A 288,358-nucleotide genomic window follows, 5' to 3' on the forward strand; every position below is an offset into this window, starting at 1 on the left:
GATGTAGGTCCAGGTGAACACACAATTTTCAAGACCATGCAAGTCTGTCCCCTCCACTCAGTCACATGTTTGATAGCCACACACAAAGTTCTTTGCCAGCTTTGTTTGGGGATGAGATATAGAAAAAGACATGTTGTATTTGATATGTTAATTTCAGGAATGATGGCCTCTTTATCAAAATGTCAGAAAAAAGAAACAAGGACACCCCATTGCAACCTTGCATCCCCACTAAAACCAACGATGACGACACCTGCTGTCTGCTATCTGCCTTCGCGACATGCAGTAGTGCTATAACTTGTCAGGGAATTATTAATTGTCCCTTGTGCTTCTCTAATCTCAGCTGCCCCTTTGGAAAATCACCCATATCATAGCTCTTAGGGCACAATCCCATGGATGTTTGGCTAAAATAAAGGACTACAGCTTCCAGTATGTCTGGCTGGGGCATACGGGGAGCTGTAGGCCCCTTTCCTGTCTAAATAGGCATCTCATCACACCCTTAATGATGCAGTGAGGGACATATACGCAGGGTCTTTGTGTGTGACTTCTGTGAAGAAACGGGATTTGCTGCGGTACCGTATCCTGTGAGGAGAGTAACCTGATAAAGTCACCATTTACAGCTCGAATGCGAAAAATCACATTAATCTTAAAGACTTTCTTCAGCTCGGTGGTGGCTACCTTAGAGCTCTCACCTGTGGCAAATGATTACATTTACTCCTGCTGGGAATGTAACTGGGCAGCCGAATGTTAAAGAGGGCCTGAAGTGCAGCCTGTGCTGCTTGACCTTTAGCCAGCTTCTTGTTACGTCCCGAGCCTTCAAAGGTTCTCCCATCCACTCTCACAGCCATCACAAAACTCTTGATATGCTGCTTCTCCACAGTCTCCGAAAGGCAGACGTACCTCAGTCCTGACCGCAATTCATTGAGCAACACGACTGGGTTCTTTTCGCCCTCAGCGGCAGACGCCATCTTGTGCTTGTTTTGTTTAGGGTGGCCCACGAAGTCCAGTGTGTGGCAAAGTAACCTCCCATGCCGGTAAGCTGTCGAAAGCAGTTCGTTATTCACCGGCTTATAGACGGAGAAGTCCTTACTGTGCGTAGATGGTTCAAACTCCTTGAACAGAGTGTCTGGAAAGTCCGCCTGGTCCGATGTAAAGTCTGTGGAAGGATTGAAACAATTCCCCATGGCAAAGTGAGCTTGACATGCATTGGGGAACTGGACAAAAGACTTGAGGGCTAGTTCTGCGGCCCTCATTTTAGCCTTCTTTTTTGTGGGTCCAGTGCCTTCAAATGTAAGCCCGTTAACTTCCACAGCAACTGCAAAGACTGGAGCATGGACAGGGCCTGTCTGGGACACCATTTTGTATTGTAAACCCGGCTTAAGTTCATGTAGTTGAACCAGAGCATTCTTTGGTGTTACTGACCATGAGACCTTCTTCCATATGAGCTGAAGTTTGCAGAAACGTCCATTGTTGCCCTCCTCCAGAGGCCTCTTCCTTTTGATGCTGGAAGTTCCCACTCTTGATCGCTCATTAGAGGGAATGGGGTGATCTTCTAGGTTGCCAGTGTTACGGTTCTCCTTGACTTCTGCACTGCTTGTACCTGTTTGAAAAACAATGGAAATGTAAAAAAAGCCCAACTTAGTGGTGTCATGGTGAAATCTAAGAATGAGAAGATGAAAAGGATGATTTCTGTTACATTTTTATCTTGCTCATGGCTACCCTTTAACGTTTCCCCCCTCAGAAGGACAAAAATCCATCAGAATGACTTACAACGTGTCTCCATTTTGTGAGTGAAGGGAATACAGAGAGGTTTTTATTCCTCTTTCAGAACACCATGACAATGAATTGTGGGAGATGCAGAACAGATAAAAAGAGTGCATAGTTAAGTTGTGGAACTCGCTACCCCAAGACGAAGTGATGGCCCCCAACTGGGATGGCTTTACATGGAGATTAATCAGATTCATGCAGGAGAAACTTGTCATGATGGTTATATATTGACTGTAGGTTCAAAGAACTGAGGAACATCTGTCTTAATACCACCTGATAAGGGCACATCAGCAAGAGAAGGCTGTTGTATGTATGTATGTATGTATGTATGTTTTTGATTTACATCCTACCTTTGATTGTTTTCTTTTTAAGGAACTCAATGTGGCTTACTTCATTCTCCTCCTCCTGTGCTGAATCCTATCCCCACAACAACAACCCTGTGAGGTAGCTTGGGCTGAGAGTCTGTGACTGGCCCAAATCCACCCACTTGGCTCCATGGCTGAGCAGAGACTAGAACTCAGTCCAGCACTCTTCACTGCTACCCCACATTGGCTCTCAGTCAAGTTGATGTCCAGCCTGTGGGCTTTCCATCAGCACCTGATCAACTATCAAAGAAAGAGGACGCAGGAATGTAAAGGACTTTGGTCGAATCCAGCAGGGTTCATAGAATCATAGATTCTTAGAATGGTAGAGTTGAAAGGGGCCAAGAAGGCCATCAGATCATTCCCCTGCTGTTGCAGGACACCATGTTATATCATCCCACTCGGATGGCTGTCCAGTTTCTTCTGAATGTCTCTAGTGTGGGAGAACCCACCACCTCTCTCGGCAGCTGGTTCCACTGTTGTATTGCTCTGACAGGGTTCCATTCTGCTCTGTTCTACACACACAGTGAGTTGGATCCAGGCCCTTTCACAAGAGGAGGGCCCTGCTAACAGAAGGCCCCTTTGCCCAGGTTTGGAGATCTCTACACACAGCACACTCACTCCATTCAGAAGAGTTTCTTGTTTCTGTATGGCCTTTTCAGGGGGATGGAAGTGGGAAAGTCTATTGCTCTCAGTGCAGTTGATATAGCTGAAATCCATCCTTTGTGCAATTTCAGTTCTATATGGTGAACCAAAGAGTTTCATGCCTGATTTGGACATGAACGTCCGCAGTGGAAATCCAAGATAGTGCCCATGATGCTACACTGGCTGTGAACCGTTATCTGTGACTCTTCTACCCTTTGTAAATACTTTGTATATGTGATAAATGCCGTCTCTTAAAACACACCCGCACACACAACCAAAAACCTTATCACAAGTATCAGACTTTTGCAGATTTATTCCCTTCAACACTAACTTAAAAACAAAAACCAGACAAAGCCTGTATTATTCCCAGGCATGTTTGTCCACAGAAAAGTGGGGGCAGGTCCTGAAATTCACACCTCTCCTCTCTCTTCATTTAATAGGTTTTTATAGACCCAATTATTGTACATAATGATATTGAGGTTGGAAAGCATGTGAAGAAAGAAACCCTTGTTTCACACTGTATTCAGGTTTGAAAAGAATTTGTATTGATTCTGCATCACTGAATAAGAAAACACAGGGGGTTATTTGTATTTATAATTCATATTGCCTTTTCCAATCTCTGTCCCCCATCCCCTTTGCATAATGCCTGTAGTGATGGTTTGTGACCGTAGAAAATTCATCTTTTTATTTCTGTGCTCTTTCTTTGACGCACAGAGCAACCAGTTCTATAATGCAGATGAATCCCTTTGAGATCTGAAAATTTCTCTCTGGGTTTGCCTCCGAGACTGTGTAGCACCTCCTTCTTCAGTCTGGTGCCCTATAGATGCTTTGGATTTCAACTCCCATCACAGCCAGTCTGGCATAGTGTTAGATTGCTGGTTGGGACTCAAGAACAGGGATGAGAAGATCAGGTCAGAATCCATCTCTCTTCTCTTGCACCTGTTGGACTTCTGTCCTGTGCTTGGCCCTGTGCAGAAAGCGACCGAAGTCCACAAACACTTGGGAAGGGTAGCAGAGGCTTTGCAGAAAGTGCTCCAAGTATGAAATGCTTTGCACAAAGTACACAAAGTCTGCAAAGCTCTCCAGTCATGTGCACAGTTGGTGCACAGGCCGTGTGTGTGCAAGCTGGCCTTGTGGACTAACCTGGACTTGTATTTTTTCCAGATGTCCATGCAGGTGCTCAGCATGAGGCGAACTTAGGGCAGAGAGAAAGAGGGCTGCAATCCTGGGGGCTTGAGCTGAGGGCGTTCCCATCCCCAAACCAAGCACTCCTTCAGCCCCAACCGGGCTGAAGAAATGGTTTGGCCCTCATTTTGATTTAACTTCATTTGAACGGGAAGAAAGGAGCAGTCTGGTCTGTTGCTGGATATTCCTGCTGCTATTGTTGCTGGGTCAACAGACCCTATGAAAGAAAGCCCTCTAAAACGTCCTTTCCATGACATCCCCGCTTAGCTATTCTAAATTCAAGGCTGTGGCGTCCTTTGTGGAGTCCATCTGTTTCATATTTGGTCTTTTCTTCTATTGCCTTCAACTTGCCCTAGCATGATTGTCTTCTCCAGGGAGTTTTTTTTTTGCCTTCTCATGATATGCCCAAAGTAGGACAACCGCAGCTTTGCCATTTCGCTCCTAGGAAAAGCTCTGGATGGATTTGATCTAGGATCCACTCGTTTCGCTTTCGGTCAGTCCAGTGTATTCACCAAGCTCTCCTCGCACACCATGTTTCACCTGCATCCATTTGCTTCCTGTCAGCTTTCTTCACTGTCCAGTTTTCACACCTATACATTGTGATTGCAAATACAATGGAGTGAACGGATTTTCCTTGGTGTCCAGTGAGACATCCTTACATTTGAATATTCCTCCTAGATAGCTCTATTCATTTCCCCCCTGTTCTTGCTTACCCATACACTGCTCCCCCCGCCGGTACATCTGGTCATCAGGCATGGCAGTATTAACCTGGAGAGCTTGCATCATGAAGAGCTATTGAGAACTATAATGCATCACTAATAATGACACTGCCTTTGTCTCTGGGTCACACGGGTTCAGGAGAACTAGCCATCCGGCACTCCACGCTACATTTGAAGCAATAATATTGTTCCTCTTGAAGGTTATTCCGCTGCCAGGCAGCATGAACTTTGGATGAGGAAAAAGAAACAAATGAACGGCAATCTCTTCATTATAAGGAATTGTAAATAACACAGTTCAGGTAGGGGCTCCTGTGAATACCAAGAGGGTATCTACCGTACCAATGGTGATGATCAAAGATGAGGGCTCTTTCAAGAAGATACACCCCTCTTAATAAAATGGTCAAGTGCCTTCTGGTACCATAATGACCAGCAAACTTATTATGGCATAAGCCTTTACAGACAAGAGCCTGCTTTATTCAGTGTTTGAAGCGTTATCCCCAGTCATAAAAATACTATATATATTATATAGAGAGGCTGTGTCTGGCTCTTTTTGTGTCTCGGAAATACAGTCTATGAGGTGAGAGGGAATTAAAATGCAAATGGTACAGATGGTGACAATCGTGTTAAGGCTTAAATGCATGTACAATTATTATCCTGGTATTAGTGCATGACTTAACCCCCTTTCAGAACTATTTGCTCCCCACCTGCCTCACACTGAGCACAGAAAGTGGAACGGTTTCTTTCCCATACCTGTTTGACCTATTTGAAAACAATGCATTTCACCAAGCTAACTGGTGGGACTTGGTAACCAGCCCAGCAACTGTATCTTTATTTGTTTTTCGGCGCCAGGCTAAGACCTTTTTATTTAAAACTTATTTTAATTGCTAAATTATTGCATTTATTAGGATTTTAAAATTAGCCGAGAATGCACCGGGCGTTTTTAAATGTTTTTTTTTCTTTTAAACTGTTATATTGTTATTGTTTATGTATGTTTTTGTGTATTTTTTGTGAGTCGCCCCAAGGCTTTGATGCGATGGGGACGGCATAGAAATGTTTTAAATAAATAAATCAGTAGAAATTGTGGGCAGTTGTTTCTCTCTGCCTGAGGAGATGAGGGTAGAAACACATCTTTTTGTTGGGGATCAGTTAAAGAAATGTAAACATCTCCTTTCTTGCCCTCCAGGGCACTAAAGATGTAGCTCGGCTGAGGGTGTTTAATAGAATTGTGTAACCTGGACACAAACAGCTACCCAGAAATCTTCCACAATAAGATGGAACATGACCAAGTCTTGCCTGCATAGACTTGTAATACATCAAGATAAACGCAACTCGCCAGTGATGTGTTATGGATGTCCACCTCAATTTGGCCCCATTCACACGTAGGCAGTAGAATCGATTTTATCCAGCTCTTAATAACCATGACAAATGACTAACGGACTTGCTTAAGTTTACCTGGTGACCCCTAGTGGATGAGAAGGGATCATTAGCATTTGCAATTCATTAGTGTTGCAATCATGGCTGTGGAACCCTTGCTAAGGGAAAGTGGCCGTGTGTTAGAGTACAGCCATGTCCAGATGTAGGACGACTGCCTGGCGACAGTGACGCATGCATTGGTTACTTCCCGGTTGGATTTCTGTGACGTGCTCTACATGGGGCTGCCCTTGAAGACAGTCTGGATACTTCAGATGGTGCAAAATAGAGCAGCCAGGTTGCTGACGAGGACTGGGCATTATTCTCATATAACCCCAGTCCTCTACCAGCTTCACTGGCTTCCCATCAAAGTCCGGGCTCAATTCAAGGTGTTGGTAATCACTTACAAAGCCCTTAATGGCTTGGGACCCGGATACCTGAAGGAATGCCTGCGGCCATATTTGCCCCCCTGCCCCTTGAGATTGGCAGCAGAGGCCCTCCTCTGGGAGCCTTCCGTGAGAGATATCAGGAAGCAAAGTACCCGGAGGAGGGCTTTCTCTGCGGTGGCGCCCCATCTGTGGAATGCGCTCCCCAGAGAGGTCCGCCTGGCGCCGTCGTTATTTGTTTTTCGGCGCCAGGCCAAGACCTTTTTATTCAAACAGTATTTTAATGTTTAATATTTATAGATTTTAATCGTGCAGCCAGTGTGTCTCCAGGTTTTAATTGTAATTGTTATTATGCTGTATTTATTTATATCTGTAAGCTGTCCCAAGGCTGTGTAGCAAGGGGATGACATATAAAAACTTTAAATAAATAAAAAAATAATAAAAGAGACACCTGGACCTGAGACCTCCTGGGAGGAGGAGGAGAGGCAGGATCTGTACCACTGGAGCGGGGCTTGGGCATCCGCTGCTCTTTCAGGTTCTCTGGGCTCCCACATCCTAGCTGCAGTGCAGGAGAGCTCCGTGCTGGCTGGCTGACTGGCTTCTGACTGAGCAAGCTTGCTCCCTGCCGCAGCCAGGACCACAGAAGCACAGCAGATCACGAGACACCCAGGAGATTAAGGTCCACTGGCATGTCCTGTCTAGCCCCATGTGGCTACCCATCTTAGGACAGCATGTTGGTCCCTGGCTGCATCAAAGCCTGGCTGAGGACTAGGAAAGGAAAGGGAAGTGCCAACAGCTCTCCTGAGTGCCAAGCTCCTTTGGGATCTTTAGCATTCCAAGCACCCAGATCCCATTTGTGATTGCTCAGCGACTGGGCCCATACCCACTGCATTTCCAGAAGCAAGGAACAGGTAAGGGTCAGAGGAGCGGCAGGTGGGAAAAGGGTGAGGCACACTCTTTGTACATATTGCTTCTCAGGTATGCATCACCTCCATGCCACCCGCTGGAAAAAAGTGTGGGGCAAGGAAATGGGTTGTGACAGCCTTAGGCAACCAATGCTGGGATGTGTAATAGTGTGCAAGAGTGCAGAGCAGAAAAGAGAATGACTATTAGCAGCCCTTTGGGCAGGCGAAACAAACAATTCACCCCGCTGAACGGATTTCCCCTTCTCCCCTCTCCGGCCCTCTTTCTTTGTGTGCTGTCTCTTTTTTCTTTGCAGCTCTGCAAGCAAGGAGTGGCAATTGATTATATGCATGTTAATCTGGGAACCTTTTTGGATGAAGAGTGGGATAAAAATACTTTAGATAAATAACTACATAGATTTTACCACAGAGGAAGAGGCACTTTCTCTAACCATGACTTGTAAGATGCAATTTCCTTTTTCATAGCTTCCAACTAATGAAGATGATGGTGATGGTGAGGATGCATTTATATGTTGCCTTTCTCTCTCTTCAAGGAACCCAAGGCAGCTTATGAGGTTCTCCTTCTCTTCAATTTATTTGGAGAGCAAGAACCCTGTGAGGTAGGTTAGGCTGAGAGACAGTGACTGGCCCAAAGTCAGCTAATTGCTGAATGGGGTGTAGAACCCAGATCTCCAGAGTTCAGTGCACTTAACCACTCCATCACACTGGCTTTCTAATGGCTGATGCCGAGTTAGATGGAAGGCCATCATTTGGACACAGAATATTCTTCTTTTCCTTCTTCAAAACTTAACAGTATTAAAGTCTGGGCTAAAAATACTTTGTGCTCTGCACTCAGTTCCACTTTCTCTTAATTATTTTATTTTCCTTTCTGCTGCTTTATGACTTTTCTCAGTGTCTTTCCCCAGCATTTACTGTCAGAGTGCATAACCAGGTACCAGTGAGAGTTGCTTTGGACACAAAAAAGAAAATATGGTGAGGAGTAGGTAGGATGGGCATTGGGTACTTGGCTATGTTCATGCCTAGGCTGTTGACCAGCAAACCCCTGAATGCCATGGGACCTGCATACCTGGTAGACCCCTAACCCCTGTTAACACCCAGCTAACTGTTGCAATCTTCAGAGGAGGCCTTGCTGGTGATTATGCGACCAAGAGAAGGCTGCCTAGCCTATCTCGCAAGGGAGCTTTCTCACAGTGGAGTCATCTTCTTGAAATCCTTCCCCTGTTCTGTTTGGGAGGTAGAGTTGATGGAACATTAAACACTTCCTGAAATCTTCTCCACCCAGGATTAGTTTTGGAGATTAATCCTATGGGGATTATACAGTTCCTTGTTCTGTTTTGAATGGTCATTGTAGTTGGAATGGTTTTCAGTAGTGTATTTGAGATATGGTTGGTAATATAAAGTATCCCGAGAGCTTCAACTATGGTGCAGTTTGGGAAAATATATCTTAGTTGAAGCTAAGATAAGATAAGATAAAATAGTTACCGTAGCTGAAATGGCTTTTAAGGTTGCATTTAAACATTATTTTTGATACTGATAAGCAAACCACTTAGAGATTTTATTATATTAAGCAGAACGTAAATACTACTGCTACACAAGTAAAGGATGGATAAACCTTTTGTGGCCAGCTTGGAATCAACTTTGTGCATCTCTGCAATGGGGAGATGCCCTGATTGTTCCTGAAATGGAAGTTCAAACATTACCCATCCATGGGCGATGCATAAGAACCTACAGAGAAGGCGGGTAAAGAAGTGCTGCCCAGTGCTATTGCACACACCAGTGCAGCCTGGCTCTGTGGAGGACCACTCCAAACTTGCACAGCGGCAGCTGGGAATTCTCCATCCTGCTGAGCCAAAAGTGACTCCTACACACCATTTACCAGTCAAATGCAAGGTTGCTCTACATGGCAAATTCCACACACATACGACACATTACATCCTATTGGCTCTACTATTCACCTCAATATGAAGAAGAGAAACGGCTTACTTAAATTGTCTTCGTCTTCCATATTTGTTGCACCGGGACTTAAATACTTGAAGGGTGCGATGAAGGTCGACAAAATGCTTACTTTTTCTGTAACGACAGAGAAAGAGATAGCATATACTTATGAAATGTGAGGGTTTTTTGTTTTAGTTAAGACAGTGGGAATATTTCTATAGAATCAGTGTGACAAAGTCACTAGCAATTGCAATTATCCATAAGTAAGTGCATTAGACTACAGTTGTCCCTTGCCCTGTCCGCCCTTCACCTCTCCAAATCCACACCTCTTCAACTCCTCCTACATGCCCTGCAGTAGCATTTGTGTGCAACACAAGATCACATTTTCAACACAGTGGAAACGCCACTTCTTTCATTAGCATGTACTCTAACAACACTAAATATTTTGCATAAATACTGTGACAGTATAAAAGGAAGTCTAGGCTGGGTTACTTCCTGGTGTCATTTAGCTATTTGGGACTATAATTCCCATAACCCCCTTGCCACACTGGCTGAGATAATGGAAGATGTAACCTAAAACCCATGGCACTGGGTTCCCATCTCCTTTGTAGGGTGCTCAGATTATAGGAGAAGAGGAGGGGTGAGGCTTCCACGAACCTCACAAACTCGACCCCCAACATCCCCCAGCCAATTTTAGCCAATCACACACTCTGCAGCCCTCCAGGGGAAGCAGTAGAGGAAGAAGGCAACACAAAATGCAACAGATCGGGCCTCCCGGGAACCGCCCCTTTCATTCAAGCAGGGCTGTAATTCACAGAATATTATTAATGGAGCTCTGATTTAAGGGAACCGAGAAAGCATGGAGGATGCAGGACTTTCTCACAAAAATCCACGTAAATAGAGGGAAATGTAGTAATCTCTTTTTGTGCAGCAGTTAATGAACACTATTAATAATAGTGTTTTAAAAATTCCTGAATATGTGGCAAGGATTAGACAGAGGGTGACCGGTAGTTTGCCACATCAGCTTTAGTGCTGTTTTACTGAATGAGTGCCATTATCATCTTATTCTGATTGATTACCCTAAGCTACTTTGCTGTTGATGATTTCTCAAATGGGATTGTATCAGAAAGAAGAATGGGAAAGGAGGAGTGCCCTGGGACTGGGAAATCATGCCTGATTCCAGATTACTGAATGAGCATAATCCATGAGGGCTTTTGGAGGATTTTGGTCCAGACACCCTCTGTGGGATCCCCGTCTCCATGCATCAACCTTCTAACTGTCACCACCATGTTTCTTGCTCCTCTTCCTCCTTCTCGCGCTTGCTACCCCTTGCTTGCTTGGGAAGGAGGGAACCAGGGAATGAGGAGCCAGGAAGCATGGAGGCAGCATCATCTCCTCCTCCTCCTTATTCTCATCACCACCTTTGTCTGGATGAAATCAAGCAGATGAACCATAAGGTTTCGACAGTGAAGAGGAGGGGCAAGTCAGGGGCTCCTGTGGGCCTTCAACAGGTACCCAAAGAAGCTTTGCTTAATGCTGGCCTTGAATGCAATGATCAGAGACCTCAGTGGGGCATGGAGTGGGAGAGTCATCTACTCTAGAAATGAACGCGGAATGATGGGAAACTGAAAGCCCTCCTTTTTAGGAAGTTGTCCAAAATGTGCAGTAGTTTATTAGCAGTGGCCAATCTTTTCTATGATGGCAGAAGGAGAAGGGGGCGGCAGAGGATGAGGTGGCTGGATGGGGCCACTGGGGCAGTGAGTGTGGGCTTGGGTGAACTCCAAGGGATGGTGGAGGACAAGAGAGCCTGGAGGAATGTTGTCCATGGGGTTGTGATGGGTTGGGCATGACTTTGTGATTAAACAACAAATTTTCTATCTCCATAACTATTTTTAACTATTTTTAGACCCTTGCTTGTGGAATGCATAGTTCTCTGCACTTGAATGTCTAAGCTGAATGCTTATGGGGCACTTTTGGACAAAACATTGTGTTACATGGGGGCACATCTTTTGCTCACGAGAGAGAATTTCTTCTTCAGGGAATTGCAATGGCACAACATCCCCTCTTCTCTCAACCTTTACCTCACAATTAGAAACATAATTATGTGGAAGAAAGTCCCATGCATGTCAATGATTCAACATGAGAGCATGTCTATTTATGACATTTGTTACCCTTCCTCAGAAGGAACTTGGAGCAGACTTTAGTTTACACAGTGTCTCCGTTAAGACATTGCATCCAACCATGGCTTGTGCTGACCTTATTTAAGAGTCCAAACCACGGTCTGAACTTCCCAAGCAAGACTGCAAAGGTTCTGTAGAAAATGTTAAATCTTCCTCAGTTCAGAAGGTCTCTGTAGGGCTCAGGGCCATACAGTTGTTTCAGTTTTGATAATATGGACTACCCTTTGACTAAAATCAACCAACACACACATGACTAAAAGCCCTATTTCATTTCTCAAAGTATACTGGAAAAAGGGGAGAAGAAAAGGAAAGGAAGGGTCAATGTCTTCAAAGACTTTGGTCAAAACACATTATTTGTTGACTGCTAATACAGCTTCAGCCAAACCACCGAGAAATATATAATACTGTGTAATCCTTGCTCAGCGGTGGAAGTGGCCATAACGTGATAATAACTCAAGCAACGTTATCTCTCTGTGTCCTCCGGCTAGGCGACAGAGGTGGAGGGGGGAACACTCCTGAAACCAAATTAAATAGCTTTAGATCTAATTTAATGGCCTGAACCAGATTTCAGATTGATTTCTGTGGAATCTAATAGAGAGCAACACACACACACACACACTCACTTTGTCTTTCTTATTGAAAATCCAGTTCATGTACTGATATATATTTTCAAAAATATTTTCTTGTTTACTAGAAGTAATAAAAAGCTAACATTTCACAATGCATGCCTTGTTCTCCAAGCAATTGTGAGTGGGTTGTTATGAAGTGCTGAAGGATTCCTAGCAGGAGATGTCTACTAAAATGTCCATTTACCTTCATTTGTGGAAACCATTGCTAAAACACACATTTATATTTAGCAGACTGCTAAGAGCTTTCAGACTGTATACTGTATAAAGCGACAGTAGGCCAGATGGGGAATATTTATATCCTCCTCCTATTGTAGTTAGATGTTTGGATTCGTCACTAGGTGCAGGGCTCAGTTAACTGCAAAATTATCAGTTCCCAGCCTGGCACTAGTCCTTTAAGGTCTTCACAGAGCTGGGCTGACATTGCAGCTGTTATCTATCCCCATTAATCAGGGACAGCCTGGGATGTTCCACTTCCTGAGCTGAAGTAGCAAGTGATGCCCCTTCCCCATCAAGGCATGCAATAGCCAAGGCTGATGACATTCTTCAGGCACTTGAGGCAGACATCTCACAAACACCTCAACAAATTAGTAAATTTCTTTAAAATAAATGAACGAATAACCGTAAACCAATTCACAACATGGTAATTTGGGCATCCCAAATCAGACGTCTGAAGTAGAGACCATCTCACTCTGCTTTATGGTAGAACCAGCCCTCCTTAATACCTTTGTCACTGGGGGCAGCCTTCCTATATTTTCCTTAACATGTTTCTCCAGGTGCATGAGAATTTCCATTTTCTAGAACAAGGCTTTCTATCATTTCTGTTTTGCACTTCTAGAATTTCAGTTTTCTAAGGCACAGTGTTGGGAGTTGTAGGCCTTCCTTCCATTCCCAATTGCAGAGGATTCCAGTGTGATTATCGTAATGTACTACACAGCTATCCAGAGCTGGCCAGGGCAATTTTTCCCTTATGTTGGCAACTAAGCATCTAAAGAAACCAAAGGCGCAAAGGGCAAGTGCATAACAAAGAAAGCAAAACAAACAAGCGCTTCCCGATCCAACAGAACAAGGCAACATCTCCATGCAGCATATTTTAAAAGGGCACAAATACAACACAATGCACAAAACTGTTCTACAAGAATAAACATAACCCTACAGAACATCCAGAAACATGGCAGGCAAAGTGCTGACTGTGATCTCAATTTCTAAATATCTCTCAGTAAGAAAAGGCTGTCATAACAAAAGAAGCACAAAAGCTAACAAAAATATATGTAATAATAAATACTACGCATGTGGACTAACAGCATGATCTGAACTAGCACTCTGCCAGATTTTTTGATCTATTTATTTCCTTCCATTCCTGGGAAACAGTCAAAAAGAAAGTGCACTCAAAATTCTGGGAAAAGGTGAGAAGGTTGGAGAAATGTCTCAGTGTGCAGGAATCCAGTGCCTAATATATTATAAGGAGGCGCCTGAGGGGAGGTGCTAGCAGCGTTGCCCTCCTTATTTTCCCATTTTTATTCTGGTCTGTCCATGCAGACTCTCCTTTCTGGAAAGGGACCCAGAGGACTCAACTAGGAAGTCCTCCTTCGGGGTTTTCTAGTGGTGTTGTCTGCTCAGTACCCCAAAGCTGAGCAAGAGCATGCAGTCCATTCAGGAAGTAGAAAAAATAGAAGAGGTGGCGGAGGAAGAAGAAGAAAACAAACTCTTCATTCAGCTTCCAGACACAGAATGGAACTGGAATGGTAAAAAAAGAAAAAAGCTTGCATGTCTCCCTTCTACCATTTCTGTGCATAAGATAACGGTTGAACTCTGGCACCCTGGGAGATGCCAATGAAATTCTCAGCAACTCTGTGAAAGAGGGAGAAAATGGCAACCTTTCTCCCCATGAAATAAAGATGTTGTGAAAGGGCAGGTGGCATTCGAGTGCCACACTAACCTGGAAGTACAGTCATCTTGTTGCCAATGGAAAAATTAAGGTCTCCTTCTCTCCCTCCTTTCTCTTTCTCTCTCTCAACCCCGCTGCTTTGGACTTCTGTCAGCATTATCATGCCCTATGTGAAATCTTTCTCTGTTGACAAACACATCCTAGGATAAGACTTTTTGTCTTTTGAAACATCCATGACATACTCGCAGCTTGTTTGCAATCTCACAAAAATTGCAACCCTGCACACACTTATCTGGGCATAAGCCCCATTGAACTCAATGGGATTTACTTCTAAGTACCAATAGACAGGAGTACTTGCTCAGCATTTGTTCAGAATTGTCCTTCCAGTTAAGGACCAAATTTTTTTTCCACAGATTGGTTATAAGGATGTGAGCATAGTATTCTGGCATAGGATTTTTTTTTTTCCTTTTAAGTTTTCAGGAAGACCCAGGGTGAATTCTAGGTGATCTGAAATAATTAATGAACTTGCTTGCTCCTGGTTGTTTTCCTTCTGAAAAGCACCTGCTTTTGTTAAATGCTCTGTCCTTTTCATCGGCCTTTTTGCAATTTGAACCCTACCAGGGAAGTCTGTTCGCATTTTAAGTAACAGAATTGGCATTGACTGACTTACTGTTTCTTGGTCCTAAAAGTGACAGACACGGCTAGCTAAACACCAGATTAACAATGTAATATTGATTTTTGGTTTTGCTCTGAGATCTAACTCTCAATGAAAAGCTGACTTCCATCCCTTTAAACAGGGTATGAATAAAAGTAATTACATACTGATCCCAAGCATGCTTACTTGGAAGCAGGCCCAGAATAAAGTTCCAAAATGTTAAATGTCTGGCCTTTGGCAAATATAATATGTTGTCTAGTCTAAAACTAAATGTGAGCAATAGAACTAAAAGCTTAAGACCATGGCGGGCCATTGGTGAACCAGAAGGAAAACCAGGGAACCCCGTCCATTGGTTTATGGTCTGTCAAATCATCCATATGACAGTGTTTATAATATGTGTGGGGCAAGAACTGTGGGTTAGATGGGACTGTTGTCACCACATTTTGGGCATTCAAACAAACCCCTTGCTTGTGGCTGCTCTGAAAATCTAGGAAGGCCTTGGCAGTTATAGGTGACCTATAAATGCACGTACAAACAAATAAAACAAACAAACAAATAAATAAATAAACTCTGAGGCTGGAGGTGTGATCCAAGGTCCACATAGACCTCCCATGGACCTCCTTGAGTGAAGCCAAAACAACGGCCCGCTCGCCACACCTTTCAGTGCCAAACCACAACCATGGTCTAAATGGGCCAAATTCTCCATCAAAACAAGGCGCACGCATTTTTAAAAGCCCAATCTGGCCTTTCAGGGCTGGAGTCATGGTTAGTTGCCAACATTTGGCTACAGTGTGCCCACTGCTTGGACACTTTCAATGCCAAGCATCAGTGGCTTCCAGGTCGCAACACTGGGTAGGGGAGATCGGCTCCCTTGCTTACCTATCCTGATCTGGAGCGAACTCTGAATGAGGATACGGCTTGGAGCATTTCAGCTGGAAAGTGTCCTCTGCAGATGACAGTCCTCAGCCTGAGGAGCTGTCTGAGCAGAGTCTGCTATGGGAAGTGGTCTGCTTTTCAAAGCATTGTCCAGTCCCAGTCCAGTTGAACCCTAAGAGCGAGAGCGGCAAGGGCTTTGAAGTTGAGCTATGGTCTATTCCATACAGTAATCCTTGCTAAATTTGCATTTACACATATACATTGGCAAATCCATGTCAAGAGACCTGCCAATCCATGTCCTTCATTGCCCCTTTCTTGGTAACATGGCGGTGCCTTCCCCGCCTTGAGCTCCAGAATCCCTTAGTGGGTTTCCCTTCCCACCGATTCAAAGGCTCTGTGACTTGAGCTGACTCATGGCTGTTTGTCTTTTATATACCACTTCTGAAAGGTACAGTAAGTGATTAGTGATTAAAGGCTCTCTGTTTAATCCTGTATCTACTATAGACCGGGGAGGTATGACCTTCTTCTCTTGTACTTTTGCAATAATGCATATTTAACCCTAATCCTCTCCTGGCCTCTGCTTTATACTGTGAGTTGATCTTTTGCAGCTTGTTCCATTTTTGGAGTCTTTTAAAAGGGCAGAATGTTAAGTGGTTTTGCTCATGCATCCTTAAAAGGGGCGTCAGTGTGCTAATCTGTTTAAGAGAGGGGAAGGATGCAAACAATGGCTTGACTTTTAGCTTTTCACGCTAGAAACTCTCCCCCTGGGAGCAGGCATGATAAGGCATGGAGGGACCCAGGCCTGATCTCCTGCTTGCCTTCCTGTGGACTCCACCCAAGGAAAACAACTCAACGGCACACATTAAGGGCCAGCTCACTGCCTTGGGGGGACTTGAGGGGCAGCAGGAGGGGATGGATAGAAATGATTCAGCACCACCGGTCAGCTCTGGCCAAGAGAGGTTGCAGGGGAGTTCACTGCACCAGTTGAGGAAGTCCGCCTGCAGCTCAGGTTAGGGCCACAGCAGCTTAGGCCCTGTTCTCTGGTCTCCACGAATGTTGTGGGATCCGTCTCCTTGCCACTTGAGCAACTGGGAGACCTTCACTCCGTGTACATGGGTTTCCTCCCCACTCGTATCTGAGGTTGCCTTGCGTTTCTCACAGCTGCACAGAAGCTGGGGCAAACATTTCTCCCAGTTATATTCTCCATGCAGGAATGTGGAGAAATGGCAGCCTGAGCTAGATGCCTGCACAGGGACTCCTGTGGCCATTTCCTGGATGGCAACAGGCCCTTTCCTTTAATCTTACAGGAGCAAGAACCAAGGTTTGCATCGGGCGTGGGTGTGTATTTCAGGCATGGGTACAAATGCATATCTTTCCCCATTGAAAGGGTTGCTCCATCTGGGAATGCAAGTAAGGCAAGCAGAGTGTGGAGGGGAAACTTGAAGAATCTCAACAAGCATGAATATGGCATGGTAATCCATCCCTCTTAAGCCCTTGGGGCTTTAAAAATTAAACAGCAGCAGCAACAAGCCAGATACTGCCTACAGGTATTTCCATCCCACCTTTCAGCTCTTCCTTGTTCCTCGCCCAGTCAAAAGATCTTACTTCCAACCAGCAACTGATTGAAGTCAGGTCCTTTTGCCTGCCCCAGTGCGGAGCGGGAAAGTTCTCAGTCTGCCGTCAGCAACAGGGCATCTCCTTCTCAGCACCAGGACAGAGGACAGTGCCTCTTCCTGTTCTGCACTAGGCCGAGAAAAGCCCATTTATTCCCCTGCCTGTCCTGAGTAAAGGACCCTAAAATGCTCAAATTTAGCTTGCACACAAGTGAAATGTGAACCTTTGGATGCTCCAGAGTACTCAGGATGTCTGCTTTGCTTTGCTTTGCTTTGGGGGCTGGGTGGGGGCATGATGGGTGCAGGTATTTCATGCATGGATCGGCTAAGGAGATGGTGTTGAGAAGGTTTGGGTGTGGGTGCCCCTTCCTCTCTGTATCTGAATGGTGAGAGTGCTGGGTAAGTGAGAACAGGAGGGAGCTAACTCCCTCCCTGGTGTCCTAGGGACATGATGAAAAAACCGATTCCCTACCATTGATTTTTGGGATTTTCAAAATCTGACAGCCTGCTGTAGTACTCCTCCCTGGCCATCTGCAATGGTGGCGCTGTAGCACAGCAGAGAGCTGGCCAGCCGTTCTCTCCTCCAACAGTGAACCAGAAAGTCTTGCTCCTCGAGTCTCTGTCCCAAGGCCACAATGTCCTACCATGGGCTTACGTGGAAGACTAGGAAGTTTAGGGAGAAAGCCCAGTGGGGCACCTGGGCAATTTCTGACCGTGGATCCAATGTTTCTGTGTATCACACAACTGTGAATCACACAATGAACATCCTTTCCCCTTACCATCCCATCCTTCACAAATATTTCTACATTCCTGATATGTAGAAGAACAACAGATCTGAATGACAGACAGACAGATGGACAGACAGACAGGACTGATGAACACAGTCTTGTCCCCTTAATGCCAAATCACAGCCCATTCCGAGTTAAGCTGCCTCACAAACAAAGTCTTTCAAACGGCTGAAGATCTGTGATGCTTGAAAACTGTGAGAAGAAGGTTAATAGTCAGAGAGGAGTGTGGCTGCGTGTGACATGCAACTCCCATCAGAGATAGTAATGGGGACGGTGCATCTTAGTCTTTTCCCATTGTGCCCTCTGCATCCCCATGAATGTTAGCAAAGCCCAATCATTTTCTACAGTATAACTTCGCTTATTTTCTGAGCTGCCGCCGCCTATGGTGTCCTTTCCCCCCCTCTTCCCTAAAACATGGTCTGTCAGAGTTAGCACTTACAAGTCTTGAGGTACTTTTCTGGTGATTTGGGACGGGTGTAAATAAAAGAACGGGAACTACATGGCTCGCTTGTGGGCAGTTTTACAGTGAATCTTATACTGCACAGCAACAAATCCACATTCTGAAAGATGAGAAAATTGGGCTAATCTGATGCTGCAAGCTGAGGAAGCTGCCTGCAGTGATAGATTGAAGTAGACTTATTGGAACTGGAGGGGCCTTGGGTTTCTGAAATTTATTTCCTGGATTGCGAAGGACAGAAAAAGATGCAAAAGGCAGGCATGTGAAAGGAGAAATTACACTGCCTTGTAAAAGAAATACCTGGTTGCTGAAACTTGAGAACTGAAGGCAGTGGTGTAGCGGAGTCGGGACCCACAGGATCCAAGTGTCAGGACTTAGAAACTCTCTTCTGAGCTTAGTCTGCTACAATAAAAGCACTTTGGGAGAGCTTGGTAACCCACCACACACAGAAAAAATGTGTGAGAGAAAAGGTCTGGTCCCTCCTTGGGAGTGTTCTTACTGTATGCAGAGTGTTATGATTAGCATCTGCATTTCAAAATTTGCCACTTCATCCCTGACCACAGGAATCTTCCTGGTTACAGTTGTTATGTGCCATCAAGTCGTCTCCAACTTACCTCTGAATGAAACCCTTCTGAAATGCCCTATGCATGACAGCCCCGCTCGGCAATTGTGAATTCAAGGTTGTGGCATCCGTTATGGAGTCCATCCATTTCCCATTTGGTCTTCCTTTCCTTCTGGCATCCTCTTTCCCTAGCCAGAGTCTCCTCTCCAGGGAGTTTTTTATGCTCATGATGTGTGCAAGGTACGACAGCCTCAGTTTTGTCATTTTTGCTTCTAGGGAAAGTTCTGGCTTGTTTTGACCTAGGACCCCCTTGTTCATCTTTCTTTCAGTCCAAAGCTCCTTTGGACCCACCTCTGCATGGCACCCCCTCACATACCTGTATGTCACTAACAGGTCCCCTCTGAGGCTGAAAAGACCCAGCTCCCCCAGTCTCTCCTCATGTGGCTTCCCCTGCAAACCAGTCACAATCCTAGTGGCCCTACACTGCACCGATTCCAACCTTGCTATTTCCCTCTTGTAATGAGGGGCCCAGAATTGAACACAATTCTCCAGCTGTGGGTGCACCAGAGTCGTATAGAGTGGCAGTAATACCCCTCTCGATCTAGAAGCCACACTTCTGGCTCTACATCCAAGGGTGGCGTTCGCCCTCTTGGCCGTCGCATCTCACTGCTGACTCATGCAGCCCACCAGCACCCCGAGAGCCCTTTCACAAGTGCTGCTCTCCAGCCACTTGTCCCCTAACCTGTACTGATGACACCCATTCCTATGCCCAGAATAGAGGGTGAGGACGCCAGAGGGATCAAATGTAGCAGGGAAAAAACAAACTGAGAGGGGAGCTGTATGCAGCCAAGGGCTGAAGAGATGAAGAAAAGCCCTCTGAAGCAGGAGCAACGGAAGGGAAAGTTGTGCTCGCATACTGCAGGCACGTGCTGGAGGAGGACAATCTGCAATCCCGTCAGGGTTAACCAGTCCTTTGAGCAGAAGGAGGAGACGACTTGTTCCTGGCTTCTCTGCTGAAATGCGCATAAAACCCAATTAGGGCTATAACTTTGCATTAAATTAAATATGTTATTTTACACAAGCACTTACAAAAGACTCCTAAGTATCCAATAACCGTTTTCTTTATTCCCTTGTTAGCAGCTGACACTTTGGCGATGCTCAGGCGCACGCCGAGTTGATTTAGGGCATTGATTTTCAGCTGGCACACATCCCTCCATCCTCAGACAGAACTGATTAGCTTAGCAGGAAAACAACACTTAACTGGGCATTGTCTCTTGGATTTGCTTGTCCCCCTCTGGAGGATGGCTGCAAAGGCAGCTGCTGGCTCAGAGAGAGCTCTGAAGGAGTGGAACATTTTCTTCCTTACAGAGCATATGTACAAGAGATTGGCCCTCCACAAATGGACAGAAAGGCAAACCCCGCTCCAGGGAGCACCCCGTCATGCCACCCTATGGTGGTTTACCTGAAGCTGTCACCTCTCTTATTGCAAGATGCGGTACCCAAGATGTGGCACCTGTAACGATTGCAAGGAAGGCACCTGGCCCCACACATTGGAGCCAATTGGCCAGATTCCATTTTAAAGAAGGTCTCGGGGCTGCACCCCAGTGGCAGGTGGGGCAGAAGGCCAAAGAGGGCATGAAAAAATGGCCCACAGACTTTTGCATAAAGCTCTTAAGGCCTTAGGAGAGGTGTTTCAGCCTTTTGGAATGGAGGATGTAGTGAGTAGGCCAGGCACTTACCCTTCACTGACTTTCCACTGGCCCATGTTTTTGATTACAAAGAGGACACCTAGGAAGAGGTGCTGGGAGGGCAGGAGGATCAAAGCAGGGGCAGGAGCCTTTGAAGCTCCATCAAAGTCACTGCCCACTGGTACCCAGGCTGGACATGAGAGCAGACATGCCTTGGAAGAGGCAGAACGGGATTCAGGATTGGAGCTGTTGCTGTGCCTGGTCCTTGTCCCTGTGATGTGGCACTGGGAGAGATGAGCTACCTGGTTAGAGGGCTTGCGTAGGTCTTGCCAGCTGGATCCCGCAGCGTGAATGAAAGGGAAGGATTGTGGGGAAGGTTCCAGCTTGGGTTCAGCTCTCTTTACATGAACAGAAGATTATCCTTGAGTTTGCTAGAGTGCTCTTGAAGTTGCATTGTCTTGTTAGTTGCCAAGAAAGATCTGCATTGTAAAAGAGTGTCTGGAGTTTAGGGCCCTAAGGGCAAAGAAGGGAAGGGTCCGGCTCCCAACTGGTGGGAATTCTACACAAAATTACACAAATCACCAAAGGCTGGGTGGTCAGGGGAATGTGGGTGGGTCCAGGGGAAGAGGTGTGGCCCCCTGTGGAACCTGAAGGGCCATAGGAAGTCCAGATTTGGCTGTCAGACCAAGGTTTAAGACTTACAATTCAGTTGGGTCTTCTCTGCAGTGGCTTAGGGTGCAACCCAACACAAGTGTAGGCAGAAGAAACCCTACAACTTCCAGCATGCTCCAGCAAGCTATGCCATAGGCCATTTTTTTCTGTCTAAACCCACATAGGGCAGCACCCTCATTTGCTTTGCTCTGTACATAAATGTAAGTGATTCCAGGCTACAAAATGTCCAATGCACAACAATTCCTGGGCTCAACCTCATCGTGCAATGTCCAAGTTGTTGTTAGTCGCAAAGTTGTGCGTGACCCATCACGACCCTACAGACAACACTCCTTCAAGTTTTCCTGTCCTCCACCACCCCTCAGAGCCCACCCAGGCCCAGACCCACTGCCCCAGTGACCCCATCCACCCACCTCAACCTCTGCCATCCCCTTCTTCTTTTGCCGTCAACTGTTCCCAGCATTAGGCTCTTCTCCAGGGAGTCCTTCCTTCTCATTCGGTGGCCAAAGTATTTGAGTTTCACCTTCAGTATCTGGCCTTCCGAAGAGCAGTCAGGGTTGATCTCCTCAGTTGTCTCCTACAGGGTGGCAACGCAATGCTGATCTGCCATGTACTTTTCATCCTTGTAGGCCTGGAGATGTATGGGTGTTTCTCCACCCTTCAGCCAAAGAGGTCCAAGACCAAGGACCCTCTAGCATAATTACCACTGCAGCCACTTCCAAATGATGTTTACAGCTTTCCACGCTGTTACCAATAACAGGCAGGAGCTAATCCACTTAAAGTACTGATCATTATTGTAATTATAGAGTTAGTGATCCTATTCACTAAGGCACGGCTAAGCTTCCAAGTCCATTGATTAAAATATGCAAGATTCTTATACATGGGGCAAAGCTAGAGATGATGTTTATGCCAAGGAATGCATCTCCTGCCAAATGAAAGAAAAGTGGAAATCCAAGCCAAAACCAGAAAGCTACCTGCGTTTGTGATACTGCACAAAACAAACACAGAAAATAGATTGGACTGGGTATATTTTTAAAACTCATTTGAGATATTTATATGCTGTATTTCTGTTAAATAATAATATTTAGTATGGTGGATTATCAAAATCATCCAATTCAACCAGCAATACAGACAAATAAAATAAAAAGTTTTATTGTTGCTGTAGCTGAAATCAGAATTTCAAATCCTAGCAAATTAGATAAAAACAGATTACCAATTAAAAAGCTCTGGAAAAGAAAGAAGTCTTAAATCCTAACAACTGAGCTCCGGCAGATGTGTTGGGGGATGGTATTCCAGCAAAAGGGTGCCAGCACTGAAAAGTCTCGCTTCTCCAGACAGAAGCACCCAGCAAAAAGCATTCTAAGCAGTTCTTAAAAAGGATAGATTCATAAGGGGAAAAGTGGCCTTGAGAAGACTTGGCCTTTAAAAGACTTGAGAAGTCAAAACTTCCACTCTGAATGGTGTTCAGAAACTCATTGGAAGTCAATGGAGATTTTTTCAAAACCAGTATTTCAATTAACAATCTACTTAGGGTATCTTTTTTAAAAAGTTATAATTCCCACAAATAAACCAAATCATCTAATATAAAAGAACTGTATGTTTGTTCATGAGTTCATAGCATCTGTCTGTTCCATGCTTTCTTTGATCATGATGATATTTTCTAACTGGCTACAAAACTGCACCTTTCCAAAAAGAAGCGGGTTGGGGTGGTGGTTTCTTTAAGGTACCTGAAAAATTGGAACCAGGAAATAAGGATCAACAAGGCCTTTCTTTGCTGCCCCTTGGCCAGTCTGTGCTGGTGTGTTACTGTCTCAGCTAGTCCAAGTGCCATACTTGCAAAATTCTGTTCTCTGTGGTGTAGCCAGAGGTCATTTTCCATTTGGGTCTATTTCCACCCACCCTACTATTAGCAGAAATGTAACCAGTTCCTCCTTACAACAAAAAACTTCTGCATGTAGAGAGCAATATGAGTAACGGGTCTGGTTTATTTTTTGTTGTGTTGTATCAGAGATAACAACTCAGAGCATTCACTTCTTAGGGAATTTTTGGGCAAGTACAGCATTTGCCAGGCATGGAAAAGTGCCAGAGTCCATTGCCTCCATGTCCAGGTCAAGCCTGGAAAAAACCTTTCCCAAAATCCTGGAGAGATGTTGCCAGAGCCGGCCCTCTTGTTAGACAGGGTGAGGCATTTGTGTTATGCCATTTTATCCTGAATTTGACTTTTTTTCTTTTCATTTTGGAGTTGCTTGCCTCCCAAATAAATTTGACTTTGCAGTTTTGACACAGTCTTATCCAAGCCAAACTGAGACAAAATTCTCACCCATCTGCATGAGCCGCATTTAATAGGCACAGCTGTTCCCAGCAAGAACACCAGGCCGTACCTGCCTGTTCTATGCATATTAAACAGGCGGAGTCTCTCAGAAGAAAAAAAGAGCCAGAAGCTTCAGTTCAGCACTAACATATTTGAATTCACAGGAATTTAAACCCAGATTTTAAGAGAAGAAACATTCACGGCTGGACAAATGTGTCAATTTCACTTTCTTCTGCATGTATTATTTTGAAACCTTACGTTATTTTGCTTTGGATAAGGAGAACTTTGGGCATTTGGATAAATCGCAACAGCTGAAACAAAAAGCTCCTCCATCTCTGGGATTCCCAGGGATGTGAGGAGCTGCTTCTCCCATGACTTTTCAAGCAGGTCAGAAAGCTCCCTGCATATGGTAAACCTGCATCCTGGAGAGAGAGTCCTTTTTAATTTTTTGCTAACGTGCTGATTAACTGTGCACTAGCATCTGTTTATTGGGAGAGCATCAAGGAGCAAGCATCTCCGCCAGCAGCCTGAAGCAGTACAGGGTGGAATATGATCATCGCAGTCTACGGAACATGGCTCTTTGGTTGTTCCCAGCCATTCCAGGGGGTCCCGCAGGATGCACCCTGCCCGGGGATATATGGCGGTTTCACTTCATATCGCAAATCATCCAAACATGCCCTGTTTGCAATCCTGAACACAATCCCATTCCCCCCCCCCGAAAATGGTCTTACATTCCCAAACTTGTAATTCTGCTCAAGAACCTTAAAAAAAGAAAAAAAGAAAAAAGAAAGAAAAGAAAAGAAAACATGCACTTCGTAGCACATATTCCATATAGATGTGTGTGCGTTTTCATGCTTTAGTCAAATTGGGGGAAGTGCACTTTTGAAAAATGCACACAGAAATGCACACTTTCCCCATCCAAATGAACCAAAACAACAGATTGCAAATGAAAACTGGAGCAGGTCCAACCGAGCTTTAAAGTGAAGTGCAGAGAATTTCTGTGAGCAAAAACGTCCCTGCTTCCATCCCTAGTCATGCCCTACAGTAGTGTCAAAATGCTAATTCTATTTATTCTACGCAAGTGTGTGTGTGTGTGTGTGTGTGTGTGTGGTTGGAGACGGAATAAAAAGGCACAGATGATAACAAGGGTTAGTCTATCAGCCCACCTCCTTCCTGCGTGCAGAGGAAGGTCATTCGACAGACTCCCCTTTAGGGACTCTGCTGACAGCAGCTTCCCTCCAACAGTTTAATCGGAACGATACCATCTATAACCCTTTGTGTAGATTTGTCCTTCCAATGCTCGCCATTGTCAGTTGTGAAATCTGGCAGGCTGGTTCTGCCGATAAAAGTGTGACACAAGGGACGCCTATTAAAAGGCTCCTTCCTTTTAAGAAGCCTGCGCTGCTTTGGTAAGAAATCACCTGGCCCGGGTCAGGGTTACCCAAGTCTGTGTTTTTCTTAGCCAAAAAAAGGGAAATTATGTCGCTGGGGCCACACAGGAGAGAGGCAGGATTTTAAATACGGTGAAGGTGTGGCTGCTTCCAGCACAGTGTTAAAGCGCTCCACTCCTCAAGCAGCATCTTGGAAGAGGAAGTCCAACCCAGGAAGAATGCCAAAGGGCTCAGCTGAGTGACTCACTAGCTTGGATGCAGCCACCGTTCTGAGGAACTGGGCCGAACTGCTACATGTCTCATGGGTTTCTCGTCATAAATGCCCCGTCCTTCAGCTCCACAAGGCACATAGTCAACAAACATGGCTGCTGGAAAAAAGAGCAAATATTTTTGGCAAAACAAAAGAGAACTTTATTGGTTCAAGGTATGCCTCCCTCTGGGAAGAGAATTCTGGATATACGGCACCTCCCCTGGGAAGGCTGCCTCTGTGGTTGCCATTCACCTTGGTTCTAGAACAGGACCTCTGAAGGTGAGTTGATGCACAGGCAGTTTTGTGTGGGAACAGGTATGCCTGCAGGTACAAAGGCGGAAGAGGACTTCTAGGGTCTAGAGCAGCATTTTGAGCTGTGCTTGGAACTGGACCAGAAACCAGTTCAATTCTTCAATCCTGGCAAGATAACAACTCGTCCCAACTAGATACATGAGGCTGCATTGTAAATGAACAGCAGTTGTTTCTAAACATAGAAACGTAGAAGCTGAGCGAGTCAGAAGGGGCCTCCTGGGCCATCTAGTCTGACCCCTGGCTCCAGCTGGCTCCACTCATGGCATGCCTACCATGTGCAGGTCCAGCCTATCCTTGAACACCCTCATCGATGGGGCCTCAACCACCCTCATCGATGGGGCCTCAACCACCTCCCACGGAAGCCCATCCCATACCCTAGGGGTCCTGACTGTCAGGAAGGACTTCCTGGCACCAAAGTGAACCTTGGATAGCCTCCAAAAGCAGTCCCATGCATTGCAGCAGTCAATCCAAGATATTCACAATGCCCGGAATATGCGTATGATATTTCCGTTCATTTGCATAAGTGTGCTTCCATAGACTTCCTGTGCGACTTCCATTAAAGTGGGAGCCTATTTTCAAGAACATGGGGCCCGATTAATATTTCTGTATAATGTGGGTTTGTAGGCATAGTGACCTTTATTAGCATCTCATTATGTTCCAAAATAGATCTTGTTATCTGACAAAATGAATTATTTTGTCCAGACTTACAGCATGGGTAACCTATTGAAAGCCATATTGTTCCCCCTTCATCACACGCTTCTAAATGTTAAAACTAACAAGCTGTTAGTTAAGCATTGCACTGGAGACTGTCATAATGTCTTACATCTCTGAACACATGCACACTTTAAAAAAATCTCTTAGATTAAAGATGAATCAAAGCATTTCATCTCCAACTTTAGGACCGGAGGTGTTTGTCCCTACAGATGGAGTGAAAGCCAGTGTAAAACCCAAATGGCTTTTAAAAATTTAATAATTCACCAAATCTATGAGTTCAGCACAGCCTGGCTGGAGCAGATAAGTAAAATAAATACTGTAAAGTCAATTTTTAATAATCTCCGGCATGAAATTTAAGCACAAGAGAAAACATTTAACAATCAAGTCAGAGGCTTTTTGTAAATGATCAAATGAGAATTTAAAAGCCCCTTACCTAGTGGTGGAAAAAGCTTCCATTTATCCCTTAGCACACATCACATTTTTCCCAGTGTTTTCTTTGCCAAAGTGCTATTTAACCCCTAACACAGAGCCTTTCCCACCAGCAATTCTTCCCGGATGCCGAACAATGAGAGAATGACAAAGGCATTTGACTTAAGGATGGAGTTTTGCCTACCCTGCATTGTCACTAATTAGTACCTCAGTTATTTGTACAATAAGTGGTCTGATGTATTTAATTATTAAGGCAGGGCATTTGCAATGGGCAAATATAAGAGGTTTACAGACCTCTGGTTCAGGCTGATCTTTACTACTGAAGATCTTTACCCAGCAGAAACTGGCCTATAAGCATGCCATTTTTTTTATAAGAAAAGAAATCCAGAATAATTTGTGAGAACTTCTTGTCCCACAGCTCCATACAGTGGGCAGGTAGGGTTCATATACAAAGTAGGTAAGGTTCATTCATTCCTTCTTTCTCACCCCCAACCCTTAAGGTAGTTTTTGCCAGGGAGAAAAACATGGGCCTGGGGGCCAAATCTGACCCAGCCGGGGCCCCATTTTCAGGAACCGGGCCCTTCCAGCAGTCCTGTCTCACTCCAAAAAGCCAACATGCCTCTCCTAAGGCTAAGTTGCTGCAGTAAGAACTTTAAGTTACATAGACTGGTATTTGCAAGTATTGTAGCTTTGCCACCTTTGACTTCAGCCCCTTCTCTCACTGGAAGATGCTCCCTGAAAGCTTTTCAACACTGATACTCAACTGTCAGGCTGAAAAAGGCCCTGCACTGAGTGTGATAATGAAATTAGTACCTGACCTGCCACTGCACTGGTTCCATCAACAGGATATCAAGGAATGGAAAGTGTTTATGTTCTTTGGTGGGAAGAGGCAGTGCTGATCAGGTTCTTATTCCATTCTGACTACATCGTGTGGCAATACGATCTGCTCATGAGATCTGTGGACAGCCAATGAGGAATGGCTAAGTCCAAGATGGCCCAGGTATGAGCCCTCCTGGAGAAACCAGCCCTGTGGGCAACAGAGCATGGGGTCTGGAGGTAGAACTTAACAAGAACATGGCACACCTATGAGGACTTCTTTTCCCCGCTCTCTGCTTGACAGCATTACACTCCTCAACAACCCTTCTCTTTGGGGCTGTGATCGCACAGGCGGAGTGGATTGCTGTGCAGTCAACACACCACGTGTCCTGTTCGTCCAGGGTGAGTGGCGGCTGGTGGTTTCCCATCTGCACTTTCAAACGGATTGCTCCTCTTTGGAGTAAAGCATGGGTAAGGATGTGATCCATGTTTAGGCAGAGAAAAAGCCCTACAGCTCTCTCCTTTCCTCTGATGGCCTTGCTTGTAGGGCTTCTAAAAATGCCTTTAGTGCATGTGAGAATCACATTTTATTTTCATTCCCTTGGGTAATGCAGGATTGCAGGAAACAAGATCTAAGTACGCACAACGATGCCAGAGTTTAGCTCTTTAGCCATGCTGACCATGCAGACTGCGCAGCTGCAGAAATGAGAAATTAACTTGTAATAAATCTTGGTTCTAATTACGAAACTGTTACTGCTTCAGAGGATCAAAGTCAGAGCTCATTATATGTATAGGAATTACAGGCAGCCTAGATTTGAAGTGCAGACTGACTAATTAAGAGTTCCGGTGGCATCACAAGTACTGAGCCATCTTTTCCCCATTGAACCCAAAGATTTAAAGTGATGTCTTTATTTTAAATCTGAGGCTAGGTTCTACAACTCTTCCCTCACCCCTTTGACCCTTAGAGTAGGTGGAGGGCTCTCAGTTTCAACTGAGACCATTGTGTATAGGGCAGGAGAAGTTTTAAACTCCGGAATGGATTCCCTGCACCTACTCTAGAGTAAAAAGAACAAAAGGAGTAGTTGTCAGACAGATTTAAAGTAATATCTGTTTTGCCCCTTCAAGCTCTGTCCTGATCAAGGATTTATTTATTTAGAATATTTATATGCAGTCCTTTCGCTGAGCCTCAGGATGGCTTACATAAATAAATAAGAATAATAATATAAAACATGATACAAATAAAATTTCAGATCCACCCAGGCTGCATATTAAGACAAATATAGCTAATATTAAAAGTTATTAAAATATTGTTGGAATAAAAATGTCTTAGCCTGGTGCCGAAAAACAAATAACAACAGCGCCAGGCGGACCTCTCTGGGGAGCGCATTCCATAGGCGGGGCACCACCGCAGAGAAGGCCCTCGTCCGGGTAAGGATGGCTTGACAACGGCAAGCAGCAGGTCCTTTTCACTCGTGGCCCCCATTTGGTGGTGGTGATTTGTTCTGACAACGATTCAGCAAACAAACTCTTTTTAGAAGTACCGTAAAAACCTTACTGGGAACTTAGAAGTGGCTAAGGCAGGGTTAGGTTGAGGGAAATTCTCAAAGCTCCCATGAGGCTTTGTACTCCTTACTCTTCCACATTTCTTTATATAAAAGCCTTGGAAAATGTTTTTATTGTTGTTGGTAGTCGCGAAGTCATGTCCGACCCATCGCAACCCCATGGACAACATTCCTCCAGGCCTCCCTGTCCTCCACCATCCCCCGGAGTCCACTTAAGCTCACACCAACTGCTTCAGTGACTCCATCCAGCCACCCCATCCTCTACCGTCCCCTTCTCCCTTTGCCCTCAATTGTTCCCAGCATTAGGCTCTTCTCCAGGGGGTCCTTCCTTCTCATTAGGTGGCCAAAGTACTTGAGTTTCATCTTCAGCATCTGGCCTTCTAAAGAGCAGTCAGGGTTGATCTCCTCTAGGACTGACCGGTTTGATCGCCTTGGAAAATGTTAGGACAGTATTATTTCCTCCACTTCTCTATGTCTTTGCCCTACTGATTCACCTCCCTCTCTGTCTCTGGCGCTCCCCACCTCTTGCCTTCATGGTGTCCCTCCCCAGGCCTTTGCCTTCCCCCACCACATGGGCCAGGTTGGCTCGCCTTTGGCAACTGTTTCATGGCTAGCTCCAGCCTCTGTGGAAGCACTTTTGTGGTGGGCTCCACAGAGGTTTCTCAAATTCCCAAAGGTGCCCCCGGGGCAGAAGACCATGGACCCCTGGCTTAAGAAGCATGGGTGGTCTTCATTGGATTACTTTCCAAGCTGCTTTGGACATTTTTGGCTCTGCTGGGTGAGTGTTGTAATGCTGCAGTTTGATTGTAGGGCTTGGGTTTTAACATTTTCTTTGGTTAGTTTTTGTATGGTAAGCCGCAGATGGGGCAGAAAGGTGGAATATACAGAAAAATATGGAAACAACCATGTTTGATAAAGCCCCATGCTTCTGTAAGTCTGTGTGTCAGCCTATTTAACAAAGAAACATAGGGACATGGAAACAGAGTGAGTCAGAAGGGGCCTCCTGGGCCATCTAGTCTGACCCCGGCTCCAGCCGGCTCCACTCATGACATGCCTACCATGTACAAATTGTCCAATTTCATATCCAAAATTACTTCACTGGCACATGAAGGAGCAGTGTTGTTGTGCTTGAGGAACATACCACCTTCCACTAACCCCAACCCTAACCCCTTCAGTTAGGGCCGACAGGGAAGGTTTAGCTCTACTTACCCCACTGGTGCCTTCGTGTGGCATCAAGAGCGGTTACACCAATCCCCACCTTCCTCTCAACCCTGTTTTCATACCAAGCAACCCACACACTTCAGGCTAAGGAGACGAGCAATGACTTCAGTCCTACCCAGGATCAGGACTGAACAGCACAGAGCACAACTCTGCTCTGAAATAGTTTTCTTGTGATCCAGAACATTCAAAACTCGTGCAGCCTCCCAATAATTTCCCACATACCTATTCTGCAGCCCTCCCTCTGTGTGCATCCACATGCATCTCTCTCCCTCCCTCCCTCTCTCTCAAAAAGGACTTTCAAGAGAAAAAGCTTTCAGCGCATGATAAGGGCAAGACCCACGACTGTTTAAAAACACAGACCAAATGTTTACAGTGCCTTTTACGCTGCAAACAGCACTTGCTTAAAAAGCACAGATGGGACACCGACAGCTTTCCATGGCTTGCTCCATATGATGGAACCCAACACATCTGGTATGCTCTGCAAAGCATCTTGGCACTAATTTGTTTGTCAGTATCCATCGAGAAGGCGATCTGTCATCCTGTCGCTTTTTGGTTGCCCTGGGATGTTTGAAGATGAGGCTAGTCACAAACGGAGGCTGCTGGCCTCTCGGGAGTTAACTGGGGGAAATCACCAGCTGTTCCAAATGCCATCAAATGGGAAGGTACTGGGGCAAGTGTGTCGTGTGTGTGTGTGTGTGTGTGTGTGTGTGAGCCCGTGCATGTACAGGGCTGGAATCTCAGCCAGACCTTCCACATTAGCTAGCAGGCAGCAAAATCATTTGCATAGGAGACAGATGATTTGCGCTCCCTTCACCCCTGCTTCATATATGTGTGCGCCCAGCTGTCAGGTGCTTATTCTTTGAAACTATAGACCATCGATTTGGAAATCAAAGGGTGAGAAAATGCATTTGCATGCATGCATATCTATCTATCCCCCAATGTCCTGTGCTTGTTTGATCACACATGGCACCAACAGCAGCAGAACAAGAAGAGTTTGTCAGGCGGAAATAAGAAGTCCAAAGGAAGCAACATTTTTTAAAATGTGAGATCAATGCATTTTAAGTGTCAGGCTGGGGAACATGGATCTCCCAGCCCCTTTTAACTTGGGCTAATTTCCTTTTTCAAAGACAGGATGGCAAGTTCAGCTTGGCTGTGATGATGCCGAAAGATGCATCTCTGCTACAGTATTAAAGTGGTTTAACAGATGCCCTTGGGAAACCTGAGATCTGCAGTATTTTTTTTTTTTTTTATTCCAGGGTGGGGGAAGGAGCTGTCAAGGATTCCTAACAGACTTCTCAACACAACTTACCATCAAAGTCCCACCCCCACTGGAGATGGTCTACACTTTTTTGTTGTTGCTAATCTAGCTGTCTAGGAAGGGAAAAATCCGCCTCTTTTGCTTTTCTCCAAGCTGGGGAAGGCACGGAATGCTGTGCCTTGCCTGCGGGGAGGGACTTGGCCCTAGATGAGCCCCACAGCCAACCCAGAATCACCTTCTCCCCACAGGCAAAAGGGCATCAAGAAAAAAGGGGATGCTGACCAGTGGGAACTTTGCATATGCTCACTCGTAAGTTCAGTCCTAAGGGAAATCAACCCTGGCTGCTCTTTGGAAGGCCAGGTACTAAAGCTGAAGCTCAAATACAAGGAAGACTCACTGGAGAAGGTCCTGTGGTGGGAACGATTGAAGGCAGAGGAGGAGGGGGCAGCAGAGGTTGAGGTGGCCGGATGGGGTCACTGGAGCGGTGGATGTGGGCTTGGGTGGACTCCAGGGGATGGTGTAGGAGAGGGAAACCTGAAGCAATGTTGTCCATGGGGTCACGAGGAGTCGGGCACGACTTTGCAACTGAACAACAACAACTCATAAGTATGACACATCTCATTGTGGTGTGGAAGCCTGCAAGCAGGTCACTTGCTCAGTCTGCTGTCCAAGGCCTGTGAGCAACTTGAAGGTCAAACTTTTCCTTACAATGCTGCTTTATCTTTGACCAGAGCTGGACTCAATAGTCCTTGTAGTAGAAGATGCCTTCATTACTGAAAACCATAACGGTATATTTGGTAGCCCTTCAAATAGAGAGCCATCCTCTGTGAGAGGTACATGGCCACCAGAGTACAATATGCAAGAGGACTCATTCACTGTGCAAAGAAAGGAGACTCTTCTCAGGCCTGGCCAAGTCCTGCAAGAACTGCGCCCCCACCATTACCTCCAATCCGAGGTAGCAGCAGCACGTGTGGGGATCCTTTCCCAGACGGGGTCCCTCCAGGGCTATTTTCCAGGTGGTGGGACTGTCCTCACAGGAAGCCAGCCTGAAGGCCTAGCCTGAAGAAGGTCCTACATCCCTGCTTTAGTCCCCTACCTGCAGCTGGGGCAAAAAAGAGGGCTGTTGGAACAACCACAGAAACAATGTTTGTGGAAAGCTTTGAACTGTCAAAAATACTGCAAGTAGCATTAGTATTTTGTGAAATGGACAGTCCAACAGAAAATGCATTTCTGCAGCACTTTTGCCCACAAGCAGCTTGTCTAGGTAGGCATGGCTGCAGGAAAGACAACAGGTGGGGGTGATTTCCGGATGCAGAAGTTTCCGGATGCATTTCTGGATGTCTTGCTGAAGTTATACCTTGCTAGAGTAAATACCTGCTTTCTCAAAGGTGAGCATGATGAGCTATTGCTAAATCTGTGCTGGATTATGACTAGAAAGTGCCTTCCCAATTACAGAAGAAGAGGGAATGTGTCATGGCATTTAAAATTTAAACATCATAGCATTTACGGAGTACGCATATTTTCCCACTCTTGCGTTAGGCAGAAAACTCTGCCAGGGTCAGCTAAATAAAATCACACTTAGGAAAGACTTGCTTGTCATCCGTGTTTTCTCTTATTGCAAACCAGTGCAAACGGGATCTGACAGGCTTTTGCAAGTATCCTTTCTTCCTTTAGGATCTTGTATCTGGTGGGACTCAATGTGTTAATCTCACACAAACACACACCCACACACACATAGGCAAAGGAGCCAAGGTTTGCTTCTCTAGTTCCTTTTAGGTCTTCCTCTTAAAAGAGAGTTGAAAAAGTTGCTCCAAGCTGAAAGCAGCACAGGAAGAGAAGGGCCAGCTTGGACCCAAAGATCTTCCAGAGATGCCTGCTTTTCTGTTGTCTTAATTCATCACAACCTGAGGAATAAATGGAAGGCAAACAAGATGTTGAATCAATTGAGGACTTACAGCCTGACCTACGGGAGGATTAGAGCTAGAATGTCATTCTTGAGTGAAGGCTGAAGAAAAAAGAGGGAAAGTTTTGTTCAAAGGCACAAAAGAAGATGCAAGAGTTGACTTCTTGCAGAAAGAACTGGGAACTTTTAAAGAGCACACAGATGGGTTCTGAATGAAACCTTTGGAGGAGTGGTCAACACCGGAGAACATAAGCCACTTATGCTAGGTGGACTTTGGCATACTGGAGAGCCAAGAGCAGGGCAAGCCGGGGTTGCGTTGTCTGTGTGGGAGCTCCTGCTTTTAAGGAAGCCATGATTTGCATAAAACATGAACTTCGGGTGAAATTCAGCTGCAATTTGAAATCACATTTTATATGAATTCTGCAATTGTGGTTGTATTTTGTACAGATTTCTTTGCCTTGTTTGAAAACAAGTTGCGAGTTGTGGCCTGCTTTAAAAATGGAAGCCCACAGCTCCACCTGTGCTGGAACAAGTCAGGCCAGCACTGGGTAGATGGGCTGGAACCTGGGGGCACCAGCCAGACCAGTCGGCCATATTTTGACCCCCAACTAGATTATTTGCACATCTATAGGTGCCCCATTTGGCCTATGAAGGCCTCCTTGGCTTTGGACCCATTACCTGTGAGACTACCCCTCCTTGGATGGTCCTACCCAGTCCCTGTGGTCAGCTTTGGAGGACCCCGTGTGCCCCCTTCAGGAGATATTCAGGAATGGCCTTTTCTGTGGCAGCCCCATGTTTATGGCATTCTATCCCCAAGGAAGCTTGCTGTCATCAGCACCACCATCCCTTTAGCATGAGGCAAAGGCATGTCCCAATGCTCCCGTCCCCCACCTGTGCAATCGGGACATCTGTTCTGTCCCCATTGCTGTGACTCGCTTTGTGGTCGTTTTGGGCTGATGGTGGGTGGATGCATCACATTAGGTTTTTATAGTTTTATTTTTATTTGCATCATTATGTTGAGCAGGGCTTATACAGATCCTGGTTTCTGGCTTTTAGATTAACAATAGATTTCTGTATAACTGCAAGTAAGTTACTTTCCTTTTCAAGGTGGGAACGTGAATAATAACAGAATTTTAATAAGCCACAACAACCATCATCATCATCATCATCATCATCATCATCATCATCATCGGGCTTTCTTCCTTTTGTACCCTAATGGAAAAAGGCAACGTAAGGGCAAGAGGACTCTGCCTCTCACTGGATTCCCACCAAAGCACCAGCCTTGCTCCCTTCCACTCCACGGAGAGTCACGGAGGTACAGGTTCCGCTCTCCACTTAACCATGGAACTCAGTAGTCCACTTTGGACCAGGGCTGCCCTCTTAGCCCAACCAACCTCACAGGATTGTTGTGAAGATAAAAAGGAGGATATGTGAGCCACTTTGGGTTTGCCGCAAGAGGAAAAAAGGCAGGATATACATGCAGTGTAATAACAATAATACGGACTATCCACTGGATGCGCAAGGTCAGGAAGTGAAATGACATCTGCCTAATTTTTTCTGGCTTGCCTGATTTAGCCAGTTTGTAATGTGATAGGAGAATCTGGCTCTTTGCTAAGCGCCGAGTTTCAACACGCAACAAAGCAGGATCCCTGTATAATATAGTAACTGAGTGTAACGCTTAATTCCAGCCTTCAAAGAACCCTTAAATTGGAACAGCTTTAAGTGTAAAAAAATCAGTATTAAAACTGATAATGTACCTTGGTACATCTAAATTTCCCCTGAGGACAGGCTGCCTTAACTGTCATTTAAGGTTTTACATTCTGCCTTTAAATCAGCTATTCCATTTAAATAAAAAGCTCTGATTTCCCGCGGATGAAAATGCAGCTGCTTCGTGTATCCCTTCAGCATTTTGATTTATTATTGACTCTCTACTCCTTCAAGGAGAGGATTCTCTTAGATGACGCTCCTTGTCAGGCTCCATACTTCTTTGGCACTTTGTATTAATCTCTCCTGATCTGTATTCCTGCAATTTGGGAGGAAGAAAAATGGGGAAAAGGTGGCAATTAGGTAGTTGGGGATGAAAATACATTTTCCAGACCGAGTGCATCCTGAATGAACAACACCATTGCGTGTCATTAAGGAAGTTAAGGGGCAAGTTATCTGTGCACAAAGCCTTGATTTCCCTGTAATTGAAAACACCAGAATTTTCAGATGTCTCCTGCGCCTTGCTGGAGCAACTTGACTCTTCCTTGTCCTGTGATTATTCTAGCTGTACTCAGGGATACTGCATATATGCTTTGCTTCTGTGCATGCAAGTGAATGCAAGTGAAAATAAATCATAGAATGCAGTTGGGCTGAAAATACAGCTTTCTTTCAAAAAAATCTGAGCAAGTTTCTAGTCCTTATGCCTGGGAGAAATATGCTTAACAGAGTCTGTGTGATGGCTTCTTTGATCTCAGAACCCAGAGAGAAGATTTCCAGTGGGACAAGGTGTCAGGCTTCAGCACCTCCCTAACCTCTCCCTACCTGTGACAGGCAAACCCAGAATGTAGGATGCAGAACAGAAAACATTTTGCAGAACTCGTCAGCAGTGATTGTTCTGCAGATGCCTGCAAATTGGGAACCACAATTCTGCTCTGCGGTAATTACAGACCTCTCTGCTCATCAAAAAACGCTTTCAGCTTTGGGAACTGTGCAATCGTGATAAAGAGAAAGTGTGCCACTGAGCCTACACAGAATGAATTCTTCTCGCCAGCATTTGTTGAACCCAACAGGTATGCCGTTCACAGTCTTATCACCAGCTCTGCAAACACTTAATTTGTTTGCTGCTTTCAGGCTGAAATGATTTCAATGCATTCTTTCCTCTTCTCATGGTTTGAAAAAAAGGAAACAAGGCGCCCCAGATGGAGTGAGAGCTTTTTTTGTGTGCTGGTATTATGCGGTAATTTTAGAGAGTGGCTGTTGCCTGTAATTCATTGTCATTATACAAATTCTTATTTCAAGAAAATGTGCTGGAGATAATAAATCCTTATGTAAATATATGCCCCTACATCTTCGGATTTTGCAGAGCTTCTCCATCTCCGCTGTGGCTTGTGAATCCAGATTGTCCAATGGAAAGAAGGGGGTTATGGTCCAGTCCAGGGGGGCAATGAGTCTTTTTGGACCCTGGACTTCGTGATCAGGTTGGGTGGGGGGATCTTTAGGAAGCCCTGCATATTACTCCAGTTGTGAAGCACACAGCTAATATTTTACTGTGGGCTTCACAGGGATGCTTCTACATTATGTTTCGACAACAACAAATGCTTTCCCAGCTGATCCTACATGGGCAGTTTTGGATGCTCAACTCACTACAATCATAACAGTGCTGTGAGCACAGGAGGGGCAGCTGCTTCTGCTCCCCTCCTCACCTGCCACCCTCATTCCCAGTGTCAAATGCTACAGGGCCGAAATGGTACCCTCTGCACAAGAGGAAGGCATTGGCAGATCTGAACTGGCAAAGGAAGCAGCCCTAAGGAGGAGAAAGAGCAGCCTCCAATAGTCCCCAGGGGTGCCGTGCTTGGAGGGCACAGAACACAGGGCTGAATGCTGAAGGGGAGGATGGAAAAACTGGCGCGTGTGTCTGGAAAGGAGTGTCCTGGAAAGGACACACGTGTTTGGAACCACAAATCTGAGCACTTCGCACCAGGGCATTTTGTTGAAATCCTGCCTGGGCCTCTGAATTGGAAAGAGACAACTGCAAAGCAACAACACATTCAGAGGTACAAGCGGCAAACCCTGCTGAGCGTGGGTCATCTTGCTTCTTCCCCAGATCAGGCGAGTCCAAAGGCTCCAGCCACAGAGTGGGCATGGCTGGGAATGCTGGGAATGCCTCATCCCCAGGTGAAGCTCGCTGGAGGACCGGCGGCTGTATTTCTGCAGAGCTTCATGCAGAACCCAGCCATCTCCAGCACGAGTGGCTATTTCAGTTTTCTGGAAGAGTTTACATAGTCAGCGTGTTCATTTCTCATGGTACAACAGGGATTGCTTGGAGGCACGAGGCTATTTCATTCATTCATTCATTCATTCATTCATTCATTCATTCATTCATGGAATTTCTAAACCACCCAGTAGCCAAAGCTCTCTGGGCAGTTCACGACCATTTAGTGAGTGTAGGAATTGCTGCATGAGGACAGTCAGGGCCAATTTCCATTCAATGGCTTTGGGTGTGTGTGAAGTAGAAGGGCAGGAAGAGGACTGAGTGGTCTCTTCAGCCCAGACTGTGCGAGTTGGGAAATGGTTGGATGGGAGTGGCTGGAGGTCAGGGGCCACATAGGGCATCATGTCTGGAGGGTGGCAGCTTGGAGACAGCGGCCCCCCAAGCCCCCAAAACACCAACCCAGTCCAAGAATATTGCAAACAGATAAAGAGGTGGGAGCAGAGGAAGGGGTGCAAAAGGGTCGGCACTTAATGGTGGGGGGCACGGTTAGCCATGATCCCAGTCTCTTCCTGCATGTGCTTATCCCTTATCTTCCATATAATTAATTTCTCCTTCTTTGAGAAAAGGGATTTGCCACATCTGGAGAGCACAGATTTAACTGCCAGCATCTTCTGGAGTCTGCATGTGCAACAATGCGTTGCATACAATCTGTACATGCGCAATGCATAACACTGCAATTTCCCAGGTTCCTGAACCATACCTGTCCTTTCTCTGGCCCCAAACCACTCATCCTGTCTTAATAGCAGCCATTTCACTAGATCTCGAGGCCTGAATGATTCCCTATGCCCGTAGTGGAGAGCCTATGCCACGCGTGGCACAGTGGCCACGCAGAGGCCTCTCTGCCGGCACACAAGCCAAGTCGCCCCAGCGTCACCCCAGCAGCCGAGCATCAGACAACAGCACACACAGGGGCCATGCGCGTTCTCAGAAAGGAGAAGTGGTGCCAGGCAATGAGGTCACATGCCGTGACTCATTAGCTGTGACTCGTCCGAGCTTTGGCATGGCTGGTCAGTGTGCTGCCAAGGATATGTATATATTTTCTTGGACTGGTTGAGAATTGTTTTTTCGAAACTAAAACCTCAGTTTTCAGGTTTGATTGCAGTGTTGGCACTTTGCAATAAATAAGGGGGTTGTAGTTTGGGCACTCGGTCTCTAAAGGGTTCACCATCACTGGGTTAGGGTTAGAAAAGTGAGGTGGCCCGGCATGATTTTGATGGCTGGAATGTGTTTAGAATGGGCAGAAATGTTGAGTTGTGCAGAAAGACCTACTCAAGGAAGACTTTTGCAAAATCACCCCCTCTTTTCAATGGAACTTTCGCCCTATATTAGGGTTAGGGGTGTGCACCAGGGTAGGGTTAGGGTTGGAAAAACGAGGTGTCCTGGTATGATTTTGATGGATGGAATGTGTTTAGAATGTGTAGAAATGATGAACTGTGCAGAAAATCTACTCAAGGAAGTAGATTTTTCAAAATTGCCCTCTTTCCAGTGGAACTTTCTCCCTGTATTAGGGTAAGGGAATGCACCAGGGTAGGCTTAGGCCAGTGGTGGTGAACCTATGGCACCTGTGCCACAGCGGGCACACAGTGCCCTCTCTGTCGGGATGTGATTCAAGTCATCCCAGCATCACCCCAGCAGCCCAGCATTGGATCACAGCACACATAGGGGCCATGCACATGCTCAGAAAGGAGTAGTGGCACCAGGTGATGACATCATGAGCCACGTCTCATTAGCTGCGACTTGTCCAAGCTTTCATATGGGCAATTAGTGCACTGCCAAGGGGGGGGAGAGAGAGAGAGAGAGAGAGAGAGAGAGAGAGAGAGAGAGAGAGAGAGAGAGAGAGTTGCTTGGAATGGCTGTGAGGTGTTTCTTCTAAACTAAAACCTCAGTTTTCAGGTTTTATTGCAGTGTTGGCACTTTGCGATAAATAAGTGGGGTTTGAGTTGCAGTTTGGGCACCTTTCTCTAAAAGGTTTGCCATCACTTCCCTAAGCAAAAAATGGTACTCCTGATTTGTGTTTCTCCTCTTGTGAAAGAGATGAGTTGACATCAGTCGCTAAAAAGCTACAGGTGGCTATCAGGGTAATAAAATCCTTGCCCCTGACCAATTTCCACATTACCCCCACCCTTCTACCACCCAGGATAACCTTTCCTTCCATGTTAATTTCTAGTCCAGCTGATCCCTTTCCTTGGAAATGAAGATCCTTCCTCTGCAACACCAAATCCATTAACTTTATTATTCCAAAGTCTGTTTCATGATTGCTCTATTTTAGGTTCTCAAACTACATTCCATCAGATTTTCTTTGCTTTTTTGGTGGTTGTCAGAGATCTAACAAGAGTTCTTCAGTGCTAACTCGGATGCTGCCTTATGGATATCCTGTTGATATGATGAGAGGTGAAAAGGAGCTATGTAACCTGTGATCTCTTGCAGAGCTGTCAACGCTCCCCCCAAAATAGATTGCGATTTTTACCAGACCACCACATGTCTAGACAGCTGATATTTGACACTTTGCATAGCTAACACATGTCAGAGTACTCAAAGTGTAAGCATTTCCTCCTTTCTGGTGTTAAATGCTGCCCAAATAAGACTCTTGATCACTTTCTTGTCTTGTTACAGGCGTGCACAATCACACATCTGCCTGGGATTGTGGAGGCTGCCACACACAACTCTGACAAGCCCTCCTCACACTGACTCACCCCAGCAACAACCCTGGTGTTGCAGCAACAATATCAAGGTGCCGAAGCCGCTGACCAGCCACCCACCCTAATGAGAACACCAAAACAGGGGAAATGCCCTCGGAATATTCTCAAGGGCTGCTACTCATTCCTGCAGCAGGAAGTGGGCAGCAGAATTAAGCAGTGATAAAATGTTTTTCGAATAATGAACCAGGAACCACAGAACAGGAGACATAGGACCTGTTTCCAGTGCATTTCCCCCCTGCATGTTTTCAGTAGCAACAAATACGGGGGGTGGGTGGGGGTGTTGTCTGGGGTTGCCAGACAAGGCTAGGGGCTGGGATGCCTGTGACCCATGGGCTTCCTCTTGCCAGACCCTGGCGTTTCACCCATAGAAGCCACTTTAAAGCCTATCCTATCCTAGCCTAGCCTATCCATTATGTACTTGCACTATTTCTATAACACTAAATAACACTAAATAAGAAAAATCCCTGAGAGGTTTCTATGAAAATATTAAAATCACATTAAAATTCAATTTTAAAAAGATGATGATGATGATCAGTGCAAGAGTGGTAAAATGGAACAGCATGGATAATTTGATTACAGGCCAGGGAAAGCCTGGTGAACCAGTGTGTTTTTGGCAGGTGTTTAAAAGATGCATTTATGCATACATATATGCATTTAATATTTTTGCTACCTGCTTGCTTATGATCTGCATCTCTCTCTCCCCTTTTCTCCCTTTCTCTCTGAGGTATGGTCTGTTTGCCACTGGCACGGCTTATCTTAGCTAAGATCTCAGCATGTTTGCAAGTTGCGGCTCATTAGCTGAAGGCCAATTCATGATTGGCAACATGAGATCTAGAAACTTGCTGTTTTAAACACCCACTCACCACTTGTCATTCTTCACTTTAATTCATCTCAGTGTATGGCCAAAACATTGTAAGAGTAGAGCTAATTTTTAATACATTTTTCAGTGAATCAATAATCAGACCTGGTGAGGAGAAAGGCTAAGATGGCTTTAAGAGATAGTAAGTCAAAGAAATAAAGAAAAAGTGGAGCTTGCTCATGGGTACATGTGAGCCATTAACATTGTCCTCCAGGGCAGTACCTTGGCAATTCTTCCTATGGGGTAATACCCTGAAAACGTTATGTCAGAACGAAAAATCCATAAGGTTCTCTCAAGAAAGAGCCACACACGGGAGTGGATAACTAGCTTTTTGCTCTCAGCTCTTGCCTGAAAAATCCATATGGATTTTCAGTTCTAGCTTAACGTGTTTTTCAATTGTTCACTCATTCTTATGATTTTTGTCTTTTGCTTTCCTAAAAAAGCACCCAGAGCAATGAACAGTGCAATAAAGACAGAACTCGTTTCCAAAATAAAAGAGCATTATTTACATTGCATCACTAAAAGCAAAGCAAAGCAAAGCAAAGAGAAATGAAGCCAAGCCCTGTAAGAGCAACCATGTAGGAAAAGACACTCTGGAATAATAAATGGAAACTACGCTAAAGGCTGAAATATGTTACCAGCCTACATTTATCTTTGGTGGAAGAAGGGTCTTTCTTCTTCTTCTCATTTACTCTTACCATGAAGGCACATTTTTTGCCTGGCCGCTTTTTTTGTGCCAGGAGAACTTTGGTGGGAGTGCTGTGGGGCAGAGATTCAACCTAGCCTCTGAAAAGAGTGAAGGACCGTCTCCATTCTGCTGCTTCAACAAACGGGAACTGAGCAGAGAAGGGCCAGAGCTGAAATTATGCTCCATACCCGGCAGCTCTTCAGTGGCCTGGAATGCTTTGATGGTGGAAAGCAAAGTACGCACTCATTTTATATGATGAGCATGAGGGGCCCATAGTAGAGTAACAAGGGAGCCCAGCCAGCCAGCCAGCCAAGCCGGCCCGTTCCTTGCATGCGGTCTGGCATGGCTCCCTGCCAGCAACATTCTGAAAACCACTTGTCTTCAAAATAAACATTTCCCCACAATCCCCCAGAAATCACATTTTATTTTCACATTTAGATGTCATAAACTGGTATGTCTTTTTTTGTTGCTGTTGTCACATAACCTTGCACTGAGCACAGAATGAAATATGTAGCATTTCCAAATTCAGCAGACATTGGCAAAGGGTGTGCGATCTGCTTTCCAAGAATGACAGATTGCCTTTTTTTTTTTTGCCAGCCAAATAGGGACAATTAGCATGAAGAGCCGGCATTTGGGTACAAATTCAGTGCAGCGGTAACTTGCACGTGTCGGGCTCTGTCCATCATCCATCGTTCATTTCAGTGGAGTTTGCACAGGAAAAATATCCAGGCGCAAAGCCCCCTTGGGACGAAAAGGCACTAGAGCTGGGCTAAGTGGATGCCATTACACAATATATGCCCTGCCTTTTGGATCTTCCCTCTGCTCTCCAGGCACCTAAAGTCAATAAAAGCAATGTAAATGGAGAGCAAAGACACCTTCCATAGCAAAGCAGGCAACTGGCACAGCTCTTGGTAAAACGCATCAGGAAAGCAGGGCAGCCAGTCCGGGGCAGGGGTCAGGGAGGTGGACTGGGGCTCAGGAGACCTGGTTCCTAGACCCCATTCAGCCATGAAAGCCATTGGGTGACTTTGGGCCAGTCACAGACGTTAGCATAGCCTACTTCACAAGGTTGTTGTGAAGGAACAAGGAAAGAAAAGAGGTTCTTGTGTGCTATCTTATGTTTTGGGGGAAAACACAAGCCATACATGTCACAAATAAGAAAGGGTGTGCTTACTGGGCTGCTAAAAACCTCAAGCAAGGAAACTACATGAATTCCTGAAGGCAAATATTGCAGAACATGGGTTCCAAAACAAAAGAGGCCCTGGCCCGCGCTCCTGCCGGCTGCACCTCAGATGGAGGTGGGACACGTAACACAGGCTTCTCTTGAGACTGAAGCCCCGGGAACGCTCCTTCGCTCATCCTCACGCCGGCCTGGCCCTTTAAGAGTTGGTGGGCATACTGATAAGGCTGGCCAGCCATAAGCAGTTGTCCCAACCATGGAAAATGTACATCAGCAGAATAGGAGATCTTCTGGTTTTGCAGCTCTTGTCTGGGGCTTTGAAGAGACTGAAAACTTGGCCAGAAGCACCGTAAACACTTCGACAAGGCCTATTTCCACTCTTGAAGAAGTAGAAATTACATGTGGTGATACCCTGATTATCTGCTTGCAGACTGGAGGCATGAAAAGGAAGCTTCATGGACGGTAAATCATACACAGGACAATATTACTTAAGGGAAATTCCCCGGAGGTGAACTTCAGAACATATGGAGCTGAGAAATATGCTGTTGCTTAGCTCCTTTTACATTCCAAAGCTCCTAGTCAGTGAATCTTAAGGACAGGAAAATTAATCATGTTAATCAAAGAAAAGAGTGATCTTTTATGCTGCTGAGGTAAAATAATAATCTACCAGGCACACACGTGTGTGCATTCATTTTTTGCCTGAGCAATGTATTGTGTGTGTGCACACGCGGGCGTGTGTGCATGTGTACTGTGCTCCCCACTCAAGTTAGTGAAATATTATTTGGAGCAACGCTATGCCACAATGACTTCATAAATAACCATGAGTCGCATGGGAAGGAAACAGCTCGATTTTTAGCAAGGTTGTCACCGAGCAAATGAAATTGGAAAAGAAGAAGGAAAGTCTGAAACCCAAAGCTCATTTAGGTGGAAGCAATTCCTGTGGAAACAAAAGCGTTTGCTGCTGAGGAAATGTGGCTAGGATGGGTGGGAAGAATGAAAGGAGGGGAATATTTTTGACCTGCTTTCAGGTGAAGACAGTTTTTGCAGATGCCAGCATGTGTATTTGGATTAGTAGTATGGCTTTGTATTACTAAGCAAAGCTAGTGTTTAAAGCAGGGTCTTTTTGGTTATGGCACCCTGTTTGTGGAATGAATGCTTCACCTAGTCTGCCAAGCTATTTTTATTTTCTGGAAAGGGGCAAATGGCTTTATTTTCTGGGGGTCTTTTTCAGTGTGCTAAAGATAATGCGAGATGGCAATCGAAACAAATATTCCAGTGGAACTGCACGGATCACCATAAAAAGGTGCCCACGTATGATGTGCTGCAGATGACAGGCAGGGACTGAAATTATCGTGTACCCAGATTGTGTCTACTGAGGTGGAAGTGGACCTGCCCAGGGTGTGTGTGAGAGAGGGAGCCACACAGGTGTGGGCCAGGATGCTTGGCGGCACCGAGCACAGCAGCCTGGCCGTGATGGGGAGTCACTCCAAGCCAAGGCCCCAGAGAACCTGTCAGAATCTGCCTGTCTGTGGATGGATTGATGAAGTCTTGCTTGGACAGAGTGGATAGGAAAGGCTTTTTGTGGGAAGGAGCCCCCTGCCCTGCATATTTCAGGAAAGGCCCCCAGGTGGCCTTGGAATTTCTGCCTGGAGCACAAGCGACTCCTGCTGGAAAATGAGTGAAAATTGCTTCATAAGTTGGCCAGTGCCCATCACCGCTGGAGATGTCCATTCTCTTCTGCTGCTGTGACTGGTGCCCTGAAGAGGGTGGAGGCATCTTAGTCTGGTGCCTCTGCTTTGACCATTGGATGGCACTGCCAGGAGACTGGCCTAGTGAGAGAGCCTGGCCTCCTGGTGGCCAGGAGTTCCTAGCTTCTCTGACACTCTCAGCCCCCTCGTTGTGCTACAGTGTGAATCCAACAGTTGGAAATCACTACATTGGGTTATAAAAGCAGATGCTATCTGTGCAAAGCCATTAAAAGGTGGGGACAAATACATTATAAGAAGCACACCAAGGGCTGCAAGGAACTCGTATTATATGACATGCCATGTGCCATTAATGCCAGTTGTCAAATAGAGCCCATGATCAATTCACGGCTGCCGAGGAGTGCCGACAAATACACGGATCTGCGCTGAATCACTTTGCTTTGCTCAAACAGCTTGACTCATATTGCTGCCCACCAGGGGCCTGATAAGTCTGTTTCTGCCGCCTGCCACAACACTCCACCTTCCTGCCTGGGCTATTTATTTATTTTAAAATATTGCTAATCCACCTTTCAATCAAAGATGCCCAACGTAGCTTACAGTGCAATTAAAGGAATAAACAACAAGAACAAGAGATAAAAGAGGGCAGAACACATTTCAGAGGAATTAACCAGTGAATTAACAGCCACCAACAGACTTATGGCAAAATGCTTGCAGGATAAAATAAGTTTTCCAGGGGTGATGATAATGGAAGGTTATTGAGGGTGGGGGAAAATGAGCTTGCCTAGTGAGAGAGCTCCAAGAGCTGAGCGAGGACATCAAGAAGGCCTTCCCTCACACCCCAGCCAAATGCAGCTTGGTTGTTGTCAGTGTTAGACTGCCAGCCTTCAGACCTTCCAGTGTGAGGAGAAGGTGCAGGCTACCATCTCAGGGGTAAGGCAGCAAGTGCCGTATTCATGACCCTCCTACTCAAGGGACACAGTCCTTCCATCAGCCTTTGGATCAGAGCATGAGCTTCTGGCAGAACTTCTGCTTCAGAAGCTGACCATACTACAGGTCTCCTTTGGTTGGTTTTAGTTGGCTTCAGCTCCCTGCTAAGACAACATATTTCTACTGTTGCATAAGGAGAGGATTCTTGCTGATTAAATCCTTGTCCTTCCTGGCTTGTAAAATCTGCCAGAGCTGGGCTGGTTATCTGGCCCTCCAAGAAGACAAGTGTCTTCTTGAGGGACAGAGAAATTGTTTCTTTCTTGTTTCTCTGAGTTGGGCTTGGGAGGGACACTTGTAAAGTGTTTCTGGTCCTTCCTGGAGGAATTGTCTCAGATGGTGATGCTGGAGGACTCTTCTTCCACTTAACGGCCATGAGCCTGCAAAATTCCATCCTGTTCCCCAAGTTTCTTAATGTGTGCATGAAACCATTGGGGGAAATCCTCAAGAGGTTTGTGCTGAAGTAAGATGGATATATTTCCACCTATCTATCCCAGGGAGGTTGTCAAACTCATGAACTAGGGTCTGGAAGCTGTTTCGGAGTGGGTAAGGGGAAACAAATTGCAACAAGATGGAGGTACCACTGGCTGGGGGAACAATTGTTCTGGGTGGAGAATTACAACTGGTTTTAGATGGGCTTGCATTTCCCCTAAAAGATAGTCCAGGAGACCTTCTGGTGTATGTGCTAAGTGGGGAAGCCCATGTGTCAGAGGGCATTTTCCAAGCTTAGGCTGGTAAGCCAGCTGCAGCCCCATATGAAAAAGAGAAACCTTTCTTGTTTGTTCACCTCTGATGGGTGACCCCTGAGGAAGGGCCTTTCCTTCAGTAGTCCCACACCTCTGGACTCAGTGGCCATTGGGAGTCCACCAGGGTCCAGAGTGCAGGCCCTTAGAACACATCTTACTCTGGCCTTCCCCTCTTTATGCTGCATTGGATTGGCTTTGGCTGCAGCTGTCTATGGTAAACTTTATTTTCAGCTGGCATTTGCTGACAGATCTTTCACAGGATGCTTGCTGCTGACGTAGTTTTTATCGTTGTTTAATATTGCATTGGTACTTTTTCTGTATTTTATGGTTGCAAGCCCTGAAAGGCAGCCAAGAAATATTTTAAATCAACAAAATAAATAAAAGAGGCCCAGCCAGCAGGGCCCACTTGGAGCTACGAAGGTCCTCCTTTCTCCTTGCTTTAATCTCCTTCCCCTGTGAACCTCAAAGAACCACAGACCATGACGGAAAGCTCACAGGAAAAGCCTCTTTCACAAGTTTTCCTAAGTAAGAAGGCTCAAGGGGTAATTTAGATCCTGTGATCTCACCTCATTTTGGCTTTTAAAGGTCAAGACGCAAACTTTGAATTGGGTTATCTATGAAAAATTAGCAGGGGCACCCCACTTCGGCATCCTCATCTTCCCCCCATTGTCAACAATTTCTCCATCGTGCATCTTCGGAAATATTAATTTGGGTTTCGCCACTCTTGTTCTCTGTTAGGTTCTAAAAGTAAAAATTGTCCCTCCATCTCCTTTACACCTCAATTATATTATGCACAAAGCTTAATTGATTTGTAAGGAAGCCATCCATTCCAGGCCACATTCAGGAGTATTGGTTAGATTTAGAAGGGAAAAAGGAAACAGCCCAGAAATGCTAGAGCCATGATGCGTTTTAGCTGAAGAAGAGGTCACAAGGTCAATCTGTCCTGGAGACCAGATGATAAAAACGAGAAAGCAACCCCCAAACATTAAAAAACATCTTCTTGCTGCATTTAAATAACCTATTTAGTTAAACTAACCTTGAAGGGTTAGTGTGTGCGGCGTCTCACTGGCATCTCATTTATCTTGAAGAAGAAACTTAGGTGGATAATGAGGATTTGGAGTTTCCGATTTGGAGTGGAATTGTTGTGTGTGTTAGTCTCCGTTAGTGCGAAGGCATTCATCACTCTGCACTTTGTTGGTCAGCAGCCAGTTCTGCATGCACAAGCGACCTCTCCATTATGCAATGGAAGAAAAGCATATGCCTGCTTTTTGACCTCTCAATATTCCTTTGCCAGTATTTTGTTTAGCAGAACTGAGCTGAACAGAGAAATCCACTACATGGAAGACTCTGGTCAAATGACCTGATGAAACTTGTTTCATTTTCTCTATTCTTATTTAACAGGAATAGCTCCTATAAGGTGGCATCCATCCTTGGATGAAATAGGGATGGATCAGTGCAGGGGGTTCAGAGGATAAACTTTTGGCAGTTCAAAATGGGTGTTTCCAAGGCAGCCCAAAGTTAGCTGAATTCTGGTCCAAATTGAAACAGGGATTCTCCACATTCCTACCACTAACCTGCACCTCCTGCAGGCAGAAGAGGTATGGTTGAGAAGGGGTAACCAGCCACAGGGGGGCTCATTAGATCCAAGAATGGCTTTGCAAGCTTCTATCTGAAGGAACTGTTTTTCCCATATGTGCCTACCTGGACCCTAAGATTGTCATCTGAGGCCCTTTTCAGAGAGATCTTGTAAAACAGCCATTAAAGCTACTTTTTTGTGAAGTACCACTGAAGTCCCTATATAGGTATAGGACACAGCTCTAAAGGAAAAGGGAGTTTCTGAATATGCAAACATGACTGTATATTGTAGAAAAGAAGACAGACATAGAACAAATTTCTTGATAGAAACTAGATATTTTATGCATGGTTTTAAATACATAATGGCAGTGGGCTCTAGAACACACTAACGTATTGAAAATGTTAAGCAGCATCTATTGAAAAACAATTCTTCTCAACCCATTCAGTAAGGAATTTTGGAAAGAGTAAGGACACATGCATGCACACACGTGTGCAAATTTGATGGGGAAGTGGTAGGGGTGCTCTTTCCCTCAACTAAATCAATCCTGTCCTATGATCATTTGCTCTACAGCTTGGATTTCCCCCATCCACCCTTGTGCAGCTACTAGCCACAGATGCAGGGTACCATTTGCATTAATAAAACAACCTGGGGAAAGAAGTTAAGCCTTCTGTAGCTGGATTTCTGCATTCAAATTAACAATCTGCCCCATTACCCAATTGTGATTTTCTTATTGATTTGCATACCTCGCTTTTCTTTTTTCTGAAAAGTCTAATGCTGGGAACAATAGATGGCAAAAGAAGAAGGGGAGGGCAGAGGATGAGGTGGCTGGATGGAGTCACTGAAGCAGTTGGCATGAGCTTGAGTGGACTCCCGGGGATGGTGGAGGACAGGAAGGCCTGGAGGAATGTTGTCCATGGGGTTGTGATGGGTCGGACACGACTTCGCGACTAACAACAACAATGCTGCAATTTGTTGTTTTTTGGTTATTGTCTATTTTTATGCTTTGCAAGTTATCCAGAGAATAGTGATATTGGGAAATCTATATAAATACCATGCAGGGAGGGAGGGAGGGAGGGAGGGAGGGAGGGAAGGAAGGAAGGAAGGAAGGAAGGAAGGGAATAAACAAGCTAGGGTCTTAATCACATCACATTGCTCATAACAATATGTGTAGCTTGATGCTTAGATCCCTGTTACAGCAACTCCACCAGAAAAGACTGAAGTACCACACAATCGCTGTTAAGATCCTTCTATCACAAACCAGTGAATGGCTCCCTCCCTGCTCCAATTGGATTTCCTGAATCCAATTTTGTGTTGCTTTTTCCTTCAACTTCTCTGTAGCAGGAAGATACAAAGCCTCTTCCAGGCTCCTGAAGCCACATCAGCTCACCCCCACCTTCCTCTCTCCAAGAGTGAGTGATGTCATGTCTTCTCATGTGGCGGGGGGGGGGGGGGGGGAGAAGTGCTAAGATTAGTTTTCCCAAGCGCTTATGCCTCACTGAAGGGTTATTTGGAATGGGAGGGGATTAGAGTGAGCATTTAGGCTGCCCAGGACTTAATACGCCCTGGGAAATTGAACCCTTTTCAACCTAGGTTGAGAACTTGTCAGCAATGCCTGGTGAATTCTCCGAAATGCAACCAGGAGTAGGCGCTGCGTTGCTTTGCTTAGTTCTTTGCTTCTGCCAGGACTGGCTGGTGATGGGATGCAGAGTCAGACAACATCTCACTGGAGGAATACCTCAACACTGGCCGCAGCACATACTGGGATCGGGGGAGGCAGCATAGCCTGAAGAACAATTCAGAGGAACTCCAGAAGATACATTTCTTGGATTGAAGGTGTGGTTAAGGGAGCAATGCCCCTGAATGAGCTCTCTCCAGGACTGGAATCTCCACCCTCTTCCCCAGGACTACAGAAACAGAAGCGGAGATGAGCTGAAGCAGAAGCCAAGAGCAGAAGATGGAGTACACACCTGGCAGCAAGAGGTGTATTTCTTTGCTCTGCGCAGGAAGATGAATGGCCTGGACCAGGGCACTCCTGATGCTCCAGGAAGGGGCAGGACAGTGCTGTACCCCTTCCAGGGTGGAAGACAGCTCCGTTGCCACTTGTTGGATTTCTTGGCTGGACAGCTGCCTTGCGTAGTGAGCATGCCTTCCCTCCCATGACCCTCTCTTGCTGTTCTTTTCCTGATGGACAGCTCCTAGCTATAATAGTGCAGCAGTGAATGGAGAGAAACCTCCCAGGATTGGAAGGGTCAGAGCAGCCCCTTTCCCTCCTGAGGCTCTCAGAAGCAGATTAAATTAAATTCCAAGTAAAACACATTGTGCTTGATGTGAATAATGTATACGTGGCAGAGAAATCTGGGATTCCAGAGTACATGACTGCTAGAACATCTTTACTTTATACAGAGTGTGGAACAAGGATTTCCTTGGTACAGAATTTGGATGAGTGTGTGTGGACATGGTGCCAACACTCCTGTTTGCAATTCCTGGCCCATATTTCTTTCTGGCCCTATTTCTGGAACTCAGAAAGGGTTGCAATGTGTACAGCACATTGTAAATGCTTACAGCTTGTTTAGTAAACTGCTTGCATCCTGCCTCCTGCCCCCACAGCAGTTGCATCTCTGTTACTGAACATGTACCACAATCATGGGGCCTCAACCAGTCAGACTCCATTCTGCCACATCACCAGATGCATTCTGCTCATTGCCCAGAGTGTGTTGCTGGTGTCACATGAAACTTACACAGCAAATGTGACCCTCTGATTGCATTAGGGACATATACTGAATCAGACCATTGGCCATTTAGGTTGGTCACATCTACAGTAGATTTCCTCAACCTTGTACCCTCCAGATACTTTGGACTACAATTTCCATCAACCCAGATTGTTGGCCATGTTGCCTTGGGTTAATGGAAGTTGTAGTTCAAGGACACCAGGTTTGCTCACCTACACTGACTGGCAGGGAAAACCTGGTCAACCTGGCAGGCTGATAGCCTCCAAACCTTCTTTATTAACTCTCAAGAGTGTCAGGGAAGGCATTGTCCCCTGACCCACTGGGCTCTGTTCAAAGTCCAGGAGGAGCAATAGAAGTGCCCATGTTGAGGTTCTCTGTCTCTGATGAAAGTCTTCTTATGAAAATCATTTCCACTTGCATTTAATAAATGACAAATCAATAGTAATAGATAGTTAGAGAGACCAGCTGGTCAATAGGCGGCTTACTGTCACGGTTCAAAACCATCTCTAACATCTTCTATTGACATAGTCATAATAAGAACCATCTACAAAGTGTCACTCAGTTGCTTGATATGTTAGGTAATCAACTTTAACCTTCCATGACCCTTGGATATGCCAAGTGACTAATTTTAGTCCACTCAATTGTTTCTGACACCTTGTTGAGCTGCATTTCGGCTTGATTGTGCCTGTGTGGCGGGGACAGGAACGAGGGGGCAAACATGACTCCGGCTCCTCTGATTCACCGGGGCAGGTTTTAACCATCATGAATGGAACAGTCCCAAAACCACTACGGCCAACAAAAAGTACACAGTGTATATCTCTGGCTGACCTTCTGTGGTCTGGTTCACACATCTAGGCACATAATGCAGTCCCTGCACACTTGACCATACACCACTTCTCAGCCCGTTGTGTGAACCACCAATTGGAAAGGCTCAGACCCAAGCTGGCATCAAAACAAAATTTTCCATCTGCAGGGATGATTCATAATGCCGCAGACAAGTCATCCCGAGTACATTTGCAAGGACTATGCATGCCTGAACTGATTCCGGGTCCTTTTCTAGCATGTGTAGGATCGTCATCAGTGCTGCATCTGCTGGGAAGAGGCTATCGGAGGATTTCCTCACATATCCAGTCCCTTCCTCAGCAGAACATGAGTCAGTTCATTTTCTGGTGCACAGTCTCAGTCTGATGATGTGACAGAGAAGGTATTGCATTTGATCCATGAGAGCATGTGGTGAGAGACTAAAGGGATCTCATACCCTGGTGACGCTTAGATTAAACCATTACACAGGTTGATGGTCTGGTGAGAAGTCAAAACAGTTTGTAGCTTAATGCCATGTGGTTCAGACTGGGGACCAAAGCACCCCATGCAGCCACTTTCTAAATAAAAGGAGGTGAATTTTTCTTAGCAAAACAGCTACAATACCTTTAATATAGTAGTTTATATAATACCATTTGACCCACAGCCTGCCCTCTCTTTTTATACATCATCCCAATCTTCTTGGAGCAAGCACAACAAAGGCCCTGTTTTTGGGGAAGTTGGGTTGATTTTCTCTGTATTGAGGTGCTGAGAATCCCTGTACTGGTTTCTCGCAATGTGACTTTCACAGGTACGATTTTTGTGCCAGGGTGATCCAGCTCCTGCTTATGTACACAGTCAGCCGACAGATGCTTGTTAGCAAGATGTCCAAGGGAAAAGAAGGCTACTTGTTAGGGAACAGCTGCTTCCCGGTTCTTTTTGCCAGACGCATATCAAGCAGCACCTGGAAAGAATTTATTCACTTGATGTCACTTTAGAATACAGCAGGGCTTAATGCTTCCTGAATTTGAAATTTTAATTTATCAGGGTTATGCATGATCGTTGCTTAGGAAAGATCAGCTATGATTTACTTTAAATAAAATGATTTATTGTTTTATTTATATTAGTAAATCAAGTAACTATTGTTGCTTTGATATGATAAAAATGAAGACTTGTTTTATTGCTTTGGTATGGTACCTTGGAGACAGAGACTCAATGATGGTCTGATACTTTCCTGTTCCTAGTGGGTCCAGGGGGCAAAAACCTCCCAAACCATCACATCCTCCAGCAGAACCCAGTCTCTCTGCAAAACCTCCTTCCCAGTCATCTCCCAATCTCTGCAAAACCTCCTTCTCCATATCACCTTAAGACTATGAGACTATCATACTGAGTCAGTCTTATTTCCCCCTGCTTTTTGTAACATCTTGTCTGAGGAAGAGTTCTGGAGATCTTGAAAACCTGAACTCTTTTCATGATCTTTCAGTATTATACTGTATGGATTTGGCAACTAGGGGTCACTGCCATGGGTTGCTCCCTTGATGCTTGTAAGCCCCTGAACTTGGAGCATCTATACAGAATGGGAGAAGCAGTGGAGGTGATCCAACTAGGCTGCTTTGGAGGAGGCAGGTAGGAGGCTACAGAGGACACAAAATAACTTAACCCTTGACTTCTGCAGTCTCTTCTCTTCCCAGTCCACTGGAATGCCTCCTTTACCTCTCTGAGGTCGAGTTTCCAATCTTGGAGAGGCAGCTGGTGGATGGGGACAGAGTGAAGACACTAATCTCTGAGTCTGTAGCACTGTGTCCAGCCTTGGATTTAGAAATCCAAAGGAACTTAAGACACCACCACCCCCAAACAATGTCTAGGGGGCACAGGGTCACTTTCTGAGTGTAGAATTCACATTTTAAAGCCATAATTGAATAATATTCTATTTGGACTAAGTAAAATATCATAAAGTGGGAGGCAAGCTTTTGAGTTCTCCAGGACTCTTCTTCAAGCTGGATGTTAAGCAAAATGACAAAGGTGGAGGTGTGACGTTGGAGACCCACATTCCATTGTATGTAACAGTTTTAAGATGAATACAGGTGCTGGGGAAAGCAGGGTTAATTAAATTAGACTGATAGGCACCAAACAGATTTCAAGCTGTACCAAGGGCTGCTGAGAGGAAGAAACAAGCACGGCCAACCCCCATTAGAATCCATCGACCCATCTGTCATCATCAGCCAGTCAAATTACTTGTACTGCCTTCCTCAATATTAACACCAGCATCTCTGCCCAACAGTAGCAACTCTTTGCAGCAACACCAGCAAGAAGACATGCCCTGCAACACTCCACTTGCAAAGCTTAAGCACTGGCACAACAAGCCTGAGGTTACTGTGGATAAACCATTGCTGTGGAGATTTGTGTTGCACGATTCCTGCAGCTTCATCATTTCCAAGTCCTGAACACTCACAATCCAAGCCACACAAGGTCACAGATCGAGAAGGTGCATTGTGAGATGATCAGGCACAGCTTTCCCTGAACCCAGTGCTCTTCAGATGTTCCATACTCCAGTTGCCGCCATTCCCGACCATTGGTCATACTGGCTGGGGATGACAGGAGTTGAGGCCAAACATCTGGAGGGCAGAGGCTGGTTTAGCTGAGAGCTCCAGACAATACAAGTGAGAGATTCATGCCACATGCTGCAGTTACCCTTCCCTTCCAGAGTTACTAAACTTCCAAATCACAAATGAGGCAATCAGCCAGACATGGAGCATGGACAAATACTATCCACTTAGCCTTCAGCAAGAATATTGAGCTGGGGAGCAAAACCGTCCTACTCCACAGCACATCCTTAAGGGCGATAGTCCCAGAACTGACAAAGGGTGACATTGGGTGGGGTATGAAGAGGAGACTCAAGACTATAGCTATGGAAAGGACTAGCTCAGCTCGTACATTGCTGCAGAAGTGTAGGAACCACTTCTACTGAGCCCAGTCCCAAACTTCTTGGTGCACAATTCGAAGCAGTACTGTCTAAGTGGTGATTCTCCAGGCAAGGATGATGGCTGACTGAGAACTTGGCAAGCTGCTTACTGCTTGGTTTTATAAGTCTGGCCAAGGTCATTTGCTGTTTGAAGCAGAGCAGCAGAAGGTGCCCATGTGGCAGAAAATGCCAGAAATGTCACCATAGAAGTAGAAATACATTAACAACAAGCTAAATCGCCAACAATACCATGGACTACCTATTTATGACCCTCGAAAATTGCTGCCTGAGGCCGCTGGTTCAAGTTCCCTCCTGCTAGGGCCGGCCCTGGTCAGTTTCTTGATGCACGTTCCTTCCTCAGAGTTGCCTTCCCTGGAGACTAGATGACATTCACATGAAACCGATACATTGGGACCAGAACAGACCTTACTGTGTATCCACATCTAAAAGCAACATCTTTTTCATATTCAATAGAGCTGCCAGGTTGCTGACAGGGACTGGGCGTTATGTTCACATGACTCCAGTTCTCCGTCAGCTTCACTGGCTCCCCATTGAAGTTCGGGCCCAATTCAAGGTGTTGGTTATCACCTATAAAGCCATTAATGGCTTGGGTCCTGGTTACCTAAAGGAGCGCCAATGTCCATATGTGCCCGCCCGCCCCTTGAGATCAGCGGGAGAGGCCCTTCTCCAGGAACCCTCCTGAAGGATATTAGGAGGGTGAGTACCCGGAGGAGGGCTTTCTCTGCAGTGGCACCCAGTCTATGGAATGCGCTCCCCAGAGAGGTCCGCCTGGCACCATCGTTATTTGTTTTTTGGCGTCAGGCAAAGACCTTTTTATTTAAACGTCATTTTAATTGTTAATATTATTTATTGATTTTATATCTTTTGGCCAGGACGTCTCCAATTATATTGTTTTTATATTGTTATATTGTTATTATGTTATTTATTGTTGTAAGCCGCCCCGAGGCTTTGGTGAATGGGGCGGCATAGAAGCTTTCTAAATAAATAAATTTTCATCTTTTATTTACCTCACGCCCACTGGGGCTCCAGCATGAAGACAGCATGACGCTTTTAAGTCTCCAGTTTGCTATGAGGGTCACTGGGCAACTTTGGGCCAAGCACTGCCTCTCAGCCTAACCTACTTCCCAGGGTTGTTGTTGTAAGGATAAAATGGAGAGGAAGAGAACCTTATGAGCCACCTGAGGTTCTTAGCAAGGTGCACAAGTAATGTAATAATAGTAAGAACAACAATGACGACACCCTAAGCAACCATTCAGCCTGATCATATGATGGGGTGGACACAGGTATGCAAGCTTCACACCTAATATTTCCCTCCCCACCCACTCAGTTCCCGGCCAACTTCTGTTGAACTGGTTGGTCTGATGGGAGCTTTGATTCTGTTCACTGAAAACACAATGACCAGGAGCCTGTTTTTATCTGCTTCTAATATGAGCAAGGAGGTGTCTACTCACCCTCCAGGCAATGCAAGAAGAAGCTCTCACTCATTAAAAGCAACGGCAACATTTCAGGAGGCCTCCGTCACATCTTCCTTGTCACTGCGTCATGTCCAGGGGCTACCTGGGTGGGGACAGTGACAGGGCTTGCACCCACACCCCTGCAGCCTGTTCACCTCTTCTGCACACCTAGGGCTTCTGAAAAGCTGTAGCACACAGATGTGGCTGAAAGTATTGCATGCTTATCCTTGGCATACTGAGTCAAGCAACAGACTCGGCCAGAAGGATTTGGGCTGGTGGCCTTGCTCTTTTCCCATGATGTGTGGAGAACATTGCTGTGATTTCTTGGTGTGGATCCCAGAGGATGCAGAATCTAGCTGGGGCTATTAAGGTCCAACCATGGGTCTTTGAAATGTATCCAGAGGCCCATGGAATCCTACGGTTGTCTCTACATCATTGGTGCCAAGTGTTCATGGCCCTACTTTGTAGTTGTTAGTCACAAAGTCACGCCCGACCCATCATGACCCCATGGACAACATTCCTCCAGGCTCTCCTGTGCTCCACCATCCCTCGGAGTCCACCCAAGCCCACCCCCACCCCAGTGACTCCATCTAGCCACCTCATCCTCTGCTGTCTCCATCTTCTTTTGCCGTCAATCGTTCCCAGCATCAGGGTCTTCTCCAGAGAGTCATTCCTTCTCATTAGGTGGCCAGAGTATTTGAGTTTCCAGCCCTACTTAGAAACCTGCAATCACTACTCTTAGTGAACGATGGTTGCTCAGTGGCCATAACAAATAAGGCTGCCCCCAAGATGCAGAGCAGCAAATCCACCCCCATCTCCTCATCAAGGTGCATAATACATGGCTAAGGTGTTCTGGCATAAAATACGGTAATAATAAACTGACCAGTAATGTGGTGCCTCTTTAAGCCATTCAAAAGGAGCTGCCTCCGTGGCCACCAGACCCTGTGCAATGGCTTTCTGACAGCTGGCAGTGTATTTTTTATTTTTTCAACTTGAGGAAGAGGAAAGCATCAACTTTTGCAGAGCGAGCTTTGGTCATTTGAAATTATGAAAGCTTGTGCAACAGAAATAAAGCATCGTTGTATTTTCAGGGGCAAAGTTCCTTTATAAGGTAAGGGTTGAATTCCCAGAAAACATGAATTCTGCCCATAATTATGAAATTAGTGTGCTCTTCTCAGATCATTAATAGATGGCAAAGACTCAGATACGTAATTACAAGGAAACCAAAGAATTTCGAGCTAATTTATTGCCCTGGCAGTCAATGAGCCAAAAGATCAGTAATAACAAGAGACAGGGGGTCTTTAAAAATTTGGTTATTTGTCCTGTCATCTTGTTACTGATCATTGTGGGGCTCCTTCCTTTCTGGCTAAGGGGACACATGAACTTTCCTAAAATCACACATACTGGGATTGGGTGAATGTTTGGTAATTATTTACTGCAGTGTTAGCAGCTATGCCCCCAATTGGATCAAAACTGCAGTGCTCCAGTATGTATGGGAGGGGGTCAGTTTCCCCCACAGATCCCAGAATTTCATTTTCCACCCAGAATTGCACCATGGGAAGAAGGATAAAAAAGATGTGCTAAAATATTTTTCTCTCTTTTAAAACTCCCATGGGGGTGTGTATGGAATTTGGGGATGGAAATAGGTGGGGAGAAAGTATAAGCCCTGCTTTCCCAAAGCCCCATGGTCCCAATCCCAGTTTGGGCTGTGTGTACTTGCAGGAGAGTGGTGCACGCAATCCTGCATAGCTCCCATTTTTGATTTTGCATGAGGCCAACAAACAGGTAACGCCAGGCCCTTGGTCTGCTGGAAGCTCTGAAGGTCCTCTTTCTTGCTGGGCTCATCCTCTGAGTTGACAGTTACTTCAGAAGCAACGCCTCATTTTTATCGATGCAGCAACACGACTTTTGGGAATCTTGCCTTGAAATATGCTAGAGGGGACTTGCTGGCTACCAGGGCATGCTTTAGCTTTGAATGTTCAAGATGAGGTGGAAAGAAATGCAGAAAAGGTCAGCTTTAATATTTTAAAAGAATCTGTACTGATCTCTTGTGTGGAAAAGAGTGAAGTTCTGCGTGGTAGTCTGTATGGGAAAAGGCCAGGCGGTATAACAAGCCTCTATGACTCACAGGCCTGGGAAGAAAGAAACTCTCTAGCCATGTATTGCGGTCTACCAAGTTTTTGAAAAATGCTCTGCTTATAGAGGCTGCCTCAGCTTATTATTAGGCTTCTGCTAGGATACTAGTACAAATGATTTTCAGAAACTTTCAGGATGATAAGTAGAATGTTTTATATGCTCTGTGACTTTCCTTATGGAAGGAGACAGACTTCTGGTTTGTTTGTTTGCTTTAAAAACTGAATGAAGGACAAAAGGCTTAAGGAGAAGGAGAAGAAGGAGAAGGAGAAACAACTTCCATTTGATTATATACAGATGATAAGCCAGGGGCTAGGATAGCTGGGTCTCTTTTCTATGGAGGAAAGTCCTCTATTTGAACATGTCTTCTATTTGATTTGATGTCTTCTATTTGATGGGCTACCCAGTCTAATTCCAGTTTAAAGATAAAGAACCATCACTGAGGCCCACCTGAACAGCAAATTGAATGGGTGGGACACAAGATGCCTGGTCACAGTCTTCTACAACAAGGTGAGATGTACTGTAAATCTGTATATGCAAATATTACACAAATTAGTGCCCTCTTTTAGCCTCTCTTTGGGTGATAGATGTCCTCTTTTTGAGCAATTCATACGTGGCCACCCTACCCTCACTGTAGATCTTAATTTTTCACTGCAAATTTACCTATAAGGATCCCTTTGGAGCCCTGAAGGAAATGATTCTGACTGAAGTAAACACCCCACAGTAAGTCTTTTCAGGTAAGCAAGAAGAGAAACTCAGAATAAGAGGAGTTCTCTAAATGCATTTTGTTTGCTACAGCTTTATCCCAGCCTCACGTCAAAGGGCTCTGCTTTGAAAGTTGGGATGACAGACAGTGACCAACACAACGTGATGTTCCCACACTCCTGGCCTGCCTCCAGTTCTCTGCAAGTTAGAACTAGGGCTGTGGGGCTCCTGATGGAAAAAGGACACCCCTAATAAAACACCGCCCCAGCCTGGCTTCCTAGAACGTGTGGCATTTCTGCTTGCCTTCTCTGGCTACATGCGCAGCAGAGCAAAAATCCATCTGCCCCTCCTCAAGTTGTGCCTTATTGCTCAATTGCGTGCCTGGTGGCACCAGCGTATACAATGGCTGGCTGGCGATTGTTCTCCTGGGAACCCGTCCCCAAAGGATAGGATCCATTCGAAGTAATATGGACACAAGGGACATAATTATGAAGTCCTGCCCATTATACCTTGGAGATATCCATCCACCTACCTACCTGGGACTAACAGTGACAAAGGCACCTGGAGTTGTTTGCAAGCACGTCTGCATGCCAGCAACTAGCCCATGCTGGACACTCATTATCCCAGAATTTAAACAAACATCTTCTTTTTACTAGACAGTAAAGTCAGTTGGGTTGATCCAGTAATGAAAAATGAGCTTATTAAAAAAAATCTCATAATGCAAGTCTTGGGGTGTTTCAGCTGCAGGCTTCAGAAGCAGACGTACCTTTCTAGCTTAGGTTTATCAGTGCTTTCTGAGATCTGTTTTCCTGAGCTGCCCCTGTCAAAGACCTTCACTGGGATGCCCATTTGAAAGACACACTTCATTAAGTGACACACACATCACTGTCTGGTGCAATTTCCTGTTGCGCCTTAGCAAATGTATCATCTCAGATGGATCTTTTGGTCAAGTAACTCTAACACTCATCGCTTGCATCTCGGTAACTCAGACCTCCCGACTTGAAATCACTGTAGCAACAGCAAGCAGTTGAGTAAATATGTGAGCAGCTCACAGAAGGAAAGGAGGACAGAACAGGGGAGAGCTGCCCTGAGACGAAAAGACAAGGCACAAATTCAGAGTACCCATGCCTGGAAGCAAGCCCCACTGAACACCCTGGGAGGACCGGGTAGTGGGAAGAAAAATGCTGGCAGCTTGTCGAACAATTCAAAGGATGCAAGGTTAAAAAAGATGATGAAGGAGATGAAAACAAAGACAAAGAAGAAGAGGAGGAGGAGAGGCAATGATTTATGTTGTCCACCAAAGATAGGGCAAGAGACCTTTCAGAGAAATGGGGATAGGAGTGAATCAGCTTTCCGAAAGGAACGTAAGCATCTTCATGTGGTGTGACAGCCAGAATGGGGTGGTGGTTAGAGTACTGTATTGGGTCCTAGTCCCCACTCCCTGGGTGAGTTTGGACCAGTCATGGAATCTCAGCCAAACCTTCCTCACAGGAAGGTTGTCATGAGGATAAAAATGGAGTGGAGAAGAATCAATTGCCTTGTGTTCTTCTCAAGGGGAAAAAGGTGGAATAGAAATGCAAGATGATAATAACATGCGCAAAGAATTCCGCAACCTCAGGATGTCCTCTCTCTCTCCTCCCTCCATCAAGAACATAAGAAGGTAAGAAGAGCCAAGCTGGTCAGATCAAGGTCCGTTTAGTCCAGCATTCTGTTCACACACTGGGCTACCTGACTGGACTCCAATGCACTCAGGAAAGCCAGGCTGGCGATGTGTTCACTTTAAGAGGACTGTCCTCTATTTGAAGGAGTCTTCTATTCAGCAGGCTGTTCCAACCATGCCTGGTTTAAAGTCTGACAGCCATAGGAAATAAGAATAGCAGAGGCCTTGAAATTGTTGATCAGTACTTAGTGGTCAGAGAACAGCCTGAGTAGCAGAACTGGCCACAGACTTCCCCAGCATGACTTTGTACAGCATTTCCATTTTATTGACAGTAATTATTTCTAGATCAGTATCTATACATATAAGTTAGCATATGCTAACCTTATACAAATCTGGGTCTTCTTTTTGGTGGTGGACTACATGCATGGAAGACTAAGTGATGGTTTAGCCGTACAGCTGAACCAGGCTGATGTTGACTAGCTGGAAGCTGAAAATGCTGGATTCGATTGTGGACTGCCCTGATCAAATTGGCATTTGAGAACACCTGTGTTTCTAACTAACAGGCTCTGTTTATTTGTTCAGGGTATTTTTAGATCACCTAATTACAAAGGTGCTCCAGGGAGCTTACAGTGTAGGGGGAAAATATTTTAAATCAGTATTATAATAGAGGTAAAATTAAAGGAACCAATAACATCACAGTAAATCAAAATGCATCACTTAAGAACAGAGAAATAAAAATACACAGCACTAAACCGATCTAAAAGTAAGAGTAGAGGTATATAATGGATGTATAAAATTCACTGAACTGAAAGGTATCCCAAGCATAACATAAAAAGCCTGCAGAAACAAACAGTGTGTTATGTTAAATTGTTATGTTGCCTTGATAGCTTTTTAGCGAATAAGATTGGATATAATTGTTAGTGATAAATAATCTTTTTGGTGATGCATGACTTTTGTCAGGGGAGGGGGATATATTTTGTCATGCTGCCAGCTGGAAGAATTAAGTGGTCAAGTTTCTTCCAAGCTACTTGAAAAATGAAGTGAAAGAGATGGAAATCTCATAAATATATTTAAGAAATAGAAACTTTCTCAACTTGATTTTGAAATGAAAATTTGAAATAGCAGCTCTTGGATGCTGGTCAATTGTGCACATGTGTGTGTACTTAATAACAACAAGCATCTACTTCTTCCTTTACTTCTTTTATATTATATAGGATACATTAAATTACCAGGTAAATCCAGTTCTGACACAGCTCTCAGCTTCTCTTCATGAACAGAAAGCAATCTGTCCAGTTAAGACATTTGAGGACCAATAACATACTACCCCGGTTGTAATTTTTAAATGCTCGCTCAGTACAGGGATTGAAGCTTTCATTCTATAATTATAGAGGAATCAAAAGTCTACTGCAATAATGTATTGAGTTATGAGTCTGGCTATTAATAATAGTCACTTCTCCGACGATGCTTTTTTTAATATGTTGGCATGGAGTAGCTGTTGAGAATAACGTATTTACACAGTGACTTCATTTCTGCGGCCAGCGATTGCGCCTCTTTTAATTATGTTTGCAGTATTGCTGTGGCAAAAGGAAAGATCCTGTGAAGTCCGGGTTGTGCTTCAAGGCCACAGTTCTGCACTCATGGGCTCCTTAAATCCAACTGATTACAGCAGGACTTAACTGAGCAAGCTGTGTGCAGGATTCGAACCCACACAGATGCTTTCAGTGCCTCTCCTAGGATGCTGTTCATTATCAGTGCTGTAATGCTCATGATAGTAATACTTACTTAGTTAATACATGCATGAACTACTGGGATGAGCTGTGGCTGGCTTCTCCCCTTCCCAGTGGCTACCAGTTGACCACTCACTCTGCCCAAGGGCAAGGCTGGACATGGGATCCAGAGGTATGTTTGCTGGTGGCAGCATGTTCAGAAACGCACTATGCCTATATTGACAAGAATTTTCTTGGCTATTCCATAAGATTGGAGTGCATGGCTGAGCAGATCTGTGAAGCTAAGAAAAATGTGGACTCCAGAGCTCAGGTGATTATAAGCCAGTGAAGTGCTGGATGTGTAATTCTGCATTAAATTAAGTTTCTTCCTAATGTTAGTAATTGTTATCGTCTATATTTGAGCAGTGCAAAGAGATCAAACCAGTCAGTCTTAAAGGAAATCAACCCCGACAGCCCTTTAGAAGGCCAGATCCTGAAGATGAAACTCAAATACTTTGGCCACCTAATGAGAAGGAACAACTCACTGGAGAAGACCCTGATGCTGGGAACAATAGATGGCAAAAGGAGAAGGGGACGGCAGAGGATGAGGTGGCTAGATGAGATGCAGTCATTGGGGCAGTGGGTGTGAGCTTGGAGGGACTCTGAGGGAAGATGGAGGACAGGAGAGCTTGGAGGAATGTTGTCCATGGGGTCACGATGGGTTGAGCATGTCTTTGCAACTAAACAAAAAATATTTGAGCAGGAGCGTCGAGTGCTGATTCAGTGAACAGGCCAATATAGAGTACAGGAAAAACACTGAGAGCAGGGTCCAGCTCTCCACGTTCCCATGAAACTTCCCGGGTGTCCATGGGCCGGTCCCCAGCATGCAACTGGACCTGCTACACCATGCTGTTGAGGGAAGTGGGTAATTGGTGGAGGTGGAAGGAGCGGGGAATAGAAATGGACTCAATAGATAATCATTTTGGCAGATGCCTATTTATTTAAAGTGACTTTCAGGCTGCCTTTAAGGTTATCACCCTCTTGAGGCGACATGCTAAACAAAGCAGTACAGAGCGATGCAAAACAATTACAACAGAAGATCAATTCATAAGTATCCAATAAAAATGCTATAAAAGCAGGCAACACTGGTACAGCTTGCAGCCCACAGACTGCGGGAAAGCCAGGGAAAGCTGGCGGCTCATCAGCGCCTTCTTGCAGGCCTGCAGAGAAGGGCCATGGTGAAGGCTTTAGGTCTCTTCTCCTCAGGGCTTTGAGTGGACTTTTGCGGGGAAGGCCCATCGCTCAGTGGCAGACCCCCTGCTTTGCATGCAGCAGGTTCAGGGATTGATCCCCAGCATCTCCAGGTAGGGCATGGAAAAGCTCCTGGAAAGCTGCTGCCAGTCTTTGCTGGCAGAACTGGGCTAGATGGACCAAGGGTCTGGCTCAGTACAAGGTAGCTTCCTATGTCCATTTCCCTGATGGATGCTTAGTTCCAGGGATATGGGGCCACCACTGAAAAAGCCCTCGTCCTCATCCTCACCAGCAGAACCATCCTTGACAGCAGGGCGCCTGCCTCTTTCAGTTGTTATCAACCCTGCTTGAGCCCTCCTGAATGGTTCAGGGTGGTAGGGATGGCTTAGACACATGCCATCCTCACAGCCGGCCATTCAAGCACATCAAGCTCAGATATGTTGTCAGGATTGAGTCCACCCCACAAACCGCGTGGTGGCTGAGGAGTGATTGCGGCTGGAGTGCTTCGCTCCTATTCCACCCAGGCACCCTCCGTACATCTCCTCCTGCCTCCTGCTTGCTTTCAGCCTCCTGCTCTTGTTGAAATACAAATGGCAACAACCACAAACAAAGAGAAGCAGCTCAATTTGATGCCGAATTACCCATCATGCCCTCCAGTGGGTGTGCCAGGCTCGGAGGGGGCTGGTGCCAAGCCATTAGCACACTGGGTCCGAACCACTGCATCTGAAACCATTTCCAGCAGCAAAGAATGCCCTGGAGTTCTTCCCCGGCCCGGTTTGTCTCGAGCCCAGTCCTCACGGCAAAGATAGGAGAGGTGGTTGGGCTCGTTCTGCTCCCCTGCTTACCACCACGGGCTCTGCCAAGTTCTCTTGTTTTTGAAAATTGACTCCACTACTGGGCAGTTGCAGAAAGAAGACTTGACGCACGGAGAACGCTCTCTAGGGCAGACTGACAGCACAGCCCTGCCGTCCATCATTTTTAAAGAGAAACACACACACTGTACTACCGGCCACAGTCTGCCGGCAGACATTTCGAAGCTCTGGGGCACAATAGTTGTCCACGGCTCTTTCAGTTAACTCCTACCTTTGTAATGCACAGAGCCTGGACAGAACACAGGGGGATATTTCCTCTGCACTCACAAAACAGAGTAATTGGAAATGTATCCTTGGTAGATAGCACACCCGAACAATAGATAACCTTTCCCCCTCATTCTCCTAAATGATAAATTATTCTTTCTTGGGTGCAATATCTCACCAAGGCCGTGATTTTTCCTAGATATGCACTGAATCTGAAAGAATCTTGAAACTTAAAAGAAGAAGGGAGGGCTCACCTCCAAAGCACAGGCTGCAATTTGTGTTATCTGCAATTTCAGCCTTGTAAGAGGAACCTGTTCGATTCTGTCTGTAAAAACAACGGCCATTTCCCAATGTTGCTATACTCAGACACAGGTCAATTTGACTGCCAATTTTACTTTCCTTCACTTTCTCATTTTTCCAATCTTACATTCATCTCATTACACAAGTTGATTTTTTTAAAATTAAAGTTTACACGAGCAGTCAAAAGCTTGTTAGTACACAGTTCTCATAGTATGTACAATTTTTCTAAGCGTGTTTTGCCTAATTTTTGTCCCGTATGCTTTAAACCAGATTTCTGCACTGAGTGGCAGATTAACCTCCATAGTTTAAATGGTCCCTTCCAACTTTAGGTTTCTATGATTCTAATATTTAGACTTTGTGCTAGTAAATTTCTCAAGAAATAACACATATTTGGATGAGTTTTCCATTATATGTACATTTTGCATGCATTTTCTGATTTGAGAAATCTATTGCAAAATTCAGAGATGTGCAAGTTTTGAATGATAATCCAGTTTTGGTTCACATAGTGCTTTTAAGGTGTGAAATTAGATAAGCTCACATTAAAATGTGGGCTGAATACATTTCTTCTCCATCCTTAGCCAGTGATATGCACACTCTTTTGTGGTGGTAAAGAATTGCTGCAGCAAGAAAAAAATATCCATCCCCGAAACAGGAGACGCATCCCAACTCCAGGTCACCCAAGAGGGAGAGAGAGGACCCAACATGTTTGTAATCAACATAAATTTGGGAATAATTGCTATGCTATTATTATATTTGCATCCTTCTTTTTTCCCTTTGTAAGAAACCTAAGGAAGATTGTCTTCCTTTTCTCTGTTTTATCTTTACAACAGCCTTTAGTAAACAACCTTTAGGTCGTTGTAGATTAGGCTAAGCGATTGGCCCAAAGTCACTAGTGAGTTTCATGGCCAAATGGCACCAGAAATCAGATTCCCTGAGGTTTAGTCCAGTAATGATATTACTGTGGTTCTCACAGTATAACTTAAAAATACCTGTATTCTGGTCTTTTGATTGGTGAATGCTGCTCAGAGAGAGCTCCCCAGATTACTTGGAGCTACATACATGCAACAGTAAAGAGATAAAGAAATACATTTCTGATTGCAGTGGGGAAGGGAGTAATTGCACTAAGGTACACATCACAATTTAAGTATTCACCGGGATTTGCATTTCCTCAATGTTCTGACGGTTTTTGTTAGAAGGGGAGGAGGTTTCAAAATGCATCCTTTGAGAGTAAATACATTTAGAGTGCGATGCTATTCAAAATGCTCTATACCTCCTCTCATGTAGGAGTTGCATTGGGTTGCAATTTAAGTAATGCATATTTTCAAAAGGAAATATATTTAAACACATTCAAATATCAACTCAAAGTACATTTTAAAGTGATTTTTAAAATGAACATGCCAATGTGGAAATGGGATGGAATATGTTTATGAGTGAACATATTCACAAGTGACACAGATGGAAATAAACTGACTGGTTCATCCCTAACTTAGTGTCGTTTCACGGTCAAGGGTGAGTTGTTGGCCAGGATGCCCATCTCAGGAATGAGTTTCTCCTTGAAATCATCCAGTGAACTTGGACAAGGCATTGTTCTGTAAGCCAGCACTCTCCCAGCTGGAATATTGGATAGTAGGTTAGTGGCCCACCTTGCAACATGGTTTATTTTATCTGTCTGTCTGTCCATCCGTCCATCCTTTTATATACCACCCACTACCAAGGTCTTGCGACAGTCTTACAATAAAAAAAAGTGGAGCACAGCATCCAAATTGATTTTCTATACAAAAAACCCCACATTAAAATCAGACCCAAAGCTTTAAAAAATGGGAAAATTAAAACGTTTTAGAATAAGGTTATGTATTTAAAGGTCACAATCTTTAAAATGAAATCCTGGTAAATATTTCTGAAATATTCTCTCTCTCAGGAAAGCATTTCATGTCATCTGATGGGTACACTCCACAGGTTAAGGGAACACCATCAAAACTGACAAATGTCTCCAGCTACCCCATCAAAATCTGAGTCAAAATGGCACTCGTGAGCAACTGATGTTCATCTCCACCATTTACTGATGAACTTGTACAGTTCAGTTGTGGTTGGGTTTCGTTGCAGGTACCCATTTATGTGGAGTCTGGAGTCTGGCTCCTTGTTCTCTCTCTGGGCTTGCTCTTTGGCTTTGTCTTTCTAAGGGAAGAAAAAGCATTCCTGTGTTTTTCTTCTTTCAAACTCTCCTCATATGATTTAACTGACCCCTTTGTTTCTGCAACTAAGCCATCAAGGCAACAATTTACTGATAAACAACGCTGGAATAATTAATCCAGGCTGCTTTTTATGGGAAGACTCCAGAGACCACATTCTCCTCCTCCTTAGAAGTGGGTCAGGGCATGAGATGGGATTTCTGTATCAGCAGGATGGAAAAATAATCCCTACCCCAAACTTATTGCAGGCCTCTTTTCCTTCCTGAATCCACGTAGCTTTTTTTTAACACCTGCACAGCTTGTGTTTAACACATTGTTCCTCAGGTGACGTATTTACAAGAAGCAGGACCCGAAGCACCATTTCCCACTAGTTTCAGTCAAAATACATTAATCTGCCAGAGATTTCCCAGGACAATATTATCTCTCATGTGCAGGCTATATTTCTCACATTACGCTGGGGTGGGGGAGTGGGAAGGGACAAGGAGATGAATCCTTGAAGATGTGTTTGAAAAGTGACATGCAAAAAAGTCACAGGGAGAACAGCTGCTCTTGCCGTAATGGCTCCTTTTTAATCGCTGTAATAGCAAATCGGGGTGCTGGCAATGGGGGGGGGGGGCAGAGGAGGAACACCAAGGATGTTTTTTTAAAGAGAAAATCTCTCTGTGTGGTGGGCTACTGATTGCTTTGAAATGCCACCGTTGTCTCAAACGTCTCCTATCAATGGAGTGCCTTCCCAATGGGGAGACAGAAAATGATGCGCTCCCTTCTGGAGCAGGGAGGCGTTGGGCAATGGAGATGCATGCAGAGTATTAAAAGCCTGACATAGTTTTTCTCCTGTGGACATTCAAGGCTGTGTCTACTGCCATGCAGTATAAAAGGGCCATATTAAATTCTTCTGCAGTTCTCGCCAGCTGCCATTGATAATGGCCTGCCTGCGACCCACAAGGTTAAACTTCTAACTTGTTCTTTCCTGTACTGTCAGCTCATGGTGATAAATGCTTCAACTGGAAAATAATAATAATAAAAGAAAACCATTTACAATCAGGTTTCAGATTTAAAACGAACTAGTTAATGTTCTGAAAATGAGTCTCTCTCTCCCCCCTCCCCCTCCCACCCCTCCTTCTCTCTATATATAAAAGCTAACACTGGGCAGCATAAAGGACCATGTCTCTAAAATTTATTGTGCAGGCAGCTGGGCAGGTATGATCTGGGAGATTAAAGTAATGGACAGCATTGTGGCCTTGTAGTGCCGCGCTCAGGCTTCATTCCCATTAGACGGATGCCCCGTTCCTCTCCTGCTCTTTCCCGCAGTCTGGCATGATTTGCAGTCTTCCGAAAGAAGGCAGTGACGATCCCAAAGACTCTGTGACAGCTGAATATTCCTCATGTTCATATGCTGCCGTGTCCCTTGCAAGTTGCTCCCCCTGTATTCCCTTTAGAGAGGTTTTGGGCAATACATTGGGGTAGCTGGCATGGCTCTGGTCGTCCTTCCTGGTGCCAGTTTCCAGTGCGGCCACCCTCTTTTCGCCACTGTTACGGCTGCCCTGTTACCCAGCTAGACCAGAGCTGAAAAAAGACTCTTTCCAAGAGGGACAGACCAGCCAAGGATCTGCAGTGCTGCCTAGTGACTAAATGACAGAATCATGCAATCGGCTTAGTGCCCACCCCGTACGGTTGCTGATGTCTTCTACTTGCAATTGGTAGCGTGCTTGAACCAGGCAGGTGGACAAGCAACGCCAGACGGATGTGATCCAGCAGGACTCTTGTGGCCTGGAACCTGCCAGACAGGGACAAGCAAGCCCCTCATCTGCTTTAAGGAGGAGAGGTGCCCATTTCTGCGGAGGTTTGCAAACCTTAGAAAGCCCTGCCTAGGGGAATTCCTCCACCCTTAGTGTGCCCACTGATGACCTGCAGGAAAGGAGGACAAAAGAGGACACCCACTGGTATTAAACTAATGATTAAAAGCCCTGTGTGTGGCTAGAGGAGAATTAAGGGTGATTTTGTAATAACTTGGTATCCATTTTTTAATGTATTCTCCATAACTGAATGGTGAAGAGGGATCCTCAATTAATCATCTTGATTCCTGGAGTAGTAGATTCTAATTTGGCATACAAATAGACTAATTAATAATAAATAGAACATCCTAGTTGTATTATTTGCAAGTGTCTGAATAAAGTTGCCTATGAAACCGTCTTTAAATTATTGTTAAAATATTTTGAAAAGAAAAAGATATCAGATTTGTAGATGTTAATTTATGAAGATTAACAAGATAAGACTAAATGGAGAAGGCAATAATACTAGGGAAAGTCAAAGGCAGGAAGAAAGAAGACTAAATATGAGAAGATCGGGACAGCCACAGCCTTGAGTATAGTTTGGCAGGGCTGTGAAGGACACAGCATCCTGGAGGCCATCTGTTTATAGGGTCAGCTTAAGTCAGAGGTGAATGGATGCCATGCAACACCAACAACAATTCATACAGATAGATGCAAATGAAGAAATAATAATTAGAATTTAAGCAGAAGCACGATACTTTTCATTATACCATGGAAGATATGGCCAGGTGACTGGCTCAGCCTGATGTTCAGTTACTGTTGGTGAACAACATCAAGGCCTAGCTCTTCTCTTGGAGGGGTCTTGATCTTTCAAGCAGGCAAGGACTAGGCAGCCCTTCCACTGCAAAATGCCATTAAACTAGAGGGGCCCTTTAAATAGAAGCCTGTCCTTTATAGAAGGGACACATGGCCACCCTCTCACCAAGCCCCATGAATCTACACTATGAGATCTTCCTATCTATCCTTTGAATGGACATTAGAAAGCAAGGATGCTAAGTGGGCACTTACCAGCTGTGCCGTCTTAAGTGACTTTGGAGGAGAGAGTCTTTGACTAAAGCAACTGGGCCAACAGTGATTCAGTTCAGGTAATTGTTTTGGACTCCGATTACCCCAGATGCGTGCAATTCTGCACATGAACCATCTCTCCAACTTATTACGTATTTCATTTTCATCAAAGGGACTGAATGTGAAAGCAATCTGATTGCTAGGGTCATACAGGTTGGGGAACAGTTGTAGACTTCAAAAGGAGCGTGTAATTGGACAAATCCAAACAAGGCAGCAATGCTGTTTGTTAAGAAGAGAACAGGCGCAGCATTAGTGGTACAGCTTGTCCTCAGCTGGGCCTTGCCCCTCGAAAAAGCAGGTTCATGCTGTAGGTGTGTTCCTAGAGATGTGTTTCCTACTGGGGTGTGAGGCCTATGGAGGGGGCTGACAGGAAGAACACAAATGCTAAAATAAATCTCACAATCAGCAAATGAGAACCTCTCATGATGGCCCACAGGATGAGTGCGGAGTGGTGGTCATGGGGAAACGCCCATGTTGGAGCTCCAGGGCCGTGCACCACGCTGCTGTTGCGCCTTCTCTAATCCCAGCAGAAGGGGCTGCCAGGAAGAAGTGGCTCCTGAAACAACCCAGGAAATAGAACAGGCCAGGTCAGTGGAGCTCCCGAAAGTTGCCCCCGCACTGGAAATGGCCACTGCCTCTCATTTCTGCAGCAGGAGTTGCCGCTTCCAGTTGCGTCGCATGCCCTGTTGTTGAGAACTGTTGATTCCCTGCCTCCTGCCCCTCCTTGAGAAGAAAGGACTGTAATAGAAGGGGCTGTGGGTCAGTGGAGGAGCCCCACTGACTCCCTGCTTCGCACATAGGAGGTCCTGAGTTCAGTTCCCAGCATCTCTGGGTGGGACACGAATGCCTGCCTGAACCCGGGGTCTCCTGTCCCGGGGCGTTGATAATACGGTGCTAAAGGGTTCAGGCTCTAAGACACTGTGAAGTGAATTCCTCTGTTCCTCTGGGTCAGAAAAAGGCAAGGGGGCAGGGTCAGCAAGGGGGGAATTCTGCATTTGGGGGCTAAAGTGAGCTCCTGCCAAACCAGGTCCCAGATCCAGAAAATTCAGCATGGACTGGGAGATGGGCCATGTTAAAACCCATGCTTTGAACTCCAACCAAGTAATGCACTTTTTATAGGGCATAATGCAGTAATAGATCCAGGAAGATCCAAGACAAAGGGAGAAGGACAAAAATGGTCCCCTGAACCATTACGTTCTCTGCACTGTGCATCATGTTGAAACAGGAGTGGTTAGGAACACAGGGATAACTTTAAGAGCTGCAGAATGATGCAGAACTGGGATGGAGTGAACAGAGGTTCGGAGAAAGGACCAACTGAGGGAAACCAAATTGACAGAGGAGTCTCTATGGCTGGATAGTGGGGCTATCAAGCAACGGTGATGCGTATGACAGCTTTTTTATATTTATACCCCACTCTTCCTCTGAGGAGCCCATTTTCTCCAGCTGATCCAAGAACTAATCTGTGGACTAAGTTAGGTTGTAAGGGAAGTGAGCTCTCTTAAGTCAAGCAGTCCGTTTAGTGGATGATGATTCTGAGCTCTTGTGGTTCCTGTTCTAACATACTCGATCTCTGCCCATAGTACCACTAAAGGGGGTACCCTGTTATTGGTACATTACCTTGTTATGAAAGTACATCATCTTCCTATCTGTAAGACAGAAATTGGCACAAAGGACTGCTCCCAGTCAGTGAATACACATTTCTGTCTAATTGCCCTTCATTCTATAATTTAAAAAATTCTGTTTGGGTGGCAAAAAAACTCTTTGCTGCTGTTAAGTGACATTGCGCAGGAAAACTGCATTTTTAATCACATTGTCAAATGATCGTCCCTGCTCCGAAAGCCACATTATTTGCTTCTACCACCTGACTGGCTCGGGATAGTCAATGATCTGTGGCTGGTTTGCTCCAGTGTGATGTATTATCGTTCTTAGAATTTGCTGCAGGCAGAAATCTTAATTAGGGTCTTTCCCGAAAAGTGACCTTCAGCAACAGCATCGCTGAACTAGTGTAAAAATAGACAAAAGGCCTAATGCTATTGGAGACCTGTTAAATACAGCATCCCAGCATCCCAGTTGTTATTTGCAGTGATGATCAAATGAGTTGATGTCACAGGCTTCTGCAAGCCTCTGGCAAGATTTCTTAACCACAGCTGGACACTTGCCTGTACATACTCCAGTTACGTAGTTTAATGCTACCGAGACGGGTGAAAACAGAAGGGAGGGACGCGCAGATTGCATTACTCTCACTTCTTCTTGCACATCTTCCTGCTCTTTGGGATGGAAAGAGTGCTTCGTTCTGTATTATTGCATTGATATCCCACCTTCTTTCCTCTTTCAAGGAGCTGAAAAGTTGTTTAATTGGTCCTCCTCCTCTCCACATTATGCTCATAACAACGCTTACCCTGGGCTAAGAAGTCAGCGGCTGGCCCAAAGTGAGATTCATGGCTGAGTGGGAGAAGAATCTAAATCTCCTGCGTCCCAGTCCAAGGCTGTAACCATACACCACACTGCCCAATGCCCTGCCATGGTTGCTCACTGTAGGGACAACCAAGTGTGGGCAAGCTCTCATTCGGGGCAGACCGATTCTTCAGGCAATTATCTGCCCTCTCCTTGCAGGACTCCTAATAATATTTATATTTATTTATATTTATATTGTGATTTATACCCTGCCTTTTTCCTACAAAGGGCTCAAGGCAGCTTACATCATTCTCCTCCTCCATCTTATCCCCACAACAACAACCCTGTGAGGTAGGTTGGGCTGAGAGTCCGTGACTGGCCCAAAGTCACCCAGTTGGCTCCATGGCCGAGCGGGGACTCGAACCCGGATCGCCTGAGTCCCAGTCCCACGCTCTTAACCACTACACCACACTGGCTCTAATATTGCAAGGAACTTCATGTTTCCCCTGGAATTCCATTTGGAAACCATCTAGAAGTGTTTCCCCCACTTCACATTCCATTCTTGTTTCTGCCCATCCTCATGCCAGTTTCCTGGTGGAAAGAGTGATGCAGTGCAGGGGCCAAGACACAGAGCTGTGAAAGAGGGAAACACCATTGTCATGAACCCACCAGGTACACCGGAGACATGCTGCTCTCCTCTCACCCTCTTAACCAGTGATGTTGTGTTGGAAAAACAGATGTTTCTGCAAACATTCTAAAAACGCCATATCAATATCCCGAGTGCCACAGCCGAAGGAGGACTACAGCCAGTTGTCCTGAGTCCCAGTCCCACGCTGTAACCACCATACGACCTTGGTACTGAGCATGACGCTGATATGGGAGGCTGGCCCTATAGTCTCCAGTACCAAACGGCGAAAAAAGACCACCAAAAAGGGCAAAACCACACACAGGATTGCACTAAAATGGTATATCTGATGGATGCATATACATGCAAAGTTAGAAACGATTCTTATAATTTAAATAGAGATGTGATGCATCTCACCAGAGTGAGGAAGAATGTGAAGAATCTCTATCTCTCTAGTCTCCACTCGGTCCCCACTCAATCATGGAGCCAAGCGGATGACTTTGGTCCAGAGTCTCAACCTGATCTATATCACGGGGTTGTTGTTATAACGATAGGTTTGGAGCAGGAGCAGAATGATGCAAGCTACTTCAAGTTTGCTATACGAAAAAAGTGGGATATGAATCTAATACATCAATAGGAGCCCACCGCTCAGCTGTTTATTGTTGATAGGAAACTTTAAGGGCCCTGCTGTTTTCCCATCTTACTTTTAAATGTTTCTTTAACTGTAACCAATCATGGATGCCCACCAACAGAGAACTGTCTTCTGCAGAGTTGCTCACCTGGCCACCCTGCCTGGTCTCCTTCCCTGCTCTTTAGGTTAGACAGACACAGTTTGGGTGGGGGGGGTGTCATTCTTGGGAGTTGCTTCTGTGGATCCTGACCCTTGGAATGCTTCTGGAAGGAAGCTTTAACCCAAGCTGCTCAACACAGAGCAGTGGGTATTTTGTGCTGCCAAAATCAGCATTGCAAATAAACAATGTGGCCCGCTCATCCCAACACTTCAGTCCCGTAAAAAATAAAAAATAAACCTCCCTATATCCTTCCTATCTCATTCTTCTCAGCTGAGCACTCTTTGGTGACGAGTTAAGGGGTGACACACACTCCAGGATAAGGAAATCCGATTTCAAACACCACTGAGTTTGATAAGCCACTTCAATTTTGAAGATGAAAAATACTTTGAAAATAACTTTGTGGATGTTTCCAGCAGACTCTCTGCCAATGTCTTTCCCCCACATCTACTCCCCACATCTGGGCTCTGCTCTACAGCTTTGGTTTTTTATGGAAGAAGTGGAATCAAAACAGCATCTGCAGTTCAGAGAGGGGCTCTTTTCTCTTGGGACTTCTTTCGTTTGCTTTTTCCACTTAAAGAAGTGTAAGATTGTCAAGCGATACTGGGGATGCTGGAGAAATGTGTAATGGGCTGAAATAAGTTTGAAGTTCTAAAAACTCTGAGACACATGGATTTCATGGACTAGCAGATCTTAAAAAAAACTTCTTGAAATTGTATGCAAGTTTAGTTTTTAGAAAAATATTCAAAATAAAAAGCAGCCAAAATGTGCATTTCCCCCAAAAGTGAAAACTTGAAAATACACATTTTCAGAAATTTGTGTATTTTTTTAGGAGGGAGGTGTTTGGACATTTTCAGGAGTGTGACTTTGCATGAATATGTGCATGAAAGCATTTGTGGAACTTCTGGTTCCAATTAGAAACTCCTTTACACAGGTTATATCTGTTTTTCACCCTCTTTGTCCCTAGGAACCTCATATGCATATGCACACAAAAATAATACAGTGGATGAGAGAGATAGTTCAGGTATGGATTTGCACTTAGTGGGAGTCTGAAACCATGATCCATCTGCAACCATTCCTGTAAGTGGCCTCCATCAATTCCTTCTAGCTGAGGAATGTCCACATGGCCAACGCTTGTTGTTCGTGGATTTGAGGTCCTTATCACGCCACGTCCTCACCAATGCAAGTCTGGCAGTGGTTCAGCTGAGCTGTACAGCCATTGACTTTCGGGATAATGTTTGGGAGTCAGCAGTTCAAATCAGCACTGGAGCTGAGGTTACGTATTTAAGAGAAAACACAGATGTAGCACAACAGCCTACTCAGAGTAGATGTTAAATACCGATATACCAGAAATGATTACTAGCACCACCTCCACCTCCACCACCACCACTACTATTTCAAATACAAAAGTTCAGTTCACTTTAGCAGATGGTAGAAATAAGAGGGATCCTGCCTTCATTTGAAAAGGAAGCAAAGGCTTGATGCATTTATTCTGAGAAGGAGGAAAGGGAGAGAACAAATTCTCACAGGAGAAGAATATGTGTAAATTTACTTTTCTTTTACCTGTCCAATTTCTTACCAGCCAGCTTCCCGCACATTAACATCTTGATGCTTTTAGATTGGAGTGGGGGGATGTGTGGCCTTCCAGATGGCGGTAGATACAACTCCCATCAGCTCTAGCTAGCACGCCTAATGGTGAGGGATGATAGGAGTCGTAGCCCAACCACAGATGGTGGTAGATACAACTCCCATCAGCTCTAGCTAGCACACCTAATGGTGAGGGATGATAGGAGTCGTAGCCCAACCACATGTTGGCCATCCCTGTCTTAGAAGATGCCAGTAGCCTTCTAGTATGAGGTGGACTGAATACTCCATTTCTTTGCAGAAAAAGCTAAGATCGTTGGCTAGTGATAAGCATCTTTAAATAATCTGTGCCAATGAATATCAAAATTCACATCCTCCAGTGAGGAGCCTCAAAAATTCAAATGAAAATTTACTCTTCTCCGTAAAGCAAAATCCTTACAAGCAAAATCCACCAAGATTGACTGGCACATGTTATTTCATTGCTCTGCTTGGGAAAGTGACTCTAGCTACACAGAGCTTCTGCTCCTTAAACGCTTTGTAGGGCCATCATGCCCACATAGGACATCCACCACCCCAGTGCTCATGTGGGCCAAGGCAGCTTAGCTTGCACTGGGAAGAACAGACTCCGTAGCAGAGCTCTTATGCAACCCTAAAGCATCAGCCCTTGACCTGTGTTGTTCCAGATGTGGCTGGACTGCATTTCCCAGAATCCTACCTATTGTCTATGCAGGTCAGGGTTGTAGTCCAAGACATCTGGTGGGCCAGGCTAGAGAAGGCTGGCCTAGAGTCTCAATTTACATATGAACAGGAGACTCAACAGGTACAATTACCCAGTTTTGCTTACATGGAAGCATCCCTGCGGTCAATAGGATATGAATCTTCAAGAGTTGTGCAGACAGAGAGCTGGGGAAACAAATCACAGCTATAGTTGTTCATGGTATTTGCATGGTTTTGTAGCTTCCCTGTGAACTTTCACTGTTTTTTAGATCACCTAACTTTTCCCATGACCATTTTTATTTGGTCATCACTGTAAGTCTTCATTTTTTGACTTATTGTACTTTTAAAATACCCAATAACTAACATTCCCTGAGTGGTGTATGATGTAGCACAATATAAGTGGCAGGGATACACAAAGCCAGCGTACCTGCACATATTTATGAAGTTCTGAAAACGGCTGCAACAATATTTCAGCCACATCCATTACTCACTCGGAATAGTGGCGACTCATTATGGGAGTCGTGGCAGCCACTCAGGGGATTCGTATGCCAGGTATCAAACCCACTCCGTGCAAAACAAGTGCCATTCCTCAGCATCACAGCCCACTTCTCCACATTCTCCAGCAGAGGCCAGGCATCCTGACCACAGCACAGTTCAGCACCCTCACAAGCCTGGACACCAGAAATGGTCCCACCTCTGCTGGCTTCCTCATGCAATTGCCACACAGGTCATCTCTGCCAGTCCTTGATTTCCTCATGGCAGGTATACAATCCTTGTCCATGAAACCCATATGGAGACTCCTTGCTCATACCCTGTTTCCCCGAAAATAAGCCCTAACTGGAAAATAAGCCCTAGCATGATCTTTCAGGATCCTTGTAATGTAAGCACTACCCCAAAAATAAGCTCCAGTTAAGATCATCAGCCAGATGGACTCATTTAGTACGGCTGTTGCAACACAATTTGGGGTTTGGAGAGTTATGACGATGTTCTAGAAGAAGATGACAGGACTGTATTTGAATAAATGAAGATTTTTGTATATGAATAAATGTAGAAACATAGAAACAGAGCGAGCCAGAAGGGGCCTCCCGGGCCATCTAGTCTGACCTCCGGCACCAGCTGGCTCTGCTCATGACATGCGCACCATGTGCACGTCCAGCCTATCCTTGAACACCCGCACCGATGGGGCCTCAACGACCTCTCGTGGAAGCCCATGTAGATTGTTGTACATGAAAAAATAAGGCATCCCCTGAAAATAAGCCCCAATGCATCTTTTGGAGCAAAAATTAATATAAGACAGTCTTATTTTCGGGGAAATACGGGTATATAGGCAGTCCCTAAAGGTTTCTAGACACACTTCTGCAAGGGCACAGCTGTGGAAGGACCTTCTTCACTGCAGTGGATAAGGGACCTCATTCCAGCAGGAGCTCTGAGTTCATGCAGGACTCTAGTTCTGAGAAAACAGACCTGCAAAGAACTCCAGACACTCTGAGCCTGCCTGTTTCAGGAACATCGCTTTATTAAAGACGCAGCATAGTGCAGACTGTAGTGAGGGACGTTTACTGGTCCCTGAGGTGCAAACTGCAGGGAGACTTTATTTGGTGGAGTATTAGAAACACACGCCTCCACTTCTGACAGTCAGTAGATGGGTCTTAGAAATGCATTTGAATATGTCTGATTACATAGTGTAATTATAGTATATAGAATTTGCATGGTATTATACTGCATTATATTTTATTATTATACTGCCTTATGGCATATAGTATTTGCTACCTACCGATCAAAATCTCAAAAGATGAAAGAGAGCAGGTCAGTTTTGACTGGATCTTTATTTTTACCCTGAATCCTTCCTCTCCCAGGATGACAACCAAGTATCACCCAAACAAATTTCTGTTCTTCTAGCTCAGCCTTCTTCAGTCTGGTGCATTCAAAATCTGTTTGAATACACCTCCCATCATCCGCAAACAGCATGGCTGAGTTGATTGCTGGTTGACTGTTGCCTCTGCAAGCATGCAATCTAGATGCTAATCTTTGAGAACAGCTTTCGGTTTTGTAAAAATATAACCTGCTTGTTGTTTGCTTAAAAAACAGAATCATTACTGTGTTTTTTCATTTTGCATATTTAAGCATATTCACTTAGTTAATTATGAATTATGTTTTATAGACTACCTTATAGCTTCTGTTCTCCCACAACAGAATAATAATAATAAACATAAAAACAAAATTAAAATACAATATCAAAAACAAATATTTGCAGCACAGAAATATTTTCTCCAGCTGAGAAGCTAGATACAACCAACAGAGAGCAGTGCAAAAATAACATAAATTACAAATCAATCATCAAGTGCTCATAGTTTAAAATCACAATTTAAAAGGCCAGGGTGAATAAAAAGGTAGTGTTATTAGTGCACCTCCATTTGATTACCAATGACAGAGTAATAATACCGTCAGTGGTTGAATTGTAAGTGAAAATAGCCCTTTGTTCTCATTTTTTTTCTTATCTGCAGACTCTTAACAGTTCTCCCGGGGACAGTAACCTATGAAATAGATTAAAAGCCTGTTAAATGCTATTTTCAGCTTGGCAGACCACCAAAGCCCGACGTAGCCTTAAGCTTCGCTTCCTTGTAAATATGGCAAGTTTACTATAGCCGTGTGATAACAATAATGTGCCATATTGAGAATGATTAAGAAACTATACCAGCACAACGCTTTCAGGTCAGTAAACTAAAATGGCACAACTTTTGAAGGTGAAAAGTACAGTGGATAACTAAGAAGCCCATCAGATTTCTAGTGAGATTATCTGCAAGCGCAGCTGGCAACAACATGCCGTGCTCGACTCAGTCAGCCCTGCCTTCCTCCATTGCTCCATCCCATTCCCCCTGCCAGATGATTTCAATTCCTACCCCACCTTCTACAAGAGCCAGCCAGTGTTTTGTGGCCACTGAGAATGCCGGTCCTCTTTGAGCTGACTTTGGCTCCTTCCCTGCTTTAAAGCCTAGCAACACACGGCACTAATTGTGTCCCTCGCACTGATATTGTGGTTTTGCTTTTATTTAACTGCAGGATCATGGGAGAAGTTTCAGAGCACCACCTCTGCTCCACTGGGGTTACAAAGATTCTGTCCCCCTCCACTCCCGACAGTGCTGTTAGGAAACGCTAATCTTGGATACCTGAAGGAGCGCCTTTTCCCCTGTGTGCCTGCCTGCCCCTTGAGATCTGAGGCAGAGGTCCTTCTCCGGGAGCCCTCTTTGAAGGAAATTAGGAGGGTAGCTACTTGGAGAAGGGCCTTTTCAGCGGTGGCGCCCCAACTGGAATATACTCCCCAGGGAGGTTCGCCTGGCGCCCTCACTCTATTCTTTTCAGCATCAGGCAAATAACTTTTATTTTCCCGGTATTTTAACAATTAATTAGTTTTATCTTTGTTTTTATCATTATTCATTGAATGCAGTGTGTTGTGTGTTGTTGTTATGGTTTTTTTTGTTTTGTTTTTTTGTTTTTTGTTCTTTGTAAGCCGTCCAGAGACTTTTAGTAATGGGACGCCATAGGAAAATCTTTAAACAAATAAATAAAATAAATAAATAATCCAGATATTGCTTCCTGAAGAGCTTTCCCTCCATGTGCAGGGAGGTTTTCCCTTGGAAGAACATCCATTTATGGGCATGGTGTGGTAGTTCGGTTTGCTTTGTGTTTAAAGAACCCTCCCTGTTTTAAGAACTCTTTTGGGTTAGGGACACAGGAAGCTTCCCCATATGAAGTCGGCCATTGGTCCATCCAGCCCAAGAGTGTTGGCACTGACTGGCAGCCACTCTCCAGGGTTCCAGGCAGATTCCACGCTGGAGCTGGGCCCTTCTGCATTCAAAGCAGTGGCTCCACTACTGAAGCAACAACTTCTCCTTACATACATCCTCCCACAAATAACAAAGAATAACCAGAGGTGTATCAGCCATGCAAAACTGAGTGACTCTGAAATGCTTTGGAATGATTCCACTTTGAGGTCTGAACTGCCTGGAACAAGTTGCATAGCTATGAAGGGGTGCTGAGACCATCCACCTAATGAGCAACAATGAGCCTGAGATCAATGAGCCTGAGATCATCCACCTAATCACTAGTGGCATGTGATGTGACCACCTGGCCCTTTCCCCTTCTTTCCTTCAGTCCAAGATGTGACAGAGATTGAAGCATAGAAACAGAGCGACTCAGAAGGAGCCTCCTGGGCCATCTAGTCTGACCCCTGGCTCCAGCCGGCCTCACTCATGACATGCCCACCATGTGCATGTCCAGCCTATCCTTGAACACCCTCACCGATGGGGCTTCAACCACCTCCCACGGAAGCCCAACCCATACCCTTGGGGTCCTAACTGTCAGGAAGTGCTTTTTGGCATCCAAATTGAATCCTGGTTCCCTGCGTTTTGCTTTGTCCCAGTCCCACACTCTTAACCACTACATCACACTGGCTGTTAGAATCATCTCTATTAATAGGAAGGAAATGAATGTTATACTAAGCAAAATTTCATTAAAATGGATGCATTAGGGGAAATCCACACACAAATATGCACATGAATTTTGCATGCAGATTGTTTTTTAAAGGCACCTCAACAGAATGGGCCAAGGTTAAATTTGGAGAACTGAACAGCTGGAGCAACCAAAACTGTCAGATTTAACTGTGCCTACCTACAACCATCATGAAGCATAAAGCAGAGCTAATTATATGTCATTAATTTCATCCATAATTTTTTTATTTTCTTCAGTGTTTTTCTCATTCCCAACTTCCATCAAGCAGATGTATTTGGTGCCTTAAATTAGATCTGTTTTTCTCTCACCTGCTTTGAAATCATCCTGACATCTCAGTAGGAATGTATGTAGCAAAATGGCTACTTTACTGGATTTAAGTCATCTTTGGAAAACCACCTTCTCTTGTTCATCTACACGGACACAATTGCTCTGAGGATCTAACACTCCTATGAGGAATCTTAGGAGGAGAGTGGGACAAAATTAGCTAATAGATAAAGCTTACAAGAAATGGTAGATGATGATTTTAAAAATCTGAATTGGTTTCAGTGTCATGGCCAACATGGAAAAAAAATCCTCTCTTTCCATTAAGCCCTACTTTTTTTTCTTTTCTTTCGCTAAGGACTACTTCACTAACTGCATATTTTAGTTACTATCTAATATGAGTGTACCAAAAATCTGACATGAGAATAAGACAAAGCAATGTTTATGAATGAGCGCATCCTACAGATGCATAGTTCGCTGAGCCACATCACTGGTGTTGCAAGGCCCAAAAAATCCTACTATATGGTGGGGATGGTAGACTCGAAACTGGGCTTTTTCGGTGGCTGCATTCAGACATAACAAACTGTGTTTTCCATTCCAGGAATGTGCTTGGGAAAGTCTACAATGTGTCCACTCCCTCCTCCCTCTTCTGGCATGGCTGTAAGAAGGAGACCGGCGGTTTTTATTTCTGAGTTAGATGAACAGTTGTTAAATATTATGGCAGAAATCTTAACTGCAGTTAATCTTAACTATGATTTGTTGAAACAAACTATTTCATGAACCAAGGTTTAAGGTTGGTTTGTTTCAGTAAACCATTGCTAACACTAAATATGTTTTGTACAGATTTGGACATAATACTAAACTGCATAATACCAAGCTACTGAACAATAGAAGCTAAAACCTCTGTTCTTATGACCATGCTGTATAGGGACCTTAAAGGTCTTGTAGGTTTATTTATCATTACTTCCCAATATAATTTACCACTGTATCCAGAAGTAAACATTTTGTGCTCTGTAGCTTTGGAAAATCTTGTCCAGCAATGCTAGTCAAAACCTAAAAGACTGTTGAAGGTGGAAAATATTTCTGGCTAGAAAAGGTCTTTAAGGATGTTTTGTTGCATAGCTGGTTGTTTCCATGGTTTTAGCAGACTGAATTTTTGTTGAGATTTGTTCAGCTATTTCTACAGATTTTAAACAGTTCCCTATTAGGATAACTTTTATTTTTACTGTTCATTAGATGATGTGGATTTACAGGAAACACAGAATATCAATTTAGAATTTTCTAAATCAGAATTTAGACTTAAGTTAAATGCATGAAAAATGTATTCCAAACCTGAATAGTGTAGGAGAAGTACTGTTCTTATGTGGGAAAACACATGCCTGACAAGCATTGATAAAGCCTATTGGCTGATCTCATCATTTTTAAGTTCAGTAATATTTAATACTGAAATTAGCACATGGAAGTTCAAAATTCACATCCACCTTGCTTTAAATATTTGTTATGACTCAGATTCAAGGTTCCTTTCACAGCAACTCATCTGACAATGATTAGGTTCCCCAGAATAAACAGGATGCAGAATCTAAGGGAAAACTCCCCTCCAAGAAACAAAGAAGAAGAAATACTGCCACATCCTGAAGCTATGACTGGCAGCTGAAGAGAAAGGTAGCCCTGCTTCACTGCCTGTTTGCTCCTCTAGGGCCTGCAATGAAGAAACATGAAGGCCTAATCCAAGGTGAATTGATCATGCCGTGGTGCACTGCTCTGTGTCAGAGAGTAACTTGGCCCTTTTAATCCCGTACAAATTTGCTTAAAGGGTGAAGCACCTGCTTTTTTGCCAAAGGAGGAAAGTGTCTTTTGGTGTGAGTGGAGGAGGTCTGATTTGGATCAGCACCATGGTGGGGCAAAGAAGCAAGCACCCTCCCGCTAGAGTATAATCTCGTTTAGCTCTTTCCCCACCAACCAGCTATTTCTAACCAACACCACCCTCCAAGGCCAACCCATGTGAATAAATTGTATTCAATCACCTTCAGGCCTATTGACACTGGCACCTTCCCTGGGAGCTCTCCTTGGTGCTGAAGAACCTAAATCTGACCTCAACGTGGCTATCCAGAACCTGCTTCCTTTTCAGAATTGTTGCTTTCTGGAAAGTAGGCCTGCTTTCCATCCCTGCTGGCTTGTGGACTGGCCAGAAACAAGACAATGTGCAACTATTTTTCTGGGTTGACTTTACTGAGAAATAGATTTTATTTTATTCTCTTCGAAAAGAGGTCAACGTGCCCCAAAGAGCTCAGAGCAGGAGGTGTTGGTGAGGCAAGCCCACAGCTTATATTGAAAACCTACATTATGTGATTTTGGCCTATTCTCTGGGCAGAATAACAAGATACAACAAAGCCTACGACTGGCCATTCTATAAAAGTCTAGAAATTTGTACTATTTCAGTTGATGGCTAGTCAGGGTTAAACTAGTGTGACAGAGGTGGTTTATTATCTTTCTCTTCTTAATAAGCCAGTGATAATTTAAAAATAGACAGGCCATGTTAAATTGTTAATTCATACTGGAGTTATTGAATATCACATGTTTGCTTCCAGCCTGGTCAATGTTAATTTCAATGCCCTCCATTTTACTACCATCATTATCTATTTAAAAATCTCATAACAGAACAATTTTCAGTATTCATCCATGAGCTGTAGGGCTCTTTCCTGGGGTGGTAGTAATGTCATACTATTCCCTCCACCCCTCCACTTTCTTTCTTAGGAAAGAATCCATCCTTCTGCTACTAGGTTTGCAACAGGTTTTCAGCTACTTCATATTTTGGCAATGCTGTCGAATTCATAGCCAACTTCTAGAAGAAGACAATGTAATATGAATAACCTGCTAGCAGTTGACTGGATCATAGTAGAGATTTATTTATATGTTCAACGTATTTCAGAGCTTCTAAGATATAAACAAGAATTAAAGAAACAAGATTTTTTTTAATGCCCAGGTGCCCTTTTATATCTTCCCCCCTAAGGGCAACTTTCCCCATGCAAAAGTCAGGCAGAATAATGGCCATCTAGCAAGTCCTCTTTGACAGAAAGTGACTTTCCTAAGGTCTCTCCAAGGCAAAAGCAAAAGGAAGCTATTTGGGGTGGGGGTAGCATGTGATTGGCCAACTCATTAGATTACTCAAATAAACCCTTTAAATGAATGTAAAAGGTCCCCAGAACACTTGGACAGCATTGTTCTTCTTTCCTGCCTCCTTATCTATCCTTAATTCAAGTACTCAAAGCAAGATCTATATATGACAAACATCCCCTTATATGTGAAAGTTCCTTTTTCCCTCTCATATAGAAAGGATAGCTCATCTTCTACTGTGGTATTAAAATCAAAGATGTTTATTGCTTCAGAGCTATTGTTTTATCCATATGCAAACTCATTTGCTAGTGAAACGATTAAATTCCATAGAATTAATCAACTTTAACCAAGCAGCTGCACTTGTAAATATCCAAAGGCATTGTACAAATAATATTTTATTATTAGAAAATATTCTGTTATAGTCTCTGTGCCCTAGCAGCTTAAAGTCATGAGAGATTTCATACCATTATTTTGAAAATGTTTCTATTTATGTATTCTAGTAAGACAAATTTGCAGTAAGACATGTTGTTCTTATTTGCGACAGACAGAGATGTAAATTTCTAGAGAAGTGATACTTGGTTTCTCTAGAAATCTTTGCAAAACAAAACCGCAACTATTCCAGACTTCATGTCATGGATGGATTATAGTTAAGAGCTGTCAGTAGAAACATCATTAGTATAATGCTTTGAAATAACTCATTCATGTCTTAGAACTCTCCAAGCCTCTGTGTTATAAAAAGGATGGAGACATGAAACTAGAAAAATATTCTTTTAAAGTAGATGGTTTATTCAAAAAAAAAAAAAAAAAAAAAAAAGAGGAGTTTAAAGTTCTGTAGGTACCTCATCTTACAGCGAACAACGTTTTAAAGAAATTCCTTTCAGAATGACAATGGTGCTAATTATTCCACTTGAATGTGTATTTTTATATTATAGTGCATTTGAAAAGGAGTGGTAAAGGTCAAAATGCATTGGGCCATTTTCTAAAGATACCAACATTTCTTTAGCGCACCTTTGCATCCCTCTCTCTTGTTTTTGTTCTGAATTGGTGCCGTTCTCTCATTTCTAGATTTTTTTTTTTTTGCAAGCTTCTATAAGTTCAGAAGCCACAGAAGTTGTAGTTGCCCAGCAACTGCTCAACAAATTCCACTCGTTTCCGTTTGTTCCACTACAGCATTAACTATTTCAAATCCAGTTGGCCTGAAGCTGTCAGGAAAGTTGTGTTGCTCCTGCCTTCAAGTAGCAATGGGAAAACTTGTCCCCTTCCTCCTTCATCACTGTCATTTGCTCAGCAGGATCCAAGGTCACCTGTCCAATCTTGGATGAAAGCTCTCCATTATTCCAAGTTCGTATTTCATTATTTATTTATCTAAAACATTTATACTCCTTCTGTACCAAAGATCTCACAACAGTACAATAGAGCAACACAAATAAATAAAATACAAACATAGAGTAAAATCCTATCATTAAAATGACATTAAACCTTAACATATCAGGTAAATAAAAAGATTTTGGCCGGGTGCCGAAATGAATGCAGCATCAGCACCAGATGTACCTCTCTGAGGTGTGGGTTCCAAAGCTGGGATGCTACTGCAGAAAAGGACCTTCTTTGGGTAGCCACTTCTGACCTCCTTCAAAGAGGGCTCCTGAAGAAGGACCTCAGAGGAGTATCTTAGGGCTTGGGCAGGCATGTACGGAAAGAGATGCTCCTTCAAATATCCAGGCCCTAAACCATTTAGGGCTCACCTTAAATTGGGCCCGGACTTCAACTGGTAGCCAGTGCAGGTGGTACAGGACCAGTGTTACATGATCACGCCTGCCGGTCCCTGTCAAAGGACTGGCTGCTTTGTTTTGAACCAACAGAAGTATTTGGACCATCTTCAAGGGCAGCTCCATGTAGAGTTAAAATACAAACTGCTACAAATGTATGGATCTTGTTCACTAGCCAGACATCTCTAGCTGCCTGGTTCCCCTCCTGCTTTCCTCCTCCTTACATTAAGGATGCACGAGAATTTAATTTTGGTTTACAAATCACTCAGATGGACAATCCCAGCTCTGAAAACAAATGGCAGCACATGTGCTCCAAAACCATTTGCAAATTTCTAAACTTGTGTTTGCCTTCACAGAATCTGCACTTGACAACGGACAAGCTTAAATCTTCCCAAGATGCAAAACTTTCTCAGCTTTTGAAAAATGCACAACTTTACCCATTCTAACAACTGAAAATGGGTTGCAAGTGAGAATAGGAGCAAACTGAACCAGGCTTGGGTTTACTGAAATTCCTTGATTAAACTTGGCAAATTTTCTTCACTTTCACAAGTCCTGGTTTTTCCACATTCTTCCATCTTTCTTTTAATGCTAGGCACACATGCCTGTAAGAATCATGCCTGCCTTAAGAGTTAGCATTTCAACATGGCAGAACTTCATGCAAGACTCCATCTGTGCTGCATCATTCCAGAAAGTGGCTGTTAGACTGAAATGCTATTTTTGAAGACAACCTCACTACTTTCCACATGAAAGGCGGTCTGACATTTTAAGAGTTCTAGAAAAGTGATTTCCTGGCTGAAAGGAGTCAGAAACATGTAAAGCACACATGTGTATACAATTTGGATTTGCATAATGAAATATGTTGAATAGTCACTCGTGCTTTGCATGCATTCAAGGAGCACGAGCATAACATATCCTACTTCTGAGCCACCCAGTGTTAAGATTTGTTGGCATCACTACTTAAAAGTAGCAGCTCTTTTTCCTTAGGCCATCCCCTGGAAATTTCCCAGTGGACTCTGCTTGACCTCATGCCCTTCTCAGTCTGATTAGTCCCAAGCAGAATAACAAAATACATTCCAGAAAGACAATGGCAGTAATGGCTCTGCTTCACAAGCTGAGACAGCCTATAGATTGAGAATAAGCTATAGAGCAGGAAGTCCCCAGTTCAAAACTGCAATACACATCCAGGGTGGCCTAGGAAAGTCACTTCCTCTCAGCTTTAGTTTTCCTATATGCAGTATGGAGATAATAATACTGATGTACCTTAAAGGGTTGATGGTTTATTTTGTTGATTTATTAGATTTATATTCAGCCTTTTATTTCCACTTGCAAGAATCATCAATCCTGAGATGATCCTCTTCTTCTCCACCATATCCTCACAACAAACTTCTTAATTAGGTTAGGCTGAGAGCCAAGGACTGTGCCAAGTTTCCTGGTGATCTTTATGGCTGAATGGGGATTAGAACTTGGATCTCCTGAGTCCTAGTCCAACCTCTAACCACGGTGCCACATTCGCTTGTAGTAAAGATTGCAACTATATTATGCATTTGAAACAGTTTGAACATCGAAAAGCACTAAGCAAATGATAAACATTATTAAGTAGTATCTATGCCCCACAAATAATTATTACTAGTAGATTTGTTTCTGCCCTCCCTCCCTTTCTTTTTTCAACAAATGTTCTCCATTTGGATATACTTTCCCTGTGATCTTTTAATCATAGACCCAAACTATACCTGATAGTTGCCCATGCTGCTAATGGCGGCCACTGATTTGGGAAGTGGTGCTAGAACCAGGAATGTAATACCTCCTGGTACCAGTTTTCTGTTAATTTTTCCCCTTGGAACTGTATTTGCCCATGAGATAAACCTTAAAAGCACCATATAGGTACCTTCAAATTTTCATCTTGAGTATGAACCATAACTCTACTGCTATGGTCAATATTATCATAGATCTTTCTCTTACCCTGAGAAAGGGACAGATTTGGAAAAATGCCTCCATCACCTGATCTGAAAGATTAACTGACATGGGGCCTTGGAAGAGAATGTATGTCTATGAATTGTGTGCATGGTGTATGCAAGAGAGTGGGGTGGCCAATGCCCATTTTAGGTTCTGGACACATCCCTTCCACACACTTGTTTTAAAAGTTTTTACTTTGCACATGCAAATGGTAGGCATATGAGTGGAGCCAGCTGGATCTGGGGGTCAGACTAGATGGCCCAGGAGACCCCTTCTGACTCACTCTGTTTCTATGTTCTATAATAGGAGGACATACAGGTCCCCCCGCTTTTAATGTGCATTGTTCTTATCTCTCACCCTTCTAGGTAATACAAGGCCGGTTCAGTTACTACCTTCCTCCATAGCAAATCACAAGCTTAAGTGATATAAGGTTGGTTTACCAGCTTAGCTCAGTTCAAGGCCAGCCCTATCTTTTCCCCCCAAAAATATAACAAGAGTATCTTCCTTTGCAGGCATCTCACTACTTCTGGCTGCTGAGGACTCTTTTCAGCTTGGCAGCATCTCTTCGATTGCCTGAATCGAGCTTGTTAACAGTTTGGGGGCTTTGAATTCAAGCTTATAACATACTTGCTTTCAAAATCTGTCCAGTAGTTGTACAAAATAGACAGCACATAGCTTCTAATGTGGAATTTCTAATTTCACTGTTTTAGAAAAAAACAAGCCAAACTCTTGGGCTTTCAATGAATACCTAATAATGTCTCTATCCTTCTTCTATATGAAACCATATCCTCAAAATGTGTGGGGAGATTCTGGCCCGGCTGGCTCAAAATGTTATTGACTATTTTGGAGCCATTTCATTCATATCAAAATCAGTTGGTTCAATTTGTCAGTGTCTTTTGACAAGAGAAATAAGAATGTCTTGGAAAATGCCAGAGATGTGCAATCAAAACAAATGCATATTGGTATATTTTTTGTGGGGATAGAGAAATCAGAAATTAAGAGTGCGACTCTGGCATATCAGAAGCCCCACTATCTTCAGTGGGACTTAATCCCATATACATGTGCTAATGAATTAGAGAAATGAATAAGTAAAACAAAGTTGGGGCTGCATTTCATGGAATAATTTCTTTTCAATTTCCTGGGTGAATTTCATGAATCTGGATTTGAATAATTGTTTGTCATGGTATCTAGTTCCTTGTGCTAAAAAGTAAGAATAAAATTCAGATGGGATCCATAGGAAGGAAGTTTCTAACATCTCACATCCACTGAATCAGAAACTCCACATTATCTTTAGGAAGATATGGAGAGTTGCCCAAAATCAAGGGGAGCCCTCAGCATCTCTCTCTATGTCTCCCTGGCATGAGGATGTGGCTGTCCTATCAACACCTGATTCTGACAGTGCTGTAGCTTCTCCTGTCTCTCAGCCACACAAGAGCACACGAGTGCAGGAATTAACACTGGCTCTTTAAGAACTATAGCAAGCATACAGCAAGGGGTGGGGGGAACCACTGAAAAATCAGGCATTGCCAACCTTCTTCAGGGCTCAGCAGATTGTAGACTTTCATGGGGACAGAGCTCGTTTGGGGAGGACCCAATTAGCTCCACCTCTTGTGTGCTCTCCGAGGTCCTGATGTGAGCCAGAACTGACTGGGAGTGAAGAGGTATCCTGTGATAGTCTAGACAGAAAGTATAAGATAGAATTTATAGTCAGTTTTGGACTAGGACTCAGGAGGTCTGCATTTCAGTTCCCACTTGGACAGAAGTGGGATCAATTTACCATGTTAAGCAAACCCTGTGAAGTATGATCAGTGAAAGCCTGCAAGATTTTGAGGAATCATTCTGGTGGTTAGCTGGTCTTCCTGTGCTCAGTTTCTTGTCATTTCTTCTCAAAACTGTGTACTTTTAACAAAATGTTATTAGCTTGATGTGATAATAAATATGTAATGCGGAATTTCTGCAAATGAGCCAATGAGGCTGAAACTAGGACAATTTTAATAGTCTATTTCTTCACTGGGAAGAACAATTTCCTGACTCTAAAACATATCCTGAAATCTATTTCTTCACTCCAGAAAGTTCATTCACTCCAAAAGCTGGGTCTTGTCATTCTTCTTTGACTTTCTGAAGCTCAAAAAGATGAAGGGGCTTCTTTTCCATGTTCCATCACAAGTATACCTGGTGGTTCAGGTTTGTTCTTCTCTAGGACTCCACACTGTACCTTATAACCAACAGCTCTGAGACTGGGCACTGAAGGGCACTGTTTTACTGATAACTTTAATTTCTGGTCATCTTTTTCAGATGGTGGAGGGAGGTGGAATTTTATGCCTGGTTTGTTGACATGGGATCCTAAGGAAAGTTCTTGATTACCGTTATCTAATTTTTGCTGCTGCTCGCCCCCACCTCCAACTGGACACATTCCAGCTAAGGATTCGTGTATTTATGGGTCCAGTAACTGCCTTTCCCTCCTGTTTAAACTAAATGGGAAAACAAACAAGCAGAATTGTAAGAGGTGGGCCCCTTTCCCATTTGGATCCTTTCCGATGTATTATCATTCACATTGGCGCTTCTTTGCAGCAAATGAGATGTACATGAATGGAAGGCAAATAGCAAAGATGCTTGGCATCAGGACCTGGAAATGACATTCAGGGAAGGGCCTGTATTACTTCAGCAACTAATTAAAATGGGGCGGATGGTCAGCCAGACACTTAATGAAGCTTTTCTGAACTGTACAGAACGGTTGCAGGTATATCCCACTGCCACTCAGCTTGCTACAGAAAAAGCAAATGTTTCACACAAGCTAGTGTTTGGAGGAAATAGGCTACCAATTGAAGTTTGGGCTCAATTCAAGATGCTGGTGATGACTCATAAAGCCCTAAACAGCTGGAGTCCTGGATACTTGAAGAAGTATCTTCCCTATGTGTCCCTATGTATCTTCCCTATGTCCCTCCCCTTCAGATCTGAGGTGGAGGTTGTCCTCTGGGAGCCCTCCCTGAAAGAGATTAGGAGGGTGGCTACCTGGAGGAGGGCCTTCTCTGTGGTGGCACCTCAACTGTGGAACACACTCCCCAGGGAGGTTTGTCTGGCACCAACGTTTCTTTCCTTTCAGTGCCAGGTGGAAACCTTTTTATTCTCCCTCTATTTTAATTGCTAATCTGTTTTAATCCGTGGTTTTACATCTAATATTGGATGCTGTGCTACTTTTACTTTTATTTTTTTAATTTAATTTTATTGTAGCTGTTGTGAACCATCCTGAGACATCTGTGATGGGATGGTATACAAGCATTTTAAATAAATAAATAAAATAAATTTGTGTATGGCATGATGTTGGCAATATTACTGCAAAGTTTACCAATTACCCCTCCTCTCTCTTTCTTCTGGATCATGAGAGCTGCGCAGACTAGTGGACAAATTCCTAATGTTTGTTCCATGATGAAAAACTGAGGTCCAAAACAACAGGGAGACATCACGCTAGGGACAGCTACCAGAGATGGGGGCTCCTCTTTCAGGAGATGCGGCTTCCCCCACTTGTCTAGCTCCATGTTGTCTCCAGTTGAATGGTTTTGCCACTACTTGGTGGTGCGCCATTTTGATCTGACTGTACCATCCATACCCTGGAGGAGCGTTTTCTTTCAGGAGTGGATTGCTTCTAATTGCTAGATCATCTTTCAGACATTTACTTCTCCACATACATTATGTGATCAGGTGCCTTTGTGACTAATATCAACCCGTTTGTAGGCCTGAAATGTCACTTTGCAGATAGAATGATCCATCTCTTTGACTTTGCTTGTAAACATGTTTCATCAGGGGGTCACTAATATGCTTTTATTGCCTCACTGTCAGAGATGATGCCATTACTGAGCCTGATAAAGTATTCTACAGAAAGCTGCTTTTAATTCCCCTCCCCCCTTTATGCAATCAGGGGAGACTATAACCAATAAATTCTGTTCAATGCTTTCTCGCTGTTAACTAATTCTGGGTAAATCCACTGGGTACAAACACTTCAAAGAAGATCTTTTCCACAGGATATTGAAAATGATATTCACTTTGGGATGGAGGTTTAAGTACATGGAGCCACTTCTGTTTTCCTTACCATTAGAACTCCATAGCTGCTAAATGTCATTTACTCAAAACACTGTATTCTGAAGGATTTGTGGCATGAAATGACTATTTACCTTTAATAAACCTATTGCATCATGAAGGTTACCTTATATTATATGGGCAGTGACCGGGAGAGGAGGGGTAGAGGGAAGCATTGGGTGCTTTTCAATAGGACCATCGGGCAATACACAAAATAAAATACAAAACCAAACTCGACAACAGTGGTGACTTTCTGAATGTGTAACTAGATGCAACACAGCATACAGTTGCTGCTAAAAAGGGCGACTGTGTGTGGAATTCACCTTGCAACATTTGGGCCAGTGGTCCTCGGCCTTTTCAGACCAATCTTTAACACCAGCCCGTGACAGGGACCCACATTTTCTGTAGCTTCTCCCCCCATTTCTGGCATGCCTCCCATTCAAACACACAAGCTCATACCCTGTTTCTCGATCACCCATCCACTCCTACTTTCTCTTATATACATCATGTCCTCCCTCTCTCCCTCCCTCCCTCTCTCTCTCTGCTCCTCCTTGGTCGGCTTAAAAAGAAAGGGAAGTAAAGAAGATAAGAGAGGTAGAAGAGAGACTGAATGGCTTCATACAACATAACAAGTCACAAGACTTGCTGTGTTGAAGTGACACGGCATAGCTTGCTAACCATGAGCAACCCATGAAGAAAACTCACAGTTTGAGCAGGGAACTGCAGGTTCACATGCTTTGTTATTTCAGCCAAGTTCATACAACATACATCACACTTCAACAACAATCTCCAGGCCAATGTCAACCTACTCTATGCATATTCAAACCTTGAGCTTGGGTTGTGTTTTCTGAAGCCAGACAAAGAGAGAATGAAAGAGGGCTTCCACTGGCACAAAATGGCACCTGCCTCCTAAGCCTGCTCTACTAGGGTGGGGTGTAAGGAGGCTGCACCACTAACTGTGAATTCCCACTCCAGTGCGCACTTTAGCATTACATGCAAACACAGCTACTGAATCCTGATTTTAACCCTTGCATGCGTCCAATGACATTTCTGTCAATGCAACCCTGCTGAGAGCAGGATGGATTTCTTTCTTTAATTTAGCCACCAAAATAGTGGATGTTCGGCTGTACAGTCACTGAGAAGAGAATCAGATCTCTATGGGTAGTGAAGTGCTCCTTTTGGAAGATGAGAAAAGAGCAGGAATATCTTCCATAGAAAAGGGAAAATGACACTGACATACTAAAAAAGAGGGAATCTTTTTCTTCTCCAGGAGAGAATCTGTCCTATTCTTCCAAACAGCCCTTAAAAAACCTGGTGTGAAACTAAAAAAAGCCACTTGATAATATTTTGTTTATTAACTTGTTTTTTTAAGAATTATACTTTGGAAATTTCATATTTCTAAAGATTTCCCCCCATTACTGAAACATGGAATAAAATAGTTTCATTGTGTAAAATTGCAAATTATGAACTAAATTTATCAAGAATCCTTTTAAAGTCTCCATGTTGTGGCTGAATTTTGTTTAAGGCTTCCAAGCTATTTCTTTGGCTAAAATATCTATACAGATATTTTTTCAAAAAGTGCTACTGTATTAGGATGTCATGATCTATTAATGAAAGACTGCCTGCTGTCTGTTTTTTCAGTGACAAAAAAGATACCTGCTTTAATAAATATTCAGTAACCAGATGCTACTTATTTTTTAACAGTAGAAAGGTCAACATTTTCAAAACACCATAAGGAACAATGTAGACCAAAGAAAGGGAATAATAGAATCAGAATAGTAGGACTGGAAGGGGCCATGAAGACCATCAGGTCCAATCCCTTGCTGTTGCAGGACATCGGTTTACTGTATCCCGCTTAGATGACTGTCCAGTATCTTTCTGAATGTCTACCATGGGAGAGCCCACCACCTCTCTAGGCAACTAGTTCCACTATTGTATTGCTCTGACAGTGAGGAAACTTTTCCTGATATCTAGCCTGAACCTGGGTTGTCTCAATTTGACTTGATTATTCTGCATCCTACACTCTGGTATCAGTGAGATCTTGACCTTCCTGTTTGTGACAGCCTTTCAGGTACTTCTAGAGAGATATCATCTTCCCGCTCAGTCTTCTCTTCTCAAGGCTGAACATGCCCCGTTCAGTCTCTCCTCATAGGGCAGTGTTTCCAAACCCTGGTTGATTTTTGTTGCCCTCCTCTGAACCCTTTCTATTTTTTCTGCATCTTTCAGTTGAGCTGAAAGATTGACCAGGAGAACTAACAAAATACCCCAAAATCCAATGTTAAGAACAAATGTGCAGTGGATGTTCGGAGATGTAATTCTTACATTTGTGAGATTTGAATTTGGGCTTATTTGAATTGGGCTTAAACAAAAAGAGGGGTTGCAAGCAGATTTTCCATTTTAAAGATATGAATTTGTATTCCTTTTAAAAAGTTTTGTATATGGATAAGAACAATGGTAAAATGGTGTATTTACATATACTTATAATTTAATGCAAATTATCCTAAGAGCCTAGGATTCTAGTATATCTTCCCTTTGAGGAATTTCTTCCAAGATAGAAGAAAAACAAGGCAAAATATGGAAATCTAGCTAAGTATGGGTTAATATTGTAATGGCCAAAGATAGTCCAATGTTTGCTCTCAAAAGCAGGAGATTCAGATCATGTGCAAGTAAGAAAGTGGGATTCTTGAACTGCAGGTTCACTATGCGAAGCAGAGGCTAAGCAAAAAGTTCAGAAGCAAGATCGCGGTGGTACAATGGTTGAAATGCTGGTCTGGGACCTAGCTCTGCCTCATGTGGGTTTGATGGCAAATAACATGGGGGAATAGAATGGAGCCCTGCAGAACTTCCTGGCAGAATTGCCACAGTGTAGAGCAACAATCCTCCACATCTGGAATCGGTCAGCCAGGTAGAAGTAGAACCACCGCAGCATGGTGCCACCTGCTCCCGACCCAAGGAATCCATGGTTTATGGTCCCGACCCCTGAGAGGTCCAAAAAGCCCCAACAGGGTCACATTCACCCAGTCTCTCTCTGGCGAAGGTGGGATATACCATAGGTATATATGGGTGCAGACGGTCCTTTAGATAGCCGGTCCCCAAGCTGTTTAGGGCTTTATGTGTCCATACAAGCACCTTGAATTGGGCCTGGGCCACAACTGCTTAGAGCTGTTTGGTCACTGCTTGCTCAGGCTCCTTGGCCAGGAATGGAATATTGGCCTTCTTCTTCCTTGTTCAAAAGTAAGCACAGGGGATTCAATGCGAAGTGGGGCACGAGTGGAAGTAGGTGGGCTTTCAGCCTCTCCCCTTCCCAGGGCCATTTGCACGGGGGCCTCTTCCCTTACACCCATTGCTGGAGTCCCCCTCCCAATCCGGATGCAAGATTGTGGGCAAGTTTGTGAGCCGCCCCGAGGCTTCGGCATAGAAGTTCCCTAAATAAATAAAATAAATAAAGATGTAAAGGGTGAAGGAGCCCACACTGGGGTCCTGTTCAGTATCACTTGCTTCTGAGTAAGGAAGAAAGATGAAGAAACGGATGGAGCTGCTTGAGGCAAATTATTGGTCGCAATACACTGTATGTGCAGCTTGCCTTTCCCTCTGGTGAGGACCCCACGGGGGCTTACACAGCCCGATTTTATCCTTGCAGCAGCAGTCCTGCAAGGTAGGCTAGGCTGAGAGTGGGGGACTGGCCCCAAGCCACCCTGTGAGCTTCATGGCTGAGAAGGGCTAGAAACTGGACCACCCCCACACTGGCTCTGGTATTAAAGGTAAGTTTGGCGACCTGCATTTAAAGCTTCTTCTTGGCTCTCTTGCAGCGATGGAGTCCTGTTTCATTGGAGACTCAGAGCTCCAAGGATTAAAAGCTCCCCTCCCTCTTTAGACTTTGGGCTGAGTTCTTGTGTGGCAGAGATTAAGTGGGCAAAGAATGCGGGGTTTTTCCTAAAATGCTTGGGGCATTTCATCTTGCTTGTGATGATTTATCAAAATCTCATTGTTACGATTTCAGCTGGAATATGTTCCTGCCTGACTTCAGCCTTCGAGAAAGTGCTCCATAAGTATTATTTGCTCAGATAAATAAATAACATCAGTTACATTCCGTGAACTGACAAGATGGTGGGAGATGTTTCAGCAAGAAAGAGTTTGAAAATTTTGTAGGGATGCAAATACCATTAGAACACAACATGGTATGGGAGCTGCGAAAAAACGGAACATGCCCTGGACAAACAGGCAACTACTTGAATGGCAAATTGGTTTGGCAGAACATTTGCATGAAAGGTCAGGGTGGCTGGAAGACGCAGTTCAATCCAAAGCACAGTTCAATTTAAATGAGAGCATCTGTCTTAGTTTCCTTTAGCATTTAAATAAGATAAAGTATACATGTGTTGTCAAGCCCTAAGTGAAATTCTTGGGCATGCATTTACTTTTGATAGGACATGCAGATAGTTTTTCTTTCTATACCTACTTGTGCATGTGTGTATAATTACGGGCTGTAAGTTTTGATGTGTCTATTCTGTGAAACTTCAACTCAACAGGGGCAATTTTAATCAATGGATCTTAGAGATAAGAGGGACTCACTGCTCTATTTTTAGGCTACTTTTATTTAGATGCCACTTGCTTGTTAAAATACCATGGTTTCATAAAACAAGGAGATCAGCCAGGAAAACATTTCAGCCACAGCATTGAGAAAGGAAGCAGCCTAAAAATGGAAAACAGATGCAGACCAATAAGAAGCTCATCTACCCTTCGCCCATTAAAAGTCTTACAAAATAAGATGTTCTTAACCCTAACCTGCCTCCCAAAGGCAGCTAACAGTTGCAGTGATGTGCAAATGTATTTAACTTGCAGCTAATCCATATAGTCCCACCAATGTTTACTTGACAATTAGCTTCGGTGGAGCGTTTTCCTCTCAAGTCTGTGTCCGTAGGACTTCAGCTTTAGTTCTCTGCTGACGTGCATGCAAGGAAGACCCATTCAACTTGATGGGACTTGCTTTTAGAAGACAGGTATTGCTTCATACTGATAGGACACAATCCTTTGGGCACTTGAGGATCTCCAGGAGGTGTCAGGGCCCCAGCCCCAGCCTCGGGGACAAGGACAGAGCTGGGGCACTGAAGTCAGAGTGCTGTCCCTCCACTTACTTAGTCAGCTTGGAAAGAACCAGGCCGGTACAGCTGCGAGAGTGCAAGAGTGACCTCAGAGGAAGTATTTTGTGGGTGTTCTGTGGGGTGGGTGGGAAGGGGATAGAAGAGGTTCTGTCAATATGCACAGTGTCTCAGCCTGCTGCTTCTCATACTCAAGGGTGAAAGAGTTTGATGGCCAAATTCAGTCACCGAAGCCTTTTGCAGGCTGGAAGAAATACAGAGGTGACCACTGCAACGCCCTCCCTCCACCTCCCAGTTTGGAGGGTTCCAGGCAGACACTTTGGATTGTGCTGCTCACCAATCAAAAGACTTATGGTTTATCGACCAAAACATCTTCTATGTCTTAAGACAGGTGAGAAGATATATGTAAATATTCTGTGGAAAACGATACGGAATTGTGATAGAAACTTCAAACAGAGGCTGCAGCAGGAAACTGTGGAATCACAATTCATGGGAGATACATCCCATGGCTTGATCTGGGATAAAGGCTTTTTTTGTTTTAAATCGCACTATATGAATTAATCAGCCTACCAATGCCAGTGATGAAGTCGACTGAAGACCACCTTTTTAATTAGGAAGGTGTCACAAGCATCTTTGTTTCTGCTGCAACACATAAACTGAGATGGCCCTCTGAAAATTATGAAGGGTTAAGTAACTCTATAGATACTCCATTCATCTCATTGAACTTTTGGTGGAAAGGACTAAAAAAAATCTCATCCAGTTCTTCAGAACGAGTTGCCTCGCTGGATATTCTCATTATCATGGTTTGCTTAGAAAAAAAGGGGGGGGGGGAATCTTCCAGCATATTTCTGCCTCCTTTCCTCCCCTGCACAAGAGGAAGGGTGAGGTGAAGCCTCATTGAGTATTCCTCAGGAATTTGGCTTTGATTGGATTGGGTTGATTTCCAACTGGCTTATCAGCATGTGCATTATACAGGCTCCCCCCATTAAGTTCATGAAATGGATGGCTAAGGAAGGATGCACCACATGGATTTGAAATTCAAACATTCAGAAGTCGCTCGGAATATATATTAATAGTTTCAGGTCCTATCAAGCGACAGCATCAGAAACATCTGGCGTGCAGTGGTAAAAATGTATCCCTTCCATAGCCTTCCTTCCATTGGTCTGATGGAGTTGCAAGAAATATAGACTCTTCTATGTGCATTCCAATAAAGCACATGACAGAGGGGGATGGGAAAGGCTTTTATTAAATTCAGGAGCATTTATATTAAAATTCCATTGCAGGCAACCTAAATGTCGTGTTGGAGAGTGCCTTTATAAGACATTTGTTCAGGCTTGGAGTTTGCAGTAGCTGAGTATTTGGATAGCCAATATTAATTTGAAACGGCGAGCCATCTCATCTCTTAAAACCCACTGATTCGCTCCCCCTCTCTCGCTTTTCATCTTCCCACCCAGTCTGCTCTCGGCAGGTGGAGAGGCTTGAACCCAGTCACTTGAGCTTCCACTGGAGCGAGATCTCCTATCTGTTGCTTGAAATTCAAAATTTGGGTCTTGGAGCGCATGAGGGGGCCTGCCAATCTTAGCAGAGTCTGAAAGTGTGGGAGATAAGGGGTGTGCGTGCGTGAGAGAGAGAACGACAGAGTCTCTCGTTCTATCTCTCTCTCTCTGTGTCACGACCATTCTGGGAAAGAAATGATCTCGCCCGCAAAGAGCGCAAAGGAACAATGCACCATTTCGACTCTCTCAGCCCAAACACAAGCAAGCCACGCAAGAGCTGTCTGGGATCAGCAGGCAGGAATTATGTCTGCTTTCTGGCCTTTCTGGTTTCTGCCGAAAAACCTCTCATTCTTGTTGCTGCTGTGCAAAGCTGGGCAACTGTAGCCCACCCGATGATCTTGCCACTCCTGTCCTCCCTCAGCATTGTCTACGTGGGCTAGGGACTTGAGGGAACTGTAGTTGAACAACATCTGGGGGGTGGGCACGGTTGACTTTGAGGACCCTGAGGTTTGATTACTACTGCCCTTGTCTTGTGGCAACAGCTGGGACAAGAGGGCAAGGATCAAATATTTCTGTCACCGGAGAGTAAGCAAATCTCCATAAGAATCCATTCAATTGTCATAATTATCCTCGTTACTACCACCGCCACGTTTATGGTTCTGCAGTTAGGTGGCAGGAATTCCATGATACACAGTATGACTCTGAAGCAGATATAAGAAAACATTTTTTCTCAGCCTTTTAGAAATTTGTCTCTGCCAGAGCATGTACGTCATGCCGAAGTTTTGAGTGTCAGTCTCTAGTATCTGCAATTATGAGGAACTCATGCAGCTGGGCAGCTGTCTTTGACCTTGAAGAGCTGCTGCCAGTCAGAGCTTACATCACTGCTCTATATGCACTTTTTTAGGAATAAGCCCTAGAATAAGCCAACCACTGAAGCCAGTGGGGTTACTTTTGAGACATGCATAGGGGTGCACTGTGACAAGACCAATGATCCATCTGAGAAAAAGGCAACTCAGTGTGTTCCTAGGAATTCATACACCAAACATCTTCTACCAGCTGATTGCATGCACAGATGTATACTCCACTCTTCTACAGAGCCTCAGAAATACAGGGATAATTCAGGGTGTTCAGCAGCATATTTTCTCTCTGATGAAATAATGTCACTGGTGTTTTTCTCTGAATTACCATTATATGAGAAAACACATTGCTGAGCCTCTTCTCCCTGTTGTGAAATACTGTGAGAACATGGAACTGGCTCATGACAGATGGAGAGAAAGAAGGTAGAAGAAAGTAAGAAACATGAAGAAAGTCCAGGAAAGACATCTCACCAGGTCTACAGCTTGGAAGGGCAACTTGTGGTCTTCTGGAAATTGTTGGAGTGCAGCTCCCATCATCCTCACTATTGTCTATGCTGGCTATGGATGGCCACAGATTGCCAGCTCTTGTCTAGAGAATGGAATGCTTTGTGATGATGAATAAAGGGACCTGAATGAATGGGCAAAGATTGTTGCAGGCTAAGGGACCATGGAGTTGAGTGAAAACTGCTGAATCTCATAAACTGATTTGTACCTATCAGCTTTGAAGCTTCAAGAACTAGTCATGCCAGTTCCATTGGCAAGGAAATGGATTTTTCAGAGGTAAAGCACTAATAGCTCTTCTTCCAGAAAGAGGCTAATCTTGTGGTGGAGATCTGAATGTGAACTTAAGGAAGTTCACAGAAGAAATGCTTCCCATTCTCTCTCTCTGTAGTGCCCCTCCATTTCTTTGATGGATCAAAGGGAGGCTCCTGAAAATGTTTAAAGGAAGACGAGGAAGCCACTCAAGGGAGAAGGGATGGGGAACTTTTCATAGCCCAATTTTGGGGCATCCCCTTTCTACCAGTACCTCCTGCATCCTTTCCGAAATGTTCAGGAAGACATCCTGACCATACAGTAGCATTTGGCAGGGCATGCATGGATGAACAGGGATATGAGGCATGGGATGTTTCCTTCTTCGAATTTCTTTAGGTGAACAGTTCTTAAGATCCATAGCTGTATCCTTTCCTATGAATCCTGTTTTAATCCCCAGATCCTTCTGTATGTTTCATAAAGACATAGTAAATGAATATGAGTTTTCCAGACCATGTAAGTATTTCTGGTACCTTTAAATGTTGTTTTATCTAGTGAATTATTTCCTATTCTAGCATCACTTAGGTATATAAGCCTGGCAGTTGCAGTGAAGTCAGAAAAGCAGGTGAAGGCTCAGAATTGTCCTAGACTACTCTCCACCCAAACAAGTCACCCTCGGTTTCTTGCCCTTCCTTCTTCTGCCCATCTTTCACAGATTCTAAATTGAACCTTAGGCAAGGACAACGTACAGGTAAGCAACCCCATCTCACCTTCCCAGAACATCCTGAAAAAAGAAAGCACAATGACAGTTCCGTTAATTTCTGTTGGACTCAGCCAAGGCTGAAGACTGGATCCACATCAGACCGTCTGTCCAGGTGTATGCTAGTGGCACATCCCACCCACCCAGCTCAACCAGAGACTGGAGGCATTTAGGATGTAAGCACCGGCTTCCTTGCTCCCTTCATGTTACTTAGTGGAGATAGATAGCTCTGCGTACCCCCACCTGGTCTCCTGCTGACTTCCAAACAATGCAAAGTGGAGGTGTGGGCCACACTCAGGGTCTGAAAGATGCAGCAACCTCTCTGCCTCCAGGCTCTTGTTTGCACTGGCAATGTCCTTGCCACATCTGGGGGCCTTTAGAGGATCCAGGACTCACAATCCATTGTGGACCAGGCCAAGACAACTGGCTGCACCCAAAAAGAACTTGGGCCACCAGAATTCTCTCTTGCCCTCCCCCCCTCTTTTTGCTGCCTTTGTGAGGGGCCACACCACTTTACAACACCCTACACACTGTGATAGGAAAGAAGACTTGTTCAAATGCACAAATAAGTGAGAAAACAGGATGGGTGAGACAGTCTGCTTTTACCTCTACGCACATCTGACTATCTTAAGCCTACAGTACCACGAGGCTTGCTCACCTGAGGATGCTGCACAGAGTGATCCCTTGCAGGTTTGAAGCAACCATCACTGAACACGCACCACAAAGGATGGGCAAATCTGGCGGTTCCCCCCACATTTAATTTGTTAAAATCTCATGCTTTCCATTCCAGGTATGAAGAATCTTTCATTTCCCCCCTAAGTCCTGATAAAAAGCAGCTGGAAATACAACGGCCGTATATCTGCAATGACCACATTCAATACATACAGAAAGGGCTATGTTGCACATGCCTGTCATATAGGTGTTCACACACAACCACAACCACCACCACTACCACCAACCACAACCACAACAGAGTCGAGCACGCAGGGATCAAAAACCAAACTGAATGCTAACAGCTCAACCCCAGAACCTGGGAGGATGAATCTCTTCAATTTCAGGGTAACCCTTATTCAAACATTTTAAATCTCAAGTTCTTTCAGTCCTGGATATGAATTTGCTGATTCTGTTGATTTTTTTAAAACCAAACTGGACCAAACATACCACTCATCCTTCAGCATGATGGTGGACAGAACTTTCACTGCATAAAACCCCTTTCTGGGGGGATCAGTCTGCACTCCCAGCCATGTGCTGAACAAATGTGGGAAGTCACTGAGTGAGACATGATCGACATGGATGCACAGAGAAGTCCTTAGTTTCTTCTGCATAGCACTTTGGATGTGGGTGCCTTTCTGTCTGTTTCTTCCTGTTTACTGACTTTCTTCTCCCCTGAGCCTGTCTTATTTGATTAGTACAACAGATCGGACAGGGCCGCTCAGAATGCACTGCACTGTCATATTCTCTGTGTGCACCAGACAAAGAGTTTTCATTTCATACATCATTTACAACTTGCTCTGGTGATTCCACAAAGTCCTCGTACGTGGAGGCAGGGATGGGGATGGGAGGACAGGAGGCGAAATACTTTGCCTCCCCCCCCCCCGCCCCAACAACTGCCTCTAATACTTCCCTTTAGACTGTAGGACAACAAGGATTCCATCCATCAAGCACTGCAGCCTGGTAAACAATCATCTCCGTAGGGACCGTAGAGGTTGCTTTGCAAACCCAGCACAGTGAAAATGGATGCAGCCTGTGCAACGGAGGTGCTTGATGTATGGCCTTCCCTACAAAGGTGGCTTTCACGGGCATGCTGTCATGGCTGCCCGGACTTGCTCACACATGCAGTTGTGTTCCTTAAGAACCCTCAAGTACTTGGTGATGATCTGCACGTGAGAATCAGCACCACGGATCCAGAATCTCAGGCGGAACATTCATATCCTCTTCACAATCCCTGTTCTTCCACTGGATTATTTCAACTCACAGCAAGAATACACTGTTCATACAGGGAATTTCCTACCAATATTATTTCTGTGGCTTGCGATTTCCTCATGTCCCTTCACCCACCAACACTGTGTGCCAAGGCTTCCAGCCTGATCCAGCTCTCCTGGTGCAGAGTTGTACGCAAAGAATGTGGGTGAGACGGGGCATTTGGATCAGGCACAGTGCATACCTGGATGTGTGAAGGATGTGCTGGTCTGCTGCACTGGAACTGCTAATGCAGTGAGGCAAGAAATGAGCAGCTATCTGGGCACCTGGGCAATGGAGACTGTTCCCTCCATGCCCCTTCCAAGTGGGAACATCATGATAATTACATCAGCCTTCCTGGATACCATCATACAGCCAAGCTGGATTGGTGACACTGCAGCATCAATGAAGAGAGCAGTGACATCGGTATAGTATGCATAGTAAAGAGCACTGTGTGATCCCTGATTGGCTGGGATAAGACAACAAAGAAGGACAGAGCCCTAGAAATGGTATCAAAGCAGCAGCATATGGGGACTACAAACAAGTGTCCAAGGTCAGCAGAAAAAAGTCTTTTTCCAACATGGATGTGTACCCCTCAAAAGCCTGTTATTTCCTTTAAAATGTGCAGTTGTGAGTGTTTAGGGCAGCACTGATAATTGCACACCTAAAACAACCAGCAGATTCTCTTTTAATCTTTCCCTACTTTGATCTGTGTGAAGATATTTGATGAGGGCAAAGCTCTCCTTCCGTTCCTCTTTGGCAAAGTCTTCAAATATGTATTTACTTTTGTAAGATAGGTCTCTATTTTCCATGGAAGACAAACAAACAAAGAAGCAATTGGTGCAGTTGAGTTGCCAACTCAGTGGCTTACTCTAAATAAAGGCATGTCTGACATTTGTAAAGGCAGGGCAATAAAAGAGGTAAGCAGAATCAGATTTCTTTTACTCCCCCATCCTGAGCCACACACTGAGACACACACACACACGCACTTAATCCCACTGCAGGTATAGAGAGAAGATTGCAATCATGGCTATGGAACAACTAATAAAGTTATGGCTATGGAACAACTAATAAATATGTTTTCTTAAGAATTAATGTAAAAGTTGGCTGAGAAGTGCAGTACTGGGGGCTGCAAGTGCCCCCTTTCTTGAACACCAATATCTGAAGCCCCCACACAGTTAAGATTAAAGTGCAAGAATATGGGGTAGATATCTTGAATATCTTAAAGAACAGGAGTTATGCAGTAGATATCTTGAATTGGCAGGGGGTTAATTTGGGAGAGAAAAATTCAGCTCTGTTTGGTAGCTCTCTGGGCCCAGCTAAAATGCTTGTAAGATAAGATAATCTTCCCACACCGACTTCAAGAGTTGAGCCAGCAAGGGAAAAGTTCAATCTATCCCCCACCTCCTTTTTCCTACAGTTCATAGAACTCTGTTCTGGTCTTTTTGCCTGCCCCTTTCTCCAACCAAACTACAGGGTTTCCCAATGCAACACAGAAAACAATTAAGACATCCAGCTGCACACCTTCTGAAATAGCTCCTTTTGCATGGACTAGTCATCTTTTTCCTGGAACGCTGCTGCTTACCATCTGCTCCCTAACTCCTCGCCTTCCCTATCAGGGTTCCCAGAGATGTGGTAAGGAGACCTGCCAAATCTTCATCCTTAAGAGGCGTGCTGTGTCAAAGCAAGGTTTGTTTGTGCCCTCAAGACTAACTGGGAAGGACTGTCAAGAGAAATTGTGAAAGCTGAGCTCACTAAGAGCAACTGGAGGAAGCAGCCGCCCCTGCTCCCACCGACAGCTTGCTCACCTTAAGAGCTTGAGAGGGTTCGTGGGGGCTGACAGATGACATCAGCTCTGTGCAAAAGGTTAGCAAATTGGGTGACAACCCAACAGAAGGCTGCAGAACTTTTTCAACACTTGCTGGGGAAGCGAAATCAGGATGGTGTCATTCTGCCAGCCAGCCAAGGGGCAACTGCAGGATCCTTGGTGCCTAGGCAAACTTTAAGCTGCATTTTCTGGATAGCTGCAGTAGCTACAGAATGGCTCAGTCTCCTTCACTTCTGGACTATGTGACTGAATGTGATCACGAGATTCTGGGTGGCATCTGGGCATGTGTGCCCACAGTTATTGCCCGCTTTAACCCTATGCAGAAGCAAGGACTTCCTGTACGGAGCAGAATTGAAATGGGGCTACTAGTTTGGGCAGTGGTGCCATATTTCTCACTAACAGGGACATCCATCTTTAAAAACAAACAGCATTTTATGTGAATTGCATGGTCTTACTTTTCCCTGTGTACGAATGGATGGCTAAACTCTCTTCCCACAATTTTTTCCCTGAAGTTCCTTCCTCCCAGAGGTGTGGTTAAGAAAAAAAGGTGTTTCCACTGGAGTTGATGGATTCCTCTTTCTCTTTTTCAATCCCCACCCGTTCTGTGGGAGATTTCAGGAAATAAAAGTGATTGTGGGGAAGGTTCAACCATCTATTTTTGGGGTACCAGAATCCCAGTCCAGATTGGGTCAAAGTGCTGTTACATGACCATACACAGTGAGCTCAGCTAGGCAATTACTGTAAGAATATTATATTTACACTGCATTTATAGCCTGCCCCTTTCTCTCTTGCGAGACATGCAGGGTGGCTTACATATTTTTCCTCCTCTGCATGTTATTTTTACAACAACCCTATGAGGTAGATTAGGCTAAGATGCTCCAAAGTCATCCAGGGTGCTTTATTATTTACTACTTAATTTATTTCTTGGATTTATACCCTGCCTTTTTTCTTACAAAGAACTCAAGACAGCTAACATCATTCTCCTCCTCTTGCTCTCAATCTTAGCCCCACAACAACAATCCTGCGAAGTAGGCTAGGTTGTGAGTCAGTGTCAGGTGGGAACTAGAACCCAGGTCTCGGAGTCCCAGTCCAACTCTCTAACCACTACACCATGCTGCCTCTAACAGGTCGTTTGACTCTTGATCCATTTGGTTTAATCCCTTCTGAGGCATTCTTCTCGTGAACAGCACAGCTAGCAATACGCGTGCCATTCTGCCATGAATTACAGCCCAGTTTTTCCTAATGACAGCTATCAATTTAAAATGCTTAACAGAAAAAGATTCCAGAGCTGCTTTCTGCTCTTACTTATCCAGAGCTGCAGTTTCTTTGAAATGGCCATCTAAAGCTTGACAGGTATCTTCAAGGGAAATGTAGAACATTCAAATGTTTCTTTTTTATTGCAAATACATCAAAATACATTTTCCGCAATGGGGCAGTATCTTGCCAAGCCCATGTTCCTATTTTGCTGTCAGGTGTCGGCGAGGAAATTAGAAACTTCTGAACGGTCTCCAGTGTACTATACCTCTTATTTGCTAATGCTGAAACACAAGGAAGATAAAGTGTTTGCGTTATGATAGGCTTGCTGTTGGCTGAGGTTTTGATTGGTGGCAGGGTAAATGCTGCTTGTCTTACATGATACCCCCACGAAGTTATTTGTAGTGATGTCTGATCTGCTTTTTCCCCCAACAAAAATTAATGAAATGACATCTTGGAGGCCTAGAGGGATAATTGCAAAATTGTATCTGCCTTTTCTATAAGGAGAAGATATAGATAAAGGTATCTAATTTGCCTAGTAATTAGCATTGTTCGGCTGTGTTACATGACCATCTCTAGGGTAAGTTTCCAGGAGTCATCCATGTTTAGCATTTTAGAATAAGTTTGTAGGTATGATAGACTGGGCTAAATCTTCAAATTGTTCAAAAACAAAGGCCCAGGATCCAAACTGAAAAGGATCACAAAGGCCACTAAGTCCTATTTTGCACCTTCCTTCCCTCGAAATTCAACTCCAAAATGTCTAATTCAAATAAGCAACCTAATGCTTGAGATTCCCCATGTGAAACACCTGTTCTCTTCCAAAGCAATCCAGTGTGTTAGACCAGCAGATCCTGAACTGATCCCCCCTAAGACTAACATATGGATGAAACTGATTATCTGGACCCATTTCAGTCCGGCTTCAGACCCGGGTATGGTACTGAATCTGCCTTGGTCGCCCTGTATGGTGACCTGTGCAGGGAGAGAGACAGGGGGAGTGCATCCCTGTTGGTTCTCCTGGACCTCTCAGTGGCTTTCGATACCATTGACCATGGTATCCTTCTGGATAAGCTAGTTGGGGTTGGGGGCACTGCTTTGCAGTGGTTCCGCTCCTATCTCAATGACCGATTTCAGAAGGTGGTGCTGGGGGACTATGGCTCTGCGCCATGGCAGCTATGCCATGAAGTTCCGCAGGGGCCCATCTTGTCCCCCTTGCTATTCAACATCTACATGAAACCGCTGGGAGAGGTCATTAGGAGGTGTGGGCTGCGGAATCATCAGTATGCCCATGATACCCAGCTCTACCTCTCATTTTTAACTAATCCAGGTGAGGCAGTGGCTGTGCTGGACCGGTGCCTGGTCGAGGTTATGGGCTGGATGAGGGCCAATAAACTGAAGCTCAATCCAGACAAGACGGAGGTCCTGTTGGTTGGTGGATCGGTCTTTGGGGTGGGGGACATGAACCTTGTCCTGAATGGGGTTGCACTCCCTCTTAGGGACAGGGTTCGCAGCTTGAGAGTGCTCCTCGATCCAGAGCTGTCGTTAGAAGCTCAAGTGACAGTGGTGGCGAGGAGCGCTTTCCTCCAGCTTCAGCTGATCCATCAACTGCGTCCCTACCTGGAGAACGATTGCCTGGCGACAGTGACACATGCATTGGTTACTTCCCGCTTAGATTTCTGTAATGCGCTCTACATGGGGCTGCCCTTGAAGATGGTCTGGATACTTCAATTGGTACAAAACAGAGCTGGCAGGTTGCTGATGGGGGCTGGACATTGTTCTCATATAACCCCAGTTCTCCGTCAGCTTCACTGGCTCCCCATTGAAGTCCGGGTCCAATTCAAGGTGTTGGTTATCACCTATAAAGCCCTTAACAGCTTGGGTCTTGGTTATCTAAAGGAGCGCCTACGTCCATATATGCCCTCCCGCCCCCTGAGATCGGTGGCAGAGGCCCTCCTCCAGGAACCCTTCATGAAAGATATTAGGAGGGTGAGTACCTGGAGGAGGGCCTTCTCTGCGGTGGCAGAGGAAGGGGGTGAAATAAGAGGGAAATAATCAACGCAAGGATGGGGAAAACAACCATGGTCTGTTCAATTGCCTGCCAGACAAATCTTGAGTAGGGCAACAAGCCATGGATTAACGTGAGTCATCATTTTATGTGAACCCAGTTACAACACTGGGCTTGAATTGAGAAGCCTCTGGATCAGAAATTCAAACCCTGGCTCCAATTCTGGGACAACCTCTCCTTTCACACATGCAGGTCCAGCATCATCCAGTAGCTGTTGTTCAACATGGTCAGCCATTTGTATGACACAACTGCCCATCTGGGTTGTGGATATTTCAATCATACTCTTGTTGGGTTTGCAAAGGCATTACTTGGCTAAAATTACTTTGGGCACACAAGAATGGGATGCACAGGGTTGCCCATGCAAACGAGATCTTTGCACTCATCATTCTCTCTTTCAACTTCAGTTTCTGTCCACAAATGTGAAGTACACCTGATATATGGTGCCTGGTTTTCAATGAATGGAAAGCATCAGCTAAATAAGTTGCAATAACTTCAGTTTTTGGATACTCTAAAGTGGGTAATTCTGGAACAAATTGCTCTCCGTCTCTCCCTCTCCACACACACAGTACCATCTCTTGTTAAACACATTTAATCTTCTGTTGCTCAAGTTATTATTTCTCCTTCATTATTCCCTTGAGAATGCTTCTGTTGTTAGTAATGTGAGCATGATTACATTAACTCCATATGTGGAAGTTGGTAAGCCATCCATTCCAGTTACACAGGGCAGGACAACAGATCACAGACAACCATCTTAAACAGGATAGCAAGCAAAGCTACTTTGACGAAAGTGGGAAGGAAAGGAAGCATGCTGATTAATGGCCAACAATATTTCTTTCGCAACATTCAAGTGTTTTGGAAGGCAGTATGGGTGCAGTTCATCAATGACAGAAGCAGCAGGCTGGACTGTCTTGAGAAGGTTTTTCTGCGGTAAATGAACTGGCCACATTCTTCAAGACAACCACGAAAAGCCTCCCAGTGTTGTTTTAAGAGACTGTTTTTCAAAGTACATGGGTCTGTTTTCCCATGATCTGGGCTAAACTTCCTGAATTTACAAGGCTGGGTAAATAAAAGGTACATCCAAACTACCAGCCTAGGACTGCTTTCTAACTGTTATAGTTTTCCAGTTTTCCTAAGCAATCATGGGCAGTGACATTTGGGCAGAAGGAGATGGTCTTTGTTGACCACACAAACTCCTTCCTCGACAAACCACAGCTCCCATAATTCCCCAGTGCTCTGAAAGATTTTCTGAGGTGTCTTGGTCTTTTCCCAAAGGACAGACACACCTGGTAAAAGAAAGCTGGATGATATTTTTCCCCTGTGTGCAGGGCAACAGAAGCCCAGGGCAGCCCTGCTCAGGTGCTTGCAAAATGATTAAACTTGAAGTGTGGGAGAAGGTTTCTGTTGGCCTTGCTCCTTCCATTATCTTGGTCACCACCCACTACTTGCAGAAGTGCTTTTCTGGAGAGGAGAGCCATGTAGACTGTCCACGTGATTGAGAATGTTGGAAAGGAAGCCTTCTCAACCACGTGGAGAGGATGCATGGGGACAGGGGACACTCCTCTTCAGAAAGTTTCCCTCCACAGGTGGAGAGAGAAGAAAGAACAGCGGGACGGGATGGCCACTTTCTGCTTGTGCTTACCTTAACCGCTCCAACTTGCATGAAAAAACCCAGCCTCTAACTAGAGTCATTCCACCAACCTATAAAGCAATTGTGAGGACCTTTCCATAGCACACTGGGGATGATGGGGAATGATGGCAGCCCCTTCTTTCATTGTAAAATTCAGCTCCTCACAGTACCATCGGTCTATTGCTTACCACACCTAATTCAGTTTAACCTGTAATTCAGTTTAACCTGTTGTGTGGATGACCCTCCTCCTGGATGTTTTTTGTGGCATGGATCCACTCCCATTCCTTTCAGTGAAGTTTAGGCAGATAAACTTCCTGGAGGAGAGATGCTTGGAGGAAAGGGACATTGCAGATGCAGTAACACAGTCTGGCTAATTAATCCACTGAATTTGTACTGGTTTACACAACCGTGGCATTTCCTCACTTGTATCTCAATTATTCATAGTAAAATTTCCGTCCCGTCCTGTCCTGTCCTGTCCCATCCCATCCTGTCCCTTCCCTTCTCTTCTCCCTGAGTGTAGATTACTCCTCTGTTCCCTTAGGTACATCTTACAAATAGGGGCTTGCTTTATTTATGGCAAAGCTCTTCCTCTGGTTTTGATATACACCCTTGCCTTCCCTCACAAATACATCAACTCCCAGTCTTTATCAGGCAGAGTATATATCAAAGTCTGCACAGCATTTGCTCCTCCAGGATCGCACTACAGTGAGTGTAATAGGGACTCCTTTCCATTCCAGCCCCGAGTCCACTGAAAATGGCACGTCTAAACTGTTGTAATGCAAACCACAGTGTTGCTTAAGATGCTCAGCAATTGAGATTTATTGTTTCAAGGCACATGGCATGTTTGAGTGAAGAGGGAGGGCATTGTAGGCAGAATAAATATCTTGTTACCAAGCGAAGAGAGTCCTGGCACACACAATAAAGGGAAGAAGTAATGGTGCATGATAAAATATGCTGCATATCATGAGCATTTGCTAATGGGGACTCCCTGTGTGTGGAACAATCTCCCCAGGGAAATGGCTGGAGTTCATTTTCCTCGGGATTTAGAACAAATGCAGAGAATGTTTCCTAGTGGTTGCAGCAGCGGTGGGGAATCCATGGGGCACATGGGCCCCCTGTCCTCTTTGCAGCAGTGTTCACTCACAACTGCTGCCGCCACACCACGCTGCTGCCGAGGGACAGGCCATGCATTGAGGCAAGCGCGGGTGCTGCCACCGTTTCCAGGAGTGTCGCTTTGCCGTGCAATGGAAAAGGCCGCTTTGCTCCTTACTGCCGAGTTGCTGCCCAGCTTGGATGGCCTTTCAGGAGTAGGAACTCTGGCAGGGCTGCCACGTAGCCCCAGTGTCTTCTGGGTGGTGAGGTAGATGGGCTTGTGGACCCTCACATGCCACCTACCCTTGAGACAGAATGTCCGACTAGCATGGGGAAGAGTCAGGTTCAAATCTGCACTCAGTCACTGGGCAACGTTGGGCCAGCTTCCACCTTTCAGCTGACCTACCTCACAGGGTTGTTGTGAGAATAAGGGGCAGGGCAGGAGCTTCTTGAAGGAAGCATGGTGATGAGCAAGCTACACTTCTTCAGGGGATGCTGTGTGCTGTGATAGCTGTTGCTGTTTAGTCACAAAGTTGTGCCTGACCATCATGACCCATGGACAACATTCCTCCAGGCTCTCCTGTCCTCCACTGCCCCTTGGAGCCCACACCCACTGCCCCAGTGACTCCATCCAGCCATCTCAACTTCTGCCATCCCCTTCTCCCTTTGCCGTCAATCGTTCCCAGCATCAGGGTCTTCTCCAGTGGCTACGACAGTCATACGGGTATAAATCCCAAACACACTCTTTGCTATCCCAAAACAAGACAGGTTGGCAAATCTTGCTTCTTCTGTCCATGCCTTGGTCCTCTATATTTATTCCAGGACACCCCCCAAAATTCAGACCTTTAATCTTGTTCTTTTCTTTCAAACATTCAAGAATGTAAACATATTTTCTCCCTCCCTCTAAATGTACAGCAAGCAAGAGACAGAACCCCTTTTCTGGCATTCAGGATGCAGGTAAAACCAATGAGGGGGCTTCTCTTATCATGCTGGTTGCACTCAGCTCATGTAAGGGGACTGTCCGAAGGGGCTCTATCCACCTGTGGAGGCTGCCCAGGTGAGCGGAGAAGCCTGCAGAATCCATGCTCATGGGCAGAATTCCCACAGATCGGGGTTGCCCTCCATGCGCTGCGCTCAACTAACACAACAAGGGAAGGACTGGCTCTGGGGTGCTTCTTCTCAAGCACCGAACACCCAAATGGGGCTCTGCAGAGATGAATCCAGGGTTAAAGCAGGATGCTGCACTCTGAGCCACCCAACACATTCATCAGGGAGGCTGCTGAGGCAGCCCTTAATTTTCCCTTCCTTCACCCCTGCTGCCTGCACACCTTCCAAAGAAATAGCAGCCTACCTCCTACAAACACACCGATTTCTCATTTTGAGTGACTCAAGAAAGCTTGCAGCGTTTCCTGTACTTTTCCCCGGCTTCTCTCACAACTCCCTCTCCTTCTTGTTGACGTTGCCCCCAAACCATTTCCACAGTGGTAGAAGGTTTATATTGTTTAGTAACAGCTTCCAAGAGGTGACAGAAAGAGAAGTATGTGTTCTCTCTCTCTCCTCTCTCTCTCTCATTCTCTCTCTCTCTCCTGGCCCTCTACATACAGTAATACCTTTGGTGGTAGTTTAAAAATACTGAAGAGCCTTCCAGATGAAAACACTGAACTAAAGGTTGTTTGAATCCTGAGGGGTAGTGAGTTGGGAACGGCCGTGCTAATGGCCGGCTCAGCAGTGGGCTGGCCGCCTGACACTGAGACAGAGCTGCATTTTGAGTCAGATAAAGCCACCTCTGTCCTCAATGCCTGCCATTAAGCGCCGTGTCTCACCTCAGGCCTGGCGATTACCGCTCCCTCCCATGGAGTTGAAAAATGGCCTTTGCCACCATCCCTGCGAGGAAAAAGTATGTCAAAGCAGAAGGGCCGAGGAAGGAGAACAAGGGCTCAGTGTTCAAGGGGAAGGCATTGTGCCTGCGCAGGTGGGACCCACACGTTAGCAGAGAAGATGGCAAGAGAGGAGAGAGCCTGCATCTACTTCTTAATTGAGGATTCAGGGTGGAGCTGCACGACCAGGTCTGAACAGCTAAAGCCATGATATATATTCTTCCCCATCTTATGAGTACTTTCTTTAGGTTCAGCAGTTCTTAGAAGAGAGGTCAAAGTAGCTCTGGAAGTATTGATTTCAAAGCATTTTGAGGATAAATGAGGTCACCCACCACCAACGTGGAAGATGCCTCATGGCAAATAATGAGGGAAAAGGGGCTTAAAGACCACTGATGGACCAGCACACTAAATGGGATTTTGTTAAGCCAGGTGTGGGGTGGCCATCTATTCTGTCTCCCAGGGGACAGTCCTCTGTTCAAATGGCTGCCCAGTCCAGGAGATCTAAGAAGGGAAAATCAGGGTTTTGAAGCTGCACATCAACAGTGAACGCCTGGAAGTGGGCTGAGCAGACTCACAGATCATCTCAGGATATGGCATCCCGAGCACTTTGTCTGTGGCTGCCAATTATGCGCTTTAAAATGGTAAGCAGCCCCCTTCCTTGTGGTCCAGCAACTTGCATCTGGAAACTTCTCTGCCTAGCTCTTAAAATACCAGGCAGTCTGGGAGGGCCATCCTAACATTTGCATTTGAATTAGTAATTATTTCTATCTTTGAACACATACAGCTTATGAACATTTTATGCAAATAGGCACCCTTTTAAATCCACTTTTCCAGCAATGCAGTGTCTCAGTTTGGGTGATATATTAGTGCCTATCGTATTTAGCTGTAAGACAAATAAAAGAGAATTTTTAAAAATGACACCATGATCTCTGATGGAATCCTTTGGCATAATTAAAATGTAATCTACTTTATTTATTAAATTTGTATTCTGCTTTTTTCCTTACAAAGAACTCAGAGTAGCTTACATCATTCTCTTCCTCCTGCTCAGTCTTATCCTCATGACAACAACCCTGTGAGGTAGGTTGGGCAGGGAGTCTGTGACCAAAGTCACCCAGTTGGCTCCATGGCTGAGTGGGGACTCGAACCCAGGTCACCAGAGTCCCAGTCCTGTGCTCTTAACCAGTACGCCACACTGGCTCCCACTGGGGTCCTATGGATCTACCCATGCATCTAAGGAGATTAACTGGAGCCTTGAGAAACTCTCTTCCCTCTCTGAGTTGGTCTAGATATGTTTTAGGAATGCCTTGGAGGGGGCTGTGAAACTCTTGATTAGCTGTAAATAATAACTGAAAATAAGCACAGCTTTCCTTCACCCACCTGAGTGGAGAGAGCACAATAGAAAACAGACTTAGGAAGGGAGCCATGAAGCAGCAAATACTGATAATCTATGTTACTTCAAATGTCGTCTTTCTATATTTGTATGATTGCAGACATTCCCCTGCCCCCTGCTTAGAAACAGGTGTCGGATCTGTAGACACTGTAGTATGAAGAAGCATATTAGCTTATGTAATCCGCCTATCTGCCAAGGAATTATTATGTCTTACATTGCAGCATCTGGAACAAAGTAAATATGGTATGAGAAAGAGGCATGGGCAAATATGTACATGTCGGTATCTTTCAGTTTCTCTTTTAGTCAGTCTTAAAGTTGATTTCTCCTGACATCTTAGAATACACCACCCATACGTTGGCATGAACATATATGCATTTTTTGCACATTTCCCTTTCCGTTCCTCATATTCTCCTTTTGCATGCCATTCTGACAGATACATAACGCTGTTTTCCAGTGAGTTTCCTAGGTGAGTGCATTTGCAAACTTATATGCTTTTTTGTGAGCTGCGTTCCCTTCTGTACCCATTTTGTATGGCTGTTTTGATTGGAGAACTTCACTGCAAAATTCACAGGAGGACAGCTGGGTTCTAGTGCAGGGCTGGACCACTCCTCTGGCTGCTGTGGTCAGTCCCCCTCACAACAAAAGGAGCACCACCTTCTCTGTTTCCACACCACCCCCAATTTTGCAATTTCCATGCAATGGGCAGTGACTTTACTGTAAAACAAGAGGGGTGGGGAACTTCCTTGCTTGCTTGCTTGCTTGCTTGCTTGCTTGCTTGCTTATTTATTTATTTATTTATTTAGAGTATTTGTATTCTGTCCCATTGCACAGCCTCGAGATGGCTTACATAAAATAAAATAAAACATAATGCACATAAAATCCAGATCCACCCTGGCTGCAGATTAAAACCTATAAGCTGATGTTAAAAGTTATTAAAATATTGTTGCAATAAAAAGGTCTTAGCCTGGCACCGAAAAACAAATAATGATGGCACCAGGTGGACCTCTCTGTGGAGCACATTCCATAGATGGGGCGCCACTGCAGAGAAGGCCCTCCTCTGGATACTGTGCCTCCTAATATCTTTCACAGAGGGCTCCCGGAGGAGGGCCTCTGCTGCCGATCTCAGGGGGTGGGAGGACAAATAGGGAAGAAGACGTTCCTTTAGGTATCCAGGTCCCAAGCCATTAAGGGCTTTATAGGTAATAACCAGCACCTTGAATTGAGCCTGGACTTCAATGGGAAGCCAGCGAAGCTGGTAGAGGACTGGGGTTATATGAGAGTAACGCCCAGTCCCTGTCAGCAACCTGGCTGCTCTGCTTTGCACCATCTGAAGTATCCAGACTGTCTTCAAGGGCAGCCCTACGTAGAGCGCATTACAGAAATCCAACTGGGAAATAACCAATGCATGTGTCACTGTCGCTAGGCAATCGTCCTCCAGGTAGGGACACAGCTGATGGATTAGCAGAAGCTGAAGGAAAGTGCTCCTTGCCACCGCAGTCACCTGAGCCTCCAGGAACAGCTCTGGGACGAGGAGCACTCCCAAGCTGCGGACCCTGTCCTTCAGAGAGAGTGCAACCCCATTCACGGCAAGGTCCAAGTCACCTACCCAGGAGCTCGAACCGCCCACCAACAGGACCTCCGTCTTGTCTGGATTGAGCTTCAGTTTATTGGCCCTCATCCAGCCCATAACCTCAGCCAGGCACCGGTCCAGCACAGCCACTGCCACATGCTGGTAGCAAGCAATGACGTTGGGCAGCAGATTGCTCCAGCAACCATGTTTCTGCCCTCCAGCCAGTCCACATGCCTTTTTTAAAAAGAAAAATCACATTGTTTCGGGCTACCACTGCAACCGCAAATGCAGGTTCCCAGGACTGCTTCTCTGATCAGATTTGCTGGGGCTGCATTTTTAAACAATTTTTTCCCACTGTTTACATCTCTCCCATATCATCTTTACCTTGACCTTGCATTCCCATGGACTGAATCTGATTGTCTGATCTTTGCTATAACCTGTAAGTTACACCCTTGTTCAAAAGCTGTGGTAATGTGTATCAGGATACGCGGTTTTCATCCGACTCCTAAGGATAAGTGAGGAGTTCATGCTCTGAAATGCAACACAATCTCTCCTATATAAAATGACCTGCTATATCGGTTTGTCAGACCGATAGGCAGATTAGAGTTTGGATACTCATCAAATTCTGCATTTCTTTGAAGGTTGCAATGCCATTTAAAGGTATCAAAATACATATTGAAACACCCATCTAAATATACAGTTTGAGGGGATTTAATCTCCTGCTGCAGATTAATTTGGAAGTGGAGCAGATTCTGTGCACATACAGGTGAAGTGAAATGGGTCGGGAAAAGGGCCATGTGAATGCGGTTGCAAGAGACTGCTTACAAGGAAAGCCCACCAGGTAAGTCTCGTCTTTTCCACATACTTGGGATGGCACAAGCAGGCATGGATCAAGTATCACAAAAATACATATGGCTTGGCAGGCTGCAAGCAGTTTAGCCTTATTTTAGGGCCATTTTATATAATAAAAAGGTAATCAGTTGAGAAAGGTCAATTAACCCAGACATTGCAGAGACAGTAAAACCTTTGTGTGAGGCCATCATTGGTCCCAAAGCGGAGTGATTTCTTCCTCAAGCTGGAGTAAAAAAAGAAAATACACCACCTTAACAAACCTATATTAATACTTCCCGAGAGGCCCAGTAAGCATTAATACATATAATATTAATTGCATTTCCCTTTCTGTCATCTTTTGTCCTTTCTCAAATCAGCCTCGGGAAAAGTTCTTGGATTGCTATATTGTTATTATTGCTGTGATATTCATGAATGTGTGGTTGTGATACTGGGGCTGGAAACATGATAGGAAATGCTGTACATTCTAAATGGCACATAAAGTTTCTCTGGGCCTTGTCGGGCCAGAGGTCCCACTAATCCAGCATTCCTGACTGCTGAGGGGCGAACATCCTCAATTCACCTTAAGAAGCATCTGATGGTTGGAAGGAGTCTTTAGGCTGATGCGAGGGGTTTTGTGACAGTTCAAGGGGTTCTGATACCTCAAGGGGTTTTGTGAGAGTTCAAGAGGAAGGTCTTCAAACCTGCAGAAGGCAGAGCATGGAGGAAGCCTGAGTATTATGGTCTCTGTGAATTCCAGTATGAAACAACCTATGGAGGGAATCTGGTGGCTTTCATGCCTCCTAAGCATTTTGATGCTGAAAAATGTTTCAAAATTCATGAAAGATCACAGAATTGGGAGGAAATTAATCTAACAAAGATATACTTTTTGAGACATATGTTAAAATGTGCACTGAAGTGTGCATTGGGATGTGTCTGTGCAGCATTTTAAGAATCTCCAATTCTGGCGGAAACAGGACAGGATGAAAGTGACAGACCAGTAAATGACCCTCTCCCTACGAGGGGACAGTTCTTGGCCATGCAGTACAGCTTCCCCTGACCTGGCACCTTTCAAATGTTTTGGATGACAATTCCCATCAACCCCAGCCAACAAGGCCAATGGCCAGGGATTATCGGATTTCTAGCCCACAGCATGTGAGGGCTGCCCACTGGGAAAAGCAGGTGTAGTGTGTGAGTTGCAGCTGCAGAGCACGTGTTGGGATTGCAAGTCCCATGATGCCTGGTTCCAAATGGATGACTGCATACTGAGGGGGTGGCTGTGGGGCCGGCGGGAGCAGTCATTTCAGCTGGGGCCTGCTTGTGCGCCCTCATTTGAGCTGGGGCCCAGCTTGGAGGCCTAGTGGCCCCCCCACCCCCCGAGATTGGCTTAGGGGACAAGGGCAAGTTCATCTTCCAAGCTTCCTCCTCTCCAACACTGCACCCCCCATCATGGAAAGCGACGTGCCACACGCTCTGGGGAGGGGGCAAGCAGACTCCTGGGGCAACGCCCACCCCATTTCCTGCATTACCCTCGAGCCAGATGGCATCCAGAATACTGGGCGCTACAGATCAACGTCTCAGAGCACGTCTGACAGCACACCATGGAAAACAAATTGTGCAAGGGCCAGTGGGAAGGATCGGGGGCTGAATCCAGCAGAGCGCTGATGCCCCTGGCATTTTCAAGGCCCCAATCCATTCCCTTCTTTAAGTGGCCCCCACTGTTACCGTCAGGAAGACTGAGTGCTTCTGTGCAGTGCAATTGTGCACGGGCATGTGTGCTCTCGTGGATTCTGCCCAGGGAACGGCTATCCTGCAGAACAGGAGACTGAGGACAGATCTGAGCATTTTTTCAAATACAGGAAGGGCTGCCATAGAGAAGAGGGCAAAAACGTCTTCTCCACAGGCCTAGATCTAATGGGGTTAAGTCTCAGGAGGAGAGGTTTCAGTGGAACGGGATGAGAAATGGAACCAATTATCAGAGTGATAGATGGGCTCTCACTTGCTGGAAGTCTTCAATCCAAGGCTGCACAACTATTTGTTCAGGATGCTGTTGCTAGGAAATTCCAGCACGAAGAAAAATGTTGGACTACAAGGACCCTCTCCAGATCTAGGAATTTGGTGGTTTTCACGAATTCCCAGCATTTGCTTGGATCGCATCCATTTTGCTAGTCAGCCAGTGAGCAGTTCACTGCAAACAACCAAACAAAATCTCTCCTTGGGCTGTGAAGATCATTTGCTTTTGGCAAGGAAGAGGTAAAGGGAAGGTTTATTGGCAGAAAGAAAAGAAAGGAGAGATGAAGCTGGAGCGAACCCTGGCAGCTGCTGTGATGTGGATGCTATGCTCTGTGAGCAGCAACTTTGCAAAGAATGAAACAAGGTGCCCCCTGCAGAGAGAGGAGGAAACACCTGCCCCCCCTTGTCAGCATCTGCTCAGGAGTCTGTTGCATTGTTTGGTTTGCGAAGCTGCCTGCTCTCCTCCCAAGCGTTGGAACAAACACAACAGGAACACCAGCTAGGAGAATCACGTGGCCGCTTCATCGCTTCTCTTGGACTTTGACACATGCAGAGTATTTTTCAAAGCATGCGCTTGCATCACTGGGGTCGGATTCACTGAGCAGAGCACCCAAGTGCATCATCTTTGTCATGGAAACACCCACCTCTATTTCCTGACACACCAAAATGAGGATTTAGAGTTGCGGAAAATCTTTAGTTTGAAGGAGAGATTTGCGTAGGTGCCAAATCAGACTTTTTACTTTCATGTCTGCCTCTCCTCTCTCTCTCTCTCTCTCTCTCAACTTTACTGCATAATGTTGAAGCTAGTTTTTAAAGGCAAAACATGTGACTGGTGGTTAACAATCATGTAACAGTCTGGTTAACAACCTCTTAATTCACTGGAATCTCTAATTTCTTCACACGAAATTACAGGCACAGCAAACAGTCCCTGAATAATGAGGAACTCTTGGCTGACTTCAGTTCTAATTTGGAATAAATATCGATGCACATTCCAGCATGGTAATTTTCCCTGGTATGCAGAAGGATAGCCTTCCTCCCTACCAGCACCCACAAGTCCCCCAGAACTCACCCCACACTGAATTCACGTTGCAACGTAGAGAAATGGCCACAGTGTTCTCCTCCCATTGACTCCTTCTCCCTGCCAAAGGCAGTGCTAGGAGCCAGGTCTGAATCTCTGGCTAGCTTTCTGCTCGCGTGTGCTTCACCTGCTGGTCATCCAACTCCTTGATTCTTTCTGCTTGAATTATTTTTCCTGAAAACAAATGCCTTCCTCCCATCCAACAGCACCTTCTTACAAATCTTGTTTCTTTAGGAGACAAGAGTCCTTTAAAGACACATACATACACAGAGAGGGAAAGACTTTGGAGCTTATTTAATTAGTGTGTGCAAATCTGGCTCCTGCACCTGCCCAGCTTAGCCCCTGGGGGCAAGAAGAGCGTAGACTAGAATGGTTATAGTGGCACAGCACAGGATGTTGTAGAGTTCCTCCTCTAATCCCAAGCTGGGAAGCAGGAGATCTTAATTGTTCCTTCATTCATGGGACCGCAAAGGCACTTTGGGTGGGCTTCTGTGACTTCAATCCATTTTGATTTTCTTGTGCTGCTTCTTTTGGGTGTGTGTCATAAATACAATAAAGAAGCATCATAACTCTAGGTAGAACAAGTTTTGAATTTTCACTTTCTTCTTAACTTTGCCATCTGCTTACAGTGGCTATGGGCTAAGATTTTATAATCACCTCTCTAAACTCTGTTACTTGCAAAGCTTTGGAAGCTGAATGAGAGGAAGGGAAAATATTTTACTCACCAATGATGTTTTATTGGTATGTAAAATATCAAAATGCAAAATAAAACAAATCAGGGTCCTTTCATTAGAGGGCATCAGCCCAACCCTCGAGTGCCAATCCACCCTTCGGAAGCAATTTTGCTGTGTAGCAAAATTAATCCCTTCGAAAAAACCCACCCAATATTCTCTGCTGATATAACAAATGTGAGGGTTTTTGTTGCTTTCTTCGGAGCAGAGTGACTGCAAGAATCCTCTAGAAATGGATACAATACTTATCTGAGAACCAGCTTAATTTGGAAGAAGAAACCAGAAGACGCAACTTGCAACCGCACAACATCAGTGCAGCTAAGTTCTTTGTAAACACAATCTAGCAAGAGGGGATATCGGTCGCTGTTTCCTCAGATTAAATATATCTCATCGTTAGATTTATTCTGGCACTTTATGGCTTCTGCAGATGACTGTCTCAGCATCGCAAAGTAATTCCACCCTGTCATATTTGTCTTTGGAAATTGTAACAAATTATGGTGATTTATAACATCAAACTCAACTCTCCTTCTCTCTCTCCCTCCTCCCCATAGGGGAATGTTGCCGACGGAAAGATTCTAACCCATCTATTTATTCCGTGTGGAGGATGGCGGTGAAACATGCTTCATCTCTCCTGCGTGACACACTCCTTTCCTTTGAGGGGAACCTGTCAACATAACTCAAACTGTCAGGGCACCTTTTGCATTGGGGCCTGAAACAAATCTGAAACCTCCACTACCAGCGTGCTTACTAATGAGGTGTGACTGGCTTCTCTTCACCGAATCTCCTTGCCCCTGACCTGGTGGTCTCTTTTCAGACAATAGAAGTCAAGGCATCGTTTGTCATCCCACTAAGGGCAGGTGATGATCAGAACATGGCGGGGAACGGTAGGAGGAACACATCGGGCAAACGCCTGCCTCCCACTGTTATTTTTAACTCCTTTATTCATTGACTCACTCAAGTCGTATGCAGTGTTTTTGCAGCTACAGGTTCTGCAATCAACCAGTATTTATCTCATTTAAAATTGAAGTCACTATAAAAACAATGGGGATAGGTTGAAGGCCCAGAAGCAGCACAGTCCTTAATTTAGCAATTTAGGGTCCAGAAGAACTGCCCACATGAAATGGCTTCTGCGACAGATTAGGTGGAACTTTTTTAGGAGGGAATCATACACACCGGGGGCCTCCACCAAGAAGTCTAAATTCTTATTTTTGAGGAGGGTCCCCATGAAAGAGTGCCCTTTCTGGATTTGAGCATGGTCGTTCCTATAGGATGCTTGTTTATAGATCAGATTTAACAAACCAAGGGGCATGGCAAAATATTGGCACACAATAGGACACAGGTACACTGAGAAATGCTCCTACAACCCCATAACTCCTAAACTCCCCCGTTTCATTCCCCCTTTCAGCCTGAATGATTTCAGATTATTATTATGGATGCAGATCAGACTTTATCTTGAGACAAATGGACAGTTTCCAGCAGAATGCAGGACTGTCTATCAGTGTGTGAAAAGATTTCAGCCATGAGAACATTTTCCAGGGCATTTAAGACTCACTCATTCCAACAGGCATTTTGTTGTCGCATAGATTATGTATTTGTTCTGATACTTCCAAGGTAGGATTTACTGCAGATCTTTTATCTGGTTGCGTTAACGTGTCTCTTCTTGACTGCCAGTATTATGCAGAGAGATATGCAAAGACTTTCTGGCTGTGTGGCACCTACCAGAGGCTATCGCTTCTGCACAGTTTTCCCTAGAAAGCAACAAATTGCAATGTATATTATTCTGCCAGACAGAGGAGTTCCCTTTATGCTGCCAAATGTGGTTTAGGAATCCTGCCAAGGGATGGTCTTGAGCCTGTGTAGAAGTGTCATTTTAGGAATGCCATTTTAAGGAATGTCATTTTCTATTAGAAATCACACGGGTGCCTGTCCGAGGGCCCTCTGGCTTCGCAAAGAGGCAGGGCTTGTGGTTTTTAACTGATGAAAGGGAACTGGGCTGGCGAACGGAGGATTAGACAGTGGATGGATCCTGGTTCCTGTGGCAGAATCTGACCCACCCATTTTCCCTTTCGGTGTGCAAAGAGAGGCAGATGCTAGCTGGATTGGAGACCTCCTTCAGGCGCTGCTCATGTCCAAGCTGGGAGGAAGGGATGTGTGCTAAGCAGATTTGCTCCCAAAGCATCAGGTGCCTCCTTCAAGCATCCCATGTGCCCCAGCAGTGCCCCAAGCAAGGAATCCCCTTGCTATCTCTGATCGGAGATAGCACAGGGATTCCCCTGAATGCTGCTTGCCCTTTCCCCCTCCCTAAGAGAATCTGTTCTCAGACAACTTCCTTTTCTTGAGTTGCCAGGATATGTGGGTCACTACTCCCCTCTTAAGATGCTTGTCTTTCTCCAGTCTCACCACGCACCTTCCTCCTGTGTTCTCCCAGAAGCTGAACTGATCACAAAAAACCCCATGCCAGGGTGCTCCGTCGTGCTTTTGTCCAGTCCTGCCTGAGCAAATTATCTGTGCTCAACACAGTCTGCAGCTATTTGCCACATTCTGCAAACGAGTTTAATTCACGACACTCCCCTTGCCTCCCCTGCACATACACAACTGGCCCACAAAGGCTTGTTTACTGCCTACAGAGCTATTGTGAGCATAAATGGGTGAGGGATTTTAACAAGTATAAAAGGAAATCTCTCTACTCTCGCCCAGCAGCCTAGATTTTGTTAAAATAGAAAGTGAAGGAACCATAACCCCCAATGTCTAGAAACTGTGGTTGATGTAAATGTGTCAGGTATTAAATGTATCCCTGTATTTCAGCCCAGGAAAGAGACAGCCTCTGTCATTCTGCTATATAGCAGTTATAACCATAATGACACCAGCAGTGGCATTCCAGAGGGCTGTCTCTGATGTCTTGTGGCAGCAGGTTATTTATTAACAGCATCACACAGACACAACAACAAGCAGGAAAGCCACTAAATGTTCCCTCGGAGCCCTGTTTCCTTGGCACGGAATATTCCACGGGGCACTTGCGGACGTAGGGCAGTGGAAAGGCTATGGGCTGAGGGGAAAGCGAGAGTGCAGCAAGAAGGGGCACAGTGCAACGTGCAAAGTTAGCCTGCCACGTGGGGTGTGTCCATCTCCTTCCTTGCAGGGGGGCGGTTGCATTAACCCTCCCATTCAGATATGGTTGGTGGCAACATCCCAGAGGAACTCCGGAAGCTTCCTCATGTTGAATCGGACCATAGAAGCATAGAAACAGGTCGGAAGGGGCCTCCTGGGCTATCTAGTCTGACCCCCCAGCTCCAGCTGGCTCCAGTCTATCCTAAGTAACATAAATAGAGCAGTACAATTAAAATAATAATAAACAAGATAAAATAACATATAAATGCCTAAGTTATGGAACGCGCTCCCCAGAGAGGTCCGCCTGGCGCCGTCATTATTTGTTTTTCGGCGCCAGGCGAAGACCTTTTTATTCAAGCAGCATTTTAACTGTTAATATTATTGGATTTTATCTGGCCAGGGCAGCTTATTTTATTCTGTATTTTTGTATTTTTAATTTAATGTTTATATTTCTGATTTATATTATAATTATTTTAACTTAGTGTTGTAAGCCGCCCCGAGGCTTCGGCGAATGGGGCGGCATAAAAATGTTTTAATAAATAAATAAATAAATAAATAAATAAATAATCAAATAACGGATAAAACTTAATATAATAAAAGCGGTGCAAATTAATGAAGATAATCAAAATGGTGCCATAATGTGCCGGAACAGAAACGTTTTTGTCAGGTGACTAAAGCTCAGCAAAGGAGGCACCTGGCAAACCACTGATGGTGAAGTGTTCCATAATTATGGTAAAGCATCCCATTATGTCCTTCTCTTCTAAGTCTAAAAGCTCCCTAGCAAGCTGAAGGATAGCTTGAACTCAAGCTGGAAACGTCTCCTCAATCGTTCCCTTCCATCCACGCTGCAGGTGCCACCCTCCGGGACCCATGAAAGCCCTCTAACTGGGCTGCTCATCTCCCCTGATGCCTCATCCTGTGTCCAAGAACTGGGCAAGGCGATGGCTCTCCCTCCTCTCCTGTCCCTTCCAAGACATGCCTGCTCTTACGGTCAGCCTGGAAAACTGTGGGCAATGAGCTTCATTAGCCAATGCCCCTCTTCGGTCCTCCTGCCCCCCCATCTCCTCTTCCTTGGTGTCCTCTCCTGCAGAACCCAATAACATGGGTCCTTGGGAAGACGGGGAAGTCCTGGCCTGCATACTTCAAGCATCTCCACCCCTTGATCTTAGATGGACTAGGCAGAGGGTAGCCTAGGCAACTGTAGCCCTTTTGGGACCTCTGCGGAGGGTTCAAAACCTCCATGGCGTTGCCCCTCATTGATCTCTGTTGCAGCGACAATTTTCCTGCCCATCATTTTGAGATCTGATTGAGAAAACACTTCACCCATGCACTCACACATCACCTGATGTGTGCCACCAATTCAACCCACAGGATTCCACAGAGAATTGGAAACGCTGATTTATGCCTTGCTTCTCTGCTGCCACACGGAGTGAGGGAAACACAGGCCATCAGGCCCCCATCCTGCGCTTTCCTCCCTCCTCCTCCTCCCCCACCTGCTGTAGCGAATAATGCAGAGGAGAAGCAGGAAGAGACAAGAGGCGACAATGTCACAGCACAGGAGAGGGAGCTCAGCATGGCGCTGCCCTTTTCCGTGGCAGCGCTGCCTTCCTTGCCACGTCGGCTTCCCATCTGGACGGACGTCCCTGAAAAAGTGAGTCGTAGTCCAGGAACGGTGACGCATCGTGCGTCTCTTTGAATTTCTGTTTTCAGTCCAACAGCGTCTAAGAATAGCGCTGTGTGTATCCTGAATTGGCCTCCTTCGTTTACATGCACACTTTGTGTCTAAAAAACAAATCATGCTGCAACCAATATTTACTGTGAGGAGGGTGTAGGTGGTTGTCTTTATTATCGGAATCCAAATTAGCCCAGGGACAAGAATGCAGATTTCGGCTATTTCCCAACTTTGAGCAGTGATTCATTTGTAAGGATTTGAGGAGCCTGACCCTTTGACTGGCTGTCCTCTAGTCCAGACTGGTTATGCTCACCAGCCCCATCTATACAGGTGCCTTCGGAAATAAGTCTCACCGAGTTTATTCCCCCATATACCTAAACCTGCCATTCTATACACATGTACTTCCAAAGAAGCCCCACTGAATTCAGTGAGGCTTACTCCTGTGCAGGCATCTGTAGAATCTGTCAGAGATACTGAAAGCAATATCAGTTATTTGTCACTCTGACCCATAACAAATGATCAGGCTTATCTTGGGTTTCCTTCCCCTTGGTCCTCCCATTAGTATACCAGGGGATTTGGTGGCTAAAGTCCCCTTGCCTCCTCTTTCTATCACAATCAAGAGTCTTTTACATTTCTGGCTTGCCAGTCCTTCCCTCGGCCCCTTGTCCTGATTGTGAATAGCAGCCTCTGAACTGGCAGCCAATGGCAGCCACCCAAAGAGCCCAAGTGGCCCATTGGAGGTGTTGAGTCTGCTGAGAGGCGGTTGGTGCATGGTAGAGGAACCGCCTGGCGACGGTGACACACGCACTGGTGACTTCCCGCCTAGACTTCTGTAACGCGCTTTACGTGGGGCTTCCCCTGAAGACAGTCCGAACACTTCAATTGGTGGAAAATAGAGCTGCCAGGTTGCTGACGGGGACGGGGCGTTATGCTCACATGACTCCAGTCCTCCGTCAGCTTCACTGGCTTCCCATTGAAGCCCGGGCCCAATTCAAGGTGTTGATTATGACCTATAAGCCCTAAACGGCTTGGGTCCTCGCTACCTGAACGAGCGCTTACGTCCGTATAGGCCCGACCACCCCTTGAGATCTGCGGCAGAGTCCCTTCTCCGGGAACCCTCCATGAAAGAAATTAGGAGAGTAAGTACTCGGAGGAGGGCTTTCTCTGTGGTGGCGCCCAACCTATGGAATTCACTCCCCAAAGAGGTCCGCCTGGCACCGTCGTTACTGGTTTTTCGGCGCCAGGTAAAGACCTTTTTATTTAAACATCATTTTAATTGTTAAAACATATGATCTGGCCAGGGCAACTTCTTCTTCCTTCTCTTTCTCCTCCTATATTTTTATTTACTTATTTTATACTGATAATTTTAATTTTATATTTGTAACTCAATGTATTTTTTGTATTTTTGTATTTAATGGTAATTTATTATGTTCTATTGTATTTCAATGTATTTTATTGTGTTGTAAGCCGCCCCGAGGTTTTGGCAAGGGGCGGCATAGAAATGTTATAATAATAATAATAATAATAATAATAATAATAATAATAATAATAATAATTCTGCAGAGCTTCAACACATCCCTGCTGTAACAGTTTCATCCCGTCATGATAAGCATTAGCTAGACCAGACCCACATCAGAATAAACTACGCTCCATAAGTGCAGGTATACTTGACAATGGACAAGGTGAAAGAGAGGCATCTGTTTATCCATAAGCAGAATAAAGTCATTTTCCCCTACAGTAGGTATGGGAAGAGCATGCTCCTTTAGATGTCATTGGGTGCAAACTCCCATCACCATAGGCCTTTGACTATGCTAGCTGGGGCTGATGGGATTTATAGTTTCAATAATTTGGAGGATCACCTCTGATCTGCACTGTCTGAATAAAACGAATTTTTAGAATGTAGAGTTAGATATCTATGATGCACAGGCTAAGAAAGAACATTCCTTAAATGAAACTATGGGTGACATACATAGGCATCTCCCACTTCTGATGCTCGGCTGGACAGTATGAGGCCTCAAGAAACTAGGTTTATAATGCAATTCACAGAATTATGTAACTCTCTCCCAGGGTTGTAGTAACTACATCAAGAAAGCAATTTGCAGAATTTCTGTTCTTTGATGCTGCTTACGAGTAGTGTGTGGCATTTTGTTTGCAGCTGACAAGTGAACTAAAGCTAATAATTGAACAGAACCATCTTAGCCACAAGCCAACCAGATAATTAGAGGTTTAACTGACAGTTTGCATGTAATCTGTACAGAAGCAAATGTTGCATTTTGTATGTTGTTTAGGAACCAAAAGATTGGTGTTGCCTGCTCATTAACAGGAGTTTGTTCCTTCAGACATAACACACCTGCTACTAAACAGCTACATTGCTATGCAGTTTGTTTCCTGGACCCAATCCAAGTGCTGCTATTGACCTTGAATGCCTTAAACAGTCTGGAATTCTGATTCTGATGGGTGGATTCTGCAGAGCTCTCCTTGCTTTAACTTGGAAATCAGACTGAACTTTTCTATCACTCCTCAGATCTACTTGTGCAGGATTTAGATACTGTAGTTTTCCCTTTCCTGCTTTTCCACTATATAACCTCTAGGTGGTGCTATGCTACAATGGAATATCCTCTAGGTGGCACTGCAGTGTACTTATTTATTTTATTTATTTTTTTATTTTATTTAAAAATTTCCTATGCCATCCATTACTAAAAAAAAGTCTTTGGATGGCTTACAAGGAAGGAAACCAAGAACAAAACCATAACAATGACACACAGCAGACTAAAATAGTAATAAAAACAGGATAAAACCAATTAATTGTTGAAATAGTGGGAGAATAAAAAGGTATCTGCCTGACGCTGAAAAGAATAGAGTGACAGTGCCAGGCGAACCTCCCTGGGGAGCACATTCCAAGGTTGGGGTGCCACCACTGAAAAGGCCGTCCTCTGAGTAACCAACCTCCTAGTTTTACTTAATATACTTAGAGACCTCTGCAGTAGAACTGTTTTTTCATTTGGTCCCTTCCCTATGGAGTATATGGTTAACAACAGCCACTAGCCCTGATGGCTATAGATTACCTCCAGCAGTTTGCTTGTCAATAAAAGTTTGCTAGGGAATACAAGCCAGAAGGTGTGTTGCCCTCTCAGCATGCTTGCAGGATTGCCAGGGGCACTGGTTTGACCACTGCATGAGCAAAATGCCTGATTAGGTAGGTTTGCTTTGCTCCAGCATGGCTCCCATGTTTGTTGATGAACCTTTTATGGAGAGGGAATTCAGCACCATGGATAGATCCTACACCGAGTACAAGCTGAACTAGATAGGTAGTTCCACTGACCCGGAGACACCAGCTTTTCCCGAGAAAACAGCTGGGTGCTGCTGCGTGGCGAAATACGCAACAATTCTCCTTGTTGCGAGCAGAGATCTGCTGTGCCAAATGCATGGTGACTGTTCTTGGTTAGAATTGCTGGGGCTTTGCAACTTGGCCAGCATCACCTCCTGTAATGTAACCCGTCACAGGGTTCCACTTTGCCCTGTCCTAGATTTAACATGAAAGCGCTGAGAACTGAGGACTTTTTCTACCATCCTGCAAGCCACTCATTTCCCCATGGCCATCACATCTGAAAGACTGAGGAACAAGGCAGAAGAGGTCAGGTTTTAAGCAATCCAATTATTTTCCTTGAAATAAAATTAGAGGCAAACCAGAGTTTCAGTGCAACTCCGTATTAGTACCCAATGCATAAATCATGATTAATGGGACTGTAATGAGCACAAAATGAATTAATGATGACTGGCCACTTACTTTAAAATTATTCACATTCTTTATGTTTCATCTTATCCAGTTGACAAGCTCAAGGCATAGACTTCAAACTCCAAGGAGAAAAAATGAGTCTCTGACTTCCTTTACAATAGCTGCAGAAGCTGAAATTCTGTGGCAGACGTTTCACTCAGCCATTAGACTCACACAGGCACAATTCAAAGGGGAATGCAGACACACATGCCCTTCCTCATTTCCGTGGGCCCACTGGCTCCATCTCGACCTTCCTCTGCATCATGCACAAAGGTGGGGAGTGGGAGTCGTTGCAGCTGTGGCAGAATGTGCTGAATCCCGGATATGTATGGTCAGATGTAGAACACACAGACACGATTTGAAATGCACTGAGCCCCAACAAGCAAAGACCCTCCCTACAGGACTCCCTGTCCAATGCAGCAATAACGAGATGGTGCTCGGCAGGACGGGAATGATGGGAATGCCTTGAGCAACCTCTCTTCTCTCATGCATTCTTAGAAAGTTATGGGGGTCTTTAGTGTTTTCTTTAAAAAAACCCACCTTTCTACACTGACTCCTCTGATTAAGAACTTTTCTGCATCCCTAACCAAGAACTTCAACACATTACAGAAGGTTCTGCTGCATGCAACCCAGTGAGGTAGTGTAGGGTGAGAGTCAGAGACTAGACCGAAGTCCTTCAGTGAGCTTCATGAAGCTCATGCTTTTAGAAAGAGAATCTCCTGAGTCTGGAGTCCAAGACCCTAACCAAACACCACACTGTGCAATACACTGTTGTGGTTACATGTTGCAGGTATAACCAAGGGTGGTACACAAGCTTTCTTGCAGGGCAGACCTATCCTTCAGGCCTTTAACTACTCTCCTCTTGCAGAACTTCTAATAATCTTCCTAGGATTCTCATGGTTCCCTGAAATTTCATTGGAAAACCAGCTGGAACTACTTCCTCTGCTTTGTTCCCCAGTCCTGTTTCTGTCCATCCTCTTGCCGGTTTCCATTGGAAAGAACCATGCTGTATAAGGGCCAAGAGACAGAGCTGTGGAAGAGGAACACATTTCACAGATCAGCTTCCCCATTGCCAAGAACCTACTGGGTGGACCTAGGCTTGCTGCTATTCTCTTACCCTCCTGACCTATTTGCAGTGATGTTGTATCAGAATGATAGAGATGTTGTACGCAAAGCAGTCTAGGTTAATCTGTAGGAATAACTACAATATGGGTTATGCATGCATACAGTCTGATGCTCATAGGACCAGATGATGTTGCCACTATCCAAAATAAAGGAATCTGCAGTCCAGTTTCATATGCCTGATTTAATTTTAGGCTCATGTGTGGAGGCCTGGTCACATCAGTGGAAGGACAGTCATGCTTTAAGGACAGGGAAATCAAGAAAGTTTTTCTGTTCCCCATCATGTGCAAGAAAACATTTGGATAAGAAAATCATCCGGTGTTGTTAGTATTATTTGGAGCCAATCAGCTGTAGTTTGTGAGTGTCAGAATTGCACCTAGGATACCAGGCTTCAAAGCCCTGCAAAAACTGTACAGATCGATATGAGAAATTCGTTTTAGTTTCTTTCTGATTGGGATTTATCCAGTTCATAACATCTGAACAGAGCACAGCCTGGGACGGAATCTGCAGATGAAGTTCGTCCATTTCCAATGTATATTTGGACCCATCCTGTCCAAAAAAACATTCAAATGCATGCATTTGAAAAATGGACATGGAAAAAGCATGCTTTTGGAAAACACACGTGTATGCTTTAATCAGTGGGAGAAGAAAGCATACATTCCAAAGAAGTGCACAACTTTTGCATGCATTTTGAGAAATATGCAGAAAAATCTGTGTGGGGGGCGGGGGGGAGTGTGGGGGGCGGGGGGGAACCAAAGCTCACAAGCTGACATGGTCTCAGTTGGAAAGAGCTGTGAAATGGAACTCAAATATGTCTTTAATGTACTCTACACTACCCAGAGAACTTTGGTAATGGGTAGTTGTCTAAAGTCAATAAATAGATAAACAAACAAGATCAAGACTGGACAGCACATTTTAAAATATAAACACTAAAAAGCCACTTTGTTCTGATCAAGTTACCTTTTTGTGTCCAGGGTGCATTTCAAACCTGCAACTGATAGTGAGCTGCCTTATTAACATCCGCAAGAAAGCAAAGCTCCAGGGATGGCATTGGTGTAAAATGCCTAATAAAGTTGCACGGACATTCCATCTGTGCTCATTTTGTTGCCAGGGAATGGGAAGAAAATCTCGGCAACATCGTGCCTGGAGTGACAACCTCTGTAAAATCCTAATGCCCCTTTTCTTGCAGAATTCTTCAGGGTTCGGAGAAATCCATAATATGGAATCCATTATGGAGTAACTAAAAGGGATCCATAAATGTATTATGTATGTAATTTTGCTCCCTGTAAGGATCTGAGTGTAACCATCACTTTAGAAAACCATAGCCTTTGGGCAAGAGAAATGAGAACCACAAATCAAGCAGTAAAGCCGTGAAAGAAAAAAAGAGAAAGAGAGAGGGTGGGGGGGGCGGGGCGGGGGAAGATGAATACATTGCAGGGTATTGGTGGGCAGATGATGTTCAGATATTGGTCTTAAATGGACCCAGCAGGCTCTTAGAAGACAACTAAGTTCCCACATTTTTGTGTGTGACAAAATGTTACCCATTTGTAGCACAAAGTTCCTTCCGTCACTGAATGCTAACCGCTAGCGCTGCCTTTTCAGGTAATAATACTATTCCTGACAAAACCCACAAAAAGTCCGGAGTCTCCTCTTGCCATCCTTGGTTCCCGCCATTAGGCTTCTGGATTGCAGGGATGAAAGTGCCCCTGCTGTGAAAATGCCCCAGAGTTCAGTGTCTCCCAGCACAATGGGGCTGAGTTCAGAAGGGGAGGCAGCTTCACATCCTGCACTCGTGGCCAAATGCCAAAGCTGGAAGGTGGCAGTTGATACACTGGCACAACAAAACCCCACACACTGACTCTGACGGAGCTTGCAAAGGAGTAATAGAGCATCGTGAGGATGATAAACATAGTTAGTTATTTAGTTAGCCTTTCATTTTTGAGCCACACATTCATACTGACAGCTTGAATGCTGTGAAATAAATTTCTGTTGAGGCTAACAGCTGTGGGTTCAACGGAATTGTTTCATGTATTGGACCTTTGACTACACTGCTGCTTTTTATTCAGATTTTGGGATGTGTTATTTGTCTTTTGCCGTGCCTCCTGTGGGAGACAGTTTTTGGTAACAGCCGGCACAACTTCTCAAATTCTTGGATATGAGCAAAAAGCTTGTCTTCCCCAGTCAAAGAAAATTGCTGGCACTGATAGTCCAGGTCAGTGTGTTGATTCATGGCATTTAAAGTAGGGATGGATAAGGTTCCATTTTTTTCTGTTCCTCATTTTTCCAATCTGAAACTTCCATCATGCCAAGCTTTAAGAATATTTTAATGTGAAGTTCTGTTGTTTTAAACAGTGAGGTTTTTAAAAGGCTGTTCTAATTTTTTACACAATTTTGTCAAATGTGCACATTTTGCAGGCAATTTCCTTTGCATTTCATTATTTCCATAAATGTATATATTTTATGTACACTTTCCCCAGTATATGGATATTTTGAACACACATTTGACTGGATGAAGCCAGTGTAAAGTTTGGAGAAGTGAAAATTACAGAGTCAGCATTCTCAGATCATGGATTGGTTCAGAGGTGCAACTTTAGGTAGGTTGATGCTTAAAAGTGAATGGAATGGATTTGTGCCACATCCCTAACAATAAGGCATGTTTTTAAAAGTCATCACTTCCCACTTCCCCAGATCAGGTAGATGTCCAAGAGGTTGATAACACAGAACCACAACAGTAGCAGTGGGCAACAACCAGTGCTCTGGGGGTTAATGTTGCCATCCCAGATTCCTGACATAAATTGCAGGAAAAATGGCTGAAATTCCCACTTCGCCAATGAAATCCAACAGCAAACCACCCCAAACCAAACCACTGCCTTGGACGCCATTGTCTTCCAATTCTTTTACATTTTTGGAGATTAGTTGGGGCTGCAACAGGGGAGGGAGAAGGGTCTGGATGTGGCCCATCAGCTGTGTATTGCTGACCTTTGCAATAGAGGCTTATGGAATAAAGGTAATACCTGGATAATCCAAAATATATGAGGGAAGCATGGGAGATCAGGCCAGATCCCAGAAAAAACAATGCTGCTCTTTAAGGCAGTAACATTATTCCAAAAGCAGAATAACACGTGCTTGGAAGTCCCCCAGAACATGTTCTTTAAGCAGCTGCTAGAACATTTTTCTTCAACAAGAGAATTCTCATTTATTTCCTTTCAGCAGTTCACACATTCACACCTGTGCAGGCTTGTTTGTGTATGTCTGACCTAAGAGCCACTTGCTCTCTCTGTTCCTTAAAGAAACATTTTCTGGCCATCAAAAACTCCAGAAACACGAAGTGACCTTCCAAACCATGTGATGGATTAGCTGCCTGGTAACCTGTACTGGTAGCTCCATAGACCAGACTTCCCTACCTTGGTGCCCTTAAGAACTTTCGCAAGACAACTTGCATCAGCTCCAGCTGGCATAGCCAAAGGTCTTGGATTACAGGAGCTATTGTGCAAAACATACGGTGGATGCCAGGTTGCAGGAGGATGCGAAAGACAGTGAGGGGTTCATGGGTATTGGAGTGCTCCTGACCACTGGATTTTCTCAACAGGCTTGCCGCAGGTCTCTCGCTCAGCCTGGGATTTTGCTGAGACAACACGAGCCCCTACTGCCAGCTGAATGTGGTGCGCCAGGGGTGGATTCTAGTTCTAAAAGAAATTCAGGTTTGGGGCCAGGCTCGGTGTGCCTGGTCCCCAATTAAATCCTGGTGATTATTATTGACAACCATCTCATTAATGTTGGTAAGTCTCATGCCCAGTGTTCCGAAGCCTGAGTCCCCATATCGTAATTACTAATAAAAAGAAATACAAGAAGGAGCACAGGGCAGTGGTAATAGAACTGCCAATCATATGCCTGCACTCTGGGCCCTGAACATTTATTCTAGCGTTGCTCAGAAACACCCCAAGCAGAGCAGCTAATGTTTACCTTCATACCAATTATTCCCAGGAGAAACACAAGGACATTTCTTCCTAGAGGCCTAGAAATGCACCATAAATTCACAAAAGGAGCAGTTTTGTCAGAGAAGGAATGGAGGAAAAGAAAGGAACCAAAACATGAAAAAGGTGATGGGGAGATCCATTGGGCAATCTGTTGTTTTCTAGCCCTGATGCCACACAGATACTAAGTGGGATGTTTAAAAAGTCATTTAAAAGACAAATAGTTAATCAATGTCAGTTTATCAGAGATGGTGGTTTGGATCATAATTAGTACCCGAAAGTCACACAATATTGACTTAGAACTCGTCTTCATGTTCAAATATGCTCAAGTCATCTTAGTGATGTCTTCTTCATCTATCAAGTCAGCACACAGCAACTCTTTCTTATCAGCACATTTGAGGGAGGTGAGACTTAAAAACATTGTTTCAGTGTTGCATCGTCAATTGTGCTACTTTGCTCATGTTCTATGAAGAGATCATTTTCTAAAAGTGTTCAGTCTGGGGAGAGAGAGAAATCAGGATGGAAACATCCCCATGGTGAGCCTTAACTTTGTTCATCGTGTTGGGATAGGTGCCTATATGTGTGTAAGCCCGCACGGCATGATCAGTGTACCAAGGACAAGTTCACATGATGGGCTGGTTGTTCACAAAACAAGCTGGAGTATTCCCAATAGATTACTGGGCTCTATTTTTCTATTTCCTTGTTTTCTCCCTACTTCTCTTTTGGTCCTCAAGACCATATCTCTGGGGATGCCATGACTTAAGCTGCCGTGTCTCTTCTCTCTGCTGTTATTGTAAAACATTTTGGGGAGGGGGCTTGTGGTGGCTCTTTCCCCATTTAATCTTCCTTTTTTCAGAGATCACCTTTTGTGATGTCTGATTGGACAGCCAGTGACGGCCCCACCAGATGGTCCAAGGAGCACATTGGAGGAGCTGCCAGTAGGTGGCCCCATTTTGTCTTAAATCCACATGCCCAAAATATGTTTACGATTTGTTTAAAAAGGCAGGTCATGCAAGTGTGGAGGCATGCCTCTGCTTAGGTTCGAAACATGCAACCTTGCTTGGCCAATGTCTGGAGGTAGGGAGTGGGAATCGTCAGTCAAAGCACATCAGGTTCCATCTCTGGACATTGACCCTGAGAAGTTCCAAGCAGGTGTACCTTTGACTTCATTTTCCACTGACAGCTGCCAAAAGGCAAGCTGATTAAGGAAAAGCAAAGCTGCAAGTGATCTTTCTTATGAAAGAGGCAGGCATGCCCCCGCCCCCGTGAAATATTCGGGGTTCTGATTGTCCCTCTGTAAGTCCCATGAACCCCACTTTTACATCCATTCCCAAGACTCTAGGAGGAAAAGTGGGAAAATACAGCCTGACCCCTTTTGGTGGAAGTTGACTTTGATAACTGTCAGAGTTTTTTTCCCCTTGACAGCAGATAAAGGCTGTTGAAGAGAGTAGTACTCTTATTTCAAGAAAGGTGGTGGTGGGGGGGGGGATGGCCAACTACTTTGGCACTTCAGAGGGACTGGAACTGGAGGTTGCATCGGTGAGACTGCTGAAAATGCGACAGGTTTGGTTTCCTTGCTGCTGTTGCTTTGCACCTCATTCCCTGCTTCCCTTTGCTCCTGATGAAATATGCTGTCCGAGTTCAGACAACATGGCAATCCACCATGGATGAAGCAATCCATAAAAAAGCCCACATGTTCTCGGACAAACTGTGGGCAAAGCAGGCTTGGTCTGGGCAACATGTCAACCAGTCCCAGCTGCTTACCCACAATGGGTTGTCATGTTCTGTGCATGAAGTCAATTCAACGTGCTGCATAAATCAAACGCGTCACTCCTTCCTTGCAAATGTGACCCTCAGTGCATGTATGTTTAGTGTATTGTGCTATTCTAACCCACAACTCTGCAAAGGAAAGAAATGCATTGCATAAAGCACAGGTTTTCGAAAATGTACATTTAACTTCCGGAGAGAGCAGATAAGAAGCCCATTAAATCCCCAAGAACTTTAAAGCCACAAACTAGTCTAAGTCAAGAAGCAAATCTCCCAGCATTCCAGGGGAGCTTTAAAGGTCAGAGAAGGCTGCGCCTTTTGTGTTTTGTTTTCTTTAATGGGAGGTAATATCTTACATTAAACTACAGAAGATATTCAGTCCTTGTCAGGAGCTAGCTAAGTGAGTAACAATTTTGTCAGACACAGTAGACTCATTTCAGGGAAAGAGTTTGGCATCCATTTCGGTGCTGTTTATTACTCCACGGCAGGCAGCTGGAAAGAATAGCTATGTCAGTCATTAATTAAAAAATAAATGTCAGCTTACACAGCGATCTGCTGTAATAAACTGACAAAAACGTTCCTAGGTATTGAATCCAAAGACAAGAAAATATAGCTCGTCCTTTCCATTACCACATGTTGCATGCAATGCAGACGTCGCTGCCCGCTGCCCACTCTCCTGACCAGTTACCATCCAAGAGGGCTACCCAGGTGCCAGACTCGCCTTGGTAGACTATTTTGCAGGCATGACTGCAGAACGTTGATGCAGCAGCTACACATGGGAGAGCAATGGCTTTGGTGGATGCCAGGCCCTGGGCTAGCTTACCTTGTCGTAGGTATGGGCTCAGTCAGGGCCAGCATCCACAGCTAGCACCCTTGGGCAGCCACAAGGGCTCACACGTCCTGGCAGGGACCACTGCTGTGCCACCTCAACCCTTCCACCATTCCATTTTTTTTAAGGAGTTCTGGAGTATTGTGAAATTTAATGTGGTTGGTGACCTCCTGGGCTGAAGTACTGCCCCCGGGAGTAAGAAAGTAGTGTAGGAGTAGGAAATGTTGGCCGCTTTGCCAGAAGCCCTTCAAAGGTCATGCTGGCATGGGATTAATGGTGAGGAAGGTGTTGATGGCCCCAACCTTTGTTCCATAGATTATCATTCATATTAAATTGCTGGAGTAAAGAATCTCAGACCTGCAAGTTCCCAGGGCAGCACTTGGGGGCTGCCAGATGGCCACACCCCCTTGGTCTAACCTCATTCCTTTCTTCCAGCCATCAAGCATTTTGTGGTGTCCCATTTTCTGTGCCTTTCCCCGTCATTCTAACAGGACGCAGTGCCACTCCTAAGACTTGCTTGCTTTGTGCATTCTCACAAGATGGCAGCTCACGCTGTGAATAAGCTACGCAGGGTGTGTTATTTGAGGAACAATCCACAGAATGACTGCGCTCACCATGCTTGTCTCCTGTCCCTGTTGTCATCATAACCCCTTTGCTGCTGCTCTGCATTTCCCCTCCTTTCTCTCCCCTCCCACCCCTGGTGATCGTATTCCATAGTCTCCGAGGTGGCAGCCTTCCAAAGTGCCTAAGGACTGCCCTCCACTTTTTCATGCAAACAATGTGCTCAAATATTTTTCAAATATTAAAGAGGGGTTAGTAGATTGGAGGTGCACGTGCATGCAATCCCAACAACCACAAACGTGAAGTCCTGCCTGGTCAGTATCCTTGTAAATGCCTGCTGTCACAGCAGGCAGTATCTGCAGGCACTGACAAAGCCAGGACTCAAATGTATTACTTTCCTTCCACTTGACAGCTGTCAAATGGAGAACTGAAAAGGGCAAAGCAAAGGCATAAGAAGATCTCAGCTTGCAAAAGTGGGTAGTGACTACATCAGTGCCTTCTAGGTTTTACACTGGGACTTGAACATCCTCCACTTTTTCCAACCTTTCCCAAGCCTCTAGGTGCTTAGAAAAGTGGAAAAGTGCAATCCACCCATTTATGGCAGTGCTTATTTTTGACAGCTGTCAAAAGTAAAGGTTTATTTTAAAATAGGATGTTTGGACAGGGACATATGCAGCCCCAACCGTCCTACACCAGACCTTGTTTTCTGCTGTTGTGAAGAAACAAATGTTTCACTCGTGAAGAACGGACTATTCGCATATAACTTCTATCATCCTTCACCACGGACTGTGTTGGCTAAGGTCAAAACAAATGGAGAGTCAGGATCTGTCCTCCCTCACTCTAGGGTTTTTACAAGTAATTACTAACACACTGAACTGAGCTGGAAACAGAATGGTAGTCAGTGTATTTTTTTCAGGACTGCCATGTAACTTGACTCCACAGGCAAGCACCCACCCACCCCTGGCAACATACTTGCACCTGCATTTGAGGTGGCCCTTCTTGATACATGGCAGTCCTCTCTTTGATGCTCACTTGCTGCCCTCAATAGTGGTGGAAGAAGCTGTCCCTTCACCATTGTGGAAGTAAGATTCAGTGGCCCGTCTCGCTATCCTTTGTATTTGGAATTGAGGTGGGGCTAGGAGAGACTGTATGATTGATCGATTACAATTCTAATCCACCCAATGACGATTCTCTGTGTGGACTGTCATCTTGCCTCACACCTCAGGTTTTTTGCCAGCCTCATTTCTCAGGACTCTATGGGAGACCTCATGGCACTTTGCACAAATCCAATATAAATTGGAAATGGGAATAAGATTAAATAAACAAATAAATATCTTGTAAACCCTGGCACTGTATCTCTAACATAAAGATGACTTGGTACATAAGTTGCTGCTGCTGCTGCTGCTATCCATAAGAAACTGAGCAATAGGCCAGCTCAGTCCTCCTCTAACTACATATTATTTGAGGCCAGGTGCCTATACCACAGAATTACTTATCCGTGGCAAGTAGTGCTCCTTGTTTCCCCTTCCATTCATTTCAGTTTTACCAGCTCATTCCGTAGATCAATTGGACTGGCCAATTCCCAAAGGGTGACTCTTTTTGCTGTTAAGGGGCACTCTGTCACAAATCAGTAATAGCGGTGTTCATTTGGTTCCAGGAGGAAAGGCAACATGAAAAGCTTGGCTGGCAGATTTATTGATTACATTTCACCAGTGACCAGCAAGAGGCAAACTCTCTGAAAAATCCCCAAAGGTGATCATTAGCACTGAGTAACTGTCACTAAACATTAGCACCAGCAACAGACTGGAGCAAAGGAGGGGAAAAAGCACAATCCTTTCAAGGCGAGACTTGAGGGGCAAGCCGGCGGTGCAACAAGAAAGGCAGAGGGAGGGGAAAGTCCACTTGAATTAATGTGGCTCCATGGGACGATGGAAACGTTGTGACACGTGTGTGAGCCAGTCCCTGCTGCAACCGTCCATTCTGCACCGAGCAGCCAGTGCATTCAGCATGAGCACCATGCAGAATGCTGCCCATCAGGAACTCAACAAACGCAGCAGGGGAATGATGTCATGGTGCTGCTGAGCCAATCAGAGTCCACTTGGTGATGGTGTCACTGAGGATGAGCGAAAGCAAACCATTCCCAGAGGGAATAGCCTGTTGCTGCGAAAGCGCCAACATTTTTGTAGGACCGTAAAGGCTAACGATGTGATTTGCACATAAGTGATCACAGACAAGACTCCATTTCATCAGATGAATTAAATATTATTCTAAATTGGTGGGTGTGTATATATATATATATATATATGCACAACTGCGTATAAAGCAGGGATGTTGCACCAAGGGTCAAATTCAATTTTGGAGAAGCTCTTGGGGGCATGTTCCAGTTGTGAGGAGGGCTGAAGGAACAAGGGGGCAGATCCAAAGTCCAAAGGGATGGGGTCCAAAAAAGAGACTCCCCCCGCAAGTACTAGTGACTGGAGGCTGATGGCTCCCAGGTCAGTGGGGCAGTGTAGCTACTCTTGGTTGTAGTCTGATCTTTTGAGGATTTCAAACCTATGATGCTGAATCTAGGGTTTTAGAGGGAAAGATGGGGCTATCCCCATGGATAACTCCTTTAAAGTTCAGGATAAAGTCAGTTTGGATACACCACCCAATGCCATTGATTCCACTGGCATGGTATCTCTAACTACTGGTAACTCAGCTTTGGAAGAGTATTTCAGACATTTAGACTGGGAAAAAATGTGCAGATACTTGGAAACTATCAAACCATCAGTGCTTAGGAGAGAGAGTATACAGCCTTCTGTGGAACCTCTGAGGGCTGAACTGGGAACCCCGGCTGGATTTGGTCCACAAGTCTGAAGCTGAACACCCCTAATATAAAGAGATGATGGAGAAGATTCTTGAGGGAGCTCAAGTGGAAATGAAATGCAAGGATCATCATGGTGACAACTGTGTTACGGTTTATCTAGTTTTGTAGAATCATCACAGTGACCATCCACACTGGTCATAAAGATCTTGGCATCCATGAATCAATTAATTTGCTCAGTGGGATAAACGTATCTTATCTTGATTCCAACAGACATTTTTACAAAGACTGCAGAAGAAAAGGACAAAAATATCCCCAAAGACACTCCTGCTAGGGAATGTCAAAGGCAGAAGAAGATGAAGACCAAATATGAGCTGGACTGATTCCATAAAGGAAACCAGACCTTGAGTTGACAAGAGCTGAGCAGGGCTGTGAAGGTCAGGAGACTCTGGAGGGACACTGAAAGGCAAAGATGACCTGATGGCACACTGCAAAAACAAGAGTTGCTAGAAAATGTTGCAGGGAAACACTGAAAGGCCTTGATGAACGAGGCATGCCATGCTTTTCTTTGATGGCTTTTTAATATGGATCAAAGAGTGGGGACCCAGATAGAAGGAAGAATAGTCAGGGAGAAGGTGATATTTGAACTTTAAATATCAAATTTTAAATATTGAATTTTAAATTTTAATATTTAAATTTTAAATATTTAAAATAAATTTTAAATATCCAGAAAGAAGGAAGAATAGTCAGGGAGAAGGTGATCTTTGAATTTTAAATATTGGCAGGTATACATTATACAGAGGTAGCACCCTTGGATGCTCCTGAGTGGGCCATTGGGAGTTATGCTGCATGTGAGAACAAACCAGATGAGCGGTGATGGAATTTGTCACTTGATTTTTGCATTCCTGAAACTTGTCCTTCCCGAGAAGCAATAGGATTTCCTCCTTCCTCCTTTTGCTGTACTGGCAGAAACATACACAGCACACATGGGAAGCAAGTCCCCAAGCTAATTTTCTGCCTGTTTCTCCTGTTAACATAATAGTACATTTGCCTTTGGTGCACACGGGCCATTGCTCCAGGTTTAAAATAAAATGAGAGAGTTTAATTTCCCCTTCACCCTCAATAGACATTGCTCAGACTGCCAGATGCAGGTTCTTTGTGGAGAGGCTAGGAAGCTTGCTAGGAAAAGATTCTGATAACTTCAGATTTGATGAATAAGTCTGTGGATTTATTCAGCTTTTTACATTCAGGTGGATTCCATGGACTTGCACACCAGTTTTTCACTTTCTTACAGAAGGGGGTAGTTGCCTTAATTCACATTAGCACTAATGAGCATGACTTAATTCCCAGTTGCATTAGTGCAATTCAGTGATAATGCAAATGTGAACAAATGCAAATTAGCACAAGTAGGGTAAAATACTGGCAAAAATATTTCCAATTCTGTCAATGAATGGACAGTAGGGCAAAAGGCATCTGATGACCTGCAAGACACATACAGAAAATGTGTATATCTTAGGGGAGGGGACAGAGAATTGCAGAAATTCAGGCAAAGTCTGACTGGCTACACTTCATAGTTCATTGTCACCTTAACATTGTCATGGTCCCCAGGAGTTCAGCCTTTGGTGGTGGCTGGAAGGGTCACAAGTGCTGGAAGGAACATGGAAATGCTATATATCCTCTTGACCCAGGGCAAAACTCATGGTACAACAAGGAAATGCAATCCAGAAGCAGGGGTGGGTAAATGAATTCATTTCACTTTGTTGTGCATAGAGCTTTTGTAATCCACAAGCTCCTTCTTTGCTGAATATGGACAGAAATGGACTTCCCACCCACCTGCACTAGTCAGATTCAAGATTCTATTCCAAGCATGGAAAGGATTATGTTGCATCTCCCTGTCACGTTGCTGTTAAAGAGGTAGAGCTGTTTAGAAGGAAAAAAATAGTCACAATAGGGATGATCAAATCTGTTTCTTTTGTTTTCTGATGTTTTATGTTTCTAGTCTTAAATTGTTTTGATCCAAATTAGTTTTTAAAAGTTTGCATGAAACATTTGTACATATTTATCCTAATATTTGCATTTTGCATTATGTTTTTGATGAACCCATTACAAAATTCACGAAGTGTGAATGCCAAAGGCCAATGGAGTTCTGGTACTGTTAGTACTTTGCAAGGCTGAAACTGTGCATCAGATGGCAAACTGAATGGAATTGTTTCCATTCTTAAGCACAGTCCTGATTAACATTGTTGGAACCACCGGCTTTCAAAGCCACACTGTGGAAATCACAGCTCTGGGCCTGGATGGACAAAGCTGCCCACTTGGTTTCTCCTACATTTTTGAATTTCAGTCTGCTAATTCCAGATATGGAGAACTTTGCAAATTTTGGTGAATTCTTATGACCAAACAGAAATGAACTCTGCCTCTCTACTCCTTGCAGCTGAATTTGAAAGAAGCTCATTGAGGTCTCAAACATGATGAAGCAAGGAGGGGAGGATGCTTGAGCTGCCAAGATGTTCCAAAGCTGCTCCAATCTTCTCCCCTGCTCTGAGATGCCCCAGCTGCATGTTCAAACACACGCACACCATCTAGTGTAAATGCAGAATGGAGGAAAGGGCAGGTGAAGATCACCTCCCTCACTCCTCCCATCTGCACCAGGTGCCTGCAAGCATCCAAGCTGGGGGCTTACAAGCATTCTAGTAGAAGGTGTGCAGAACCTGGTGCACATTAAAACAATGCACACCTGTGCAACAGTGCATCTACCCTTACATTACCCTTACCCTCCTGAAATTGCCTGGCCATCTGCAGTATGGTGGGACAGACCTGCTCAGTGGGGACAACCCAGTTGGAAAGCACAGCGTGCGCCTTTTTGCCTTTCCATGTCAGGCAGAAGATCTGCATTTCTCCAAGCTTCCAAATTCAGTGTCAACCCTTTCAAATGTTTTGTGCTGCTCTTGTGATCCTGTGGCTTTTTCACTTATTATGTTTTATGTACATTAACATTCTAATGCATGTATTGTTTTTACTGTGCTGCCCTTGGAATATGATAGAGAGGCAGTATAAAAACATGTTCAATAAAAATGTAAATAATTTGTTAAATAACATGAATATAGACCGCCATGTGAACAGTTCCTCATATTCTCTTTGAAACATTTATTTCGACATCCTTTATGTCCTCAAATAATTCTAACATATCTTTTCTCCTCACTCTGCACCTTGGGGTATTGCTATAAAGTAATATGCACATTGTAATGCTGCTTGGAAGACATGGGAATGGGGTATGATATAGTAGAAGGGGAGAAGTCAAAATGGGACAGTCCTTTTGATGGAAATCCTCAGTTGTCCATAATAGATCAGGCTGTAGAACTGCAGACACAGTGTCCCAGTCCAGCCTTCTGGGGTTTCTCAGATGGTGACCCACCTTCCTTTCCCCTTTTCTCCTGGCCACTCAAAGTTTGATGGTTTCCTTGCTTTTGTGGCATCCCCCTCACCCCCAATTCTAGAATCCTCAAACTTCTATTCTAAGGCTTAGTTAGTGACTGATACATTTGGCAACTGAACCTTTGTTTTTGACCACACCCCTTCTGCCTTGGCCCTGCCCACCACCAGAAGCCAGCACCTGAGACCATCTCTGAATCTGAATTTGGTCCTTGGGCTGAAAGAGAGCCAACCCCTTCTGCAAACGGAAGGATTTCTGATCCAAGAGAGACTCCTGCAGTGGAAGGGGTAGGTTGATCTGCCTTCCCTTACTCCTTCTGCAGCTTCTCAAATCTCCTCCATGTTCCTAAGGGACTCACAGCCCTAGAGAGCATGTTTTCAGGAGCCACGGGTGGCAGGAGGAGCAAAAATCCCTCCCTCCTTCCTGCCAGTGTCCCAGGAATGGTGGATGTCCTACATGGGAGTCTCAGAATCCGAGGCAAGGACTCATTCCACCCTGACACAGTCTGGCCAACTGTCCCTTGCCTCCTCCTCTTGGTTGTAACCTACTCACAATTATGTCTCAATGCTCTAACATCATTCTGAGCTCATTGGAAGAAAGAAGAATTACAGCTGTACAAATCAGAAAATTATCACACGTGTGAAGTGGGCAACAAAGGCAGAGCAAGGTTCTACCTTTACAGGCAGCCTTGAAATAACGTTAAAGGAAAAAACTGAAGCAAGGAAGAAGATATCGCAAAACAAAAGAACATATAGAATGGATGACTTTTCTCTGAAACAGCAAAAATACTGAGGATGCATGAGCTGATTTTACCGTATTTGTACTTTCTTTGAGGCAGTTTGAGCTTGAGAAAAGCTTCTAGCCCCAGTTTCATTTTCCAGCTTTTACCTTTACAAAAGAGGCAGCCTTAAAGCAAAGAAATCAGGCTTCTGGTTCTGCATACTTCCCAAAGAACTAAAACTTCTAAAAACGACACTTGATCAAAAAAGTTGGCCTTTTTTTGCTTCTCCTGTATTACTAGATGAAATCGCCTCACCGCATACAGATTTAAGATGCTCTAGGAATCCCCTTCTGGGAGAAATGCCCAGACTCCAATCTAGAATAATATCATTGTGTAACACAAAAATCCGTTGTTTTGTTTAAATTGCCATCTCTTGTAGGAGGACAGAATAAAAATACCTAACACCATCACTTCCAACACTTTCTGGATACCGTCTTCCCCTTATAGTTCCATACAGTTCTGAGATATTGGCAATTATTATTTAAGTCAAAAGGGAAAAAGAAGAATAATTTACACCATCCATCATTGTTTCCTTGCATGAATAAATTACAAGACACCGCAGCAAATCAATTGTGGGGAAAGAAACAGCCCATGCCAAACACCGTGCTTGTGTGTATAATTTCCTTAATGTTTTCCATCCTCATACATCAAAACTACACACTGATTTTGGCAAACCTGATGCAGGAGAAAGCTCATTATCCCAAGGTCTTGCAGGGCACCTCCAACCTAACTGGAGAGCCAGACCATGTAATAGGGGGAAGCAAGTGTGCCTAATCCCCAAGCACAGACTTCACAGCCTACTGGGTCTTTTTGTCCCTTTTCACCTCCCCAACTTTTGCCCGAGAAATCATGAGGCTCGGAGGAGATCTCACCTCGCACAGGCTGGGCTTCCAAACCCCGAATACTCCATTTGCGATTCAGCGAGCAACTCACTGCGAGAACAGACATGTAGAGCTATGCGTGGCCAGCACTCCTAGTGCTGAAGGATGCTCCGAGGTTAGACGAAAGGAAGCTGCCTGGGGAGGTGAGGTGTCCTCTCTTACACAGGACCACCCCCTCTTGGACGGGCTGCCAGAGAACCATGGAAGCCTGCCCTGCCCTGCCCTGCCCTGCCCTGGTTTAAAGATCAAGAGCCACCAAAACTGCTCCTCACCAGCAGTCAGGCTGAGCCAGTGTGCACACGAGCCCTCTGGGCACCATCTCCCACTCTGCAGGGAGAGGCACTGTGCTGTGATCTACCTTATCATCAGTATTTTACATGTGCCTCTCTGCATGTACATCAGCACATGCAAATGCTATGGACCGTGTGGCCCAAGTCGGCTCTTTTCTTGGAGGCAACGCATTGCTCCTCTCCTGGTGATTTGCCAAGTGGCCGGCGTAGCCCTTTTCTTTTCCTATGCGGCTGGATGAAATCTGGCCACAAACTGGTTCCGGATGCTCCAGGATGCTTGCCTTATGGCAGACCAAATGGGTTGTCCAACCTGCTGAGAATGGTCCCAGCAGCCCCAGTTGTGGCTCTTCCCCATCACCTGCTTTTCCCTTTTTAAATTCGATTTCCGGGGTGCGACGCAGACCTTCTGCAAAGCAGACCCACACGCACTGGGCAATGGCCCCTCCCCACAAAGCATCCGCGGTAATCAGGCTGCGCCCTGGTGGTCCCTTGCTCCAAAACCGAGCTGTCCTTGTGCACGTGTGACACAACCTCAAAGCCAGAGGAAGGTCCTGCACCTGGGGATCCATTTTCTGAACAGACTGGAATAGTTCCCTTCCCAAGGGACTTTGAGATGTTAGTGTAGGGCTGCTGCTGCGGCTGCTATCATTATTATTATTATTATTATTATTATTATTATTATTATTATTAGAACATTTCTATGCCGCCCCTTGCTGAAGCCTCGGGGCGGCTTACAACACAATACAATACAATACAATACAATACAATACAATACAATACAATACAATACAAAACTAACAATATAAAATTAAAATTAATAATATAAAATAAATAAAAAATATAAATGATATAAAAGGAGTTAGAAAAGTTAGAAAAGAAAAGAAAATCATCACCATCACCATCACCAATTCTGGTGAGGCTCTTCTACTGTTAAATGCCTACTAGAGAAGGAAAATGGGCACCTGTTCTTACTTTTCTTGGTAGCTAATTGTTAAAGGCCCAGGAAGCCTGCTAAAGAAGACGCCAGTCTGCATGAAGCTCTGAGAAGAATCTCCAGATGCTCCGGATGCCTCCCCACCCATCCCACCCACAGCAGAAAGGGCCTGGTGTCAGCACTGGCTGAAAGGGAGGCCGTCACATCCTTGGGGGCGCCTCAGCATGGGGCCAGCCTTTGCCGGCCCCAGCGAGCTTAGCCTCCCGCTGGTTTCCCATATGAGGTGTGCACTGTGGATAACGCTAGGTCAGGAATGGCCAACGCGTGGCCTGCCTGTGCCCCTGGCCCTCTCTGTGGCCCCGGGGCCTTGCTGTTGCCACCCAAGCTCAGTGGCATGGTGGCAACAGGTAAAAAGCTGCTGACCATCACACCGTTCACCTGGAGTGTCTTTATGGAGACGGGCAGCGTGCAAATATTGAAACCCATGAACTGAGCAGATGATCCCAGTTTAGCTGCCACGAGGGCATAATTCTAACGTTTCTCTTAACCTCATCACTCTCTTTTTTCAAAAGCTGCCTTTCTTTTTCATAGCAAGTGAATAAAGCTGCAGGCAGAGCTTGGAGCCACGTGAGGTTTTTGCCCTGGGACATTTGATAAGGACTTACCGCTTGGGGGCTCGAGCGGGGTGGAGAGGCGGTTGTCTGTTGCCTCCAGCCACGTGGCGAGTTGAGTATTGCAACACTCCTGCAAGCGGTGGGAAATCCTGGGGAGCAAGGTGTGAACCCACCCTGAATTTTCTGCTGTTGGGCAAAAGAAACATGGTTCTTATCAGAGTGTTATATACATCAGTTCAGGAGCAGTATGATTAGGTTTTGATTTACTTTTCTTCGTGTGCCTGTGCTGTATCCCTGCCCATTTCTCATTCCTTTGTTTTATCTCTTGGATGTGTCAACATTCTGTATTTATTGCACTTGCAGGAGTGAAACTCTGACACTGATAGGCAGAGCTGGTCTGGCAGTGCACATGGTGTTCAGTTAAGTAAGGAGATCCAGGAGTCCATCTAGTCCAGCATTTGGTCCATATGGTGGCCCACCAGCCACTCAAGGGATGCCACAAGCAGGGCATGACAAGGCCTGATCATGTGGCCCAGTAACTAGTACACTGTGGATTGGTGGCAAAAGGATTTGCATTGTCTAATTTCTGTGAGGGAAGCGGAACTTGTCAGTGTATCTGGGAAGAAAGCAAGGTTAGGTTTTGGAAGGTAAGGATTGGAAAGCCCAAGAGCAAGAAGGCTGTAAGAAAGTTGCAACATAGGCAGTGGACTGAAAAAGAGGAACCTGAAGGAAAAGGACATGAGGGACATGAGAACATTTGAGGTGGGAAAAGGTGAAGAGACGGGGAACTGAGGCAACAAGGAGCTCAACAGAGGGGAGACACGGAAGAAACTTCAACACACCTAAGACAACAAGTCAGACTGTCGATTGAGCATGGGTTTAGTGTGGGCTGTCAGTGAATTGTGGTTGTTGAATCACGTGATGTTGTGTTGCGTGAACCCAACTGCTCTAATAAACCATGGTTTACTAACCTCAAACAACGTTGCCTCTTGAAAAATATGTGTACACTGCTTTGTGACCCAATCCCCCTGCTTTGTGGATTCTCTTTGGGGGTTGCTTATCATCATCCAAGCATGGTTTGTTGGCATAGCTAAGTTCACATCACACAACAAATCATGATTCGATGGCACTCCGTACTGAATCCATATTCTGGCTTATTGTGCTATGCGGTCAACTATTGTGTGTCATGTAGGAAGGGAGAGGCAGGCCAAGCCACGGGAAATGAGAAAAAAGATGGCAATAGCAAGAAATTGGGAACTTAAAGTAAGAGAGGGAGGGAGGGAGGGAAGCACAAAGGAAGGTAGGAGAGGGGTGCCTAGGGAAAGGAAGCAGGGACAGTGAATCAGTAAATACAGTAAATACAAATACTGATTATGTATTTATTTGAAAGTTTTATAAGCCACTTGTATGGAATACATTCTCAAAGCAGTGTCCAAATTTTAAACCACAAAACAATGATAACAACAATACAAACAGTAACAAAAGAAACATTTAACAATTAAAACCAGATTTTATCATTAAAATTAGGAAATGCCACATACACCTCAACAATCAGTCAAGTGCTGACTCAATTATGGCCAAGGTAAATAAAAATGTTTTTAGGGCACACTTGAAGGCATATAGTTCTGGGGGCTGAGATTGAATTCCACCAATGGGGAACTATTCCTGAGATAATCTAACCTTTGTTTTCACCATCTTATTTGCTTTGATGGCAGGCATGCAATCAGGGCCTCCAAGACTGATCTGAAAGTGCAGATGTGGGTGGAGGAAGCTCTTCAAAAGCAGCAGAACCCATACCAAGCACAGCTTTAAAGATCAGTATCAGGACTTCATACTGGGCCTGGCAAAACACTGGCAACCTGTGCTGTGGACAGATTGCATAAATGATCTGCACAGCACCCACACCTGGTGCTAGCCAAAGTTTCCCTTTAAAGACAGCTCAACATCAAGACCACTATAGACATCAGAGTGGACGTCAGTAGAACATGGACAGCTGAAGGAAAGTCCATCCAGGCAGAGGAGAACCAACCCAAGTTGGTAAAGAGAACCTGGCCCCCCCGTCACCAGGGAGTGCCAAGTCCTGGAACACTCCTTGGGGCATTCAGTCCTTGAAGAAAGATCACCTACCAAGTGGCACTTGAAAGGGACTTGTCAGAGGTCGGGAGAGGACAATGGCATAAATATCTTAGTGACTAAATTAAATGCAACAGTAAATCTAGGCAGCTGGCAGATTTGATTTGGGGTGGAGGATGCTGTGAGATGGTGATAAGTAAATGGTTGGCATCAAAGGAAATTAAAAGACTTGAGCGTTGGCTTAATGGAGTTTGTACCATCCAGTTTTGCATCCATTAAGGACACTCCGCTGACAACACATGCAGCCTCTCAATCTGTGAAATTACAGTTTCTGCATTGGCTAAGGGCTGGCTTTGTTGTTACATTAACAGGACATCTCAGGAATGCAATTTCTCCCTGTTGTCCTTCACTTACTTCCTGTTCCCAAAGAAAGAACAAGATGGTTCTAGAGATCCAGTGTGATGTAGTGGTGAAGAGGGTGGGACTGGGACTCAGGTGATCTGGGTTCGAGTCCCCTCTGGGCCATGGAGCTAATTGGGTAACTCTGAGCCAGTCAAAAACTCTCAACCCAACCTACCTTACAGGGTTGTTGTAAGGATAAGACTGACAGCAGGAGGAGAATTATGTAAGCTGCTCTGAGTTCTTTGTAAGAAGAAAGGCAGGATGCAAATCTAATAAATAAATAAATATATAACTAGGGGTGGAGCTATATCTCATCCAGGCAAGAACAGGAATCCTGGTTCTGGTCTGAATGCTAGTACATAGGACCGAGGGAATATTAAGCATATGAAGAAAGGAAAAGAGAGAACATCTCAGCATATGTTGGCTTCACAAATAGCAGGTCTTCCCACTAGTGCTGAGCATTGCTAGCTTCTTTTTCTAGCAAGGATTACTGAATGCCAAGGGATACGCTCAAACAGTCCAAATAGACTTGCACAACTTAGGAGGGCTTCAGCCGTGCATGGTGGCCACCGGGGGTTTGATAAACATGCTGTTGCTGCTTTCCTGGGGCTGCAAAAACAGGGTGTTTATCAAGCCCCCGGCAGCTGGCATTTGGCTTGGCAGACTGCAATTGCCCTGATTGTAAGTTAGCCCTAGACAGAGCCGTCCCAGGACCTGTGCTGCCTCATACAAGAACCTGCCAAGGAGATGCAGAGGAATATCCTTCAGTGGACAAGCCCGCCTGAGCGATTGCACACACATACCCAGTACCACCGAGTTCGTAGTTTGCCATGCAGAGCTGGATAAACTCTTTTGCCGCGGTTGCTATAAATCAGGGAACGCCAGCGCTAGGGCCAAAGTTTGCTTTGCTGATGCATCGAGTAAAACTCTTTCTCAAGGCGCTCCCTTGCTTTTCCACATGAGCAGATGCATGATATGTAATGGGTTTTTTCCACCACACAGGGAAAAGCTTTACTGTGTGCTTTGGCTGTTTCACATTCATTTTAATGCTGCTCTGCTTTTATGTCATTTGTACTGTATTTTTATTCTGTTTTACACATTGTTGTAAACTGCCTATTGGCTATGGGGTAGTATAGAAATTAAATATTGTAATAATAATAATAATGAGATGGGGAATGTATGACACCATTGCACAAAGATCCAGGAATATAAGTGTGCCGTGTCATTTCTGCAAGAAGTTTGTGCTGTTGAGAAATACCCACTGCAGAGGTTTCAGCTCAGAAATCCGCACCCTCCCTTTTGTCTCTGAGATTTATGGTTTCTTGGAAATAAAAGCACATAGGAATACCGACCTAGCAACTTTTCTGCACTGTGTTAGTGACCTTAATAGCTAGGGACTGGTGATATTGAGGTGTCGCTTTCGCACTGATTATGGCTCATCAGATTTTCTGACATTTGAGCTATAAATTAAATGGAAAGTACATTTGTAATGTGAAGTCCATGTCTACTTACTTAATCTAATCAAGTCTCAAATACTTGCTTTAGCAGGCTAATAGCCTCCTGAAGAAACATGGGGCTGTTCCACATTTCATTTATGTGATGGATGGGATGAAGAGATGGATTAACGTGCAGGTGAGTACCTGGGGATGAGACAGGAAGCCGACGGCGCTGGTCCGCAGCGTGGATATTTCAGCTGCAATTAGGCCTCGTTCAGAGGACACAGAATGGGTATGTTTGCTCTGTACTGTGACTCTCAGGGGCACTGTCATTTAGTATTGTTTGCTCATCAACCATCCATCATGATGGTATAAGGCAGACTTGTGTGACCTCATACTGTCTGAATGTCTTGGACTCCAATACCCACCATTCCCCAGCAGCCTCTCCTTTTCCCCAGGAGAAAATGTATGCAAAAGCTAGGAAACTACAAAAATGGCGGTCGGGGGTATGGCTACCTGAGAGTCTAGACAGGTGACATTTGACCTGCAGGGCAATGGAACTGAGGTTCTGCAACCCTGCTTTAGTGTAATAGAGGTAGGGACATTCCAGTTTTGATCAGAGCAAGGGACTAGTGAAGTATCTATGTAGTAACAGCCTTATGCAAACCAACATTTCCCAAACTGAACATTTCTGATTTGCCATGTCCTGCACTGGGGAAGGGGTTGGACCTGATGGTCTTCCTGGCCCCTTCCAACTGTATGATTCTATGATTTGGTCTTCAGGATTTATGGTGGTAGGACATATAGAGAGAGGCCTTGAAAAACACATAAAAAGGTAAAAGTTCCTAGATGGTATGACACACCTCTGTGTCAGCTGACCCTGTAGTGGAGTTGATGCCAGATTTTGCCTTCCAAGGACTTTCAACCTAATATATCACCTCTTTTGCATTTGTTTGCTCTGCATTATCTTGTTTTGTCTCTTTCCCTTGTAGCTGATGCAAACACCATGTGTTAGTTTTGAGCTGTTGGTTCTTTTTTAAATGCCCCCATAAAGGCATAAATTGAATGATTTCTCCATTGCTATCATTTACATTTTAATGAGTTCTAAAACTGAAATGGAACAAGTCAAATGAAATCAGTATATAAACCGCTATTTTTCATTAGAATTGGAATTATGCAAAATATTACAGCCGCTCTCAACAAAATGCATTATCTAGCTTCAAAACAGTATGTAGGAACAATAAATTTTCTTAAGTATGCAGAGTCTATAAAAAGGACACCTGGTCTGGCAGTACTACTGAAAAGAATGAGAGTGAAAACACCTTTGGCTAGCTAGCTATGAACGATATTAAGATTAAAAATGGGAGACAAGTTTTCAGGTTGTGTGACTGAGAACTCAAATGCTGCTGCTATTATTTTTGCCTTTAAAGTACACATGTGGATTGACTTTGCCTCTGTCTTATTTATGAGCTTTTCTACATGAGTTGGTTAATCTGCTGCATCTCTTTTGCTTTTCATTGCAGAACTGTGAGCCAAATTCAAACTTGCTTTTCCTTTCTTGCTTTTTCACTTCCTATCCTCTAGGTGGCACTGTGCTATAGTGGCACAACACAATTACACTAATACAAAAATGTGTTTTCTTTCATTTTCATGAATAATATTCCATTTTTCCTACTTCCTATCCCCTTGCAAATGTCCTTGGGGGGGGGGTCACATTATCTAAACAACTTGCAAGCAATGGTGAGTAAGCAACAATAAGCCCACTACCAATGTTTCATGTAGAAAAACTCGATGTGCTTGTTAGGGATTCAGGTAATCTGCAGTAAAAAAAGAGACCACCCACATTCTTCAATGTGTAAAGTTCCATTCTGATACCTGAAGCAATTCTGCAAATCAGGCAGAATTGGGAATGCAAGAACTTTAAGTAAAGCTTCTCTGATTGTATTTGATTGTGTCACGGTCTAATAGGCGCACATTGGACAGCAACAAAGATAATCAGAGAACTGGAAGCAAAGCTCTGTGAGGAAGACTGAAAGCACTGGGCATATGTAGCCTTTAGAAGAAAAGATGGAGGGGAGATAAGCACATGAAAGGTTGTCACACAGGGGAGGGCCAGGATCGCTTCTTGATTATTCCAGAGAGCAGGACACACTCTGCACTCCAGTTAAAGGAAGCCAAATTCCAGCAGAACACCAGGAAGAACTTCCTGACCATTAGAGCAATACCACAATGTATGCAATTACTAGGGAGGTCATGGGCTCTCCCACACTGGAGGCATTCAAGATGCAGGTGGAAAGGCATCTGAGATAGATGCTTTAACCTTGAGTCCAGCACTGATCAGGAGGTGGGCCCTGATGGCCTTCTTGGTCCCTTTCAGCTCTATTGTTCAATGAAACACATTTCTCATGCATCTTTACCTGAGATGAAAAGCTCTTGTGAGTAAACAGAACAGGTAATTTCTGAACAAGGTTAAAGAATAATTTCTTTGATTCTGAAATGAAAAGTACTGTTCATCCTCTCCTTCAAGAATTATGATCGTCATCGTTATTGGTATTGTTGGCATTGCCATCATTGTCTTCATCATCACCACCACCATCATCGTCATTATTTCAGACTGTCATAGAACATGATAGAGATGATGCTATAGTGTTTACTAGGAAGAAACTGTTGCTACAAGTTCTTTACTTAAGAGGTCAAAGAGTTCTTCTGTCCAAACTTATGAAAACAAGCTAAAATAATTCCGATGTTTTCCTTTTTTAAAGTTCAAACTTGATATCATTTTTCTCTTTTAAAGCTGTCACTCTGGAAATATAATGTTGTTTCAATTTAGCAGAGATATATTGAAAAGAGGAGGAACCATGCACACCATTTTAATGTGTTTTTCAAGGTCTACTGGTGTTTGCTGTATTTGTTTTTAGTTAGAAGAGAAAATGAGATGGGAAACGGATAGCAGAACTGGGTGAACGGTTTATAAAATTAGTTTGAACTTGCCTAAACTGAGAGGTTTTATGCATCTTAAGTCTCTTTTTTTAGTTCCTCTCTTGCTTTTGAATTCCCTCTTGAATCTTCCCTCCTGCTCTTTCCCCATCTGAATTCACAGTTTTTTAAAACCTTGTCTAAACTTGCGCACATAGCCTGTTTTATATATTATATACAAAAAAATTGCTAGTTGGTTGCTTGGCTGGTTATATTTAAGTCTTGCCTTTAACTCTTGCTTACAAGATACTTTTTGCCATTTCATCCTCCTAGCAACCCTGCGAAGTAGGTTCGGCTGAGCCCCAAATCAGCCAGGAAGCGTCATGGTTGAGTTGAGATTTGAACCCAGATCTCTTCAATCTTCATCCAGTACTCTAACCACTACACTCTCCTTGTTTCAGACCACAACACTCAGAATCAGATTTCTCTTTGCTGCCACTTATTGTGGGTAACCTCAATGAATCATGAAAAGATACATTTGGCATATGTATGTGAGGGCAGAAAAAGGTTGAGTCTCTTCCTGGGATTAACACGGGTGCCCCAGAGACTCCATTAAGATTATGACAAAGCTGGTCCAACCCCATTTCAGATCTTTCTAGCTTATCCTCTGTGCTGATGGCCTAGATGGACAGGAGTACATGGTATTCCTGCTAGGTGGCCTCTTAAACCAGCACTTCTGCAGGAGTGAAAGACAGGGATTAATGGGACTTAGTCCCAGAAGTGCTCACGGGCTGTGCAGCCCTGAGGTTTTGCATGGTCAAATTATGGCCTTCCAAAATAAGAAAGATTAACATATCAAAAATTCCAGAAATGCCAACAATTCCAGCGGGCTTGATGCTCTGCTCACGGGTTAGGACAATAGTGCAGCCCACTCACATCCAACCCAAAACAAGCCACCGGGTGCTTGGGATAGTTAAATATAAATTTAAAGAGGAAGGCAAGTGACCACCAAGGGCCCCTCTCTGATAGCCCCGTGGGTCATTATGCTGGTAACCACAAACAAGAACAAGCCAGAGACAGAGTATCATCATGGCTCTTTCCATGCTGGGAAGAGCTGCACCAAATGAATCTCGCTGATAGGAGAGTGCATTGTTTCAGTTCATTGTAAGAATGTATCAAAACCTGAACATTTCTTCACACAGGGATGGAAAGGACTCGACAAGTTCATCCATTCCTAGGAGGGGTCTCCCCACCCCCCTGTTAAGCCTGCCTAAAAGGATGTTTCTGATTAGTCTTGGAGATCACCAAAGAACACAGAGAAGGTGTGAAGGAGAATCATGAATTATGTCTTTCCACAATATGTTCCACATGGATCATCCACATTTGGTTGCAGTAGGATTGGATGGTCCTTTAGCATGTTTTACATCTGCTTATATCAGAGCTGTATTCATTGCATTATCAATTAGGCTGCAATCTGTCCACATTTGGTTCAGTTGGCCATAAACACCATTGAATTCTGTGGGACACATTCCAAGCAACTATAGTATACAGCCATTTCCTCCAGTTAATTTTTTCTGTGCAAGGAATGTGTGCGTGGGTGAGAGAGGACACAATCCCAAGAGCCTCCACCTGCTTCCTGAAGTGACAGAAGCAAGAGGTCTCCGTGAGAACGAGGTCTTGGGTCACTGCCTGCAATGCTTTTGAAACAAAGCCACTGAAAAACCTGACCAGACAGCAGTACATCGTCACTTCTCCCATGAAGAACAAAAGCCCTCTTGAGATAAATTGGCAATCATCACATTTTGTTGGTTAGCACGGCCTTTAACAATCAATACACCATCTTGTCATCAAGTTACTGCCTTTCTTTAAAAGAAGAAGGAAATCATCCCTATAACAAGGACATGGCTCTGATTCACTGTCACTAACTCGTTAGTAAAGTAATGGGTAAGTTTCTTAGACTGGCAGCAAGGATAAAACACCTTTATTTTAGAAAGAGTTGAGTCAAGGGCAACCATTTTCTGATATGCTTCTTGCAAAATGACTGTTCCTCGGTTTGCAGAAGTATCCTCCACCCTTTCTGAAGTTGAGTCATTTTTTCTGAATGCAGTTAACAAACTACCAACTGTCTTAAATTTACTCAGTGTCATCAATCTTACACCAAGCTGAATTTGCTGTCATTTTCAAGGGTCCTCTGAAGACCAGGCTAAGATTTCTTCCTAGGTTTGGGATGGCTTGAAAATCCAGAATTTTTGTTGCTGTTTGGGACGTGGATTTAGAAACACTCCCTTGATTCCAGAGTCCTTCCTTAGGAATTGACCCAAACCTCTGACATTTGATACCTGGTGCCTGGTGCATAATAAGCTTGCTTCCATGCCAACATGTGATACCACCAGGAAGCCCACGCTGTCGCCAGACTCTCCTTTGCCCAAAACTTGTGGGGAAGTCAGGCCATGGCATAATTTTTAAGTGTCCACTGCTGACAGGGAAACTTGGATACATAGAAACAGAGTGAGTCAGAAGGGACCTCCTGGGCCATCTAGTCTGACCCCTGGCTCCAGACAGCTCCACTCATGACACGCCTACCATGTGCATGTCCAGCCTATCCTTGAACACCCTCACGATGGGGGTTTCAGCCACCTCCGTGGGCCCTAGGGGTCCTGACCATCAGGAAATGCTTCCTGGCATCCACCCTGAATCTTGGTTCCCTGAGCTTTGCTCCACTGGAACGTGTCCTGCCCTCTACTGCAGGGGGAAAAATGGTCATGCTCCACCTCTGCGTGGCACCATCTCACATACCCATATGTTGCTAACAGGTCCCCTCTGAGTCTCCTCCTCCCAAGGCTGAAAAGACCCAGCTTCTACATAATCATGAATGGAGGAAAGAGGCATTCAGTACTCAAGCAAGAACCAATTCAGCTTGAGCACCAGGAGGAAACCAGGAAGAAATTCCACATAGCCTACCAGAATGACACCATAAAGCCAGATCAGAGTGAGGGCAATAGTTCCTGGATAAAAACTGGCTTGGTTTGAATGGGCAAATGCTGATGAATTCTAGGAAGAAATGCCTTTTCTCTTAGGCAGGGGATTATTCTAGCCGTTTTAACAGAAAAGTACAAGCAGTGGAGTCAGCACCTTTCTCCCATTTCTTGCAGCTCAGTTTTCCCACTGTGTCAAGTGGCACAGAGCTGGGAATGCCATTCACCGCAGTGTTTTGGCTGAAATACGGTGGCGCCGTAATGGAGCAAAGAAGTGTGCTTGGTCATCCACTACAATAGCTCCACAGCGCTTGATGCAGCAAGAAAACTTTGAGAGCAAGAAAGGAGAGCAGGAGAAGAGGCTGCCACCGCCTCATTGCCCAGAATGGCCTTCTCCCAAACGTCTTCTTGATGTTCTTTTGCTCCCCAAGAAAATTACCCCCAAACACTTTCATACTTTTGCAGCTTGTAAATGGGGCTATAAAAATGGGGACTTCTTTATTTTATTTATTTATTTGTATTTTTCAATTTATATCCTGCCTTTTTCCTACAAAGGGCTCAAGGCAGCTTACATCTCCTCCTCCATCTTATCCCCACAACAACAACCCTGTGAGGTAGGTTGGGCTGAGAGTCTGTGACTGGCCCAAAGTCACCCAGTTGGCTCCGTGGCTGAGCGGGGACTAGAACCCAGATCGCCTGAGTCCCAGTCCCATGCTCTTAACCACTACACCACACTGGCTCTTCATTCAGTTTTACTATGCACAAATACTTTCTGCCCCATCTGGTAATATCCTAAAAAATAAAAAAAATGCATTTACTGCTGCCAAAAAGCCCCATACCTGTTTTGGCTCAGCCCTGCCTATTTGCAAAGCCCTGTTCTGGCTCTGTGAAAATTCTTCGCTGCAGCTGTGCAAAATTCCATCTCCTCCTGTGTGGCTTAAGATCAAAGTCACATGCATCAAGAGGAATTTTCCCCCTCCATTATGAAACAGAATGAATCTAAGAGAAGCACCAGGAGAATTTTTATTTCAACCTAGCAAATGATTTTTCTTTTCAACCTAAAAATCCAGGCAAAGCTTGGCGTGTGTGACAAATGCACACCACATACTAGAAAAAAAGAGAATGGCAAACATAAAAGGTCGAAACAACACCATATTCAGGCAGAAAAGTTAACAAAGAGTTGTAAAATGAACCAAAATGGCATTGTAGCTCCTCTCTTTTCTTTTCATGGCCAAATGATTAAGAATGCACTCCTTTTTCTGTATTCCTAAGGATGTTACCCATCTGTCATTAGAGTTTTGTTTTACCTTGCGATAAGTTATGAACTGAATGATATACTCCTCTTCTGAGAGAGAGAGAGAGAGAGAGAGAGAGAGAGAGAGAGAGAGAGAGAGAGAGAGAGAGCAGTTTCCAAACACTGTCCTATGATTCTCATAAAATGGCACAATAGTAAGATAATTTATTTGCTAGAAACCAATTCAAAAGTTGCCTTCCACTCTCAAAATGGGTGCAGCTTGGCAGGAGTTGGGGAAAGAACAACCTGACCTGCTTCTCTCTCTTTCATAGAGGTTTGCCATGCAGAAAGCCGCAGGTGAATCCTTTTGCAGCATCAATAGAAAGGCTCTGACCTGCTTAGGAAAGGGTTACAGACTGCATTGCTGTTGAAGGGACAATGAGAAGGGCTGGTGCAAAGTTAGCAACTCAGATGAAGCCGCTTGTGTTTGCGCCCTCTGAGCCAAAGGTTGCAATTCTAGACAGAGTTGCTCAGAAGAAAGCCCATTGCAGCTGATGCAGAGATGTTTCTCTCTTCAAGCTCCTTGGCTGCGGATGAATCGGTTGGACAGAAAGAGTAGAAATAGACCCATGATAAGTGACATTCAGTTTGAATGGTCACTGCTCATCCTGATGGTGAGAATGATGCAGCCTGGATCTCGGCAGAAATGCCATATTTCCTCCTCTCAAGCAGGGACTCACGTTCAGGAGCAGTCTGGCCACCTTTGGAAGGTCTCTGCATGTTGCTGCAGAGACAGCCCTCCTGTTGGTGGAGAGAACGCCTCAGGGAGCTTCTGCCCCAGATCCTTGGGGAAGCCAGTGTCACTGCACCTCCACGACAAGGCCTTCCTGAAGCAGCTTCCCGTGTCTGCCATGATATCAGGTCCGTGGTTGCAGCCTGCTTCCTAGATCATCTCAGAGCCTGGCGAGGAGGCCACACCACCAAGCAGATCCAGGATGTGGCATGGGAGCGAAATGGCAGATTAAGGCAGGAGCTGATGTCCAAATGAGACTTTAAGAAACGTTGGGAGCGGTGGCATGTGGTGCTGTTTCAGGGAGCAAAAATATTTGGAGCAGACATACCGGTGTTGGAGTCTTGGTTAAGAGGGTAGCCGCAAGGTACAGAGTGGTAATAGGGTGGATCCAGGCCTTTAGGAGGAAGTACATGCTTGTTCTATTAATTAATACAATCTGGCCACCCGTGAATCTGAGTCCTTTCCCTTTGCCTCCTTTTTGACTCATGTGTGGATTGGGACTTTTTAGTGGTAGGGCCCACGTATGGGAAACTATTGAGAGGAATATGCTTCTTTCTCGTCCACTTTAAACATAAATTCATTTCATTTGGGTATTTTCTCTGAGGTCTGGCCCTGTGTTTTTAAAAAAGAAACTGCTGCTTTAAAATAATCCCCATCAGTTTATTTATTCATATATTAATATGTAGGCCACATGGCTATATCTAACAGATATACTGAAATAGTTAATTGCATGTTACACCAGTCGTCTTCCAGCTACACTGGTTGTTAGCAGTATGAACATTCAAAGCCCTGTACAGCCTGGAACCTGAGCTCATCTTCTGAGGTCCTTCTCTGGGACCCTCTTCCAAAAGTGAGGCAGGTGGCTCCCAGTAGCAGGGCCTTCTGGTTGTGGCACCCAGTTTTGGAATGAGCTCCCCAAAGAGGTGCACCTGGAGCCTACTTTGCATTCTTTTGAGCTCCAGGCGAAGGCCTTTTTATTTTCCCAGTGTTCTAACCATGTAACTTTTTAACTTTGTTTGTATTTATCCCATTTATTCCATCCCAGTTCTGTGCTGAATAATAGCAATAGCAATAGCAATTGCAATTTTATTCTTTTAAATTGATTTTGTCTGTGTCTTTTAAATTTTTGCTTAATTTTAATTTTTAACTGCTCAGGGGGCCTTGGCTATTGGGCAGTATAAAAATGAATTAAATAACAGCAGCAGTGGCAATGATAGCAACAGCAACAACAATTTTTAAGTGGTTAAACAACAAAGCAAAATCCCCACTGTTTAAAAAAAATTAGACTAGAGAAGGCAAAACATCTCAGTAACATTTAAATCAAATATAAAAATCAGTAGTTAATCATTTGAAATCAGGCAACTAACAATGAAAAACCTGGGTAGGGCAAGCATGTGGCAAAGCTTGAAAGAAAATACAGCTTTTTAGCAGGCACTTAAACCAGAATTGGCACTTGCTACATACTGTTGGGGAAGACTTTTCACAAAGTTTAGATTTTATGGCTGCCTATAATGTTCATGCATTTGCTGGATGTTGTTTTGCATTGCATTTTGTGTTTTATTAGCTTTCTGCAATCCAAGCAGAGAATGTTACCGGGAGGATGAAAAAATAATAAATTAATATACATGATAAAGAGGCATAACTAGCTATTTCAGGAGGAAGGAAGCTTTATAAATGTAGTCGAAACAGATCCAGCAGATGCTGGCCAAAAAACAATGAACTAAAAGTAAAAATAAACATTTCAAAGGAAGCCAGAGCCTAAAGCTGCAAAGATGATACAGCTTTATCGGAGAGCCCAAAACCCAGAGGGAGCAAAGCTTCTGAGCCCCAGTGAGAAAATCCCCCAATGCTGAGCACTGAACTGGGCGATGAGAGATGATGAAACCCCAAGTGACTGATTGCAAGGGAGGCAAATGTCCCAGTGTCCCTGGGCTAGAAGCGGGGGGGGGGGGGAGTGGAGAGACGGCATGAGGAGACGGATGCCAGCCCTGCCAGCAAGCAGTTCATGGAGCAGAAACTGGGCTAAGATTCCAGTGGGAGCTGCCAGCCAGCCTCCGCAGCTGGAGTGAGGATGCTGCGAGAGGAGCCAGGCAGCGGGAAGAAAAGACACGCAGAAAGCAAGAGAAAAGGGGGAGCAGAGAAAGAAAACACGAGGAAAGGAGAAGAAGGGGAAAGTGTCGTGGCAAAAGGATCTTTCAAGGATATTACAGTGCCAGTCCTTGAACTATTTTGGTGACGACATCTTTGCCTCCTTTGTTACTTGTCAGAGAGAGCGAGCAAGCGAGCGGGCTAACTCATTGCCATGGCAACGCGATGCACGAAATGCAGAAAAGTTAGCATCCCTCAACGTTTCCCTGAGCCCGTTAAACCCTTGCTGTTCCCAAGGCTGTTAAAACCCATTGAAACACCAACTTGTTGTAGGAGGGAAGGAGGGCAGGGTGGCGAATTCAAGTGCATAATTAACACAGTAAGAAACCGTCAATTCAACAGCGGTTACGAATCCAGCGCTCACATTCCTGAAAATAGAAGGCAAATGGGGGGCTGAAAGGGAGCTCTGCCTGGAAGTCCCTGCTCTTTTCTCTCCATTAGGAGATGAAGGGGATACACTGAGGGATGTCGACTGGACCGGAGAATGAAATAAACAGGGTCTGTTTCACACCTGGTGAGAATGAAGTTTGTGAAATGCATTGATTAGAACTACATAAAATAAAGCCCAAAATTTCTAACTGTTGGACATCACTAAGATTCCTTGCAGATCCGACCATGGCCTCTGCTAATAGGGGCTGACAGATCCATCAGTTTCCAATTTCACATGTGTTCAGTCATACATTTGTTCCATCCCACTTTCTATATTAAAATGCTACACAAATTCACATCTCAGTGTTACGAAACTACCCCTAAAATGTGCATTTTTATATGATTTTCCCAAGCAGGAAACTGCATCAGAGTTTGAGGAAGTTCATGGGCAAAGTAACTTCACTCCAAGGGATCTGCTAGTCCACAAAGTGTGAATTAGGTCCATAGATAATCATAGCTTATCTTAAAGCTCTCACTTCTAATATCCTTAGGAGAGGCTTTTTGAGCCTGGAAGGGCTTGATTAGGAAAACCAGGGCTTTTTTTGTCATAGAACGCACCAGAACGGCGTTCCAGCACCATTTTTTGATGGATTTTCCCAAGTGATTGTGAATCACCCTGTTGGGCGTGGCAGATCCGAGGCAAGAATCATTAACATAGTGCCTGCGGGCTGCTTGTGTGTTGGCGCTGATTGTCGGCGCTGATTGTGAGGGCGCTGCTCGGCTTGGGATTGGTCGTGTGGTTGTGCAGTGAGTGCTTACCGCCGGCGGCGACCATTGTGTAAAAGTGTGACCCCAAGACATGAGTTCCGGCACCATTATTTTTACAAAAAAAGCACTGAGGAAAACCAACCAACAATCTGTGGCTGGTGTAAAGGTCTGGTGGGTCATGGGCAAACTGGTGAGGGGATGTCACATGGAGATGGGTGGAGAATTGTTCTCCCCTGCAGAGGAAGGCAGGATGCGCTCCAACGGAGCCAAGCTCAGGGAGCCAAGCTTCCATTTAGATGCCAGGAAGCACTTCCTGACAGTCAGGACCTCGAGGGTGTGGAATGGGCTTCCACGGAAGGTGGTTGAGGCCCCTGGTTTGAGGTGTTCAAAGATAGGCTGGACATGCACATGGTGGGCATGTCGTAAGCGGAGCCAACTGGAGCCAGGGGTCAGACTAGATGGCCCGGGAGACCCCTTCTGACTCGCTCTGTTTCTATGTTTCTATGGTGAGCTTCTGCACCTTTGCTTTATGTGTGCAAATGACCTGCAAAAAGTAAACAAACCAAGGTGGGCAACTCTGCAGCAGCACGTGCATCACGGGAATGTACAAGGGCTCAGCCTCAGGCTGTGCAACTTGTTCCTCAAGCATCCTAAAAGTTAAGAAATATTGACTGTGTTCACACAACACGTTAAGCCATCATGGTTTATAAGACATGGAGGTCAACATGTCATCTGAACCTACTACTCTTCCCACAGGGTCATTATAAGAAATCCATCTAGTTGTAGCTTATAGTAAGATTTAAGAAATGCTAACCCAGAAAACCAAATAAGCTATGGTCTCGTCAAAACATGGAGTACACTTTGGCAAGCGGGACTGGCAGGTGGCTACCTTTCCCAGGAACTTCTAAAGGCCAAATCCGCAGGTGGGGTCAGCTGAGAGAGGGTCCCCCACTCCCCCCGTCCAATGCTGGGAGCAGGCGGAGGCTTCAAATTTATGGAAGCCTCTGCGTGGGTTGTCTCTTTAAATCACAAACCTTGCACCTGCCTCAAGCTTTTGCTGCTTTTCAAGGTGGTAAATTGCCACCTTGTCGAGGGGACAGTTGGGACTTCCTAGCAGTTCCCCAGATCCTCAGGGATTCTGTCTGGGAAGGAAAAGAATTGACAGTTCCCTACAATAGTCCTTTTAACAGTTGCTTGAAGATGTTGTGTTATCCACACAAAAACAGTGAGGGAAGTCCAGGACCACATGCGCCCCCCCCAAAAAAAAACACCCCCTGACGATGCTGTTGCAAACCATGCTGTCTCCCCTCCCCCCCCCACCCTTAAAATAGCTTTAAAAGAGTTACTACCTGGGCTACCAGGTTGCACTTTAATATGCACACTTTGTCCATCTAGTCAAGTCCCCTCGCCAAATTGCAACTTGGCAGCCCACTGAGAACTTCCTAGCAGACCCTTTGAACAGGTGGGGTGTATGGAAAACAGCCTTTGCAGCAGAATCACTGGGGTGGGTTTTTTGGTGGGGGGAGGATTCATATTTTCTTGGGATGCCTGCATTTTCCCCAAAACGCACAGAAGCATTTTTTGAAGTCAAGCCACAGCCTGTGCTTAAATGGCTTGCTGCAGCTTAGAGGACATCCTGCCGATAGACGGGCAGAGGGGAGGAAGGCGAGGAGGACGGAGGAAGAGATGCACATCCTGCTATGCCTGATTATCTGTCAGGCACAGAGGAATTTTAACCACCCTGCACAGTTAAAATTCCCAAGGGCCTTATGGTGCCATGTGAGCCCAGCTCTTGTATTTGTAATTATAGTAGCTTTCTGGCTAGGATGGAGCGGGCTAGAAAGGGATGGAGCCAGATATAGGCAAGATAGTAAAAAAGAGGAGAACATACGGAGCCACACCAGCGGTGCTAAAACTTTAAGACCACCCCATTCCCTAGATGCCGCAAACATCTAAGCACTTCCTTCCACAGCCGATAATCTTTATAGGAAAACTATGATCTCCCTCATCTTGCAAATCAAAATAATCGCATCTCGCCTTCTTCAGAGCTTGCTTTCATTAGGCACTGGCAGCTCAAGAGGCAGAGATGCTATATTTACTGTGCTTGTCCGTGGTCGTGTTATGAAATCCATCTCTCAGAATAAGGAAACAGTGACACTAGGAAGGCTTAGGAAATGTAAGTCATTACCAGATGGCTGCCACTGCCTTGTTAGCATCGTCGCAATTCATTCAGGGCAGGTTTTTATTATTACGATTTTTCTAATGGAAGTGGCCTTCTGAATGCTCACAGCAATTTTGCAGACGGCTGAAAAAACAGTGGCTTCACTGCCAGCTCCTGTGTGTTGAGTGAATGGGGGCATCAAAGGGGGAACCTGCCCCAAAGCCTGCCTTTTGTTGAACCAAGCATGGCAAGTGGATGCCTTTCTTAATTAATCCTCCTCTGCTTTTAATGCATGGTTAACCAGGCACTCGGACACATATACAGACAGATAATTTCATTTATACCTGGACAGCCACCAATGAAAAAACTGAACAGTTGCAGATGGAAGAAATTGGACTTTTCTTTTCCAGTCTCCACGAGGATGAATCATCACTCATCAGGTGGACTCCCTTTCATCTTCCCCCTAATTTCCCCAATTTTGCCAGAACTGCATCTCATTTTGCTACATCAAGACAGCCTATCTTGATAAACTTGTTTATCTAATGCATTTATGCCTCACTTTTCAGCATAAAATGATCTCAAGATGGCCTCAGAAAATGGGGCAAAACTCAAACAAACACACAAACAAACAGAGAGCCATTAATCCACTGTCTCTCAGAATCAAATAACAAGGATTGAATAAATGAAGCACCATTAAAATAGCTTCCATTACAAATTCAAGGGCTGTGAAAATAAAGATGATTCAAACAATCATTAGCTGTCTAATGAAGAGAGCTTCCGATTTTTAATGGCAGCTTCCTTGACAAAGTATTCCATAAACAAGGTGCCGCTACGGGGAAAGTTCTGCAACCAGTTGTCACTCGCCTCATTTCCAAAGCAACGGGCAGTTGGACAAGAGCCTTTAAGAGGACAAGACAAGCTCATACTGTGGGCAGACTCTCAGGACGGAGCTGGGCATTTGCTCTTGGCCAAACTCCTCTTGGGGAACCAAAAAGAATGGATAGAAATGAAATTATTAGGAAAATTAAGTGTGACATTGTAAAATTTGGTGTGAAATAATAAGTGTATGCTATGGAACTTGGTTCTCTAAAAGCCCTAACATGATGTGCATTATTACTAAGAGTACCCTGCGTGTTCAGAAAATTTTTGACCATGTAAGAGTCAGTGCCATTTTGTAGATTCTATTAGATGTGTGAGTGTAGCCCAAAGTTGACTGTGTGGGGCACAGCACCAGGTGACCCCCTCCTCTTTTTTTTACTGTAATGACTGAGGATGCACCACTTGCTGTGTGCATACGTGAAGCTCCGAGAAAAGGTGGACTGCAAGCTACCTGGCAGAGTATGCTCTGTGTGGCTGTATGAGTTTGGGCATCCCAAAGATTATTGTACAGTGAAGTGTCCCAGTTCCTTTTGCTTTTCTGCTTTTTAGGTACCCCTGGCATGGAGTGCCTGCCTTCTGCATGAAGAAACACTTTGACTCTGATGTAATTCAATACCATCTGGTGGAGGACAATCGCTTAGATGTGTATGTGGATCATTTGGAGTCGCTCGAAGTTTATTGCAGGGTTCATGTCTCATTATTTTAATCATTATCACCCGGAGGTGCTGCACATTAATGTGCCTATGGTAATTGGATGGACGTGGAATTTATACCGAGCTTTATTGATTTGTATTTTTACTGTAACTTTTGCACTAAATTAATTGCTGTGAACTGCGCAGAGAGTTTCTGCTATTGGGTGGTATGGGAATGAAGGAATGTTTGCCAAGAAGCTCCTAGCAAGAGATCTAGTAACCCTAGATAGGGAAGGGAGGTTGGTGGCCATGCAACACAGCTTTCACAAAAACAGGTCCTGCCGAATGAAGCTTGTGGAATTCTATGACAAAGGTTCGAGAAGGAGGGGATACGGTGCGTGTGGTTTACCTGGATTTCAGCAAGGCCTTTGACGAAGTACCACATGATATCCTGGTTGAGAAATTGAGGAGTTTTGGGATAGACCAGTACACTGTCCAGTGGATTACGGCATGGCTGACGGACGGAAAGCTTCTGACTCGCTCTGTTTCAATGTTTCCTTTAGCTGGATCTGAGCCTATGGTGCTTTGCCTATGCACGCATGCATGCAATAGGAACCAATATCCTAACATTTAGGATAAGGAGAGTTATACCCTGCTAGGATCTCTGGGATTGCAGCTCATTTCTGTGCACATCCCATAAACTGGATGCATCGCATCCGATGTCTTTGCTGTAGAATTCCTGCCGGGAAGGGTAAGACCGTCCAGTGTGTGTGCCTGTGGATGTGCCAGGGACACCTTTCCTGTTCACTGTCACCATTTTCCCTAAGTGCAATGACCCCTCGGCACTGCTGGGGCCTCTGACAATCCAAGCATAGTCTTGGGGTTTGGGGCCGATTCACATGAAGCTAAATCTAACCCAGGGTGGGCAAGGGTAAGGAATGGATTTAATAACATCCCCACGTCCCTATTAGTGAAAGGACCTTTGGAGTGGTGACACCACTGGTCATGGGACTGTTCTCCCTGGCATTCCCAGTGATGCCACAGAGATGTCACAGTGATGTCTGGCAGATCTTTTTCAGTTTCTTCCAGGACATTGAATCTCGTGCAATATGTGATTTGGTGTTCTTTGCATATTTTATTGTTGATCTGTTACATGGCGTGCCCTTTTTAAAATCCGTTTTATTCTTACGGTATGCTTCCCTGAGAACTTGGTAACAGAAAGGTAAATAAATACTTAGATGATGATGATGGTAATAATAGCAATAGAGGAGGAATGTGTTTTGGGATACAGCCTCCTGTGATTGTTCCTCAGTACCATTTCCTTATACTTTGCAGCCCTCTTAGCGTTTTCAGAGGCTTAAAATAGCTTGATAAGTGTTTCACTCCTACCCCAACTGCGACTACCTGGAAAAAAATCCGTAGCTATGAATCTTGGTAGTTTGCTATTGAAGTCACCCCTCCTATCAGTATATCAGGCATGCTAGTAAAGACAAAAATTTCTAGCAGAATGGAACAGAAAAGCAGAAAAGAGGGGTAATCCAGTGTTCCTAAGTACCATACGTGTTCAGTTACTTTCTGCTGCTTCTCTAAAATGTGGGCCTGATGTTCCATTAATTTCTTTTCCTGCCAGGAATTGACTTGGAAAGATCTGTGTGACCTATTCTCTAAGAAGAATATTTTATACATCGGGGTGGGGGGGACCCTGTAGTTTGCTACAGTCAAACTACATTAATTTCCCTTTAAAGCTCTCTTGCTTCGCTTAAGGCATCCTAAGTACCCTGTATAAATGAATTAAGAATGACAGTTCCTCTAGCAAGGAGATAGGTGACCATGTTCTTTTCTTGTACAGTGCATACTGTGCGAGGAAAAGAGAAGAAAAAGGCAGCAGGTTAACAATGTGCGTGTTATTTAAAGGGCTCCCCTCACCCTGTCCTGCTTTGTGAACGCGGAACAATCCCAGTGATGTATGCAAAAAGGCTTTGAATCTGGAAAAAATAAGACCTGCAGATAACACTAAATTAAGTTCACAGCAATACATATGTTTAGACCGGTTACTAGCCCATAGATGTGCAGCATGAAAAAGAAAAGAAAAGAAAAGCCAAGCCACACTTGAAATTTTACATACAAATTTAGAATGCGTCAAGCTCGAAAGCTTTTCCAAGGAAAGGGACTCGAGTGATTCTCTGCAGCGATTGTGCACGGGTAACAATGCTTTATAATAACCTGGCTGTCCTATTGTGATGTGCCTGGATGCAACATGGAGCCATCTGAGAGCAGGCGGGCGCAGGAAAAGTTGCCCTTTCTTTGGCATCCTCTCCTGCAACTGGTGCATTATTATGCTTCTCAGACATTTTTATTGAATGCTCATGATACAAATGGGCCCCCATCTGCACTCTGTGGATGCGGAGACTAAACTACTCATTACAGCACAAATAATTTATTTATCTATGCGCATCCTTTCTTTCTTCTCTGTACTATTCAGGGCAGCTGATGACCACTTAACCCATAAAATAAAAGAAAATGTGAGACACAACATTTGCATAAAGCAATGCCTTGCTATTATTCAATTGCGTTTATAGCTTGCCCTTATCCTCGTCCAACAAACTCAAGGCATAGCCCTTAAATAGCCCCATTTCATCCCCACAACAGCAACCCTGAGAGGTAAGCTGGGCCGAGCATCTTGAATTCCTTGATGGGGTATAAATATAATCAATCAATGAAAATAGGTTAAATAGAAAGGGGTGAGTGCAGCAAAGCCCCGGGCTGGATTAGAACCAGGCTCTGCCCAGTACATCATTCCATCTCTACTCCATCTAGAAGAATGGAAGCCCCCCAGAAACTGACAAGCAGAGCATCATGGGAAGCCCAGGAAGGCAAGTCTGTCCTGGTTAAAATCCCCAACCATGTTTTGCAGTAGTTGAAGTCTGCAAAGAAAGCCTCAAGTACGATGCATCAGAGTAATCCAGGTGAGAGGTTGCTGAGCATCTCTCCAGACGGGACCTCAGATTCATTCTGCAGTTTTCTTGAAGCAAGCAGCTCTTTTCCCTTTAGGGTTTTCACCAGGACGCTTTCCCATGGTGACTCCTGGATACACTTTTAGATTTTGTTATGACTCCAAGACAGGGAGATGCCTTAGAGTAGGTCAGGGTATTGGCCCATCTAGTCTGGTGTGGGCTATTCTATCAGGAAGCAGCTCTTTGGGGTCTGAAGCACCTGCCACCTGAATTTTCTAACTGGAGGCACCTGGGATCCCACATGCACAACCTGTGCTCGGAGGCTCATCAACTCTGTCTAGTGCCATTTGACTCCATCAATGAGTCTTGGTTGCCTGGGATGACTTGAGGCTTCTTGTTTAACGGGCCCTTCCAAAGCTAGCTTCTGTTTAGCAGCAGAATGGTGTCGGGCCGACATCCTTGCCATTTCAGCTGTGAGTAAGACCTGGGAACCTGGTATCAAAGCATGGCAATAGCTTTTCCCCTTTGTATTTGCTATAGGGAAACATTCTCTAGATGCCTTCTCCATGGAACCAAGCATCCATGGACTTGTTGGTTTAGCCTTGTTGGGGCCCAGGCACCATTCAGGAGAAGCAAGGAGAGAGCCAGCTGGTTCTTCAATTGAACATAGGGAGCCTTATCGCTCTTCTTGCTTTGCAGAAGGTATTTTATTTACTTACTTTTTTTCTAGACTACCCAGGAATGGCTGGGGCTTTATGGGCAGTTTGTATTGACTCCATCCATCCATCTCCTAACATCTATCATCTTTATTTAGAATATTTTCATACCATTTATCAGCTAATGGCTCTACAGTGGTTTACAATATGTTAAAATGTTAAAAAATAAAAATAAAAACCAAATGCAACATTTAAAATATAATTCCAATAAAAAAATCCAGCAAAACCTCATCCATAACCCATAGCAAAGCATCCACAATGAACTGAACCAGGAGGCAACCAACAATCCAAGATAAAATACCATATAAAATGTAAGACACAATATAAATTTAGCTGTTGAAATATTGGGAGAATTAAAAGGTTTTTGCCTGGTGCCGAAAAGAATAGAGTCAGCACCACGCACACCTCTTTGGAGAGCTGGTTTCATCAAGGAGGAATAGCAGCTGAGAAGACTTTTCCCCTTGTGAACACCTGCCTTATGCCTTTTAGATGGGGCTCTTGGAGAAGAACCTCCAATGATGATTTTAGGGCACAGGTAGGTATATATGGAAGGAGGCGATCCTTCAGATATCCTGGTCCCAAACTGTTTAGGGCTTTAAATGTTTTTTGTTTTTGTTTTTGAATAAGTTTTATTTGAAATTAGAATCCTAAAAAAACAAACAAACAAAAAACAAACAAACCCCAAAACAAAAAGAAAACTACAAACAACATCCATCATCAAAAACATCGAGCCCACTGGGTCAGCCCCCATACCCTTCTTTTTCCATTTATGATAATTTAGAAACATATTTAAATCTAAGCCAACTCCCATTTCTCTAGCCAATAATAAAAAAAGTCCCATGGTAGCAGCCTTGAAGTCTGAACCAAGTGAAGTCTCTACACCATTTTCAAGGGTAGCCCCACACAAAACACATTGTAATAGTCCAAATGAGAGGTTTCCAGAGCATGGGTCACTGTTGCTAGGCTCTGCCTGTCCAGGTAGGGGCGCAGTTGATAGATCAGCTGAATCTGAAAGAAGGTTCTCTGTGCCATTATGTCTACTTGGGCTTCCAGAGACAATGCTGGATCGAGGAGCATCCCTGGGCTATAAAACCCTGTCCTTTCGGGGTGTGTGACCCTGTCCAGGAAGGGTTGAGTATCACCCACCTGGACAGCTGGTCTACCCACCAACCGTACCTCTGTCTTATCTGGCTTGAGTCTCAATTTATTGGCCCCCATCCAGCCCATTACCCTGCCCAGACATTGATTCAGAGCAACCACTGCCAAACCTGGTTTAGATGAAAGAGAGGTAGAGCTGAGTGTCATTGGCATATTGATGATACTTCAGTCCTTATCTCCTGATAACCTCCCCCAGTGCTTTCATGTGGATGCCAAGTAGCATGGGGGATAGAATGGAGAGCAACTGGGATCAGCTGGTCAAGGAGGAGCAAAACCACAGCAAGGCAGTGCCTTCCACTCCCAACTCAACCAGCCTATCCAGAAGGATACCATGGTCGGTGGTGCATGGGTGATATGCATTTATATGCTTGATGTACAGAGACGAGAATCCATTCTTGTATCTCTGGATTTATGATAGTTACATTGCCATGGAAGGTCTATGACATCGGTGTTTACAGGGTTATTCTGGGACCAAAGCTATCTACAGAAGAGTAACCAAACTGCATTCAGCATCGTAGTAAGCTGGACACAAACATGGAGTGGTGAATCCTATCAGCATTGTGCAAGCAGGACATGCGTATTTCTCTTCGGACGAAGAAAGCCCCTTGTGTGCACTGTCCTTCTGTGCCCAGTCAATGGTGGAAAAAGACGTGCCGACATGCACTGAGCTTCTGCAGCCACTGCCTCCGCTTTTCCCTGTACCTTCGCCTTAAGACGGGGCAAACGAAGGTGGGAACAATTTTAGGGCTTTGTCTACCTGGAATGGGCTTCACATCTGAACTCAGGACTCTTCCTTTTGTGGGCAAAGTGTGGAATTACTAAATCCCCGCTTACTGTCAAGACTTACTAAAAAGAGGGGTTTTAAAATGCAATGGATTTTATCATGATACGCATTTTCTGTTCCACTGAGAAGCTACAGACGGAATAATAAGGTTACATTTCAGAATCGGTTGAGGGTGTATTGGTAATTTACGCTTAACTACATGTGCATAAAATGTCTGGGATTTAATCTGAAACATAATTTAATTCCATCACTGGACTTCTTAACATTTGACCAAAACAACTGAAGGAAAAAAGAGCCCATTTTAAGCAGAATTTCAGAGACAGCTAAAGAGTGGAAGGCTATCTTTTGCCACATGCAGTCTGAATTTGTCACAACAGGGGCAAGAAACCTTTTGGACTCCAATGCTGAGTGTCCCCCAGCCATCCATGCTGGGTAGGGGATGCTAGAAGCTGTAGTCCATCACATCTGGAAGGAATGTGATATGTGAAAATGTGGACTGTGGAAACAAACATACTCTGGTTTCAGATCATATGGATCTTTCACCTCCAGCATTTGTGTATGTCAGCTGAGACTTTCCGATGTCTTTCCAGAACATTGACTGTGCCCCCTTTACACAGTCAACACAATAGGTGTGGCATATCATATGTAAACACGAATCAGCTTCTACTCCTGGGCAACACGTCCTGGTACACAGTGCAGAGATCCAGGGCAATGCTGATTGCAAAAGCATGCTGGTTCATGGATGACGACAACAAAAGCCATGCGGGACAGTGGTGGACAGTTTGCAAATGAAAATTTATGGCACCAGCAACCTGAAGGAAAGAAAGCCATTGGCTCCAGCAAGAGGAAAATATTGTATTGCAGTCAAGCCTGACCCTGTCCCTTGAAAACCATTTCTCCGATTTGTTCAGGTCACAAGCGGGATGGAAATGAGTCTCTGTGCTGCTTCTTCACACATCCGGATTTAATAGACTTTTTTCCACTGATAAAAGAGCACTAATGAGTTCATTTTCAAGCTATTAAATTGGCTATAATAGCTAGTTCTACTGATGATTGCACAGAGACCTGCTCGTCACAGTGGGTTTTGTCTTTGGCTCTTAACCATTTGCTGTCCTTGGGCTGGGGGATAAATACATAATTTGAAAAAGGGGAATGGGGGGTGGGGGGGGGAGAAAGGGGGGGGGGGGGGCAGTGCCTCCTGCTACTGCTGTTCTTTCCTTGCCAAGCAGCCTATCCTTTCTTTTGCTCTGGATTTTTGCAAGAACCTGCTTCTTCAAAGCTTTTATACCAGCAGGGTTAACGTGATAAAAAAAGGAAAAGGGGGGGGGGGGGGGGGGGGGGGGGGGGGGGGAGAGGAGCACATGCGATGCAATGTCAGAGTTAGCTTCTGGATGGCTTTGTAACCAGCTTGCCATTCTGCTCGAATGCAAACATTTTCATTCCAAGGTACAGTCCCCACATCTGGTGCTGAGCGTAGAGCTTTGAGATTTCACTTTCTTCTTTGCTCCCTGCCCCCAGTGCCCTTCTTGAAACTGCAAATTGAAAGCTGGGTTCAAGGCTGCTGCCTGCAATCATTCGGGGGGGGGGGCAGGATGGGGTGGCCACAGTCCTACAAACAAATGCAATTAAGGAATCACGAGGTGCTTTCGCATCTGGTTCAAGTACACATCACTTGCATTATGCCTTCAATCTATCACTCTCCGTTTAGGCAGGCAATTAAAGGCACTTCAGCATGCTGGCATAAACTCTGGCCTTCTCATTACTTTGCAGAGGCTTTGTTTGGGATCCCTGTTAACCATAGTGCCTGGCCGCTCTCCTCAGGACTGCTTAGTCAGCTGGCACAATACCCGCTAGGAGAAGGAGCAGACGGATGCCCTTGGTAATATATCAGAGAAATTTTAAGAAGTCCCTTTCCACAGAATTACTGTTACAAGAAAAGAAGAGTAACACCATGGCTGCCACCTCCGAACGAAGAGGAAAGGTGGCGAATTAATTCCAGAGCCCCTCATTCAGCCAAGACACCTTACTTTGGAGTTCAGGTTACTCAGCAAAGCTCTTGTGTTGTAGGTCGGGGGGATGCTACGCAGGGAGAAGACGCAGCCTCAGGAAGCCAGGGCAAAACAAACACAAAACAAAAAAGTACTGGGTTGCATATGCTGATTTATAGATGCTCTCTCTGTGTGTCTTCAAAGGACCATGTTGTCAGGGTCCGGGGGTATGGACAATCAAAGCACCAGGACCCAGATGCTCGGTATGTTATACAGATCTTATTCAAACTGTGGTCAAACAGTCCAAGGGTTGATGCAGGTAACCAAAGTGCAAGGTAGCCCAGTCCAAATAACAAAGAGTAGTCAAAAGCCAGGCCAGAGTGGGAAGCCAGAGGGGCCAGCTGAGTGGGAGCAGTACCTGGGAGGGGAGCAGAGCAGGAGAAGACAGGAAGACTGGGCAGGGTCTCCAGAAGCAGGTTCCAGAAGGCACAGGGAGCTTCAGCAATGCCAAAGACTTTTGTGGCTGAGGCAGTGTCTGGAGGGAACAGCTGGTTCTTATATAGCTTTTCCTCCAGGGCTCCCAGGTGGTCACAGTTAGCTGTGGACCCAGTCCTCCAAAGACCGAAGCTGGTATTCTGGTTTCTGGCCAGTGAATGGAGCCATTTGTAAAAAAGACTGCATGGGCAAGGTAGGGGAGGGTCTTTGATGGCAGATATGAACCATCTCAGGCAGAAAGAGTCAAGGAGTGGAGGAATAGGGTGGAAAGCACATGGAAGCAGGGGTGGAAAGCCAGTGTTGGCATCAGATGTGACAAAGACCAGTGGGTGGTGTGTCAGATGGCCTCCCAGAGAGTTGGAGCTGCAGCCCTGGTGGGCCACACCTTAGACCATGTCTGGTTAAAGATGTTGAATGTTTCACTGGCTCCAAACATGCTGATAGAACATGGAAGCGGATCACCGATGAGCCAGCAAAGTAAGGCCGATGGCCCAGATGAAAGCTTCCTTGTACGATGGAGATCCCCCTGTGGCCCCTGAGCTGCCTGGGCACCTTTCCATGGATTCACCTGGAAAGAAGGGTCTGTCTAGCTATGCTGAGGACTTTCTAGAAGTTTCCCTACTTTCTAGAAAGCACTCAAGGTTGCCCCACTGTGGGAGGGCAAAGGAAGGCAGGGGGTCTACCTCATTCTTATCTAAGGTATCTGGTATATGCAGTGACAGTTCACAGAGATGGGCAGCCGTTTAACCACTGCAGCCCTTACCAGACTGCAAGGTTTCTCACAGGAGTTTTCTTGCTGAATGGCACTGAGGAGGGTCTTTCATCTTTCTTTAAGGGTGAGGGGATGCTGTACTTTCCTGGGTGGCACCATTGCTGGCTACAGAAGCTCAAGGTAAAAGACTAAACCCCACTTTGTCCCACAGCGCTACCTTGTGTTGCCTTATGGAACATATAGGAACATACAGGAAGGCAGAGAGGAAAACCTGCAGAAAACAAAACTTCAGGTAAAGTTTTTCCTCTCACAAAGAAAATGGGAAAAATGCCTCAGCAAACACTGGGCTAAATTCCTCTTGTAGCACTTGCACAACAAATACTAGGCACGGAATTCCTCCTAATTTCTCATTATAGTTTCTCCCCATACAGGTGGCATACTTATGTAATAAATTGTAAACACCTATTTAGGAATATAAATAAATGATACAATAACTAATTGCTCACTTGCCTACCAAGTAAAGCAAGGCAATTCTGTGCAGAAATTCATAAGAGGAATTGTTTGCACAAGAACTTTTGGAAGAAGTGAATGTACTTTGGGAAACACATTTTCAGCACTTAACAAAACTACGAAATTCACTTCTATCAGATGTACCACTGGCTGCTCATTCAGATGGCATTAAACGCACATTCATGGAAGATGAGGCCCTCAGTGGTGACTCGTAAGCATGGTGAGTATCCAAAGTCACGTATCTGCGTGTATTATTTTCTAAGGAGCACAGTCAGGATGCTGGTATTGCACTTACAGTCAATTATGGGCTTTGCATTGGCATCAGATTGGCCACTGTGTGAAGAGAAAGCCAGGTCTTGGGTTGAATCCTGGCTAGCCAGGTCTTGGGTTGGATCCTGAAAAGTTCTGCTTATGTTTTAAGCCGGGTCATCAATGGTCTGGGCAAGGCTGACATAAATTTCATGACTGAACGGGGATGAAAACCCAAGATTCTGACGTAATCTCACCCCTTTTCTTCAATATTGCACACAATCTTTCTGTAAATTACTACAGTGGCTGGAGCATAATGTCCTATAGCAGAATGTCATTAGAAGTCTCCTCTAATATTGGGTAGATGGAGTAGATGCTTTTACTCCACCTATCCAATGTTGGGTTGACTTAAGCATTGCAAATGCTGGATTTGGTGACAGCTGTGAAAGCTGTTTCCCTCATTGATTTCATTATGAAAATATTTTACCCTAAGCCAAGTCATCATCTGGCTTTTCATTATGACATTCTGGAGTCTCCCAATCAAAGTGAGACCAAAACAACAACCCAGCAAAACATCAAATGAAGACACAATCTTATGCATGCTAGGACAGAAATGTTATATAACTCCTGGCATTCCTATGATATTTAGACAACAACAATAACAACCATGTACAACCCCTGGCATTCCTTAGCCAGGACGGTCCTCTGAGGAATGCAGAAAGTGGAAGGACTTTTGCCTGGCTAAATACGCACGGGATGATACCCTGAATAGCTCTTCGGTGGGTTAGAGGGTGGGGACTACTAAATATTTACTTAAAATATTTATATGCCGTCCTGTCACAAAAAGCCTCAGGACGGCTTGCAACATAAATAGGATAATGTTGCCATTCTTATCTGGCATTAAAGCTGTCCTTTAAAACATTAAAGCTGTCCTTTAAAGCATAAGACAAAGACTTGCTTAAAGTGGTGATTCTGCACAGCTTGGCATATTTCAGACCTAAAACCATTGGGCTGGATCTAGAACAGAAGAGTTCCTTCTGTCTGCTGGAGTGAACCAGATTCTCCACTACATTAACTGGCTGCTCCCTTAGGTGGATGGCATGTTGCCAGAATTGCTTCCTCGGCTCCGATGCCTTTCCCTGTGCTCAGCTGGAATGTTCCCAACCCTGCAGAGCAGATATGGGGGGGGGGGGCAGAGAGGGCTGTAGGGAAGGAGTGGAAATTCATCATGGATCACCTTCTTGGCTTCTGTGCATTTGTGGGGTTTCATTCCATTTACTATGAAAATATAAAGAAGAAATTGGATGACTGTAACAAACGAGCATCTGTTTGGGGAATTCTATCTTCTCATCTTCAACTTCCATTTCCAACTTTTAAAAAATGTGTGTAAATGTACTAAGTAGCACTGAGATAAATCCACAGGAGTTTCTGTTTTTGACAAATTCAAGTTGTGGACTTGTATTACTGTGAATTTCATGCTCATTGAGTTTCTTCTTCCAAGCTTAACTAATACTTTTTCACAGACAATCAACCTGCCTCTCTGATGACACCATCCCTTGTTCAACTTAGAAAACATTCTAAAGAAAGTCAATGGTTATGCTGATACAATTCATGAACCTTATGATCTCAATTCATTTTTAACACGTTTGATTGGGTCATTTGAACTCTCTCTCTCTTGTTCTCTCTCTCCCTCTCCCTCTCTCTCACCTAAGTGGACCTGTTCAGTTCTATTCATGGAAGATAGCAGTGGCTTCTTTATTTGATTAACTGTACAGGTACAGAGGTTACACCAAATCCAAAAGAAAGCCAAAGAAACATGTTTGCTTTAGTCTTACAATTACAGTCTTGAAAAGAGGTAAATCATGCATCAATCTGCTTCATAAGAAAGGTTGGGTTACATTTCCAAGGGCACTACAGACAGAAGATGAAGGGCTGCATTATTCCACAGGATGTCTTCAGGGCTGAAGCCCATCATGGTTCCTTCCTTCCTTCCTTCCTTCCTTCCTTTTTAAAGTATACTGATCTTCCTTTGTGGTATTTAGCGTTTCAGGGTAAGGGCCAACCCGACTTTCTTGCAATGCAGTTAAAATAAGAAGCACAACAAAATCCACAGCCTTTAAAAGGTGAGGCTAATTAAAATGGCTGAGTGAATAAAGCCAGCGTGAAGAACATGGATGCTATGGAAGAGCTAACAGCAGCAGGACTTGAGCCAAGGGACACGGTTCCTTGGCACCTTGGGTCTGCAGGCAGTGACCTGAGGGATGCCAAGTTCAACGCCACCATGCAACTCTCCCCAGGGGGAGCCGTTGCAAGAAGAATAATCAGCTAACCTTCAAAGTGCCCTTACATGAGAAGGCCAGGAGGAGCTGTGTCATGTGGGAAAGGATTTCTGGCCATCTCTTTTCCCTGGAAAATCTTCTGGGCCAGGCCTGGTTTCTAATCCGATTAATCAGAGGATCTGCTCCCATGGGCTGCAAATCTCTTTTGCCTTGCTCTCTCTCACCTTTTCTGCACTAGTCAAGATTCTGGATAAGACCCAGGTTCTGTACAACCTGGGTTATTATTATAGAAACTATAAGCATGCCGAAGCCGTTGGCCATGGTAGAAGCAGCAGAAGCAGCGACACCACCATTCTTTACAACGTGGGATTGGGTGGGCATGTCCTTTGACCACCTGTGCTAGAAGAGAGCCTATGAGGTGCAGTGGTTAAGTGCATCGGACTGGGACTCCGGAGACCTGGGTTCTAGTCCCCGCTTGGCCATGGAGCCAAGTGGATGACTTTGGGCCAGTCACAGCTTCTCAGCACAACCTGCCTTAAGGGTTGTTGTGGGGATAAGATTGAGAGCAGGAAGAAGAGCAGGAGGTAAGCCTCTTTGAGTTCATAAGAAAAAGTGGGATATAAATCTAATAAATAAATAAGTAAAGATGGGGAGAAGCTGGGTGTATCCTATCCCATGGCTGCCTGACACTGTTGGGAGAGGAGTATGTCCTCCAAGATGCTGGGACCTTGGTGCTGGGGCTGTGCAGGCTGAGCCCTGCACTCCCCCCTTGCAGACAGCCCGGAATGAACTGTGTTGGCCACCTCAATGAGGTGGCACCCAGGCCGTTGAGTGGGCAAAGCTGGTGGGCAGGGGGGCAGGAAAGGGCAGAGGTTGGAGCTGAGCGGTGATGCCAGCTCCTTTCGGCACCTCAGCCTCCTTCCATCCGGCTGCACTGCTCTAGCTAGGCAGCCAACGTCAAGATACAACTCGTGGCATGGGGCAAGCTGCTGGCGGCGTCCATCATCACTGGGTCTTGTTCCATGCGTAAGATACATGTGAGCCACTGAGTCTGGATGTCCCGGTACAGTGAGGGAAACAGGACTGTTCCCCCAGTGAAGCTTAAACTCATTGAGGGTTTTCTAAGTTCATTACTAAGCTTCTTTTTTCATTCTCAAATGTGAGCTATCATCATCATCATCATCATCATCATCTCCTCCTCCTCCTCAAACTGAAAAATCTCTGCATTTTGGAGCATGTTTTTAAAAGCACACACCCAAAATGCATTCTTTAACTTCATGTACTAAAAATGTACTCCTTTAATGTGACTTTAGGTTTGAGAACTTGTGCATTTTTAATTTTCCAAAAAATTACTCTGGGTTGCAAACTGGCCAAATCTGAAACAAATCCTAACAGAATATTCTTACATTTTACCTGTATTGATAAAACTGTTGTAGTCCTTATTGTGGAAAACAATATACAGATAAAATTCCTGGGGAGCTGAGAGACCATATTTCCAAGAGGGACCACCTACCTTCTGCTGCAGCATGGGAAAAATGCTTTTTGCGGGTGTAGTTAAGATCACTGCTGGTAGAAACACAGAAACAGAGCAAGTCAGAAGGGGCCTCCCGGGCCATCTAGTCTGACCCCCTGCTCCAGCCGGCTCCGCTCACGACATGCCCACCATGTGCACGTCCAGTCTGTCCTTGGAACACCTGCACCGATGGGGCCTGAACGACTGGAGATTCTGGGCCTCAGCAGTATATAACAAGAATAAAAATGCCTTTTCTTCCAAAATACAAGTGTCTTTCAGAGGAGGCTAGACAATGGTCCTGAAACACCATTACAATTATGAGGTATTACAAACAGTAGAGGAGAAACAACAAGGTTCTCTCACAATTAACAGTGAGTGTGGTGTTCTCCACAGTGAGCTTTCCAATCACAATGAGAAGGTGTAGGGGAAAGACTTCACACACTTGGTCCACCTAAGCTTTTTGTGACCTAGTTCCCAGCACCTTCCTGTGAGTCATGGCCGCCCTTCCCTCACACAGTTCCTCCCCAGAAATGCTCCTCCACCCCTTAGTATTGTCCTGAGGAGGGGTGTGGGAGGGTGGGGAAGAGGTGACCCTAGCCATCCACACAGAGAAGAGTTCTACCCACACATCAGGTGGTGAAAATGGCGGGAGACATGTTGCCACATTGCATTTCCTAAACACGTTTATATTTCTCATTGGACAGATGTGTATGGCACCTTTTCATCCGCTTAGAAACATGAAGTTGTCTGTTCCTGAATACTAGTCTAACCTGGGTCGTTCGCTTTTGCCGAGACTCACTCCCCCTCAATTGTACTCTTCCAATTTGGACGACTGTGCGTGCGCGCAGGCCTAGAAAAAGCAGTGGACAGGGCCTCTGCATACCTCTTGCGCCTTCTGCTGACCATCTAAAAGGAAGGACCAGGGACATCTAGAGGAGGGCGATAGTTACACTAGGTTTATATTCTAATAAGATTTAACCCAAATGTGCAAGCTTTTGCATAAATAAGGTCAAAATAATTTGAGATTTTTAATCTGGAAGAAAGCAAAACTGACAAACTTGTCCATCTGGGCCAAAAGTTAGCTTGTAAATGCCTGGGTTCTGCACACAACCAGATTGTAGTGCAGAATTAGGGTTGCCAGTTCCTCCCACAACCTCTTGACAGCCCCTGGTCTTTAACAGCAACATGGTGCCACAAAGTCCTCCGCTTACCTGAAGTTGCTGCACCTACTGAATGCAGTTTATGAAAGTGCAGATGGGTGAGAATTTTGTGTGGTTTACTTTTGATAACATCTTCCCAATATTCACAGATTCCTTCATCACGGAAGGAAGTTTGGAATGGAAAGAACGGGAGATTTAAAACGTGGGAGGAAACAAAATTGAGAGATCTGTCCATGCCGAGTTACTCTGGCCTACGGCCTCATCTCACATGCAGGTAAAGTAAAAGGAGAAGAGCAGATGCGCTTTCCTTTCTATGTCCTTGATTGTCTGGGTCAAATGAGACCAAGAACCTTAAAAAGGTACTGCTGTTTGCAGGATGACTTGTCATTGTTGTGGAAGACTGACACGGGCCCATATCAGGGGGAAAAAAAAATCAATACAATTGACATTAATTAGTCCCTTTGGCAGGGCATTCAGCTTCAGCCATTGTGCTACTCCTTAATAACTCTTCCAGCCAATCAGATTGTGTGTTGAATCTAATCCAATTTATAAGAACTGCTATCACAAAATTGCAAAAATAGAAGCTAATCTAAAATTAAAAAGACCTACGGCTGGAATGCTGAAAGGAAGGCTCCCCGCCCCGCATTAAAGGGTGAGCGCTTCTCTTCAACACGCTTTTCAAGGTTTCTCTGCTCTCTGCTTGGCCATTCAAACCTTTGCCTGAACACTGAAAGAGTCAGTCTCAGGGTCTTTCGGGCACACAAAGGTTGGCAGGGAGGGATTTAAATTGAACTTTGGCTACGTTCAAAAGCAACCGCTGTACATTCTCAAAAGCGGTGTAGAACAGAAATGGTTTTCATAACACAACAAAATCATTTGTCAACTCTGAGCATTTGATGGAGGCTGTAAATCACAGCCAGCAGCTAGGAAGTTAGTGTCTAGGCTGCAACGTTAGAACCTGGTTTGGATGTCAGACCATGGCAGACCATGGATTGGCCACTGAGGCCATCTTTCAGACTCAGAAATGCTCTACTCCCCCTCTTCATTCAATTCTTTTGTGAACACACAGAGAGAGCCCTTCATTTGATTGGTTCCCACTGTAATTCACAACGAAGAGTGCATTCCAATGCACTTTCTTATCTTTTGATTCACAGTATGAATCATTTGCCATTTCTCCAAACTGGGAAAACTCTGATTGCCACCATGTTCTGGATGGTGCTCAGCTCCTTAACACACAAATATCCACTGACCCACAAAGCCTTTGGTACCCAGGCATTTAAAAGAAACACCTGCCACAACATGAGTGAGTCTCTCTTAAGACTGCATTCATCAACCGAGGTTCCCTTCCAGGTGACCCACTGCTCCAATTGCAGTTTTCCAGCTGTGATCACAGAGACAACATTCTGGCTCAGGAGGCCCCATTTATGGAATGGTCTCCCTGTTACATAAACCTTGTGCTGAACATGTCTCACCCCAGCTGTGCTATCTTTTCAGCTTCAGGGGAAGATCTGATTTGCCCAGGGTCTTCCAGCACAGGATGTGAGCTAACCGGTTGAATGGCTTGCATCCCTGATCTGATTTTTTTAAAAAGTTGGCTCACCCTCATCAAATGCTCTTGCACAGCTTTATGCTGATTGGAAATGCAATTTTTCTATGTATATTTCCTGATAACATTATTTCCAGAGGGACACCTTTGTTAGATCATTACTAAGAGTGCTGTGCCACCTTAAAGACTGACAAGAGTTTTCCCAGAAGAAACACGTTGATCTTTCAGGTGTCACAAAACCCTTTGATTTTGTGATCTCATTGTATGTCAGCCTGACTGTTTGGACTGCCCTTCAGTAAAACTAACAGGATGTTCTTTTTGAAGGAATACCTTTCTGGATGAACATCTCTAGATATGTACCAAGCAAGCCTCAGGAACTCCCTGGCCCATCCACATACGAACAGGAAACTGGATCTCCCTGACCCCCATCATCCAAACCCTTCTTTCAAGAAAGGTCTGGATTACTGGTACAAGGCATGCTATTTTCAAGTATTTGGGGGATCTCTCTGTTAGAAGATCAGTGGGGTAGGGAATGGCTTCCAAGCCCAAGCTCCACTCCTGAGCTGATAATTCATAGAGAGTGACCCATCTGAAGTTATCTGGATAAGTCTCCAACTACTGAAAAGGAGGAGGAGAGAGTCATTGTGGAAATGAATCCAGAAGCTGCCTACTGACCCTGCTATGTTGTGCTTTCACATACTTTGGCATCTCTTTCTTTAAGAAGGCAGCCTGAAAAAGGACTCCCTCGCCCCCACCTGCATCAATTCCTAGGATCCCTTCCCCACACTTTTGGTGCACAGGGAATGGGCATGAGGTGTCCTTGGATGGGAAGAAGCTGCCACTTCCTTCAGTGAAAGACAGTAATAACCAAAATCACATTATTGAGCTGATTGCTGTTAGCTTATGATTAGCATGTTATGCATTCATGTACAAGGCCAATAAGCAAGATAAGGGGGAAAACTTCACTTTCTGCTGTACTCTGAAAACAGCACATTACTGGTTAAACATGCACACTGATATATTCAAGTAGTTTATTTCTCCAGGCTTACAAATGTGATTACTATGGAGTACAAAGCTATTAAAAATATGACCTTTCTATACTGTACATCTTGGCACGGAGCCAAATAATAACTTTGTTTGACTTGCTCAGTACAATAGAATGCTTATTCAGTTGGAAATAAAATGACTTTTCTTGACTGAATATTATACCTGGAAGATTAAATGTTCATCGTGAGTGTAACACACATATCGAGACATTAATTCAGAGTCGCAGCAGCCAGAGCAGTTAAGAAATGACATTTTTCTCTTTGACAGAAAACAATGCATAATTCTGCATACCTCCTGCTATTCGAGGAAACATCACAAGAGCAAGTGATGTAGAAAGCCAATGGGGACCGAAGCCCCTTGCTCGCTTTCTTTTCTTTTTTTGTTCAGGATAATGGGAAAAAACCAGCGACACCCTGTTACCTGTTCTAGGTGAGCTTTGTGTTTGACCAAAACGAGTCCTCTGCCTGCACATTTGCACCTGAATGTGTCTAGAATGACTTTGTACCATATCTAGCTTAGATAAACACTAAGACTGAGATATCAGTCCCAGTCGCAAACCCGGCTGGAGCCAAAATGGGACAAGTTTGATACAAATGTGTAGTACAAAAAGCAAACTTTTTGAAAGTTAGAAGTAGGAAGCCCACTCCAAAATCAGCCTAATAGGGACTGGACATGCTCTATAGCTACAGATGGTTGAAAATGGAAAATGGATAGAAGAGTGGAATGGTGTATTTCAACCCCCTTCAGCTGTTAGGAATGAGGAAACATGGCACCTCCAGCTCCTTCAAGTATATCTGAAAATGAATGGTGAAGAGGGCAAACAGAAGTAATGTCATTGAAAAACCAAACCTGGCTATATTCCCTCTTTAGGAGGTACCTAGGAAGCAAGCGGAGTGAAGCTCAGGGAGCCAAGGTTCCGTTTGGATGCCAGGAAGCACTTAGGACCTCCAGGGTATGGGATGGCTTCCATGGGAGGTGGTTGAGGCCCCATCGGTGAGGGTGTTCAAGGATAGGCTGGACATGCACATGGTAGGCATGTCATGAGCGGAGCTGGCTGGAGCCAGGGGTCAGACTAGATGGCCCAGGAGGTCCCTTCTGACTCGCAGAAGGAAAAAAAAATCCTTTGCATATTTAGAGAGAAGAAAGGCCTACATGACCAGGATGCTGCAGCCCCTTAGCAGCATATCTTGGTTTGCAGCTTTTTATTGTGTGAATGGCCCCTATAGGATCAATTTAAATGGTCCTCAAGCAGCTCTATGCACCACCATGAGCAAAACATGTCCCCATCTGCCTGTGGTGTGCCTGTGGTGAAATTAACTGGAGTAAATTAGTATCTAAATCCTTCATAGGCTCATTTTTACATCTAACAGGTGTTTGTTACAGTCATGAATGCTGGCTGTCTAAATTTAGATACACTGCAATGCACTGGCAAATTGTTAAGTATTTTGGAAGCGAGAAAACACGGATCCCTAGTTTCCAGTCGGGGAAAAGAAACAACTGTAGAAAGGCAGTGCAGTGCATGAAAAATCATAGTTGTAATGAGTGGCTAGTCCTTTTGAAAAACATTTGATTATGGCAGAAGCATTCATACTCTTACAAAGAGTATTTTCACCATGCTACTAAGAAGGATTTTAGTCTGCATTTTATCATCTGTACCTGCTGTCAATGTGGGATGGAAGCAAACCTCATCCCTTCACTAGCCACCTACGCCTTGTCTCTGGCAGCGGGTTTTCCGTGGGAAAGCAGCCTGCACGGGAAACTGCCTCTCTGGTGCAGAGGTTGCTGATATCACACACTGTCTCGACAGCCTTGCAGGCAGGTGTACATTATTCTAGGATGCATTCTAGGGGCACCTGCTTAACGGGGCCTCGTTGTCTTGCCACTTGGAGAGGAGAACGAGCCAGAATGCATCCAGCACTCAGTGGCATGTGGCCTGGAAAAGCCACCGGGGCAAACAGCTGTTCAGGGACTTGTGGCTGCGGATACCAATCTCTTTTCTGGGGAACTCCTGAGAAGTATCCAGGAAGAAGCGGGTGATATTTTCAGCCAATCTCTTTTTGGCCATGCTTTTTGGAGGGAGGGGAGATAAAATGCCCCAAAGATTGGACGTGGATCTGCAGAGGTGAGGTGATGGTGGGAAGGCTTTATCTTAGCTCAGGTTATCAAGGGAGGGTTTTATTTTGAGAGCGTTCCATTATAGCTTTTTAAAAGTTAGGCACTTGCCAAGTAGGTTTCCTACTAGGCTTGTGCATAATTTTATTCTTCCACATTTTATCATCCCTCTTAGAGCTGCTGTTGAGGGTAGGTCTGGTTGGACGTGTATCAAGGACCGCTCTCTCAGCAGCGATTCAGTGGCCAAATCTACCTAGAATTCTTCATCCTCTTCACCCCTGTGACCTGCTTCTTTTATTGCCTCTTGCCCTGGCCCAGAGGACAGCCACGGAGAGCAAGACCAGCAGGAGATGCCAAGGCCTGCCTAACCACTGCCTCTCTGCCCATCAGCCAAGCAGGTGGAGGCCAGGATGAGAGGAAGGCTGAGGAGCAAGAATGGAAGAAAAATTTCAGAGGAATTCTCATGGCTTGGGTTCAGTGTCCCTGTGCTTGCCTTCCTCATGAAGTGACTGGGGAGTTTGGCCAATTGACCGGTCTTTGGTTGGACATTCATTTCTCTGTTAGCCTGGACCGTCCTTAGCTTAGTGCACTTCCATTAAAGCCTAGGGGAAGACCTCCTGATGGAATCATCCCATAGGGCTTTTTACAGATCAGGAAATGCAGGCGGCCTGGGAGGCTGAAGAGCAAGGAAACGTGATCCACTCACAGCACCCTCAGCTGCCTCAGAGGGATTCAGTGGGCTCCAAAACACCTCCCAGAGAAATTGAAAATAAATTATAAAATACATGGAGAATGAGGCAGAAAAATGGGGCATTGTAAGTACCTGCATTAGACGCAAAATGTATCCATGAACACCCCTTGGAAATGGACTGTTTGGAAGACCTTGGAAAAGGTGCTTAACCTTGCAGAACGATCGTTAGGGCCCAGCCAAAATGCCCGATAAGACATTTTCTTCAAACTGTTCTGCAAAGTTCCCTTTCTTGCCTGCCTAAAGGGCCAGTTTGCAGAATCTTCATCACATCAGCACCATCCTAACCCTCTCTGTACCACCCAATGGTCAAAGCTGTCTGGGTGATGTGTTTTTATTGTAATAAAATACAATAGCATGCAATAGAAAATATAAATAATAGTAAACATATTATTTCATTAAAGATTTGAAGCACATTTCAAGAACTTAGGCAACTAAGACTATTCCTTAGGCCTTCTAAGTACAATACCTCCCCCTCCACACCATGGTGCTGTTTGGAATCCTTAAATTCCTCTGTATAAAGGGCAGTCCATGGTGACCACCTTTCCACTCTCCCTCCGCAATGCCCTGGACTGATGCTAAGTATGGTGCATTGTGGGAGATGCAAACTGGAGGCCAAGCTTTGAACACACCTTTCCTTGAGTTTCCCTACCCTTCAGAGAATTTCTTTCCCTCTGCCAATTTCTATGATCACTAATAGGGTGGATACATTTAAGAGGCCTTTGTGGACAGCTCCAGTCTTGCCCAGGGCTTCAAAACCAGGAGCCAGCAATGTTTCCACTGCTGAGTACTGGGATATTTTGGAGACATCAAGTCTACAGTGTTGCTGTTGCATAAAATTGCTTAAGAATGCATTTACATCGGGATTCAGGGGTCTCACTTTTCTATTTTTTATCCTGTGCTTGTAGTACTTGGTTGGAAGAAAGAGAGGGAAAGCCATGCTAGGGAAAGTCAAAGACAGAATAATGAAAGGAGGAACCAACAGGAGATGGCTTGTCTCCATAAAGAAAGCCACAGCCCTGAGTGGGGCAGCCCAGGACTGGAGATTTTGGGGGTCACAGGTTCATGGAGTTGCCATGACTTGATGGCCCATAACAACGACACAAGGAGAGGTCGGGCAGAAAACTAATGATACATTTAGATTTTGATCTCTACAGGGCTAGATACCCAAGCCATTCAGAAGAACTCTGATGAACACTGGAACTTAGGTACTTCACAGGACAGCTACGCTTGAATTCAGAGTGGACTCTGTGTGTGTGTGTGTGTGTGTGTGTGCATGCACACACGCACTCCCTCTCTTTCCCAGCCAAATTTCATTGGAGGCTCCATCCTAGAAGTGTGTGGCTCTTAGCCAGTCTGCTTGTTACAAACTCACTCCAGAGGGTTAAGATTCAAGTCAGTTGCCAATTGCCAAATAGTTATTAGAGTGGATCAATCAAGTGGAACATGATAGCAGGTGCAACACAGGAAGGAAAATGCGCATTAAAAACCCTGTAGAGACACCTCTACAGAATGGAATTATTGTGTAGCAATTCTGAAACTAGGAAAGATTGGAGGAGGGGGAGGAGGGGGACTGAAGTGCATTTATTGAATTCATTCTGTTTATTTTCGTGGATATTTCTGCTTTCATTGTTCAGAGCACTGCCCATTTCCTTTTAAGGATATTTCTACCTTTGAGCTTGCTAGAACCACATGGACCACCACAGGTCTAAACCGTGTTTGCCTATGTCTACTGTTGGGCGCATGTGTACCATCAAACCTCTGGCACACTTGCAGAAGGGTACTCATGCTAGTTTCAGCGATTCAGATTTGGAGGTTCAGTGGTACCGTGCAGCCACAAGTCAAGGCTCAAGGTCCCAGGACTCAGCACGGGGAGGCAGCGGAAGAGGCAAGCTCAAGGGTGGCTGGGGTGCAGATCATACCGACCATGGGAAGGATGGGGCATTACAGCCCATGCAGGGGATGTTAAAATAGGAGATGTTTCCAATGGAGGCCAACCCTCTCCTTCAGAGGTGGACCTGCTGGCTTGGCACCAAAGCAGGTGAGCAGCCCAGCGAGGGGCACAGAGGGTGGAGAGGAAGCCTGCCTGTTTCCACAGCAAGACTCCTCCAGGGTCGGGTGGCAGAAGGGTTCATAAGGAGAGCTTTGGAAAATGAGCAGCAGACAGGGGTCAGCATACTACTTTGTGTATGCTCAGAGACTTATGTGAGACAGCAAAGATTATTAAGCAAGGAAGCGGTTTGAGACTGGTGTTGGTTGGAGGGAGATATATGGCTGCATCCCTGAGAACAGAACTGGGGGTTAGAGAGGAGGAAAAGAGACAGAGGGAGGGGGGACCGGGGCCCAGTGGCTCGTCCTGATGCCCTCTGGTGGCCCAGCGGGCAAGATAAAATGCCCGTGACAGGAGGAGAGTAACTGCCACCACACCTCGCTCTGTGCGTCTGACCTGGAGGGCATTGCATTGTTCTCTCAGGCTGCAATCCTCTGTATAATCAGACAGAAAAAATATTCTATAACCCCCAGCAGGCCCCAGCCAGCCAATGGGCCTTCTCCTCCTGTGCATGCACACATAAAATTGCAGGTAAGAAGAAAAGCATTCACGAAACACAAATGTGTGCAGAATGGATATCGCAATGCACTAAAAACAGAAGAGTCTTTCAACACGCCTGTGATTCAGTCCCCAAATGAAGTAAATACTTTTGGCCTCAGATCCAGGGACCCAGTCTAGACAGAGGGAAGCATGTTGGAATCTGCGGGGAAGATTAGAAGGATGAGTCGCTGCTTGTCCCTGATACCACTCTCCGCTGAGAATACTGGTGAATAATGGCATCATGGAACAATAAGAAACCTAACAGGGAATATACGCCTCCAAGCATCCCCTTCCCCTTTCTTTTGCATATGGAGAGAAGATACTTTAATATGCACACAGAACGCACAGAAGATCAAGAAGGGGTCTCTCCTCATTGCTTGTTGTTGTTGTTTTTATAATAACCAAGTATAAATCCTAAACTCTATGGGTAGTATCCATGATTAATTGCATTCCGCCGTCATTAGGCTGAGTCATTATCAGCTAGTTGCTCTCAACACTTGCAACGCTGTTAATTATTGTTGTCTAGCTCTAAGGGATGTTTTCAAAACAGTCTCACATTCTGCAACTGGAGAAGAAGAACTTAATAAGCCGGCAGTCGGACACAGGAACCGCCACCAATACTTTGGAGAACTGGCATCCAAGAGGTGTACACTAGTGCAGAGGTGCCCCATAGATGTAAATCTTTTAAAAGGCATTCAGAGAAAATGTTAGAGCATCAATATCATACCTTGATCTTGGTGTCTGGAAGAATGATCACAGCAATCTTCCTGCTACAGAACTGTATTTTGGAGGGCAAAGCACCCATGAGCGCTTGGCTACAAGGAGACAATCCCCAATTTCTAAATTTGTACTCATATATAATGGACTGCTCAAGCAGTATGTTTTAGCAGGTGGTTGGCTTTTATCCTAACTGTATTCTTCATTTTGGGGAAAAAGGGTATCTCATGAATGCTTAGCAATGCAGGGGTTGACCTCAGAACCTCACACCTGGGAACCAAATATGGCTCAACGTTGGACACTGCCCCCTGAAGTCCCCTGGATGGCCACTCTCCAGCCCTAACCTCTTTTTCCAATCACAGTTTGCCTAGAAATTTCCTGGGTATTGTGCAGCTTTTCCCCAGTTGTAAAAACTTGAATTGCCTCTCCTAATGGTTATTTACTGGCAGCAAAAGGAAGGTTTAAGCTAAAGGACGCTGATCTTCTTGGCCCTGCCCTTCAGTCTAACCTGCCACCTGGATGCAGTCCCCAGAGGAGCCCAATGTAAGCTGACACCTAACCCTTGGCCTGCTCCTCTGAACAGCTGGTGCTGACCCCATACAGAGGAGTCTTTGCAGGAGAACAGCAGCGGAGAGATGGTCACAATGCCTTCCTTGCTAGCCTGCACTTTCCACTGAAATGGTTGCAGATGAGCTGATTTGGATCTGGAGCCGAAAGAGCCTTAATACTTCATCTAAGCACCTTCTTAGTTGGGACCAATGCATGCAACGGGTCACCTCTCTTCACATTAGCCTGCAGAGACGAACACGATCTGAGGTTTTTGTCCAAAACCCCCACTAAATGGACTGCCTTATCCAAAGCAGTGAGACTCTAGCTTTGCAAAACTCTCTTTCAGTTCTTATTCTCCTCATTTTGGTTTCCGAGGTGGCTTTTTGTTAGATTCTATTGTATTGGACACGACTTAAAGGAACCCGGCTGTGCAACACTGTATGTATTTCAGCTGCAATTCCAGAGCCTTTGAGCAGACATGTGTGGGATGGCTCTGTTCATGACTGACTGACACCAAAGGCCCTAAAGTGAAAGCTTCAGGATAAATAACACACTCACTTTGCCAGTGCGCATTGAGATGGGAGGTGCAGGGCTGGAGGCAGCATCTTGGACGCAGCATGCGGGCACCAGAGCAATTTAGCAGCAGCATTCCAAGCAAAGCCAGCCCAGAGGCCAGTTCCTTTCTGCTGCTGTTGCTGCTGCTGTCCAGAAGAGTTTCGTCTCCACTGTAGAGATGGCATGCTAAAAGCAGAGCTAGCCCAGAGGCCCTCGAGAGAGGTTTCTCATGGCAGGAGCGACAGCAGCAGGAGAAATGGGCTCTCGGTGTGAGCCGATGCTGAACCCTTGGCCCACTTCTCTGATCAGCTGGTGCTGACCCCGTACGTAAGAGTCCTTTTGCAGGAGAAAGGTGCCAGAGTGACAGTCACAGTGCCGAAGTGACAGTCGCACTTGAAATGGGTCGTGGTTGCACAGTAAAGGAAGAAGCAGGCACCGCTGCAAAAGGCCGAAGTGCTTTGCCATCAGTGGAGGATGCAATCTGCTTTTCATTCCTATATTTGGTATAACTGCCTTGCCCGTCCTCCAGGGGGTGCAAAAGGCATTATCCCCTGCCAGCAGTGGTGAACCTATGGCGCACGTTCCACAGCGGGCATGCAGAGCCCTCTCTGTTGGCATGCGAGCCAAGTCGCCCCAGCATCGCCCCAGCAGCCGAGCATCGGATAACAGTGCACAGAGGGGCCATGCGCATGCTCGGAAAGGAGTAGCAACACGAGGCAATGACGTCACAAACCGCGACTCATTAGCTGAGGCAAGTCCAAGCCTTCACATTGCCGGTCAGTGCACTGCCAAGGATATACTGTATATATATATTTGCTTGGACTGGCTGTGAGTTGTTTTTCCTAAACTAAAACCTCAGTTTTCGGGTTTGATTGCAGTGCTGGCACTTTGCAATAAATAAGTGGGTTTTGGATTGCAGTATGGGCACTCAGTCTCTAAAAGGTTCACCGTCACTGTCCTCACAACAGCTCTGTACAGTATGTCTGAGAGACAGAGATTTCCCCAGTGGCAACCAGGCGATGGGTCAATTTGAATTCAGGTCTTTTGGGCTCAATGCATTTACTGCACCTATTGAAATCTGGGGCTGGATGGAATTTGGTAGCATCCCTACTTCAGCATTCATGAGTCATTAACTTTGCCTATATTTCTTGTTCCTAAGCTTATCCTTCTTCTAGGAATTAATGCAGGGAATGGTGCCAATATCTAGACGCTGGCACCTTTTACACTTTTGTTCTTCTGATTAATGCTCATCCTGAAATGATTAGTTCTTGGTGATGTCCTGTTCTTTACCCTCATTCTTCTCCCTTTATTTTTTCCAAATTACCTGGACAAGGTAGATGTGTTTAAATAAGGGCGTTTTGCAGAACCAATGCAAGGCTGTAGAGTACTTTCCTTCTTAGCAAGCGGATGGGGCAAAGGTTGCTCACCATCCCATAATGGGAGTGTGGAGCAATATGTTCCTGGAGTGAATGAGCTGGTGTGTTCTGAGCCAGCTGCAACTGTTAAGCTATTCCCAAGAATGCCTAGAACAAAGCGCACTGGAACAAAATCAAGCCCTGGCAGGAGTGATCCATGCATGCATTTGACTGGGCTGATAATTGCCTGGTCTCGCCAGCAACCACATGAACACATTTATTATCCACAAGCCCCTCATTTGCTTTTTAGGACATCAAATCTCTGGTCAGCTTCAGACATGATAGCCTTAGGAGAAGCTAGAAAAGGACTGACTCATAAGCATAATTCAAGTGCCCGGGTGATTCATTTCAGTGCAAGGATGGGCAAATTTGTCAATTTCACTCTGTTCCACGTGACATTAGAAAGCAAAGCAAAGCAAAGCAAAGCAAAGCAAAGCATCCTTCAGGTTCTTCCCATTCCATTCATGGAAAAATAAGTTAATTTTAGAAAATTCTTATCAAAAACAAAGCAAAATAGGTCCTTGCACAGCAATAGGATCTATAATCAAAAGCTGAGCTATTCCCTGTATTGATACATGATGTATTTACTGCCATAGGGACGTTAAAGATCAGGAGCACATAGAGAAAATAAGAGGTGTGAATCCTAGTTCAGTACCACCAACTTGGTTAAATATATAGGAATCGAAACTAAGACTTCTAAGAGCTAGGTGCAGCTTGGATCAACAAATCCATCTGTTTGATTTCTTTCACATTTGAACTTCTATGAACTTTTCATACAATTGATGAAGAAATTTTAGTATGTCTTTACCAATAAATGAAGCTAACCAAATTCTTACCCATCCCTACTTTCATCAGTACAAGAATCTTTATGCAGTAGGCTACTATTAGATTTACTAGTGTTGTAAAGAGCCCAGAGAGCTTCAGTTACAGGGTGGTATAGAAATGAAATGAATAAATAAGTACATTTTAGCATGCACTACCCAGTTCTGTTTATTTTTCTAGGCAACTGCACAGATTGATAAATGCCCCACCCTCCCTATGGGGTGGGTTCTGAAGATATTTAAGAAACAGTCACTGGTGCAGAACTGGAGTCGTTTACTTCCTGACAAAGAAGGGGCCCACTGTAGCGATGCTTTGTCAGTGCATTGCCACGTGCTACTTTCCAGGTCAGATGATGAATATGAAACCAAGCCACACCATTACAGAAGAGAAAACAAGGAATAAAATAAAATATAATGTTATCACTTTTGGAATGAGATTTAAAAGCATCTATAATGATAGTTACATACATGTTATATAACTCTAGGGGTTAGTATATAATGAAGCATAGTATTGTCATTGAAAATAATTATGCATAAATAAAGGTAGTCCAAATATTTATCAGTTTCTGGATTATGACTATATCATAGGGAAATGTAATCCCCAACATCTCCAGGTAGGGCTGGAAAAACTCCTGCCTGAGACCTTGGGAGGCTGCTGCCAGTCAGTGTCCATGAGACTGGGACAGATGAACTGACTGGCCCATATGGAGCAGGTTCCTGTATACCAAGCCATGAAAGGTTAGAGAAACAGGCCTCGGTATCTTCCGTGGGGCTGGTTCAGGGCACCTCTACATTGCTCACGGTGACCAGTGACAGAATGAGCAACGTGATTTCCTGGAAATGTGCCTCAAGATCCTCTGGGATTTGTCTGTTCCACAAGTCAGTGTGGAAAGATTCTTTGGAACAGAAAGTCTGAAAAGAAACATACACCTGGTCTATACTAGTTCAATTTAGCGACAGAATTGCAATCCACATTGTGCTGTTGCATCAGTGCACATAAACACATATAAAGAATCATCCGATTCATGCTTCATTCACTTCTGTATTTATTTATTCTGTGCTAATTTTAGTGGCTTTGTTCTTTTTTTGCACTGAACTGTCCGCCAGAACAGATACTTTGGTTGAATCTATTTAATTGAATCCATTTCATTAGCAGCAGAACCAACACTGACATATGGAAAATGCAGTCTAAATAAATCAACGGATAGTAATGTTGTTGTTTTAAAAAAGAAAAATATCTCACTAACCACAATAAAGCTTTTTACCAAAACCAGTAGGCACTTCTCAAAACAAACGCATTTTAATTCCTCTGATTTGCTTACTGCCTTCCCCCTTCTTGCCACACTTGGATGCATTGAAGTAAACCAGATGGTATTTATAGAAGCCAATTTTTATTGAAGCCCTTGAAAGATAGTCTCAATGTTTCTCTGAGATCCAATGCATATTAACTGAAACTAATACATTTCTGAAATGGAATGGGGTGTTACTGAACCAATTCAGGTCTTTCATGGCTCATTTGCATAGCTTCAAGCTACATCTGAAGCAGATCAATACGGGTGTGTGCTTGCGTGTGTGATCATTTTTGCCCAGATCCAGCAACTCACGAGCACATGCTAGGATTCTGATGCATGCGCCGTACTCTAGGCACACAGAGTGTGTCCCATTCTCATTAGCACTAGGGAACTTTCTGCATAGTCCGAATTTTTGGTGAGCAGAAAATCCCCCAGGACTGAAAAGAGCATGGCATTGGTCCTTTGCGCAAAGTGGAAAGTTCCAGTTCTGGACATGAGATCACTTCCCATGTTTCTCTGCCCTGCATCCATCCATTCACTCACTCACTCATTCATTGCAATTCATTTCATTTCATTTCTATATTACCCAACAGCTGAAGCTTTTTGGGTAAGTAACAAAAGTTAACATTAAACACACACATACAAAAGTTAACATTTAAAAAACACACACATACAAACAAAACCACAATAGCCATTGCAATGGCTATAATTCAGCACAGAAGCATAGCAGCTGCGCAGGATGAACTGGAATAAATAAAAATAAAGTTAAACAGTTAAAAGGCTGGAAAAATAAAAAGCTTTTCACCTGGTGCCAAAAAGAATACAAAGTAGGTGCCCGGTGTGTCACTTTGGAGAGCTCATTCCATGCCACAACCAAAAAGAACATGTCTGTGGGGAGGGTCACCATGCACCAGTTCTGTCTACATGGACCTGACTCCCAACCACCATGTACTGAGCTGAAAGTTTGGCATGGGGAGATGCCTCTCCTTTAACTGAATGCATTGTAAATTCTCTATGTGATCAAACACATAGAGATTTTCCCCTTCAGGAATGGAGCAGGCAGATCCAGTGCTTGGTTCTCCATGTGTTCTTTAAATGGATGGAAGAAAACCTTTTGAAGGTGTTGATGGAATCAATGTCAATTCTTGTCCGTATCAATTATATTAAATCTTCTTTTAATATCAGGAACACTCTGGTGTAAGAAGAAGCTTATCTTTTAATTGCACCAGGGCACTAGTCAAGAACTATGGAGAAATTGAGGCACTCTTGCTCCACAGCCTTGCAGGAGTCTATGCTCCACTTGCCCTCTCCAGAAGGCACCTTATGCCTAAACCAAAGAGCCTGGCTTTTCCAACCCATCACATGCTCTTCTTATAGGCATCTCCGAATAGGAACTCAGTCTTCCTCCAGCAATCACGTTGTCATCAGGCCAGCCTACCATGAGGCTAGTAACATCAGGCTGCAGATGTTGGGTGGATGGAGAGTGGAAGGAGAATGTTAGGAGAAAGAGACTCCCTTGCACCTGCTTGCTGCTTTCAAGTATGGGGAGCAAGCTGTCCCATCACTGCTGCTGAAGCAACATTCAGCTGTCAGTGTGATTGGAATCCGTAGTTCTGGCACTGGAGATACATCTTGTCCTCCAATTTGGGCAGCTGCATGTCATGGGCTGTCCAGGATAGCCTGATGTCCAACGCGTTTAAACTGAGCAGACTTTCTATCTGCTTCCAATCTGAGGACTGTAATTGGACTGAGTCAGGTTTTTTTCTTGTGGACCTTCCTCTCCACGAGAGGCCAACATTCTGCGTTGTCTTCTAAAGACTAGGAAATCCACACAATGCTGTGCAATTTGTACACATTTGCGCAATTTCTGTGCATTATGATATTTTGTGGATTTTGTGCAAACTGGCACACAAAAAGATGTGTATCTATTGTGAGTTGCAAGCAATCAGCCAATTTGTGCAAATTGTGCAAAAACCACATGATTTTGGGGGGCCAATTTGGACAAATAGGCCAATTTTATGCACATTTGCTAAAGTTTTTTTTTCCCCTTAAATTGAGCAAATTGTGTTCTACCTTACAGATGGAAATACATTAGCTGGCTTGACTCACAGCATAGCAAGCTGGTGCCAGCAATGTGGTGTGAGGGTGATTATGAAAATACATCTGGTTTTCACCCCTCTATCAGATTCTTTACAGAGCTTCCCCCCACCTGTTTGTATTAGCCAGCTATTTTTGTTTGATCACATTTGCAAGAAAATGCCTATCTTTGTCTCTATCTCTCTTAACAGATTTTCAACTAATGGATGGTTTTGCTGCAAGTCATCTGACTGGTTTGTCTAATATAGTAGTATCTATTAATGTATTAAGAAATGAAACCAAGCCACACCATTACAGAAAAGAAAAAAAGGAATAAAATATAATGTTATCACTTTTGGAATGAGATTTAAAAACATCTATAATGATAGTTATATTGTGGTGCTGGAGGAGATTCCTGCGAGCCCCTTGGACCGCAAGGCAATCAAACCGGTCAGTCCTAGAGGAGATCAACCCTGACTGCTCTTTAGAAGGCCGGATAGTGAAGATGAAACTCAAATACTTTGGCCACCTAATGAGAAGGAAGGACTCCCTGGAGAGGAGCCTAATGCTGGGAACAATAGATGGCAAAAGAAGAAGGGGAGGGCAGAGGATGGGGTGGCTGGATGGAGTCACTGAAGCAGTTGGTGTGAGCTTAAGTGGACTCCGGGAGATGGTGGAGGACAGGAAGGCCTGGAGGAATGTTGTCCATGGGGTGGCGATGGGTCGGACATGACTTTGCAACTAATAACAACATAATGATAGTTACACACATGAAAAGAAATATGCATAAACAAAAGTAGACAAAATATTTATCCATTTCTGGATTATGACTATATCTATTCAAAAATAGAAAGTTTCATTAAATTTTCCATCCATTTTGTTATTTCAGGTGGCTATTTATCCACCTGATGTTATAGTATTAGACTTTTAGCTGTGAAAAGGTCATGGAAAATCTATTTGTGTAGACCTTGCTTTAAACTCCAAGAGATAGGTAGGTAATTCCAAAAGGCTTGTGTATCCTTAAATATGAAGCAACTTTCCATCACAAGATTTATCTGAGTTACTACCTCCTCCCAAAAGGAGGCTGCCATTAGGCATTGCCAAACCGTATGAAGAAAGGGAAATCAGCAGCATTACATCTCCAACAATTGGAAAATTTAATTAAGCCCTTATCAAAGAAGCTTATCAATGAAGCTTAATACTGGATGTGGCATCCAGTATACTAGAAATATGATTTCCCCCTTCTGAATTGAGGGTAGCCTAAGAGACATAACCTCTTGTGAAATAGTTAATAAAGAAGTAATCCATTGATTGGGAAAAATGGAGTGTTCCAGTTCATTATTCCATTCCCAGTTGAGAATTCGTGCGTCATATTTATTCATGTGAATTGTAGATTGATGTAGCTGCATAGCCTTGATCAATATTTCCAATAACACAGGATATCTTAAAGCTGTAAAAGCAGCAGCATCAAATCTGGATTCAAAGAAAAAATTCAGTTGTGTATATTGCTGTGCAGCCATAGCTGGAAATTTATATTCAACATGCAAGTGCAAAATAGTGAAAAGCTTTTGTCTGGAAGAGTGACGGCAAACCTTTTAGAGACTGAGTGCCTAAACTGCAACCCAAAACCTACTTATTTATCGCAAAGTGCCAACACTGCAATAAAACCTAAAAACTGAGGTTTCAGTTTAGAAAAAACAACACATAGACAGTCTAAGCAAAAAAAAAAAAAAAAATCCTTGGCAGTGCACTGACTGGCCATATGAAAACTCAGACGAGTCTTGGCAAATGAGTTGTGGATTCAGACGACATCGACTGATGCGGCAAATCCTCTCCGAGCATGTGCATGGCCCCAGTGTGCGCTGTTATATGAAGTTCGGCAGCTGCGGTGATGCTGGGGTGACATGGTTTGCGCGCTAGCAGAGAGGGCTCTGCATGCCCGCTGTGGCAAACGTGCCATAGGTTCACAACCACTGGCTGAACCCTGCCCTGCTGCACTCCACTAACCCTAATATAGGGCTAAAGTTCCATTCAAAAGAAGGTGATTTTGAAAGACAATTCCTTGAGTAGCTTATCTGCAGACCTCATCATTTCTGCCTATTCTAAATACACCCCAACCATCAAAACCATGGAGGGAAACCTCATTTGTCTAACCCCACCCCTACCCTGGTGCACACCCCTAACCCTAATAAGAGAGCTAATGTTCAATTGAAAATAGGGGGATTTTGAAAAGGCCTTCCTTGAGTAGATTTTTCTGCACAGCACACCATTTTTGCCCTTATTAAAAAGAATCCAACCATCAAACCATTCCAGGACACCTCATTTTCCTAACCCTAACCCTACTCTGGTGCACACCCCTAACCCTAATATAGGGTGAAAGTTTCATTGAAAATAATGCGATTTTGAAGAAGACTTTGAGTAGATTTTTCTGCACAGCTCATCATTTCTGCCACTTCTAAGAACATTCCAACCACCAAAATCATACCAGGACCGCATGTTTTTCAAACCCTAATCCTACCCTGGTGCACACCCCTAACCCTAATAGAGGGCTAAAGTTCCATTGAAAATAATGAGATTTTGAAGAAGCCTTCCGTGAGTAGCTTTTTCTGCGCACCTCACCATGTCAGCCCATTCAAAACACATTCCAACCATCAAAACCATGCCAGGACACCTCGTTTTTCTACCCCTAACCCTATGCTGGTGCATACCCCTAACCCTAATATAGGGCTAAAGTTCCATTGAAAATAATGAGATTTTGAAAAAGCCTTCCTTGAGTAGCTTTTTCTGCACAGGTCATCATTTCTGCCCCTTCTAAGAACATTCCAACCATCAAAACCATGCCAGGACACCTTGGGGCTACCTGGTTCACATGCCGAGAGAGAGGGCTCTGTGTGCCCACTGTGGCATGCGTGCTAAATGTTCAGCAACATTGGCCTGCAACGGCAAGGCAATCCAATGTAAAAATTAGGCTGCCTGTCCAAATCTGCTGAATAAGCATATTCTTGCCAATATTTATATCCAGATTTCCCATTAAAGTCAATGGGAAAATAAATAAAAATTGTTTATGTGAAAATAAATAAAAATTGCAACTGACATGAAAATATGTGTCACAGTTCTCTAGTGGCAACAACTGAACTGAACAAGGAACATTATCTGTTTTGGTAGGATAAGACCCCAATGCAAGCCATTTGGAAAGAGGATCCGGTAATGAAGAATCCAAAACTGACCAGGGAGACGAATCTAATCTGAGTGAAAAAGACCAGCCAGGCCCAATGGTAAAAGGGAAGGTCAGGGAGGCCAAATCCACCCTCTTTGCATCCTTGCCAAGGATACTCACGATGGATTGGAACCCCATAAGAATTTAAGAAGCAAAACATTAAACTTCTGCATATACGTGCCAGGTATAAAGAGAAGGATGCCACATAAAACCCCATTTGAAATATTACATTCATTTTAAGTGTATTTACCCTGTCTCATAGTCCATGTCCCTTGAACTTTCCTTAATCAATTTGCTTAAATTTAATGCAATTATTTGTGACATAGCTCTAGGGAAAAGTATTTCAAATAAGTAATAAACTCTGAATTGCCAATTCATTACCATTCTCTGGGAGAGTTAACTCAGACATATTCTGAATTCTGATTTGGACCAGTTACTAGAATAGCTAGTTAAGTGTCTGAAATCATTAACTGCCTGCATCAAGGCTGGAAGAGATGACAGGAGTTCTGAAATAATCAGCAGGAGATCTGAAGCAGGGGTGCAGAATCTCATGCCCCAAGCCAGCCCTCTGGGGTCTCCAAGATAGCCACACCCCCTTCCCCAACAGCACTCGCCCACAATTGTTTGGTAGTTTCCCAGTTTTTTTGCTGTTTTTCTCTATTCTAAACTGTTAAAATGCTTCTCCTAAGGATTAACTGTCAGCACTGGGTGCATTAAGGGTCAATCCTATGCATATTCAGACAGAAAGAAGTCCTACAAATCCCAAGACACCACACTAGTTCTGTCTAAATGTGCTTAGGATTATTTATTTATTTATTTATTAATTAAAACATTTTTATGCCGCCCCATTCTCCGAAGCCTCGGGGCAGCTTACAACAATAAATAAAACCAATAAGTTAAAATATACATATAAGATAATCATAACAATTTAAAACACACAATATAAAATAAGCCGCCCTGGCCAGATAAAATTCAGTAGTATTAACATTTAAAATGTTGCTTAAATAAAAAGGTCTTCGCCTGGCGCCGTCGTTATTTGTTTTTCGGCGCCAGGCAAAGCCCTCTGGGGAGCGCGTTCCATAACTTAGGCGCCACCGCTGAGAAAGCCCTCCTCCGAGTAGCCCCCCTCCTAATTTCTCTCACGGAGGGCTCCCGGAGAAGGGCCTCTCCCGCCGATCTCAGGGGGGATTATGCCCCTAAGATGAAATATGCTTATATTTTAGCCCATTCCTTTGACTTGTGCAATCCCCTAGAACCTCTCCAAAAAGGAACAGGGCTTTTGCACTAAAAAGGGGGGAGTTACCCCCCAATCTACTGAGCATCTTTTCTAGTTGGAGGTTTCAGGCAATGAAATTTTCTGAGTCCCACTAATAGTCCTGCTATCTCTTCATGAGTACAAGTTAGGGGACAAGTGGCTGGAGAGCAGCACTTGTGAAAGGGATCTTGGGGTGCTGGTCGACTGAAGGCTAAACATGAGTCAGCAGTGAGATGTGGCGTTCAAGAGGGTGAACACCACCCTTGGTTGCATAGCCAGGAGTGTGGCTTCTAGATCGAAAGAGGCATAACTCCCACTGTATACGACTCTGGTGAACTCTCTACTGAATTGCGTTCAGTTCTGGGCTCCACATTACAGGAAGAATATAGCCTGATTGGAATCAGTGCAGTGTAGGGCCACAAGGATGGTGGCCAGATTGAAGGAAAGCCATATGAGGCAAGACTGAGAGAACTGGGTCTTTTCAGCCTGGAGAAGAAGAGACTCTGAGGGGCTCTGTTGGTGACATATGGGTACATGAGGGGGTTCTACATGGAGGTGGGTAGAGACCTGTTCTCCCCTGCAGAGGAGGGCAGGACACATTCCAACGAAGCCACACTCAGGGAACCAAGGTTCAATTTGGATGCCAGGAAGTTCTTCTTGACAGTTAGGACCCCAAGAGTATGGAATGGGCTTCCACGGAAGGTGGTTGATGCCCCATCGGTGAGGGTGTTCAAGGATAGGTTGGACATGCACATGGTAGGCGTGTCATGAGCAGAGTCGGCTGGAACCAGGGGTCAGACTAGACGGCTTGGGAGACCCCTTCTGACTCACTTTTTCCATGTTTCTAAATCCTCATCAACAGTTAAAAGAAGTTCTGATACATATCTAACTGCTAGTCTTATCATCCCTAGCTGCATTCCTAGAGGCAGTTTAGAGAATTCTCCTCCTGCTCTCCAACTTATCTGCATAACAACAACCCTGTGAGGTACATTGCTGTGACTGACCCAAAGTCACCCACTTGACTCCATGGCTGAGCGGGGACTAGAACCCAGATCCCCCGAGTCCCAGTCCCACGCTCTTAACACTACACCATACTGGCTTGCCAACACATATAGCATATTGGAACATAGTTATTCTGGATTGCCTATTTTCCCAAATTTTGTGATGTGGTTCTTAAGTAAAGCAATGCATCTGAATACATACAAATTTGTAATTGAGGAATAATGCAAAACAAAAAAAATTCAACTGAGATGCCATTCTCCATGCCGTTGCTCTGCAAATTACCCAGCTCATCCACTGAAACTAACTGTGGCAACTGGAAATTGGGGAAGGGAGGTTGGAACACCAGCAGTCCATATTGCATGCTGGAGCCTCTCATTTCCACTCATGGCATCCTAGAACATTCCCTTTACCGTTCTCCAAGGTCATTTTTCTAACCTTGGAGAAGCAGCCAGTGCAGCTGTGTTTCCAACCTTGGGAATTAGAAGATGCTGGGTAGCATCCTTCAGATTGCTTAGTCTGGACTTAAGCTTCTATGCAAATTCACCTGCAGTTTTTCAGTCTGGGAAAAAAAGCATGTTGATACAGAAATAGGATGCTAGGACAAAACACACGTGAAACTGACATGGACTAGAATCAGGTGCCTTTGTCCATCCCTCTTCTGTCTGCAAAACTGGGGCTTGATCCTTGAATTGCAGATGTGTGAGCCTGCTTGCTCCTCCCTGAAAGGGAAACTCAGAACTCTGCCCAAATTATAAGGGCAGATTACATCTTGTATTTTATATTAGTATTTTAAATTTCAAGATTATGCAAAACAAAACCAAAAGGAAAAGGCACACTGGGATTTTCATAATTTAATTCCAATCACATTGAAAAAATAATAATAGTAAAAACATCCTTTACTTCACAAGAATTTTGTCGCTTTGGGGACTGAAATATTTTTCAGGGCAAAACTTAAAATTCTGTTTTTAACGGCAGCTCTGGAGTTTGAGCATCTCTTCTGAGATATTAAGCATTCTCAACAGCTGCTGAAGTGACAGCAAGAGGCTCTTAGGACCTTCTCTGGCCACTTCTTGCGTAGTCACTTCTACTTTGCAGATGCTCGTGCGTGTGTGGGTGCGTGTGGGTACTGTATTGCCTTTTTTACGGCTCTCAGCAGTTTGGTATCCCGGTAGTGTCTGCTACAGTGAGGGATGTGAGAATGGAGAAAGCAAGGCACTCCACGTGATTTTCAGACTTCTGGGTGACTTTGACTCCACGTTATGCCAAACTGCTGTCTTAGAAATCTTTACAAATGCATTTACATTTGTAAGTTGGCACTCCCCAAAATAGGAAATTTGACAAAACCAGACTGGAGAACTTCTATCAAACTTGGGACTCCTTTTATTACTGGCTAGAGAAACGGGACTTGGCATAGATTTAAATATGTTTTTAAGTTATCATAAATGGAAAAAGAAGGGTGTTGGGGCTGACCCAGCGGGCTCGATGTTTTTGATGATGGATGTTGTTTGTAGTTTTCTTTTTGTTTTTTAGGATTATAATTTCAAATAAAACTTATTAAAAAAAACCCAGACTGCAGAGCCAGCATGCTGGAGTGAGGCCCTGGGAGATCCAGGGTCTAGTCCTCGCTCAGATCACAGGCTTGGGCTTGCGCCTGGGGCCAGTCATAGACTCCGTCTAATGTACCCCAGAGGGTTGTTCTTGTGAGGGTAAAATGGAGCCACCTGACCCACCTTGATCTCCTTGGAAGAAGAAAAAAGTGGGATGCAATGAAAATAAAAAATACACAGACCCACCCATAATACATATTTTGATATTTTATGGCAGGTTTTTTATTTTGCATATGCTCTTCGGAAATTTGAGTAAAAGCATACCAAAAAAAAAAAAATGCAAATCAAGACTTGCAAAATACATGCGCCTAAAAAACCAGCTGCTGAAGCTTGCAGGGCAGGCCCTGAGAAACCTTGCCTGGTTTTCATGTTTCGCAGATTTATGGGCTATTCCCACTTAGGACTTCGTTTGACCCACTTTCTTTGGCATGTGCGCACACGCAGTGACTCCTGGTGAGGATCATGTAGGCCATTTGGTCAAGTTCCAAGGAAGGGATATGTGTGTCTGAGAACCAGACAGTCCAAGTGCCAGATCTTCGCTGTTTCACTCAGCCCAAGTCGTTCTCGGAGCACAAGAGATGAGCTGTTCTTCACTTTTACAATGGGCTTGCCTTTTCCGCTATGCCGCACAGAGAGCAAGCAACGCTCCAGCTGTGTACACAAACAGTTCTCTTCCCTTGATTCTGCCAGGGCTGCCTGAGGACTTCGGCTTATTTTTCTTGCAATGGGTTTTTAAAATTTTGCTCTACTTTATGGGAAAGTAGTTTGCATAGGATTCAAATGCTTCTGTGGCTGAAGTAGTAACCTGTAAAATGTCAGTCTCCCCACAACTGCTTGACTGTTGTTGCAGTTTGTGTATTGTTATTATTTGGCATGACATGACATGAGTTCCCCACTACTAGTACAGTTTATTAATTTATTTATTAAGCTCATATTCTGTGCTAACAGTCCCGTAGGACTATCTAGGCAGTTTGCAAAGCATTGCTGCATTTTAACAGCTTTGCAAGAGTATTTCACCCCGCCACAAGTGTAGTTAATGATTTATTAATAATTAGCTTAAATAATTTACTTTACAACTGAATTAACAAAGTTGTGCACTACTCTGCGAGGAACGGAAATGCTTTTTTAAAGGTCCAAGTGATTTAATTAGTATATCCCTCTTCTCTTCCTATTTTTTTCCCTGCTGCTGCTTGTCTGTATCCCTGAGCCTGAAAGTATATTTTTCTTTGTTGCTTAGGGGAAGGAAAAGGGGGTTAATTTAAGAAAACAGGGAGAAGGTGTCAGAGGAAAGCAGGGTTGTCTCCTTTGGTGTGTGCGTGTTGCTACTGTGTGAGATAAAAGCTCAGCTGAGGTTTTTAAATGAACTTAGGCAGCTGGAGTTGATTTTTCTGAAGCTGACGGCTTCAAAAGACGGCTCGGGATTGCATGATAATAATGGGCATTAAATTACCTTCTCTCCAGCAGAGTGTATCATTTGGAGTCAGGTCATAAACAGGGAAGTGAATCTTGCTTCTCTTCTCTCTTGATGTGCAGTAGGCTTGCAAGGCAAAAAGACTCTCTTCCCAGCTCTCCTTGGATGACATTATGATTCTTCAAGCACAATGTTAAATCAGATGCTAAGTGGAGCAAGAACAGACTTCTAATCATTGATAAAGGTGGGACTGATTGGAATGAGAAAGGAGTCTTGATGGCTTGGAGAAAGGTGACGTGTACTGCTCCGCCCCCCCCCCCCATCTCCCCCTGGCACCCTGAAAAACCCACATTGCAAACACTCATTTAGATGCAAAACAATGACATATGTTTGCTAATGTGATGCCAGAGCTCCACATGCATTGGGTGGAGACGTACACATGATAAATAACCGCAATTGCTCTCGCACTACTCCAATAGAGAAGCCAAAAGTCAGCTTGCTGTTCCAGGCTGATATCGAAAGCAATGCCATGTTATTGCTTTGCTGCTCTCAGGGCTTCACACATTTGTGCATTTGTCAGATTTGTGGTGACACGGGGAACTGTTGCTTCCATCATCACCCAGCAGATAAGATCCGTTGCTGACGTGGGCTGGACCAGTCGGAGAACTTCACGGCAATGTGTTTATTTACTAAATATGTATTCATTTATTAGATTTGTTTAAAAGCCACCTGTTAGTATCACACTTTCACTGGGGTTCTTTACTGGACTGGTCAGAGGAGTTCCGTGGGCAGCTGTGATAGGGGAGAGCCATGGGCTGAAAGTTGGAGATTCCTGCTTGTCCCATGCAGCCAGCATATGGACTCATGCCTTGCAGAAGCTCTTCGTGTTGCATCTGGTACGAGCTAGGGCCATTTGAACCCCTGCTTTCAGTCTGTGTATTGCTCTCACTCTTGTGCCCATCATATGCAACATATGACACAAATATGTCACTGGAATTTCACAGACACAACCAAACGGGTGGGGACTTTCTTGCTCTCTGTCCAAAGGCCCCCACTGACCTACCTCTCACAGTATGGGGTAGCTTGCAACAGAACCTGAGGTTACACACACTTCTAGAAACATAGAAACAGAGTGAGTCAGAAGGGGTCTCCCGGACCATCTAGTCTGACCCCCGGCTCCAGCCAGCTCTGCTCACGACATGCGCACCATGTGCATGTCCAGCCTATCTTTGAACACCCGCACCGATGGGGCCTCAGCGACCTCTCGTGGAAGCCCATTCCACACCCTCGAGGTCCTAACTGTCAGGAAGTGCTCCCTGGTATCTAAATGGAACCTTGGTTCCCTGAGCTTTGCCACTAAAGTCTCATTTCCCCACAAATCTCCTGCAGCAAATTCCAAGGCCTTGCAGTTTTCCCCTTCTGTGAAGGCTGCTCACCTCAGGATGGAAGAGGACACACCACCCCTGGACAGGGGGGTAGGGCACAAGCAGCCTACAACTCTCGGCATTTCTCATGGTCAGCAATTATTATTATTAATTATATTTCTATACCACCCATAGCCGAAGCTCTCTGGGTGGTTCACAACACTGAAGTCCCCCATCCAGATTCCAACCAGGCCTGACCCTGCTTAGCTTCCAAGATGAGGCATAATCAGGCCCTTCAGGCTACATGATATTATGTGTGATAGCACCACTTCAAGGAAATGAGCCTTGCTTTCTGAGTTGTGGATTTCAGTTGCGGGAGAGCGTATACACACATTTTCAAATAGCACCCTGCCTCGCATTGGAGTATAGCTGTAAAAGTGGAACTCATCCAAGCCCAGTGGCTACCAGAAGTCAGGCATGACGTAGTTCAACCTCTCTTGGATTTCCAAGGACTGAAACACCTAAAAGTTATAATACTGAAATCTGCAGGTCGCAGAGTGAGGAGGCCTGAGAAAACCACTGGGTGAGAGTGAGTGTGGTAAAGCTGTCAACTGATAAAAGGTTCAGTTCTTCCCTCCTTCTTCCACCTCCTCTTCCTCACTGTACCTTGTTGCAATAATTTCAGACATCAGCCAGGGATGTGCCTGCTTTTAAACCACAAAGGTGGAAAATTATGGACATCCAGTGGGAGGCAAAGGACTGAAGATTGCCTCCATGCTTCTCTTGATTTCACTTGCTGAAATGTTTCTCCCCTCCCTGTGAGTAACTTCTAGGATTGCTCAGAAGACCAGCACTTCACTCTTCCCCTTCCCACTGATTCTTTGAGCTTCAGCCCAGCCAGTATTAGAAAAACTACGCTGGCTGCAAGGAGGAAGGGGGGCCCTGGGAGATTCTGAGCTTGCAGCTGGACTCTGACCTATCCTATGGCAACTCCAGGTACTGGGAGGAGGCCACAGGACTGTACCCTCAGTTTCTCACTTTGCGAGTGTTGCTTGGTTCCACCTGAACTTCGAGAATGTGTTTTCATTACAATTGGATGAAGCAGATAAATTTTTGTGCATGTTTTATATAATGCATGCACTTTTACACATAACTTTGCCCAATGTACACATTTTTGCAAGCAGTTTCCCCAAAGTAATACATTTTGAATATTATTTTCACTGATCTATATGTTTCTGTTTGTACTTTCCCCTACTCTATACATTTTGCACACAGCTGCGAACACCATCATGACATTCAGAGATGTGGACATTTCAAAGGATAACTGACTTTTGGCTCATACACATTTTGAAACTGCAGCATTACATGAGTTTTCATTAAAATGCACGTTGTCTTTCCCATCTCTAACCTCCACATTTCTTATAATGGATTCCAAGATGCCAGATACAGCTGGATTCCAGTTGCATTACAAGACAGGCATTCCCATCCATCTATTACCTAGAAAGTCTTCTTACATTTGCTAGACCCATTCTTCAGATAGCTCTTCTTACTCTCTAAGGGTACAATCCTATGCATGTTTAGACAGAAAAGCTCCTTCAATTTCCAGCATTACCCAGCCAACCATGTTGTAAGACTTTTCTATCTGTCTAAACATGAATAGGATTATGCCTCAAGCCTGTGAGTGAAGGCGATCAGTTTCAAAATGAAGCTTTTATATACATTTTCAAGATGCAGTGCCTACGCTTTAATTCCTAGAGAAAAATTTGGCCTAAAAGCAGTTGGTGTTTCTCAGCATCATTTCAACGTCTGTAAGAATGCAGTTGAAAGGGCCTATCTGAACTCTGGAAGGAGTGATCTTGCATTAAAGTACTTTGCAAACTGTCAGGCAGAACAAAGTAGAATGAATAAAATTAGCTAACGGATGCCTTTTTGTTTTTTCTTTAAGGCAGATTGAGAAATGTGGCTCATCATCCCTAAAGGTCATGGTATGAGTTTTATTTTAAAACAAAATAGAAAATCCAACAAAGCACTTTTACGTAATGAAGCTCTAAATTCAGTGCTGGTATCTTAAAATAGGTTAAAGATGCAGGGAAATCTGTTACAAAGAAAACACCCCCAAAGATGTTAACTTTGGCAAAGGTGATGACAAGGTTTGACTGGAACGCAATTGAATGCAGATGGCATAATTGCATTCTCATTTAAAGTAATGATATGAACAGCCTAATTCCAGCACTTGCAAATGCTCTGGGTCTTTGTTTGAACTGAGTCTTTGAACAGGGAAAAAGATACATTTGTCCCATTTATATAATGAGGGAGTGCGAGGCCATTGGCTGCAAAACATTTACTACAGGAAAAGATTAAGTTGTATGCACAAACATACATGCATGGACACAATCCCTGTTACCCTTTGGTGAACCAGAGAAACAAATGCATGGCTACACTTCAGTGACAAAGACATGTGATCTTAATTAATGATGTTGTGGCTTCTCAAACCCTTTTCTCAAATTGCCAACACATGTCAACACCTAGCCCTGATCGCAGTCCATTTGCTGTCTATGCATGAAAAGGCAGTCCATGCTCCAGCAATATTTGCTTGACCATGGATGAGATAAGCCACTTCTCTGCCACACGAACACACTCACATGCACACAGGCACCCCTTCCATCTCCTTGAAGGAAATGATGCTCCAGAGTGACTTTGCTGGGAAGACTGGATGCGCTCCCAAGAAAGTCCTGAGATTTCACTGAAGATGAGTTGCCACCAAAAGGTAGCAGGACAAGACTATCAGAGCCAACTGCAGCTTGAGATGATGGCTGTCTTCTGCCTCTGGTGTAGCTAAGGGATGAGTCACACAACCAGCAGATGTAGTGCAGATCTATTATTAGACTATAATGTGTCTGACCACAAATGCAGTCAATAAAACTCACCGGGACTGGCAGGAACATAGTCAATGGCCCTAAAATGAGCCAGAGCTGTGGTCTATCTGCCCCAATATTGTTAGCATGTACTGGCAGTGGCTCTCTAAGTTTCAGACATGATTCTTTCCTAGCCAAGAGATGCTGAGATAGAATCTGGAACCTCCTGCAGTCAAAGTAGAGGATCTACCCATGAGCCATGGTGCTTCTCCAGAGGTCCTGCAAGATCATGGGGAAATGTTCCAGCACAACCTCTTCCCTGCAAGGGAGACAGTGTGGGCCTGCCTCCATTCGCTACTGTTTTTATGGAAAGGAGGTGTCGTGTTGGGGTCCTCAAAGGATTCCTAACCTCCTTTCCTAATTTGGGCACTGATTCTGGTTTACTAGCAGACAGCTGGTACTTATGGGAGTGTCAAGGTGCTCACACAAATGGTACCATGCTGATCACAAGTCCAGGTGGTCATGTGTCCTCTTCTACAAAGGGGACTGCATGGTCTATTTAGAAGGTGTGCAGCATCTGAAGTTTATATTGTAAGGTATCTGCTATTTGAAGACTTATCCAAATTAAGTTTAAAGAACCAGGAGAAGGAAAAGCTGGGTCTTGAAGTTGCCCATAAAAAACTGGACAGCAAGGAACACAGGTACCCTGGTCAAAGGCTTCCACACTATGGTGAAATGTAATCATTTCTATTTAAAGCAGAATAATTATTTCTGCATCTGCTTTTGTACACATCAATGAGCACATGCACAGTGTATGCAAATTGGTGCCCCCCTTGGTGTCGTGATGCATTTCCTTTATTCTGGGAAGACATAAATTATCACTTAATCTCCTGTTATATATTTATCTCCACCTTCTGGCTTTGATAGCAACCTGAGACATCTTCTATAAAAGCAAGATGGAACCTCATTCTTCAGAAGATGTCCCAGTAGCTATCCATGGCCTATTTCCATGGGCTTGGGTAGTCTAGCATCATCTGTGGGGTTGGCCATCACACCACAACCTGTAGCAATACATTGCCCAGTTCATATCATACAAAGCAGAGTTCCCCAACCTTTTAAAACCAGGGGAGACATTTGAATTTTGAGACATCGCTGTGGATACGATCACAAAAATGCCTAATTGATGGATGGCTGCTTTGATATCAGTGGATACCAAATGGATCAACTTGTCACATCAATGGATCATGAGGTGTGTTTCAGCAATACAGTCTTCACATGTCTATTGGGCACTGCAACATTTCTTAAATAAGGCATTGTCTAACAGCACAATCCAATGCGGTTGCCTCTAGCCCTCCAAACTTGCAGAGTGGGGATGAAGGCCCTTTCCATGCTGCTCCCACCCTGCAAGACTTAGCTGGTTGCCTAAGCCCTTTATATCTGGCCTTATTCTAGTAGGGCCTAGATCCCCCCCTCCCCATCCTGCCAATGCTGGCTCCAAGGTTGGGGCCACGGAGGGCATAGCTCTAGGTCAGCTGGGAGGGGAGAAGCAAGGGACTCAAAATTCAGAGTCCCAGCTCTGACTTTGGAACGGCTTTCCGAGTTTATAGATAGACCTCTGAATTTTCCCAAGGTCAGCCAGCTCCTTCCAGCCATAGGACTGCACCTTAATTCAGTTACTGTCTGGTAGTGCAATAAAGCAAAATGCTTCTTTTAAGTTTTATCAGTGTTGAGTAGTTACTTCTTTTTGGGAGGAGGCTATTATACAGATAAATTTTGTACTGGGACAGTTTTTAAATATTCAGTGATGTACCTGTTCTTTTAAATTATTTTCTTGCTTCTTAGAAATTAGGAGTGGTCAGTGTAAAGGAATTCAACAAGATTTCTGGACAGTTAAAAAATGGCCATTGCAACATTGGGAGGAGTACTGCCCAACTCCAAAAATGCAGTGGACTGAAGACCTTAGAGCACTTTCGATATTTGAACAAGGAGCATACATATATGATTCCCAGATAGATACCTATTTGGATATTTGGTCTTCTTTTGTTGAAACCTACATGTAACTTTCAGAAAGCTTTGTGAATTTCTGCTCTATTAACTACTATATGAAAATAGATACATGTGTATTAAACACCGGAAAAATGATTTTTAAAAGTTTGTGGATGTCTGTGGGTACCACACTAGAGGCCTCTGCTATAAGGAGAAACAGCCTATCAGCAGCAGCTGCAAAACTGTGGCCCACATTGGTATGGGAAGGGATGGATGGTCCTCTGCTGGAGGTGTCTGAACAGGGGATGAGCACCAATCCGCCAGGAACGCTGCACTGGGCAAGGCTTTCAAAGAGATGACCTCCAGGATCCCATCAGCTCCATGAGGCTACTTGTGTGTAGCAGCTCCTGTTTTCTGCTGGTCAGTCTACAACCAACCCATTTCATCCGCTGGTCCTGGTCTGGACTTTGGTATTCAGGAGGAGGAACCTGGGACAGGGAAAGCTGGTCATCAAGCACTCTCTTCATCCCAATCAAAGGCACTCAAGACTTTCTGCCATGCACTTCAATGCAAATTGCATGGTATCAAACCTGGATGAGGAACAGCTGCTTTACAATTGTAGCCCACCCAGGAGAGAGACATCTAAGTTTGTGGTGCATCTCTGGACTAGAGATCAAGAAAGATCAAGAGGCAGCATTCCTTACAAGAGCAAACCCCTTATTTGTTGCCGCACTATATTTTCAGGCAGTGGCAAAGGTATTCCACCAAATTCCCTTTATCGAACCATTGGATCCAATATATAATGTTTAAATGCAGGACGTATTTCCCGAGAGCTTCCCTCAATCTGCAGCACGCCAAGTGTACATTGGCCAGGCTGTTCTGCCCCTGATTTACCGTACTGCAAACAGCACTCCATCACTGTAGCTCTGCTAGCTGCTTCGATCAGGGTTTCTGCACTCTCCTGGTGCCTCACTCGAAGCACAAATAAGTAAGTAAATAAATAAATAAAATGTGCCCACACAAGCACACTATTTGCAACTATCATGCAAAGTTTTAAAGTCAACAGGGAGCAGTAAAATACAGATGCATTGTCTTAAACAGACAGCACCATCCTGGGGCATTGCAGGTTCTCTCACGAACTCACATAGACATGCACAAGGCCTTTCGAAATGGATCACCAAAAGACGCATTGCCGCTCTACCCCCAACCTGCAAAATACCAGCCGTGGGGACACAGGGCAGAAGTCGATGTTAGGCTGAAACCGGCCCAAATTCACCCAGGATGCTCAAGGGCTGAGTGGGGAAGAGAACCCAGATTACCTGAGTCCCGAGACCCAGTGCAAGGCTCTACCTGCTACACCACAGCAGTTCTCTACTTTCTGAACCTGGGTGAAGGGATCCATCCTAGTTTCTCTATCGTCGTCGTCGTCATCATCTGTAAATCTCACATTGCTTCCATCCCAAATGTTGGTCAATTCATAAGAAAAACAGATCCACCAAATTCCCAGTAAACATAGTTGAAGAAATGTCACGTCTATCCAGTGCCACACAAATTTTGTGGGTGTTTCCCATTTCCCCTCACACTAGTATCTAGACATTGCTACCCCGGGGCTCTCCTGCCACTGTAATGCATTATCCTGTTTTATTGCTGGTGTTTCATAGGTGGCTTTATTTTGGTTAATTTTTAATACCCAATTTTAATACCTTGCTGTAAGTCACTTTGTGTGCTTTCTGTGGAGGAGCAGAAAAGCTATTAATATATGAATAATTAGAATAATAATCCCTGTAGATCACATGTTTCCCTTTTACGTGCCTAGTGCCAAAGACCTGTCTGAAGCTGTCCAGTTGCACTAAGAGGCCAGGGAGTGCTGGCGCTTGTGTGAAGCGGACACAAAGATCTCCTCACCTTTGGCCTGACATTTAATTTCACGTGAACATGTCTGCCCTGTCATATAGGAAAATATTGCATTCTCAGCTGTAAATCAATAGGTCATTTGATATATTTCATTTTTGGCTGTATGATCAAACTGCTGCACTGGAATTGATTCTATCCAACTGGTGCCATTACGAAATAAAAGGAAATGATCAAAGAAAGAAACAGCTGTGAAGGGCATATCTTTACACCTCAGACATAGCTCTAACTTTGCTTTGAAACAGAATGTAAATGTTCACTCTTTACAGAATGTAAATTCTTCTTTGTTTCAACCTGTGTTGCATTATAAATGTTATGGATTGTGTAAACTGCTGCTGGAAAATGATAGATTACACTTGGAGAACCGTGGAATTCATTTCAGACAAGAAGCAGTGGCTTAAACTGGTTTGGATGGCTTTAGAGGGGCATGAGACAAATTAATGGAGGATAAAGCTGAACACAGCGAATGATCCTGACAGACCTATGTTGCTTCCAGTATCAGAGCACACCAATTGCTGGGGAACATGGGCAGGAGACTCATGGCCCACTTCTGGGTTTCCCATGCACAGCTGTATGGCCACTGTGTGAACAGAAAGCTGAATGAGATGTACCTTCTAATGTTCTAATTGAATTTTTGGTTCACATTGTAGTGTCTATCACTGGATAGCTTTATTCATCTTTGAGACATTGCTTTTTGTTTTAATTATGTAAGATACCTTGAGAGCCAGCATGGTAACTGGCACTCAGGCGATCTGGGCTCTAGTCCCCACACAGCCATGGAGCCAACTGGGTGACTTTGGGCCAGTCACAGACTCTCAGCCCAACCTTCCTCACAGGGTTGTTGTTGTGAGGATAAGCCTGAGAGCAGCAAGAGGAGAATGATGTAGAACTCTGAGTTATTTAAAATAAAAAACACAGGGTATAATAAATATTTATAAATATAAACATCTGGCTAACAACTGGAAATTGTTTCCATGTTGCAAAATTCCCAGTGAAGATGTGGTAACACATCTTCCTTCTACAAAAATGGATGTTGCTTGTTTTCTTTCTGTTCCAGATTTATTCTTCCTAGCATAAAATCCTATGCACGTTTAGACAGAAAAGAAAAAGTACTCTGAGTTGGAACTTCAGAGTTGGGATTGACATTTTCCGGTGTCCTCTCTGCACCCCTGCAGCCAGTGCAGCTCTCTCCAGGCCAGCTTGGGTTGGGGGGGGGGGGCTTCTGTGGGGTAGGTAGGAAAGAGGTGCAGCAATCCTTCAGTAAATCTTGGCTCTTCCCCTTTGGCTCTTGTCCTTTATTCCGTCCACAGGATTGTACCCCACAGAGGTGGTGGTACACAAATTTCCATATAGTCTACTCTCATTCCCCCCCCCCCGGTGTGTGTGTGTTTGAAGGACCCAAAAAACTCCAACTTGTACAAAGAGATGTATGGAAAGAAGAGAAAGAGGGCATTTGATTTCATGGGGAAAAACAGAAACCGAAACAGAAAGTTTCAAGCTGGGGCAGCAGGCGGTGAGTCACTTGTAGGGCTCATCCAGGGGGATCAGATGTTCAAAAGACCATCATGTCCCTTGCGCCTTTTTGTCAGCGGCCACTCATGGACAGCAGGGTGATGGGGCAGATGGTTTCCCGGAGATTCCAGGCTCCGCAGGAAAGATCTGGGGCTCCAGATGTAGCTTGTTGCCTTCCGACCATGTCTGGGGCACCCTGAGAAGACCCAGGCAGCCTTTGCTGATGGGCAGAGGCAGGGACAAGTGCCAGTGCCGGTGGAAGAGGTGTTTTCCGTCGCTTTCCAGATCCTCAGGTGTGACCATGTGTGAGCGTCTGCCTGGCACTAAATATGAGGGCTGCCTGGTCCTGGAGAAACAGCACATGCATCATACTAATTTAATCCTGCCATCTTCTGTATACCACTAATCAGCCGGCAGCTGTGTTTTCCCGATTCCAGAAATACAGCAGTTCTGGATAGATTGAACACAGCCTAACTCTGCCATGGTATCTTCCTCCTTACTTTAAGTATGCAGGATTTTGGAAGGGGAAATCATTGAGGGGCAGCTACAGGAGGGCAAGTTCCTTTCTACTCTACATGGCATCCCGTTGTCACTGCCTCATTTTATTCATTGCTGCTGTATCTGCCTTTTGAGGTATAATTAAAAAATATGAAAAACCAAATCATTGTTCACAAGGATAAATGGATAGTTGGAGGCTTTTCAGTATGTATTGCCTTTTCCCTTCATCTAAAAGGAAATGAATGTTTCAGGCTTTTCATTTGGGTACCTTGGAAAGAAAAACACCTACAAAGCGAGGTAATTTCGGTCTTCCGACCCTGTGTTATAGCACTGACTGGATGACAGTGTAATAAGGTCATCCATTACCTGATTGCATGGCTACCCCAGAGGGGAAACAGGAAACACCCATGTTCAGAAAGTACAGAAGTGCAGAAATGTACGTCAACATCGGAGTTTTATAACCTGTGTCCTTAACAGGTTACTACAATTTTACAGGAATCAGTTTTACACCAGGTCCAATCCACTGAGTGCAGTTTGGGTCCCTTCTACACCTTCTTCTCCTCTATGTGCAATGCAGCTTGCATGTTGCATCTTTACACATTACCTGCTAAAATAATTCCATGCCCTTTGGACATTGGCATCATTGTCGGGCCTTAGCCATGCAAGAGTACAACATGCAGGTGCATGAGACAGTTTAACCTGCAATTTCATTTAGATGTTGCAGCAATTCCAGCTGTATCAGCACAGGAGTTATCAACACCCTCGGCTTTGTTCTGAGTCAAACCACTGGTCCAGCCACGTCAGTTCTGTTCACAATGGGGTGAACGAAACGTGGGCTGTGGAAGACACCCCACCCCCATGGCTGCACTGCACTCTGTTCTTGCTGAATTTACCATGGTGGCTGCAATAACTGCCAGGTTTTGCAGGGGAAAAGACATGTGCTTCCCACACTCTTTGTTACCTGCAAAATTGCCACAGGCTTGGCTGGCGCTACAGCAAATTTGGCGGGGGTATGTTCCCCTCCAGTGAATTCTAGAGAGAAGAACAATGTGGCCCCCAATCCCCAGCTGCTGCATGTTTAAAATTCATACCAAGTTCATAAGCATATCTTCTAATATACACACCGTATGCGTCATTGCTTCATATACCCATTTTCATACAGATAATGCATTTTTGTATGCTATAGTGCATTTTTGGGTATACATTCTTCATTTTTTGTGCAGTTTTGGATTGGCGTACTAGACCGAAAATATTGAGAAGTACAATTATTGAAGGACAGCAGGGTTTTAGTTTGTGTATTGATTTATGAAGTGCAAACATTAAAATGCAAACTAAATGAATTTCTTTCCCATCCTAAACATTAATGCAGAAACAGGACGCGATGAACAAACCCAGGCAAAACAGACACGGAAGAGGAAGAATCTTATCTCTCAGTCTCTACTTTCAGCCATGCTAGCTCCTGAAAGCTACACTTTCTGTGGCTGATAGAGTAAGGCCCATGCACCCAAACCAGCAATGTCTATGAAAAAATATACATTCTTTTTATATCATGCCCATGCAAATCAGATCCAGATTTCCATGAAAAGTGATTTAGATTAACAAACAAATATCCATACACAGTCATTAAGACCATCTACAGAGGTCCTGAACAGTAAATATCGCTTGGACAAGACTTCTGGGCGCTGGAGCAAAGTGAGGTGCCTGCAGAACACGAATGCTTGTCGGGACAAAATCAGCCAAAGCTCTGCCATAACATGGCTGCTAAAAGTCTGTTCCTGTAAGAACAGCTTTAGACTTGAGATGGGATTCCTGACCGCATCAGGAATCCTTGCTGCGAGTCTTGCCTAGCACGTATGCCTTAGAAATGCTAATATCCTTGTCCTGGAAGGCCTGTCCTTTGGGGCACACCTTAGATGTTCTAATGTCTGCCTTTTCTGAAGGTCTGTCTTCTCTTTGCATTGTGTTCAACCCTTCTGTTTTATTCTTACATGCTTCTAGCATAATGTGTATATGGCCCCCCACCTCATCCTGCACCCTTCCTCCAAACTGAGCCTATCACTGATGATTATAAAAGCATCTTGTAAAGACCCCATCTTGGTAGTCCCTTTTGGGGCTGCCTATATGCGGCACGTGTGTCCTGTAGGTTTGAAGAAACTGTAAATGTATAGGTACATGAGGGGGTGTCACATGGAGGTGGGTAGAGACCTGTTCTCCCCTGCAGAGGAGGGCAGAACATGCTCCAGTGGAGCCAAGCTCAAGGAATCAAGGTTCAATTTGGATGCCAGGAAGTCCTTCCTGACAGTTAGAACCCCCAGGGTATGGGGTGGGCTTCCATGGGAGGTGGTTGAGGCCCCATTGGTGAGGGTGTTCAAGGATAGGCTAGACATGCACATGGTGGGTATGTCGTGAGCGGAGCTGGCTAGAGCTGGGGATCAGACTAGATGGCCCAGGAGGGCCCTTCTGACTTGCTCTGTTTCCATGTGTTTCTGTGAGTGTACACCTCCAGCAAATCTGCTTTCCCTGTTTTTTCCTCTTGTTAGAATCCCCGAATAGAAGCATCCCTGCTCTGAGGCGAGGGCAGGCTGTAGCTAGGGATGCAGGAGAATTTCATTCCTGTTCATAAATCATGTGAATATGTCCCATTCATAATCTGAACATGAGCAGGAGGACAATTCTTGGGAATTGTTGCAATTTATATTTGTGAGTGCATAGTGATAATGGCGCTTGTGCGAATGTACATTTCCCTCCAAATCCACATTTTCATGCTTTAGCCTATGGCTAAAGCAGGCATCTTGGATTATTGGGACTGTTAAAAAATACATTTTTCTCAACTGGGGGGAAAGAAGATGCTTGCAATTAGGGATATGAATGATAGAAAATGAGCTTGGAGGAGGAATTTGGAAGACCTCAATGTACTTCAACAGAACACACTTATCTTTCCCTAACTTTAATATGTTGCTGCATATCTGAATAGTATTTGCCAAAAAAGCAACACAAAACAAACCCCCAACCCCTCTTATGAGTAATAACTGTGAAAATGCATAATGGAAAGTTCAAATTACCACCTAGGATATTTTTTGCCTTCACATAAAACACACACACAAAGAGTATAATTGTTCTGATTGATTATTTATTCAAATGCACTAAATTGCACAATCAAAACAGTTCTCCCTTGAGTAGTTCCGACTGCAATCATCATATAAGTTGGGGAACTGAGCAACTGCTTATTCTGGAACAACTCTTTTTGTGGCAATGAAACTGCTCCAGATCAAGCTTCTGAAAGAGTTCAGTTGAATTCTTCTTAAATTTCAGGGACAAATTAAATACTACAATTGAAAAATGCCCTACATCCTCTAACTGGCTGGCTGAGAGTCGTAGGTACTTTTCCCTGTATCAGCACATATAGGATTGTTATCTTATTATTTATTTATTAAATAAAATTTATTTAATGAAAAATAAATAAAATAAAATTTATTAAAATTCATTCCTTTGGTTTGCACCCCAGTTTTGCACAAAGAAAAGGGCACTAAAATTAGGTTTAGTGTTTGGTTCAACAACAAGCAGGCAGCTGTTAAATGGAGACCACAGTCAGAGTCCAACATCCACTGTTTCACCCTCTCTCTGAATCTAGCGATCTACGTGGGGCTGCCCTGGAAGACTGTTCAGGAACTGTAGCTTGTGCAAAATGCAGCAGACAAATAATAACACCTAAAATAAAAACACCTAAAACAGATCCTGGCCTGCTTGTCTTGGCTTTCCATATGCTTCTGGGTCCAATCAAGGTGCTGGTTTTAACCTATAAAGCCCGACATGGCTTGGGGCCACCATACCTGATAAAATGCCTCTTCCAACCACAACCTGCTTCTATATTATGATCAGGACCTAGGACCTGCCTCCACCTGGTGCCTCCACAGAATGTTGATGGCAACAAGGAGAAGGGCCTTTTAGGTGGTGGCTCTCCATTTAGGGAACAAACTACATGCTGAGGTTTGCTTGATGCAATTTTTATTTATTTGTATTTTTCAATTTATATCCTGCCTTTTTCCTACAAAGGGCTCAAGGCAGCTTACATCATTCTCCTCCTCCATCTTATCCCCACAACAACCACCCTGTGAGGTAGGTTGGGCTGAGAGTCTGTGACTGGCCCAAAGTCACCCAGCTGGCTCCATGGCTGAGCGGGGACTAGAACCCAGATGGTCTGAGTCCGTCCCGTGCTCTTAACTACTACACCACACTGGCTCTCCAAATTTTGATATCTTTTTGGTACCTTTTTATAATTTTTTCATAATTTTTATAATTTACAGGGCATTTTTATAATTTCCAGGGGCATTATGTCCACTGCTTAACAGGCCTTGAGACTTAATTTGCATAAACTATTTTAGTTTTTTAAAAATATAGCCTTAAATGTGGCTTTTACATGCTGTATTGTATTTTTCATTGTGTTTTTGTATTTATTTTGTATTTTGTATCACATCTTTATTGCATTTTATTTGCTGCTATGAACGGTCCGGAGAGCTTCAGCAAATTGGTGGCATAGATAATGATGACATCATCATCATCATCATCATCATCATCATCATCATCATCAGCGGATGCTGATGTATTCTGTGAGACTGAGCGACAAAGGAAGAGGGCAGTGTGGGTGCCGGAGTCCCTCAACAAGCACTATGCTGAAGGCATGAGCAGAGGGAGGCTAGGCGGCTGTTCTGGCTCAAAGGCAGGCCAAGGAGGGGCAGGCAGTCAGCAAGGAAGGGGACTTGTCCATCCTGGGGGCATCCACCTGGCCAGGGAGAGGACAGCCAGCACAGGAGCACCAGGGGGCCCCCCATGAGCCAGGCTTTTCCCCTTCTCCTCTTGGATTTGGCAGCTTGTTTTGACAGCACCCATTTAGGGAAGCAATGCTGTGGGTGACCACGCACCTTAATTTTGAGCAAACCTCAGCACAGGTTCAGTCTGCCTATAGATCTAGCGATCAGTTGGCCACTAAACATTGGCCCTTGCTGTGTATCAGGGCACCCCTGTTAATATTCAGTGACTTTACCTACTTTATCTTTGTGGGATAGGTGGCTGACATCTCTACAAGGAAATGATTTATGGACTCGCTTATGTTTTTTTCAACATGTGATGCTTCCCCTGAGGCCACTCATAGTCACTAAGTGTCATTGACAGCGGAAACTGCTACGTTTGCATTGGCCAAGCTTTGTGCTTGCTCTTTTAGTTTAGTCAGCATCCACATTATGTTCCTGCATTTTTTAAAAAGATGATAAAATATTTGACAAGTCAACTGCTTTAGGGAGTTTGGTAAAAAGGAAGATGATCAGATTAGTAGACCAAATTAAAGAAAACTGGTGTCCCCATATGTGTGTGTGTGTGTGTGTGTGTGTGTGTATTGCGGGATTAATTGACATAAAGTGTTCTATGCACTCAAGAAAGATTTTTGAAACCTGGCCATTGAAAAGCTTAACTGAGCTTCCTAGAATGGGTATTTCATTTCCATCAGTAAGGCTGATCTTAAGCTGCATTCTTCTGTGCTTGAAATAGAACCATTTTGCTTTATTAAGTTCAAATCCCACCTTTCTCCCATTATGGAACACAAGGCAGTATACCCAGATTTCTCAAGTACCAAGACGAGCTTCTGGGAAAAAGAGCCAGTGTGGTGTAGTGGTTAAGAGCACGGGACTGGGACTCAGGAGACCTGGGTTCTAGTCCCACTCAGCCATGGACTCTCAGCCCAACCTACCTCACAGGATTGTTGCTTTGGGATTAAGACTGAGAGCAGCAGGAGGAGAATTTTATAAGCCACTCTGAGCTCTTTAAAACAGAAAAAGTTGGGATATAAATCTAATGAACAAATACATAAATAATGAAGAAAAGACCTAACAGAAAATGGACCTAAGCCCATCTGGAGGATGCAAGGTTGGGGAAAGTGTAAACAAACTTTAGCTGGGGTGCAGCCAGCTCAAGTCGACATAGCCCTTGTTACTAGAACATGGATGCATGCATTTAGCAGGTGCATGACAGACTGAACTGGTGCAGTTGAGAGCCATGACAGACAAGCCATGAACCCAACGATAGGGAAGTGGAGAGAGGAGGAGACCCTCAGAGTACCTGTCTTTACACAGAGCTCCGTTGCATCAGCCACCGTCTGTCAATACATTTATCTCCACTTGTAGCAGTGCCTACACATTATTCCACTTGAACACTTCTCTCCTATCCCTGATTCAATTGATATCATTTCCCGAGCCTAGTATAAAATTTATCTAAGGCATATCTCCAAGAAAGAAACAAATTTGAAGGATCTGAGGCCTAGCCTAGGTGTTGCTATTTTCATGGGGGTATACTCCTTGTCCAGAGGCAACATTCACACACCTGTCCAGGTGTATTCAAGGTGTTAGGAGGTAGCCCATTACCTTAAGACTTCTTCTGGGGATTAGATGAAAGCTTACATATAACTCCCCAGCAGCTGTTAAGGCTAGGCATGGCTGAACCCGTTTCGTTCCCCTGCCTTCATATGATAAAGAACTCAAGTTCTTTCTGTCTTGAATATGAATGGAGAATTTTGGCAAAGTCTTATCAAAACTAACAGAGCTGAACTTCTCAGCTATCCCTGCTTAATGCCACAGCTGGGCTCTTGATGGAGGGGATGAAGGCTCTCCATCTTCAGGTTGTGTCTACGTACCCCTTGGGACAGATGCTGCCATCCCCTCCATGTTTGCTCTTAAGCAGATTCAGATGGGGACAAGAAATCTGCCCAGATGGGCAGTGATTCACATCCACCCTTTTGAGAGGCAATATCATTTGTATGTGGTTTAACCACAAATGGATAGGGAATGCTTTGCATTTACTGGGTTATTTATGGAAATTTGTGGCCTCCAGGCTGGCCAATGTACATGGCAAAGGAATCTTGGTTTGGAGCTGCAGAAATGATCGCACTAGCAACAGGGCACCTATTCCTGGGTTGTGGCACTTTTGGATCTTCTTGCCCATAATTGTTTCCCTGTCATTGCTGAATGATTCTGCACTTTTCCCTAAAGATAAAATCCTAAAAAAACCTTTCAAATGTGTATTTGGGAACATCAAGAGGGCCAAGAAGTGTGCCAGAAAACTGAGAAGTGCAAAATGCAGTGGACACCTAAGTTCTGATCTGAATGTCCAGTTGAGAAGTGTGGCTGAGGTCATTTTATATGTTCATTATATACATTACTCACAATATTGTGAGTATTGCTGTGAGCCGCCCCGAGGTTTTGTTGCGATGGGGGCGGCATAGAAATGTTTTAAATAAATAAATAAATAAATAAATAAATAAATAAATAAATAAAATATTTATATGCTGCTTCTCATTTGAAATACAGATCCACATACATACCTATATCCAGGAATATGGAGGCAGCCCGCTCAGGAGGCCAATATTTAATGTTACAAACAGGCAGTTTATTGTTAGTTGTTAATTTATTACTTTTATTAATGTATTATATACCTATGAGCTATTAATTTAGTTTTTCCTGCCCGGGAAGGAAAGATGTGCTTGCAAGTTTTTCTGTCGGATGCACCAAAATAACACGGTTGGTGTTCCAACTTCTGTCCCATGACTTGCGTGGGGGTGGGGGAGGCATTTATGGCTTCACCTTAAGCCAGAGAATGTCCTGACTTAGCCTATCATCCCCACCCATCATCCCCCTTTATCTGTAGGCTCAAGTTCAATAGCTCCCCATAGCAGGATTTCTGAGTGGGGGAGGCATGTTATAACCTGAGGGGAAGGAAGAATTTCCTTCCTCCTTCTACTCTATTATGAGATTAGCATCTCCAAGTTTTGAACAACAATTTCCTATTCTCTTCCCAAAACGTTTTATGCCAGTTGCTGCACAAGAACACACAAACAGAGGAAGTGCTTCTCATAACTAACACAAATCCTTTTTCGGGTTCCTAAACTGATTTCTTAAGCCAGGATACTCTCCTTACCCACTGACAGAAGGCATCATTACCATTTAAATGGTTCTTTTAAAATACCTTCCTCCCCCCCACCCCCTTTTCTCCTCTCTAGAAGAGCTTCCCGTTATTACAGGTTTGGCTGACGAAGACAAGAGTGACCCAAGTTGTCAGAAACTCTCGCCCAATTTCTGCTCGGAGGTTATCTGAAGGAGACAAACACGGAAATGACTGTGTCATTTCTCTCCGGGTGTGCCAAGGTGAAGGGCTCGCAATGCTTCCAATAGCTCTCTGCTATTCTCATGTGAGACAGATTGTGCAGCTTCTGTTTGGCTTTGGAGACGCTCACGTGCCAGTCACCGGGCCAAGCAATGACAAATTACCGCTCTGCCAGTATCAGAGCTGGGACAGTTCTCTCCACAGCCTCCACCAGATGGGCCTAATTAAACTATTAGTCAATGAGTGAGGCCTGATGGCTCCATTAGGAATCCTCCTGCGCTTAAACAAACAGCTCAACGTAAATACTTTCCCCCAACGTAAATACCTTCCCCCAATTAACGTATGGCTTCTGTGCTTTTCCAGGTGAATGGTTAGTAGATGTGTCCTCTCTTGCTCTGCCTCTTTTTCAGGCGCTGAAGTGCTTATGGCCAGGGTTTTAAAGGTGGCATTCATTGGATTGGGACCTAGGAGAATTGGGCTGAACTCTCTCACACAGAGAGGTGCTCCATCAAGAACAGGTACCATCTTCTTGCTTCCCTTTTCAGAAGCAGGTTGCCTGTAGTTGTTTCGGACCAGAAGTTGGGAAAACTATCTGTGTGTGGCCTTCGATAAAGAAGAAACAGTCGAATGGATTCCACCATCTTTCATAAGAAAACTAAAGATCTGGATCATATCATTTTACTCTTTTTTCCCTGAGGCGTACAGCCCACATTTCCAGATCCTTGATGTCTTCAGGAATGAAAGCTTTGAAACTGACATGCCACATGGTGAAGTTTTCAAAGGCCCCGATCTTTTAGCAATGACAATAAATCTTCAAATGTGCATGGTGTAAAACTCAAGAGCATCTAGGCCTAAGTGGAATGAGAAAAAAATGGCTATTGCTATTGAAGAGAATTGCAATGTGTTTGCTATCAGTTTCACATAAGTGAACCTTTGTAAGAATGTACAAGTTGCACCAAGAAAAACAAGAGTTCTTGTTTGTCTGCAATGTAAGACAAGCAAGGCTGTGAACCTCTAGTCTATTACTAGTGGAGATGAGCACACTGCCCTATTTCTGAGGCTATTTTGTCTGCTGTTCTTGTATCCCTTGAGTCTACTCTGCTAGTTAGAATATCAGATTTTGCAGTGTCAACTACAAACAGAAAAAAATGCTCTATTACACTCCAAAACCCCCAATCCATTTTCTAGAGGAAGAGGAAGAGGAAGGAGGAAGAAAGTTCTTAGGGGGAAGTTTTGATGTGTGCAGTGTTGTCACTACACTGATGCCATTCAACATTCAGTCTCTCTGTCCTCTTTTTTGTATGCTTCCTGGGATGCTTCTGAGGTCTAAACTAGTGTCTAGAGTTAGTAATAAGCTGGATGAAGGGGACTAAATTGGAGCCTCAGGCAAGAGAAGAACCCTTCTGGTCAACAGAACAGTGACTGAAGGCACACTTCAATAGATTTTCTAGGACTTGGATTGTTGGCCTCTGTCATCCCATAACATTTTGCTGATATCTTCTTTTCTCTGCCTGGAGTGCTGGAAACTATAGTCAAGTGGGAGAAAGGGTTCACTTGAGATCAAAAATTTCCCCCCACCGGTTCTATTCAATTGAATTCACTCAAGTGGTGGTTAACAAACACTGCAGAGAGTATGACATGTCAAATTAGCAGCTTTGCAAATCTCCTGTTAATTGTCAGCCTAATTAAAAAATTGCTAATTATAATGTTTATAACTTCAAATAACTGCTCAACTATAAAGCACTGGCTGTCAGGTGTAAACAGGGGGACTGAAGGAGAGGGGAGGGGAAGGGAGGGGAAAAATCAATCGACATCTGTTAATTTATCAGAGGCAGTACACTAAATTGAAAAATGGATTGCCTAATGCACTGTAAATCTGCATTACGATAAAAGGACCAATTCATTTCAGCAGCTGCTTAGTAGAAAGGATAATGACCATCTTTAGTGGGCAGCCCCAGGGTTCATTTCGCCAATCAGATTAAAAAAAATAATTGACTTGCCTGCAGAAGACCCTAAGCTGGTCGTGGGTTTTGCTGGACATAAAGGCTATGCCAATGGTCCCTTTCTAAGCAATGGAGATGGGTTAATCCAGTACAATATGGCCATAACAAGATCTGTAAGAGGAGCTTGGACACAGGCATCTTGGAAGTGTATTCAAACCCTTCACACATTTTTAAATTTTTTAAAAAAGCTATTGTGGTCACACACACATGTTCCAGTTATCTTAATGTGAAATCAGCTTGTAATTATGAGCTTTCGCAAAGTGCCTGCAGAGGGAGTGAAGAAACTCGTCCCTTTTCCAAATTTCTTCCTGGCATGTGACTGGTGCACACAGACGAAGGTGACAGCCCTGCAGCGGCCGGACACTGCTTGGCCACAGGGGTCCCAGCTCTAGGCTGGGAAATGGAGCTTTCTGGGGAATGAACTGCAAGAACTAGGGTGCCTGGAGACAGGCAGGGAGGGGACGAGGCAGGCCTGACTGGCACATGGCGCATACAGCCAGTGCCTCTTGCCCCGCCCACTCACTCTGAGGCTGAGCCCTTTCCTCTGTTTAAGTGCTTTGCTTGGTAGGAGCAGACAGTGTGCACCTCTGCACTTCTTCGGACCTGTATAGGATGCCCACAATCCACTCAGGACGGAGGGTTTGGGCCAGCCTGGTTGGATTGTGCCCTACCAAGTCGATCCTATGCATAATTCGACAGGACAAAGTTCCACATCTCTGTAGGATATGTTCCTATCTGAACATGCGCCTCAAGAGCAGTAATAATAGCAATGCTGTTCATCCTACTGCCCCCTGGGAGCAGTAGTTCTCAGCACCAACCACGGAGGGAGAACTGCTGCTTGGAACTCATTCGCCACTCGTGCCAAAGCACGTGCCGTCAACACCTCGCATTTTGCCATGTGTACTGTGAATGTTTGGAGGCAGCTCCCAGACAAGCCCACCATTTTTGCCCTACACCCAGAGCAGGACGAATGTGCTATTCGATATCTTTGGAAGCTAAAGGCGCTTTTACCCTTGCCAGCTGCTTTGCTCTTCCTTCTACCGTTCTCGAAGGCAAGTACAAGATCGTCCCCTTTGATGAAAGGCTTTGTTCATGCCAGATGGAGGAGGTTGAGATTTGGAACATATGTAGGTTTTGGGTTTTTTTTTCCTTTTTTTGTGCCCATATTACAAACAGGCATGTAATGAGTTCATTACTCCACTTTTTTGGGATAACCTGATTCTTTCCGAAAAAGCCAAACTTGAGTTCCTTCTTTCCGATAAAGGTGCTAAGATCCCATATCAAGTAGCCAGTTTCTGCAGGGCAATACTCAGGTTACTTTTTCGCATGGTATTTAGTAAAAGATCTATACCCTTTATACAATTTAAATTGTAGTGAATTTTAACAAAGGGTTTTCTTGTACTATGTATATGCGCATCTCTGTGGCAGTATATATTTTAGTTTTAAGGTCTAGGTTGTTCTAATTTTTAGTGTCCAATCCTTACTTTTTGTTTTAAAGTTCATTTTAAACCATTATTTAATTAGAAAAGCATTGTCTAATCTGTTATGTTGGTCTACATTTGTTGGTGCTGGTCTATGACTGTAATATACAGTGCTTTTTTTGTAAGAAAAAGGGTGCCAGAACTCATGAAATTATTTACCTTTCACACATAGTCAATCACTGTACACACACCCACACATGTCAGTTGTGTAATGAAACATAAGAGTTGCCGCCCACAGTAAGCACTCAGCACTTGACCACATGACCAATCACAAGCCGAGCAGCGCCATCACAACCAGTGCGGACGAAGTTCGCTTGCATCGGATTCGACACACAAGCAGCCCGCATGCACCGTTTTAATGATTTTGCCGCCGACCTGCTACGCTCGACAGGGCGATTCAAATCCATGTGGCCCAAACATCAAATTTTCAAAAGTTACTTTTAAAACTTGGAAAATCTGTTGAAAAAAGATGCCAGAACTCTGTTCTGGTGCATTCTATGACAAAAAAAAGCACTGGAATAAATAAATAATAATATTTAAAACTGCTGGGTGAAAAGAAGCAGGCAGAAGACACAGTGTTTCCCTGGGTCTGATTGCAGACTTAAGAAGAAGCGGTATACAGACCGACACCAGGACCCCCACTTTTTTGGGGTCCCCCTTGTGGTCATTTCCCATGATAGGCCAGGAAACCACTTCAAGGTTAGTTTATGCCTTGCAAAATAATAATAATCATCATCATCCCATAAAGCTGGGATGTAGAGGCTCCCTTAGACTGAGCGCTGCATTTCATTTGGGGGATGATACGGGGGTCACGATCCAAAGGTGGGTGGGAAGAAGGCAAAAGGGTCCAAATGCCAGAAATTCCAGCATATTTTAATTTAGAGCTTCTACTGCGGGAACAAGCTCATATGAAAGACACGGCAGTGCTCCAGGATGGGGAGTATTTACCCTTAACTGTAGCCAACTGACTGCAGTTGCATCCACTTTAGCATAAATACATTTAAGGCTGGGATACATGTGGCTTTTTAGGGAAGGCTTAAGGTGTTTTAAAATCTTTTGTTTTTCTTTACAGTCCAGGTCACTGTGATTATACATTTGAAAAGGTGAAGCACAGAAACCTTCCTTTAACTGATGCAGTTTTAAGAGAGAGAGGGAAAAACACAGTTTTAATTTGGCATGTTTGCTTGCTTTCAAAATTAGGATTGTTTTGACTTGCAGACAGGAGGTGCAGCTGCCTGGTATTTTTTAACACAAGAGAAGAGCTGATATATTTCCAGCCACTATCAGGCTATTGGCTTCCCTTCCAAATGTCCACGGAATAGCAATCTAAAGAGTGTGCTTGCAATACATACATACATATATATTAAAGTATGATTGTTATGGAAGCTTAATTGGAGTACCTCTCCACATCTTCATGTGACCTTTTCATAAATTGTCACATCTGACCCTCAATTAAAGCTGTAATGTTTCTTCTAAAGCATATGAATACCATATCACTTGGCACACCTAGGCAAATGCTGGTCTTTCAAGGCTACTCCATTAAAATTAATGGGCATATCAATCTGGCATGTCTATACTAGCCAGGAATGGGAGCTTTGAGAGATGTACTACGCCTTGTGTCTCTTCATTACCACTCCCAAAACATTTCCACCCTTTGTGGGTCTGTTAGGAACTTTTTTTTGCAGGTTCACAACTTATCCAGCCACTGGATAAGGAAGGAACTCAGGGTAAAGAGTTCCTTTACCCTGTATATGTACTTGAACAGGTTTCAAATATTGGACAGGACTTGCATGAGTCAAAAGCTGCTAAAAATGTGAATGTGGATTAAGGCCAACTGGCAGCTCCTTCCCAGATCTAATTCCTTGAAACCTAGCAGATTTTAAATCAAGTAAAGGGGAAATGGTTTTTAAAAGCTGCGAGTGTAATTCAGCTTTTCCCGACCTGTGCCTTGCAGGTGTGTTGGGCTGAAAGTACACCTGTGAAAATGAGAAGGGGGTTGCTCATTGAGACTTTGTGAAGTCCAGCTGGTTTCCTTATCAGATTGTGAGCTTTTCTCTCTCCCTTTTGCTGGAAAGTTTGTGCGTGTTTTCTTTCAAAGGTATGATTGTGCATATTTTGAAATGTATAGATTTTTATCCTACTATGTGCATTTTCAGTTCACACACTTTCACATTCAATTGTTTGGTTCAGCAAGTCACATTTCACACTTGGAAATGTAGGGTTTTTGACCATGGATTGTCACAGTTGGTTCTGGGAAGCATGGACTGGGGAAATATTATGACTCTGATGCACCTGTCACTGGAGTATTGTGTTCAGTTCTGGGTTCCACATTACAGGAAGGATATAGTCAGGTTGGAATCAGTGCAGTGCAGGGCTACAGGGATGGTGGCTGGATTGCAGGGAAAGGCATATGAGGCAAGAATGAAGGAGCTGGGTCTTTCCAGCCTTGAGGAGACTCTGAGGGGATCTATTGGCGACATGTAGGTACATGAGGAGGTTCTACATGGAGGTGGGTAGAGACCTGTTCTTCCCTGCAGAGGAAGGCAGCCGCATTCCAACGGAGTCCAACTCAGGGAACCAAGGTTCAAGGTTGGATGCCAGGAAGTACTTACGCACAGTTAGGACCCCAAGGGTATGGGATGGGCTTCCACGGGAGGTGGCTGAAACCCCATTGTGAGAGTGTTCAAGGATAGGCTAGACATGCACATGGTAGGCATGTCATGAGTGAAGCTGGCTGGAGCCAGGGGTCAGACTAGATGGCCCGGGAGACCCCTTCTGACTCACTGTTTCTATGTTTCTAAATCCTCGTCAACAGTTAAAAGAAGTTCTGATATCTAGCAGACATATCTAACTGCTAGTCTTATCATCCCTAGCTGCATTCCTAGAATGATGGGAGTTGGAGTAGAGAGCAACAGGAAGGAACCAAGCTGGGTAAGGTGACTTCACAGCACAACCCTATGACTGCTTTGACAGAGGAACGGTTTTCACAGCTGGCTAGGGAGTGGTGCGAACTCTGGGACCTTTCCCCTTAATCCATTATTGGTTTTTATAGCAATTTTCCTGGCATGCCTGAGAATGTTCCTCTCATCACTGCAGAGCCCCTGCTGTGAGATAGTGCTGAAGGCCTGACTGCTGGGTGAAGGGCTTGGTTTCTACAGAAAAATCGTTCTTCCAGTCCCCAGACTGGAATAAAACTAACCAGTTTCTGACAATTTGCATGTTAGCAATGCCTGCCACAAATGAACTGATCATAAAACTCTGCATTGTGAAACCAAGCTGAGAGCTATAACCTACAAACTAGTTGCATATGCCTTGCTTGGGAGGTGTGGGAGCTGCTTCTCTCTGAATTCTTCTCATGCCGTCCTGGTAAGCGTTTATCTGAGACCCAATGGCACTGTGCCACATGGTCATCATCTAGCAAAGAGGCCACTGGGGTGGTGAGAAATCGCATCAATACATGCTTGATGCATGCATGGTGATCTAGTAGTTTTCCTGCTGGTGGTGCCAGCCAGCCATTCCTGCAGCCAAGAACAAGTGTAAGAACCAGAGGCTCTGAAGAGACTTTAGAGATCACCAAGCCCACCCCCCTGCTGAATGCAGATTCTGCAGTCCAGGATGAAGCTGCAGCACCCTTGACAGAGGGCTCTCTGGTCCCTGCTTAACTACTCCTGGTGGGAAATTATCCATCACCTTCCAAAGTTACTGCAAGAGAACTCTCAACATTATGATGTTTGTTTCTTCATAGGTGCTTCCTTGTAATTTCCCAGACTAGATCTTGAGTAATTATAATGCCACCTAGTAGAGTAATGATAACCAAATCTGTTCTGTCTTCTTCATGACAGCCTTTCAGATATTTAAAGACCACTGTCACATCTCTTCTACCTCTTCTCCAAGCTAAACTTGCCCAGTTCTTTCAACCATTCCTCCCAGAACCCATTCAGATCTCTCACCACTCTCATCACTCCAGTTTCTCCAAGTGTTACTTAAAATATGGCATCCAGCTTGTAAGAGTGGAAACAGTCTTCCAAATAGGACCCAACACAAAATACAATGGAATGATTATTTCTCATGATTGCACACTACCCATCTGCTAATGAACCCTAAAAGTGCACCATTAGTGCCCAAGGATGTCACCTACTGAACCAGACTCCTAAAATCTAAAACCTGACCTTCACACCTCATTTCATCTCCAACTGCAACTTTGGCCTTCAATCAGTCTTCCCAGAACCAGATGTGTAATTGCTGCTGAAAATTTGGGGACAGGATATTAATTGTTCCTGAAGTACCTTTACCCTACATAGGGTAAGTCATACTGATGCTTGCATTTAATGGATGTCATAAAATCCCAGAAGTCTTCACTCATTTATGTAGCTTAGCCTCAATCCAAGCTTCCCACAGTCTGTATCTTAAGTTGCCCCTGCACAATAACAAATCAAACAGTTTAGCAAAAAACAGAAACAACTTAATTCTGCTGATAATAAGGCATCAAGAAAAGTTATTCTTTGTTCAGAAGCAGTGGACTGCAAGCGATGCACTTTTCACAGGGCTAAAAACTAAGCAAGCTTTGTTTCTGTAGCTAAATACTCAGAGGAATGTTTATTAATAATTGGAGGCTCTCTAGCAGTTTAAAATGTCATTGCAACTTCCTCTCCTGAATTTAATCAGGCAGATTTGCTGTAAGCACATTCAACAAATGGAAAACAGTATGTCTTGCATGAGGCGATCTTAATTGCTCTCTCCTTACTAATGAGTTTGCCACGTTTTTAACTTTGTTTCTGGGACATCATTCCAAACATCTTGCTCATGATGGTGGCAACTCTTATCTGACCTTCAGTCTCAATGTATCTTTTTTTCTTAGGCATTTGGCAGGGTATGATGAGGCTTTGATCGAATCTTTAATTTTCCTGGAGTTCTGCCTTGTATGCTTATAAATTTGTATGTATGTGTGGTTTAGAATAGATTTTAGGGTCTTAATCTTTGTAAGCTGGCCAGAGAGCTTTGGCTCTTGGGTGGTACAGAAATGAAATGAAAAGAATGAACCTATTCCTAGAGATAGATAAGATTTTTCATTCCAGTACAGTTTTGATAAAAGTTCTCTACAGTTGAGGGGGAAAAAAAGAAGTTGAAATTGAAACAGTCAGACGTGAGAGGAACTGGATGGACAGCTGTGTTCACATCCAGGTTCAGGACTTTAGCTCCCTGTGAAGTTGAATAATGTTGGGCAGAGTTTGGACTTGCATTCTGCCTACATGCGCTGACACTGTTCCTGCTGAGGCTGGAGCAGGAAGCCCTGACCTCAGAGAAAGACAGGAAAAACAAGAACCAGATCAAACTGAACCTTACAAAATTTCCATCCAACTCTCACTCTGCAGTCCCAGTTGGTGCCATCCACCAGTCTTTAGATCTTAAAAGTCTGATCTGTAATTCCTGTTTGCTCAACAGTGTTTGTGGTGCTGAATTAGGGTCCTTTCTGGAAAGGCTTTTCATCTTCAACTGCGGCACGGCAGGCAAATATGTCTCCATGCTGTGAATCACTGCAGTTATTTTGTTTGCCGGGTGAAGATGGGATAAACATTTGTTCATTAGTCAAAACTCACCAAGTTCTTGATGTCTGGGAGAGAAAGAACTCGGGATTTAAACAATTCATCTGTGGGAGAATGTGAAACCGATAGTCATCCATTGTATTTTAACCTATGATCTTGTTCCCCTACTATGGATATGGACAACTGCCAATCACGATTTTCCAAGAATAGCCCTACATTTTTGCTTGACCCAAATAAGGACAAAATTGGAACTCACAAGATGCTGTCTCACAGCCTACTTGTAGGGTTATCCATGTTTTATAGCAAGCTTTAAGAGGCAGATGTTCTGCTCCTTACATCTTTGTCAAGAGTAGGACACCCTTTCCCCCAGTTGTGGGAAACACATATAAGATGAGTACATATCAAACACATATAAGATGAGTACATATTTGCATATGATGCTATGCATGAGTCAGTGGTCCATACCTGTGCATCTTTTACAAAATCATTATTTAACTTGGCCACTCACAAAGAGACATGTTTGTACAGCAAAATATTATTCTAGCAAGTGATGGGTGTGGAACTCCAAAGTGGGCAGGATCAGGCACTAGATTTCTGGAGTTTGGATCGATGTTGCCTTATACCCAAAAGTTCCATAGTTTGGATCAATTTCAGCCTGCAGGGATATCGAAACACTTCATCCACCAACCTCCTTTCCCAAACTTACTGAGCTAGGAGAGAAGCAGGCGCAGTTCCCGGGAACTGTCACCATTGGGCATTACACCCTACAGTGAACATGCATGTAAAGGTCTATTTCACTGCTCCCCTAGCTTACCATCAGCAGGGATCCCAGGCAGAAGTGTTGCAGGCTTCTTAATAAGTGCAGGCTACAGCAGGATTTATGGACCCCATCTTGTTGCTGCTGATGACATACTGTGGACATGGTCCAACCACGTGCTGTGTCAAGGGGCTGTTGCAGGGGCAGGCTGTGTTTCTGTTGTGTGTATACCTGCCAGTGCCATGCCACCCTTGCTTGTCTGCATTCAGACAACCCTCTTCCCTTCAGCATGGTGCGAGACAATTTGGGCAAATGCAGTGAGCTTCCAAGTCATGTGCAGCACATAGGAAGAGTCATGAAGAAGGACTCTGTTTGGGCAGGAAGCCTTCTGTGCAAGGGGACGATTCTGGCAAGCATTCTGCAAATGCAGTGGCACATCATCGGGATTCAGGGTCACCGCTGCCACCCTCCAAAGTGGAATCCAAGAAGCTGAAACCAGGGATTCAGATAGATTTCCCACACCAAACAGATTCCTTGCACATTCCTGGTCTAGAGGCATCAATTATTTGAAGCAGAGTCATTTAAGCTTTGCACAGGAGGTGGGTATTTATATCATATCCACCCATTTTTACTCTGTGAGCTGGTCCAGAGCCAGTGAAGATGAACGTTGGACTTCTCTGCTCTGCTATATCAACTCCTAAGATGCAAAGTGCCTCCTTGCTGCTGGCCAAGCCTTTGATGAATGGACTCATTAAAGCAGATTAAGTAATCCAATGATGTTTTTTGGGCCATAAGCACTTCATAAGATCTCTAGTGCTCCTCGATCCAGAGTTGATGCAGGGCCCCCCTGCTGGAGAACCTCTGGGCCAAGCCGTACTCCCCAGATGCCACCTTCTGAAGTTCACTTCCCAGGTAGGTGCAGACACATGGCGATGCAGTCCCCTCTCCCAGCTCAGGCAGCCACCCAGAAGGCTACCTGATGGAACGGAAAGTCACAGACAGGTGCAGGAGAATCAACAGGGTCATACTCCCCTTCTCTCTCTCCCAGCATAGCTCATCACGCAGGATCAGCAGCACCACTTTTTATATCCACCTGGCCTGAGCCAGGGGATGCTCAGGCCCTTCTGGATACTCTTGAAACACAGCAATAAGGAATCCCATATTCAACCTGCATTTATTTCCTTTAAGCCCTTGCAGAATGCAAATGATGCATTTCAGAGGATACTCAGTCCACATGGCCAATGATCCCAGAGTGCTTCTTTGAACCCTCTGCAAAATGAAGCCTTTCCATGGCAGGCAAATCTGTGCGGACAGAGCTCCCTGGAAGCAGTGTTGATCACAAATCTAAATCATCATGGATTTTAAACAGGAGGACCCTGAAATTCCTGGTACCCATGTATCTTTCTCATGCTATCCCGCTACCCATGCATGTATTGGGGTTTAGCTGTGCATTTCACATTCACAAACCACAATTTAATGCTTCGGCATTTGAAATGTAACATTGGTAACATCTGTATAAATGAATGCATGTATTTAAATGTGCACACACACATTTGAGAGAGATCCACGGAAAACGGATCTCCGTAATTCAAAGGAATGACTGCTGGGTTCTTATAACTACCATTCCTTTCTGCTGAAAGATGGAATACTGTAGGGATATCATCCCATTAGTCACTTGCATTTGGGTAATTCATTTGCAATATCCAATTATCCACTATGTTAATGTCCCACATCTGTGCGCAAACCTTGCCAATGAGAGTGCATTCGCATTCGAAAAACATATCAAACAGGGCCAGTAGCAGAACAAAATTACATTCTTCTTGCTCAAGAGATTCGGCTAGCTAGCTGCACACACTGGCAGTTCTCTTTTTAACCAGGATTATTCTGTTCATCCCCAAACATGCAGCCTGCCCCAAATCCACATTTACTCAGAAGCAAGTCTCTCTGGATTCAGGGGGATGTACGTGCAAGTGAGCGAGCAAAGGTTTGCAGACTTCATTTCTGGAAGCAGCACGTGCTTATCTTTCTCAGTAAGTTCACCAGGAGAGCTGAATCAACCTGGAAGCAAGAAGGAATGCCTCCTCTACAATCTCACGCAAACTGCGGTAGACAAAACTGTATTGGTCGCTGCATGCCAGGGGTGCAGAACCTCAGGCTGATAGGCAAAATCTGTCCCCTGCCATTCTGCAGAGAGACCCTCCTTCTGCCAGGCCCCTCATACACTTTCCAACCACTGATTGCTTGGTCATTTTACACATTCCCAACCCCACTTACAAAGAGTTGAAATGCTTCTCCCAAGTATGTGTTGTTGCTCATAAGAGGTTTAAACTAAAAGATGCTGGTAGTTTTGCTCCCATCCCATTTTGTGTTTGGCTCTGCATACCACACCGTTGAAAAATGGCCCACGAGAGGGTCTCCGGAACTGAATTCAGGTCCAACACCCCTGCTATATTCACACATTTCAGTGAGAAGGCTGAGGCTCCAGTCTAGACTTGCAAACCGAAGTGACAGACCTACTCCTTTGTTGATTGAAAGCAGACATTTGGAGCAGGGTTGGTTTTTTTTTTTTTTTGCCAGGAAGGGAATATGGGCTGAGCAAATTCCAGCTGCTCAAGCTCACTTTTCCTTCAGCCTTGACTCTCTGATGGCAACCGAAGAGAAACAACAGGGAAAGTGGAGGATGAGGACAGGAAATCCCACCTCAGCTCATTAGACTCTGTTGCAGCTTCCTCCGACACCCCGATTTTTCCCAATGCAATTGGATTCAGTGGCTGTATCAGGAATGAAAATAACATGGTGGCTTCATGTTCCTGCTATGACATTGCAATGCAATTGCACTGTGGCAACTGGGAATCTTTGCAAAACCTGCAACAGATTCAAATGACTTTGGATTTCTGTCTCTTTGAACCATAGATTCTGCCGCAGAATGGAACTACTTTTTCTAAGTAGCACGGATTCTGAGGGCTTGCAGGACATTTCTTTTTAATTTTGGGGAAGGTTTTGCACGCATTTGCACTTATGCAATTGTGCTAACGTACAACTGAGAAAGTGGGACAAAATTCTTGTGCATCCCGAAAAAAGAAAAAAAAATCAGATTCTGTCAATGAACAGGTAATGGAAGGAAAGGCGCCTGACAAGTGGAAAAATATGTGTTTAACAAAATCTATACATCCCCAATGACAACCTTTCGTAAGCCATTTTGAAAGCCACTTGGAGCTGTAAAGGGGGACATAAGTATGCTAAATAATAAGTATGTTTTCCCTGCGGTCTTTCCCATTGGTTACTGATTAATTTTGCATCCACTTAGCTCTGACACTGTTCCAGCACAGGGTGTTGGCAGACTGTACACACTATTGGCACAAATCTTAATAAGCACGTTGATAAGAAAGTAATGGCAGGTGTAGCCTCCAGATCAAATTGTCCATAATTATATAGTCACAACACATGAATGAAGAGATGGGAGCAATTTGAATCTGGGCCAGAAATGCAATTGCTAACAGCGAGTTTTGTTTTGTTCAAGGCATTCAACAGAAAAGTGCACTTTTTGAGGGGGGCACAAGCTGGCATTTCTCAAGTTACAAATTTGAAATAAAGCATATCATTCAAAAGGTGTCACTGGCACATCGAGGGATGGGTAAATCCATCTGTTTCCTAGTTGATGGCAGTTTTGCATTAGTTCATTTGTCATTCCATTCTGACCCATTTCTGCATGAATCTGCATTTTAAAAATCATCTGCACAATTTATATTTAGATACACATTTAAAACATCTGAACAACATTCCTCACAAAATGTGCCTTGCTAAGGGCACCATCCAATGGGACTGCCTGCAGCCCTTCAGATTCAGAAGATTACAGACATCTGATCGAGTGTGGATGGAGTATGGACACAAGGGTTGTTTCCATCCTTCTCGTGCCCTGCAAAAGTCATAGCCACTGTGTCTTTTGCTCCTGTTGACAAAGAGGTATGAGGGGTTCTCATATCTGAGTGTAGCCCCGTCTTCTCCATGTCCCTGGAGGAGGACCTCTGGACCAATGCGGAAGGTGCCCTTGTGACTCCAGGACTGCAGCCGGCACAGAAAGAAGCGTGACGGATGCAAGGGCAGAAGGAAGGCACTCAGCACACGCATCTGCCTCCAGAGCTAGGGATTTGACCTATCCTATGGCCATCTCAACACCCCAGGATCGTGCCCTAAATGTGTTTTATCCTAAGCAAGCAAGGAGGCAGAGAACTGTATCAGAGAAGTTGAAAAATTGTGAGATTCAAGGGATGACTGCACTCCAACCTACACGTTAGTCTCCAAGGACCAGCTTGCCAAGCTAAATCCCTAGTTAGAGTGCTCATCGTTTTCCAGAACTGAGGTTACAGTGAGCCAGCTCTTGTTCATTTGACGAGAATGGCATAGGCAGCAAAACCCACAGACAAGGCTGTTAGTGTGGGGGCTGGAGGGACACTGTGGTTCAGAGACAGAACAGATACATACCTTGTATGCAGAGATTTCCAGGTTCATATTGGGCGCCTCCCTCTGCAGTGATGAAGAAGCAGGTGATGGGAAAGAGCCTTGGTTGAGATATGGGAACTCTGGCCAGAATCGACCAAGTTGTGCTGGATGGACAACAGTCGGCCTGATGTGAGGTAGCTTCCCGTGAAATTGCTACCAGTTGCTGTGATCATATATTACCTCCAGTATCAGCTGCAATAACTAGAGCCATAGCTAGGAAACACAAGTAGGAGGCGGCGGTTGCATTCATGTCCTGCTTGGGAGGTTTCCATAATATTTTCCAACCACTGCTTACTAAATTGGCTTATGTGTACTAACTATGGTTACAAACGATCGTGCTTTCACCTTATGGATGCAATGCTGAACTGCGATTACTCTAAATGCAAACATCTCATCTCCTCCTCAAAAGAGGAGCGGAGAGGAGAAAAGGGAGCCCAGCAGCTGGAGGTTCCTGGTGGCAAATTTTCATGCAAATTGGACCACTGTTGAGCAGTTTACCTGCTGTAAAAGGAGCAAAAGATCAATACGGTGGAAGGGAATGCCTCATGCAGAGTCTAATTAACTGCTGAGCTCCACTTGTAAGACCTTCCGTCCCCACCCCCATAACATCCCAGTTGCTTAAATAAGTACTGAGAGATGTTCTTTCTAGCAACGAATGGCCAGTTTTTGGCTACTCCGTTCTAAGTCATGCATGTCCATATAATGTAGTGATCACTGAATGGATACTTTATGCACGCAGAGCACTTAAACACCAAGTTCTTGTTTGAGACTGTTCTCGTGGCCTTTTATTGCATTTCTTCTCATTCATTCATTCATTCATTCATTCATTCATTCATATATTTATGGCCTACAGGAAAAAAACTCCCCAGGTCACTGACTCTTATTACCCATCCAGCCAGGAGTGCATAGGATGATCTCTGCTTTGTGAGCCATTCATTCTATGGGACAAGGCTTCAATACCACATGCTCTGAAGAAGTGCCAACGCAGTCACGTGATCCTAATCTGGGGGAAGTAGTTAGAAGCCTGCAGCCTGAAGGCATTAGAAATTCTTATGAGGATTCTGATAGCTTAATGTTCTGGCTATGCTCAATAACCTTATTTAAGAAAGCAAGATGTAGCTCGTTGGGAATCATGTCCATACTATTTATTCTCTGGTGCTTGCATAGGGCATGGAGATCTATGGTGTGGTGAAAAGGGAGGACGCCTTAGCTCCACAGTGCTTCCCAAGCCTAGTTCATTTCTGGGACACTTAGAAAAGGAGGAATCCCTCCTTGTGTATCAGCTGTTGGCTTCAGGAATGCAAAGTTTCTCTTGATGGACCTTTGCAAAGGGGATGATGAGGAAGGTTCTCTGAGGAAAGCCTGAAGGAGCTGGGTATGCTGAAATTGGAGAAGAAATGATTAAGACGTGCTGTGATCACCGTTTTCAAATACTAGAAGGGCTATAACCAGTGATGCAGCATTTTTGTTTTCTATTGTTCTGGAGCAGCCTTCCCGAATCTCCAGGTCATTTGGATGGCAGTCTCCAAAATTCTTGATCATGGACGATGCTGGTGGGAATGATGGAAATTGAGGTCCAACAACCAGGATTGTACCAGGTTAGAAAGGCTGTTTCAGAAGATGAGTCCCAAACCAATGGGTTGAAATTAGAAGAAAAGCGATTTTGAATAAATATTAGAAAGACTTTCTTGGCAGCTGTCTAGCAGTGCAAAAGCCTCCACTGAAAGTTAAAGACCTCTAAAGACCTCTAAACCTTCATTAGAGGTTTTAAAGGAGACCCTTCCTGGATTGTGTAGCAATGGGTTTCTGTGCTAGCAGAGGATTGGACTCAATGACCTTCATTGCCCCTTCCCACTCTATGATTGCAGATACATTTAATTTTTACAGCAAAAAGTAACACACACACACACATTCCTCACCCTTGCCTTTGAGGCTGCATCTTCAGATTTAAACGTGGCATGCAATATCACTCAGCCTTGCTTGTATCCAGAATCCACCCAGGACTGAAGCTCTATGCAGTCTGAGCTGCCAAGTGCACACTCGGAAGCAGTAAGCGGCTCTCCATCTCCATTTTGCTTCCTTTTACTGTGCTCCCACCTGAATTATACTCATCTAGACAAATTGAATAGAAAGGCTTTCTCTTAGGAAGCTTCCCTCAATGGGTTACTCATACTTTTTTGTAGGTCCAAATGTACAGTTTTAGCTGCAGGATTGCCCTTTCTTCTTTATTAAATTCGCTGTTGACTTCAAAGAGTTAATATCATCTTTCCTCACATTTGTGCTATTTTTTTCTCGTAGCAATTACCATTTGCATAATTCAATTACAGTTATAAAAAAAAACCCTGCTTGGCAAGACAATCACCTGCCCCTTTAAACTGAAACATTATGAGCCAACCGTCTCCAATCTCTGCTGATTAACAACAGCATATTCCAAATTTATAGGGTCTATTACCAGCCATCTGAAGAGCAGCCACAGTGCCAAATCTCCCTTCCTAACTTCTCCAGGGAATCCCTTCTCAGATGCTCTTTTCACAACCGGTAAACAACACTTTATATCTTTTGCACAGATAGCAGATAATTACCATATGGTTCAAAACATGCTTGCTCTACTCACTTTCCCACAATAAACTTCCTTCATTATGACAGCTAAGGGGCACTCAGGGATCTAAAGTCTATAATGCGGACCCCTGTTGGCTTGGTGGTTTCAAAGGTCAGTGTCTATTACAATAAAAGTTCAGAGCAAGAGTAAGCGACTTTGAAAGAAATTATTTTTTATAGGCCAGCAGGAACAGTAGGAGAAGGGAGGGAGATAATAAACCAGGTAGGCCAGTGAGGAGAATCCGCAAGACTCCCGCCGCCATACCAACGTTTCTTTTAGCACTGCATGAAGCAGGGTAACAAACACGAGGATAATAGGCTACAAGAACAGCTACAAAGATTGATGGCGAGGAGGAGATAAAAGAAGCCACTGGTGTGGCTGCATTTGCAATAATCACGTCGTGTGTGTTGCTTTGCTGAAGGAGAAAGCAAAACTTTGCAGATGTTTCCATCTGCACTGAAAGGCACCCCTGCCAAAAGGCTGTTCTCGGTTGTTTGTTCGGAGCGGGGGATAGGAGCATAAGAAGCTGCCTCATATGAAGCGGACCATCGCTTCGTATTAAAGGCAAATGGCTGCTGATCTCTAGGGTTTCAGGCGGGTTTTCCAGTCCTCCCTCCCCAGAGGTTACGGGGACTGAACTTGGGACGTTCCGTATGCGTAGTGAGGGTGCTACAACGGAGCTACAGCTCCTCTCCTGTCGCTGCGACATCTTCAGTATTTAGAAAGCCTCGCCTCGCATCGGCTGTGCTCATCCCAGCTGCTGGCACCAGAGTTTCTCAGGGGCAGCCCCTGTGACCAGTCCGGGAAGTGCTGCCATCGCTCTTAATGAGCTTTGGGTGCTCTTAGCAATTTCAAATCTGATTTCCTACACTGGGTCATGATTGGCTAATAAACTGCAGTTATCATCTGTGATTGGCTCGGTTCATTAAAGTAAGGGCAGAATGAAGCCAGGAGAGAAAACGCTGCAGGGACAGGAAGTAGGAGATGATGCCGATGACAATCAGGTAAGGCAGGCTTGATCATCCCAGGGCAGGAAGAGCACCGGACTGGGCATTTCCAAGAGCCCATGTATCTCAGTGCAGGCCCACTGGGAACAGACCCTTGGAGTTCTTCCTCCTCTTCATTACAGCAACCTACCTTATTGCTTGCCACCTGCTCTGACTCAGACAAAGGTGGAGGTTAGAAAGGGGAGCAAAAGAAGGTGGCCCTGGGGTGGGAGTATCCTGCCTCCATTAACAGCCTTATTTTTGGCTTGAAAATGGCAAGGCAGGAAAATTTAGGACAGGTATGCATACCCAAGTACCTTTACCCAAAAAACTATGGTGAAGGAGATTTCTCAGAACAGAGATTCAGGCCATTAGGTTGTGAAAGATTGTCACAAAGAGGAAGGCCAGGCTCTCTTCCCAGTCATACCAGAATGCAAGACACAGAGTAAGAGGCTCAAGTTACAGGAAGCTGGGTTCTAGCTGAACATCGGGGAGAACTTCCTGACTGTTAGAGCAGTATGATAATAGGGCCAATGACCGAGGGATGTTGTTGGCTCTCCCACACTGGAGGCATTCAAAATTCACCTGAAAGGGATGGCTTCACCTGGGGTCCTGTGCTGAGTAGCGGGCTGGATGCAGTGGCCCTCTGGCCCCTTCCAACTCTACTGATTCTGTGATGATCACATGGTTCTATAAGAAGGGGAAATTATTAAGGCCATTTTGGTGATTCATTAGGTTTTGGTTTTTGGCCCATTCATGGGGGAGAAGGGTGAAGAGAAGTCACCCTTAAAGGAGGAAGAATTCTTAGGAATGTTGACACAGGTGGTTGTGGTATACGGGGTGCTTCATTCTTCATACTTCATTCTAAATATGCACAAAATTGTGTCTTAATGCTTGCTGTGAACTGCCAGAGTGCTTTGACTGTTGGGTGGTATAGAAACAAAATAAAGAAATGATTAAGGTTATGAAATAGCTGATGGTTGGAACTTGAGAGCCAGACATTTGAAAAAAAAAGTTTAAATGAATTAAAACAACAACACACTCAGATCTACACTGAGATTTCCTTAGTCAGAGGCAAAGAAGCTTAAAGGCCCATTTCAGAAAGTTGGAGGATGCTTATGGTAGCCACAGAACAAAATAGGAAGACTTTTTTAAAAGTTTAAACAAGACTCCCCAACCCTTAAGTTTATCAAGATCTGGCTTAATCTCCCAAAATCCTGGGTCCTCCAGACAGTTTCCGAAAAATGTTCTGTTCCCCCAAAGTACCAGAAGAATTACTGCCTCAGTTGAACGTATTTGAAGTTGGTATCAACTTGAGCAGCATCATTCTGTGAACAAGCAGAAAGAAGTTAAGGAAAGAGTCCTAAACATGGAGCCATCAGAGGCTAGTTTTCAACGGACTTGCATTGAAACTAATTAATAAAAGAAGCATGCTGCCTGATCCATCAGACATGCCATTTTAGCTGACAGCTGGCTCCCTACTTCCATGAGGTACCCATTTCTCATCCATGGGTGCTCCTGCCACAGAGAAGTGAGAGAACAAAATCAAAGCACACCCAGGCAGTCACAAGCTTCACAAGCTTCCTTTCCCCACTGGACCATGAGAAGTGGTTGGGGAGCAGGACTGGCTGAAGGAGCAATGTACAACTAAGCAACCCACAGAAGAGCATCTTGCCTCTGGTCCAGTCGCTGTGCTCCAGTAGGCCCGGGATATCTAGCATAGCCCCCAAGGACACCTCTCTTGTGCCTACCAAGCTCTTCTCTGCCCCTCTCCCCAGTTGTTTTATATATATATATGTGTGTGTATATCACCATGGCAGCCAGTTTAAGAATGAGCAAAGCCTCCATCCCATGGTAACCATTGTGTGAGAGTACCCACAGCACTCTAAAAAGTCCACGTGTGTCCACTGGTCTAAAAGGTCGGGGGCCCCAGAAGCAGGTCTAGCCAGTGTGTTCTCTGCCTGTAATCCATCTGCAGATATTTCGCCAGCAAGCAGGCCAGGCTGAGCCCTTCAGGCAACACACGTCTTGGCAGAAGACACCATGCTGGGTACCCACATTTCTCTTAGCGTTGCGTGAAGTATGCAGCTACAGAGATTGATGGCGGGAAAATAAGAAAAGCCACTGGTGTGGATCTATTTGCCGTGATCACATCATGTATGATGCTCTGCGGAAAAGGAAAGCAAAACTTTGCAAGCATCTTCAATAGGCAATGAAAGGCTGCTCTTGATAGCAGGATCCTTGCCCAAATACAGGATTAAGGTTTTATTTTATATTTTTTTAATAATAAATTGATTTCCTGGTTTAGCTTTTTATTTATTTACTATGCTCGGTCCTTGGGAAGCTGTACCCCACCGACACTGCGGTCTGTTTTCTAGCCAACCTTTTTGGTATGAGTGATTCTGCTTTGCCTGCTCCTCCCGCCCATTCACTCCTGCCTGGGGGCATAAAAATGTTTAAAATTGATTCGTCTGATGAATTGATTGAAAACACTGCTTTTCGTGTTTTGTCTTTTTTAGATGTAAACACAGCCAGAAGGGATAAACAATAAAATGTGCAAGACTGGTGAACTAACAGAATTTCAGCATCATTGGGTGCCAATAGTTTACATAACCCTATGACAACGTTTCTCTTTAAATGGACCATTTTTGGCTAGTGTTATTGCATACTGAAGCAGGCCTAGAAAAGTTCGTTTAGCAATGCAATCCTATGCATGTCTACTCAGAAGGAAGCCCCACGGAGCTCAGTGGGGCTTGCTTCCAGGTAGGTGTACCTCAGATTATAGTCTAACTGGGAGGATAATGGAAGAAAAGATTCAAAAGACAGAGGACAGGAAAATAAAAATAGGCGGCCCTCTTTTAAATTGACTATTTTAAATGAAATTAAATAGATGAGCCTGAGCTAGTCCCAGAATGAGTGGGCTTACACCTGGGCATGGTCACATCTTGGCACTCATGTCCATGACACTTGGAGGAGGAGGATGGTAAGTCTGGAGGGCCTCATTGCCAAGCTCAGACCTTTGCTAGGAAACTTAGCCTTCCTTCCTTTCTCTGTCTCTGTATGCAGGGGGGTGAGTACCTATTGACATGTCCGGTCTTGGAGGATGGTGGACTTCCAGTTGACATGACTGGTGCTCCCATCAAAGACATTCTAGGGAAGGCAGGAATGAGCCGGGCAGTTGATGCAATCACCTCAGCCATCTCGTAACCGACTCCAAGGGTTAGGAGGTTTTGTGAGCTAGACTTTCCCTCCTCCCCTCAGGGTCTAAAAACACAGCACAGTTTTTCGAAATGCAGTTTTTTAATTGAAACTCCACAGTTGACAGAACAGTCTAACTCTAAATAGCCTTTTACAAAAAGAGTTGAATCCAAACTGGAAGCATCCCTGCAGGCCCTCCCTTTCAATAAGGCTGTCGGCTCCATCCTTGGGGGAAGACGCCATTGGAAAGCAAGATGGCAACAGAGACAGGGCCCTCCAGCCGATTCCTCCTCACTGGATCATGGACCGGGTCCTGCATATGCCCAGATCATTGTCTGTAACCCACCCAGGGGGCTGTATGGCTAACAGCACAGGCTAAACATCCAATAAATAATAATAAATAATCCTCCCCAACTGAAAACCCTTCCATCTCTTCTAAAACAGATGGAGAAACTTCAGCAAGCAACCTTTGTGGAGCTTCAAAGGGTTCAGCCCCACTTGTACGGGCCGCTGCTTTTCCTCCTCTTCCTCTTCCTCACCCTCTTCTGAACCTGATGGTGACTCCCACTGCACAGCCGGTGATGAGTGAGAGCCTGGCCCGCTCTCCACCCCAGGGAACTTGGTGTGAATGAAACAGGTTGGGAGAGGGCACAGACCTGCGTTCCTGGGCTCACATAGTGGCACAGATGAAACCAAAAAATAATTCTTCACCACAACATCATCTGGTGGAGCTTTCTTGAGGGTGTAGAGTCTACCTTCGTCCTCCTTCACTGCTGAAAGGGGATAAAGCTGGGTCCAGGAGGGGATGGATTCCCTCTTGCACATGGCTTTGCCTGGCTGCCTTGAAAGAAGTAGGTGCTGGTTGAACCAGCAATTCAAGGTGCCGGTTATCACCTATGAAGTCCTTAACGGCTTGGGACCTGGATACCTAAAGGAACACCCTCTTCCCTATTTGCCCTCCCACCCCCTGAGATCAGCAGCAGAGGCCCTCCTCTGGGAGCCCTCTGTGAAAGACATTAGGAGGCAAAGTACCCGGAGAAGGACTTTCTCTACGGTGGTATTCCATCTATGGAATGTGCTCCCCAGAGAGGTCCACCTGGCGCCGTTCTTATTTGTTTTTCGGCGCAAGGCTAAGACCTTTTTATTTAAACAATATTTTAACAATTTTTAATGTCATCTATAGGTTATTTATTTGCAGCCAGGGTGAATCTGGATTTTATGTGCACTATTTGGATTGTGTTTATTTATTGTATGTAAGCCATCCCGAGGCTCAAGCGAATGGGACGGCATACAAAAATTCTAAATAAATAAATAAATAATAAATGAGTAGGGATATAGCCACTCCTTAAGAAAATGGAGAGATTATCCAGAGAGATTATCTGAGATTATCACCACTCTCAGGCAGTTGAGTATGTTGCCCCTTTTAGAGCAACATACTCAAGGAAGTGGTGCTTGCACACTTCTGGGTCTCTTAGATGAAACTGGGGTTCTAGACTCATTTTATTTATTTGCTTATTTAGGATATTTCTATGCCGTCCTTTGCAAAAGCCTTAGGACGGCTTACAGAGATAAAATACAAAAATCACCAAACATAAATAAATTATCAACCCACTCTGGCTGTGGTTAAAATATAATGGTAAATATACAATATTAAAACTTATTAAAATGTTGATCAAATAAAAAGGTCTTAACCTGGTGCCAAAAAACATATAATGATGGTGCCAGGCGGACCTCTCTGGGGAGCGCATTCCATAGATGGGGTGCCACCGCAGAGAAGGCCCTCCTCTGGGTACTCACCCTCCTAATATCTTTCCCGGAGGGTTCCTGGAGGAGGGCATCTGCTGCCGATCTCAGGGGGCGGGAGGGCAAATAGGGAAGAAGGCGTTCCTTTAGATATCCAGGTCCCAAGCCGTTTAGGGCTTTATAGGCAATAACCAGCATTTTAGCTGGACTCTGGATCTGGCTTTGGTATCTCTTTCTTTTGGAACCTCCCTGCTAAGCTGGAGAGATGGAGGGGTATCTTCCATGTACTGGTAACCTCACAATGAGACTTCAATAATTAAGCAACTACATCATCAGAGGACTGTCCTTGCCCCTGGTTTAGAAGCTTTGGTGCAGCAGTCAGAATGGTTGGAGTACACCTAGATATATCTATTTGCATGTATGTTAAAAGAACTGCACTGCATGACTAAGCCATGCCCAAGGTTTTGCTGCTGATATACATCCAAAGACTTGGGACTAGGAGCCCTGGCTGACCATCTCCCCCGCCCCGCACTCTCTCAGTCTCGCTCTCTCCTATTGGTCATCCTCTGAGAGGAGAATACCTGAGAAGGATTCCATCTGTATTTTATTGTATTAATTATATTTATTTATTTGTAAGCCACCCCAAGGCTTAGGCGAATGGGTCAGCATATAAGTTTGCTAAATAAATAAATGTTGGGGAAGGATGTTTAGACGGATATTATGGAATGCTATTTTGTCCTACAATTTATCAGGCATTTATATGACATCACTAGGAAAGATCATCCAGGGATTTGGGATTAAATGTCAGTACAATGCAGATGGTGATGTTTTTCCACCTCGTCCCAATCAGGCAGGTTGGGAGAAGAACGGAAGCATTTCCTGGCTTTGAGAATAGGCCAGACGAGGGTTATCCGTTCTCAGATTCTGTCCTGAGAAGATGAAGAGGATGCGTGTGTGGAGAAGGGAGGGGAGGGGAGGGGAGGGCTTGGTTCCCTAGTCTGGGATTTGGCCTCTCTCTGAAATAGCTCCTTTGTATGTTGAGAATATTCCTTAGGACAGCTGCCCCTCACAGAACTTGCTATGGAAGGTATCTCAGGTTGCAGATGCTGGATAGGAGCGTGAAGCAGCAACAAGGGTGGGCTCAGCCCTCATCATCCTCAGCCATTTTAAGGGTTTGCATTTTAAGTACTGGAAGAACGCTCCACATTAAAGGAGGGGAAATGAAGTTTTCACAGTGCTCTTTAATTAGTTTTGAGTGTGTTCGTTTAATCATGTTAATCATGTCATTGCACATCTTGTTTCATTTTAGCTTGTGTTGTAAACCGGCCTAGGATATTATGAAGGGCGCTACCTAAGTACCTTTTTATCTACTTGCATTTGCACGCTTTCGAACTGCAAGGTTGGCAGGAGCTGGGACGGAGCAACGGGAACTCACCCCATTGTGCAGATTCGAACCGGCGACCTTTTGATCAACAGCCCAGGTTTAAACCACTGCGCCACCTGCAGTCCCTTACATAAGCAGCCTGTATAAATACATGGAATACGCTATAAGGAGTTAATCAATTGAGTAAAACGACTGGAAGGCAAGTGAACAAGGCAGGCACTGGAAGGAGCTTATAATGATCCATGTCTGAACACTTCTGAAGCTGTGCATTGGCGTAACACCGGCAGAGCAGACAAGCAGCCAATTTGTATGAAACCAGGAATACATTTAAATACTCTTTGCTTTGTACAGGAAGCCCTGTCTTTAACAAGGCAGCGGGTGGTTCCAATTTACATGCAGAAATTCTTGCAAATGCATTCTGCTGGGTCAGCAAACTGTGCCCGGTTAGACCTCTTGTGTTGCTTGAAGGAATATGCCTTATCTGAGATGGTCACAGCCTCTGACAACATGTACAACGTGACTCCAGTTCTTCAGAACTCCCGAAATCTCACAGCTGAGTGTTTAATCTGGATCAAGTTCAGAAAAGCTGGTACACTAGAGCCATCTGGATAAGAAGGCAAGGGAAGAGGATGGAGAGGAAGGACAATCGCCTCTAATGCTTGCAACTTTGTCTCATCAAAATTACTTTGGCAAATCTCTCGGGTCAGGACACTGTTGAACCGTCTTCCAGAGCAGTCTCTGTGTGGGTTACAAGCCAAACTCACTTGGCCATGGAGCTCACTGGGTGACTTTGAGCCAGTTATAGACACCCAGCCCAACCTACCTCACAGGGTTGTTGTGAAAATAAGAAATTAACTAAACTACCTTGAATTCCTTGAAAAGGGAAAAAAGTGGAATATAAATAGATCAACAAACTGCAGTAGAACAATCAACCATGAAACCAGTCAAATACAAGCATAAAATCATTTCAGTGCACAGCTAGAAGTTAGAAGGGCTGAAAAGAAAATAAGAAATACATATGACAAAATCAGGGGGCTACAACAGAAGAGGCCCTGTCACTGGTAACCCATGCAAGGTGATGAATAAGAATGATCCTGGCCACACTTATTTCCACCTAGAGAAAATTTCCACATAGAGAAAAGCAGATGGAAAGCAGAGCCCAGTTATAACTTTTTTTTTAGACCCAGTGCAAACTTGTAAGCACTCCTTACAAATACTTGGGTGATTTTACATCACTGACTTGGAAGACCTGCTCTGTTCTGGAAAATGGGAGGATTGCACTATGTCGCTTAGGTGCTTTTAGTTCCCTCTGTTAAGTCAGGGATGGGCAACTTCCAGGTACATTCCTGTCCCCACTGCCAAATTATCCTTTGTGGCAATTTTGGGGGAAAATAGGGCTCGCAGGGAATGTACTGTTCATTTCCAAGCAGAATGGTGCTTCCAGGGATGTGATCGTCCTTGTAAACATGGCGTGTGTGCTCCATGCACCTTAATTCCATGCAAATTGCAATGGTTTGGCTCACCTGTTGGCAAATGCATTGCTGCACAGATTGTCAGCTTTTCTGTTTAGGAATGGTCATGGGGGAGAGATATGCACCTGGCTCAAGTATTGCCTATTCCTGTTTAAGCTTATTTATTAGATTTATATCCTGCTTTTTTTCCTTATGGCTTTTTTTTTCAGCATGACTTCCATCACTCTACTGCTGCTCTTAGTCTTATCACCACAAGAACAATTCTGTGTTGTGGGTTGATCTGAGAGTCTGTGACTGGCCCAAAGTCACCCAGTTGGCTCCATGGCTGAGCGGGGACTGGAACCCGGGTCACCCCAGTCCCAGTCCTGCACTCTTAACCATTACGCCACACTGGCTCTTCTGCTTCAGGCTGCTTCAGTTGTGACAGCAGGGCATCTACGCATCTGGGTGTGTTTATTAGAAAGAAGTGGCTGCGGAAGGAAGTGCGTACGACGAGCTGGAATACTGATCTGATAAACAGGAGAAAAGTGGCACACATGTTCACCCTCCTCCGTCTGCTGTAACAGCAAAGGAAGTCTCTAGCACGCAGCAATTTAGCACATACCTGTATTTAGGCTCTTCTCCCCATACGGAAGTGGATGAAGCCAGCTGTACAAGCCAGAACCGAGATTAATACTAAGAGGACATGGTCTCGGTTAACGGATTGAGCTGGTGACATATGTGAATGCTGTCACATTCCAGGGTTGTCCCCTGACATGTACTGGAACTCTTACGCATTTCAAATTCCCCCCAGATTAACCTTCAGTCCAGAGATTCTGCTATTCATGAGGAGATGCCCCCGAAGGCTAGTTTGCTCATGTGAAAGCAGGCAAAACGTGCCCACTCTTCACTTGCAGCCACCAGTTTCTGATTCTAACATGCACCCAAGCTATTCAGGTTCACTGTTAGGTTCATATCTCGGGAGGCTTGCAGTAAACTTTGACAGTTACCCAGGGAGAAGTAAACACAGCACACCTTGTTGTTTCATCCACTCCCCAACTAGATTACTACCTGGTGAAATAGGGCACTTGTCCTATTTATCCCTTAATTACAAGGCCCATCTTCCTGCTAATACCTTAAATTGCTTGGTAGGGGGTCCTTGCCTCCGCAGACAGGGTGGAATTTCTGTAATTATGGAAGAAAACGGGGAGATGGGGAGAAGGCTTTGCTGTGGTAGCTGCCAAACAGAAGCAGAGATGTTGGCTTTGCTCGTTTGATTCATGCAACTAAAGCTACTTTGATCTTTTGATTAACTGGAGTCAGTGTGGTATATTGTGTAAGAGAGCAGGACTGGGACACAGGTGACCTGGGTTCTAGTCCCTGCTCAGCCAAGAAGCCAAATGGGTGATGTTGGGCCAGCCACAGACTCTCAGCCCAACCTGCCTTCTGGGGGGAATAAGATTGAAAGCAGCAGGAGGAGAATGATGTAAGCCACCATGAGTTTGTTGCAAGAAAAAAGTGGGGTATAAATCTAATAATATAAATGCATAAATATTTGTGAGCTTTGATGGATGCCAATTACCATATTAATTAATTATTAATTAAAAACTTTTCTATTCCATCCCATACAGAACATCTTGGGACAGCTTACAATAAATAGAATAGCACAGCCCCACGGCATCTGACCATCAATATACTAAAACCCCAATTAAAATCAATTAAACATTAAAATAATGGGAAAATAAAAAGGGTTTTGCGGGACACCCAAAAGAATATAATGTTGGCGCCAGGTGAACCTCTCTGGGGAGCATATACCATAGTCGGGGTGCCACTGGAGAGAAGGCCCTCCTCTCAGTAGACACCCTCCTGATCTCTTTCAAGGAGGGTTCCCAGAGCAGGGCCTCCACCTCAGATCTCAACGGGTGGGAGGGCACACAGGGAAGAAGGCGCTCCTTCAGGTATCCCAAACCCAGCCGTTTACAACTTTACAAGTCATCACCAGCACCTTAAATTGGGTCCGGACTTCAGTTGGTTGCCAGTGTAACCAGTAGAGGACCGGTGTTGTGTGTGAAAACCAGCAGGTCCCTGTTAACATCCTGGCAGCTCTATTCTGAACCAACTGAAGTATCCGGATCATCTTCAAGGGCAGCCCCACATAGAGTGCATTACAGTAATCCAACCGGGAAGTTACCAGAGTGTGGGTACTTCCTGGCTGAGGTTTGTTCTCAAAACTGTGAAAAGGTCTTAATTAAAATTGAAGCCTGCCACAGTCAACAACACCAGCCCAGTCCAGCAAGAGTGGAAACAGCCTCTCGTGTGAGTAGCTGCAGTGTTTCTCAAAACTGTTGAACACCCCAAAAGTAGTTGGCCAGAGGAAGGCCACATAGTAAAAACACCAGTTATACTGTCCCAGAAGGAAGGGCAGATAAGAACAAAATGAACTTTGTGTAACCCACAGCTAACAAGTTAGCCTGACCTCGAATACAGTAATCAAAGGGACAGTGGAAACTGGCTCTAGCCACCATGAAAGTTGCAATTGTGCAGGGAATAAGAACATGGCAAGCCTGTGTGAATCTCGAGCAGATAAGAAATAGACATGGGAAATGTCTGGTCCTTGACAGAAGAAAGGACTCTTTCTTCAGCACGGGAGGGGGTGCATACATTGATGTATCGATGTATTAGATGTGTATTAGGTGACCTAATTGGTTACCTAGGGTATAAAATGCATGTACTGGGGTGCAGCTTTCGAGACATTGCTTTGGGCTGAATGTTCCCTTTTGTCTCCCTTTATTCTATAGTGCAATAGAATAAAGCTGGTTTTGGCTCTAAGTCTCGTCTCAGGCTCTGTTTGGCTCGGGTCTGGGGTCCACCTGGGTTTGCCCCAGCTGTTGACTGGCTGAGTCCGGTAACAGTTTGATGATGCTGTGTGTCTGCCATCTCCCCTTGAATTGGTGGCCGTGCACATTTCCACCGGGGAGATCCATTTGTTGTTAACTGCTACAGCTGGATTAGTTCTCACTGGCCTAGCCACGTATCCTACTTTACAGTCCTCTGTTTTAGGGCTGTCAGAAAAGTCCTCTGTTTCATTGTGTTCTCCATTTGAAGAGGGTCCAGTCAAAATCTGGTTTAAATTCAAAGAAGGACGTGTATAGCAGAAGCCTTGAAATTGTCCATCAGCTTCCATTAGGCCCGCATGGTACACTAGGTAGGTCCAGTGGACAACTAGTCAGTCTTCTGCACTACAGTAAAATATGCTATGTAACTTATAATATATAAATATGCATAGATGCCTATACATTTCCATAAACACACATTACAAAAATTGGTGTCGCTTTTTTGGTCATGCATTTCCTGCTTCCTCCATGTGCAAACAGAACAGAAGAGAACAAAGAGTAAAGTACAGATTCTGAAAAGATTTCTGTTCTAATCCAAAATATACACAGATCCAGTACAAAGCAGATTACCTTGTTGGTTTTAATGCAGAGAGGTGATCAATACCCATGTTACTTTCACTGCAGATTGATTATGCTCATTTGCAACGAGCAAGAACATCCCCAGGTATGCAGAGGTCTGGGCAAGGACAAGATCCTTGGGCACAGACTCACAAGACTGGAGCAACTATTCTGTATCTCCCATCAGCCTGGAGGACCGATTTACATGGTGCTACAGACGTGTATATAGTTTCACCTGGACTAATAAACATATGGCAGGACAATTAATATTATTTGGCCATGTATCTCTGGTATCCAGAGCAAAATCTAACTGACTGCCAAAGATTTAGAGACGTTAAACCCATGCGGAGTGGTCCATTTCTCCATGCAGATTCCTGTAGGACACATAAACCATCCCGAGACGTCCAAGTATGGGATGGTATAGAAAAGTTTTAAACAAACAAACAAATAAATAACCTCTTATTAATGTCTTTGCAGCACAGGAAGGAGAAGTGTCCACTGCTTGTCCCTGTTCATCTTTGACTATCCAAATCAGTAATTTCTCCCCTTCTTTCCATCACGATGGCCACCCAAGGTAGTCAGTTACCCAATCCTCTGCCTGTCTGTGTGAACCTTGGAATGAATATCTGAAGACAGAGACAGGTTTGGGAGAGAGGAGGGTGGACCATCTGGACAAGACAGCCGCCCTGTGGGTTGGAGTGAAGCATCAGCATCAGAGTCTGTGGGGTGATGCAGCGTTTTGTGATCTCAGGGAAGGCACAGGTCACCCTGGTGACCAGAGTACTTGTTACTCAGTTCATCTGACTCAGCCGCTGCACCTTTTTCTGAAGGAAAGAGCAGCCCTGGCTTCAGTGACTCATGGTTGGTTACATCCAGGCAGGATTTTGGTAGCTTGCTCTGTGTGGGACTGCATTTAAAGAAGCTTCAATTAGTGTGGATGCTTGTGGGGGCGAAACATGCAGAACATTTCATATTGGTTCTGTTCCGGTGACTTCGGTTCATGTTATTGATGGGCCAATGGAAAGTGCCAGTTTTGTTTCTTTATTATACCTTTATTATATTAAACCCTAAGTGTATTAATTTATTATATTTATACCCCACCTTTTTCCTTCAAGGGACCCAAAGTGGCTTACAAAGTCCTCCTCCTTGTACCCCGCCTTGATAAAAGTCTGTCTATAGAAATAATTTCATGAAAGTAATAACATAAAGAAAGGAAGAGGAATTAAAGAAAACTTTAGCATTAAAGATGTTTTTAATTCTCTTTCTTTACTGAACAGAACAAGCAAATCAACGATTACCTTATAGGCATCCTCGCATTTCCCTCTCTCCAGCAGAATGGGGAGCAGAGCAAACACTCTCAGGGGATTCTTGAAAGAGACTATTCAGTGTCCTGCTGATATGTGCAATTTTATTTATTTATGCCATTTTTATCCTGTCCTTTAAAGGTTTCTCAGGATGGCAACATGCTATATGTGTCATGTAATATACATTAATGAGCTAAACAGGGATTTAGGGCACAAACTAGCACAGCTGCTTGTCACCCTACAAATTTGGAAGTGCCATGTAAGAACATGTGGGCAGGTCATTTTGGCTATCTAAGCATCTGTGGGAACTTGGCCTGCTTCTATCATAACACAGCATTCCAGGATAGATATCTCAGGGTCTGAACCTGAAGTGGAAGAAGAGGTGGGGTTAGGATTGCTAGCTGAAATGCCCAGACCAGCAAGTCCCAAGCTAGGACAAGTGGCTGGTGAGAACAAACTCACCTCCGGTTCTGGAGGAGACACTATTGAACAGGCAGGGCTGGGGATGTAATAGAATCAGTTTCATGCTCCAACATCAGCCCGAGAGAGCGAGAGCAGGAGCAGGCCAGCTAAGTAGGACCCTACATGCCTACCATCCTTCTCCCAAGCAGCATGGCACCCTCCCTGAGGATGGAGCGCCTTCCGTTTGGTCAGGAAGGGAGGAGGAAGATTTGGTCCAGAATCAACCTCTTGACATGAGTGGCAATCTGGCAAATTAGCTGGCAACTTAAAGGTAAGAATTTTGCTAAGGACCTCTGCAATGCTCCTTAGGTATTACAATGCCAGCCTGGTGGCCTACTTAACATAATAAAGGCTATATTCAGAGGTCTCTTCCTTTGATCTGCTTGGAAGGGAAAGAAGGAAAGATTGAGGGGCTCCCAAGAACATGGTGTTCTGAGCAGGAGGAGAGGAAGCTGAGGTGTCATGGGTACCTCAGGAGACCGGGTACACTGGTAAAACCTGTCTCCTCCTTCTTGCCACCCCTTCTGTGCCTCCAAAAGCCTATTGCTGAATTTGCTCTTCCAGCCTCAGAACCAAGGGCAGAATGGTCCTTTTGGCACTGGCTGGGAGGGTGAGGGAAAGGAGTTTAGAGTCCAGCTCCCAACCCAGAATAGGCTGAGGTCCGAGCTGGGACTCTGAATTACCCCATGCTCATCTGGACTCAGTCTAGTGGCAATAGTATCTTTTTTAAAGTGAAGATAGTATTAGAAGAAGCATAAGCATAGCTTGATAATTACTTATTTTTTAAAAGGGGATTTCTGCTGGGAAATCCTGCCCATCTCTAATGCTTAACTAGCTGTTAGATTTTATTAGGAAGAACAACAAGAACAGATAAAATAAAATAATGAATGACATTAATGCGACCAGCATAAAGCATTGACCTACATTCACGAGATGAGAGCAAACAGACCTTCTTGGGTCTGCTGGGTTTTCTAATTTGCCCGTCCTTTTAAAAACACTGACTTTTTTTTAGTATGCCTATAAAATACAGCGTGTGTTTAACTCCAAAAACATTACAAAGTAGAGCTCATGACATTTTCCGATGCATCAGGTGTTTGGACTCTTGGCTGGGTCTTTTGCTTTTGGAGGAAACAGTCCTCCACCAGAGGGACACGGAAGTGGGGAAAAGAAAACATCAATCCCATCAGTAGGCAGCTGATAACTACTCCAGCAACATCAGGTGATGGGAAGTATTTTCTGCATATTTCTTCCATGGGCAGTGACTTGGGAGCAGGGATGGGAAGCCTTGGGTTAGGGGCCCAATCCAGCCCTCCAGTTTTGCCAGAATGGGCTCACCCCATTTTCTCAAGCACCACTTGATTGGTAGCTTCCCAGCTTTTGTATGGTCCGGAAGTCTTATGGCCAATGGTGTGGGATCAAAATCTAATAATAAATAAAATAAAACCAAGGCGTGCCCCTCCTTAGTTACTGCAGGAAGGGCCTTAAGAAAAAGCATGCTCTCTATTGTTGTCGCTGCTGCTGCTGTTATTCCTCCCTGTGTTTGCCTTGCACTTGGCCAGGGCCATCCTGGAATATGGTCCCTGGGGCCACTGGGGCCAAAGCAGGAAACAACTGTCCCATAAGCACAAAGAAGGGCTGCAGTGCTTGGGTCAAGATCAGCACTGATATGCATTTGGAGTCAGTCTAAAACACTTCCAGGGATCCCTTAGTGTCCTGGAGACTGGGAGATGCGGGATCCCTCAGCTCCCGGCTTTGGGATTCTTGAGCTGGTAAGCTTTAGGTCAACAAAAATGATCCAGGGTTTGGAAACACTGCCCTGTGAGGAGAGACTAAGAGCACTGGGCATGTTCAGCCTTGAGAAAAGAGACTGAGGGGGGACATGATATCCCTCTATAAGGACCTCAAAGACTGTCACAAGGAGGAAGGTCAAGATCTCTTCTTGCTGATGCCAGAGTGTAGGACACAGAATAATCAATTCAAGGTGCAACAATCTAGATTCAGGCTGGACATCAGGAGAAGTTTCTTCACTGTCAGAGCAATGCGACAGTGGAACCAGTTGCCTAGAGAGGTGGTGGAATCTCCCACACTGGAGACATTCAAGGAGAACCTGGACAGCCACCTGAGTAGGATGGTGTGAATTGGTGTCCTGCAACAGCAGGGGGTTGGACTCGATGACATCACTGCTGTTACGTCTTTGCTGAACTGAACATATTTTTGGAATTCTTGATTCCCAAAAGGAAAGAGAAAAAATAAGCTTGATTTCTATACTTTTGCCTGCCTCACCCTGCTTCTGGCCCCTCTTTCCTGCAAATATTTACAACTGAATTTGAAATAGTTCTATTTTTATTTTTTATTGTTTTTATTTTGCCTTTGCCATTAATTCAGAATCTTCTATTTCCATACTTTACAACTTGTCATTTATTATCTTTTGATCCAGTTGTTTTTCCCCTGTCTTTTACACCCCTCACCACCACAAACTTCCCTTGCCTACATTTTGAACTAAATTTTATTGGTTGGTAAATAATTGTTTGAAAAGGTTTCAGAGAGACAGAGAAAGAGAGTGCCGAAAAATACAGCCATAGCAGATTGCTTAATCACATTTCCCACCTAGGACTGGTATAATAAGGGTGATCCATAGGGTGTGAATCAAGAGGCTACAAGCGAAGATGAGCTAATGGACCTTGGCCAGCCTTAATTAGAGTTTTCAAGCCAAGTCTCTCTCTCTCTTCTGGCCGCAAGAGTGTCAGCCTCTCAGCTTCATAATAGCTGTCAACTTGCTTTGAGCAGTTTAACTTTATATTTCCTCTGTGTGCGCCATTGGTTTGACATCAAAGTGGTGTTGCTTATTATGAAGAGGACTTTGTGCTACCTAGCCATAATTTCTTGGGATCTGGGTACTCCTTTCCTGTACTGAGAATATCTAAGGGTTAGGATGACATGGGCTGGAGCCATGATTTCAGAACACCCCTCCTTAGTTTTGTTTGTTTGTTTTTCAACTTGTAATGCTGCAGTGACCCATCTTTCAGAATCCACCATATTAAACCACCACCACCATTTTAATTGCCCTGGATATTACTTAGTCCATGAACTGGCTTACATTTCTGTTCCTGGTCACTTTTTTGGGGGGGGGGGGGGAAGACCCATACAGCCTTCCTTTTTAGAAAAAAACACAATATTTTCTTCTTTGGTTTCCAACTTCTCCAGGGGACGAGCACTTTGTGTTTCTCCCTATCCTCCCCTCTCAGAGAGCAGTGGCCTAAACTGGGGCTGCAGACACATTCACTGGAGCAAATGAAAAGCTCAGCTTCAGCTACGCGTGACAGACAGTATGCGTGTTAATATAACATATACTTCGGCTCTAAAAAGGAGGTAGGTGGTAACTGTGGAGAATGTAAGGAAGAAATCACACCCCCAGCTCCAAGTCACATACTGCAAGTTGATATGCTACTGAGGAATTATGGGAATTGGAGTCCAGTGCACCTGGAAAACACCAAGCTGGAGAGGGCTGTGATGGATTTTCTTGGCAGATGGGTGGGATTAATAGGATTTAGTTAATTAACTAAATACATTCCTTAGTATTTATTTATTATTATTGATTGAATTTCTATACTGCCCAATAGCTAAAACTCTAAATCTGAATCAAACTGAATTGGAGAAATTCCTAGAGTCGGCAAAAAGAGAAGATTAGACAAATGACAAACTGAAATTGAGAAATGTATCTGTTTTTAGCCTGCAAGGACCTTCTTTTGCTTCATGCGAATGGGGTAATGGAATCCGCTTCCAGCACAGGTTTGATCCCCTTGATTTCCTTGTCCAAGTGGCAAATAATTGCTGTTAAATGTAACAGATAGGTAATGGAGGAATAATGGCACTTTCGCCATATATGCTGGGACTGTAATTCTGTTAAGCAATATCGGAAAACCTTAATAAACATCATCAGAGAAATTACAGGCTATGAGTTCCAATTAACCCCAACATCTATCCATCCCTCCCTAGAGATTTAGTGGTGCTGGTGAGTTACATGACGATAACAAGAAGAATCAGCTCAGCAAAACCCTGGCAATCAACATGCAGATCTTCTTTGGTAAAATGGAAAAAAAGAAAAGAGAAAAGACAAAAGATTTGGACTGTCATTATAATGAATAAATAAGTTATAACCTAATATAGAAGGGGAGAACGAGCTCTGTCCAGACTTTCCAAAACAGCTGGGTACCACTCATCAATGACTGGAAAAGGCTCCAGCCAGCAGTATTTAGCATCTGCAGCTATACTCTGTATGTGTTAAGCCCAAGTATTGTAATAGCCCAATGCATCACTGCATTAGGAAATGAGACGAAATGCAAATAATACAATTTATTTATCTATTTTCTACACCACCCAATGTTTTACAGAGCACATGAGAAAGTGTGTCTACTGGCTAAATTCTATAACCAAGACGGGTGGCTTTGGATAACTGGGTTAGGTTAACTGTATCAGGTGCAAATCACATCGGATTTATTAAAAGGAATGACTCAGTTCACAATCTTTGCTGGGGGCAAGAAGTGAGGACTGGGTGATTTTGAGTAAATCAAATATGAATGAAAAAAGAAAAAAAAAACCTCCCAGAGTATATTTGGAGATGGTTGCTTTTTCACCAAGAACCAGGCTACTGTTTCTCCTGAGCTGAGTTTTGCCTGGAGTCTTAACATTTAGGCATTGTATTGGAAAGTTTTTAATCAGCTGCCAGCTAGCTGCAATACAGAGCTTGCCATTTGCTTTATTAACTTGCCTCCTATTTCCCTTTCCTTCCCCTTTGATAGGTTTGCAAAGAAAAAAAAATAATAAAAAGAGGAGCAGGAGTTGCACTATTTTACGGCAAAGGAGTGCAGGTCTGTGCTAGTTAACTGCCGTATTTTTGCCTTTTTCCATGAGGGAGAAATAAAGGGAATTGACCTAAATGAAGGGTTGCAATTGCTCCATCAAGACCTTTGTTTAGTGCTTTGCACACATGCAAACACAAACACCGCGAAAGTGCACAGCCATCCAAATGTTCCTCTCCTTCCCTTTACCTACACCAGACGATTACCTCAGTAGCTCAGCTGTGTTATTGAGACGTTTTCACCGTGAAATTTGTTTTTCCTCACTGAACTTTAAGCGGAATTTCAAGTGCCAAGTCTCTAAAGCCAAGTGGGGCTATTAAGAGATAATTACTAATTATGCTAATTTGAGAAGTTGTGCTATTTCTTTCCCTGGTCATTTTATCTGCAAAGCTCTCCTGAGAGAATCGTCCCCATTCAATGCTAATAACCTTTTCCGGCTTTAGCCGCTGGTGGAGGACAGTGTGTCCTAAACCTGGGAATATTTTACAGTTAATCAGGATCTGTGGCAATGAATTAGAAAAAAAAAAAGGGGGGGGAGAGAGAGAATGAGAACAGAGGAGCGAGTTGAGCTCATGCTAATGAATCGCTTTATTAATTTTCCTCAGCACCAGAAGCATTTGTGCCCTACACGTCCTTATATTGATACATGTTTTGTTAGTGATTTCAATTTGAAATGAAACACTTCTTTGCAATCTGAATACTGAGTGCCTTCAATGTTTTTCAACCACTGTTAGGAAGGAGAAAGGGGAAAGAGAGAGAAGCTTTTCGCCTAAAGCCGGAGCCAGTGCTCAGAGAAAGCTTAGAGTACTTCAGCGATTCAGACCTGTTGTGGACATAACAAGCGGCCAGGGGCAGTGCGTGGGTTGTTTCCTCCGCCCTAGGTAGGACTGCAAACGCACCACAAAAGCATGGCTTAAACCTGCTGGAGAGAAGTCACAGAGGAGGAAGACTGAGAGCTGCACTTCATGTTGCAAGCAGAAAGTCCAATGAACTGAGAAAACCTGCCCAGAACGCTTTGAACTCAGGCACTTATGGGCATCCTGTGAAGGGGCGAGGGAACGTGGAGGTGAGGAGCACCTCTGTGCTTCTCCTGCCTGGAAAACCCTCAGGCAATTTTTCCCATTTAAACATTTTGCCCCAGAGTACAAGGAGAGAAGTTGGAGATGCTGCTGGGCAGAGGCCTTCCCACCCACTCCTCGCTCACAAAACGCCACCTCTGAGGTCAATCTTTCCATGCTGTGAGGGTGGAGATTGGGTGTTCCAAGTTTGGATCCCAACCCCAACCTTAAAGTGACTTTGTCAGGTGGGAGGTGGGACTTGGAATTCTTCTGCAGTCATCTAGACTCTGGCTATCAGCTATAGGATTGCACCCCAAAACAAAGATTGCCCAGTTAAAGGACTACTATTCACTCAACCCTGTTCCGTAAAGCTACTCATGGCTTAGAGATGAGGTATCAATCAATAAAGGGGCCGCTTTCCATCCTTTGCAGCAGCAAACCAACTTTACATTCAGTGGGGAACTGCATTCAATAGTCCCTTTCTCTAAACAAGAAACTTTTAATGAAGCACTTATTTGCATGCATCTATCTGATCCATTCACATTGTACATATGTGTATCGTTGGAAGTGGCCTTGGAATACGAGGCGGCTGGTGTTTTATTGAATGGACTCTGTTTTGCAATCGGGGACACAAAGCTAACCTGAGAAGCCCTTCAGCACCATCTTGGATGAATGTAGACTGGCTCTAAGAACCTGGACCTTGACTTTGGCACCACACTGTTTTGGCTCACTCAGCTGTGAATGAGCACTCAAAGAAAACCGTGAAAGCCTGTTTCACCTGCAAAACTGTGTTCTGTATGTGACCGATTTGTTTTGTGCTGAGAATATGCAGCCAACATGTTTGTGTTGCAACACACACTTTTAAAGATACTTTTAAAGATGAAGCAAGATGCAGCTTCTCCTATCCTGCCCATTTCCCCAGAAAGCTCCTCCATCTAACCTTTCCTTCTGGCTCCTGGGGTTGAAGGGAACCAAAGCCCCTGCTTGCTCCAGGATATACCAACATCATAACATCACAATCCCTGACTCATGGTCAGACACCCATATTTATTCCACCTACGTTCCAATGCCCTGGACTGCAGCTACTGCACTGCTGGGCAACCTATCTAAGCCAACAAAGGCATGGGGTACAGCGTGACCTCTGTATCTGGAATATTACATTATTCAAAACCAAAGCATGGGATTTCTTGGAGGCAAAACACAATGGGAAGAACGACGACAACATGAAGTACCATCAAGAACAAACTGCCAAGTTGACTCTTGAGATGGGCTGTTTCATGTTCTGATTTCTCATGGCACATTCGTTTCATGCTTCAGCACATAGTTTGGATTTTGTGAGGCAGTGTCACTGACAGATGCTCTGTCTTTAAGATCTTCTGGAGAGGACCTTCTTTCAGGACTGCCGCTCTCAGAGGCATGTTGCATGGCAGTGCAGAAGAGGCCCTTCGTGGTGACTGTCCCCTGCCTGTGGAACTCCTTGCCAAGGGAGGATAGCTGCTATCCTGCCACAGCAGGCAATGGCCTCTAAGTCCACGTGGGCTTTTAAGTGGGTCTGTTACACTGTTCTTGTTGTGTTTTTAAATTTCTTTATCACATGTATTATTTTAGCAACATATCTTACAGGTTATAAGCAGCCTTGGGTGCCAATTTTGATGCAAAGGTGACCTACAAGCCAAATTAACAAATATCCAAAAAGTTCTTGGGGATAGCACTTGGTGACCATTAGGTAAGAAGACCACATCAGGGCTAAAGCCTCATGCTCTGCCAGTGGGAGGTCCCAGCTTCAGTCTCTGGCACCAGCAACTGCGGACAACAGACAGTAGGAGATGGAACGTTCCCTAGTAGAACGTTGCTGCCAATCAGAGCTAGACAATAATTGGGTGAGCTGGTCAAATCTCAGTAATGCAGTTTCCAAAGTTCACTTGGGCAGCAAATATCCAGATACCCCTTTGAGTATCTGTAGGATAGTTCTCAGACTGCTTCGGCTTCCAAGAGTTGGATGCTTCTGGTATCAGCAAGGTCACTTGCGCTTATCAGGGAGGCTTCTGAGATGGGGCTGTCTTCATCCCTTGCAGTCCATCTCACTTCTGCTTGGTGGACTTGCTTCAGCAGCCACAAATAGCCAAGCTGAGCTTAAGCATGCTGGACATTTAAATCAGAAGAGGCACCAATTGCAGTTTTGCTGCTTGCAGCCACCACTCAGTGCTGTTGTCCTCCCACACATAGGTGGTGTTTTGTGCAAATTTATTGAAGTGGGAAGCCCCAGCCATGTTTTCGCAAAAACTGTGGCAGCTGAGCTCAGTAAATCCACTGGATTTCCACTCTCTGAATGGCTCTTGCACAAATCTAATTTGAACTGCACACAGAATTGTTACAAGCTGTACTTTTTGTTATTTCATAACTTAATTAGTGTTTCCTAATTCACCCCTACTTGCCAATGGAGGAAAGCATTTCATGGACCTGATGAAGTGGGCTTTAGTCTGCAAAAGCCAGTGTCATAATAAACGGAAGGTTTACGGTGCCACAAGACTCTTTCTTGTTTGAGTGTATTACACTGGAGGCTTTTAAAAAGCACTTTAATTGGATGGGGGGATTCACCTCACACCTGTCTCCCTTACTCATCTCTAAATTGAATGAGATACAAGATCTGTATTTATGCAGCCCCAAATTCAATAAGGGTACTAAACAGAGAAGACGACACAGGGATGTGTTTTCATTGTAAAAATTTCACTTTTGATGTGGTCCTGTTACCTAAAGTTGTGGGGGTCATATATAGTTCAATAATAGTTATAAAAGGTACGGAGCTGTGATAGTTTGCAGATTGTGTAGGACAGGGGGGAAAAGTGGGTGTTAGGCTGAGGACTGAAAATACAAAGCAGGCAGAAGAACCCTGCTGGGGCCAAAACCAACATGACGTTAAAAGTGTACCTAGCAGCCACTTTTTTTTACACAAACCCCAAGCTCCCCGTGCTGCTAGGATCTGTATCTAGATGCAGGTCCCTTTACAATGAATAAACCAAGATGCATCTTCTAGACACGTCTTTTAAAAAATGGTTTAATGTTCAGCAACTGCTTTCTGCTACTTGGGATCCCCTGGTGAAGTGTGGATGCATAATCCTCTGAGTGATGGATGTGAGGGGAAAGCAGGTCAGTTTGAATTTAGCTATTTTAGGACAAGCATCATGCATCTCTTCTGGCTGATCCCTGCTCCCCACCTTGCATCTCAGCATGAGACCTGGAGTTGCAGGAAATACATAAGGAAACAGACAAGAACAATACCAAAGGCTATGGCCTCCAGTGTCCGTGGGGAATATATCCACTCCAGGTGTTAGCCTGAACTTTTGAGGAGCTACATATGGCACTGGACCCTAAACTAGGCTCAGCACCATGGACAGCTCCTGTAAAATTGAGGCAGAAGCCCAGAGATTGCTCTGCCATTGGAGCCATCGGCCACAGTGGTCAAGCAAAGTTAGTAGCTGGTCCCCAAGAACGAATGAGAACATTATGGCGGTGGTGTGAAGCGGAGAGGTAGAACCATCTTGTCTGATGGGACTGCTTGTCCGATACCCTAACAAATGCATACAAAAAGGCAAGGCAAGGCTTGGTGAAGCAAACCATTTAGGTAGTTAAATCTGATTCTTTCCTACTTCTCTCTCATTGAATTAGACGCTCTCATTCCTTGCTTTGACATATCCATAAGTGTTTTTGCTTTGGTAGCAAGTAAGCCGTAATTGCTAAATAAATTATGGGATATTTGGTGGGAACCAGTTCCTTCTAGATGTATAAATCTTATGGGCACTGCTAGTCAGAGATGGAAACAGCAACTTGAAAGAACTATAAAAGGAACAAGGAAATAAGATTGGACTCATATGTATTCCAGTTTGTTCTTGAGTAGGCATGTTGCTGGCACATTTAGCATGCCTTTGGTACATAAAAAGAACTGTTAAAAGGGATGGGTTCTTGACGAATCACACGTCCAATTCATTTATCTCTCAAGGCAGTCCACCAAAGGAGCATGGCAACCCTAGTTCTACACAGGACCCTCAGCACTATCCGCAGAAAGTAACCATTGTCTGAGTTCTTTGGGGGCAGCTGTCACAAGCAAGCCAGTTCACACCCAGTGTCAAAGCCAGCCAACTGGGCAGTGCAGACACAGTTGCTCAGTAGCAGCCTGTTCCAACAAACAAGAGTAGAGGAAAGCAAGGGTCTTCCCAGAGGGCAGCAAAAAGTTACCCTGTTCTGCAAGCACGTGCTAATCACCAAGATCGTGCGTTGAACTGTTTTCCCCTCAGTGTCCAGTTTTAGTAGCGGCAGGAGATGGAGCAGATTGCAAAGGCCCTGCAGTCTCTGCCCCAAGGGGCTAACAAATTGCATTAGACACAGAACACAACAGCTGGAGAGGTCAGCGATCTCCAGAGATGGGCTGTAACAGAAGACTGGTTTGCTGATTTCTCTCTTCCCGGGAGGTGCAGTTTTGGTGCCCAAGGGCAAAGTATCATCATGCTTTTTCTGAGCATCCCCCAGGAACCTCTGCAACAGTGTAGGTGATTCTGGGATACCTTCAGTGGTGTCAGATGGGGCAGCTTGGGAGCAGTTCAAAAGGCTGGCTGTATTCACTTCTCCTAGTGCTGCAGTTTCTTCTTGCACTATTGCAGTAAAGCCGCTGTTGAGTCTGTCTGCCCCGAATAGCTGCACCATGGCATTTCCAGATGCAGGAGTTCTCACATTAAACAGCAGAGGCACTGCACCTTCTGCATTGTGCTGTTCTGCATCCCCGTCCCCCACCCTGAATGAATGTTCTGCAGCAAGAAGACAGACAGAAACTGTACTGAGAAAGCACACGAAAGGGTATTGAGACTCTTCCTCCAGCTGCAGAATGCGAAGAACGAGGCAGGGAGGTAGTGCAAGAAAAGTCCGGCCACAGCAATTCTGGCCCTCTATATTTCAAGTTTGGGAACAGCTTCCTGTAAAAGAACATTTTTAGTGTTGGGTTGCTGTTTAGTACCACTTTTCCTAAGATTACAGGGCAGTTGAGTCCAACAAAAGGAAATAATGCTGCAAGGAAACAATGCCAAGATCAGCGAGTTTTGAAGGGGCAAAATCCCCCGAACCATGAGATAAAAATGTGCAAGTCTTAACATGAGTCAAAGGCCTGGAAAAGTAAAGAGGAAAGATGGTGACCTTGGGGTCAAGTCTTTGCTGAAAGTGATCTGAGGGTTGCCATGGCCAAACATGCTCTCTCCCACCTCACCACAACCTTCCCCCCGCTCTTATAGCAAGAGGAGTTTGCAGAGAGCATCAGGAGATTAATTCTGGGTACCGTCCTTGTCATAGGAGCAGACATTCCTTTGTGTTTTAATTGCACATTGATGTGCCCAACAATTGTCTTAGCTCGGGGCTAGGGATGTGCAATGCATCAAAACTGAATCTGTTGGGATATGCTCCTTAAAGCTGGGTCCATGTTGGATTGCAAGCTTTCCCTGCCCTTCCACAGCCCTGCTCTCACAAAACTCCATGCACAGTTTGCACGCCCATTCATGAAATGTACATATTTTCTACCATGGCACATTAAAGTGTGCTTGTGCACATTTTAAAATCCTCCGCTTTTCATGCAATAGTTTGGCTGCTGTTTGAATCATATTATAGGCTTGGAAATGCACGGATGTCAGGCCGGAGATTGGATCCATGCTCACTTTTGGAAGGTGCAAATTGGATAAACTGTGTCCCAAACTGGATGGAAACTAATTTCTTGCCCATCTCTATTCAGGCAGTGAATGGAGATTCTGATGCGATTGATCTCTTTGCACCATGTCGCATGGAATATATTCTGACTTGGCTGCCTAAATAATGCAACCAGACTTGCTGTGAGCCAGTGCCTGTTCTGTGTCAAAATGGCACAGGAGTTGCTTGTTCATCTTGGCTTCTGTCCTGGAAATTACAGCTCATGCTTAGAAGCAAAAATGGTTCAAATAGTGCCGCGATCTTTGGAGAAAAGGGCAGCTTCACCTCCTCCATCACTCGTCTCCTTCCTCATTGTAGGGTAACAGCTACCATGAATGGGCTTTATGAATGGCCAGATGAAAGGGGTGGTGGGGGGAGTCCTCCTCGTGAAAAATGGGAGACACACGATGATTAATTGCAGCTCTAAATTTCCATCTCAGCTTTTCTGCTGATGGAACAAATGGAACAGGGGAGGGGGAGAGCCTGTACCTCAAATTGCTAATTAATCTATCAATTTACATATCATAATGGAATAAAAGACAAGATTATGTGCATTTTCAAAGGAAAGCCACGCAAAACTAGGCAATGAAGCAGTAGAAGTTAGAAGGGGGCTAAAGGAATGGTTTGAAGACGAGGAAGCAGCAGTAACATGAAAAAGGAAGGCTATTGTGGGTTTGCTTGTAATTCTGAACAGCTGGTAATGAAAACACACACCAATACCAGCCAAATTCTATGGCCAGATATTGGTCCTGTATTAAGAGGGACATCGATCTAGTTCCTTTGAAAGCCAAGGACAATGCTTTAACTGAATTCTTTAATGCAAGATGTTAAATGCATTGTGTAGGGAGGTTAATATCTGCGTTACCAGAAGACATGAACTATAATATATATGTTAGAAAGAATGTAGGACTCAGAAGATCACTGCCCAGATATGGTGGCCATTCAGGAAGCTTTGGAGTTACAGAACTCTCTTTCACAGATATAAAAGTCAGGTTCTACCCTGCAAGGGCAGGATAAATTAGCAAAGCCTTGTAAATATGCTCACACACACAAAAAAAATAAATGTTTAGTTGCAAAGTCACACCCGCCCCATCGTGACCCCATGGACAACATTCCTCCAGGCCTTCCTGTCCTCCACCATCCCCTGGAGTTCACGTTTCACACCCACCGCTCCAGTGACTCCATCTAGCCACTTCATCCTCTGCTGCCCCCTCCTCCTTTTGTAATCAATTGTTCCCAGCATCAGGGTCTTCTCCAGCAAGCTGTTCCTTCTCATTAGGTGGCCAAAGTATTTGAGTTTCATCCTCAGTATCTGGTCTTCTAAAGAGCAGTCAGGGCTGATTTCCTTTAGGATTGACTGGTTTGATCTCTTTAGAAAAAAGATACTACCCTACAAAGTTGTTAAATGTCCTGCTAAGAAGGTAGCAACCCCACTTCCACCCTGGTCATGGAATAAGGGGTGCCGCTTCTTCTGTGGCAACTAACAAGGAGACAAAGCAGACTGGGGACAATGGTTGGTGCAATCAGTCCTTCCTAAGCCAGCCGATTCACTGGTCTTCATGCATCTGCCTTTGAAAATGGTTCAGAAACTTCTGCTGGCCCAGAGAGCTGTTGGACAACCCATTGATCGGAGCCAGTTACAGGCAGTGCACGACTCCCGTGTTGCAACAGCTTCACTGGTTATCTGGGGGCAAAAAAATCTCAAAATAGGCACCAACTCCCTCTCCCTGAAGAGGGGGCTCCATTAATAGGATGCCACAATGGAGAAAACTTCCCACCATCACAGCCCACCTACCCGCAGATGTTGGGAGCTCCCAGAGGCAACTTCAGCACACAGGAAGGATGATCTTGAAACAGATGTTCCTCCAGGTGTCCCGGTCTGAAGCCATGCATGGCTTTGAAATTAAGCGTAATGATATAAGAGTTTGGGAAGTTTTGAAGCTGTGTTGGGTAGGAAAAACCTTGTTTTGTTTTGTTTTATTCCTTTAAAGGAAAATGGCAATAGGGAAGTGAAGGCATGCAATGTCTACTTTCTTATCGATCTTAAAAGTATTTTATATTTTGTGATTTAGCACATGCAGTTGTTCTATTTGCAAAATTTATGAACTGAACAAACTAAGCGCATGTATGTTAGCTCAGAAGTAAGGCCTGTTTAATGGAAGTTAAACTCAGGTGAATCTCGGGATGGCAGCCTTAGAAATAGCACAGTAGGTATGCACAAACAAAATTGTGGACATGCTCTCTCTCTCTCTCTCTTTCTCTCATGAGAGAAAGGGGTTCAAAACTGATGTACCAAACCATGTACACATGTACTGCAAAGCAGAAAAAATACAAGAGGAAAACCACAACCACAAATTGTGTAGCAAGCAAAAGAAAAAAAATGCATTATGGAACCAGAAACATTCTTTAGTGTATAGTTACACTTTTGAGGATTTGTACCACATTTGGATATCAGTTAAAGTCTACACTGTTGAACTCTTCAATAGTGTATTGAGTTATGTGATGTAATTGACTGTATTTCATGAAAGCATTCATACTACACAGTAAAATTTTGTCACCAAAAAAACTTTCACTCATTCCAAAAACATAAAATATTTCATAATTTTTTTCTTTCAGTGGTCCCCTAAATTTCCAGTTTCTCTGTTGGATAAATATAAACGACCATTGGGAAAAAATAAACAGTTGACCCCAATGTTTCTTCTAGCTTCTCCCCCCCAGCGCTTGGAATGGTGGTTAGAAAATAACCAAAAACAAAGTATGTTCAGAATACAATCCCTGGTTAGTACCTGAGTAGCTTGTACTAGTTACAATTGCTAGGCAGTCTTCAAAGAAAGCCCTAAGTAGAACACAGCACAGTAGTCCAACCTGCAGCACAGGGGAACACGTTTATTTTGCTTCCCTCGCCCACTTCTGCATTGTGCCGCTTATATTATAAGCGATTATTTTCCACACTGAACTGCCACCTGGAGTGTATCAGCAGAAAGGCAGTGTTATGAATGTGGTAACTAATCACAAAGCAACCAAGAGGTTGGGTTAAAAGAGGCAGCCTGAACCTTCTAAAACGGGAATGGTTGAAATATGAGAACAAACAACCAAACACAGGTGTGCTAGCAAAGGGACTGATCTGGACTCTTACTGATATGCTCACGAGCAGGGCTGCAAACTGATCCACTGAGATAAATCAGCTAAAGCTGCAGTTTATTATCCGCGAATGACACTCAATAAGTGGTGCTATGAGGCAAATGCATGTCTGCCCTTCTACTCTAAGAACGACACAAAGCACATCTTTTAAAAGCTTGCTCGTAGTTCTAACTATGCAGCATAACATATGGCTATGTGAAGTGTGCATTGTGCTTAAATTGTACTGAAGATCTGTTGTATTTTTTAAAAGTACCTATAGAGAAGGTTTTGACTATATGGAGATATGACATTGAATCGATCCACCGATTGTTTAAAAGGAAGACAAAAATAAATGCTCCCCCATCAATCCAAATCAGGGGCTGTATCAATAACTTAGGGTGCAATCATACACATATTTGGACAGAAGAAAGTCCTTTAACTCCCAGCATGCCCCAGCTCACATGGCCATCTGGGGCATGCTGGGAGATGGAGGAGTTTTTCTCAGCCTCAGCATGTGTGTGTCCTTTACTACAACAGAAGTAACACAAGTCCTAATTATATTTCCCGAAGTAAGATCTGACAGGCAAAGCAGGCCTCTACACAAAGAAAGGATATGGAAAAATCATTTTTAAAATTTCCCAGAATGCACAATCTGCTTCAAATGCCTGTGTTCTTTCCCAAGCAAAACTTATCCAATAGTTCCCAAAGGATCCCTGCTTAAAAGAGCTAGTTTTAGACTGCTGCACTAGTTTAACATGAGCTGTTCCCACTGTTTCTTTGGAAAGTCTTGGAATTAGTCGCTTTTCCTATGCTCAGCTATTGCATAAGCAGTACATGCAAATCTCAAAACCAGTCATAAGCAGCTGTGGTCAAATACTGAAAACAAGTTTTGCCCAAGGAAGAAGTAAGACATGAACATACAGACTTTTGAAATACATTTGGAATTCTGTAAGATTCTGAAATGTCCAATTGTTCCTTCTAGAGACTAACAAAATGGCAGTGCCATTTTTCTTCCATGTAATGCAACTTTCAAGTATGCAAATCTCAATCTTGTATATAAATTTTAATGGAGACTCATGCTTAGCTTGGTTTTTCCATTTAAAAGTTCATTCAGCACAAATACGTTTATTCAAATGACTGCTTTCTTGTGAACTATAAGGTATAGTCTTACATACATAATCAGAGAGAATCAAACTGGACATGATGCAACAGATGTGAAAGACACACATTTTCTTCTGTTTTACCTGCTGTTTAGGAAGAGAAATATGATAAGATATCCCCTTGGAAAATTGCTGAATTCCAGTAACGCTGCTTTATTTTGAATTGTCTATGCAGCCTTGACTACTGTAGGACTCAGGGAGACTTCATTTGCCCAACTATGCATTTATTTTAATCTTTTAAATGATTTTTAAAAGAGCACACCCATACTAAAAGCATAATAAAATCATTCCTAAGTCTGCTACATTCTCACTTGGTCATGCAACTCCCCCTTCCTCGCAAATCAGGATGGGGGAAAAAACAACAACAATAATCCAGAAAATTTCTTAGGGATTATTCTGTCAAACCAAGTGTCTGTCAAATCCTAAAACAGGTTCCATCTGGCAGCAAAACTATCAGAATAATTGTCTGTGCTTTCAACTGATGAATATGCAGTGAAGCAGCCAAAATTGAATTTATACCTTAATCTACATTATTGGGGTAAATTTAAGGGGAAATGCATGCAGTTATTCTCAGCAATGTGCAACCAAACTTTTCCTTCAGTAGTGAACTGCAATCAGCATTTTTAACTATGTTTCATGATGGTTTCTTATTTATTACATGGTCTTGACACAAGCCACTCTAAGTACCAATGCAGGAGAGCGGGATATAAATAGATACCCCCCCACCCCCCCAAAAAAGTGCAAACAGGAAATCTCAAGTCACTTTGCCATTTTTGTTTACAGGTGTATTTTTACCCTCCAGAATTGCAGAGGATCCTTCACAATACCAAGCGTCATGCAATGAGATTTGAAGAAGGATCCATATTTATGCAGACAGACAAACTGGAAGAATACAAAAAAGGGGTAGCTTTTTCTTTAATAAAACCTTCCTATTTGGTTCCAGATCACCATTCTCTTTGGCACAAAAGGTTGACTCACCGCTGAGAAAGGAGAGAGGGTAAAGTGAAAACTGTTTTGTTTGCAAATAGATCTCCATGAGCATAGCCATTTAAGGCTGCACACCTCAAACGTCGAGAACGCACGCCAACAAAGGCAGAAGGCTTCAGGTGCAGGTTAACAGGCTGCGTCTTTATATACCGTTCAGTAAGTGGCACTATGGCACATGCTGTAATGATAGCTTTGTGTGGGGCTGAGGCACAATGGCATCCTTACTGGCTGAAGAGCTAAGGCAGTCACGAGACACCGGGATGGGGCTTCCTGATTTTGAAAAGAAGAGACTCGTCATGGGTAGGAGAGTTTGGGGAGGCTCGAGAAGCAAACAGGGTTTGATGTGTACGGTCTGGAGGGCCGAGCTTATTTTTCCAGCTGCGAAAGTCCTTGCTATAGAAGGGAAAAGTTGGAGCAGCTGGCACTGAAGACAGACATGGTCTGTGAATGGGGGACAGCTGCTTTGTGTTGCCCAGGCATGCGGAACTGGAAGCTGCCGGGCCGAAGGATGGTCCTTGCATCCCTGTCTAGCCATCCAGGGCATCCAAGGTGGCCAGGTCCTCTTCCCAGGCTCACCTCTTTCCCCCGATTATTGGGTGTTTTCCCAGTGTTGTGCATTTTTCCCTGGGGTTAAAGGCTAAACTGCATTTCCTAAGGGTTCATAACTAGCATCTATAGCTTTCAGCCACACCGTCCCACTATTCTTTGTATTTTAGGAGGGGAAGGGAAAGAAGCCAGTTTGGCCCCAGCCCTTTTTACCTTAAACACCATCCAGCCATCATAAGACTGCAGCCCATAAGAATTTTTCCAAACCTGAACTCAGCCCTTGAGATGAAAGTTCCTCCTCCCCAATTTAACAGAAAGCAGGTCAGGGAGCAGAAAAGGGCCTTGGGGCAGAGGAAGTACTTAACGTACCCTGCTGACCACTCTTCTGCTGAAAAGCTCATTTTTAAGCTGATACCTCTTCACCACCATGGGGTTCCAGCCCTGTGCCTGCTCACAGCTATGAGCCTTGTTGGGAATTGTACCCAGTATTTCGCTTTTCTTCCCAAACTGCCCTCTATGGGGTAAACTGCAGAGTTTGGAGCTTTTTGTGCTGAAGCATGATGCATGCAAACCCTAAAGCCCAGCAAAAACTTATACCGTCTCAAGACAAGTAGGGGCAGAAGGAATCATCAGAAAATGAACACTTGTGCCAGATCTCACCCCCAGGGCCACAAAAGGTCTTTAACAACAACAATAAACGTCAATCTGTTTTCTGTTTGGTGCTATCATTGGTGGAGAAGATGCCACCAAGATACTGTTGATATGCCTTGATCTCTCTCCAGCATCGAATTCGACGGACTAGGGTTGCAACAGTCCCTCCCAGAATCCAGCCCTCTTTTATTCATTGGACTTCTTTTCATGCTCCGCTTCACCTAGAAACCAAACCAAGCCAACAGGAAGTCCATGAATGCTCACAGAACTCCAGTTGTGCAACTAGCAATGGTCTTCCATGGCACATGCAGCACCAAAGTCACGGGAATATATGTCACTTTCTGAGTCTGAATCATCTGGAATGCAGCCAGAAGTCCATGGCAACAATTGCCCAGGAATGCCATCCTTCTTGCCCCCAACAGATACTGCATTGCAGAATACTGCTCCTTCTTGGAGGGCCAGATCCAGAAGGTAGGGAATTGGGAATCCTGGCTGGATCCCATGGATCTGCCTTCCCCAACTTGGTGCTCTTCAGAGGCATTTGGACTGCAACTCCCAGAATTCCCATCTAGCAGGGCCATTAACTGGAAATTCTGGGAGTTGCAGTCCAAACATGTCTTGAAGGCACAAAGTTGGGGAAGGTTGTCATGGATTATCCAGCCTGGGCTTCCTCAAGAGTCAGTCTTATCCCACATGCTATTTGACTTCTACATGAAAGCACTGAATGAGAACATATGGAGTCTGGAGTGCATTGCACTCGATCTACTGGCATACCACAGGCAACTAAATTTCTTCGGACAATCTCTTCACCCCCGAAAATAATTAAAAAGCCCCAGTATCTCCATATTTTTCTCTGACTTCTGTCCATTCCAACAGGACAGTTGAGACCCTGACCTGCTTTCTTATCAATTTGCAAACCGTCATGCACATTGCAAGAAAAACACACTCCTTTGAAATCGGACTATAAATGACCTGCCATTCACAAGGTGCTTTTTCTACATTCATACAGGAAACACATCTAGGCAAGTATCTGGAAAATGATCAGAGAGGGCAGCTTTGTAGCACCCGAATAGTCAAGGAGGAAGAGTTCAATTGAGCCTGGGTCTGCTTCAAGTAGATTTACTGGTCCCACATCTCAAGGTGGCCTTCAAGGTTAGCAGAGCATGAAGAACACACCAGTGACGTGCATCAGGTTGGATTCCGAGATAGATGAGCAAAGCTCTTCTCACAAAGCAGGGCGTTCTGTGCCTGCACTGCAGCCTCCCCAGTCCAGTCCTGTGATTCAAGGCACCTTCTGTAATTGCCTGGGATGATGCCTGGGAATGCCCTGGGAGAGCCGCTTTGCACAGGTCATACATATCTGGATCAAGGCAACTTTTGAGAAGGGCTTTGAATTGCATGTGCATCTGTCTAGCCAGCAGTTGCACACTCCCCCATCCCCAAATGAAAAACACAAGTCTGAGTGGTACGTGCAATCCGTGGTGCAGCAAAGGTTGGATCTTGAATCAAAGTCCAAGAGCCAAAAGCCGAAAAAGCCCCAAATGAGGAGTAAGGAAGTAGCAAGTAATAAGTTCTTAATTCACCAGAAGAAAACACCACTACATTCTTGTACTCAGGAGGGTCTAAGGGATCTTAAAATGAAAACAACAACAACAACAACAACCCACTCATGCTCAACATCGTTGCCATCATCTTAAAGTTGAGTTAGCAGGTTTTTTTGTCATCCCAACATATCAGGAATGTAGAAGCAATTATAAGAAACAGAACATGAGCTGTCTGCTTCAGGACCGAAAGAGCGCCTTTGGGTGCATAAAGGTCCCCTATATATGACCAATCAGTTCAAGATCTAAAACAGTCCAGCTGCACCAAACATGGAGTTCATTCTTCTCCCTTCAGGGCCAACACACCACCTCTCTCAGCACTAATGGCTGCGCCACATTGTCCCTCAGGTTCCTCAAGGTCATAGAAATATGCACCTTTGGACAAATCCCAGCCACCTGAAGAAGAGAGGGAAGGAAAGATAAGCACAGGTGGCTTTGTTCTTCCCCACAGACTTGGGGAAACGTAGCTCAGGTTTCCGTGTGGCTATGCAAACTTCCCTTCCTTCTGGGAAGAGAGGAGAAGGATGCCGGAAAGAGATGACAACAGTAGAATTGTTTCAACGGAGCGCAGTTGAAAGCACGGACAATTATACCATGTGAATTATGCATGTGTTTGGGGTTGGGGGCAATTTGCAGGACTTTGTTTTAATAACTACCTACTGAGCAGCTTCTTCACGGCTTATATATTTTCAGGGTATTATTTTGCAGAGACTGAGCTGCAATAGATTCAAGCAGCTTTGCTGTTCCCCTTCCACATGCATCTTAGGTCAGCATTGTGCCAAGCCTTAAGAGACCGTGCATCTAAATAAATGAGGGAAAATAATTTGTTCTCTCCAATCTGCTTATTTTTCATTATTACAGTACCACTATAACTGGCTTTCTAGGGTTCACTCTCTTGCTCTCCTGCCTTTTTTAAACTGTCAGAATGGCAACTAACTTCAGAGACTGTTCATCTCACTGCCAGCACCCTGTTCTTTTATTTTACTGACCCACAAAATTATCCTTAGCTGAGCTGTTAATTTAAATCTTTGCAAGAGAATAGTGTGTTTGGCTGCTAGCATGGCTCAGTTCTTAAGTAGAGGCGAGACATCTTACAGGAGAGCAACACAAAATTGCCTTCAAAGAAACAAGATCAAATGGGGCAAATAATTAGGTCACTAATTTATTTATTATTTACTTAATGTTTATACCACCCAACAACTGAAGCTCTCTGGGCAGCATTACACTTATTTATTTATTTATCAATTTATATCCTGCCTTTTTCCTACAAAGGGCCCAAGGCAGCTTATATCATTCTCCTCCATCTTATCCCTACAACAACCCTGTGAGGTAGGTTGGGCTGGGAGTCTGCGACTGGCCCAAAGTCACCCAGTTGGCTCCATGGCTGAGCGGGGACTGGAACCCAGATCGCCTGAGTCCCAGTCCCATGCTCTTCACCACTACAACACACTGGCTCTCATTGTCCAAACATAAAACAAGAGGTTTTGACAGAAGTGGTAGTCAGAAAAATGAAAAAAAAAGGCATATTACAGAATTACTTCTTTTCAAAACATGTGCCTAAAGATGCAGCCCAGTAGATGTGGAAAAATATATGGGATCCTTCACAAAACCCACAGGCCCCATTCTCTGCCCCTTCCATTTTAGGCAAGTCATTCCATGACATACGCAGGATACACTCACTTAAGAAAAGTAGTGCCATTTAGTTCTTCCCCTGAGAATTCTGACCTCATCTCACTCTGCGTTAAATAAAGCTCACAATGAACCCTAAATAAACACACAGACAGAGTGGGGACACACCTCTGGAGGCTACCCGGGTTTTAAGGCAAGAGCTAGGGACATTCTTGAACATCTCAACAGCATGGCTGAGAAGGAATTTTGTGAATCTCCAGTCTGGAGTATGTGGAGCGTCATGAACATCTCCTGGTATCGTCAATGGACATACAGGTGTATGAGAAATTCATTTCAGATCATCTGTGTTGTAAACCACCCTGAGAACTTCAGCTATGGGCAGTATAGACATAAATAAATAAATAAATAAATAAATAGCAATAGTAGTTCTAATTCTTTCCCAAGATTTAGTGTGTTTGTATTTTACAGACTGATGTACAGTTGAAGTCCACACATTCGTGGCCCACAAACAATGTTTTAGACAACATGTGTGCATTGAAAAAGTACACACAAAACAGCTGCACATTTTTGAAAAAAATGTGCATAAACATGCTTTAATCAATGTGAGGTGTGTACACTTCACAAATGTACACAAGTGATGCATGCATTTGAAAACACGCATTAAACTACACATGGATTTTCATGCAAAAGGCAAAAAACAAACCTTACAATCTGATGCAAACTTGAGCTTTGGGTTGGAATTCAGAGAACTTTTGTGAATTCAAGTTTTACTGATTCACACAACCTTCATTAGACATGTCAAGATCGTTCGGCCTTCAGTTGGCTCATATTTGGAGCTATTCTTATACTGGAACTATTCTTATGCTCCTGGCATTTTAGATTTTTATAAGATTGGTTGATCTGAACATTATTAAGCCAGGCTCCTTTCAAGTATAGTTTTATGGTTCTATTTGTCCAAGCCAAATTTACACTAAGCTAATGTCTAGCCCTCTGTGCATTTTCATTTATTTTCCACACTAGGCAAAATGATAACTTCTGTCTTTCCAGCTCCACAGACTATTTCATTAGAGAGAATGGAAGCGATATTTTGAGTGCCAGTGGCCGAAACATCCAAATTATAAACTGGTTTACATTCACTTTACAAAGACATGCACACACAGAATTCTGTTATCTTTCCATGCTATCTGAAGAAGCTGAAAACAAAACTCACAGGCTTGTCCAGTCTCACAACCACAGAACTTTCCCCAGCCTCTTCCCCCAGATGAAACATTTAACCTCCTGCTTTACAGAGGTCTCTTCCATCATCTTTTCAGGAGGAAGAGGGAGCTCATTACCTGGGTCCACCCCACCCCTTTGCTTGCCGTTCTTTGCCTTTCTGTATATTCTATTAACCACCCACAAGGTGGTGATGTGGAATAGCTGCTGTACAGCAGAGTTGCAACCATCAGTTGTTCATGTCTGGGCTTGTTCCACTTTTGAAACTTAAAAGCTGAGTTTCCTCACTCTAAATAAGTACAGAAATAGATAAAGAGCGGAGAAAATGACTGGAAAATATTGGGGAGGCCATGGAGGATGACCTCGAACCAATGACAAAGACCTCAAACTTACATATACGTGCGTGATAAATACTTCATATGAGAAGCCTACAGCTCCTAACATTGCTGAGCATTGGTCATACCAGCTGGGACTCATGGGAGTTGAGGTCCAAAACATGGGAGTTGAGGTCCTGGATTGGTACCAGGTTGAGGAAGACTCTCCAACAGCCACCTCTGATCCCAGTAATCAGAAGCCATGCAATATGACGAGGTTCTCTCAAGAGATACTTCATTTATCACTATGGTAGGACTTCAGCTTTTAGCCAGTCAATATGTCTGCTTGTTTCTTTCTCACTCTCTCTTGCACACTCACACATGTAGGGGGGTGGGGTCATGAGGAGAGGAATTCCCTGCCCTCTCCTTCCTACGGGAGCCCTTCTGGAAATGGCACAGAGAGTGGGGTCAAGCTGCCAAATGATATGTGGTCTGATTGAGGGTCAGCAAAAACAGGGCAGAGGGACCTTCCATGAGCAGAGTCCTTCTCAAGGAAGTCAGATCCTGGAGTCAACCTGAGAAATATCCTCACCTCCTAACCATCCTTTTACTATCTGCACTAGGAACGAGTCGACACACTTCTGGCAAGGCTTCCATTCGTTAAATATTCCGAACTAGCAGAAATAATGCAATTTGCACTGTATTTTAAGTTCCTAAGGAATGAAAGCACTCCTGCTGCAGGTGGTGCTCTTGCTAGCCCTGACTTAGCAGTCATGTGGCACATCGCAAGCATTCAGAGTGCTGCAGCCCAATAATCCTTGCAAGGTTGGCATAAGATCGGTATGGTTTTGTGTGCGTTTGTTTTGCTTGCCCCCATATTGCAGAGGTTGGGTTGGAAGAGGCTGCAAGAACAATGGCTTGCCCAAGACTGCCTTGCGTGCTTGCAATGCACCTGAGAGTTGTGCAGAGGGACTTCCAGCTCACATCACACATTCACCACACCAGCCTTTCTGTTTCATGAAATTGAGTCCCAGTCAGCAAAAATGTTCATTTCCAGGTATTAGTTTCCCAAAATGCATAAACATAATTTTGTATACATAAATACACATGTACACACAGGGAGAGGATGCAGTCAAAACATTGTGAAAATGCTTGTCATCTTTTTTTGGTATATTGTTGGTGGGGAATGTAGCAAGCACAACCAGTACAATAAGGGCTGTCTCTCTCTTTTTTCTTTTCATAAAGTCAAGAATCTGTGCAGACACACCAAATGTGTCCTATTTGCTGTGTAAACTGCAAAGAGCAAGCTACAATAAGCAACCTGCTTGGCTTTCAGCTTTAAAACCAAGGGGGTGATGCCAGCGTTTCAAAATATTATCACGATTTGGAAAGACCAGATTGCAGAAACAAACATCAGATGCTTAGCATAAATAAATGGTACAACACAGATTAATCAATATGTCTGGTGTAGCGGTTCAGAGCTGGAGGAGAATGTGCTGTCAATGACATTGGGGAATGTTCATTCCCACTTTTCCTTTTAAACTTAAGATATCAGCTAATTGCTGTCTACGCTGCTTAACTATAGAGACCTCTAATGGGTCTACTCCGGCTCCTGCTTCCCAATTACCAGTTATATACATCCAAGTATCTAAAGAGCTGGGAATGACTGACAGGCAGGCAGGCAGGCAGGCAGGCAGGCAGGCAAGGGGCAGTATGTGCATTGGTGAATGCTACTGAATTCAGTTGTGAACTGCATTGCTTTGCTCTCTGTCTCTTCTTCCTCCTCCATTTTCTCAACCTGCTGTTGTCTGTGCAATATCGATATACTGGAGAAACGGGCTGTCATCACTGGGATGTAGGTGGCAGGTGTCTTTGGCTAGAGCACCAGGACCAGGGGTGATGGAGAGGAAGGAGGGTCCTAGCAGGGTGCCATGGGGAAGAGCAAGCCCAAATGGAAACTGAAGGCAGGTAACAGCAAGGTGAGGCAGAGCCAGAAGCGGGGGCAAGTCTAGAGACAGGCTGTGGTCAGACATCAGCAACACAAGGGAGGGTCAGAGATGAAGGCACAGTCCAGAGGCAAGCTAAGGTCAGATCCCGGCAGGGCTGGGCAGGGCGTGAGGCAAGGTCAGAGAGAGCGAGCAGCAGGCACCTGGCAAGGCAGGGCTGGACGGAAGGCATGGGCAGAGGAAGGAGTTGACAGGAGCCAAGGCCCGGGGCAAGGCTAGAAGCAGGATGGGAAGCACACCGCAGCCACCAAGAGGCCCGTGTTGCTGTGGCAAAGCATGGGGAAGCCTCTGACAGAGCCCGCCGGAGCTCCCAGCTGCATTGCACGATGGCATGGGCTCCAAGCTCAGCAAGAGCCTACAGATCTGCCTCAGGTCCTGCAGATGTCTGCAGGGTGAACCCTGCTGCTTATCCTCCAGGGAGCTGAGTCAAGGCTTCAGCTCCTGCCTCGGTGGGCTGCTTGCCCATTGCAGCGATTCTTTGGAGCTTCAAAGGAGCTATCCGTGGTACTCCAGGATGGTGAATCAACTTTGGGCATGGAGTTCAGCACCATGGATAGTGCCTACACATGGGGCAGCAATGGGTGAGGAGCCCCATGGACACAGGAGTGTCGGCCTGCCCTTCCTGCCTTCTGCAGTCACCTATACTTTGCACCCATGAATTTATAAACAGCACATATTTGCGGCAGGCAGAAATGGAATATAGAATTGTCTTGTAGAATAAATCTTGCAAGGGAAGAAACTTTGATGCCCATTTTCCATTCACTTTGATGGTGCCTGCAAAAGCGTTCATGGTGATTTTACCCAGATGGGTTATAGCATTAAAAAAATAAAGATATCTCTTTTAGAATTCTTTGTAGATGCATCAAAAACAAAACAAAGGGTGGCTTTTCTTTTCTTTTCATTTTTTTTGCTTAACAGCTTTTGCATAATGAAGTTCACAATACGTATGCATTCAATAACAATAGTTGACCGGGGTTAGGATTGCGTACTTGCATTGAACTGAGATTGGACGCAACTCAGCCACTGTATCTCACAATGAATAGAGCTTTGCCCAGAAATCTTAGTCAATCCATCTCCTCCTATCAAGGAGATCGCTCTTCACCATAAGAGAACATTTAGCCTTAAAGCATCCCTCACATGGGTGGATATTCTTCAGAGATGCCTAACACACAAGAGGGATGGGGGGATCTCTCCAGTTTAAAGCTTTGTGACTTCCCCAAAGCCTGGTATCAACCCTATCAGATGGAATTTCCCACAACCATAATCCACCCTATAAGGCTTGAGTGGAGAAAGCCTGAAAAACTCTTATATAAGCATGCCCAGTTCTTTAGATCTTGGGAAGAGTTTTGATAGTTCAAGACTGTTTCATTGGGACCTAGACAGGCAAGGATGCCAAATACTTCCGGTGACAACTTCCACTTCCAGGAGGCACAGAGCAAGATGAAACTGATCCCTGTGTATCTCCCAGAAACCAATCACATTCAAGCTAACTTAATGTTTGCAATTTGCACTGAATGAATGATTGAATGAGTGAATGAATGGATGAGCTTTGGCTCAGATACTCTCCTCACAGAAAAGAAAAAAGACACAAATGAGATTAATCTGGAGCCACCATTTTCCAAAATCCAGAACATTCATGAAATTATTTACTTGCTACCACTTTTTACCATAAATGATACTCAAGGCAATATTAACAAAACTGGATTTTTTTAAAAAAAATGTAAATGCAATACAGCACAATTAAAAACAACTCAAAGACGTCTGAAGATGCCACAAAAAGTAGAGTATTGAACACCAGCGTAACCTAGTGGTTGGAGTCTTGGACTAGGACTCAGGAGATCTGTGTTCTAGTCCTTACCTGGACATAAAACTCACTGGTTCACTTTGGTTTAGCCATAGACTCTCAACCAATGGATTGCTTGGCAGAAAAAAAGGAATAAAAACAAAACAAAAATAAAAACAGTGTCATGCTTAACAAAGCTTCTGGCAAGCAGAATAAAGCAATCTTTTCCTGACAGTGGAATGACAGCAGAAGGTGGGTCAACCTGAGCTCACAGAGGACTCCAAAGGTGCCTTTGAGTGCAGTGAAGATCTCTCCCAAAGAGCTTGCAACTGGGCAGGTACATATGGGAGAAGGTAATCCTTCAGGTAGACTTGTTCCAACTGAATCAGGCTTTATAAGTCATGACCAGTACTGGGAATTCTTCCCAGAAACAGAGCAGAAGGTGCTGCAACAAGAGGGCGGATGCTTTGTGTCATGAGCCCCATCCAACAATCCAGCCACAGCATTCCAAACCCCCAGACATTTCCAAACGCTTTTCAAAGACTGTCCCCATAGATGGTGCTACAAGAGTCCAAAGACGGTCTAAGTCAATGACTCTCCATGCCAGAGTCATTGACAAACAGGAGATGTAGAACCTGTGAATTTCTCCCTGAGAGTTCTCTAGCCCCACAGTAGCTTTCCCAATGTATATGGTCTTAGAATACATACAAGTTGGAGTACATCTGCATATTCACATCTACTTGGTATTTGGGATGTGTGAAAAGAAGATGGCCATTATGGATAGAGGGCGGGTGGGAGAAATTAGCAACCAAAGCCAAAGGATGCGCCAGACCTCAGAGAGGAGGCTTGGTGTTTGTTACGCAGGGGGATCTCTGCCTTCCTCTCTTCTTTCAGGACCATACTGCATAAACAACAGCATGTGCTGTGTTGAAGACCCTCCTGAGTTTCAAAAGCAGGGGGTTGAAATGCAGGGGGTTTTGGTGCTTCTGGAACCAGTCCAAAGGTGGCCTAAAGGCATGGAACAAATCGCACAGTTCCCTGTGTGCTGGCAGTGGTTGCTTTCTCAGAAATTGGGCGTGTGGAGAGTTCTCACTGCTGCAGGAATGCTGGATTGTGCTGGTGTCCTTGCCCACTCAGCTGTAGCCATTTAACAGTAAAGTGAGAAAATGCATAATAGAAAACAATGAGGATAATCTGCTCACACACGGGGAACTTCTTTGTGGCTGTGAATACTCGGTTCACAAGGCATGGGGGCTTATCTGGGTAAACAGTACTCCGATCCTACAGAAACGCAAACAGAAACGAACAGCTTCATCTTGTACAGGCTAATTTTAATTCGGAGGGGTTTTAATGAAAATTGACCCACATTCACAAAGTTCTCCACATTCCAGAGAAAGAGAATGGGATTAAAAAGAAAATGTCTGATGGGGGAGAAACTGAGACCAGCAGATTTGTTCATCCAGACTCAGTGCTCAGAGTTCTTGGCACTTGGAGATCTGGATCTGAATCTTGTCAACCAAGTACTGAATTGGAGTGCCACCTTTGCTTCTTCCTAAAAAAGGCTTCCCATTATGAACACATACAATTGCAGGCAGCCCAGTCCTCTTCCAGCTAGGAATAGATGGTCTGATGAAGCGGCGGGTTCTTTCTTTAATGCATCTACCCCGACGTGCACAACTCTTCTTATTCAGAAGAGAAAATGTCTGATTTGCTCATCCCTAAGGCAGAACAGACATCTTGCTTGACTACACTACCTGTTTATAAATGCCCTGGAAAACCACACTGCCTTCTCTCAAGCGCTCAGCTTGAGGCCCCACACTGGCCCTGACGCTTCTGGGGCACCAGAGATGGCCATCCAAGCTTCATGCACCTTTCCCCGTGCTGACGGTCCCACATCAGCCATTATCAGCGATGCTGCACCTGGCCATAATCCCTCGGCCTATGCTACTGCATCACATGATGCCACAGCCCAGCCTCCCAGTGCCTTCCCAGTTCCCTTGTCACAATCATCTGTTGACCACGATACTTAAACACTAACTTGGTGTACAGCTACTATTGGCCACAGTGGGAAAAGGTGCAACGTTCTGCATATGCAAACATTTCCCTATTCTGCTTTGTAGTACTTAATCAGGCCAGTGCTTTTCAAAGACAGAACTAAGCGTCAGTGGTCAGGCATTTACCTGTGCTGGCTTCGTATGCTTTGTCAGCCCAGGGCAGTGGCCCTGGGACTGGCGTATGGCTTCCAATGGAGTCCCTGCACCATTTTTTCCACTGCCTTCACACTGGAACTGAATGGCGCAACTCCTCCTCCTGTGAAGCTTTGGAGGACAGCCATTGTTTTTCAGCATCAGTGACTATCCCTTTGTTCTCCGGCCTTCTGCAAGGAAAATGCCCCTCAGTTTACCTACACTACAACAATTCATCATTTCATCAGCATCGCATCAGTGCTGCACTCTCAGGATTGCCAGGAACACAGAAGCACTTCTACAGTTTGCACTGGTCGTCTTTTAAGAAATCATTTTGAGAAAAAGTGCATATGGATAGCTTGGGGGCACTACTTCCCCCCACAACAGATTATCAAAGGTCTCTCTGGTTCCTACATTATTTTTCATTCACATCTTCCTACCATCTAACATTTCAGTTGCTTTTTGCTGGTCCAGGCAGCAAAGTTGCTATGATATCCATTGAGCTGACTGACGAGTTTCTCTTCATCATACCAATTACATACTGAAGCCTAAATTAATCATAATTGTACATGTAATTTTATATATATCTGCAAAACCCAGCAAGCAAGCAAGCAAAATCCTACTTAGAAATTAGTGGCCTCATAAAGTCCAAACAATATAAACTGCCAAATAATTTGACACATTCATACTAAAAGCATATTATTTTCTAGAACAACCAAGATTTTGAGTCACTGGGGGAAATTAATAGATTATTGCATTTCATCCATCGCTAGAACTTGCTTTTTGTGATATCTGCTAGACTGTCAGTATTTTAAACAAGGCAAGCAGACAGGAAAATATCAGATAAAAGAGCAATGCAAGCCCTTTATTTTCCATATCAGAAACTATGCAACTTTACACAGCGAAGTGACAAATATCTACCGAGGTCCTTATAAATGATGGATCTTCCAATGCCTATCAAGCTTCCTTTTTGTCCAGATAACTAATCATTTACAAGCACACCAAAATTGTAAACAGTCTGGAAGACAGTAAGGATAGGTGGCTATAAATCCAGGAAGGAATTCAAGTTCCTTCTTGCTCACACAAGCTGGATAATTCTGGGGAAGGAACTTTAATTTGGTTAAAGGATCTGACTTTTGCCTAGAATCTGATTATTTGCAGTTATTTTGCAAATGTGTAACATCTCCCTTCTGTAAAAGGAGGAATAGTCTTGATTTCTTTGACCTGGAGCAAAAACAAAAGGGTTGAATGTGAATTTAGGGTGGGAAATTGGGGTGGGGGGGGATCTTATCAGATGCTGCGTGATGTTTAAGAATATACATCTTCCATAGTATTTTTTATGTATATACTTCTATTTTATCCATTCTATTGTTAAGAGATGGCATTTTGGTATAAGTCATAAAACCTAATAACTTAATAGGAGCAAGTCTGTGAGTGGAATTTTTGCTGTAAAATGTTTTTTTTTTAAATCTATTATCTCTCATTTTTAAAGAATGCATGTAGGCATCAAGAGGAATAGAAGTAGATAAATTCATACAGATTTTCCTTTGACTGTTTCATTAAATGTTTTCACATGGTCTTTCATTTTTTAAAAATTGCAACATTTCACATGTGTCAGTACCAGCTCGGGCAGCTCCATCACCAAGTCTTTTAAATTCTCTGTTCATCTCAATTAACAAGTAAACTGTGCATGAGTGACCGACATTTGGGTGGTGGGGAGATATTTCAGCTGATCCAAGAGAAAATATCCATTTGAAAACAGCGCATAATCATTTCCTGCATTTGGATACTTAAAGTACCAAGAGCTTAAGCAATTATGACCAGCGGAGAACCAGAAACAACTCGCACAAGGAATATGAACAAATTTGTTTTGGTAAAATAAAATAAAATAGCTCAGTGGGTAGAACGGTCAAAGTAGGCAAAGAATTTGCTAATTCATTCACATTTCAACCTGAAGTCCTAATATCTTTCTGTGAATATTTCATTTTATTGCACTCTTCCAGCCCTCTCCCCCACCCAGCCTTCACCATTTAGGTATTTTTGTTAGAAAGAGGCGGCTCTGCTCTTCATGTAATGCTCCATCACTGTGTAGATACAGAGTTGTGAATTCCATAATTTCCTCTCATTCTAAATTTAAGTTCAGCCATTGCAGCTAATGCCCTTGATGGAATCTCAAATTGCTGTCATTACCACGGATCACTAGAAATCAGAGGTAATGGTAGGAAGGAAGCTGGAGGAGGGGGGAGGAAGAGAAGCTCTAAATAAGACCAGGGATATTAAATTTTAACCTGTTTATTCGTCTATCTCCCAATTCCATCCTTGCTCCCAATTTGGTGGGGGGGGGGTGGTAAGATAAGCAATGGCGATCCTGGAGTACAAGACCAACCTATTGGAGGAGAGAACAGGTACACGCGAATCTAGATGGAGGTGGATCACACTCGTTTATTATGTTGATGTTTTGGGGAGGGCAACACATAGTGGCAATCCAGATTGGCCTTGGGAGCCTCGCCTTTAACACGGTCAAACAATTCATTAATTTTTACCAAAAATGTCATTAGACTGCAATCTTAGTCTCATTCTCCTGCCCTAACTTGCCCCTGCGTGCTGAACATTTTTTCTTCATTTTGTACCTCCAGGATAACTCACATCCATGCTGTAGCAGTTGACTTCTGCGTGTTTACTCATTTTGCTGCATATGGCTCAGATTTAGGGGGTCCTGCATGTGATCAATACATCCACCTAATTGCTCTTGTTGAACTAGCTTACACAAAGGGAAAAAAAATACAGCCCACTAACTACACTTTCTGGATATTTGGCAGGAGGTCATATTCACTTCTAACCAGCATCTGAACATCTCTGTATATTTACATATCTATATCTTGGCCATTTGTCTTTTTACAGACTCCATCACTGTTATGCCTGATTTTGCACAACATGTACTCTATAATTTCTTATTACGTTTCTGAAATCTGATCGCATTTAAGATCCATGATGAATAAGGAAAATAACGTCAGATGTTCAGAAACAGACAAACACACAGAAAAGGCATTACATATTAAACAGCAAATTCTTCACTCGTGCCAAAGATGAACGTTAAAATAAAGGGCTGGCTAAAAAATAACAATTATATAAACCATAAATTTAGCATTTTTGCTCTTATTCATTTTAGATGACTCCTGACAAATGCTAGCCTATTAGTCAATGTTCCTCCATCCAAAACTAATGGCACAAATACTTGGATATTTAGAGTAATATGCCAATAGCTCTAAAGAGGATATTTTTGTGGGACAGTAAGTAAAATCCTGCTCTTAAACATTGGACTCATTGGAACTGAGTTTGCTTTCAAATTATATGTAGAATTCAGAGATAAGTGAAAAAACACTTGCATAGAATGCATGTTCATGAAAGGTCATTTGGTGCTGTTTTGAATTTTAACATCTCCAGAAACATTCAACATTATTTCCCTTAATATAAAGCAGCAGCAGCAGCAGCAAACATACAGCCAAATTATACATTTCTAATTCTAACTAATTATAGTAGGAGGAAGTTACATGCATGGGACTCAGTTTTGACTGGATCTGTTCTGCACTGTTGAAATCAAGCAATGGGCTTATCATTGAATTAGACCAAAGTTAAGAGATTGCTGCAGATCTTTTAATTCTCAGCTATTCAGTCAAATATAACTTCACCACTGTCATGCTTTAACTCTTCCCGAGCAACGAGCTTCTGAGAAAACGCAAGTACCCAGACTTATACGGTTCAAATTAATTTAAAGTATAACATTAAACTATCTAATGAAATCCCAGGAATTAAGTCAAGATGATGGGGGCACACAAAAGACAACAGTATTCTCAGCTGAAATTCAACCATTTTAAATCCACATTGGTATTTAAATAAAAATATTATCTGTGCAGCATAGTACACCAACTCACAAAATAGCCATCTTTGGCAAAATACTCACTTTTCACACATCCTCACTGCACATGCATCAACCGGGCCAGGGGCTTCAGGTGAGAGTTTTATTTTACTTCATTTTATTTTAACATGGTTCAAAGCCAGAACTAAATTTACCAACACCACAAACATTTCTTGGACTGTGTGAAGAAGTGGACATAAATATCTCTGAAGGCATTTTGCACTTTAAAAGTAGAGAAGATCTACTGAAAGCAGTAAAATAAACTCTAGAGAAACATTTAGAAACAGTTTAGGAACACTTTTCTGATATGGTCAGAGAATGCTAGACCGAGAAGAGGAATTTCTTTTGGAGCCCATGTCGATGCTTCGGAACATGCAGTGCTTTAGTACACACACACCTATGCTCGTGCCATTTTTATAGTTCCTGCTAAGTAAACCACTTTTTAATCCTACCTGATTATTAGCTCCCTGTTACAGTGCAATCATTTTGGAAATTGATGTACACTCTTATCAAATGATCACAGTCAACAGGTTGAATGCCAAGTATTTTTGAGATACAAGCTTCACAGGAAGGAGTCTGAACTCGTTTTTATGCTCCATGGGTTGGAGAGAGAAGGATTGCCAAAGCAGCCCTTGCTACCGGCATACTTCAAAAGGCTTTCATGGCTTACTGAAGCACACCTTCGAAAACATGCCCATTTTAAACAAATCCATCTGATAATGCCTTAATATGGCGATCGGCAGCTGGAACTATTGACGTTACACTTCCATTACTTGTCCCCAAAGTAGGTAACACTCAACAAACTTAATCTTTGAAGAATTATTATTATATATGCTGCACTTAACATGCAGAGAAATGTAAAAGAAAGCATAAGAATAACATAAATCAGCTTTTTCATTACAGCTTTTTCAAACTTATTGGCTTAGAAACAGAGTGACCCAGTGGAATTTGCATGCAGAGCAATCTTAATGTAGGGTTCTTGGCAGAAATGAATTACTGATTTCTTTCAAAAACAAATTTAGAATGCCACTAAGTGTTACTTTCCTAGAAAGCAGACATCCATTATACAACTTGTCTACTACAGATGAAATATGAAAACTTGGGTAGAACATGAAGTTCTGACATAGTATGTAATTCGAGAGGTTTAACAATGGAAAGAAACTCTGGCTTTGAATGGCTAAACTATGTCAAATTTTCACCCTACTTAATACTTTCAAAGACACTTCCAAAAACTCCATTTATAAGATATTTCAAGTGAGTGGTTTTTCCCTTTTAAAGCAACAGACTAAAAATAGATGTCATACATAATATTGCTTTATTAATATGGACACAACTGAGAGTTTAGTTCATTCCTGGGTCCCTGCTGGAGAAAGTGTAAACTGAAAGAAGACCTTTTTACATAGTGTAGAAACAAGCAAATCAAGGAAAGCTTGATTCATTTAACCTCTGTTTTCCAAGGCTCCACCAGAACTTAGCCAAGTACACACAGTGTGGCTTTAATATGCACAAGGACACATTTTAACTTCTGCAATCCATATTTTAGTCTGTTCATCATCAGACTACTTAGTTCCTTAAGAAAGAATGGACCTTCCCTTCCCAGCTGCAAGAAAGATAAATCTAGAAGTGATTGAGTTCGCTGACAGAAAGTTATCTAAGGCCTCTGTAACAATGACAACTATGAACTAGGTGGAATTTACTGTTCTGATAAGAGACTTTGGGCTGAGCATCTTCGCAGCACAACACACTTCCCCAAGTCAAGGTTCTGGATTACTTTGTGCCTGTCATACGTATTTGACTTTCAACTATTTCACGATATCTTAGCAGTAACTGTGGAGATACAGCATTAGCAATCCACTGGAAACATTTCATCCTTCCTTTATGAGGAACGAGGGACAGCTTTGGGAAACCATTAATCTCAGGCAGACTTTCAGCTCCCTATGACACTCGGAAGCTTTACTCCTTTCTTTTTCGGATTAGGATAATTACTCTGCTACCATTTATACAGATCAGGTCTTTTTAGAGAATTGAGCAGCGTTAATGTACTCCCTAACTTTAAAACACAACAAATCCTGCCAAATTCTCACTCACTCACTCACTCACACACACACTCTTGATCTCTTGCAACCTGTCACCAACCTGTCACCAAATTCTATCTTCCCTAAGCTTGCCAGTCTCCACCCCAATTGCACATACGGGTCGTCCCTTTCAGACAGATTCCCAATAGCTGAAACATAATTCTGCACACCCCTTAATTATCCCTTTTATTTTTATTTTTACAGAACAGAAATGATGTCGTGCAGACCAAACTATACACTTAAGTTCCATCACAATCAGCTCTGACGGAGACGAGGGGCAGGGGAGAGACACACACGAACGCCTGCTCAATGTCGAGGCTTCTTTTGGGGTCTTGGCTGACTTTATCCCTCCCCGCTTCAGCCCATTCCAAATCATGTGATATTTTGCCTCTGACGGGTCAAAGAAAGCACCTGCTAGAGCGGTATCTTACTCTGCGGTACCGGGCTATTTCGATTCTCCAGCACATGGGGGGGGGGGAGTCAGAGTAACCCCCCCCACTCAACGCCCTTGGATTTTAGACCTCTCTAAATAATCTCCCACGTAAATCTAATTCCCTCTTTGACAAGCTCTCCCTCCCCGGCCTCCAAAGGTTACCTGTCTGCGTGGATTCCTGAGCGAAACGCGTGTTTGAGAAACAACTGAGCCAGTCCCCCCTTCACACACACACGCACACGCGCGCGCGCAACTGATGCTCAGTCTGAAAGAAGAGAGCCCCAAAGGCGCATAGCTTTGCCCCCCC

At 44.3% G+C, this 288,358-nt stretch overlaps 1 protein-coding gene and 1 long non-coding RNA gene across 2 annotated transcripts in view; one reads left to right on the forward strand and one right to left on the reverse strand.

The window, feature by feature from the left end:
- The window catches only part of ADARB2 (adenosine deaminase RNA specific B2 (inactive)), a 128,385-nt gene extending 116,044 nt beyond the window's left edge, over positions 1–12,341 (reverse strand). The window contains exons 1-4 of the mRNA XM_044425010.1: positions 12,323–12,341; positions 10,616–10,756; positions 9,378–9,464; positions 690–1,597 (exon numbers count right to left, since the gene is read on the reverse strand). Coding sequence (XP_044280945.1) covers positions 690–1,597; positions 9,378–9,464; positions 10,616–10,756; positions 12,323–12,341 — 1,155 coding nt within the window. The remainder of the gene's footprint in view (positions 1–689; positions 1,598–9,377; positions 9,465–10,615; positions 10,757–12,322) is intronic.
- A 26,451-nt stretch (positions 12,342–38,792) lies between these two features.
- Positions 38,793–190,208, forward strand: LOC123020706. The gene is made up of 3 exons (XR_006414191.1): positions 38,793–38,834; positions 124,133–124,139; positions 190,123–190,208. It is a non-coding gene; the product is annotated as an uncharacterized LOC123020706 (long non-coding RNA).
- Positions 190,209–288,358: the final 98,150 nt, after the last annotated feature.

Source organism: Varanus komodoensis, unplaced genomic scaffold (genome assembly GCF_004798865.1).
Source record: "Varanus komodoensis strain SLA01 unplaced genomic scaffold, ASM479886v1 scaffold15, whole genome shotgun sequence".
Taxonomy (NCBI): domain Eukaryota; kingdom Metazoa; phylum Chordata; class Lepidosauria; order Squamata; family Varanidae; genus Varanus; species Varanus komodoensis.